This window comes from Megalops cyprinoides, chromosome 6 (genome assembly GCF_013368585.1).
Source record: "Megalops cyprinoides isolate fMegCyp1 chromosome 6, fMegCyp1.pri, whole genome shotgun sequence".
NCBI classification, from domain to species: Eukaryota; Metazoa; Chordata; class Actinopteri; order Elopiformes; family Megalopidae; genus Megalops; species Megalops cyprinoides.
The window spans coordinates 22,058,055-22,346,412 of record NC_050588.1 but is presented as its reverse complement, the minus strand read 5'-3'; the positions used below and the strand labels follow the sequence as shown (position 1 = coordinate 22,346,412).

Sequence of the window (288,358 nt, the reverse complement as noted above, 5' to 3'; positions counted from 1 at the left end):
AAATAGAGAGTTGTTCTATTTAAGATTATTAACCATAAATGAATCTATGTCTTAGTGGATACTCATTAGAAGTAGTTATAACCAGATACAGGTAAGTGTATATCTGTAACCAAATAGACCTGTGTTATTCACTAATTATTCACTGTAGCAGATTTGCTGTTCTCCTGATCATTATGTGGATGTAATGTTTGATGAGTGTTGTGTTGATGAAGTGCTGTGCTGTACAAGAACTAATTCATTTCTTTTCACAAGATGAAAATGAAAAGGAAACTGGAGAACTGGCAGGATCAAGAACAAGTATCTGTGACAAAAATACAGTTAGTTTACATTTACAGCTCAACACCACCTATGTTTTTGTATGTTGCTGTTTTTCTCCAATGTATACACTAGGTATAGCCAATAGACTGTACACTGGGAAACATAATCCTTCAGTAATCACATTCACTTGTAAGAGAGAGCATGCAGGGGTTAGATAAATGTGCATTTGACCTCATATTGCTTCAGTCTGCCAACGTTGTGGAAAATGATATTCATCAGGTTACCACTCTCCTTATTTCCATATTATTAATAGGCAAAGCAGTGTATGGCCACAGCATCCACAAACTCTGGTAGCATCGACCACTCCTCAGTTTCCTCATGTCACTTTTGTGTTACCATTTCTAAACATTTTAATAATTTCAACATAATAAGAAAATATTTATATTCAGCTGTACTGGGAACTATGCATGGCTCCTGCTGTAGTCATTCAGACTGATGTCAATGTAATTCAGAAAGCCTGTTACAGAACTAGAAAGCCCACTTCACTCATAAAACCTACTTTGGACCAAACACAATATGAATTGTTTCAGAAAACAGCCTTAAGCTCACACCAGTTTAATGCATAACTAACTCAACACATTTGATATACTCCTCACTTTATGACTCAGAGGATTTTCAAATGAAATTTCAAAACACAGGAACACAGACTGACTCCATTTTCTGTCACAGCCTTTTCTCCCCTTCCCAAAATAAACGTCATATCTCGCTGTGGCAGCGGAGGCTTCAGGCTATTTCTGGAAACGTTGCAGTAGCAGACCACAACACACCCACATGAAGAACGGGATGCACGAATGCAGGGTTTCACAGACCCCTGGCTTTAGTGCGGACTTGGTCAGTCCTTGCAATTCAGTGGAGCTGCACAAGCACCGAGCACAGTCAATGTTTGTCCACATACCTTGACCACATCCTCGTTGATCTGCTTGGGGTCCCGGTTTATGAGGTCGATCTCTTTGGTGTGGCTGTCCCTCAGGATCTTCTCCTCACTGGCGTTGAGCTGCTCCGCCATGGCTGTAGGGGTCACGGGTGTGGGAGAGGCGGGCGGAAGATCAAGGAGACCTCAGGGTGACACCTCAGGGCAAGGGCGAGAGTGAGGACAAGAGTAAGAGTGGACTGCTCCCGGCTCCTGTGCGCCTCTGCTGTCAGCCAGGCGGCACGCCTGAAATGCCAGTGGACAGCTGCTGCCGACAGCCCGAGCCCTCCTGTCAAAAATGGGCCCATCTCCCGACCCCCTGCTACCCCCACCCGCTGCCACCCCTCCCTCGCCCTCGGCACATAACTCACAGTAAGAAAACATTTCTTAAAGGGGAACCCTGGGGCCCGTGTCACATTTCACACACACCCGCCAGATCAATTTTGCCATCATTGCAGGATGGCACGAATTTCCACCCTAAGGTGATGCACCCCAGGGCCCTTGCATTGACACTGCTGGCTAACAATGATGAGTTTGGGTTCAAAAACACTGTGTCTGGTTACTACATGAGGATTTAACACTCACAAAATATTTAAATAGTGCTGATGAAAACATGGCCTAGACACTGTTTGTTTAGTTGGAAACGTCTAGAAGTAAGTGATGTTTATATGAAGGGAAAGCCTATAAACTACATGTCAGAGATGGCCAAGATAAGACCCTGAGTGCCATGGGGGCTCTACTGTCCATTTGATATATTTTCGGTTGCTTTTTGGTGTGATTTGATATCAAACTGATTGGACGTCAAACTGAATAACCTGTTACCACAGGTCTCACCCAGGGTTGAACGTGGTCATCGTACTGTGTGTATGTAAACAGCAGAGGTGGCGTCAGACACTATGAGATGATCAGGGTCACGTCAAGTCATTCAAATTTAAAATTCAAATTTAAAAATGTGTCTCTCAAATTTTCATGAATGTTTATGCAGAAAAAATATATTAAGCGCCATTCATTCTTTTCTCTTCTGTTATGGAAAATAATGGGCACAGGACAGTTATTGCACAATGTCTAAATGGAAGATATTTCTTTGTCTTGGGGCCCAGGGAGTTTGTTGGCAGTTAGATATAGCTCTCAGGATGGCCATTTGTTTTACTTATCATGGAAACTCTTTCCTAAACGTCGTTATAACAGGTTTTGTCAAAGATGTGGGCAGCACAAAAGTGATTTGTTAATCTGTGGATATTGTTCAGTATCTCAGACTTTTGTGAATGAATTTCAGGTCCTACACATGGGTGATATTTCTCAGTGTGTAAGCTGCCATACAGGCAAATGTATTTAATGTACAGCAATGCTGCAAGCTGTTGCAATTTAGTATGAGCACAACCGGATGCATTTTCTGCCTTAATTGATACTATACTGCTTGAACTAACCTGAACGGCCAAAAGTATGGGAAAATATTGCAGTAAGCAAATGTTGGTCGTGCATGTTTTCCATATTTGTTTTGCACATTTGGCAAGAGATGAGACTGAAAAATGACATTTCCATCAGCAAGAGACAGTGGGGAAAGAGCAGGAGGAAAGGAAGGGAGGAAGTGGAGGAGGAGGAGGAGGAGGAGGAAGAGTGATTTTCTGAGAAGGAGGAATGAGAGACAGAAAGAGAATCTGATGCCAAAACAATGAAAGTCAGTGGTTTTGGTTTTGAATTAATCAATTTTAGAGAAAGAAGTCATATTTCAGAATCATAGCAAAAGGACACAAAAAACAATTCAAATTTAGGCTAGTGTTATAAAAGTGCTGTGCCGGGCACACATCCACAACTTAATGTGATACCAGAATGTTTCTTTATGGAAATAGGACAGCAATGATACACAGCATTGATATCACCCTCTTGCTAAAATTCACACTATAACATTTGATCCTCACCCCCAAAATAACACCCACTCATTCAGAGCTTTCCTTCTCCTTGAGAAGTATTTTTAGATTGTTGTCTTTTTTTGGTCATTTGAGTGCTGTTTTTTTTCCTCTATAAAAGCTTGCAGTTGGGTGTGTCTTCTACAGGGCAGTGCAGTGAGGTCATGTTCCTGCCTCTAAGTGCTCACACAAAGCAGGACAACTGTGAACTCTCATTAAGGGAAGTGGAGGATTCAGATTAAAAGGGTGTGAGGGCAGAGGGATTAGCTAGACTAATTAGACAAAAATGATCATCATTTGGTCAGGCGGTATGCAGGGGGTGGAAGTATGGACATTGTCGATAATGGAATGTGCTGGGCAATGCTGTGATTCTCCTTACTGTCTGCAGCTTTTTAAAAGTCTACCTTACTGCCTACCGCTTATTAAAAGAACAGTACAGACATATACCGAGCATCTTCTCAAAGTACCCCCTCGCAACAATAAGACAATGTCTTCAGAAGGAGTAAGGAAGGGTAGGATAGGGTAGAGTAGAGTAGCGTAGGGCAGGACAGGGTTGGGTGGCTGGGGGGTATATGCAGCTCCTAAGCTTCACTTGTTTATCCCTGGTTTAAATGCAAACATTTTTATGCAAGTGTTTTCAGACATCACTCTGTATCTGGCAGTCACTGAGGCTAATGAGAAATATTGAATGAATAATGTAAGTGCTTGTATATGTGAGTCACAATCGAGGGAATATGCGGAAAGTTGGAGTGATTAACCGGCCCCCTTCGCGTGATAATTCTGTGGAGGAACACAAATTGCCTGAGAAACAAAGAAATATCGGGGAGTGTGGGAGTGGGGTGGGGTGTGGTAGGGATGGGGGGGGGGGGGGGGGGGGGGGCGTCCATGAAAAATAAGCACACAGAAAAGCAGAAAACTTAGGCATCCAGCTATGTGACAATGATTTATTGGAACATTTCAATCATAATGATGTAACAATATTGTAATATAAATTGTTTTTGACGTCCAGAAAGAAAAATGGGATCTGTTACATACAGAAGAGACTTTTCATTCCTCCTCATAGGATGTGCTATGAATAAAGTCTGAAGAAAGTTTTTTTAATCTTTGGTTTTAATGTGGAGCCCTTTCAACAATGATTCAAATAAACAACAGAGCAATGCATAAGATTTATCTGACAGCTTTAAAGGGGACTTCATCTCTGTTGCTGTAACAACACTGTGAATCCAGTACTCACAAGCATCAGATCAAAATGTCTCCATGTTGGACACAACAGTGAGGAAATAGTTGGCTACAAAATGTTGACACAAGGAGAAAATGTTTGCCAAAGTAACCAAAAAGTGATGGACTTGATGCAATTTTAGAAAATTATTTAATTACATAAATCCGTCGCTAATTGCATCTCCAAATGTGCTGGAATCAAGCCCTCTGAGACTGAAACAGTGCAGGACACCTCGGCTGTCACCCCGAATAACAGTGAGGCGCTAAATCCCTCAGCTTTCGGAAAGCTCTTTTCTCCACAACCTAAGACCGCTTGCTCCTGAGAACAAGGGCTGAATTCGCCAAGTCAATCAAACAACTTGCGTGAGTGGCAGGCCTCAGGCACATCACTGGCCAGCTGCTATCCCGGGTCAGGAAGACAAAGGCCATAAATGTTTATGAAAGTCCCATTTAGGTGCCCAAAACATGCCCAGGATTTTTAGGCTGAGTGAGGGCGTGGCGGTGAATGTTAAATTCTGCAGGCTGAAATGAGGAAGGCCACGCTCATACCATGCAGTCTATGGTCACTAAACACAGTCTATGGAGTCTTTTCATTTTCACCCAGGTACGGCATTTCCTGTGCCTGTGCCACTTTCACACTCAGCCCTCTAATGAGTGAGCGCCACCACTCCAGAGGGGTTTGGAGAGCTTCTGTTTTTCTCCAGTTCTTGTTCCATGCACACCTTTACTCTCTCAATAGGGTGCCTTATGATTATTTTCAGATTCTAAAGGCCACACCACTGTGTTCCTTTGTTGATGATTGATCAATGATCCATTTTTCACCCCAAAGCCCATTAATGTAAAAATAAATGTACTGTTCTGTGTTAGCAGGAAAAAAGAGAAAAGGCTGGTGGCAAGTATTAATAGTATTTTAAATCTGGTATTGATTTGATTACCCACCAATGGGAGACCTTAGTTTGTATCCATGTGACAGGGTGCCCTAAAATTGACTGAACTGAAAACCGCATTATTACACAGAAAGAAAATTATTTTGTGTGAGGATCTGAGTTACCTGTAAATGTCTGTATGTCTGCAGTTTCTCTTGCATTTAGTTAATTATCTATTGTGGTAGCAAAAAATGTGCTTTGAATGTGTTCCCAGAATATGTGCCTCAATAAATCTGCAAAGTCATACATAATATGTGAACTGTAAGATCATCTAGTGATTCATTCAAAGTGGACACACAGAACACTCAGCAGGTGGTCAAAGTGCTTTGTGAATGTTTTAAAATAGAATTTCTTAGAATGTATTTGGTAACAACACAATATTTTGTCGAAATGATAAAATATCACTCATATGACCTGTCCATCAATGTAAAATTATAACAACAGTGGTTGCCAGCAGTGAGCACCAGCAATTTCCCCAAAGCCTTATTCACTGTCATTTTTTTTCAGGTCTTGTGTCTGTGCTGTGTCGAGCACGATGCCAGCAGCTTCCCTTGTTTTGGCTGCAGGCTGTTCACTCCCTTTGAAATTGATCCCCCTGGGAGAGGGATTGCTGTGCTGCCCTCCCACAGCGGGGGCGGTCATTCTCGCGCTAGACGGACATTGATGGCCCCACAGCATCTTCCCATGCTGCTAAAGAGAGGGGAGATGGCGATGTCCAGCACGCTGCCCCAGATGGTCTGCACCCAATGCATATTGATCAGGAAGAGCTGGACACATGGCATGATCAGCCTGTGGGGGATGGGAGACAGAGAGAGAGAGACAGAGCAAGCAAGACAGTTTTTCCACTGTAAAGGGAAAACAAAATGGAAAAGCAGTTATATGCGCTATGCCTCTCAGGGAATTGGTGAAATCTGGGACAAACCTTTATAATTTTGCTGAAGATAAATCCACTTTCTTATATTTATTTTTGCCAAAAATAAAGTGATGTGCTTTCTCCTTTTCTCTCCCTTGATACCTCGACTGTTTAGCCAATCAGACTCACGGATCTTTCAAAAGCATGATATGCATAAGGGTTTTATTATTGTTTCATTATGCATATCCACCTGTCTTTTGGCTTACAATCTTTTAATATGGTGAAAACTCAGAACTTGTTCTCGTTACTGGAACGGAGAATTACCTGGACACTCTTGAAAGTTCTTTCGCACATTTCACCTCGAACAAGGACTGGTCTCTGTCAGTGTCACATTCTTGAATTGGAGGTAACGCATGAGCTTGTCATTTACAACCCAAAAACAAAACACCTCTTTAGGCTATCAACCTCCCAAAACATCCATCTTTCTTTCTGTCTTTCTCTCTCCCACTCGTTGCTGAAGCGCATCTTTTCTCCCTTTGCTGCATCTGTGTAGTGCAGTGCTCCATATGCTCACAGTGTGTAATTCTCAGGGTTGACAACAGAGAAAACGAGTTGACCATGTGTCTCCATTTCACTTTTATTTTCCAATTACCGAAAAGGCCTCTGTTCCCAAGCCTGCATTCACTTCGAACCCCTGTCTGTCAGTTCTGCGAATAGCATTACGGGGGACGAGTAAATCACAGCGTTGGATTAACTCGTCCACCTCCCCGGGGCTAACCGTCTCCATCTGCACATACGTGTCTGCACGGAGCTGTATTTCAGTGTCAGCCTTCCTGCAGGGTTGTTTCCATAGAGGAGACATACCAAATGTGGAGGCAGCTCAAGAGGGCGAAGAGTATTCCTGCGACCAGAGATACGGGTACGGCGAGCAGGAGGGAGATGATCCTGTAGAACCAGAGCCTGGACACTTCAAACAGAGCATGGCTCCAAAGCCACACCTTGTCAAAGCTGCGTACTGAGGGAGGCTCTGCGATCACATCTTCGAAGGTAACCTGGAGGGAGAAGAAAGGCCTACAGTGATGTTTTATCTATATGTGGGTATACTGCCTATGCTATTGACTGGGAGAGGTGGTCCCTATGGCTTTTCAACCCATTTACTGACATTTATGGTAGCTGTAGCTTTCATAAAAATGTTCAATAGGTCCTTTATTTTAATATCCCAAAGAACCGTTTCTGCTGCTGCCTCATGCAAGCCTGTAAAAACCCAATATCCATCAGAAAAACTCACAGGCTACTTATCACCACCAGCATCAGAGTTCATAAAATACACAATCATCAAAATACTGTTAATCATGCTTTCAAGAATATCTTTAAATGCTAATTATTGCTGATGCATACCATTATGTAGTGCTATGATGCACTTAGATATCATATGTTTGTGTATACTAACCCCACCTCCAAAGTCATTTGAGTCATCAATTGAGTCATCAATTTGTTTTTTGCCGTGAGTCACATGACCGAGCCACAGGCTCAGAGACACTGTTTTGGAGCAGGCCTGAGTGTAATGGAAGTGCAATGATGCACGTCACTGTATTGTCAGATTACAAAACAGAGTCATTTAATACTAATACTTACAAAGTCAGTGATTACAGATCAGGTGTCTGTTGTGTAATGACACAATTACACAATTGGAATTACCTTCAAGCCATTGGATTTAAAAGAACAAGCTTGTATTATATTATGGTCAACAGTAGCATCATTACAATGGTACCATATTACCAACAACAGTGTCAGCTCCAGTGTGACTTTTGTGCAGTTTATGGCTGATACCTACATTTAGCCCTGGGTAAATGTCTATCTCCATGGATCCACCCCAAAATTATGCACAATCACAACTGTCAAAAGTTAATTATTGCATGTAAACCTTGGATTAGGAGGCAGTAAAGACATTGCTCAGCACAGATATGCTAGATCAGTTGATCTTTAGAGTTAATTATGGAGGGAGAGAGAGATTACAATCTCAGATCAGGGAGATAAGAGAAAGGATGCCTTTAGCATGTCATCTCCTCTAGAGGTCAGGAAAGGCACATATAAGTGACCTTCACCTTCATCAAATGGGATTTCTGAAACATAAGAGATGATTTGGTCAGTGCTGATATTATGTGTTTCAATGTGCACATGAAACTCATTGATGTACATGTTTGTGAAGCAAAACCGTCATCCACCAGCAAGTGTGCACCTAATGCTTTGAGAATTGCATTGATTGCATTGAGGAATAGAAAAAAATTTATTACCTCTATCATTCTCCCCCTGATTTCCTTAAATTGTAAAGTTTTATATGACCATGAGAAACACCTTAAAGACAACCAAAGGACATTATTTAAAATGTTAGTCATTTACCTCATTTACCTATGTTAGTTTGAGTGTCAGCTTGGAAATTGGAATTCTTCACATGCACCTCATTCTTCCCCATCTCATTGTGAAAAAGCAAAGTAACATTTCCCAGAATGATTCGAATGAAATGTGCAGGTAAACATATTCCTTTGCTCTAACATCTCTCAGACGTTTAAGAAAAAATCCCCTGTCCCCAGTAGAAACTTACAGTATTTTGACATCACCTACAACACAACCTTCCCGACTGACTCCTGGTGTGAACACCGATAGTGTCCTTACCTTCAGGCTCTGGTTGACTCCTTTAGGGTCCCTGTCTTTCACGGGGGGTCTGGTGTCCCTTTTACTGGAACGGCCATTGTCCTCTGACTGTGTCTCTGACTGCCCCTCTGACTGCAGCTCAATCCCATCTAGGTCAATCTTGGTCACCTCCTGAGATTCCCCCTGGATCATTGTGCCTGTGTCTGTATCTGTGGAGTGAGAACCTCCACATGATGCCAAAAAAAGGAGGGAAGCTGTTCCCCACCCCCCCTTCACCTCCACCTCCACCCCAAGGCACAAAGGACCAATTGCACTCCTGGATCGAGGCTTCTCGTCACTGGTATGACAGCGGGGTATAATAAGAGTCTGACCACCGCCATTGGAATGTCCAAATTGGCTTTCATGAGAATCATTGTTTCCAACATTCTGAGACTGACAGGTCAAATAAAAGGGGTCATTAAAGCCCAGGTGTGAAATTTTGCTGCCTGGATACTGAGTCCTGTTCCAAAGTGCTAATGGAAAGGATAATGAGCCAACCATAGTGATGGAAGATGGGAGAAACTAGCAGATGGCTGGCAGAAAAGAGACACCATTTCAATCTAGGGCTCTGAAAGATTTTCAACACCTGTTGTTGACAGAGGTGTGGCACTCTGGATTGTGATGGCTTTAGTATAGATGTGCACAGACCAAAGAGTAAAAAGAAAAATTTCCATCACACCAAACATTTAACACCTGGGCACAGTTTCCCAGAAAAAATCACCAATTTATCAAAAAAAAAATCTTCAGAGAGTAATACTAATGTTTCTGTCAAAGGACGTAAGTGGGTATTTTGACTAAAAAAGTGCAGTTCCTGTTTATACTGACATTTTGTTCAGTTTTTGAAGAGTTGTAAGCATCCCTGCATTGGTGTGGTTAAAAATGTGACTCTAGTGTATCACGGCTTATATGGCCCTGGCATCAGGAGGCCGTGAGTACAACCTCCAGATAATTCATACAGAAAATCGGATCTGTAAAAATGGTGCAAAAAAACTGACTGCCACATAGCAGGGTGGGAGTGATAGTGGATGAGTGGGGTGGGTGCTTAAATGGGAAGCTGCTGTGTGCCATAACAATTGTGAAAGGCTCCGGCTCTATCGCCATTCCAGGCTACAACCAGGCCTCTATTAAATCCATTTAAAGGCAATTACTCCCACACGCAGATGCAGTGAACAGGACAGACAGAGAAAGGCACACACAGAAAGCGCAGAAATTACGTACAGTACTTTATTGACAGCTCATCAGCACCCTCTACTGGCCCCAAGGAAAGCTTGCATGACCAGTCTTTTTCGTTGTAGAATTGCTTTTCTCTTTCATCACACCTGAAAGATCTGTCCAGTTTCTTTGGGAACTGACCTGTGTCAAATTGGATTATAAGATCTGAACATTGCCCTTGTTACCAGAGGATACAGAAAGTTGTCCAGAGCAGCCCTGATTGTTCCTGTGAAATGATGTATAATGTGTGCAACACACTGTAGTGAATGGATAGGACATGAACTGTAAAATCTTAAGACTATCTTCCAGTTATTTAACACTGATCATCACTTAATCATTGTAAGTGCTGAGGAGATGGAGCCATAGAGGAAACGTAATAATAATGGAGGCGGGCCTTTCCCAGTGCATGTGACATGTACTGTCGGATGCTGTTGGAAACCATAGCAATGAACCACATTGAAAGTGATTGGCCTATAAACCTGAAAGTTCTGTACATGGTGACAAAAGCAAAAACTGTTTGAAATCGAGTTTGATGTTTTGTTTTCATTCATTTGTGACAGGTACTTCATTTTGAGACACATCTGAAAAAAAGTGAATCTTCTATGTAAAGTCTCACATCTCTCATTTTCCCCTGTGTGATTCTTTAGGTTCCAGATGAAGGTACCAGAGAGAAAAGGGATGTAGGTTGTAGGTGTGGGTGTGTGTGTGTGTGTGTGTGTGCGTGTGTGTGTGTATGTGTGTGTGTGTGTGTGTGTGTGTGTTTGTCTGCCAAATGAATAAATGTAAATGTAATGTAAATGTGTGTGTGTGCGCGCGTGGGGTTGGTGGGTTGGGTTGTGATGTGAAGTGGAAAATATCACTCTCTCTGTCTCTGACGTCTGTCCCTAAATTGCAATGGATTTCACAATTTGCCTTCGGGAAAAATCTCTTTCTGCAACCTTTGGACCCATTTACAGATCATCTCCCAACAGCTATTAATAGCTGGTGTCAGCCTTAACTACCACTGCAGAATGATAATCTCCCAATCCCACCCACATTACCTCAGGCCTGACCAAACCCTGAGACAGGTAATCTTCTTTACTTCTGCCTGATCAGCAATGCTGTAATTATCAAAAAAGAAAGCAATGAAATCATCTATGCAAATGCAATTTTTCAACGAATAATAATTGGTAATAACCAACCCAAGAGAGGTATTATGTTTCTATTACTATGGTTCCTGACTGAAGTTTCCTTTGGCTTTGAGATCTGCAATACCATATGGCACATCTGAACCAACGGTTCTTATCTAAGACAGAATTTGGCTCATAATCATCATTTGCCATGTTTTTCTACTTGGAACTTAGAATTAACTAAATGCATTGGCACAACATTGCCTACTCACAAATGCTTAAATGAAGTGGTCATTTGAAGCCTCTGACTGATCTGATGCTAAGGTCTGTTACTGCAGTAGTAGGGTTGACAAGTGGAGTGGCATCCGCCGTAGGGTGTTATTAACAGCCACGTTGTGCTGTGTCCTGAAAACTTGACTCATTTATTGAATATGCAATTTTGTTTCTGTTGCTAATTAGAGCTGGAAACGATTTAGATTTTCTGTTAAAAAAAGTAATCTCCTGAGTTATTTTCTCAAAGAACTGGATTAGGAGCTTTTTAAGGCATTGAAACCTTGGTGTAATCATAGGGCGGATCAGAAGAATACCTGTTCTTGCCTGTTCATTCTTCTTTTGAGAGTTGAATAAAGCTGAGGACTGCTCACTGCCAGAGTGCAAATATTATTATCACCATCAGAGCCTTTCTCTTACATAATATGCAATGAATGAATGCAAATGACTCCCTCCAGGAAAGCGTGCTCTCACATCTACATTTTACACGTTATTTTACAAATCATTTTCATAATATTGACTGGATCAGTGGCTTTTTGGTTAGGGGTTCTGCCCTGGCTCATTGATCAAAGACTGGTACCTAATGTTTCCCTGATTTAAACATGAACTGTCAATAGCCCTGTGAGAGACCAGTGCCCTCTTTGTGCTGAGATACATGTATATCAAGCAGATTTATACTAGAAGAACAAGCTATGACCCCGTTAGAAAAAAATTTATTTGTGTGTATTGTAAATACCAACTGGAGTCATTTTTGTCAACTGTACAAGCAATACCTTCTCCAGGGCCTTCTGATCAAGGGTCTGAGCCTCACCTGTCATTGTAAGGAAAAAAAAAAGCATTAGTCCGATCTTTGTTGAAATAATGACTTTATTTGCAGGAATGGGAATGATACTCTGGATTCAGCAGAGTTAACCTGAACCCCAAGCCTTTACAAGAATAGCTTGTCATGCTCTTTCAGAAGCTCTGCCTCAGTCCGGGTATGTTGATAGCATCACACCCTCTGTTCCCATCCCACCGCTCCCATCAACATAATCGAATCTAGTCTCCTCAGCTGAAATCACTCACTCCCGGTTGCTATTCTATGATCAATTGCTGCACCCATTGGTTGCAACAATATGTTGCTTACACTTATTAACTCTATTGTATTTATGATAAGTTGACCGACATCCCGGCAGCAGACATGACTGATTTGCCAGCGTTTGAGAACTGAGTGGAGTAGGACAATATCACACCAACCTAGAATCCTAAATCACGCTTGCAACATTGTCATAAACACAGAAGGATATTTTCAGTCGTAGCTGGAGACAGCGGCATTTTAATGCATCCATCCTCGTCAGACTATCCTCATCAGCTGCTCTGCTCAAACAAAGGAGAGCTAATGGATGTAGGGCTTGAGGGGTAGCTGTAACCTGTGCCTGTGCTGCTCCTTCTCAGCCGGCTTCCTCTCTTTTCCTGGCACACCTGGTTACATCTGAATGGAACAGACAGTTATTAAGGACTGTTTATGTGAAGTGCCAGCCTTTAATAGCTTGTAAAGTTCATGAGGTAAAGGAGTCTCCACATGCTCTCAGCATTCTTAAGCTACTGCTCTTTTGCTCACACGAGCTCCACACACACACACGCACACACACACACACACACACACACACACAAACACACACACAATATCCTGGGAGTTGTGATGCTACTGTGCTCTAACCTTGCAGAAACAGGTTAAAACCAGCACCCACTGGTTTGTGAGACTAATTGTTGCGTAACAGGATCTCCTCCAGACCTGCAGCACACTGTTGGCCAGAGACAGAGGGAGGGGCTGACTAGCAGATGTGAATACATAGATATTAAAATAATTACTCTCAATGTTTTAACATAGCCATCAAAGACAACAAAAAGACAGGTTCCAGAACGTCAAGTGACAGGAGAGCTGTTGCTGTGTATGTGAGGACATACGTAAATAGAGAGATGGGGGAAATTAAAGGCTAAAACGCACCCCCTTCCCCCTACATTAACAGCTTAAGTGGATTGGAGAGACATCATGGTACATCCTGTACTGCTAGGCACCCCCACCCCCACCTATCCAGCTGTTTCTGTGGTTACAGCACATTGGATCACAGACGCTGCTGTGGCTCCCGAGTGCTACCACCATTTCCGCTGGTCCATTATGACAAAACCACCCTCAACAACAGCACCGCGTATTTCAAGGGTCCTGTCTGGACACACTGTACACTTATAAGTGTCTGGCCTATTTTTTAATGCAGAGGTCATTTACAAGTTCTTCTTTTATCCTCCTCAACCTTTCTTTTATAGGAGCAAGCAAGCAAACAGAGCCCCTTTTTCTCTCTTTTTTTCTCATTTGCCTTTAATCTTTGGCACAACATGCCTCCCTCTATTCAGATGCTGCACTGTTTTGATCAGGGCCGGGACGCCTGTGCCATGAATCCCTAATCATATTCACGTGTTCCTTGGCCCTTTTCAGCGACAACCTGATTTGGTTTATTCATTGTTTGATGCGCACGATTAGGCTCCCTCTCTGTCTCATGGCTTTGATTAGCATGGTCTGGTTTTGTGCTGACTGACCTGCCCTCATCTGCCTTCCTTTAACTCTTACAAGGAATAGTTTTTGCCCTGTACAGCCGTACCCAATGACGTGTCTTGTTGTTGCTGATATGTGTCACCCATCTGAAGGGGGGATGGTTTGGCTGCCTTTATGATCCACGTCACTCTGAACTCTTCAGTGATGGTACAGTTCAGTCATTTCCTCATCGCTATGAAAGAAAAGGTTTTTTTACAATGAAGTTGTTCGGGTTTTGTGTTCACCAAACAAATGTTTCTCAAGTCATTTAGAAACCAATTATAATGGAGCTGCCTCCCTCCCCCCAGCTTTCATTGATTAATTTTTATTCGTTTCAGCCACTGTCTGACTGAATAACAGCTTGAATAGAAAGAGCCCAGCACAAAACTATTATTATAATTTATTTATTCAGCACAAACTCTCCCCCAGAGCACTAAGACTAATGTAGAAAGATACACTATATGGACAAAAGTATTCGGACGCCTGACCATTACATTGTAATGACGTTGTATTCAAATACATATACTTTAATATGGAGTTGGTCCCCCTTTTGCAGCTTTAACAGCTTCCACTCTTCTTGGAAGGCTTTCCACAAGATTTTGGAGTGTTTCTGTGGGAATTTGTGCCCATTCATTCTGTAGAGCATTTATGAGGTCAGGCACTGATGTTGGACGACAAGGCCTGGCTCGCAATCTCCGTTCCAGTTCATCCCAAAGGTGCTTGATGGGGTTGAGGTCAGGGCTCTGTGCGGGCCAGTCAAGTTCTTCCACACCAAACCCATCAAACCATGTCTTTATAGTCCTTGCTTTGTGCACTGGGGCACAGTCATGTTGGAATAGAAAAGAGCCTTCCCCAAACTATTGCCACAAGGTTGGAAGCATACATTGTCCAAAATGTCTTGGTATGCTGAAGCATTAAGATTGCCCTTCACTGGAGATAAGGGGCCCAGCCCAAACCCTGAAAAACAGGTGTGGCCAAATACTTTTGTCCATATAGTGTATATTAAATACATATCACAGGAGTGGCATTTGTGCAGAGCAAATATTGCTAGAGTTAATAAGCCTCAAGGCATTATTATTTTTGTTGTAAATGGATCTTTATGTCCTGTGAGAACTGTAAAAATATTTGAGAAGGAAATGCAGGGAAAGTGTTTAGTTGGACCAATCAAGACAATAAATATGTATTAGTCAGCTTGTGAACTTGCATGGCTCTAAAAAATCTGTGTGTACAATAAATGCTTGTTATGTGTGACATTGCATTCCCTTTTAGGATGCGCCATTAGAAAGAAACAGACTGTGGGAGTCTGTTGGGAGATTCTCAACGCAGTGTCACAGGAAAGTACTTCATTCAGCGTCTCGTTTCATGCCTGGGGAGAGCAATTCCCACTAATCCCTGTTAATATGTGCATGTGTGTGAGGGCTATTTGTATTTGATAATATTCATTTTTCTTCTCTTTTATAGAAATGTAGACAGATGGATAGATAGATTGATTGTTTGAACTGATTGATTGGTGGGTTGGCTGATAAATTGATTTTTCAAATACGCCTCAGGTGAAGCATGTAAAGCATGCGAAACATGCCCAGAGGGAAGTTCAGAACACACAGTGAGCCTGCGCAGACGTACTAGTGCAGCTGGGATAGAGAAACGGGCTCTCTGAGGGCTTTATTATTGTTTACTTTGGATGATCTGTATGAATGGAAATCATGCAGTGATGCCTGTGTCATCGTCACTTGCTAACACATTTAAATTCTATTTATGGTTTGTTTTGAACGTACAGTATCTCAGAAGGCATTTTGCGTCACAGCCCAGGAGACCGTCTGCTGTACTGTCTATCTCTGCGGGGTCCCTGGATGAAAATATCATAATTAAGATGCTAATGAGCCAGTGTCTATTAGCAATGCATTAGCAAGGCATGTCAGCGATTCTGTCTCTGAAGCCAAGGATCGTACAGAAAAGCATCCTGTTGCTATGCAAGCCGTCTATGTGCTTCCTGTCTCATGACATTTCCATGACAACATCAACAGATGACAGTCTGGGGGCTGTGTTAGAACTCCTCCAGGTTTGAGAATGTATTCCTTCTCATCGTGATAAATGGGACCATGTCTTCATGCGTATAAATGAGTCCTCCCCTCTTAACAGTGTAACTCCTCTCTTTTTGTCTCTCTCTGTTTCTCTCTCTTTCTCTGTCTGTCTCTGTCTAATATTAGTTATGTACTTTTTTGTCATTCTGTGTCTATTATTTTAAATATTGGTGTCTGGATAGGGCCAGATTACTAAACCTCCTCTCCACAGTCCCTTCTTTGTATTGTCTTAGGATTCAGCATCAAATCAGCAAAACCTGAATAAAGAGGCATGGGCATAGGCACAGTCAAGCAGGTCCAGGGTAAGCAATTTCATTCACTAATTAAATAACTAAAATCATTACTTAAAGCTCATATTATTCAGTGGCATTCTTTAAAACCCATTCACATGTGATACGTTTCTCCAGGTACAACAGTTCCTGCCTGTCTGATTCACATGGGACTAGACTTACAGAAGTGAGTAAAAAGTAAAAAGAAATCCCAGGAACCTCCTGAGAAACCTTGTGTGAACATGGTTTTGTCAATGAAGTGTGTAGCTTTACAGTTAGTGTTTTCTGAAATACTCTTATGATTGAATAATCTAATTTTATGAGAACGCGCTTCATTCATTAGGTAACAATCAGCATGTTCAACTGATGGGGGAAATCATCCATATTTGAATATCTTTTTAGCAAGTACAAGGACATGGATTCTGTAGAATCACAGTTTCTATGACATAGTTCTGCTTGCGAAATATGTCACAGGTTTCCCTGTTTCGAGCTGTCATAGAAACAAGAGTTTTTCATGTCATCATCACAAAGTCTCACAATGGTTGTCACTGAATGCATATTACCAACTGCAGAGCTGTATTTACCATTCAATAAGGATGATATTGTTGAAGAATTTCAGGAAAACATCATTGTTTAATTTGACTGTTTATCTGTACAAGGTAAAGACATTATAAAATAAGGTCATGTAAAAGTATTCATTGATCAGGGAGTCCTGCAGCAGTATGATGTTAACTGACATAAGGGGCAACTCACCCAATCAGTCATTTTGCAGGCCTGGTTATCTATGCTAATGCTGCTGTTCTCAGTTGTTGCTTCTCAACACTAAATCTTATACAGGCACGCTGTGATGATGTAATGCTTCTAGTTTGCATGGGTTGACTGTCTGCTGCCGAAGCTTTCAGCCGGGTATGACATCATACAAGGGTGTACAGTGTGTCCATGACATCAGTGTTCAGCTAGCAGAATATGCAGTCTTTCCAACCCTCTTATATGCTGTGGTCAATTTTTTGGAGAGAATATGCTGTCCTTGCTTGTGAGTGCAAGAATATTCATCATCATACGACGGATATCATATTAACAATACTGGTTCTGATTTCAATGTAATCTGTATTTGTTTATTTGAAAAAACATGGCACATGGCTCTCTGTACAGACATTGCTTTTATTATGTGTATAAACTTGTTCATTTCTTTAGCATAGTTAGAAACACTTGTGAAAAATTCTAAGAAAACATTCATGAACAAAAGGTAAATGTGTTTTCAACATTTTATACATTAAAAAACAAATAACCGCAAACTCCTATTCAGAAGTGCAAACATCTGTCTTAGTGCCAGTATCGCTGAAATGTTTTGCCATTACATAAACACATCTCATGCACATTACAAATGATAGCAAAAACACCAGAAAATTAGAGAATATATGTCCAGATCTGTCAGTTCATGTTATTGTTGTACAGAATAATTCCAATTTCAAAGGTCATTCTTAAAACAACCCCCAAAAATGTAATTCTATGTAAAAAAGGACAAGAATATTCATTTTTCCTGCGTGTTTTTCAAAACATTTTGTACGTTGATTTTAGTATTATTTACATACTAATAATATTATCAATATATTAAAAATCTAAATATAATTTTTAGGTTCTTTGATTTCTGAACTAACATAATAAAATAATAGCAATCATTTATAAATATGTAAAAGCAATAATCATAGTTAGTAGCAGTTGGTATATTAGCAGAATTTTAGTAGTCTTGTACATTTGTTGTACATTTTCTTATAACTGTTATTCAAGTAGTAGTAATAGTATTTCAATACTATTTAGATGTTATGTTAGACTAAATCTGCAACCCTGTTATAAAAATGAAATGAAATAAAAATTGCAAACCAAGATTATGTGTATAAAGATCCTGTTGAGGAATTGGTCTAATTTTCAGTCAGTGCTTTTCAAACAGGAGTATTACCTTACCAGCTTCACCTGCTCACCATTTCATATCTGTATGATATTTTTCAACCCTAAATATATAACATATGAGAACAGGACTAAATTATTCTAATGGTTTAACATCATCGCAAACTGTAATTGGAACATGGACTGGAACACAATATTACTGTCTTAATCTCATTACTACTCTGCTTTATTACAAAGGACTCAACACAACTTAGATATTGCCCCAGACCAATAACCGACTGACTTTAGGAAGAACAAGCAGCCACCTGGTTAAAGAGGCATCTACTGTCAGCATCAGATTCATCATTCATCATGCAGCTTCAGTAACTTTGTTCCCTTTTTATTCCAAAATATAAATGTATCTATTAATGTTAACCCTTTGAAGAGGCCACCTGCTCCACGACAAGTGATGAAACAGGGCACGAATTCGGAGCATGTTTAGCTGAATTCCTCTGGGATCTGGCCAGGGATGCGAATTCCCTGATCCAAGGTGTTCCTGGGGCTGGAGTGGATGCAGCTGGAGCGGGTCTCCACTGTGCAGCTGGTCCTCTGCAGGAATTGGAGGAAGTTCTCCTGGACGGAGCCCTCATGGCTGGAGGTGCCCAGCTCTACAGGCCGGGTGGCATAGCACCTCCGCAGCTTGCACAGCTCCTCCCGGATCTGCCTGTTCAGCAGCCCGTAGAAGAAGGGGTTGATGGCAAAGGAGGAGTAGGCCAGCCAGGTGACGGCTTCCTCAATGTCCCCAGGGGTCTGGGGCGAGGCGGCGAGAGACAGGTGCAGGTGAAAGGAGAAGTACGGCAGCCAGCAGAGCAGGAACTGGCCCACGATGAGAACTAAGGTGAGGGCCGCCTTGCCGCCCCCGAAAATCCTCTCGGGGGACAGCCTCTGCGGCAGGTTCCGGGTGGTGATGATGGTGGTCTGGCTGTTGATTGAGTCCGAGCGGCGCTTGGGGCCGGTGGCCCACGTGGGGACGGGGACGTGCTGGAGCGCCGCCATCCTCGCCACCTTGTACACGTTGCAGTACACAGCGAAGATCACCACGGAGGGCACCAGAAAGCAGAGCACGCTGAAGAGCACGGCGAACACCTTCCTGAGGCTGCTGTGGCTCCAGTGTAAGGAGCAGTGGGCGGCACTGATGGAGCTCTGGTTCCCGTAGGGGGGCCACCCGAAAAGGGTCACGAGCGCCAGCAGGACGGACTTGACCCAGATGAAGATCATGACGGCAATGGCCAGGTTGAGCGTCATCTTGACCTCGTACCTCATGGGGTGCACAATGTAGTAGTAGCGCTCCACGCTGATGGCCGTGATGGTGAGGATGGAGGCGCAGATGAGGAACACGTTGAGGAAGATGTAGACCTGGCACTCCAGCACGGTGAACACCACGGTGCTGAAAAAGGGCGAGCCAGACACGATGCCGAGGGGCATCAGCAGCACGGCACAGAGCAGGTCCACCACGCACAGGTGACACACGAAGGCGAACTTCCTCAGGTGCGGCGCCTTAACGATGGCCACCATCACAGCCGTGTTGGCCAGGAGGGCCACCACGTTTAGGCTGACCATGAAGAACATCCCTACCATGTCCTTGAGCTGGGACGGTGAGAAAACTCCCAACGGAGAACCGGGAACTGTGGGCTTGGGCCCTGACAGACCTGAGGTGACATTTTGTGCAGTGCGATTATTCATAGGACTCAACAAAGAGCCTGGTCCTTCCATTGTTCACAGGGAACTCTTGACCGTTAGCACGCCAGAGTCCTCCATTTGTTTTCTTTCAGTGCAAAGGATTTCTTTGATTGGTTGTTGAGCAACATATTCCAGAAAGGTATCCTGTGAAGAAAAGTTTAAAAAACATGCTCATCTTAACATAACACTCTAACACCTACACACACACACACATACACACACACACACACACACACACACACACACACAATCTCCATGACATTCTCTCCAGTCTATGTAGAGGACAATGGTAACCTCACTGTAGCGTTCAGAGGAAATCATTATGAACACATTCATTTCAGTGTGTGCAGAGCCCATTGAATTGATTTTCTCTCTGCCTTGCATCATCCTTATAAGCCTTCAAAGAGACCTTTCCACCTAAAGGGCACTTGAGGGGAAATTGCCTACATGAATCGTCATTAATCATTGTATTCCTATAGACTCTTATTTCAGCAGCTAAAACTAATAAGTATGTATGTAATAATATGTATGTAAGTACACTATGTTGACAAATGTATTTGGCTACACCTGTTTTTCAGGGTTTGGGCTAGGCCCCTTATCTCCAGTGAAGGGCATTCTTAATGCTTCAGCATACCAAGACATTTTGGACAATGCTATGTTTCCAACTTTGTGGCAACAGTTTGGGGAAGCCCCTTTTCTATTCCAACATGACTGTGCTCCAGTGCACAAAGCAAGGACTATAAAGACATGGTTTGATGAGTTTGGTGAGGACGAACTTGACTGGCCCGCACAGAGCCCTGACCTCAACCCAATCGAGCACCTTTGGGATGAACTGGAACGGAGATTGCGAGCCAGGCCTTGTCGTCCAACATCAGTGCCTGACCTCATAAATGCTCTACAGAATGAATGGGCACAAATTCCCACAGAAACACTCCAAAATATTGTGGAAAGCCTTCCAAGAAGAGTGGAAGCTGTTATAGCTGCAAAAGGGGGACCAACTCCAACGTCATTACAATTTAATGGTAAGGCGTCCGAATACTTTTGTCCATATAGTGTATGTCAGATACATGCCTAATACTGTACAAGCAAAATGTTGCATTTTATCCCACATTTTTATCCCAGGTTATTTTTGTCCCTCCTTATTCACACATTTATAAATTGTTATGCTTATTTTTTGTAAAATGAATAAACAGAAGTGGTGTGAACTGCTATTTGTTATTTACTGTCTTGCCCCTATGTTCTTGCAACCTCTCGTAACAAACATTGTGCCTCACAGCAGAAATAGTTAAAGATGAAAACCGCATCTCCTCTCTCACTCTTGTTTTGACAGTGAGTGAAATACTGCAACAACCATGCCTGCAGTGAATCACTGAGAGGAACTTTATCTCCCAGAATCCCCCAACCCTTCACCCCCTTGTGTGTATACGGGAGATAAGACAGGACAACAATAAATAACGTACAACCCAGTTCATTCCCACACAAGCTCACCAAAACAAGTCAGTAACAAATTACCATTTACTGGAATCACTCAACTGTGTGTTGTCCTTTAGGATTACTGTATGTGTAAAATGTATCTTGGGCGTGTGTGTATTGCCAGCACATCTGTGATCATTCTTCAGAAATGTGGCCATTGCCAAGAACTCGTAGCCATGGAAATGTGCAGCACTGAATCAGTTTGGCGAAACACATTCTAATGTTGCCTTCAGGCAGTGTGAGAAGTGGTGTCACATTTCTGGAAGTTTCAGAAATTATTATATAATTTCCATACATTTCCAATAACAATGCTGGTTTTCCCCTAAATCCTACACCATTGATTCAATTAACATGTCCACTAGGACAAATGAAAATTCTGCAGGTTCTACAGGTTAACCTGATAAAAACCTATAGCAAATCATTGTCATCTTTGTAGGAACACCCTTTCATTTCAGTATCTTTACATTAAATAAATCAAATATGGCTGGGCCAACACAATACTTAACAATGATTTAGTTGAACAGAACTTCATGTTGACGACATTATTTCTGGATTGTTCTTAAAATGCACTCTCTGCAGCTAAGAGTAAATCGGCAGATTAATGTCTAATTAAATTGAATTGTGTAGGGCAAAAAGCCAGTGGACAGTTACATAAGGTTGTCCTTGTTTTCACTGGATAATTCTGTTCACCTTCAGTATGCAGCCAAAACTGGATAATACCCAAATTTCAAGTTTAAACAAATTGTAAAAATGGGAAAAACATTACCCTGGCAGTTAGCTTGTAACATGGTGTGCCTTTCATATTGTTGTATATGTAATGAAACAGGGGTAACAATACATGGCCTGTAAAAACACAAAAAAATAATGCAATTACACCACATATTTGTTACGCTGCCTCCATATGCTCAACTATTAACAGTGATAGACAAATGTTTTTTTGTGCTACCTGGAATTAGTAGAATTAGTAGAACAGTTTTATGTGCACTAAGCAATTCAAAACCCTCAGAACTTCGATCAGACATGAATCATTAACATGCATGTAAAAGCAATCTGTTTACATGAAATGAATGTAATTAGTTATGTACAATGTTTCTTTAGTTTTGCAGTTATCCTTGTTTAAACCAAGACGCAGTGCAAACCTCTCAGCATGCAAGCATCTTCCTTCATCTCTTGGTTGGCTTGTCGGTCCCCTCCCCCAAACCCACTCCCACCTGAAGCATTCATCTTCACATGACACAATAAACAATCAGCATGACGCACTGACCCACCCCAAGGCCTGCGCGCGTGCTTCATGTGCTTTTAGCCAATGCGAGCAAGAAATGCTATTAGCGCTAACAGGTTGTTGACCTTCTGTAATCAATCACAGTTTGGGGACAACGGGGGTTTCTGTGCGGGAGTCCTACATGAGTCATCCTTGCTTGTCCTCCTGGTCGTCCCCGCTCTGACACCCTGCCCCCACTCAGTATTTGTTATGTCCTGCTGGGCGTATGGTCACAGGTCTCTCCACACCTTCACAATCTTATCCAGTAAGAGAACTGTTGCTTTGTCATTGGTTAGTGAGCTTTACCAGAGTACAACCATCAGGCGTATGCAGCACCTGAAATACCAAAATATTCTTGAACGTAAAACCGCTTGTTTTTCAGTTCAGATCACACATTTGTCTTAACTGATTAATGCTGTTGCATCATGATGATATTAGTGTCTTTTCAAGTTGATCAGTTGAAAATGATAGACCCTTAACATTATAAAACTTTTCAGTTCTTGAGGTAATAGGTTATTGTAACAATGAAACACCAACATGTCCTAGACATGTACTGGACTGTATACTTCCACAATGCTATAAACATTCAAGACAGACATCTAAGATACTTTAGCATCTTTTTACACATATAAACACATGGGATTGAAAGGAGATTTAGCAATTACATATGAAAGTATCTTGTAAATGCTAAATAAGTTATTACAGCTGAGACTTCCCTTTTCTATACATTCCCTTGTCACTGTTTAAAGCTTAAAGCATATTAACATGTGCTGGTACACAGTTCAAACCGTGGACCGCATCTGTAGCTGAACATACACCTGCCCTGTGCCTAAACCTTTTGTTGGTGTGTGTCTTTTCCACAGCACAGCATTTCAACACACACAAAACACACTCTGAGGAAGAAAACAAGTTAGCACTAAATGGAAATAAACTCGGTAGCAGTTCTTTTCACTCACCTGATTCACTCTGCCTATGTGTGGCAGGTCACGCATGGAGTGTTACACCATCATCAGTCTTCCAAATTGGTCTCTTCTTTTCGAGTCACACGGTAAGCACCTCTCAGAGGAGACGGATGACCTCTTCCTCACATCCTCATCTCTCTACTGCAAGGCTTCTGCTGGTGCTCCTGCCCCATGGTTTCCACACAGAGGAGAGGCTGCCCAGCGGTCCACTCACTGCAGGCACTCAAGAGGCTGGGAGGACAGCAGCTTCCCTCTTCGTCTCTGGAAGACCCCAGCCTGGCCAGGACTGGGCAGGACTGGGCCTTTGGTACTGCAACTGGGTTCTTGTGGGTCAACTATGGGACCAGGACCACTGCGCAGCTCTGGAAACGGGTCTTCACAGGTCAGCTCTAAGCTGGGCCGGCACTGGACAGGGTCACAGCGAGGCTCACACTGTCGCTGGTCATCTTTTCCCAACGGAGGCACATCATTCAGAGTGGATGATCTGAAGAGGTCTCTCCTTCTCTCCAGCCCTGTGTATGGCAGTGACTGTCACACATTGTATGCCTTGATGCTTTTTTTTCCCCTCTTCTTTCAAATACACACACGCTCCTCTGTCCCCTCAGAGGCAGGCATCTCCTGGGTCCTAAAGCACACAGTGCTTCTAAAATCCACATATTCCGTGAACAGGGAGAAATGGCAATGAAGAACTTCTCAGTAGTTTTGCTCATGCCTTAAAAATGTTCAGACTCCAGCACCACAATAGAAACAGTTATTTTATTTTCTTTTTGTAAAAAAATCAGTTTTATCTATAAATGTGAAAACATCATTCCAAATCCAACACTTTATTAAATCCTGCCCATAGAATTAGACTGATTCACTACATATAGAAGCAGCAAGTGAGGGATTATATTTTCAGTGCAAACTTGTGTAATCATTCATGTAAAATGTGCCCTTGGTTGGCTGCTGTTGGTCTTGCTAATCCCTGTAAGATGTTGTAGAATGTTATTGCTATCCAATGACAAACAACAGCAGCTCCTTCCAGATTTTTCCCAAAGGCAAATTGTGAAATCCATTGCAATTTAGGGACAGACGTCAGAGACAGAGAGTGATATTTTCCACTTCACATCACAACCCAACCCACCAACCCCACGCGCGCGTGCACACACACACACACACACACACACACACACACACACACACAAAGAACAATGAGCATGCAGCTCACTCAATAAGATCAAACTGATTCGACAGCTTGTTGCAGAAGATTGTTTATTCAATGAAGCTGAATCATGGGTACAACCATGTTTCTTGAAACAGAAAACAGAAAGGAAAAGGGCAGCTCAAATCCATTAGGGGATTTGCAGTGACACCTCCTGGTAGAGATACTGCTGCCATTTACAGGAAGGTTGCAGTATATGGCCACAGCATTGAAGCAATATCGAGCACATGAATGCACATGTCAACAGCCACAATGAATGCGTTCCTTCTCATATCAAGGCACCTTCACGGAGTTACAGAATTTGAAGTGTTCATACTGAGCTATACTGAGCATTGAGGGAATGAACACACACTACAGAGGTACAGAGCTCCCACCATACAACCATAACAGAAACTTAAACAAAAATACATCTTCAGAAACCAAAACATGCTCATAGTCTTTCTCCCTCCACATACACAATGCAAATTCACTGCATTAACAAAAGCAGTACAAGCTATAGCTTGCTGTAATATCCAGTGTGCTGCAAACAATAGCTTTTATTCTTTATCTTGTTCTTAATATTACAGCACTTACAAGAGCAATTTCGACTGCACATCTCACAGTATGAGACTACCGACAATTTTGTTTATTCACTGAGAAGCAAGAAGCATTTTTGTAAACTACACATTAGTGCAAAATGTACTTTTAGGCTTTGCTCAGTAAATTTGAGATGAGGTACTGAAGTCAAAAATAACATCAATATTATTTTTAATAAAGCGAAATATAAGCATTTATTGCATGCATTGAGCTTACTGTTAACATGCTGCTGCATAAAAGCCGCTGAGCCTGGAAATGCCAGCAGGTGTCAGAGTAGACATGTCAGTGCACTCCTGTTGAATCTAACTGGTAGTGACCCGGACAGGAAGAACTGGAATTTGGAAGAACTTGACCTTAGAAGTAAGTACTTCCACTGAATCTGACTCTTCCAAATAAGAATGCATTTGATTTCCTGATTTTTTATTGTATATCATTATTATGGCTTCAGAATGGCATTTGTAGCAAAGGAAATGTGCAAGACACAAGCTGTCTAAATAAAGGGTAACGTGCAAACTTGCTGTTCGAACCTAAGCACAGGTTACAGCCACCTGTGCTACTGCCAACAAATTTGTCTCTCCAAAGGGTGCTCTCCCTTTTTTCCTTTATTTCCAGTCATTTCCTGCGATCTGGGTGCAAACTGTTTGTGTGCGTAACAATAACACTCATCTTTGGCAAACTTTTATATATAAATGTAAAGCACATTACCCACAACTGGAACAAAACATTCTTCGACATTTGCCTAAAATGGCAACCAGGGCAAAGATCCCAGGTGAGGCCACTTTCAAGTTTTTCCAGATGTAAATTGCAGTACAAAGCATGTGTGTCCCATTACAGGGAGCCGCTTTTTAGGGAACTTCCTATAGGACACGGAAGGTTATATCTTTAGTGCTGTCAGAAATGGTCTTTTAGGGGGAGGGTGTCAATCAGTGGTAATTGCATAATGTACACAGGAGGAGAAGATGGAGAAGAAGGCACGTACCACCAACCACTTACATGTAACACATTAATGTAGCCTTCATTCCATTTACAAGGTACGAAAATGTCCACTGAATGGGAGACGAAAACATTAGACTTTCAACCAACCGGGATGGACAGTGCTCATCAGGCAAAGGGAAGCCAACCAAGACTAAATCCAAGAAATGAAAGCCGATGCCAGAAACAACAAACCCCACTGGAGTGTGACAGAAAACCACAAACCACTTATTCAGCCTGGCTGTAATAAAGTGCAAAGGAGGAGCAGTAGGGTTTAAAGGCAAAAACAAAAATGCTATCTAGGACAACTGCACTGTTATCCATGATCAAAACTCCTTCATGTTAAACTAAAACAGGCATTACAGCTCTCATGAGGCAGTCAGTAAAAAGACAAAAAATGACATAATGCATGATCACCGGAACTTCAGCTCAAGGACGTATCGGATCCGGCACTGGCTTTCCTTGTAGATGAGGTACTCACTGTTCGAGAAGTTACTATTTTTATACTGGGGCTGCTCAATAGCTTTGCCCTGTGGTACTGCTACCTTCTTACCATCCAGAGTAATGGTGGTATCCTTGGAGGGGTCTGAAAGCCAGAAAGGAAATCCTCATTTGCAAACAGAACTACAGAGTAGACAGAACTACAAAAAGGACAATTATTTTCCCATCATTTTAAGTAACATTTAGGCTTCTCTATGATATAATGGAACGCATTAAAGTCATGTGGTGTAGTGAGAGGGAGCAAGTCTTCCACAGGGAAATGCATGCGCACTTATGTATCAAATGAGATAACACTCTAATTTTATGTCCTCTAAAGAGGATACAGTGGACTATACTCTCCTGCATAAGGACTGTGATTGGCTATGCTCTGTTTGATGAACAACACCTGCTCTCTCCAGGATATGGGAGTGTGTTAGGCAGCGCACACAAACCACGGTCGTACCTGGTTCCATTCGTCCACGGGCAACAACGCAGTCGTAGCCCTCTGGAGGCTTTGTGAGGGAGGAGTCATCCTCTGTGATAGTGCACTCCTTACCAAGGGCGACCTCGTTGAGAAACATCACTCCAGTGTCTCGAGACATGGTGACTACACAGGACACAAAGACACATCTGTTAACAACATACACTTCTACTGTTATAAAATCCTTTTTTTTTATTTTGAGTGGCAAGAAGTAGCCCTTGAAATTGTGTCCCTCACACACTGACTGAGTGACTCACTCCTGCAGGAATGTGGGCTGCTCAGAAGAGGGCGCCAGAGTGCCAGAGACAGCAAAACAGTCCCAGTCATTAAGATGTGCCGGTTGAATTCTTCTTTATTATTGTTTTTTAAGTTATGAACTCTGCAGTCTTGAGTTGCATGGACCAGATTTCGTCTCAATCTTGTGAAACGGTCGAAGGGTCATTTGATGACGTGACACTGCCGAATTGCGCAGTGGGAGCTCAGCGTAACTCACCATAGGAGGCAGATTTGAGGTTCTCTGACGCAAAGTAGATGCCCCTGCCCACCCGGCCACCAGAATGCGGCATGATGCGCAGCCCGCTGCTCAGGATGGCAGCCACCACTGCCACGTTGGTGCCGTGCCACAGCAGGCGCCGGTTCGCCAGCTCATCATGCGCATTGAATCGCTCCGCCTAGAGAGGACAACAAACACACACACTTTCTACGTGATCCACACACACACACACACACAACAAAGCGAGCACCACAGCACTGTCCTCCCTGACATACTTCAGCATAATAATCACAAAGAGCAATCAGAAAAGCTGAACTACTGATGAAGAATAAAAACTTCAAGCTTGACACAACAAAACAATACAAATAACACTACTATACTACAGTATAAGACAAAAAATTAATAACAATTATAATAACAAATCATCATAACCATATTTGCACCATCATAATATTTCCAGTCTTCACTGAACATCCCAGACTGAATATTCTACAAGCAAATTTGCACGGTCAGCTGCGTGCCTTCTTTACCTCCTTGTGTCTGTTAACTTTCCATACGTCTTTAATGACCGGTGGTCTGTAGCTATTTGCTGTTGCCTTCAGGTATGCTTCAATTACCTTCCACGGAAAAGAAAGAAAAAATGAAAACAGAGATCATCCTCAAAACCAAAACAACATTAATTGGGAAAAAAGTCAAGAGGATCAAGCATCAGCAACAGTGATTATGGAGGCACCTTGAAGTCTTCTGTGTCCTTGTCAAGCAAGCTGAGGTCACACTTCAGGGATTGGTAATGTTGGTCCAGAGGGTGAGGGACCTCCTTCACCGTCTCCTCTTCCTCACTCTCAGCTTTGAGACTCTGGGCAAGTTCAATATCGGCCAAAACCTGCAAGAGGCAGCAGTTAAAATGAGGGCTTTGGACGTGCAACCACCAGGCTGAGGGTGCCATTCCCAGTCAGGAATCAATGCAGCAGAATTTCTGAATATGAAACTTAACCAGTAAAAACACAGCTATATTAACAGGCCCCTGAATGCAGACGCTGAAAAGCCCCTGAAAATGCAACCCAGATGACTAAACCCTCCAAAAAACACAATTTAATGTTTACAGACCTCACTGTATTTGAAAATGTCTCACTGTTTCTTTGTCATTTGGCAAACCAGTGCAGGCTGAAGACCACCCACTGAACCTCATACTGAAACAGCAGAGAAGATCCTGCTCTGTTTGCAATTATACATTCACATGCTGCCAATTATATAATGTGTTTACAATAGTACTGTAACTATCTTTTGAAAAATGGCCGAGACTACATGACAGTGGGGTCAATGCTGTGTGTCTCACCAGCAGCATCTCTTTCTTCTTTTCTATTATCTGATCGCTGTCGATGACGGGCGGCCTCGTCCGGCCGAAGTTGTGAGGGATGGTGGTGAAGAACTTGGAGGAGAGCTCCTGCAGCAGCGCCTGGCCCTTCCTCTGCTTCACCGCCTCCTCGATCTCCTCCAGCACGTCGAAGCCCTTGGCGATCTGCAGCTTGCTCAGCTTCCCCAGAGGCATCTTCTTAACGTCTGAGAGCCGAGGCCAGCATCCACAGACACCACATCAGTGCAATTCACACAAGGGTCCATTCAACTCATTCCGCTCAGTTTCTCTCATGTCTGGAGCCCACTCCCTCACTGGAGTAATGCAGTCTGTTACACTATGCCGTGACCCACTGATTGACCAAGGCTCTGCTTACATCACAGACAACCAGAACATTTCAAGCAGGTCTGCCGTGTCAGTTTCCTGGCTGTTGCACACAGCGCAATATTACGCAGTAATGATTTGTACCACAGGTACTTGGCTCTGTATGTTTTAATTGCTTACATACAGGAGGTAGGACCCACCTACAGCTGTTGACACCTTCTTTTTATAAGTGTCAAATATGTAAAACCGCAGCTACACTGCTTAGGTAGCAGGATTATCTGACAATGGATTAGCTGGGGATGTCACTCATTAACTTGCAGAGATGAGAAAATTTGTCTGAAAGCTGAATGTGGACCATCCTGTTATTTGCTGGCAATTGTTTGCTCTGTTCAGTTATGCAACATCTGCCACATTCCTGCTGTCACACTCTCCTCGTCATTCAAGGAGCATTTAGACACTATGCAGTCAAATGCAAAAGTGCCACCTGGTTTGAGATAAAAATGCACACAGCTCCTATACTGTTGGAAGCAGGTTGTTTAAATCTTTGGCAAATGTAATCCATCCTCTACTTTATAGTTGCAGTATGGGCTACAATATCCCTTCTTTGTGGTTATTTTCAACCATATCACTTTCAGGTGCATGCAATCCCACTTCTCTAGTTAGAAAATGTACTTTTATTATTTGCATACTTTACTCTTATCCAAGGATATCATGTTACATTTTGCAAGTCATCCATTCATACTATGTAAAATTTCAAATTACATACATTTCTGAAGGGCTCAACAACAGCACTGTAACTCTGAGTAAGTCAGTAAACTCTTTGCTTATTAATGTAATAGTAAATATTAGATATGTGAATGCAATGACAGTTTAAAGCATTGAATTTTGCAACTTTCATGAAATGAAATTATTTTAGTCTTTAAAAGTGACACATTGTGAAGTAAATTTCAGCCTGTTTCTACTACATCAGTCAGCAGGTGACTAGGGTGGAAGTTGCACAACTACTTGGAAGAAAAGAAAATGACTTTAAAGACTGCCCTGAGCTTTGAAATTGCTGAGAAATTGCTTTCTGGATTTTTTTTTAACTTTAGAGGGAGTAAAATGGTTGTGATCTGGTTACAGACTTGTCTTTGTGTCTGACTGTTTTATTTTTTATTATAGTGCAGAACAGGGCAGACCCATGACCTCCTCATACAACACAGTATAGCACAGCACAGTATATTCTCTGTTTGCACTCAAACATTCACTGCAGACACCACCCAGAACATGAGCGCACCTCAGGTTCCCACACCTGCCAAATGTCAAACACATCAGGAAGCTGTAGCTTAACTACGGTCCAATGGGGAGTGAAGAAAACAATAGAAGAAGCTTGTCAAACATGACCCGGAATGTGGTCATGCACAGCAGGGCCTCCCCAAGTAATGAACAAACACAGACAGCGATTAAGGTTTACCCAGGTTCATGGACTCCATGGCCTCCTTGAACATATCTTTGCTGAAGATGAGTTGGATGAACCTCTGAGTGGAACTGTCCAGGGTGCAAGGGAGGACCGTTTGCTTCACTGGTCCATCCACCTTGTCCACCTATAGCAGCCAAAAGAAACACTTTTAAAAAAGGAGAAATCTCAAAAGTGTACAGAATGAACCTTTATTGAGAGTGCGGGTACAAACCATTGCAATACGATGTGTATGCTTTGATTCTTTTTGAGTGTTTCATAAGCAGCCATTAGCTTTGTGTCAAATTTAAAGTCAATGAACCTCCGCTCTTCAGAGCAGTTCAGAGGTCACTCCATTCTTTTTTCACATTTATTTGTGTTATGAGAAACTTGTTTTTTTTCTTCCCACTCTGCAGCCTGCATATTGTGCCACAGGGAACACTGCGGCTTCGTTTAACAGCCATGTGACAGGCATTAGTCAAGCCGCCTGGGTTACAGGCCAGACGCACGGCTGGTAAACAAGGCCTGAATCCTGTCAGTGAACTACAAGGTGGCTGTCTCATTGAATGATGCCAGCATGTGATCAGAGCATTACTGGGCAACACCAAATTCTCTCACCTTAACCTCTGCATTCTCCTCCCCGTCTACCTCGATCAAAGTGTACTTGCCGGGACAAGAGACAAAATTTTGCCTCTCGCTCCATTTATTCTTTGTTTTGTCTTTGAACTTCTTCTCAAAGTCACTTATTGCTTTATCAGGGCTGGGGTATGCAGAGGACAATTTGGACATCCCCACCTCTCCCTGAAAAAAATTGTGTGAGATTAGATCTAGTTATTAATCATTTTTACAGTATACTTGTGTGATTATCTGCATGGAAGAACTAGGAAGAAATTTATCCCTGCTAACCATTGATAGTCCAATAGCAGTATTTGCTGAGACTGAACCACAAACCCAGAAATAAGAATATCATTCACCAGAGACAACACTTCTATTAAGCAGCTAAATTTAGCTTAACTGGTACTACTTGACACTGAAGTTGTCAGATACAAATTCAGACATAATTTTCCCACTGAGTGTGCCATTATGCTTTAGATGTTATGTTTTCAGTTAGGATCCAAGCAAAAGCAGGGAACCTACCACTCGACCCCATCTGGTCCAGCAATAATAGTTTTTTCCTTCTTTTAACACTTGGATCACAAAAAATTTGTTGTTGTTCTGTCCAATGTTGGTCTGGTTGAGCATGCAGTCATAATCTTCATGCACCTGGAGAAGAAGTAAAAATTTTGCAACTACACAACAGACAGAGGCATAAAATAGCATCCTGTTCAGTCAACCGTGTTATACTACAGTCTGCAGTCTTCAAACATAACAAAGACAGCTTCATATTTTTTCCTGCACCTTTTAATATCACCTTGAGATTGGACAGCAGATCTTACCAGTTCCATCTTTTCCAGAGCGGGGTTTGTGACCCCACTCTAATAATTCATGCTATTTTTTTGTTTCAACAGTGGGAGGATGTGCTGCAATTTGACATTCTGTACTTGGTTTATAATACAACAGGCTGTTGAGAGTCATGGGAGTGCCGGCACCACTCACCTCTGCATCCATGCCACAGTGGACATCTGCCTTCCTCTTGCCCTGCTGTGATGGTGCTGCTGCCTTCAGAGCCTCTCTGGCAGATTTAAAGGCATCCTGGGGGGCTTCTGGCTCCTCCTTTTTTACTTTCTTCCCTCCAGCCTTGGTGGTTGAAGCTGCCCTTCTCTTTGGTGCCATGTCTCGACACTGGGTAGATGCAGTGCAGGTTTGAAAATATTAACAGTGTATCCAAATTGCTCTGCAAAAGTCAGAGGCGTTTTATTATTGCCGTTCTCTGATGCGTAAGGAAACGGTAACTTTGTTTGTGAATACTTTAACCTTGTAAGTCTGATTCCCCTTTCACAACACAAGTTTTCTTACTGCAGAAAATCCTATAAAATATGACCTTTGTACTGTTGATCCTGTGCATCGTGCCAGTTCTGGTACAAACTAGGTACTACAACACTTCACATAAGCTGCTCATGGACACCAGTTTAGTTTGACCTGTTCTGATCACAAATTGTCGACGATTTTGATTAATGTAAACTAAAGATATAAGTAAGAAATAAAACCTAAATAACGTTCTTGATTTCTTCTCACCAAAACTAAGCTTAACAATAGTCAAACCTGCTGTAGTGAGAAGAAAACACAAATAGTACCTTCAAACCAATTGCTGATGTTCATATTATTCAAGTATAATAACTCCACGATGTGTCCAGGACGTCTCCACAGCAGTATGTATGCACACGCGCGCGCATGTTTATTTTAGTTATTAATGGTTGTATATCATTATGTTCCACTTTAATCTGTTTTAAAAGTTGGCTGTTTATATAACTGAAACAAATGGGGAAATAACGACACCGGAATTCATTAGTAGTTTAATTTAAATTCCCACCTTGTTTTCCTCATGGTTTGTGTTTATGTATATAGGTAGCCAATAACACTTCGACCAGATTCAGACTCGTTTAACGTAGATGACCTCATCACAAATGTCACACAGATAAATTAATCTAAGCAGCCCCCCCACAAAAGATCGCCACTCCACCGAAATAGCTCAAGAGAGTACAAGTGGTCGGACATTAGTATCGTTTTTTTCCCTGTTCGTTACAATTGATAAAGTGTCCGTAATCAGTGAGGGTTGAATAGGCAGGACGCAGCAAACACAGGAAGAGGGCGTAACTTTGCTTTAAAGCTACAGATTTCAGGACCTGCCCAGACTTGCCTCTGATGACGAGTCATTTTAGCAGCTAGCTAACAACCTAAAGACAGCAGGTTGTATGCTACAAGCGACAACATTACAGTAACTATGTGAACTGTACTGTTAATAAGACCATCTGTTTGAAAAACAGCAATATGTCATATCATCAGTGCACAGTGGTTGCAATTTGTTTTGAAAACATAACTGCCATAAATTTTGGACATGCTTCAGAATGTTGCAGTTGACGCAATTACAACAATCCTTAATGAGGCTGAGTATCCTTCTGAAAAAGTTATGAAAAGGCTAACTTATAGCACCTATACAGTGCATAGTGAATTACTAAAATCTGGACAAAAATATGTAATCAAATAACTTGCTGCTGCTTTCACCTAGTTATGAAACACGAACAAGATAATTATCTACAACTGTTACAGAATATATCATAAACAACAAGACATCATGGGAATGTTAAGTTTCAATAAAAACTCACCTGATTTACAGCACGTAGGCTATCGCAGCGATATATTTTGAGATCTGTGTGGCACTTTCTCCGTGTCCCGAGTGGGCGTTACTAAGATCCTTCCCGGAAAACAAAGTAAGATGGACGGATGGATGATGATGATCGAAGGTCTCCGCCCCCTTGAGCGCACCACAGAACATAATTTACAACGGCAAATCACTGTAACTGCTGCAATCTGCTTAAATCTCTCTGAAAATAATTACTATATCACTTATGTTATTAGTGCACTGTCACTGTGCAATGTCACGCACAAATTCTCTTAATAAGATTTGCTAATCTGGGGACGGAGTTTAAATGCAGCAGCTGTTATTGTTACCATGGACAGCGGGTATAAAAACACATAAATGTATGCTTAGGATGTTTTGAGGGGGCGGGTGGCTTTTCTTTCGCATGGCTATCTTTAGAAGTGTTCCAGGTCGGCTCATACATACGTGGAACTGAGTTTCTCAACTATTATGTTTTGTAGGGATTGAAATCACATTGCACCCATTTCCGATTCAGTTTTCCGTTACGCCTTGCTTTTTTTAGCCAATTATATTTCTACTTTCGTGTTACCGGTATAACGTCCAATAGAAATGCAAAGAGTTACTGTCACCGTCCTATCAAAATTTCTCATCCTCCATCAGTAGGCGTGTTTTTCCCTTTCTCCTGGGTGCTTGTGGGCAAGTAACCACGTGGGTATGCAAGCCTGGCCTTAATGCTTCGCACGAATACCATGCATAGGTAGTGATGTGAAAACGTGAGAGGTATCCGGACATATTATCCTATACAACACGTGAGCAGTAGTAATATCGTTCACAATGTCATCTTTCTTTATTAAAAAGAAGGGGAATACCAACGTTTCCAAAACAGATGAAAAAAGTGTGGGCACAAAAAGGAAGGTGAGTTTGCTTTTAGCTGGCTAGCTGGTTAGCTACCTTAAAAGTTCAGAAACATGAATAACGTTTGTATTTCACTGCTTTATGTATTATTTCGAGGTTCACTGTGCAAGTTAGCTTTCGCTAAATTCTGTCAAGCAAACGTTAAGCATGTTTCCCGAGTCAAAGGTCTAGGTGGTGAGTGAGCCTAGCGTGTTAGCTTCAGTTAGTTTAGGGGATAACTTAAGCATCCTTGCTTTTTGGCAACTTAGGGTCATGTGGTTGTATTTGCAGGTGGATGGGGATTCTGGGAGTAAAGGACGAGCGAAAAAGCTGAACTCTAGGTTGAATGAAGAAATATCAAGCGACTCAGAACCGGAAAGGTAACTAGCTGTGTTTATTTGATGGATGACTGTTGTCATCCCTCAGACACTGAGTACGTAAAGTTGTGTCCATGCATACTATATCGTGCTCTTTATTTTTCTGTTGTAGTCCAGCAGTCAATAAGAAAAGGAAAGGCAACGAAGAGGAAGAATTTGAGGAAACTGCTCAAGAGAAGAAGCTCCGTTTGGCTAAACTGTACCTTGACCAGCTAAGAGAAGAAGGTGAGAGCGCTTGAAGACGCCTCCAGTAAATATTTACATATTGCATTGCAAATGCAAACGGACAAATGCATTGCATGTTTCTAATCAACTCACGGCCAGCATAGGCGACGGTCTCCCCTGAATGTCAATAAAATGGCGATTTTGCCATCCGACGCTAATGCGAATCCTGCGCCAGATCTGCATTCTGTTAGAATGGAGTAGAGCTTTCATGGAAGCTTGGGGTGGTTTTCTGGTATATTGAATCTTATCGTCTGCATACGTTCTTGCATCAGCCAGCTACAGTTTCTTTGCAGTATCTCATGTGCTCTTTTTAGTCACATATTCGACAGTATGGTAGTATCAAGAGCCTTTGATGTAACTTGTTTTCAGACCACCCTGAGACAGTAATGACATTGCTTTCGAACATTGCAACAATGCTGTTTGTCAAAAAATTAACTGGCTAATAGTATACAGGTACAGCTGAGTCTTTAGTCACTAGATATGCATTCTCTTCTTCATATGTTTGGTTTTATTAAATATAACAAGGATTCAAATAATAATGGAGCCCTTGCTAACCTCTTTCACACGTTTGTCGTCTCTTGCTGTAGACAGCACATTGAGTGCATGTTGCAAAGTCAAGTCATTCTGTAAGGTAGACAGGTATGTCTATTAGCTATGTCTACATAACGTTAGCTATGAGAGTGCAGTGTAATTAAGGTAATTCATTGGAGATTGATTTCTTGCCAGTTTCCTGTAATGCCACCATTTTTCTGTCTTTCAGAGGAAAAGAAGGCAGAAGACACTTTTGAGACAGACCTGATCGCAGGACGACTTCAGGAGGAAGTGGTAAGTGCTTTGTGAATTGGTATGCTGTGTATTGTGAACCTCAGCATCTCCTCTCCTTGATTTCTAGTTATATTCTTTATCTATTGAGCGATTGTAATTCATGTAAAATGGTATTTTTCCACAGCTTGAGCAAAAAGGAAAACTTCAACGTTTGGTAGCAAAAGATGTAAGTGCCATTATTATGTTTCCTTTTTTCTCTGTTTATCAATGTTTTCTTTCTGTTGTAGAGTTGAGTGATGTTTTTCACATGATATGTAATGTCTTTCAGTTCCTGCCACCTGATGCTGCTGATGTGCGTTTGTTACGGGGCCACAAGCTTCCAGTCACGTGTCTGGTCATCTCCCCTGATGACAAGTACATCTTCTCTGCTGCCAAGGACTGCTCCATCATCAAATGTCAGTCACAGTGCAGTCTAAAGTTTGTATTCATATGGTTCAATAGAGGAATCCTGTAAAAATATGCAATAAGAAAGGACAGCATCAGTGTATTAGCATCTACATTTACATCTGGTCTTTTTGCTGTGTTTGATTTCATCTATATAATTTAGTATGCAGAAGTATCAGTTAAGTTTACTGAACGGGGTTCCCGGCAAGCTGACATTGGGCCTGGTCCAGTTCAGAGCCAACCTGCTGACTCCCTTTCAATCATAATGAAAGTGTCGTGTTTTCCTGCCACAGGGGGTGTGGAGAGTGGTAAAAAACTGCACACAATTGCAGGAGGGAGGAAGGGAACGGAGGATCGCCACGTGGGGCACACCGCTCATATCCTGTGCATGGCGATATCATCTGACGGCAAATACCTGGTGAGGAGCGCTGCAGCTCGAGTGACTGTCAGTAAACGCACAGAAGTTAAATGCCAGTAAGCTCACCTGTGAGAACAAAGGGCATGCTAATTAAGGGTACCAGATGATAAGGGCTTTAGAGCAAGGAGGCATGTAGCATCATTTTGATTTTGGCGTGCTTCTCAATCAGCAGTGTGGACACAGTGTTCTCAGGAATAGCGTAGCGGTGCAGGGTGTAGCTGTGTTTTAAGCGTGTAAGCGTTTGTGAAGTTGGTTGCGGATCCACTTTCTTCTGTTTGACCTTTATCTTTGTTTTTTAAGGCTACTGGAGACATGAATAAGTTGATCATGATCTGGGAAGCAGCAACATGTAAGCATCTGTACAAGTTTACAGGACACAGAGGACCAGTGTCGGTAAGCCTCCCTGCTGTTCCAGTCAGCTTGATCTGTAGGGTTTAAGAAGTACCTAGAATTTTGAGGGTCTTTCTGTGAGAAAATAAAAACTCAGGAAAAACAATTGATCGGACATAGCAAGACTATAGATCAGCCCTGTTAATGTGTGCTGTGTACATTCCATTAAAACATGCCTTAAGTTTAAGTTGAAAGTGCTTGTCTACTACTTACTAGAGAAAATACTAACACTTTTTTTTCAGAGAACATGTCTAGTAATTGTGTAATTTAAATTGATTTTGTTTTTTTGTTTTTTCTGTTTCACCATAGGGTCTGTCATTCAGGAAAGGCTCTCATGACCTGTACAGCGCCTCACACGACCGCTCCATCAAGGTCTGGAACGTTGACGAGAATGCCTATGTTGAGACACTGTGAGTATATGCATTCACAGCTGGTGGGTTTCTGTAGTGGGTGGTCCACCCTCTGTAAAATTGACATGCCTTGCCGCAGCTATTTTACTGATATACCTTTATAAATATCCCTTGGGATTTGTTCTTCAAAATAGAAACACATGAAAAAAATGCCCTTGTCCATACAACATTTAAAGCAGCAGGTGCAGGTGCATTTACCTCTTGAGGTATACCTGTTTAGGGTGTACTGTCAGTTGGAGTAGTTCTGTGTCCACTTCGGTTTGTGCTCTGGTGGGCCGTCTGTGCTGTGCCTGTGCTTAGATGTGCTGCAGTGCACTGTGCCTGTGCACCGCTGCGCTGTATTCTCCGGTGTTCTGAGTGTATGTGAGCTCTGTGTCTGTGCCAAGTGCTGTGCTTTGTGATCTGGTGTCACGTGCTCTGCGCCTGTGCTTAGATGCGCTGTGCCTTCTGTACCCGCAGGTTTGGCCATCAGGACGTGATCACGGGTTTGGACAGCCTGAGTCGGGAGCGCTGCGTGACGGCGGGGGGGCGGGACAGGACGGTGAGGGTGTGGAAGATCGCCGAGGAGTCCCAGCTGGTGTTCAACGGTCACGAGTGAGTTTCATCCGCGGATCCGCAACTCGACGCATCCCACATCTCAGCTCATCCTGTTAAAGGGCATTTCGGTGCTGCTGTTCTGCAGCCATCCCAGCTTTCAGCCACAGGCAAACATCACCTTCATTTGCAAGTGTGCAGGGAAAAATGTTTGGTAAAACCAATGGGGACAAGGGCAAAGCTGATTTTTTATTTAAAAAAGGTTGTTTTTTTATGTGGAAATAGGATAGTTTTAAAAGCTGACACATACTGTAGTCCGTAGTCCAGTTTACAAATTTCCTTGCCTTTAGGGCAAGGATGAAATAGTATTTAAGAGTTGCCACAGAGCTCATGCTAATGTAGAATTCTGCATTATACATGTAGGGAAAAGGTCCAAAACACAGAATAAAATTCAGCCTGTGTTGCAAAAATGCAGGTGCTGAGCTTAACTTCACTTGCTTTTTGTGATTCAGATTGTCCATCTAAAATACAGCAATGAGTTTTTGCCCAGAGTTGAACCACAGCAAAATAGTTGCATCTAGCCAGTAAACCTTCAGTATCTGGCATTTGTTTGAAATTGTTGTGGCCTCTGAATTAGGAGGGCAAAGTGCATTGCTTTGGTGGACAGTCTTTAGCTGACAGTGTGCTTTTACACTCAAAATAATAGCCCAATAAGCTGATGAGTCTTAAGCAGTCACTTCTGACGCTGATGGCAATTGTGCAAAAGAACCTGATGTGCAATCAGAAAGGCAAGAGATCTCATCTGTGCCATGTGACAATGATAATCCAGATAACGGAGCCCCAGAGAAAGAAGACCAGATGGAATTTAGAATATTGGATGGAAGGAAGTTTGATTGGCTGCATTTTGAACAGAAAGCCATGGACAATGAGCAAGTGATCTATACATTTTGCAAGCTGTGGCAATTGTGACAAGAAAAATTTCTTTAGAAAATGATGCACTTCTTATCAAAAAGTGCACTGAAAGCACAGGTGGAACAGGGTGAACATACCAGTGCTGTAACAGCATTGCCCAGTCAAAAGAGAGTGAGGGTTTCAAATGAGGAGGGCTCAAGACAAACAAGTAATGCAAAAAACGGTCATGCTTATGATTGTCTACGCTATGGCCAAGGAAGGCGTCCCTGATACAGAATTTTCTTCAACAGAACTACAAAAATGCAGTCATTTGCTTTTTGTCATCCCAAAAAGGTAGATATTGTAGATAGTGGAATAGACGATGCCATTACAGACAATTGTATAGGGAGTCACGAGAGACACAATGACAGCACTTTCATAGTTATAATTATTGAGAAACCTGTGATAGCAGCAGATGATGAAAAACTTTATGTATTTTAAGGATGGGTGCCCTAAAAACCTTGTTTCTCTCAAATGTGTCACTGCCCCTTGTGTTGGCACACTCTGGCAAGAGTTGAGGAGGGCTGTACAGAGATGTTAGGATGTAGACCACATTACCACATAAATGTTAGTGTCTCATTTTGCTTAACACTATTGTAAATAGCAGGAAGCCACCTGTGTGCATATTTAAAAAGAATTAAACTGACTTTCCCTTTCTTAATCTTTCATTTTACACATGTAAAATCACGTGAAAAGTCATTAGTCGCTCTGTAGCTGCAATATACTGAGATCATCTGAATCATTAATGAAATTTTAATTGCCAAAAATAAAAGCATGTGATGTCAGTGATCATTATTGAAGCTTTGAAACAAAGTTGTCCTACATTTAAAAAAACAAGGAAGCTGCGGATGTCACTTTTCCATAGAAATGAAATGTTTTCCATAGCCTGATTTAATTCAATATGATGGTTAGAGTTTATGGGTGGCTGGTTTTGTGAAACATGGATACACAGTGCTCAGAAGTATCATTCAGAATTCATTCCTCCTTACACATTGTTATTCATTAGAGTAATCACCTGTCCGCTGCTCTGTGCAAAACATTAGCTTTGCTGGTGGCAGTACATTTAGAAAAATGGCCCTTAAAACTATAGCTTGGAATTTTCATATGTCCCTGGCAGAATGTATTAGTGTTTCGCATTAAAATCTGCATGTTAAATTCACTAAAGAAGGTTTTCATGTATTTTTTGTAGGGGTTCTATTGACTGCATTCAGCTCATAAATGAGGAGCACATGATAAGTGGAGCTGATGACGGGTAAGAGGCGACAGGCCAGCATGGAGCATTCGCCCGGAAAGTCGCAGTCTTCCATTATGTAGCAAATGGTTAAAACGGAGGAAGTGCCCTGACCCCTGTGGCGATCGTTCTGCCCGCAGGTCTCTGGCCCTCTGGAGCGTCAACAAGAAAAAGCCCCTCAGCACGGTGAAGCAGGCCCACGGTTGCCATGGCGACGGGGGCTTGGAGCAGCCCTACTGGATCTCGGCGGTGGCGGCTCTGCAGAACACCGACACCGTGGCCTCAGGTGCTTCCAGCTGTGAGCGTCCTCCTTAAGGAGTGCTTCCTGTCTCCCTCTCTCTCCCTCTCTCTCCCTCTCTCTCCCTCTCTCTCCCTCTCTCCCTCTCTCCCTCTCTCTCCCTCTCTCTCCCTCTCTCTCCCTCTCTCTCCCTCTCTCTCCCTCTCTCTCCCTCTCTCTCCCTCTCTCTCTCTCTCTCTCTCTCTCTCTCCCTCTCTCTCTCTCTCTTTCTCTCTCTCTCTCTCTCTCTCTGCGTTTGAGTCTGTGTTGCTTCAGTGAGTGTTCATCCTGCTGCTGTGCTGGGTTACAGCACCTGCAATATGCATTTCCGCTGCCTTTACTGTACTACAGTGGGGATTGTGTTCGGGTCCTTTCCATCAGTAAAGAGCCCAGCTTCTCTTTCTGTGCATTGCTTATACTTTTTTATTTGGGTTTAACTCTATAAGACATGGCAAAAGCTACTTTGATCCACGAGCTTGATGTGGATATTATTCCACAGCCTTAAAAGTAAGGACATGATAAAAGTTGTGTTGTATGTGATGGGTATACTTGTTAAAGAACAGAAAGTAAAATTTCCTGTGTGAAATTCTTGCATGCACATTTGAGTAATGTGAACAGCACCCTGTAAGCATATCCATGTGAACGATGTGCATGGTGATTTCAGTATTTAGACATTGAGCAAAAAGCTAGACATTTAAAGTAAAAATGGAGATGATGCTCATAAATCCTCTTCATAGAGGATGTAAGAGCTACCCTGGCTTTCCACTTCATTTCTAAATGACAAAATCATTACTATTCACAAACTTTACATGGATATACTGAAAAAGCTATCCTACATAATTGTTGGACTTAAGTATTCCCTGTGCTATGTACAGGAAAAAAGCAGCTTTCTCTCCAGCAGGGTTTTTCTGTTCACACGAATAAAAAGTCCTGGCTGGTAGTAAGCCCAAGTACTCTACTCGAATTTGCATTGCATCATTTCAGTGCTTAAATAACTATAATCTGACTTTAATGGACATTGCACAACATAGTTCTGCTTTTTTGAATAGAGTCGCAGGTATGTAATCAGTGTAATTGTACTAGAAGAGGGCAGTATGAAGTGCAGCCCTTTGACTTGGAGCAGAAAGTGAACAGTGTTTTGCTTCCACAGGTTCCCATAATTCCAAGGTGCAGTTGTGGCGGTGTGGCGAGGGGTTCCGGGGTCTGCACCCCCTCTTTAGCGTCCCTGTGGTAAGCATCGTGGAATGAGCACTCTCACTATGCCTGAAACTGGCCTACAGAACAGCATCTCTGCACAGGCTGTCATTTAATGTGCGATTATGATGTCATTGTCAAACTTGCAAAGATGCATCTGTGAATGTGCACTGAAAGAAAATGAGAATGCACTGTATTCCTTTGGACGTGAACATAAAATTCACTTTGTGAGCACTAGAGAGATGTGTGCACGTGTGTGTTAGGGTATTCATTATGTCTTTCTGCATTGCCCTTTCAGCCAGGTTTTGTGAACAGCCTCAAATTCTCCAACTCTGGAAACTTCTTGGTGGCTGGAGTCGGGCAAGAGCACAGGTGAAGTGTTGCTGTGAAGTCCCTAAATTTTTACACATGATATTGAGCTGTTTGAGTTCAAGAACTGTTACAGCAAAACTTTCACAGGATTGAAAGGCTGCGGCAACAGTGTTGTACTCTTTTTAAGTAGCCAAGGTGCAGTGCACTCTGGGAAAGACATTTTATTATGTTATTTTTTGCATTTTCATTTAGGACCCATCCCAGCCTCTTTAAGGGATTTTTCCAGGTATACGTACAGTGTAGTTTAATACATTACATTCCAGGAGTGACCCTTGTGTCAATTGCATGAGATTATTTTATCAGATTTGCCCTTTTAGAAGACCATAGTGAATCTTTGCATCAACTTGTTCCACCTGCTTCAGTCTTTCAGACTCTTCCACCATGAGTTTCATCATTTGAATGCCAGAAACTGCACATACTGGCACCCTTAAGATATCGGAAAGAGTCAGGTTACTGGACAGAAACTAATTGGTTCTTAGGAAGTGAAGAGATACAAATAAACACTTCCTTTATGAAGGCCATATCTGAGGCCTGTTGAGGCATGTAGTGTGAATGATCACTGGGGCAGAATTGCATCTTAGGTTTTTTTTTTTTCTGCCACAGACTAAAACCTTTATCGTGAGGCTGTCCTTTGAAGTGGAAATGTCTTTCTGGAGTGAAGTCTTGTGAAGCAGATTCTGAAGTGCCGTTCCTCTGAGCGGCGCAGTGAAGGGCGGGAGTGTAGTGAAGCGCATTGTTGTAGTTGACATTGGCAGCGTTTGTGCTGCATTAGTAATTCTCAGATAGTTGGCAATTCCGGCTTTATTGGAGGCCTTCCTGTGAACGTTTGTTGAACAGAAAGCTGTCATTATGAGAGGATAGTGCAGTAAATCAGAACTTCTTTTCTTAACCTTGATGATTTTTTCCTAGGGGAAAATGGTACCAAAAGAAGTTGAAAAGATTTTAAAAAGTGCAGAGGGGGGGGGGGGGGGGGGGAAGCTGAAAGGTGCACTTTTGAGGAGATGTACATGTATAAAATTAATAAAGGCCTTGTGTTTACCATTTCACCACACCTACACTTATCATTCTGACATGTGTCAGACCAGCCATTGTAACTCGTAAAAATATTCTCTACTTGCAAAGTAATTCTTCAATCCCCTTACCTTTTCAATTATGGTCTACAATTGAGAATCCTTTAGTATCGCTGTTTCTGTGGGTTTCATAATAGAACACTAGATGGAGCTGTTACATCGCATCTCTCTTGATGTGCAGCACTTTGCTAAGAGGTGAGGTGAAATCCCTGCTGATATTCTAGACTCCTGTTTTCTTGGTGCTCACTTGCTGTCTCTTTGAACGTGTGCCTCCACAAGTAGTGGCAGATTGGAATATGAGTGAGGGAATAGGGACATTAAGCAACAGGCTTGTATGGAGCAGAAGGTTATAGGTTTGAACCCTAAGAGGGCCATTGCTTTAATACCCTTTATAGGGCATAGAATGTTTCAGTAAATGTCCAGATGTATGTAAGTGGTTAAAATGTATAACTGTAGTCTGTGCACATTGCCTTGGATAGTGGTGTCTGCTAACCGAATAAATAATGTAACAACCACTTTTTTTTATGCCCATGAACTGACAGTTGTGTTTGATTGATAGGCTCGGCAGATGGTGGAGGATCAAAGAAGCTAAGAATGGCCTTTGCATCATTCCCCTAAAGAGACAGACTTCAGAACAGGAAGCCACAAACGGCCAGTAGTGTACCTTGGTGAAGTCTGGCCCGTGTGCAGTTTTGTAAATTCCATTCTGCAGCATCACATGCTAAATTTATACTTTTTGTTGATTAAAATATTTTTATTTCCAGCAACATTGTTTTATGTCTTTCTTGAAGCTTGTTATTCCTCTTGTAGCTCCTCTCACATTTCAGGATTTTTATTCCTGGATGTGTGTTTTTTTTCAGTGTTTCTTGGTATTTGTTTTTAAAGCTGGTTGGCTATGACAATGGAAAATTCTCCTGAGATTTCAGTAAGAATCCAAGGACCTTTGAACATCTTGTGTTTCTGCAGATTTTATGTAAGTAAATGGAGGCTTTGACAGATGCCTTGTCTACTGGTGCACGTGAAAGCTGGTGGCCTAAGGTGGTAGCTGGATGCTATTGCTCCAATTTGTGGTTAGGGTAAGGGTTAGGGTTAGGTACCGAAGCAGTCAGTGAATATCACCTAGGTTTGTAAGCAAGTGTTTACAGCTTTGGGTCCTCTACACTACACTGATGTTGTATGCTAGAGCATAGTACTTTAGCTAGATTTGCAAAATCAGGAGTGCAACTATTTAAAGGGTTTAAAGGGTTTTTCTGTCTGTTGAATCCCATGGCATTCATGTCCAGCTGAAAAGCCCTGGTTGTAAATTTCACGATGACACTTTTTGAAGTACTTATGTGAGAAACCGTTTTCAGAAAATGAGTCTACACTCACACACAAAGGCAATTTCTCTGAGGGCCAAATGCTTTGAATTTACCTTTTTATCTGAAAGTCATTTACTCTCTACTTGAAATAAAATGGTGTTAAGTGTCCAAAACCCTCTTCAAAATATACCTTAATGACACAATTCAAGGCATCTGGAATTTTAATATTAATAAAAAACACCTTTTTTATTTACATAAATTACAAGAAAGCACAAACTGGTTCACCAAAATCTACGTTAAAAACAGTTGTTATATTGTACATTTAACAGATTTACTATCATTTACTTCATGTCTCAAAGAAAAAAATACCTTTTATTGAAAAGGGGTATACTGAATTTCAATGTTTTTTTCTTTTATCATAGCTACTAGTCAGAGAGAAAAAACAGAATTGGGACATTGTACTCACAGCACGTTGAGAACAACAAAATCAGAACAATTTGCAGTGACCATTCCCATATTTGCAACACTGTATTCTCGACTAGTGATTATAACTATACTGCATTGGGCCGAAGGACATGAATTTAGCCTTCACAGTGAGGATGTTGTGGAGTCCACCACCTCTCTGCCATTGCACACCGTCGGCACAAAGTTAGACGCTGAAGCTGGAAGAAAACAACCCAGTTTTAATTCCAGAGCACTTTGAATATATGATCACTCAAGGAAATTGTGCTGTTAGGGCTGGGTTTAGGCACAGATGCAATATACATGAAATGGATAGTCGGCTAGGCGTGCATCACATTGAAAATTTTGTCTCTGCCATTGTTAAAGTTATTAGTATTCTAATATGTTGGCACATTATGAACATTCTCAAAGGTATGAGGTCCAGAACGACCATCTATAGTCAGCATACAAATGCAGAAAGCATCACAAGCTCATGTTACCAACAGGAACCTCCAAGATGGAAGGAGGATATGAATATCTGGTTATAACAGAATGTATGGATTGGAATTGTTGCCCTTCTCTTTGAACACTTTGGATACTTCTGTGTCAGGATAATATACGTTGTGTAAAAATGGAAACGCAACACTCATAGTTCCATTACGTTTCCATGGAAACCACCACCAAATACTATAGATATTCTATCTATTAAGACCACATACTCAGCTCCTGTTTTTTTTCTATCCTCCATTCCACCTTTCTTGTCTGTCCGCTACACTACCAACTGATATTCAAATAAATTAATAACAAGCCATCAAATGAGGAGACACAGCTTAAACAATTAGACAACTTTCAATGAGAAACACACTAAGTACAATGTACAATGACCACAATGTCTCTTCTGTCTTTGTCTGACTCAGTCACTGTCTAAATTAAAATTACAAGCTCTGGTGGTGGAACTAGTGGTTCAACATTTCAGGGGCGGAACAGAGCATCAGCGTTCTTGGGTTTATTATTACTATTTGTATCACAACCTTCCCCTCCACCTGCCCAAAAGCAATAACTTCATGAGATGTACTTTGTTTTCTTTCTTTGTAAGTCACTGGATGGATAAGGAGCGTCTGCTAAATGAGAAAATCTAATGTAAATAAAACTTCACTTTCTATTAGCCTCCAAGGCACACGGACAACTGAAAAGTAATTTGGAGTCTGACGATACATTATGCACTTTTTATGCAGCAGTGCTCATATGTCTGCGAGGCGCAGCAGTGGGTCCTGTCTAACACGATAACGCTCTACAGGGCAACGTTACTGCAAGGCACAAGCAGGAAGTGATGCTCAGTCATAGTGGCACTGACCTCTAGGTGCTTTAAGCTTCAAAAAAAAAGATCAAATTGCACACTTACCCACTTAAAGACATTTTAACAGTACTCTGTGTAACTGTACTGTAATTGTGGAACATTAAAACTATATGGGGCCTTCCTGGCAAGACTAGCTGCAGCTGTTAACACTCCTTTTTATGAATGCTTTGTTAGGAATATTGCTTTCACACCAGGAGCAGGTGTAAAGAACTAGTGTGCATTACACCAGAAATGGGGGTAGTTTGTTAAAAGGGTGAATGCAATTTGACTGCAATGTGAAACTGAGGTTACAGTTCTACAACTTGGTTGTGAGTTTGAATTCTTCATTAGTGGTGTAACACTACTTCTTTATCCTAGAAGAAGGGCAACTGACATGAATTAAAACAGTTATATGAAATTGTGTAGTGATGGTGATGATGATGATGATGATGATGATGATGATGATGATGACGGAATTGGTAACGGTTGGTAATACCCTGAGAGAAGCTGGACCCGGGGCCTGTCGTCACGCTGAAGCGGGTGGTGGCGACCCTGAGCGTGGTCACGTTCTTCTGGGGCTGGAACAGGATGATGTGGATTTTGGGGGCAAAGAGGCAGCCCAGGACCACAGAGCCACTCAGACTGACAGAGATACACATGGTGGTGGTCTGCACCTGTGGACACAATGGGAGAGAGAGTGAGCGTAAGCATCAAGGCAAGCTCAAGAGCATTAGTGTCCCCAGAGGAACCTCCCTCATGGTCTACAGGTTTTATTCCATCTAAAAAGGGGTTTGTTGCTTTCCTATTTGGGTGTGATGAAAACTCTTTGGTCCAGCCGCTCTATGTGACTCACCTGGATGACTCATAAACGGGTGTGCCCTATATGCTGTAAGGTGGGAACAGGAGATGCCTGACAACATATATATGGACTGTAGCACACCAGATAAGGGACTGTTGCTCAAATAAACATTCTCAATGCATCTGCCTTCAACAGCCCCCACTTCCCTCATTTGTTTGGTTCTGACTGGCTGTCTTACAATGCAGAGGAAAGTAACACATCTGTGCCTAGTTACTGGTGGGTATTGTTACTCTTTTGTATCAGCACCTCCTAGAAAGATGACATGCTATAAGTTGAAACCGCTGTGAGTATATGGTAGTATGATTGCTGGTTTCCACATGCGCTCAGTAATGCTCAGGATTTAGAAACCAATTTTGAGAAGAAGCAGGAAATCAATCAATTTTACATACAAGTTCCACTACCTCTCAGACAGACCAGAACAATGTTCTGGTGTTTCTGTAGCCATACTACCTCTTCTTTTCCTCAACCTTCGGAATGTGGATCTTTACTGCTGAAATTGATTTCTGCTGCAACCTTTGATAGAAGCATGTGCTTGCTTCACCATTGCTGATTTATGCCCGTATTCAGTCATTTCTTCACTTTAAACATAGTTTTTGTTCTTCTCTGATGCTCATGTACGTTGCCTCTGGCAAATATTCCTAAGAATACTACTACAGCAGAATGGGTTAGTGGGTTTGTATGGTGCCAGCATGGTTTTGGGAGGATATGTGATTGAGAACATATCAGAGAATGCTGCAGCTTCAGGAGACAACATAAACAGCATTTGTTCTGTGTATACCATTATTCTTGCTTTTTTGTTATAGATAACAGCACCTGATGTAATGATGATATATAGTCACCATGGAGTAAAACAAATCAAACCAAGGGGGACTATACAGATTACAGAACACTATATTTGATGTCATTTCAGCTTGTAAAATATCTGATTCATTGCAATTCAGCATGATGGCACAGTTTCATATCTGAGGACATTCATCTAAAGTTCTCGTAATATGTGGAACCTGAGCCCTGTGATACTGCTGTTATTAATACTCTAGTGCTTATTGCATAGTCCTGCCATTTCATCATTCTCTCTAGCAGTGTTCAGATGAAATGATAAACATTTCTAATCATTAGGGGGGGAGAAAATATGTTTAATATTTTATGTGAAATCCATGATTATTCCATCTATGTTTACTTTGACAGATTTTTAATAATCTGTCGGCAAATTGGAAATGCATGGCACATGAACTACATGGCAAATTCTGCTGAATTATTCAGCTTGCCTTTGAGAGCTCTGATAGCCATACCACCATTGAGTGCTATGTACAGAAATCAGGAGTCCTAATGAAATGTCTGGAGATGAGAGGAATATTGCACAGACTCTGGGGGAAAGGGGGAGTGAGGTAAACTCATATAACAGAATTCAGCAAGCTAAGGGGTGTCTGATAAAGAGAAATCCCTGTGAACATTGTTCTCACTGCAAAGATTACAAAAACACATTTTACTGCAGCTGTTAAAGTGTGAAGCGAATAGAAAAAATGTCGCCTGAACATTGTCATAGACAAATCTACACCTTCAAACAATAAATGAAGAAACTATTTCATGATGTTGAACAACAACAGACAATGGGAGGGGGCTGGGGGGGGGGCTGAAGGTTACATGAAGCGTTTGCTGTGTTATAATAAATAAACCTGTTTGTTGTTCTATCTCATCTGCTGCCCAGCCACATAATGCATAAAACATAAAATGTCAGTTGAAGTGCAGTGATACCTAACCTATTAGAAGAAGCTGGACCGCCAGTCAGGGGGCTTTTTCTGTTGCCCTTCCGTTTTGGTTTCCTTCCTTCCCTGGTCCTTCTGAGGGGACACAGCTGGGATTCCAGCCTCGTTTTTACACTCCATTCCACACAGCTACACACAGGGACAGGCTGTCCCCCTCCCACCCCCCTCCAGAACCAACCCCGCCCTCAGTATCCACGCTGGCTCACTGAGCGCCCCTCTCTGTCACGGAACAGACTCCCCCTTGGGACAGCCTCCTCACGCCCCATTCTGCAGAATGCCTGTCTATAATGAGTCATAGAGATCCCTTATGGGCTTCACCATCACCTTTACTGACTGACGGTCAAATTAATGTTCTTATTGATTGACTGATTGACAAACTGCCAACACGTTGCTGTGCAGTACCTGACGCTGAGGTCGAAAATATTGCAGACAATTAAAATTGTATGTATGATTTTGCACAGGATATTAAATCCATGAAAGTAACATTTCTTTGTTCCTTTGTGGGTTTTTTTGTCTTTTTTAAAAGTATGTTTACCTCAGTGTCTTGTTCCACATCATAAAGTCATTTTAGCTTTTCAGCTTATTGTTCAGATTTTCGAATCTTGTAGCTCTGCAGCAGTCCCAAAATGAAAGTGTGGATGTTTTGCAACAGTTTCAAAATTAAAATGTTTGATTTTTTTTGGTCGATTTTGCCATCACATTTAAATGAGAAATTTCTCAATAATGAGCTTATTTTCTAAATATGACATCCTGAAGAAGGGTATGTTGTGAGTGCCCTCAGAATTTTTGTATACTTCACAAAATGTTGCTGTTAAGTACCATTATATGAGCACTCCTGACAACTAAATTCCATTCTTAAGCACATTCTCTTATTTATTATGCTTACCTGCCATGATTTTGCAGTGGCTTTTGGAGTCCTTTGGACTTCATTTGAACACCTTTAACTTAGAATTTTTATTTGAATAAGCATCATTAGTTTGGCATGTCATAGTATACTGTAAAATTATGAAAGATTTGCTAACATATTTGTTAAAAGAGGCAAATTTCCTGCATTGACGAGGTACGTGATCCTACCTAACGGAGCCACACTGTGTTTCTCTCACGCTGACCTGATTAGAATTCTCTCCCTCAGACTCCCATCATCCCAGACACGTTCCCCTGTGATCCCAGCACTGACCTCCTGGAATTTTACAGCATAACTGCATACTAACAGCAAAGCCTCACAATTAAAACTATCCTCGCTCCTCAGAGCATGAACACATTTACTCGACTTAAGTTTTGAATGATGTCCTTCAAAGCATAGACTACCGTGATATTCTCACTTGCCAGTTTTGAAAATTAGACTAATCCGACACATGGTATTCTTTGATGTAAACAAAATTACTGTACAACAGAAATAGAAACACTTGAAGATTTGGAGTGTGCCCTGTAGATGTTATTGTCATGAAAAATTGTGTTTACCAATGATCATTCTAAGAAAACTGTCACCTAGTACCTGATTTCAAGGACAACCTGTCATTATCCACCTGACTTTGTACAGATAAAAGGCACATTTTATCCAGTCGCTTGCCTCGATATGATCTGGCCAATCCCTTTGTTCCTCTATGCGAACACATTTTCTTAACCACGTTAAAAGAAGGTCTGCTCCTTTAAACATACTTAAAGAAAGGAGATCAAAAGGGTTTTTATCTTTGTCATCTAAATCCTCAGGTACTACTGGAAGACTCAATTTAACAAACATTTTCTGAATTGGGTTTATGTGGCAATAGAATGATGATTTCTATGACGATGGACTGCAAAGCAATTAAGCAGCTAATCAATCAATTGTGATGTCACAAAAAATATATAACTGAACTTAATAAGTTGAGGTTAGTAGGACAAAATTTTGTTCAAACCATGAATTTTAGCATAGTTAACTTGTCATTTTGTCATTATGTCATTATATCATCATAACTTCAGAACACAGCCATTTAGAAATTCCTCCCCTATCTAAAAGAAATTCTGCTTCATTAGTGATTCTAGACATGGTTCCAGACAACATTCACTCCTCTTTAGAAATTGAAATAAGTTTAAATAACTCAATGAACAGGACATTCTACAGTAAAAAAAAAAAACAAGAATAACATCACAAAGAGATTGGTGAAAAACTGCAATCATTTGTCATCTATTATAGACTGCTCTTGCAAGTCTCGATGTCAGGGAATGTTCTTTTCAAATTTATAATATTGCTGTACTCCCAGGCACCACAATTCAGTTTGCTTTGGATGTACAAATATCTGTAGTTCTATTTCTTATAGACTCAAAAAGATTAAAAAAACCCTGCAGTCACAAGATTTACAAGCCCTGACCTGACCCTTCATACATCTGTTTATGTCAATTGCAAAAAGAAGCATCACCAGTGTTCCTGACTTAGCTTTTTCCTTAACTCTTTATGCTTTAGTCTTAGGGTAGACCCCCTTAACTAGCTTACATTTCATGCTCAGCAGCTGTGATTAAATTCTGACCTCTACAATGAACACTGCAGCCAAGTGACAGGAAATCACTCACCCTGTAGTCGCTGGCCGTGACATAGAAGATGGGCTGGAAGGCCAGCCAGATGATGCAGGTGGTGTACATGGTGAAGCCGATGAACTTGGCCTCGTTGAAGTTCTCGGGGCACTTCCTGGTCTTGAAGGCGTAGACGGTGCAGAGGACGATGAGGACGCAGTTGTAGGTGAGTGACACCAGCATGCTGGAGTCCTTGCTGTTGCACTTGAGGGTGACCACGTCGCGCCGCTCGGGGCTCACCTCTTTGCGCACGCCCGGCGTCTCCACCAGCAGCCACACCACCACCACCACCAGCTGGCAGGAGATGAGCGCCATGCAGATGACCACCTGCGAGGTGGGGCTGATGAAGCGCGGCCGCTGGGCGCCGTCCTTCACGCCGTTGAAGATGCGCGCGATGCGGTTGGTCTTGGTCAGCAGGGCCGAGTAGCAGACGGCGAAGGAGGTCCCCAGGCCCAGGCGGCGCAGGGTGCAGACGACGGCCGACGGCTTGGCGATGTAGATGAAGGTCATGCTGTAGCACATCAGCACGCCCAGCAGCAGGATGTAGGAGAGCTCGCGCCCGCTGGCCTTCACCACCGGTGTGTCGTTGTTCTTGAGGAACAGGCCGATCACGAAGAGGGTGCACAGCATGCCCAGGCAGGAGATGGTGACGGGCCCGATGGCCCAGGCGTCCTCCCAGTGGATGTACTCCTCCGGCAGGTCGTAGCAGCCGCTCAGGTTCTCCAGGGGCCACTGTCCGAAGCCGCAGTCCATGCAGGTGAACTGATCCAGTAGGTACTGGTAGGGCTGGCAGGGGATGCAGATCCAGCAGCACACGTCCCCTGGCTGCATGCTCTTTATCTCGTTCTTCCTGCAGGGGTCGCTGCACTGCGAGGTGGGCGGCACCTGGCTGTCCCAGGGGATGAGGGTGGTGTTCAGGATTAGGCTCTGTGCCCAGTACCCCACTTTCTTGTAGTGGTACCTGCCATCCTCCTTGTGGTAGTGGAAGATGTTGTAGCGACCCAGGCTGTCTCCGTAAGCATCGAAGTGGACAGCGTTGTCTGTATCAGCAGGGCGGAATGGGGCTGAAGGGAATGGAAGCACGGAGATATAAATCCATTTATCAGATATAAACTTGTTTCAAATAAGCAACTGTGCTGTAATAGCCTGTTAAAAGTCACATCACATTATTTGTATTGCAGTGGGCCTTGCACAGCTTGCATTTCATCCATGTGGATATTCAGTGAAACAATTTGGGTCAAATATGTTACTCATTGGTATAGCAATGCCCCACCAGTGAATCGAACCAACAGCTTTTTGAGTGATGACCACTAATGCTTATCATTACACTCCACTGCTGCCGCTAACAGCGTATGATTTCATGTGAAGTGGAAGTCTGCAAACAACGTATTTTACCTCCTGGGACCCCACTTTGTATATTGTTCTTAGCCTTTTACCCATCCCAGACTGAATCTGTCATATTTACTCTATTGTTTTTAGTTTGTGTTTGTTTGTGTTTTTTAAATTGCTAATTGTGCACTGTTTCATGTTTGCCACCTCAGAATTTGCAGTGTTAATATGACATAAATTAGATCAGCATATGTCTGCTCCATCACTTTGGCTCATAGTACGGTATGTCTCCTCTGGTATCGTATTTCTTTCACACTGGGTTTTTGGAAGAGCACCTGATGATGTGCAGGACACAGGTGCAAACAATGCATTTACATAATTGTAGCCAGAGGGTCAACTAAAGTCTCTGTTTCCACTGATGCACTCATGTCTCTCTCCGTGCCTGAATGAAAAAAACAGACACTGATCTTTTCTATGTCAGAAACAGACCAGAAAAGAAACACTTAAATTTGAACATATGCACACAAATTCATAAATGGTCCTTACAATTTATGTTTCTGTGAGTTCAAAGCCTATCTCTGCTCGTTTCTTTTTCAGCTGACAGAGGAGGGGATTAAGAAAGGGACTGAAGGTAATTTGCTCAAATGAAAGGATCTCCATTTGAAAGAGATCAGGGATTTCTTTGGTTAGGTCTGCTCTGGTGGTCTTGCGGCTGAAGAGGTCCCATATGGGGACTGGCTCCTTTAACAATCCATGAGCGTTAAATATTGCCTGGACATCGCCATTCTCTAGGTCTACCAGCCAGCCTCAGTCATGTGTAAAGATGTCTGACTCTCTTCTGAGCTGAGGCCGTAAGACTCCTCCTGCAGGTGCCTGTTCAGCCTTTTCAGATATAACAAAAGCCAATGATCACGGAGCATTTCGGGAGAGCATGTTACTCTCATTTACATCTAGACTCCATAGCTAGAGAAGCACAGGCTTAAGCTATTTCCCTTGAATAATCTAGCTCAGACTGTCACAATGCATTTTCACTTGACAAAATGACTCATGAGGTTTGTTATTTTGTTATTCATAGTGCAGGCTCAATAATTTTCCACCGTCAGGAAAGAGTGTGACAAAACACGTTACTGAGCGTGAAGCTGATAATTAATGTTTTATCTTAGCAAATTGAATCATCACAATCTCTTATTGAGCTATGTGGAAATATCCTTAACCAAAAATTTTTTTTTTATATTGTTATGGATATTATTATATATGGGCATCATTTAATGAAGTCAACCATTAAATTTTGCCCTCCTGCTAAGTAATTTATTTCAGCTTCAATAAATTGCATATTACAGTTACGTCACAATGGCAAAGAAGCAAAGAACAAGCAGCCCTGTGTTGATCATTATGTGAGCATGATTTTATCTTTTCCTTTTCATTTAATGTTTAGAGCTGTCCTTCTATTCCAAGACAGAAACCTTTAACCTTCCACTGCAGGCTCTCAGCAGTAGTTATACCTGATGCATAGACTTGTGTCTTAGGGGTTAGAAATTATAGCAGAATGTCCAAAAAAACTGTATATTCTTTTTGTACCTGACATTAATTTTTTACATTATTTTTGGTGAAATCCTGTTACACAAACAGCAAACCTGTGGGTTAACATTTGTGGTTGACAATATAAGACTCCCATATGCACACACACGCTCACCGTCAAACTTGGTTTTCAGGATGAAGTCCCTGTAGAGCTTCCTCCCGTTGCCCGGCTTCATGGCGTCGCACACCTTGGTGGAGTTGGGGCACACGGCCTGCCTCATGTTGTGCAAGGCGTGGGCCATGGCGTAGACGGCGTTCACCACGAACATGATCTTGGACTCCTGCTCGAAGATGCCATCGCGCAGGGAGTGTCTGCCGCAGCTGAGATCATGCAGGCTGCACTGGAACCGCCGCTCCCAGAACTCCCGGAACCAGGGGTTGCGTGTGTTGTTGTACGGGTCCAGCTGGGTGAAGTACTCCTCGAACTCCTTGATGGGGTAGGAGGCCAGCTCGATGGTGAAGGCCCCATCGGCCACCAGCTCGCTGCCCCTCACCACGCTCTCCTGCGCCCCCCAGCCGTCGCTGGCCACCCAGATGAAGGACACGTTCATGCGGGCGGCCGCCACCAGCAGCTCGCGGGCGTCCTCGCTGCGCGTGAAGAGGATGACCACGCGGGCGTTGGACTTCTGCAGCAGCGAGCGGATGACAGCCTCGTAGCTCAGACGGCTCATGGAGCGGCTGACCTTGGCGGAGGTGGCGATGCAGATCTGCCGGGCGCGGGCCTCCTGCTGGAAGGCGTCGATGCCCGTCTCGCCGTAGTCGCCCTCCGAGGCCACCGTGGACACGTAGGTCCAGTTGAAGTAGCGCAGGATCTCCGCCATGGCCTTGGCCTGGTAGAAGTCCGGCGGCACGGTGCGGGCGAAGTAGTCGTAGCGCGTCTTGTCGCTGAGCTTGGCACTGGTGGAGGCATAGCTGATCTGCGGGATCTGGAAGAGTCTGAGCAGGTTGGCCACCTGTCAAATATGGAGGGCAGGATGAGCGTGGCTTATCAGAGAGTCAAATGACTGGGGAAACTCAATAGGAACATAGACCATATTCCTTTGAAAAAAATCCACACTCTCCAGGTAAATGTATATATCACATACTATTTGCAGAGTTCTACCACTGCCATTTTCCAACACTACCTCTTTCCATTCTCTTTGTGCCTTCCCTTCTGGAAACAGAGCAGACAAGCCATGACCACTAAACAAGGGAGCAAACAAATGATCCACACGGGTGACTGTTTCACTGGCTTTTTAGCCTGGAGAAGCAATCAGCAACACGCCACTCTCAAGTTTCTCGTCTCCTTCCCACATCCAAGCAGCATCTTTCACAAGTGCTCTCTGATTGTCTGGCGCGAGCCTGCGGGCACAGCAGACTCCTGGGAAACTCAAGGTTTTAAATCCCAGCCGTTGTCATATCAAATCTACAATACTGTCAGCCATGTCATGCTGTAAAACCACAGAGAGAGAGCAGAAAGCTGATAAAAAGTGAAATGCAGATTAACACAGATATAGACAGCAATGAAATACAAATGAGAACACCCCTGACATGCCTCATAGTCGTCTTCTAGCGCTGGCAAATATTTACAATAAACAAGCTGTACCTGCCTCATATGAAAGACAAGTAAACAAAATAGACACAAAGACACACAAGAATCTATGATCTCAGTAACAGTCCCAAAACGGTTTTATTTATACCTGAATTTTTTTGGGCCATTTTTTGACAATTTATTTGACTTTCACCAAATCCTTTATGTGAGATAGGTGTGAACGAGTCTTATTTTGACTCTCAAGTCTAAGATCTAACTTGATGTTAACAATTCTCTGCTACATTGTAGACTTGGTTGAGTGAATAGATAAATTTGGACAATAGACACAGTCTAAACCGCTTCAATGCCTACCTACATAAAGCATTTTTTTCTTTTTTTATTATCATAGATTTTTTACTATCATTTTTGATCAGTGAAGAAAAGATGGGCGTTAATATCTGACAGGCAAGCACATCCAACTGATGTACTAGTCTCAAATCTCTATGTTGCCACAGGAAATATACGCAGGGCTGACAGATTTTATGGCACTGAGTGGCGGCACCACCTGACTGTCTTCCGCTGTTGGCGTTTCAACCAGTGCCTGAGGGCAGCACTGAAAATCATTCCTATGGATGAAGAAATATCTCTCTTCCTATTTAATTCAGCACCTACTTTACATTTCTCACCAACAGGCCAGAAGAGCAGTTGAAATATTATTTGCCAAAGGTACGCGCGCAGCATGCGGGTCTGCTTTGTGCAGGCATCTCACACAATGAGGCGGTTTGTTTCTTGATTCACCAGGGCATTAGCTGTGTGATTCATTATTATTATCATCATTAATTTACTCGGCAGATGCCCTTGTCCAGAGCAACTAACATTTCACATGTTAACCATTTATACTGCTTGATACTTATTGCAACAAGGCTAGAGCATCAGTTTCTCACCCAAAAACTCAAACCCATGACCTTCTTTTTACAAGCACAGCTGCTAACCTAAGATTTTGGTTTAGGAAGTATAGTGTATAAGAACAGCTGCAAAATATAATTAATGCCATTGTTTGAAAAGACAAGAGAAAACCCGTTGAAAGGCAACACATCTCTTTCTAGAGCTGAGTGTTCTTTTCAAGGACCGCTAGCAGAACGTATTTAACCATGCAAAGCCTTCTGGGAGACAATAAGACATTATTCTGTTACACTAGAATGAAATGGGTGTGTGTATATTGTTCAGGTGAAGCCCAATGAGTTTTATACCATGAGACAGTGCATAGTCTGAACCTTATCACCTATGTTTGCCTTACCATCACCTCTCCAGTTTGTGTGAATCTTTCCCTTACAACAGAAGAAGCTGAGGGTTGTAGAGGTCTGAGGTGTCTCTGGGGGCACCAAAATGACTTTGTTACATGAATGGAACCAGCACATCTTTGAGGAAGCACCTAAACCCAACATAGCAAAGGCACACTGTACAATGTGTAAAGTACATGCTTCCACCTTCTGCAAATATCCTTGTGAAACCTGACCACTAACCATTATAGCCAGCCTATCACTATACACTGTAATTAATGTAGTTACATAGTAACATAGTAATTTAGACAAATAAGACATTTCTTACTGTTAATTTTAGGATGATTGTCTATTTTTTTCTATTGGTCAGTCAGTTTCAGGGTAGCCCTATTTGTAGTATAAACATTCTCTATAGCATACAAGGCAGGTGGCAAACCTGACCCACAGTAGCAGCCCACATTTCACATTATTGCATAATAGTCACAGTACAAAGGTTTTTCCTTGTCTAATTTATTCATTACACAATGGGGTGTCAAATATTTTATTACTCATTGATGTACTCATTTGTATTTCAAAGATGGGTAAGGTGATGGAGTGGCTGTGCTGACAAACATTGCATTTATTGTAGTTATGTTGGTTTTATGCCTTTGGCAAAATGACAGGGATAACTTAAAGCCTCCTTGCTCACAAGCACCCTCATTTGGCTATATGGTAGTAGCATTTTAAGTATTTCACAGAAACAATCAACATTTTAAATTACAGCATTAATTCAATTTGTGAAAGATGTGGTTTTGTTATTTGTTTACACTCGGTTCAGAGGCCACACATGAAGCTCTGAATGGTGGTTTGAGGCTGTAGGTTGCACGTTGGTTATTCCCATTTGAAAGTTTCCTCTAAATTTATTTTATTTATTTTTGCTTTAATGTTAGTGTAGGCCTGAATGCATGTTTATGTCACCCTCACTGTATGCACAACAGTGATGGCAGGATGTAAGCATACACACCTTTTAAACAATTTTAATTTCTTCAGAAATGTATTAAATACATGGTGGAAGAAAAGTGTTGACAATGGTGGGTAAGAGCACAATCTATGAAACAACAGTCAGCAACCATATACATAGGGAGTGAAGTAAACAAAGAGACAAGGCAGGTTGGCAGCACAGTGCATTTGAAAAACAGTCCCCACCCCCCAAAATCCAAACCTTCAACTAACACCTTAGCTAATGCATTTTTATAAATCAGGTCTATGAATGGCTTTTGCAGCAGCTGACAATCTCTGTAGCAAGCCATTAGGTTGCAGCTGGATGGTTATGCTGGATGGTAACTTTTTGTAGTCATAAACATCTACAAATAGGAAATGACAAATGAAGCAATGTTAACAACACTGAGCTAATTGTCTGGACAAAATAGAATCCGAAAGCTGGTTTTGATGAAACATTTATTATATATTTTTTTGAAAAATCACAATCTGAGGCTGAAACCCTTCACACTGACAAGCTCTCTTTAGAATCATAGGGGATCTGACGTGAGTCATTTCAGAAACTGTCGATGCAAAGCCTTGACATCTCAATACTGGTGAAGGAGTACAATATTATTACAATGCAAAGCTCCCACTGCCATGAACTTATGTTCCTCTGGCTTTAGAAGTAAAATGATTTGCACAAACACTTTAAAAAGCTGAGGATATAGCCATAGCTATGTGTTGTATTGGAGACAGAGTGTGGCCATGGTAAGCCCAGCTTTATGTTTAAATGTGTTCATTATATTGATAAGCAAAAACACCTGCAAATGTCAGCATACTGACATTTCACACAACCACAAAGACCTAATCTTGATGTTTGGCTATGATGTCAGGTAATTCAGGTAGTAAAGGGGCCTTTTAAGATTTTAGATATGTCTGATGGTGACCTGTAATGTCCTGTTTCTTTCCCAGAGGGCAATTTGTCAGTTACACTGGCCACCTCTGTACGTGACGTTGGGCTGTTTTCATGTAATCCGATCTGGAACCTGTGGAAAACAACTTTGATCTAAAAGACAATTTGCCCTGTGGCCTGAATGAGAGCCCTGAGATACTCATGATAACATGTACATTTGGCTGACCACTCTGTTCATTTCAGCAGAACAAACGTTTGTTTATTGCCTTCGTTCTTCATAAAGGCAGACTGTGCCCTGACCAGAGCAAACAGTAATCAGATTTGCCAGATACTTCTAAGTTCCATTACCGCATTGTGCAGCTCCAAGTGACATTCTGCACAATTGCCCATCTGTCTGTTTGTCTATTGATCTAAGGGTAATACAAAACGGCTGGCGGCTGACAGGAGAAGGACGTTGCAAGTGTGAGGGAGTAGTGGCAGTTACTAATTTTTGGTTTTACTTAGCAAGCACAGACCAATGTAATACCCTATATACCAAATACCAGTATGTGGTACTGTATTTGGTATAAATTCAGTATATATTTCACCAAAACAGTGCTGGGGTTGCAAGGACCTCTTCCCAGGTTGGGAACATGCCCTTGAGGACAGCACCCAGTGAAATATGGTGTGCAACCACCAAAAAAGAGAACGTGATTTTGAGCAAGAATGCACCCTTTCTCACCTAGTCAGTGCAAGGCACTACTTTTCATGTACGTTGCCATAGCAGCCATTAAGACAGAAAAGGCGGGTCCTCCAGTAACGGGGTAGTTAATATTAGAAAAGCTTTTGATTCCCCAGAGCTTTCTAGCTTCGCCCGAGTCCAGCTTTACTATGAGCTGAGAGCCATTAAACATTATCTAAAAATGGGTCCCTGCTTAACCTCTCCTGACAGCCCATTTGAACGTGTTTGTTGACAACAGCCTGCAGTACAATAGCTTCTGGGAACTGAATGACATTTTTGGCAGAAGAGGAGAAACAAATGTGATGCATTTTGACAATTTAGAGGCTGATCAGCATTTAATGGTCTATTTTATGACTTATTAATATGAAGTATGATCCTGTTTCTATAATTATGTCATACCTTTTTGAATGCACTGTTAGGAACATAGAACATGCTAGGAACATGCACAGGTCCATAAAAATGTCTGCTTTTTAATCCAGTTCCATGCAGCACTTGCAGATACGGACTGACAGCCAGGACCAGCCCCAGTTAAATGGAGTGCAAGAGGAAGAGGGGGAGGAGAAACAGTGGATCTCCATCCATACTCTGGGAATCACATAGGGCCTCTGACCTTCTGATTCACTTCCATACTCCATACACATGCAAATACTGAATGTCCACCCCACCGAGAGAATTTCACACAAGCACGCACACATACACACAGCAATAAGCTGTAGCAACATTGAAAGGAACCCTCTGGCCCTGCCGGTTGAGTTGAGCAGTTAGTGCCCAGTGGTTTTTAGAGCATCCCAGCTCCCGAGGTCATCATCCTCTGCCCTTCCATGTTTCATATCTCTACCAGTGCTGCCAAAGGGGTCTGCAACCCCTCTGTGAACTCGAACCCACAGAGACGCTGAGGGCAAGGAGCTCTTTCTGAACAAAGAGTTCTCCCCGCAGATGAAATTATTACTGCTGTTCACCTCTTTAAACTACACAACAGGTTGTCTGTAGGAAATTCAATTTGGCACAAAAAGCTTCCATGTAACTGTAGCATATAGTTTGCACTGTGTACTCCTAACCACCTGCTTTATGTCTTTCAAAGACCTCTTGAGTCTACAAACCACTGGCTGAAAAGCACAGTGAGCTCATATCCTCAACCTCAAATGGTCATCCACATCATAGTTAGACAGCCCTTGTTTTTGTCAGCAATAAATGTGTTCCATCTTTATTCATTTGTCATTAATGTCAGTGCACTTTTCACAACTGACAAATTCAGAATCTGCTAGTCTGATGATATGGACTGGGGGGTTGACTTTGCTCTGTGACTACAAGTGTAGTGTATTAGTGTGCACAGTCTTACTGTTATCTGACTTAGCGGTATCATAGCGCATAGCGGTACCAGCAGGCATGTGTTTATGTTATTCAGTACAAACTGCACGATCATTTTCCCTGTTTCTGTCTTGTTTTCATTCCCTGCCTTCAATATAAAGAATGAAAAAAAAATAAAAATGACATTGATGACAATATACAGTCAAAGCAAACCATCCCAGTGTATGTCATTAATATGTATTTTATTCCATATTTTCAACAGGCTACTTCTTGCATGGTCTTTCCAGGCTCTTTTCAGTTTTTCAGTTGTTGCAATTTCTTTTATAGGAAAACTGCAGACCAGGAGTGTAACCAGTAGAAAATAAAATTAACATTACAGCGTTAGATATTAATTCCTACACATGCGATATTCAATATGCATCGGGCAGGCTGTAATAATTTTCTAGAATGCTTACACCCTGTGAACTGATAGGTAGTGTCCTGACACACTGAAAAATATCAGCAATTGATTTTCAGTAGTTTTTATTCAACTCACAGGTTCAGCATGTTTGCCTTAATATAACAATTGTTTTAGTCTGTTCAATATGTATGAAAATCCATTTTGTTTTCAACAAACACAAATGAAAATACACACTGAAGATTCAAATGTTTCTTTAAACTGACCACAACATCCTGCAATAAAAACATGATGGAGTACACTGAAAAGTATGCCAAAGGAAATGGAATGTTACTCCAGTGAGGTGAAAATGAATTGCTGTCATTTGCAATGATTTCACTGTCAGTAGTAATATTCTGAATCTCTGGTAAGGGGCATTGTTACATCTGTTGACATTTCTATCTGGTTTATTAGAAAAAAGAAAAGAAAACAATGGTGGGGGTACAGAATTCAAAAGCATTACCAGACCAGAATATTATGCAGTGTTTCATGCTGGAATTTGCACTCCAGGGCTGTCAGACACACTTTAATCTAGTGATAGTGACTTCAACGAAGCAGTTCATATTTCCAGGGGGAAAATATGGAAAGAGCAGAAGACATATGGGTCGCATCCGACACTCTTACGTCACAGAGATGATCGTTACATTTATAGGTTCCAGGCAATGCCAGACCTGTAGCTGACTCTAGACTATTCAGGAGGTGATTTGGGCTTGCCATCACAAACAACTCTCAATAAATAAAACAGCACATTTGAAGACACACTATAACTCTGAGAGCTCCTAACTGTAACACCCTCTATAGCTTTCCATGACCTAGCAAGTGGCTGCCTGTAATTCTCTCTATAACTCTCTTACTGAGAGTGTTATACTCTCAGTAGCTACACTCTCCCCTCCTATAACATTCTAGATGACTGTGAGAAGTTACCTATAGCACTGTCTGTTATAGTCTATATCACTGTGAGTACCACCCTGTAGCAACATATATGACATTCGATACCACTAAGTGTAGTTCCCTAAAGCACTGTCTATAACACTCTGTAATACTCTGAGTAGTTCCTTATTAAGTTCTCTATAACATTCAATATCACTGTCAGCAGCTTCCTATAGCACCATGTATAACATTCTCTATCGCTGTAAGTAGCACCATATAGCACTATAATTCTGTATCATTCCTACAGCACTGTCTATAACATTCTTTAATACTGTGAGAAACTCCACAAAACACTGTCTATAACATTCTACAACACCCACCTGGACAGCTTCCTGTAACACTCTGTAGCAGTACTGAGCATAGAGAGCATCTGTTTATCACAGTGGCCCTGTACTAGACTATCTACAACCTTCCATAACTGAGAGAGCCATATAACACTCTACAACCTGCTAAGCAGCTCTTAATAAGTCTCAATAACACTGCATAAACCAGAGAACAGTTCAGCATATCACTGTCTTTAACACTATATTACCCTGAGAGCAGTTTTCTATAGCACTCTCCATAGCACTCCAAATCCCTGAAACTATAACATTCTGTATAACACTATATTAACCAGATATGTGCTCTCTCAGACTGTAGCAAACCTCACTGTGTACATGAGTGCACTCCAGTACACGCCTTCACTTCCTGGAGTCAAGGGCAGTGTTCGTTTGCTTCATGTGTGAGGAACCAGGGTCTTCTGCACAGTGGGCTAATTGTGTTTTTAAGGGGCTGACATATGCTGTTTCAGAGTTCATGGATTTGATGCCTGCAGGTTAGTACAATGTGCTTGATGTTTTCTTGTGTTTGTATTCTCCTCTACCTTTTAAAGATAATTATGTGGTTACTATGTATAAATCAATATAAATAAATGATAACTGTCTACTACATATATGCTCAGCTGTAATATATTCAGCTGGCAACTTACAGCTCAGTTGCTACCTCATTGACATGTAGTGCAGAAAGATGCTGGTTTCTGCTGTCCTTGATTGAATTAAACACATCAAACATCCCCCATAATATTCTCAAAGACATGCTGGATCCCCTCCCCTATGAAGCGACTCTGTATTTAATTAGGAAATTACAGAGCAGACGAGGCGAGGATTTGTGCATGTAAAGTCTCACTATTGAGCAGATTATATTCAGAAAGACTCTCTTCAGACCAGTGGGAGCAAACACATTTTGAATGTGCAATCCTACCACAGCTTACAGATAGAGCTACGACTGCTGCTTTGAGCCTGTCATGGTTCCTCATTTCTTATTCATTTATACAGAGCCCCACCACAGCACAGGGAGGATGTCTCTCCTTCTGTTTTATCTTTCGACTTCAGTCAGTACGTGCACGATGGTGATTTAAAGGAGAGGGACAATTATTCTGAGCGTTTCTGTGGGGAATATTGTTATCATTCGTAGTATATTGTGTTTTCTAATTTGTTTAGCAATTCAAATGTATGTTTTTTTCCACCAATGAACAGATCAACATGTTAAGGGGATCTATATCTCAGACAGTCACAATTTGGCAAATCTCACAATTAGTGTGATAAATGACCAAATTATCATACATGAGGAGAGTACACACACACAAAAAAGAAAAGAAAAAAATCAACAGAGAAAATGACATATTCACAGTATTAAGGACTGGAGTTGTGACAATGGGCTTAACAGTAATGTAAGAGTCATTGTATAATGCAATGTAAGAGTCAATGCCGCAGTACTAAATATTTATACTGTAGTGTCTGACTGTAATGGCTCCCTAAGTCTGTATTTGCACACACATGAAAGGAGGAGCCAGGTTATGCTGTGGTGTTGTTTTTATACTGTCACATCAGAATTTGCTACTGCAGCAAAATATGACATGTATACTGCCAAATTTCTGCTGTCTCAGGTAGCAAAATGCACTTCCATATGCACAGGAGAGTAATAATATTTTGAGAAACATTTTGTTGTTAACACGACACTTTGTGGGGGGAGGGGGGGGGGGCAGCATATTCACACAGTTAAAGCACAGCTGTAGGGAAAAAGAACGACCCTCCCTGAGTGCAGATTTTCACTGCGCGTGTGCAGTATGTAGGGCAGGAAAAAGTAACACCACAACTAGTATTGCATTCTGTGCCGTCTGTCAGGCTGAGTTTTGAGGCCAACTCAGACGTTCTCAGTTGGCGCTGAAAAATAGTGTGAGTGCTGCTGTGTCCCTGGAGGCAGCACTGCACTCTGATCCTCCTGTTACGGGAGTGTCCCAGGAGAGACAGGAAAGACAAGCCATTTATGATAACAGCAATGAAGTCAGGGATACACACACTTTCCTGTGCTTAAATAGCGTTTGTCTTTTATACATGTGGTATATGTTTTCACTTACTTTTTTATTGTATTCAAGGCTTGAGTAGGTTTGTCCTTCTGAATTCTTCATTTCTTACTTTGAGTGGGTGTGCTGTCTCGCTTGCTCTGAAATAACACCTGGCTGAAGACCATGATTTGCATCTTTCTCTTCTCCCTGTTCTGTGATTGCTCAACCATCATGCAGTGCTTGTTGTCATGCTAAATATTTATACTGTACTTCTTGTGTATATATTTAAGTGTTTCAAATGTTTAGACAGTATTAACATCTTATGAAATTTGAAGTAATCCCTTCTCTCTAACCTGTGGATTTAGCCACCTCATATGACATTCCATCTGTGTGAAAACTGGATTCACACCCACACCATTCAGACTGGAAACACTTGGGGCACACATTGTGCTGAGAGAGTGAGGACTGGCCGTATTACAAAGGGCACAGAATCAAATTCTTTTATTTTTATTTATTTATTTTATTTGGATAATATTGGAATATTTTTTGGATAATCTGGCCCTTTCATTCATGAACCCCAGACTCCAGACTATTGGTCAATGTATACAAAACCCTGGATGCTGGTAAGCAGGTCAATCTGTGTCAATCAATTAGTGAGAATTTCCATTATGAAATTACTGCATAGCTCTTTCACATGGCATGGACATGACAATGTAAAATTGAGGACATGACCATGTAAAATTGAGACGGCAGAGGAAGACACTATTCGGCAAATGCTATTAATTTGTTTTATTCAGCCATAAATACCTACAGAGCAGTGGCACCCATCTCATAACTCTGGTTAACAATACGTCCACTGGTGAATAATGTAGCTGGTCCCGGCAGTATTAGCTGTTGCCAAGGGCTTTATGGGTGTATGTATCCCAGACGTCTTTTTGGCACTCTTAAAGACATACAGTAAAGCACTATAATGCTTCTCCAAAAGCAGGGAGCAGGGATATATAAAATATAAAAGTGCCTGGGTATGACCGACAGCCGCTCTATCTCACAGAGGCAGCCTGCCTTTTTTCAACATGAGAAGCCCATCTGCTTGTCCCAGAGGACTTCCTCTCAGTGTGCTCCAGCAGCAATAACACAATGTCCCTAGAAATGGTCTGGGTTTGCTCAGTAATGTGCACATACAGCATGCAAACATGTTACATATACACACACAAACACACACATTAGATAATGCTGATGATGATGATGATGATGACTTTTAGAGCCGTTCATAGTGAACAGCACTTTACATGAAGCTCTGAATCCAAATGCTTGAGTGCCTCTTTTTTGTCAAATATTCAGAACCTGCTTCCACACACAGACATTGCACATGCTTTTGAGGGTGGGGTGGACCACCAGAAAAAATCTAGTTTGGTCTCTGGATACCCGTCCCCCGATTTCCTGCATCTGGTAGAATGAAAACATGGTTAGACACTAGTCCCGATTAATTAGTTCTCCTATACACCAAATAGCAGGGCAGACTGCCTAAAGTAACCATGTCTCCTGTTTTTAATCATTCCAGAGAGTAAAGGTGTGACTGGCATGAGCTTTAAACCAAATAGTTGGTTTAATAGTGGGTAAATAGTGGGTAAATACTGCTGACTAGCAGTTACATTGATGTACAGGTCTTTGTTGTGAAGAGGACAGAAATGTGCCAGTTATGTTTGTTCTTGCTATTTCTGGTGTTTGCTCAGTCCATAGTATGCAGCTGTTCTGTTCCACTGTAATCATTATGTTTTATGGAGATATTATAATCATTCGTCCAAAGCCAGAATTTGTGTTTTAGCATACAAAACCAAAATAAGGCCAAAATTGGAAAAAATCAAGTGTTAAACTGTCAGTAGTTTATCCCTCCAATGACTTTTTAAATTAGCCTCTTTTGTACAGGATGTAGGTAACTTTATTTATCTTTTATGGACACAAAATTGCAGATTCAAGGTCTAAGAAAAGAAAAAAAAACATTTCCAGTTTCCAAAATGAGAGCAGTGGGTACTGATTGGTTGATATCACACATGGTGGCAGTCGCAGTGCGCTTGTTCTGGGTGACATTCTGTGACCCTCCCTCGTCACGCGATTTTCATTCACCTTCAGATGACTTTCCACTTTGTTAATTAGCAACGGCGTGCTGTGTTTCCTAAATGTGTGCAAACTTTCTGCTTAAAACAACAAGTGCAGAGGATGCTGAGGTATGCTGCATAATAAACAGCATCTTTTTGAAGTCTGCACAGAAGAATCTTTTTCTTCCATCTTCACTTCCTGTGAAAAATGTTCAAACGCCATGAAGATTTCACTTCATTCCTCACAGTTGTTGTTTTCCTTTTTCCATAAATTACCTTGGATTTTTTCCAAATATGTCCGACGGTTTGCATTACAAAGGAGATTTGTGTTATCCCTCTGCCTGATGGGTGCACGGGAATGTTTCCCAAAACCACACTGTCACCATCTGTAGCATTGTTGAAAGAGTGTTCGGGTGTTTATGAGTCTCAGAGCAGGGGCTCTGCTGACGTCACATAGTGATTTAACAGTATGGCCAGGAAAACTATTTTCTGCAAGACCACTGTCTGTTAATTCTGTTGATTGCCTTCACGTCCCTTTTTTCCTTTCTATAAATGGTCTAAGAGACCAAAGCTCGAGTTCCTGGCAGGAACTAATTACATAAGTTAGTCCTGGGGCTAGATATTGTTGACTGTAATTGCAGAATTCAGCACATTGCCAATTAGCATGAAGCGCCTAATGTTTGATGTAAAAACACTAAGCGTCTCTCCGCAACCCAGTGACACCCATTAGTAACCAGCCTCCTTGTGAATGCAGAAGAGTCTCCGCCAGATATTATTCTTGTGTTCCAGCACATACATCTATCACTGTCTCCATGGAAACTTTATTTTCATTGTAAGAGAATTCCTCAGTTCACAAATCAATTCAATGTTTACTTGGAGCCATAAAAAATATCCTGGCAGGCACACAACAAAAAATTCCCTCCCTGTTGTAGGATTTCATTCTGTGTTTTTAATTTTCTTCCTGTTAATGCAGTCATTCCTGAAACCTGCGACAATGCTGAATATTTCTATCTAATCAGGTCATAAAATACAGGGAATTCTCCAGAGAGACATAAATATTAAGACTGGTATACTGAGAGAAGATATCAATCACAGCAAATATGTATGTTACCATACAATGCATTACTGCACTGTTTCTTGACTTTTTACCCAGAAAAAAAGCTTTAGTTTGTCTAGAGGAACAATATGGATTTGTTAACTGTTTTGCCCAAGAAACTACACATGATTTCACAAGACTTTCTAACAACACAGAAAAACAATTAGAGAAAATTTCCAAAGAGAGTTTTAAAGAGAAAAGATAAGGAAAACATCCAAAAGAGGGCTGAAACCTAGGATATCACTATTGGTATCTTAAAAAGAGTTTTGCATTAGTTGTGTGGTTAGCTAAGATAAAATTTGCAGCTGTCACAATTCCTGTTGCTATGAGGAAATAGCTAGCTCACTCTTTTGGTCACACAGTAGAAAAACAGCAAGGCCCATTGTAATTAAGCCAGTATTTATAGACTCAAACAGATCAGTGAATTAATTAGTAGTTGGTTTTGGAACCTTTCAGTGGATGGTTCAACTTCTATTTTCATTTCAACTCACAATTTTAGTCATATATAACCATAATCACCTTTCATTATTTGACCGTAAGACTCACTTAAAAAGTAGTTTATCAAAAATCAAAAGCAAACTCCTTGCTGCAGTAGCTGCATGCATTAGTTGATGTTAGCAATTAATTTTTTTGTAGTATGATACTGTATGTCTGTATACAGTTAGTTTTATTGCTCATTTCAATGCTTTCATGCTTTCTTAAAAAAAGGTTTTTCAGAGAGTATTCGATCTATAGTAAAGATGAGGAACATTTACATTTTTTAAAAGTACATTTATAAACTTTCAGTTGAATGAGCTATTCTGTGTTTTAGTGTAGAATAGCTGTATAGTGTGGAAAAGAACCTGTCTCCTCTTGTCTTTTGCTGGTTGGAAATTCTGCCTCCAGATTCTTTGCAGTTGAAAGCACTTTAATGATCTCCGAGTGAGTAGTAAAAAGATGATAATAAAAGAGAAATTTTAACAGCAAATAAACACAGTGTAACTGACTATTAGGCCTGAATCAAGATTTTATTGCAGGCATCTGCATTTCGCATTAAACATTATACAACTAATAAAACATATTACAAATGAAATATACATTTGGTGTAGAAAAATAATAGATACGTTGGCTTAATAAAGCGTTGACTGGATATTTTATTAGTTAGGCATACAGCCAGGTATATCAGACCCGTGCTGCTATGCACCCTTCCGCCAAAACAACATCTCCTTCATGTCTCACATTATACTGTTAAGAGCAGATACAGACATGCAGTCAATAATTACAATGTGCAACATATGTGTAAAGTGGATTTACTGGTTTTCTATTGTAAACCATTTTTTTCTGAAAATTTTAGTGCCCTCAATAATTGGATTTGATAGAGATGTGTTTTTTATTATGCTATATTCATAAAATTGGCCAATAGCTGGTCATCCTAGAGAGGAGTAATTTCTGAAAATATATGTCAGTTCTTGGCATGGACAAAATGCGGTGAGATCTGACAGGGCTAATTCTCATCTTGGGAATCTGTCCACTGATCCAAAGTATGTCAACTGCATAATTTATTACAAGTTACAGAACACTAGTAACAATGACCAGCTAATAATACCAGAGTGAAAGGGAATCATAGGGAGCCCAAATACTTGAATTAAGACCCTTGCATGTTCATGAGGAAGCAGTGATGCTATTGGTTATCTTGAGAGTGCACAGCAAAATGAAAATGGCTCACATTATTCAGAACCTTTTCATTTCCAAAAGTCAAAAGCATTCTTGAAAACTACAGTCAGAGACACCTGTCATATTTAGATGCACCAGACCTGTGCAAGACTGTCCTGATTAAGACAAGATATGGCCTTCCTGATATGCACTGTTATTCAGCACTAAACAGTACTGTTTTCCTTTCTGCCAGGTGTAGTTTCTTATTCCTGGAGGTAATTAAATTTGAGGGTGAGTAATCTGTTTTTAGTGTATTTACTCTAGAATAGGAGAATTTTACCTTTTTATTTATTTTATTTTATAAATTTATTTAAATTTATCTTGTAATATTCAGGGAAAGAATATACTTCTTTATATTTATGCACACAACCACAATATTCAGATATACCTTATGAACTAATCCCTTCATCCTGTTATATGTACCAAATATATTATTACACTGTACAAGCCAGGCATATACTTATAGTTTTAAGTGTTTGGGGTGAATTATGTTATGGATATCGACATGGATTTTTATTCTTTTCAGTTTACCATGTACAATGTATATATTACACTGATCCAATACTATTAATAGTGATATGCTAGTCACATTTTAAATTTAAGAAATTAAATCTCAGTGCAGCAATCACTATCATTAACTATGCTTGAGTAATAAAGCATTATTAATGTGCTAATAATTGACTAATTGAATGCAATAATTGAATCCACATGAGAAGCAAAAAGTTAGTTTTCATATATTTAAAGCAAAATTTCAAACTGCTGAGCAATATGCACACTCTGCCACGTATTTGCCCTTTTTGCTTTAATTATCTTTGGGACACACAGACTGTTTAATCCATTCATAAATCAACCCTGATTATGGCCAGCTATGTGAAGGCCACTGCATGGTGTTTGTTTCGTATTTCCAACCAAACACTTAAAAATACATGGGGATCCTTTTTGTATATGTTCTCCTCAAACTAACTGCATCCCCAAAATAATTATCAATGGCAATTGTCTGGCAGTTTTTCAAAGAAGGGCTCACCGCGGAATGTACACCATCCAGGGAGTAACCCATTTTGAATTGACTTTATTTTTAATTCTGCACTGCCCAAGCACTCCCCATGAGTCCTGTCAATGCTGAAGGTACCAGACAGGTTTCACTGCTCTCTCACAGTCCTGCCGGCCTGGCACTGATGCTTCTTCCCATGAACACCAAGCTGATCCTGCCAACTTCTTAGACGTCCCGGTGGCACCCCCGTGGATGGGAACACTAGCGCGCTACCCCCAGAACCCCTCCGGTGGCGTCATTAGCCCTTGCGTTCTAACACTTCTTGGGTCTGGGCTGAGTGCTGCTGCGTCACCGCTGGCAACAGTGCCAAATCCAGCAGTAGGTTGTTTTATTTTTTGGTTGGGGGTGATTGCCACAGTATCGTTCAGTCAAAGCTTTAGAAACTGTTAAGTGGATGGAACCCCCCGCAGGTTCCTAGTTAATTACTTCTAGTATTCCTTTTTTGTCTCCATGGTGATGAGCACCGTCGGCGTTTGTTCCCTTGTCTTGCAGACCTTCGCTTGCCCTGCAGTAACCCGTTTGTCTGCAAGGTTTGCAGCGTCTGACACAGCCCCCCAGTGCTTGCACTGAAGGAGATGTGGCTGAATAACCTTTCACACAGTCTTTTAACTCTAGACATCGTTTCTTGCCTGACTGAACTGCAGTACATCATGCAACAGGAGAAAGGAGCCCGCTAAAACGCCTCCCCGGCTGACCGTTAGGCAAATGAAACCTGAGTCTGTGGTGTGATACCACTGACATTATAAGGTAAGGATTGAGAAAAGCAGGCCTTCTTTCATTCTTTAAATGTTCAAATGCTTCCACATCTCCATGCAAAATCATTTTAAATAACATAAGCCACAGATGCCATCCTCACTCAGCATATGTGCTGTTGTTCTTCAGCTTTTTCCACAACTCAAGATGGAGAAAAGGCTATTCATATACTATACACTATTCACTGAAGCATCCTTGGGAATTCCCCAGTATTCTTAGGAGCAAGGTCTATGAAAAGAGCTGACATCAGGACAAAAACACAAGGAGAGTCTAATTGGCATTAGTTAAGATGTTAATTTTACCTGTACTTGGTTAGGTCAAGGCGTGCATACCTGTAACATGCTTAAACCTGTAACCTTGCCTCAATTCAGTGTGTGGGTGGTGTCCATATGCATATCTTTGCCTATGGTAGTCTGTGTGGCAGCATCCATTCTGAGACAGAGTGGCTGGAGGGCAGAGATGAGCCCATATGTCTAACCACTCAGCACCTCACACATTCTCTGCCTTACTGCAGGAAAACAAAGCGGACTTTTATGACAGACAAATGTAGACCAAGAGAGAAAGAGGCTGTTGTTGGATCATAAGAAAAACAATGCAGAAGCTGTATTTTATTATCTATTATCAGCAGGTAGGTGACAGCTGGTGGTAAATTCATGGAGAGGATATGCATTAATTTAAGGGTAATTAGATGGGGCACTGCACCTTAGTAAATGGCCAAAAGATTATGCCTTAAAAATAAAAATAATTAATTAAATAAATAAATAAATAAAATAAACCTTTTAAGTGTCGCTGTTTCCACTACAAATCCCAGCAAGCTATTTATAACTCTGAGAAAAAAAAGAAAAAAAAAACTTTGTATTATCAGTATGAAATTTACCTTTAACTAATTTCCACCTAAGTCCTCTTCTTCTGCTGGCAGAACTAATCTTAAAAGAGTTCCTGTAGTCCAGTTTATCTATCCCTTATTTCCCTTTTATCTCTTTATTTTCCAAAGCTACCATGCTCCCTCCAGCTAAAGCTGGGTAAAGGATGTTCTCTGTAGCAGCAGAGTGCAGCTCTGCTCGGTTCATTTCATGGCTGGTGCCTCTAATCCTCAGCGTAGTGGAAGCGGAGTGTCACACTCCTTTTGCAAAAAGAGTTTCCTCAAATGAGAACCTTTAAGAAATTCAACCATTTATTCAGGAACTGGAGAATGACTGTAATCACAGACAGCCTTCAAGACTCACATACAGGCTGAGGCCATTTCTCTGATTGCTTGTCGGGGATGGGCGGGACTGTTGTTCTAAACAGTTCATTCTGAACCAACGTTTCTTCGCACGTCTCTCCCTGGACCCCCTGAGTCCACACTACGGGAGGGCCGTGTAGCCCAGGCACAACCGAATGACTGAGCTCAGAATGTGTGGTGATTAATGAAGAATTTGGACCTGATGAGGAACCAGCCATGTAGGCGAATGTGTGGGAGCAATTAGCCATCAAAATGCTTTTGACAAAGCAATCACGCTGTCACCGCATCTTGGCTTCTCCCAACACCTGTAGTTAGTAAGTCTGCATCTGACCTACCAGGGGTGTGAACTGACAGGGGAACCGAAATAAAGCTCACCAAACTGAGCATGGAAAATTAGATCACCTGAGCCCACGAAAAAAAACAGGTAAACGGATCCACGACTGTTGTACTATTCATTAAAGTCCTGCATCAACATAATGCACCAATTTCTAATGCAGGTGTTTTCCCTTTACATTTGTTACTGGGCCTGGGTGCTGGGTAAAATCCTACACACAATCAGTTCTCAATTATAATTGTCAACATTCCCAGGCCTGTGCAGCCTACCTTTACTGAGGCAAAATGAAAGAAAATATATCTTAAAATGTCTCTGAATTATGATAATGATGAGCCTAGTTGTGAGTCAGTGTGTAGGGACTGACAGGTGCCTCAAGTAATGCTGAGAGTGACATGGAAGTGTGTGTGGGGGGGGGGGGGGGGTAAATACTCCTACCATCTGAAGAGTATTTTATCTTTAAAATTTCTAATGCAGGAAGGTAACAGTGGAAGGTAACTATGAGTCAGCTCCAGTAGGCTTTTGGAGACATTTGGAGACCTTTATCTAAATGCTGTAGTGATCCTGTATATGTTATAATATGTTACAACAATATATACTGTATGTCATACTAATGTTCTGTACTCTTTGCAGTAATGTAGTAAATGTCTGTCCATATTTTGGCAGTCAATCTTTGATTTGTCTGTGCATAGGTGTGTGTTACAATATTGTTATAAGATTGTTATAACATTGCTTTGTTAGGTTCCTAGTCATATTTTTTTTACACATAACTTAATAAGCTACATTATTCCAAAATCACATAACATATGTATGCAATAAGAATGGTTTGATAAATGGATGCTGAAAGGTCCCCGCTTTTGTATTTTTGTGTGCATTTTTGCATGGGCTGTGGGCTTGCTCAAGCATCAGAGAATTTGCTACTGTAAAAAAAAAAGTTTGCAGCATAAAAAGAAATCCAGTACTCAGTTTATTGCATTTTTTTCATACAAGAACTGTTGAAAAATAATCAATTAGAATAGATCATCAGTTAGGAGAATCATTATCACATCTCATCTCCAGCAGTTTGGTGAACTCCTCTAAATGTATTGATAACCTGCGCTTTGCAGGTTATCAAGGTTATGATTCTTCATCTTGTGCATCATTACCATACAGACAGACCTCACAGACAATCACAACTTTAACACCAAACCATGCAAAAGTTACTAATTAGTACTTTTATGCAAGATAAAGTGTTGCAGGTAGGTTAATGCTGCCAAAATTAATAGCAGTGTAGGGAAGATAAGGCACCCATTGTGACAACAATTTTCTACAGGAAAAAACACAGGCAGAAAGAAGACGCAGCGCAGGCAAGCAAGAGCCAGTCCGTACCTGTATGGAGACGTCGCTGTAGGAGCCGCCGATGACCCCGGAGATGGCCAGCGGGAAGTCGTCGTGCAGGGCGTAGGAGCCGTCGGGGCAGATGTACTCGGTCTCATCCACCTTGGTCAGGGAGGCACGGACGAACTCCAGCGACTGCTCCAGGGCGTAGGTGTCCTTGGAGCAGGTGTCCAGGATGTGGGCGCCCAGCCTGAGGCCCGGCAGTATGCGCTGGTCGCGGTTGATCTCGTCCAGCGCCAGCAGCATGGCTTCCAGCCGCTGGATGCCGCGCTGCTCGTTGATCACGCCGCAGTCCTCCATGCCCTCGCCCTTATGGTGCACGGGGAAGAGGCCCCCGATCACCAGGTCCCCCTCCACCGTGATCTCCCGCTTGGCGCCCGTGTTGTAGCTGGACGTCGGGAGGGCCTCCGGGACGAGGGCGAGGGTGAGCAGCAGCGGGAAGAGGCGGTGAGGCCGCCAGGGGACCGCCCCGGGCCGGAACCAGGACCTCACAGCGGCCATGTGGATGGGGCGGATCGACGCTCTTCTTACTCTCTGGGTAGCTTAAGGTGCGACACTGCCAGCTTTTAGAGGCGTAGTGTTTTTATCATGGTGAGGTCCCCCTCCAGCATCAGTGACATCTTTTTTTGTGTTGGATCTCACTCCCTGGGGACAGAACAGAAGGAGCTCCAGTCTCTGCTTTTGCAATGCAACAAGACTATTATTTTTAGACAGCTATGCTCTCAGCTAGACAGCAGACATATCCTAGGTCATGCTGTAACCCCATCCGATTTGCTATGTTGATTGTTGCGTTTTTGTTTTTTGTTTGCTTTTTTCAAATGTAAGGAGGGAAAATATATAGGGTAATGAAATCTAAATATATTCAGGCTAAAAAACTCAGATAATACTCTGACATTTCCCATCATTTTCTACATTAACACCAGCTTGTCGTAAACATATTGTCCACCATGACACCCCTGTCCTCTCTGCTTGGCTCTCAGCTTTGCACAGATGGACTGGAGTCATGGCTCGACCCTGGACTGAGACGGTGCCTCGGGAGTGCGCTTAAACGTCAGCCAGCTTCATGCACAAGAGAGTGGCCACCAATTACTGGAGTCTGCAACCATTTCTTCACCATATCAGATGCTTTCGGATTGAACCTGCTTTTCTGCCAGAGCACATTTTACCTTGTGTTGGAGAATTTGATTACAAAGCACCATTGATGGATAAATAATTATAATGATCATTATTACTATTATAGAACTAATTATAATTACAATTATTAATTATCTATCTAAATGCATACAGTACATACATACAGACCAGGCTTGACACAGTGCTCTAGCCTGTAGGTGGAATGGCAAGACTAGTGGGGTTATATGGCTGGCTCTCATTATTAAACTTATTAAATTACTTATCACATTAATTATTAATTTATTCAAATTTTTGGATTTTTGTTTCAGTTGTGAAAAAGTAGTTATGAAGGCCAGCTCCTGTCTGCCTAGAAGTGATGTGTGAAGTAGGTGTGTTCCTCCTTAGAGTCATTGTTAGCCTTCTGAATTGTCTGTTTCTCTCTTCTCTCTCTACTGTGTTGGCAGTAAAAAAAAATAGCTAATACTAACTGGCAACAATAAAAATAGGTATAGAAGATTCTCACTCTTACTTCAATCGCAACAATGATGCCTCAAATAATTGACTGGTCAGACTCTACCGACACATTAGGGTGAGGGTGTCCCCATTCTCTTTGGTGTGAACGCACTGCTGTGTTCGTCATTCGGATTTCCTGTGCTCTGCTGTAGTACACGCATACAAAAAAGAGATATCCAGTGCAACAGGACTGATAAAAGAGCCATTCAAATCATCAACCAGCAGAAGTCGAAGATGCTGTCAGTCTCTACCAACCCTAAATGATGTGTGGTGCTCCCTCAGTAAGACTCATTCCCCAATTCCATGGGGGATTCTCATTAGGAAATTACCATGCTTTCTTTCACAAAAGAAAAAGAATGTGTGACATGCCAAGACCATCTTAAACCTATTTTCCCATCTTCCAAACTATATATAAAAATGTAATTGATGGATTTAATTACAGATTGCAAACACAACAGTTTTAACTAAAAAAATCTACATACATTCTAATGTTATGTAGAATTTATATAAATATACATAATTTTACATAATAATATGTATATTTTGTAGATTCTATTCAACACAGAAATTCTAAGCTGTGCCGTTGTAACCACTAATGTCCCCAGTAGAATCAAAATACTTCTTTCCAATAAAAAAAACAAATCAAGTATTCCTCAGAAATATTATAATCAAAGATACATTCTGCCTTTCTGGGGGTATGCTGACCCCTCAGAGCTCAAGGCATAAAAAGACACTATTCTCCTCTATCTGACACTGATAAGTCCCAGCAGACACATTGGAACATCTTTGGGAAAGCCGTAATAAAACAGGGATCAGGGACGCAGCTGTCAGCCAAAAGAGAACACAAATGCCAATTCCAAGATCAATCTATCAAACTGTGGAGCTGGCCTGCCCTTCCTCCCTCTCCAATCCTCTCACTTTCCCCCAGTGGTTAATTAGAAGTGGCACGCTGTACAGAAACGCAATATGCACCCATACGTTTGCTGAGCAAATATTGCTGCCCTTCCCATGCCGTCTGTAAGCCAAGCTAGCTCACTGAGACAGTGGGTGTTATAATTAACTGCATCAGCAGGACCTGAGATTTTTTTTTATATTACACATAACCTTATATTGCTTATTATTGTTACATATACAGACTTTGTGTATGTTTAACAAATTTTGTTAAACATAACATGAAGAAACCAATTCAAAATTTTGAGGTGTTCAAGTGGATGTTCACTGCACTTTTAGATCTGTGTGCATTGCATAAATTCATGTCTATGCATACGATATTGGGGGAAAGGTAGCTTATTCAGCTAAAGAAGACACTCCCATCTGAAATGAACTTAATAAAGAATAACACACGAGATAAGGTCCTATTATTTTGCTATCCACCTGTGACACATTGAGCAACAACAACATCAAAACACAAGGTATGTCAAATTCACACCAGATCAAATCTGAGCAGAATGGGACATACAACATGGAGTGGAGTATACATACTAAACAGAATATAATTTTGGGTAATTTAATAATAGGTATTGAATTACTAATTTAAATGCAGGCTGTTGCACACTTTTTATCTTTTACAGTCTACAAATGTTTTCCTTGTATAAGTAATCACAAGAGCAACATGCCGCTGAAACAACAGAGAGATGTTTCATTTGATGTTTCATAGGTTATAAATGTACACCAATTGCCAATTCACCCGTAAGCTGTTGTATTGTATCTACAGCTCAACTCTACAAGAGAAAGGCTTTGCTTTGTCTTCTCCCATTAAAATTTACATCCAGACGTTGCTCCGAGTCTGTGAAATTGCACTGTCAATAATTACTTCTCTTACAGAAGTGTGTATTTAGGGCCGCTTACATAAATTGTGTTTGACTTATTGCCTCATTTGACTTAACTGGTGCCTCCCTGAGGCGAATCAGGTCGAGGACTTCTGCTTAGGAGCAGCGGCAGCTGTCCCCGTGCCTCCGGTTTCCCCACGGCTTCTCCGCGGTGCTGCCTCGCTGGGCTAAAACGCACACATCCTGTGAGACATCAGCGCGCCCCCTCGCAAAGATCAATGCGCTCATCTCGCCGAAATACATTCCTTCACTCATTAGGGTTCCTTCATCTAACCTCCCGTTGCCATGGAAACTCGCCAGCCGAGGTGGAAAGTGGGAAAGGGACGGGAGAGGAGCGGGCCAATTTTCCCATACAAAATTGTTCTTTCGGACGACTGAAAGATTCAGTTGTAAATTACTCTCTCTCCGACGGGCCATTTCTGTGAGGCCGGATTTCCCACAGTCGGTGTCACAGGCATGTGACCCCCTCCCCCCTTCAACCAAGACGTGATATTGTATTACATGATTTTTTTTTTTTATGAAAAACCCTGATCCAGGTCAATATATACAGCTCACATAGCATCCATCTTATTTTTAACAGCCAAACAGACTACTTAATTTGGGGAGATTTAACCATCCAATCAAAAGTCATTTCTAATCGGTGCACCACCCCCTCATCCCTCTTCCCCTTACATATAATGCACCTCCATGACTTGTGGTCAGTCATTTTGAAATCACTTGATTTTAAGGGAAAGCTGTTGGTACATAGGCCACTGATTCCACATCAATTTATGTTGCTTAATGCTGAGGTGTGCAGCCATCTCTGGCCATTTATTGACTGAAGTCGCAAACATTGCCAGTTGGATGTCTAATGTTAAATTATAGACATTTGCTGTTTAATTTGCTTTATGATTTGTCTTAAGATCTGTCTTTTTGGAACTTTTATTTATCTATCTAGTTATAAAACAATTATAATGTTGTAGATACTTTTCAAAACATATACCTGAACTAAACCTGACACACTTCATACATCATTTAAAAAAGCCCATTGCAGCTTTGCTGTAGGTCTGCACAGAGGAAGAAGTGTATTCAACATCTCCTTTATCTTAAAGTGTTACAATGAAACTGGGTCAAGACCATTTACCGACTCTGCCCAGCAAGGGGCCAAAATACAAGGGGCACCACCAAACAGTTTGTGTGAAAGTATGTAGCACACTTAACATCCTTTAAGTTTTACTTTATGAATATAAATACGTGTTTGCATTTGTGGCCCTTTATAAGCTTGCACACTACAAACATTTCTTTCAAATGAAATCTTGAAAAAAGCAACAAAAAGCATGACTGGGACACATGGATAGTTTGCTTCTAAATGCCTAATACAGTATCAACAACTGCAGTTTAGATCATTTAAAAATACATTGTTGATGTTTACTTGCTATAATCAATCGAGCTGTCAAAGGAGGCCAGCGTTGCCACACTGGGACAGGTTACAGTATGCACTAATGAGATTGTATTGGCACAGTATAACAACACCCTATTAAGCACAGTATAATTAAGCATTATACGAGTATTATATCCTCTTTGCAAGTACTGTACAAGTAAGCTATTGATGAGCACCGCATGTCCAAAAATATGTGAGCCAGTTGTAAATTATGGAAGGTTGAGTGCATATGACATGTGAGAAACGAATGTTGGTATATTTCATTAAAAAAGCCCTGGACACACATCACATCTACTGCCAGTCTATCTATAGTGTAAGAAAGGTGTATGGTTACATCTGTTATCTCTGAATCACGTTGCTTAAAAATACAGTCAGCAGTTACCATGAGGCTAAGACACAGTGGGCAACGTTTAATTGACTTTAGAAATCAAATAATCTTGCTCTGGCCTTTTCTGGAGCAGATGGACACAGTGTGAGTTTTGTATTGAACCAGGGCATAGAAACAGGCTCTTTAGGACAAGCTGGGAGACGCAGGTACTAATTAGGCCAAAAACACAGCCAGCAGACATAGCACCCTGCAACTTTATCTTGCCTGATGGCAGAAGGTAAGTATGGCCGAACTTGTTTAGAGCTCGGACTGTTCTGGCAAAACCAGGTTGCTGGCTGGAAGATATGTTAGTTGGCCAGTAAAGAGCAAATTTACTTCAGAACCAAGCTGAAAACCATTGTGCTTGCATAGTGATGAGAATACTGTGTTAGAGGAGGCACTTTCTTTCAGATGATACACCATGGTCAGTAAAGATCTCATGGCATTAATCATAAAGAGTGTGGCTCCTCAAGCATTTTGAGTAATTTTCCACCCAGGGTCTCTCAATGAGTTTAAACAAATCTCTCCTCTGTTCATCAGATGATATGTGGTGAGGAATATATTCTAAATTGGCTGCCATATATTACCCAGGTGGACAATACAGATTGGTGGTAAGTTGAGGTGAGTCACCCCTTCCTTGTAAAGGACATTGAAAACCTCAAAATGTGCTAAACAAATGCAAGCCATTATTATGGTTGTTATCATTAAAGAATGCACTGGTGGTTTGCCAACCATTTCTGATAATAACAGTGTTTAGATTACAGGCAGCAAGAGAAAGAAAGCCTGAAAAGGCTTGGATGCATTTACCTCTGTGGATCTCAATTTTCATTTTAGGTAATAATTGACATTTGACCAACCTCCAGCTGACAACACAGAACACCCATTCTTTTGAGGAATGTCAAATTCAATAACTCAGTGAAATTGTATGTAATATTGCCCTCCTAACCAACAAAATGTTCCTTCACAGAGTGCTTTGCATGACAACAATGCGAGTCATGGCGGAGACAGTGTAACGTGAAGCAGGTGCAATACAAGAGCAGTGAAACTCCCAACAGGGAAGAAATCCCCAGGAGAACTGGATAAAATATGATGTGGTTGAGCTTATCTGTGATAGGTGTGTCAACGGCATATACAGCTCTGTGCACGACACACTGTCATGTGTCCATGAAAGCCCTTTAAGTGCAGCTACAATGGGACAGGAAGATGGGTAGGACCACGCACAGAGGGAATGCCAGAGCACCAGAGCGGCTATGAAGTCTCTCCCTCTCTTTCTCTCTCTCTCGCTCTCTCTCTCTCTCTTTCCCTCTGTGTGTCTCTCTCTCTGTCATCATCGAATTCTGCTCTCAGGAGGGGCCATCATCACGCCTCTTGGTAGGCAGCTGACGGAACCTCCCCTCAGCCATCTCCTCAGAATCGCTCCCTCTGAAAAAAGCGAGTTCAAAAAGCGAGGCATCCAGCCTTGCAACGCTTTGAAGCTGCAGGCAGACACATCTACTCGAGCCTTGCGAGGTATGGGCCTAATACGCTTCATTATTATGGAGCTCCGTCTCCATCCCTCCTCTTCACTCAGGGTGTTTTCTTTGGTAAACTGCAGAACGCCTGATATACACCACATACAGTGTATGACAATCACATCCCTGAGATACGATTTCAATGCCGAGATAATATTTGAATTTTTTTTACAACCCATGCAAAATGGGAATGAAACATTCAGAAACAATGTGTTTTTTGTTAAAGGGAGCCTTTACATAATGATTTTTACACAATGACTACTCTACTGTGGCTTGCACATGAGCAGCTATATTTTTCTGTACAATATTTACATAAATGGATCTAGTAATGTGCTACTATCAGGTTAGTATTATTAGTTCTATTCATTTGTCACATTAATCTTTTCTCAAAGACAAAAATACTTTTCCTCCTAAGATTATTGATGCATGAATCATCATCTGTTAGCAACAAAACATTGGAAAGGGCTTATAATACATGTTACTCAATCTCTCCAGCCTGCACTGAACATGCTATAGTGTCCATAAATTAAAATCATATTGCATAGAATATATAGAGACAACCTTGATGTTTTAAACAGAGAAAGAAACTCTATTTAATCGTATGCATTGTCTCCATTGGGCTGCCCTTGACCTGTCTTAGACTGGGCAGATGCATTCAGTCAGTTGCATTAGGTAGCTGTCTCCACCGTAAACTGGAGTTCATCTGAACTGGGGTTTTCATTCATACCAACAAGGAGGTGCTTCGTCCATTTGCTCCCATCTATGTACAATTCATTCTTCACTATGGAAGTCATCCAATACATTATATTTTTAATTATATTTTGATTTATGTATTGGGATCAATTCCATTTCAGTTCAGTCAATTGAAGAAATATATTAAAATGCAATTGATTAATTAAAAATTGGCCTTCATTTTCTATAAATATTTTCAGCTCATGAATTGAATTTCAATTAATTCCCTGAACTGACTGAATTGAAATGGAATTGACTGCAACAGTATTGGATATATTCATATATATAATTATAATATATATAATTAAAAATCAGACAATAGGCATTCATAAAACCCAGCAATTTTTTCCAAAGACATGTCAAGGTAATGTTAAATATCAATGTTACATGCTGTCTTTTGAAATATAAGTAGACTAAGTGAACTTGCTAAGTTCTCCTTTAGCATTTTCACAGTTATTATCTGATTGAGAAGGCATAGTATTGGCTTAGTTTATGTAACTTACTGTGTATAACTGTTTGCTACTGTATGCAGACTATAAAATTAAAGGATTGAATAAAGCCAGGTTTCTGTAACTGTGTGTAGCTATTTGCACAATACCAACTTTAGCATTGTTATGCATTATGGTTTACTGGTAATAATTCATTATGAATATTTACAAAAGTGCATATATTGGTTGCTTTTTTCCTGTTATACCACAGCTAACATACCTGCAACAGAAATAATTCAGCAATGCTGTTAACTTGTATTTTCTACCATAATATGTTCATTGTTCAACTGAAACTGAATGTTGAACAGGCTTGTACATTAATCTGGAAGGTGATACGGCCACTTTAACTGGAATTGAGTATTTAAATAAGCATGGTGTTATCCATAATGTATCACAGTACTGTATTCATTCACAAACATGTTAAGTTGAATTTGCTTGGCATTCAATGGGGTATGCCTCCTGTTTTAGGGAGCAAAAGCTGTGCCTCCAAGCCCCTTACTGCAGACATATCAAGTTCCATGACGGGGGCAGTGAAAGATACCAATGAGGGAGGTCATGTGGGAGGTGGCGAGAAGAGGAGATGGGTGGGGCAGACAAGGGGAGAGGAGAAGAGAGAAAGGGAGGGAAGGAGAAGAAAGTATGGAGAAGGGTGAGGAAGAAAGGAGAGCAGAGGAAAGAGGACAAGAGACGAGGAAAGAGAAAGAGAGGAGGGGAGTTACAGGGGGTTTCACAAGGTGTGCATCTGTTTTGGTATTTGCATTCACATTCCCAGCATTAATATGGTAATGCTCCTGCTGGAGAAGAACGTCTATGAGGAGCTTGAGGTGGAAGCGACTGTAGAGAGTCCAGCCATAGCAGCCAAGCAGCTTGATCTCCACGCACTACAAAGACGACCCGCGTGTGCATGTAAATTCGAACGAGCGAGAGAGGCTTCCTCGAATGGTTTTCCAGACAACAAAGAGAACCATCCACGGGGAGGAAGGAGCCAGCATGCTAATGGAAAACGTGCCCTCCCTTGAGCTGTGTGCAATCTGATATCAAGCTCAGAAAAATGCAGTCGGAGCAGCGTCTGTCATAATCACACACGAAGATACAGTTAAGAAAGGGGGTTTCATTTTCTGAATGCCTGCTTTAATCTGACTAGACTTGTAAGCGCATTACAAATAACAAGTCTGTATACACGGCACGGTCTTTGTGCCCCTGATATTCCACACTATTTTTACCCTCCATAATTCCATCGGTGTGAAATCAGTTTGGAGATTATGATAGGAAGGCAGGGCACTCTCTGTGCAATATCCTTATTACCTCTGAGCTGAAGAGCCCCACAACTTCACATTCATCAAAACATGCCAATGTGTCATAGCCAAAAGCGGCCTTGCAGTAATGAATCTGAGTTCAGCAACAAGTTTAAAATTGCAGGTTGGCTTCATCCATTCAGCATATACGCTAACAGACAACATGGCAGACTTTCAAATCGCTTTTAATTTGAGGCTTCAGCTTGTCAACATTTCCTCCGGTATCCCTTCCTAACTATTGTGTTATGTGGCTCCAAAATGGCTCCCTCCCAATCACGGCTCCCGTTTCCACAGCTCAGAATAGACATGTCTCTTAGCCTGGCTGTCCCCTCATGTGACAACACATATCACCTCTCATCACTGTCACACTTGAGGGGCCTGCTGGCCCACCTGATTCTCCAGTGTATTTTTGTTTGAACCAAGCAAGAATCAACCGTGAACCTCTAGCCCTCTAACATATTACAAACAGTTAACAATCAGGCCAGGGACATGGTTAGTAAACCATCAGTTTCTGCAAATCTGTTCCAAACAAATGTATGTTACAAGATTGTTTGGGTTTATATATTTGTTGCGGATGGCCATTTGACTATCAAGAGATTGCGCATCCAAATTGTGTTTCAGCGTCTGTTTGTTTTGACTTTGTCATCTCCTGAATCAAACATCCTGGGACTGCTTTGGACTGTCCTGACTTTTGGACTACTGTGCAACAATGCATTCCACAATGCATGTGGGGAACTGAGCAATACCTCTGTCAAGGAGAAGATTTTTCTGTTTTTTAGCTCCAGCATATCCATTTGCCTTACAGAAACCCATTCGCTAGCATGCCCTTCCAACCTCTCTCAATGTTTCTCCTGGACGTTTTATTGCCTTTCGGGTATCCAGACCCACTAATCATTTGGATCATGTGATGGTGGTCCGGTTGGGACGGGGAGGAGTGAAGTTATCCCCACGGAGCTTGCCTTCAAAAGCATTTGTGGCTGTGGCAACGGCTTGGATGTTTGGTTTTTTTGTTCTCTTGCAGCAAGAGGCACTCTTTAGCTACCTGACAGACATGAATTCAGTACTATAAGTAAGGAGAGAGGTGGGGTCACTGAAAGGTTGTTATCAGCCTGTCTGTACTGCTCTCTCCAGCTGAACATCGGGTAGCTTTCCCAATTGAAAGGCAAACTATGATAACAAGCTTCTCCGCCATGGGAAAAACAGGGCCCTTTACTGTGATCTCAGTTCTACCAACAGCAGCACTAACTCTCCAGGTGAACAAACAAAAAGTCTATTTTTCTCAATGTTTACAAAATATACAATAACTTTAACTGTAATTGTTCTTCAACTAGAGGGATTTTGAAATGACATTTTAAAATGGCATTAGCATTTCAGCTTACAGCTCTGATATCACTTCATGTGTATTTTTTTTACATTTCTTTTTGTGGCAATTCACACAGTCTGGGGGAAGTTTAGGTCATTCCAATATTACACATTTTTACCATGTTATTAAGCCTTATCCAGAGCTGTAAAGGGTAGTGAAAACAGCTTCATCACAAAATAAAAAAGGGGTTTGCGAACTCCACCAAAACATAGAGAGGGCATTACAGAACTTCACGGATCAGATGTTCTCAGTCAAACAAGTGGCCATGTGCTGTCTGATACAGCCCATCTATCCTCTGTGAGGTTCAGAAGAGGTCTCTTTAAATGCGCAGGGAAAAATGAGGAAGAAACCCAACAAAGACCAGATCTTCCACTTCTCTCCTTCCCTTCCCATCCCAACATCTTGTGAGGACAGGACCCAGAGAAGGCACTTCAACCCCCCACTCACCCCCTGCTCCGTTCACTAATCACGCTTTGCAGCTCCATTCTTCCTTCAAGTATCCATCCCCTCTCTCTCCTCTTCTGTGAGCTCATTAGTGTCACGGCTTTGATTGTGGTTGACAGCGTGATGGATGTGCTGCCAGCGCAGGAGGCCTCGTGCCTTTGTTTCTCCAAGCTCTTTTCTGTCTATACATTATTCATTGAGCAATCAGCTGTGACAGGGCAGGGGCTGGCTTCTGGGCTTCCCTGACCCTGCCTCTCTTCTGCTAACTAAGCCCTGACGCATGCTGCCCCTCTGCCTCTCCGTCTCTGTCTCTCTCTCTCTCTCTCACACACACACACACACACACACACACACACACACCCATACACACACAAAGAGATACAGGTGCACACAGATACAGATACACACAAACACACAATTACAAATACACAGAGACAGAGATGCCCACACACAGAAACAGACACAAAAATAGAAAGATATGCTCATACTCAAACCCACATACAATACAAAATATACTTGCATCCTTAAATATAGATACAGACAAAGTACACACACATGTGAATGGACACAATCAAACACACACAAACAAACACACACACACACACAGCCCAGTAGGACTAATCCTGGACTACTCTATTGTCTCCAAGGGCATTATATTGGCTCAGTATCAAACACAAGAGAGATACCATGCCATCTCTTGTATGTCAATGTCCGAGATGTCTCATTCAAAAAAGGACCAAAAACTGCATGGAAATTGCTCACAAATGCATCTTTGTCAAGCCATATATGGAGGTACACTGTATATGGGTCTGAGAATTATGTTATCCACCAACAAAATTGTTCATTTAATAATGATAGGGACAGCAGGCACTAGAAATTAATATTCATCACATCACACATCAATGTATGATTCCAACATACACTGCCTGTGACATTAAACCCACTGACTAGATGTTGCACACCAGATGGCTAGAGCTATATACAGATATGTACAGACATAGTCAAACTGCCAAGTATTGTACATTTGAGTCATTTGCTTGATGCATCAATGTGTGAGAATTAAAGACACATTTGTACAGGGCCACAGCAAGACGTCTCCGCTTGAGATATCCCATCTGATGTGGTCATGGTCATTAATCATCCAGAAGTTTAATTACGATGATCTGGTAGCTAATAAACTAAAGATAACGATAAGCTGTCTCTGTAACAATAAAGAACAGGCCTTACTTTCATCCTCCAGGGCTGTCCTTTATGAAGCAATGGCCGAAATGAAGCAGAGGCGATCTGTATGCACAGAGACCTGCCTGGACCGACAGGGCTAGCACACACATTTTTTTACAGGTACAGATATGGCTCGGTACACCCATGTCTTTGCTTGATGACAGAGTGGCTCACCTGAGACGGTGAGTAAGACCTGTGGTATCGGGGGGTGATGACCCCAGGCTTGATCTCTCATTCTGTCACTCTGCCTCTACATCACCACTCTTCCAACAGCTCTCTTCCTCTGAGCTAATGCCACAGCAGCACATTGAGAGTGTCCAACCGGGGCTTACGTTTACATTTACATTTTGCCATTTATCAGAGCAATTCACAAAGAATACAAAGTGCATCTAATAAAGCCGCATACAGTGCTCTGTTTCATTATTATTATTAGTAGCAGTAGTAGTAGTACAATAATAATAATTATAATGTCTTTTTTTAAGCTGGCAGACACAACTGTCCTGAGCAACTTATAAATGAGTATAACGAGGTTATATATCATTGTTATGAGTTTCTTTCTTTTTTTCATTTATTTTTAGGGCAGACAGTCTTATCCTGAGCAATTTACAAGATGATTATGGCAGAATACATTAAGGACACATCACATCAGCAGCAAGAACAAGGAGGAATGTAGCTACAGAATAGCCTGCCACACAGTGATTGAGCATCAAGCTGCAAAAAAAAACTGCGCTGAGATGTAACAATTACCCTTAGGAGAAGCACACACAGAGTCCAACAATGATTTATAAGAGCAATATTGTGCCAGTTTCAGGTGGCACTAATTGCAGCTGGAAATGGGACTGGAATTAGGGTTTAGACTGGAAATGGCCCAGGACAAATAGCAGTGACATTGCTGATGGAGAAGGCGCAAAATATGCACAACAGACATTGATTTATCATAATGCAGCTCAGGACATGTCTAATTTGGAGAGGGGTGCTGGATGAATTCCATTAATGCATACCCATAAGTACTTATATTGTTTTTTCTGTTGTTGTTTCTGAGCAGCAGCTCAATGCTTTTGCCCCCTACTGTAAGCAACAATTGATACTGCATTCAGTAAAGCAGGTAGCTTCTGCCAAAGACTTCCCCTGTAATGCCAAGTGTGCAACAGCCATTGTGTGTCATTTTTGGTTGAAATTATTCATAATCATTCATTCATACCCCAAACCCAGACATAAATAATATTAATGTCAGTAAACACAGTGAGTCAGACATTGACCACAAAACTCTATTATCATATATTTAAACATCGGATTAAGAGAAATGTGTGAGGTGAATCTGCTCAAATTTGAGACAAAATTTTTAGTGACCACAATATGTTCAACAGCTGCTAATTACTCTTACTGGGAAAAATATGAGACCGTTATTGTAAAAAGTGGATGAACTGCGTTATGTTTTTCTCATATTGTGATTTGTCTGAGGTTTATTGTTTTTTGTGGTGTTTTGTCTCTTCTGATGCTGATGTTGAGCAAATGTCTTTTCATGGTATCCCTAGAACCACGGGTAGTTCCTCCAGGTTTTCACAGTATCGGGTTAACTACGCTCTGCTCTGCCCAGCCAATCACATTGCCGGGTTTGGTGCGGCTGTGCCGGGAGCAGATTATTATGCGATTTACGCCCCCGTGTCTAGGAGGATGTTGCCTCTCACGGAGGTGCCTCGGCTCACACCACCCCAGTCTTTGGAGATCACAGGGATTTGAAGGAGGAAGGGACATGAGCCAATCTCCTGACTGACTGCTGCTTGCAGCAACCGACCCCATCCCCAGCAGCCAAAAACAGAAAAAAACACATTGGTACAGTACAGGTGATGTGGATCAGTCTTGGTCTGAAAGAAACTCAGGTGCACCAGGTTAGGCTCTGCCTGGAAGGATTGAAATAGAGGAAAAGAGAATAAATAATTGAAATTTACTAACAATGTCGCCTTCTTGAGAGCTGAGCTGCGCATCATTTTAATATAGTTCTCTGAGAATAAAATTAAAAGACAAAAATAGAGTAGTAAACACCAGTAGTAAGATGGGGGAGCCAATAGATCTAAAATTAATAGATCTAAAATGAGATCACCCATCCCCAATACTAACCAAAGGCATTTCATTAAAATCTTGATTCTGATCAAGAATCAGCTGCAAAGAGCTGAAAGTGCCCATAACGCATTGTGGACATAAAATATTTAAATTTGTTAATTTCCATTCAAATTTCTGCATATTTGTCTCATTACAATTCTAATTGACATATAGTCAGCTTTTGAATGATGTTGCTACATTGTCAGTCATTGGATAATAGAAGCTAATTATTCCTGTACTATAGTGCTGTGAATACTGTCTTGATTAGAGAATGGGTGTGTTTACACCCACATATTGGTATTTGGGTAAAACCAATTCAGCCAAAGGGGGAATTTTTCCATATGAAATATAGATCAATTTAATTTATGTGCAGAAATTATTCTTAAGGAAATGATCTCTGAAGGAAATCTACTGATATTGTTGCAATGCATACAAACGTAAAATATATTGTAAAGCACAGAGAAATATGTTGTTCAGTCCAAGAATATATTACAAATTTTACATACTACATATTATAATGCAAAGCAGAAATATCCTGCAATATACAAAAGTGGCAATAATTTACATATTTTCAATATATTGATTGAGCTACAAAAAATTATTCTTTGAAATGTAACATGTTATTTTTGTGTATGGGAAATTCATTAAGAATATTTTGGTAGATGCTCATTTGTTTACATAATCAATCTACCTGTGGTGTGTCATGTGGTATTGCCCAATAGGACTAAGGTATAAAGACAGCCACAGATGTTCATGGGGGTGGGGGTATCCTTTGTCTTTGTTGCAAAGGGTTATAGATTTTATTTGCTATGGCAGGTGTCAAGACACAGGCTCTTACCAAAGTTACAGTCGTATTTGAGGTGTCATGCTGTGAATTCTGAGCAGATTCACTGATCTTTAATGGTGAGTGGCTCGCCTGACGTGGGCACTGTTAAAGTGGATAAGCCAATTGAGTGTGTTTTTTTTAATGAGCAAATCTGCATGGGATTCCACAAAACGCGATATCCAAAAACATAGCCTTTGTCTGAGCATAAGGGCTCAGATGTGTAAACTGTTTACCCATTATTTTCCTGATTTGTTCAGAGAATTACTTTTCAAGCTAGAGCTATGATCCTGTTCAGAAAGTCAGAGTCTGGCACTGTTAAGTGTTGCTTTCCATTCATTTCAGTCCATCATTTCCATAATAATTTCCCTTCTTATCCCATGGATATGTTCTGTGGATTAGGTAGACCTCCATCCAAGTATGCTTCTCTTGTTATGCCTTGATTAAACTAATTTTCTTGTATTTTTGGGTTTTGCTGCATCCTTTCTAGCACCTCCTTTGTGTCCATGTCCATGGCACTCCTTGACTTTTTTTTCCTGATCATTTTAATCAAAGCCCACTCAACACCAAGGTCAAATCAAATCATGGCATTAAACCATCCAACACAATCACACACTCACTCATGCCCTCACCTATTAATTATACCACAAAATTTTGATACTGACAGTTGCCTTTTTGGGGTGGGAGAGAGGGCTGCAAACTCTAGCCTAATGATGTTTGAGTTTGAGTGTAGCTCGGTTCTTAGGGTGGAATTGAAGTGAATTCTTAGCCAGGCTCCAATACAGTAAGTCACCAAGGAAAAGATATTTTATGGTAGACCTGGGGTATAGTATCAGATAGTTTTGACTGCCAATGAAAGTTTCAGTTTAATTTAAATTGTATAGAGAAATCATTTTCCATTATGCACAAAACATGGTAATGTCAGTTATAATCATTGGGGGCAATATTCTGTTATTCTGTAATTGTTTATTTTATGCTTTGTTTGAACTGCAATGTTTCTGGTAATTAAGACAGCTGATGATGAGAGACTGAGGCTCCAACTCCAGCTCCACAATACGTGAATCTACCATGTGTTGTCATGTATCAAAACGTGATAATTGTCAGTTAGAGTGCCACTGATAACTAATGATGGCCCTAATCATTTTTGGGGTTCACAAAGCCTCACTGTCCACACACATGAGGTGACCACATTTTTCCCTTCATGTCACCTTCTGAAGAAAAGGAATATGTCTCTTGTTTTTGTGGTCAAATGCTACTCCAATTGCATGTTTTTTTTTTCCCAGCTACCTGTGTGGTACAATTAAACATTTGATTGACGGCTCATTAGATTGTCCAGCTGCTTGTTATTTATCCCCATCCTCCCCTGGATATGGCATCTCCACTAGATTCTGCAGGCAGTGGGGCCATGCAACCACACACATGCACTCACCATTCTGCCATCTTAGACTCAGCTTCAGTTAAATCGTACTGTATCTGGCTCTTTAGCTACTGAGACTAATCTTGCACATAATATGCTATTAAACCCCTCACAACCAACACTTACCAATATTATTCATGGGTATTAATTCATGTTTAAGTGCTAACAAAAACAAACTGGAAACTGGGAGGGGTGCGGGTCTGCATGCATTGGCAAAGGAACAACACTTCTGAATTATGTACCCCAGATTGTTTAAAATCACAAACAAAGCACATGCAAACAAGACAATTTGATGAGCGTGCACAGTCACACGCATTATGCTTTCTGAGGTTTGAAAAAAGAACAGATCATTTCCTGCTCTCCCACACATTCACACCTCGCATTTCCTCCAACAGCAGCAAGGGTTCAACTGATTTTAACGCTGAACAACCTCCTAGAAAGCTTTTGTTTTTGCAGTTGATGTGAACACTTCCACGAACACATGCTTATTCCATTTATTTATTTAACCAATTACATTGTTCTGCTTACTACTCTGCTTACGACACAAACCAGTGGTCTCACTCAGAGGCACTCCCATCACATTGCAGTTATCCCTCCTCTCAAAAATGTGTTTCTTTCCCTGCGTCCGTCAAGACATTGCACACTATAATTCACTTTGTCTAATCACTTCGTCACAAAAAACACAAGGGGTGCAACCTTGTATTATAGCAATCTGAGGTGCAAAAAATAACACAATGTTACACAATGCACAATACACCTGTTTAAACCCACAAGTCCGCACTGTGCTAAGACAATCCACTGTGCCCCATTTCAGCATCAGCCTTCAAAAGCATTTCTAAATATATTCAGCAACACTCAGTATGATGGTCCTCATTGTTTTTTTTTTCCAAGATCAAGAGTTGGGTATTTAAGACTAAACCTTTTTGTTTTGTTTCCTTTTCTTATCACCTTGTGGAATCATCTGAATTAGAGTGATATAATCTGCTTTCATCCAAATTAATTGTAGTCTTGCTTTAGATTTAACTCTGAACTTGTCTCAATGGCACATTCTCCAGAATTCAAACATCCATAATATCAAGAATAATTGCAAGGCACAATTATTTTAGCATTTCTCATTAGAGCAGAGACATCCTCACAAACAACTGCCCTATATGGAACAGATAAACAAGCATATGATCAAGAAAGATAATGCGCCATCTGAGAATGACAAAATTTTGTATCATCACAGCAAAACAGACTTTAAACTCTTGGAGAACAAACTTGTGATAGCTTCGCCCACGCTTAGCTTGAAAAGCAATTCTGTAGATACGTTTTTTTTTCCCTTCAAGACAGATAAACACCTAAATCTGAACAGCCTTGCTCAAAACCCCATATGTGTGTGACACACTGCTGTTGCTTTGCTGTGATGCGCATGTGATCTCGCACATGAACAGATGTATCCCCAGTTCTGGAGGAGCTCACTGCAAGAGAGCGAAAGCACGTTTCTTGTTCACTGACACATGTGAAGCGTATCAAGGCGAGGCACCAGTGCAGCAGACTACAGCATGCCTCCCTCTGATTGCAATGCCTCCGCATGCTCTTAAGACCCTAGTGGGAATGTGCAATGAATTCGCTTCCACTTGGGTGGAGACTGCACTCCTTCCTCCATGGTTAAGCGAGGAGAGAGATATAGACCAGGCAAATAGGCAAGCTTAGCTGCAGTGACACTGAGGGCAAGGAAACATGGCACGCGTCCATTTATAGTTTGCAAAGTGAGAGACAATGAGACACTAATTACATACCAATATAGCTTAGCAGACTGGAATAATATAAATAGCATGTAATCGCTGTTTTCCCTTAATGTTTTGCAAAGGCCTATCTAAACATATTTAAAAAAAACACATGTATGCATGTTTGCATTTTATATACACAGGGAGATGTGAAGACGTGAGACGTTTTTGTTGTGTCCCCCCCCCCAAAAAAAAAAAAATTAATTTGGGAATTGTAACATAATTTATGTTCACATGACTGTATGACTATCTCTATCGTGCTTTTGTTGAAATCTCCCACCGCTCTTTTCTTAATCTTGTTCGGAGTTTTAACAAGACCTGGCCGTCCGCACGTCAGGGATTGTTTGTAATGCCTCAGTGTCTATTCATACCGCTGCATCCGGCTGCACTGGGCATAGCAAAACGCTTTCCTGATTCGATTAGCCAACTCCCATACAACTTTTCTTGCTTTTGGTGCCACGGGAACACGTTATATACGCTGACATTTGCCTCTGTTTCTGTCCAAGTGATGGTTAAAAAATATCAGAACTATCTATACTCTGTATCGGGAAGAAAACGTTTATTTACATACGATATCACTCTGAAACGTGCGCATGGTTACAAAGATTCAGATCAGTCGCACTTGTAGTAAGGTGCGTCGTCGATGACTTGGTGATACAAACTCAGTAATCTTACTGCCGTATTGGGTAAACCGTGCCCTCGTTATGACACCATTAATGAATTAAAATATAACAATGCATATGCATATATTTTAAATATATCCGTCTAGCAAATTGGTAAAGTGCCTCAGTCCTGAAATAATAAAAATAAAACTCAGATATCCCCGCTGTCATAAATCTCATTCAAGACGTGAATATGTTCGGCGTAAAAATACATAAAGGACTGTACCACTTAAAACAGTTCATTGCCATAGATATCTTCTCTAAATCTGATAACGTTTGGTCGGCAGCTGTTGTTATTAAATATTCTGATTTCCTCGCTGTTAGGTGCAGTCTCGAGGCAGCGAATTTCACAGCCGTGTGCGCATGGGTATAGTGTCTAACGTGAGGGCACAGTTTCAATGTATAAGTTTGTAATGCAAAATACAAGTGCAGAAGAAACTGAAGTCGTTCTTACCTTTTGATTATGAAGTTATGTTTCTCTGAGAAATCAAACTATTCCAAGTTCAGACCCTTACGCCAAATGGATCAATGAGTTCGCTTTCGTCCGAATTCGGTTCGCGGCTTTTGATTACGTTATTGCTGCAAGTGGACAATACAGGGAAAATTCTATTTCTCTCGGTCTGTAGATACGGAAAGTTGTGGGGTCTGGAAACAGCTGCCGGGGTTAGTACCTGTCCGTGGTGCTGAAGCAGCTTACCTACAGGAATGGCAGATTCCTTGAGATCGTGTGCGTTTCAGTGTTCTTAAGTCTCGCAACTACTCGGCTCTCCAATTGCACTGTAGTAAAATACTCAACTCAAATCAAATGTATCCTGCGGACCAACACCTCTGTGTTAGCCTGGAAAAATAATCCTGATTCGATGATAAAGATCGGGCTCTCAGACCGAGTTGTTCTGCACGTTGACAGCGTGGTGCACTGCTAAAGCCGCTGATATAATTCGCAGTAGATTTCTTTTTATTGTAGTTGGTGTCCGGTGATGGTCTCTTCTTTTGTCCTCCTAATTCGTAAGTTCAGTTTAGAACAGACGTGCCCACTTCACACGTGCGATTTCTCATGGTTACCGGTAGCGCGCAGCGCTTCTTACTGACGGAGACTCCGAAATGGTTTGTGAGAAGGTTCAAGCGGCTGACTGTCTAGCGGCAGTGCACATTTCCTTCGACGATACTCAGAGCCCTGTTGTCATTTCAAGTTCTTACTCTCCCTGTATGAAAGATTGATTTTGTTTTGAAGGACAATAAGCCAATGTTATTCTGAGCTTGTTGATTAGCGCTTTCCCTTTGTCAATGAAACTTAAACAGACCCTTTGTCTAACTAAAACTACTCTTTGAACCCTAACTATGCTTTCCTGTTGTAATTATGTATGTTAAATATCGAATCCGATTGTTTGTAAGCCTAAAATGAATTTCCTTAGTTTCCTGTGCACCGCGCATATTTCAGAGAAACGCAGACAACTGCGCTGGTTTTGTTCAAGTGGAATGTATAAACTTCATAGGACCAAATCTTTGGAGATTTCCCGAAAGCGGTAGCAGGGTTGCTAGTGTCGTTCTATTTCTGGCCCATGCACGAGTTCGGACTTGGCCTATCCCAGCTGCTTACCCATCGTGTGTGGAGCGGACTCGTTGATAAATATCAGATGTCATGACAACAAAAGACACATTACATGAAAGGAGGAGCTAACACATACGCATGCATCGGGCATATATTGTCACAAGATATCCGTTCCAAATGGATCACAATTAAATACCACAGGAAGTAGGCTATCGTTATCCCATGTCTCCTTATCACTTGTGGCAGCACATCCAGTTGTGGGCGTAAGGTCAAATTATTGTAAAAACATAGCACACACTTCATTCCGTCTTGGGCTTCCAACGAACATCGTCGTTACACTGTTCCACAAATCCATTAATAATACTTATAGTTCTAACAGGTCCAGTAAGATTTTCATCCTCTCGTTTATCTAGACACCGTTTGATGTCGCATCTTGCCAACTTCATGAGTGTGTATGTTTAGAGAAGTGTTAAGCAACGAGTTTTGCTACAATCTGCAAAACCACCCCGTTGAAATAAGCAAATATGTAGGCATCTTAATTTTGACCCACGTGACATTAATAATTAACTGCATCTTGCCCTACGCAACAGCAGTCAAAGTAGTATTATCCTTTGTTTAAAAGCGGCAAACCATAAATGATTCATGATTAGTAGTTACGCGGAATTGCAAACTGACAGTACATTCTACTACTGCAGATAGTACTTTACGTGTGTACACTCCAGAGTATGTTCACATGCGGTGAGGATAAAATCTCTTTTGGCTTTCCAGGGCGTGATTGTTTGGATGAGAGATGGGCGTTGGCAATCGTCCCGTCTTAACACAAGAACTTTGAACTAAATAGTGTTAGAAACATAGATCCATTTTAGTATAAAACGAAAAAGGTTTTCTGGTAAAATGTTGCTATTTATTTGTCCTTGAACGGAACAGTCCACATTTTAAGGACTGTGGAAAAAGTATAAGAGTGAGTTGACTACGCGATTAAACTAAGAGATAGTCGTTCCATTTATTTACGTGCGTGTCTGAGAAAGAAACTACACATTCAACGTCCACTCGCGTACACCATTGTTAGCAAGTTTCCGTTCACTGTGGTATGTAATGCTTGTAGACTGGAGCGGTATGAGTAATGGTGTCGGCGAGTCATTCCCAAAAGGTTATATGCATGGGTTTTATTTGACCTCTTTGAGGATGTGGGCATGGTTTAAGGCTACTAAATGTAAATAAAACATGTGCCCACACAGAGACAGAAAGGTAATAAATTAGGTATCGCTGAATAACCTTTTTTAAACTTAAGAGACATTTTTAAAATATAAGGATTTCGAATTATGTACCTTCATTCTTCTTTTGAATTGAATTGTAGGTGACTTTAAATAATGAATAGGTTTGCTGAATTCGTTATGCTTTACGCACGATGTTTTTTATCTCGCATTCAAGGGTTCTGGCAGTGGACATATATGAAAATGAAGTTCTGACACCTTTTTAATTGAAAACAAACGCACATACGATTTCCCTACGAGCGTGCAGCGCAGAGCTGCCGACCTCTACAGAAGTCGGGGGAAATCCCTTTAATCTTAAACTGGTACAAACGCGTCTGCGTGAATGGCAGTTGCTTTCCACTTCAAATTATGTGACTCCGCGTGACTGAGCATGCCCAACTCTCCCCTCCTCTACCCTCACCTCCCCTCGAAGTGCGAACCCCGGAGACGTGTCACTGGGCCTGCTCCATCCCGTCCCGACCACACAGCCCCAAAACCGCGCGTCCAGGGGCGTCCGATGGAGGAAAGAAAATAAATTTCCATGTCCACCCAGGAGAAAACACAGTCTTAAAATAGGTGAATAATCCTGAGGTGGGGGTGTATGGGAATAGGGGGGTGTGCTTCTGAGAAATTTTACCTCTCTGTAGAGTAACGGATAGAAATGCGACTCAGATGCTGGGATTACACGCCTCCTTTGACTGCCCAGCCATGTGGAAGGGAGGCATGCCGGATGCACTGCGGGAACCGTGTAGGAAGGCTCAACATGTGGCAGGAGAGAGTCCGCACGGAGCGCCGTCAGTCCGGGAGGGGACAGCAGTAAATGCATCAGATTGTCACGTGCTGCTCCCCTCTCGCCGTCGGTGCCGGGGGCGGCTAATAAATGAAAGGTCATGGCTGCCTCGCTGTCCATATTTAGCTATTTTCAGTCGAATTACGCCTTGAAAAATATCGAGAGCGAGGAATGGAGAGGTGATGAATTCGATATAATTTTTAACCGTTAAGAGAAAACGACACCGGGCCTACAACCTCCATCTGTCATTGCGTAATTGAAGGTTTTGTGGCATCATTCTTTTTTCATTGCCAGAGGCAAAGGTTGCAGATATCATAGAAGGACTCTCGATGCCTGTTCCTGGAATTGGTTCACCCATCACTCAGCCTTTATGAATGAAGACACAGACAATTGCGAACATAACAACGACTGGAGAGCGCATGCATTGTATAACCCACAGAGAGACAAAGATTTGGCTGTTTCGAAATAAGCTTCATTTTCTGTCTTTATAAGCACTTTCTTACTTCCGGAAAAACGGGCTGAATATTTTTGAATAAAGACAAAGGAACTTTTTGCCCACACACCGTAGTAAGTAGCCTAATGACTAACTTTCTCCCGTTCTTGCATAATTTGCTTTTCCACGGCACAAAGGGACTAATTTTCTCCTTAAATAGGTTTTAAAAATGAATGTTACAATAGCAGGGATGCTTGAGGGTAGCAGAGAGTTCAGATAAGAGCTTGCCAATTAATACCCACAAAATTATACTTAAAATTTTAATTTACAGCGTGACTTCCTGTCTTGCGGTCAGTATGGCAAACAAACCTGAGTCAGCAAAGGACAGCTTTAGACTTCGTCCGCATTTAGAAGTGCGAAGGAGAAACAGAGAGATATAAATAATTGGTTAAAAAAATAAAATAAAAGGTAACAGAATTTTGCATTGCTGGTTTTATCCCATTAGGTAACTGCGGTGGTAACCTTCATGGACTATACTGTATTAGGCTATATTGCTGCGCCATAAAGTATTTAAATCTATAGATCTAGGTTTTACCTAGTAAAATGGTGTTCAAAAATTATATATTCCATTGTGTGACCACTCGGTTATTTTTTATTTATTTACTGAAGGAATACTTACATTCGGCACAGGAGGGCGCTAACATTTCCACTTTTGCGCAACAACAGTAAAATACTACAAAGCCTATTATTAACAATGGATGCAGTACTTGCTAACAGATCCCTGAAGGCTAAGACGATGCTGCTTTCTCTGTAAATCACTGTTCATTTAGGAATAGCACTAAATCCGTATAGGTTAAAAATGTCAAGTTTTGTCCTTTGTTTGGTATTATTTCAGTGGTCCCATATTCTGGTGTTTTCTTTTGTCGTGTTCGTTTATTACGCAAACTTAAAACTACTAGATTACACATGTATCCGGGCAGCTGTGGCATAAGAAATATGGAGGGCAGAAAAAATGTACACATTATCCTTTTTGAAGGAATTAATATCTGAACATCCGCAGTCAGTATATTTCCCAGAGCTCAGAGAAGCCGGCTGTGAAGGTTTTTGCTGAATAAGTGCTGAAAATTATAAAGCAAATTAAAAGGCATTAAAGTTGTATATATTACTTTTGTACAATAAAAAAACAATACAGTGACAATAATGTATTTGCAATAACAGTTGCTGCTAAGTGGCTCAAGCATAAACAGGGGTTTCAGAAGATAAATTCACATGGTCCCATGTGAATAATAAATATTTTTCTTTTCCAATGAAGTGGATCTTGACAATATTCAGCCAGTATGGCCTCATTAATGGAAATTATTTTTAGATTTTTGAGGACTTCAGCAGTAACAGATGAGTTGCTTTTGAGAACACATTGAGAAGCATAGCTAGAGTTCAGTGTTTCCATGTGTGATGTCATTCAATTTTTTTAAGGATGGCAAAGGAGAATGCTTTAAAGTTAAAATATCAATGTGTGCAGTTTGCCACCATTTCAGCAAAACGCACACAGTAGAATACTTGGGCTTCTCTTTGTTGAAATGGATATGCATGAATTAATTAACTTTTCACTGCAATTTTATATTCGTATAATAGGTAAATCCTGCCGAGTTAGAATGTTCTGCTAATTGCAGTCCAACTGTAATTTTTCATTTGAAAAAGCACTGATACACTCATGCAGTGTCTGAAACAACGGATACTTGAATGTGTTTTTCTGTCAATTAAAATTTACAAAAGCCTAAAAAAACTCAGGGAAAATGTCCTCTGATTCAGCACACAATTTTTCAAATGTCACTGAAAAGTGAAAGTGCACTGAATGTATGTGCAGTGTGATAGAGTGGTAATGAGCAGGGCACATACCCAAAAGGTTGCTGGTTTGATTGCCTGCTGGAGCACTGCTGTCGTACTCTCTGGCAAGGTACTTACCCTACAATAGCCTAAATATCTGGCTGTATGAATGGATAAAACTGTAACCAATTATAATCGCTCTGGGTAAGAGTGCCTGCTAAATGACAAGAATGTAATGTAATATAACTATCACATTGAGTCAACTTGACTTTTGCAGACCTTGACATCCAAAAATGAGAACAGCCAAAAATGAGCTCCTCTACCGGGCAGAATCCAGACCCACTTGGCGGTAAGGAGGCCTAGTCATTTTGTTTTGCATTGTTATAAAGCCTATTGATTTCTCATTTTATGGTAAATATCCACTCCATCTAAGGGCAAATTATGTCTACACAAAACCAAGCCCAGGCCTACCACAGAGCCACGGCACCATGACATGTAAGGCCGAGACACTGTTTCTTCAAGTCAATGCCCTCCATTCATTCACACAGTGGAAATCCATTCAAAAGCTCTTCTCTTTGTCCCTCCCCTGGTAAGCATGGGAAATAGCTGTCAATACTGATGGACAAAGACATAAAAAAGAAAGTGGATAAAAATGGAATCTCAAGTGATCATAAGAGGTGGTTAGATAAGAAGACCATAAAAATCGAGGACAGTTGTTAAGTTAATAGATCTTTGGAACCAATCCTAAATTCATCACAAAAGATCTTACTTTAGATGCAGTACTTTACTAAAGCCACATCATTGTCTTTAGTTTTGAAAATTTTGCCCCTGAAGCAAAAAAGCTTTTCTTTTTTCTTTTTCTTTTCTGTTTAGAATGATTACTTTGAAATAATGTGGTATGAATACTAAGGTTGTCAGTTAGACAGACTCAGAAGAGTTGACATGCATGCTGTCAATCTGAAGTTATCCTTCCCGATTAAACAGATGGCTGTATATGGTAGGACACTTTACAACTGAACAGTACATAGAGATCAGAAGCCATATTCAAATGCATGAGCACATTGTATATATTTCACTGATGCAGCTTCTGAGGAATGTCACTCATTTTTTGCTTATACTTCTGGTGTAATTTCTTTATTATATTTTACTTTTTACCCTAGTTCTCTGTATCTACATAAATCCACAACCATCACTTTGCACTAGAAAACTCTGCTTTATCATAGGAATCTTGCACTCTGCTGACATACCGTATCAAGTATAATGTCTTCATTATATTTTTACCATAATTAGTTTTCTGCAGCCATAGTAATCCATAGCTATAGGTGGGTAATAGCGATCCCTTCAAGCCTCACGCTACATTCAAAAATGCCGCTGTGGAGGTCCAGCCACGTCAGGGTGAGTGATCCTCTCATTCAGGCGGTTTCATAAAGTTTCACTTTCCTTGGGTTTAGATCCAATTGTTTTTTTTCCCAGAAGGTAAGCAAGTGTATCTGTGTTATAAGTTCATGTGGATAATTACATTCAGTGAATGGCAGCCACTGCCGTTGGAACAGCAGGAGGACTGCGCCTCCACAGTGACTGATTAGAGAAAGGAGTGACCCACATGTGCCCCACAGCATTATGGGAAACTTGTACTGCAGATCACTGAGAGCTGGGTCAAAAGACTGCACGATGAATTTGCCTTTTCATTATGCTTTCAAATCAGAATGACAGAAAGCTCGTTTTTGGTCTTGATCTTGAGCCCTTATCAGTCCCTAGATGTTCCGCTTCCTGGTGTAACAGTTTACAGCATTATGCAGCGTCATTTATCTCAAAATTGGACTCTACTGGTCATAGCTGATAGCCGAACAACATACTTTTTGCCCTAGTTCCAAAGCTATACCCAAACTGGCTGTCTTTTCAGATCTTTCACTGCTGGCATCTCACATTTGGCACATTGATCAGGCATGGATTTTGCACAGATGACAAACATGGAACAGGATCAAATCTGTTTTGTGTAGGCCATTTACAACATACTTGCTAAAAAAAATGCATGCCCTGCGCTGTACACAGGTGATTGGCTGAGAAAATAAATGGCAATATCCAATCAGAATATGTATTCTGGTTCAAGTTTGTATTACATAGCCACTTTATTATAATGAGATGACAGAGATAGAGATGACAAATACATTTCCCAGTCAATCGCTGTCCTAGAAACTTGTCAGACACTAACCAATGTTACTTGAGAAAGACTTGGTGTGTTCTCCAAAGTAATGAACGATGCTTTCTTCTAAATTAAATGGCATCAAATAGGGAAACCTTCCAGTGATAGATTCCAGGCTATGTTAACTGGGAGGTGCAGCCTAAAAGTGCAGACAAAACTGCAAACCTTAAACAATTAACAAATAAATCTATCATTTTAATGCTTGTCAATGGACGGAGGACAAGGGATGGGGAAAAGTCTTCTAAAGCAGGTGTCTGAGATCTTGGTAATGGACAGTCAAAGTACTTGGCTTTAAGATTGCGTCACCTGAAAGTGGAGTCATGTAACTTGCAAGCTAATGCCATGTCTTACACAGACCCAGATTGGCCAGTTCTCACAATATTTAAAAGTTACAGTGATTCAGGTGGAGTGTGCATGGTGCAATAATCTGTATTTGGTAATGCAGTAAATACAGGAAATGAGCTGAAAGAGTTATTTGTTTTGTTGACGTAATAAAACAAAGATTTTTCGTGCAGGTCAATTACAAAAGGTGGAGATGACACAGGGAGAGTGAGGTTTCATGATCAGCACACTGCAGAGCTGTCATGTGCTGTTAATGACTCACTGATCTGAACCAATCACAAAGCCTCATTCAAATAAGGCAATGATTGATAGGACATGGTTTGCACTCTAGGTCGACCCTTCATGATATTCATGAAGCCCCACTCTTTGATCATTAGGTGAAATCCTTTAATTCAAAAGGTCTCACCACTGTTACAGGTATTGTACAAATAGTCAAAAATCAAAAATAAAACGTAAAACCCTTTAATTTTTAAGGTTTTTGTCAATTTTACATCAATGGTGCCATGAATATTGGTTGAATAGCTAAATTAAAAATAAGAAATTAACCTACAGTAAATGTTTTCATATATACATCAAAACCTTGACCAAATAAAAACCACCTACACAGAAAATTTCCAGATTTCGTTTGACAATTGTAATAGCGAGTGACTCATTTTTACATTTAGTGAGGGTTCTTGCATCAAAGCTAATGATAGAAGCACTGTTTTACATGTTTTTATGGACACCAATTTCCTTCTGCCTGAATCTCTTCATGTATTTAATTAATTAATGCCCTTCTTGCATAGCTACTGCTTCTCATTAGTAGCATTAGAATAGCCACTTTCAAAGGCAGCTCCATTCTCCCCCTGCTTCTCAGTGTAATTCAGCATGGTTTTAGAGTAGAACTTACAAAAACAGGAAGAAACATTTTAAAACAGATGATTTCATGAGTTGAAAAGCAGACTTTCAAATCCACCAACTCATCTCTCCCTTTTTCCCCCCACCTACAAATATACAAACCTGAAAGTGAAATGTCTTAAGAGCATTCTAAGTCCGCTATCTAGTCCTTCTTTTGATAGTAACAGGAGTAGAGCAAAGAATCCACAGCTTTACATCAAACGACAAGTAATCAATAACATTTTTGTAGTTAATTCTTACAAATTAGATAAAAATTGAACAAAACCCTCAAAAACCCCGGACAGATGTGCTTGCCCCCCCCCCCCCCCCCCCCGCTTTCCTCTTACTCCTCTCCCTCTCCCACAGTGGCCTGCTCATCAGCGAGGACCTCTGGGTCCGTGCCGGTCACCTCCTTAGCCTGTGGGCCATCCTCATTCTCCTGTCCCTTCACTGGCTCAAAGTCCAGTTCCTCGAAGGAGGAGCCGCTGTCCTCGGACTCGGCGATGCCGCTGCGGTCACTCTGAGAGTCGCTGTCCCTGGGCTCCTGGTCCAGCAGGGTAGGCACTGTGGACGGGGCCAACGACGTCTCTCGGCTCTCTGACATGACCGTGTGGCTCACAGAGCTGACCTCACTGCAGGAGTCAGCACCTGCAAACAAAGGTAAGGAGTGTCAGTGCACAAGTGAGAAACCAGACCCAAGAATAGCAGGCCGCAATGGGAAAACACAGTCTAACCTAGAATCTCCGGGATAAGGCACTTAATACTGAACAGCACTTAATACCTGCTTGAAAATATTAGTTGCAAGCTATGCATAGCTATGAAGCCCAGAAGTCCTTCGCAGAATAAAAGGACCGGTAATATCATTCAGGGTCCTAAGAGTAGATATTTAACCTGGCATTCTGGTGACAGGAGCCACTCTGACTCTCACTGCGTTTACCACGCTGCCTGGATCACTGTTCTCCAGCCTTCCCCACTGTCCCCTGAGAGCCATCCCCTGTCACTCATGTCCTGGCCCTCCCGATGCCCTCCCAACCCTGCCTTTCTGGCATTTCAGGAGACGCCTCGCTGACATTCACATAATCACCAGGCATTACAGGAAACCTTTCATCACACTTGCGACTCTCCAGACACCTGCTTATGCCAAACGTTGGCAGGAATTAAGGGTAAGCTTTCTGAGTGTGGAGGAGAGACTTCCTCTCAGACTTGCTGGAGGTTGATTACCAGAACACTGGTATTCCATATTCCGGGGATGTAGAACACTGGGGCATTCATTCTGAGTCAGGCACATGTGCGTTCTTGCTTACGTCCTTTGACATGCACAGGATGGTTTCATGTTGAAGGCAGCAGTCAGCCATTAAACAGGCCATTAACTCGACCAGTCTTGGTGCCATTTGCAGCGAGTGGAGCCAGGGGCCAGGTGAACCACTGTGCCAAAGCAACAGAAAGAGCTGTCAGGGAGAGCTGGCAGACTTGGAGCAGCGAGACGCTGGCAGGCTAACAGGGTGTTCCTTTTGATCTCCCAGGCTGTGCTCCCTCCAACAGCTTGCAAATATGCTAAATGAACAACTTTCCGGAAATAATTAAAGGAAATTACAAAAACAAAACAGACTGATCCACTCAAATATTCACACACTGAAACAGGCTGGACTGCACACAAACACACATACAAAACCATATACGCATGCATGTATGCACACACACACGTACATGTATGTATGTATGTATGTAAACACATATGCACATGCACCTGAACACACACACAAAAACACATATAACGCTGTCTATGATGTTGTACATAGTCAGCCTCATTTACTGTACCAATGGAGGCCTACAGCTGCCTTATTCAGCAATTCTTACAGGACGGACACATAGCTGGTAAGTGGTACTCATTTAGAGAGGGACTGGAGACCTCAGTCACAGACAGAGCAGTAGACATGGCACTTCTGAGCTGAAGAGCCACTTTCCTTCTGCATGTTTTTCTGACCCAGACACACAGGTCAAGACCCAGAGCTTAGCTTTCTGTGCCATTACCCACACACAACTCTAGGCTATGTGGCTTTTTAGTTCACCAGGGACACATTTAATCAATGCACCTCCAGCTGCATGGACTGCAGTTTTCAGTTTAGCTTTCACTCATTTTTTACTCCCTTCTTTCTTCTTCCTTTTGCTTTTCACTCCTTCCCCTCATTCAGAGTGTGTAGTTCAAAACTGTATTGTAGGGGAATAATTCCCTTTTAAAGCTAACGATCGGCCACACAGATGGTAATTACGTTAAGGTTTCATTTTGAAGATGATTTTTTTTTTCCAGAACTTGCTTTTATGTATTTTTTTAAAGGGGGGGTCTTAATCTCACATTCATCTCACTTGTTTTACACTTTCTCGTTATTGCTTTTTACATGACATTTTCTGTTTTACTTTTTACATGACGTTTTCTGTTTCTGTTTATTCCTCTCAAATTAATACTACGAAAAACATAATTGCTACATCATTTGCTAAGACAAAATTTATTCTTTTCCCTTGTATGGCCATTAAACTAACTAATCAGAGCAGCTGCCCTGGATCAATTTTCAGAGATATCACACTGAATACACAGAGAAAGAGAGAAAAGCTATTTCTCCAATCTAGTAAAAGAAAAAAACACACTTGACAAAAATCACACAATGATTCACAGGGAGTTTCTATTCTAAGCATTGCCAAACTGACCAAAGCTTTCAGAGTTTTCAATACTAGCAAATCTGGGCTTGATTACCCTACCTATGTCTGACGGTGTTCTCTGAAGCACAGCAATTTTTCTGTGCCTCCTCACAGCTTTTTCTGTCTGCTAACTCAGAGAGAGAGCTTAAATTGCAGGGAGGGAATGCTAGTAAACTGCACTGCAACTCTAAAAACTCATAAAAACGATGAGGCTCTTCAGAAATGGAAAGCCTTTTTTCTCAGAGAACACATCAACGGCGTCGTGCTTCGCTGTCTGCATTATTTTGAGAGGAGAGAAACATATCCTTAACTATCATGTTTCTCTCAGAAAATTAGTGGTGCCATCTCAATTAGGGGAGGGCTCTCCAGCCATTACACATGAATGGCGGGGACAGAAATAGACACACAAATGTGAAGCCTTCTCAGAATTAATTAAAGGATGAGAGACACATGGCAAACCTCGCACCTCCCTAAACTGAACCAACAGTAAATGTCACAGCAATTCAAATAAATCGTTTTCATCATGCAAGATGCTGAATATCTTCTCTGGCCCGGAATCAGTGCATGTAGACAGATCACTCAAGCAACAATCTCAACTAGCAGCTCATCCATCTAAATATACTCTGGTTCATGATGCACACGCACACACACAATTATAGAGCAATACCTAATGGGACATCCAGCAGGAAAAAAAGTGATTTACTGTATTGTAGATCGATAGAGATCCCAGAAACCAACGTCATTAATCCTCAGTCAAGCAAGAAGCTATGAACGGGCATGTAAAAAGAGAGCAACCATAGCTGCAGTCTGCGAATGAACTGTCTTCATGACTCATGACATTAATGACGTGGTAATTTTGTGTGGCCACTGATAAGGTCACTTGAGACAGCCGTTCAATACTGGGCTTGTAAATAAACACTTGGAGAGAGAGAGAAAAAAAAGAACAGCAAGGTAAAAGTGGACAGAACTAGGACAATGTGGGGAATTTTTCATTTTCACCACTCCAGAAAGTAAAGTCATTAGGGAGCACATGAAATCTTGCAGGGCAGAGATGCACCAGTGAAGGTGTGAGATTACTGTAAGATCCTTACATTTATTCCAGAGATGGCTAGTCTCAGAACAGCATAACAGTATGCCTGCCATTATTATTAATAGCATTATTAATGCTATGCTAATAGTGCTATGCTAATAGCATTATTTTCTAACATAAGACCAATGTCACCTTAAAATAATTCCTTTTGAGTTTCAGTATTTTTAAAGAAAATATCACACAGAACAAAATTCCATTATATCATTTATAATTCTGTAAAATTCTGTAAAATGTGACATTCATCACAGTATGTTTAGTGACACGTCTCACAAAGGCCTCGCCACTTGCTCACCATTTTCTCATTGGTTGCTCATTTCCCATTGTTTGACACTAGTGAAGTAGCAATCTTAAATGTAGCAAGAAAAGTGTTTGGCGGTAAAGGTGTCCCTGGACTAGCACAGCTCTGGCAGACCCAGGGGAAGCTTTTCTGTTGAAGAGGGAACAGCACTTCACAAGCTTTAACTTCACCTGTGTGAGAGAAGCTGAGAGCGCAGACATTCCAATGCCGTGCTCTCCAGGCTACCCAGCAGAACCCTCCTTTAAAACCACGCCCCTGGCTGACCCTGCTCTCTGCACAGGTGAGGGGTGTTGTTCTGGATTACTGACCCGTTACTACCCTTGTTCTTCTCAGAGGGTTTGCCACTGAGTGGCCATCAAACCTTGAGCCATAAGCAGACCCTCAGTGTGCCCGCCCATCCCAAAACCATTAGGCCCAAATCTGGCTAAACCCCAAAGTTAAGGAAAGCTTTTTTCCTTTTTATTGAGGTTAAAGGTCCATTGACTATTTCTCATTTATACTGTAATCATGTGTAAAATAAAATGTTAAATTGACCACACAAACCTGTGGTGTTTGATAAGATAGCTTAAAGATGAAACAGATATACGTGCACTCCTAATGAGACAGAAGAAGGTGCAGCTATCTGCAAATACAAAAGGCAGACTCACTCGTGTCTTGTTGATATCAGTAACATTTTTGGTAAATTTCAATTTTTAGTTGATGACCTCAGTTCATGAATTTTTTGATGACCTTTTATATTTGAGTTTAAATGCTTGTCTATGATTACCACCTTGTTGAATAAGACATCTATTGTCATTACAGATGTCTGTTGGTGTCCCCTTTAAGTTGCAGGAGAACTGTGTCTGCACCTAAGGTTGATACCTTCGAACCTTGGAAAAGGGGGCGATGTGATGGGTTTGACGTGCTTCCGAGAGCAAGCGTAATCAATGGAGACGTGCTCCTGTCACAAACCACACCGCTTCTCTCTGTCCATGCAGTCTCCCTTCATGAACCATTGTCAAGTGCTCCTGAGAGGGATCACTCAAGCTGATTTCTCCCTTGTTTTGTCTCAGCTGCTGTTTCTGCCACAGACTTCCCAAGGAGAGGGTGCCAAGGACCATCAGGCCGGAGGCTGATTTGAAAGAGCAGGCTAGACAGGGTCTGTATGTCTACATCAGGCAAAGAGGCCAGCCAAACTTGCCTACGGCTGGAGGGATCAGACGCTGCTCCATGTGTGCTGTCGAGAGCTAAATCTTTTCCTCAGTGATCCCTGTGTGCTCTTTTTTAACTATGTAGGACACAAAAAAAAACGTTACACACTTTTAAAAGGGCAACTAAAACAATGACTGTGGACAAAAAAAATCTGGAGATGGATTTAATACGTTTGAAGAAAAAAAAAAAAACATGTCCTCTGACACAGAAACCTCCAACCAATAAGCTCTGTTTATAATGCTGGGGGACCACAGCATTTGTCAGGCAGTTGTGGTTGCATTTGAGCTGCTGTGTCTCCGTGCTGACGGCTGAATGGAGCTCTACTGAGAATGAGTCAAATTCATAAAGAGACGTCTCATTCGCCACTTCACCCGCTTTAGCTTTAGGCAAACGGGAAACAGGCAGCAACTAAGGCTCCGCTCCCTTTGGCTGGCTTCCATTCTTATCATGCTCTGGTGCTGTCTGGGCTAAGATGCACCCCTCCAGCACCAGTGTTATCACATTCAGATACGTTTGGGGTAAAAGGGCCACGTGGGACTTTTTCAGAGGTCACAGTGCACTTGTAAGATGCTCGTAGTGGCCCCAATCAAATCTATCCATTTTAATGCCTCACAACAATTAACAGCTACAGTTTTTGACAATTCCAGGCCTGTCCAAATCTCTCCCTGTTATAAGAGAACCCCACTGGGCTATTTATGGGAAATGAATAGACTCTGGTCCCTTCCAGCTGTGAAACACCCTACTTACCAGTTAGTTTGTGGAAACAATAAATCAAACCAGAAGGCTTTGGCCTTCAGTGAACAGACCTAAAAGTACATGTTTGGCATAATATGTGCAATATAATAGCCTGTGTTTAATATGAGACTGCAGAGCACATTAAAACATATCTACCCGGTGAAAATATATCTACACAGAGAATCTCCATTTTTCTTCACAGAAACGTTTCATTTGAGAGAAAAATATACATTGGCAAAGACTACCAAATTAATATGCTGCAAAACATTAATGCTAAAAATGTTAACCACTGAAATATACACATCCGATATCATCAGAGCTTAGTAAGATGAAATTGATGATCATTAATTTAAGTTTCTTATTTTATGGTTGGAAGTTCTTCTGATGTTGAGAAGGTCATTGATGCTGGATTCCTAAAATTCTGTTCAAATGATTCAGATGTAAGTTTCAGCTCAGACTGCAGATGGCAGCTGCTTTTTTCTGCCCTTCCCAACAGCTGAAAATGACAGAAAATACCCCTGTTAAACACTTCTACTCCCAAGCTAAGCCAGCCATTTTTAATTTGCAGGTTAAGATTAATAATGTATCTAAGATATATAAAATGTATCTGATGATCATAATGTAAAATCATTCCCAATCCACTTTTAGAATGTACCACCAATGTTTTTCAATGAATTATTTTTTCTTTTCCATAAATTATTGAAAGCATTATGCGTATGCCAAGTGCATTGAAGAGCACACCATCTGGAATCTGAATTTCTAGTAGAGCGGTGCCTAATGCATGCATGCCTCCCCATATACATGATGTGTGGTGTCCAGAGGGAAGCAATGCACACAGAAATTACCCACCCGTCCATCCACACAGTACACACACAGGCACATGTGCATGCACACACACACACACACACACACACACACACACACACACACACACACACACACACACACACACACACTCACAGTCACAGTCAGTGAAGATAACTGTCTGATAATGTTGGCTGCTCCCATGACCCAGGAACTGTAAAATCTAACGCTGCTGTTCAATTATACATGGCCATGACACACAGGCTGTCAGCTGTGCTGGAGCGTTCCAGCGAGAGGCTAAGACCGGCTCATCTGTGAACAGGGGGGCAGGCGCACTTTTAGGTGCAGCGATGACAGACAGACTGGGAGAGTTTAGGCAAGAAAGTCAAAGAAATCACCATGACCTCACTTCCTCCTCCTTCCCAAAGCGATGCAGACCCACAGGATGTGATGTAATGGAGACGGACTAAGGACTGACACAGCAGAGGGAAAAGGAAAGAGCCACTGCCTTACATTCCCTTGTCAGAGAAACAAATGCACTGAGCCAACCGGTGACAATACAGTCAATTTTACTATTCACTTTCATTCATTTGGCCCCAAAATTTCACTGCAGGTCACCTGGGTGATGGAAAAAGTGGTAGTTAAGTATGACTATAATGAATATCCAAATTGAAAAATTACTATCAATTACACTGTAGGTCTCCACTTGGGTTGGCAAATCAAGCCGTGTTCACCTTGTACCTTTCTCAACTGGCATGCTAGTTTTAAATATAAAAAATGCAGAGATAATCATATTATTTAGGGAGAAGGGAGAACCTTTAGAATGATTTCAGACAGATTTGGTCTAGCCCCCCCCCCTCCCCCACCCCTCCCTAAAGTAAGTCATGACGAAGCTCCTGAACTGAAGTAGGCTGTGCTTTGGAAAGGCTCTTAATAACATTTGCTTGCATTAGCTACTAAATTAGGCCCAGTGGGATTATTAGAACAGAAGCAAGGTCTTGTTCTTAAAATGTTTCAAACGGAGGCACTAGGATTTTAAGGAGCAGTGGAATTGTAATTAGAGAGAACCAGACTGTGCCTGAATGAGACTTGTTCGTTTTGGGTGGGGGGGGGGGAGGTTGGCTGAGTGGGAGCTCATGACTAGGCGGGGTAAACACATGAAGAAACAGGACTCAGCTCACACTCATTCACACTCTCATCTCACACACACACCCCAGTGGACTTGGGTGTAGTTTTTTTTCTTACTGCAGATAGAGACAGAAAGCTGTCATTACTGTGTGAGTAGACGATGTTCAGTGTGGGACACTGGGACTGATGCAAGGACCGGCTGAGCTCCCTTCACGTTATCTATGAAGTGTTACCTGCAGGAAACACAGGACCATCTCCACATGTGCTGCTATAGGCTTTATAACTTGATTACTGAGTTTTTAAGTATGTCACTTTATCGAGGCTGATAACCTGAAATCAAACCTCCTCAGAATATACTGGTACCATACAAATATACACATTTTATTGATTTAGTGACCATAGAACACAGCTAGAATATTGTCAGTGAAGAACAGTGGTAATTATTAGGGTCAGAACTATGTTTTACTGCACACATACATTTCAAATTTCAGCTGAGGAAGTTCGTGCTGAAAAAAAAACACCTTCCATGCTTACATTTGTGTCCTGAGACTCCTCATTTCATGGCCATTTTTGTATAACATATTCCTGTCGGATCCAGCACTGCTTAATTGATTGTACCTGGGTTCTCCTGTGTTTGGCCACGCTCAGGTGTGCCCCCGGGGAACTGGAAATATGCATGAAGGAGGCATCCAGGACAAGTTACATGGTGGCACATTTGGACTCAGTCACATAGAAACACAGCTTAAAGCAGCACACATCACCGAACACTACAGGCTGACGCACACCTGGGTAACACAGCTCCTACCTGCTGGCTGCACGTGCCAATTCTACACCAATGGAGTCCATTTATCTTCCTGTTGCAAACCCTGACTTAAGATCTTTCTAATTACAGGTGCAATCATTGTGTAACTGCATGGGTGGGGGTCTGTATAATTACATGCATAAATAATTACAGAATTGAATATATGGTAATATATAATTATGTGCTGGGTAATTAGGAAGGCTTAACATAAGAGTGAGTAATACCCTTGCTGTCGTCCTTTCAAAGAGGCTTGTTTGCTGTCAACAGTGTCGCGGTCTACTCTGAGGGTGGGGGGTTAATATTCAACCAGTGCGTCTCTCTGGTGCGACCCGCGCTCTGCAGGAGATGACGGTTAAGATTTCCGCACTGTTAGGCTTCGCACCTCAGTGCATGCGTCATCGGCTAGGCCCCTGCCAACCCCATCCTCTAAAAACAAACAAAAAAAATAAATAAATAAAAGGGACACTGGGGACTGACGGGGCACTCTGCCCACGGGCTGGTGGAGGGACAGGCCAGATGCACGGTGGCGGGCTTTGGCTCAGCAGAGCCAGAGGACGTCTGGTGGAGGCGGTCTGACAAACGTCCATGCAGCTGTTTCCCCAGCTGGGGCTGGAGAGATAGGTCCACGGGATATCCACACCCGCTCTGCATGGGGTTGTCTGCACTGATTATTCAAGACCTTCCTGCTGCGTGTGTCAGTAAAAAGAAAATCTAATAAATACCTCTAAAAAAAATAGCAAATGTTTTAACAACTACTGATTGGTACAAGAATGGTCAATTCTCATTGCTTCTTGTACATGCTTTGTGTGCTTTGTGTACATGTGTGCTCATATAATTACATGTATTTGATTGTGTGCTTTAATCATGAATAAGGCCAGTCACTGATTGCTGTAAGCCACCTCTGATGTCATTCGCAAACACAAAAGTGCTCTCTAGGAAACGGTTCAAAATCACATTCCACACATTTTGGTGCTGGGATCCCATTGCCTTGTTCGAATGATCTAAACCTAATTAGAGACTAATGTTGAGGGTGGGGCTGTTGAAAACAATTTGCAGACTGAAGAATTGTCTTATGATTAGGCAATTCTTCAGAATGCTAAGGCATTCAATCACTTGTTAGGGTGCAGGGTGGGCTGTGGCAAAGTGAACCCCTTTCTGAGAGGTCATGAAACATGAGAGAGGTACCCACAAAATGTGCACCACTGACACAAGAGCACCAAATCACTCTACCAAAGTGCTAAAAAGACAATCACAGATAAAATACATGATTAGGGGTGTTTATTTGCACCCAAGGCTTCCAACTTAGAAACCTGATTTCCTGTTTCTTTTTTGTCTTGTTTTTGGTACTACTCACGGAATATCCCCTGACAGTTGAGCTGTCACGTCTAATGAGACATAGCTTCATTAACTAGGTAAAAATAAATATCTTAATTAAGCAATCACAAGACTTAAAGTGCTCTTGAGCACATCCTTTAAAAGCACACCTGGGAAAATAAGGGTTCCAGGGAACGGGGAATAAATCTGTTTTCTGCATTAATTACCACATTTTCAAATGCACATGCAGGAATTTGGCAGGATCTGGATGAGAGTGCCAGAACAGTCAGTGATGTATCCATAATCATATCATGTGACAAGTGTTTGATTTGGTTCTACGAAGCATGAAATTACACGTTTCTAGTATTTCTTAACAGTAATCACCACATCATTATATTTTATGAAATGAAAAACGGTGAACCCAGGTCAGGCGTTCTAGGGCGTAATCATTTTCCACTACAGGGGAGGTACAAGCACAGTAATATTTTTTCCCCATTATGCACATGTCTTGGTTGTGTCCATGCTGTGCAGTATAACCATCTTTAGGCCAAAGTTTTGGGATGTGTACTGAAGGACAGGAGACCCGGCTTGAACATCTACAATCTCCAGACCACTGGGGTTTGCTTCATAACACTCACTTTTCTGGTTGCAGCTTAACAGCTTTATCTGATTTCTCTCTAATTATGAGAAGACTCATCACTGCACTTTACACTTGAGTGTTCAATCCATTCTGAATGATTCTTGTCGGTGGAGCGTGGGTTTGGAGCTTAATATTCCCCAGCTTTCAGGCCTGTTTTAGTCCTCTTCGCCTCTGTGGGGGGTTCAACAGTGTGATTCACAGAGAGAGGCTCAGTATTAGAAATAACCCAGTATAAAAAGGCCATGGTTTAGACAGCGGAAAACCATCTCTGTCAGTCATAACAGTATAAACAGCAGAATGAACTGAAGGAAGAGGTATCAGAGAAGACAGTGCCACACGCACACACGCACACACACACACACACACACACACACTGTGTGGTTTCTGACTGGTCAATCACTACTAGAAAACAACCTCTGATATCCAATACATAAAATTTGCAGCACATCTGTAGCAATTTCTATGTATAGTTAAAATAATAAACACACAAGCACACACACATAACCAATATATCTGGACACACAAAGGGTCCATGATGCAACATGCCAGCCTTGATGCTCTCATTCCCAAAATGCATCACTCGATGAAACTGTCCTACAGAGTGAAAACAGGAGCATAAGGCTCATTAAGGCAGACTAAATGCCAGCCTGTCCTCCACACAGAAAAGAAAGGAAGATGTGATATCAGGAACTGTCTGAAAAGCCAGAGTGCATGAATAAGACAGCTGAAATTACATTTTTTTCTTTGTTTCTTGTGACATACACATACATCCAAAAGCTAATGAAAAGGAAGCCTTAAACCTGTGATCACTAAAAAAACAACATGGCTTCATTAACATGGCAAACATACGTGTCAATATACTTGAATTAACACAAATATTTAAAATATAAAAACCCAGCAAGATGATCTGTTTGGCTTGAGGGTGAATTGGATCGGTTTTCCGTCCAAATAAAGTTTCACCAAAAATACCCTCCGTGTAGTCAGAATCTGATATGAAGAGGTGTTTGGAGATCACTCCCCCAAACTGTTCCGGAGATGGGCCTATATCCGATCAATTCCAAACTGTGAACAACAACAATTCCCCCAGTGCCTTGGGCTATGCTGGCCCTGCAATATCTCTCCTCTCTCCATCGCGGAACGGAATGGCAGTCTCTCATCAGCGAGTCCCGGTTCCGCTATCAGCGGAGTGATGGACAGGGCAGATAACCGCCACCTTGTGACACCTGCCTCAGAGAATGGCAGGGCCGCTAAGGCCACCATGTGTAAATAGAGCGGCCCATCAACACACTGACAGTTAAGCCTCGAACATGGAGCGATTTCTGAAAAATATTAAGGGCATGTGCTGTCAGTGGGCCCACCACACTGTATGAGCTGGCCACTGCGGAATCGCTGGGGCTAACACACCACAGCATAGTCTGGCCTTATTATAAGCACCTCAAGTAGCCTTCTGCAGTGTTACTTCTGTGCCTTTGGTTGGTGAGTGGCTCTGGGTAACAGTTGTGTCTGTCAAATGAGTAAATTTAAATTCAAATGTGTGTGTCACCTCAAGATGTGGCTTCAATTATAACTATACATATTAAAAATATGAAAAAGCTTTTAACTTTCCTTGCTCAGACATGAACTCCAGGACATACTTTCTGACATACAAATTTGTTTTCTGTCATTTTTTTTTTTCAGCCTTTCGTGCTTTCATTGTTAGCTGGGTCCAGCAGTCTGGATCAAATAAACACATTCAATCATCACAGCTCAGCAAGTTCCTGTTTGGCGCTTGCATCTTGTTGTCATTGTGCTTTTCTTTTTCAACAGCTCCTTCACTGTTTCTTGCAGGAAGAAACTGCTAACATTCTGTTGCTGAATGGTATTTTCTGTTGGTTTCTGGCAGTCTCTGCTGAGCAGATAGACTGGTGAAACTCAACACTGAACAAATGGGAAAAATTTTCTGACCTGCAAGAAACTGCTTCGCAGCTCATAGGTGCTCCAAAGAGCTTGCAAACTATAAGGTACAAGATCTACAGTGCTAAGTCAGTGTATAATTTCACCATGCACATAATTTTAGTAATCATAGAAAGTTATGCATAACCTAGCAAACTCATAACTGCTACGACCATGGTTAAATTTGGGATAAAATTACACTGTGTGCTCAAGGCTTTAGCATCAACTTTAAAATCACTGAAACACAGGAGACAATTCACAATGAGGCAACCACCTCACCACTGCTCCTGGCTTAAGATGATGAGTGAAGCCAAAACGCACAAAGCACTCAGAGCTAAACGCCTGCTGACTGGAGACTCTTTGGCCTTGAAATGACAGCTGAGGGAATTTGAATTACAATCAAGTTTTAATTTCTGCACCATTCTGGAAACTGAATAGGCACGTAGGGCAAAGGAAAACAGGAGCACGGGACTAACACAAATCGCTGTTGTGACAGTAATAAGCACAGAGCCCTGGGCTGTGTAATGATAAGAACTGATTCCACTCTCTGAATAATCCCCTTAGTAAATACCACCTTCTCACTCAGTCCATTTCTCATCCATTTCTCACAAAAAAAAAAAAAGATTAGCGCAGTGACCAGTCAATACCTCCACTGCACTGAGCTGAGAGCCCCCATCAGGCGAAAAAACAAGGGCAAGGTGATTCAAGTGCGATTGGTGGCACTTGAAGAAACACACTCACAGTGACAATTGGCACAATCGATACTGGTGGCAGCAACTGAAAACAACACATTTCACAACACCTCTGTCCTCTGTTGAGACCTATGTGTCTGATAAGAAAGCAGTGTGACTGAGGGGCTCTGGATCTGCAGAATAATTCAGTCATGCTGTGCTAGGTACAGTGTCTGCTAAATGATGTAATGTAATGTAATGTGTTCCAACAGGAGACATACAGCAAAACACAAAAGGGATTTTAGGACACTGAGTCCCATTCAACACACAGACAGTACCAGGACTGTACCTCACGTCTTCAAAGCCAATTCAGTCAATACTGTAAGTCACGCTGGAAACGGACAATATACTGGTTTGCCTTTGAGCAAATGAATAATGTAAAATGCAGCCTGTGCTTGTATTTGCACAGTATCTTCTCATCTGATTAGAAAGGGACTACAACTGCCTGAGTGTGAACCTATTCAGGTCTATGAATTACCTGGAGGAGACATTTAAACCAGTTCTGTTATCAGTGCCCAGCTATACCTGTGATCTCTGTCTGTCTGTCCTCCTCAGACTCCTCCCTGCCTTGCAGCTTCTTTTCTGTGTCGTCCATCTCAGGTACACTGAAGTCGCTCTGGCGTGCCAGCGGGCACATGTAGTAGATCAGCTGATCCTTGTAGATTTCCATCAAGGGGTGGGCGCACAGCTTACGCTCCTGGGAAAAGGAGAGAGAGAAACACACCGCATTCCACATCAAACAACAAGCACTGCACTACATTACATTTCTTTAGCAGATTTAAAGCAACGCACATTGCTCACAGCTGTTATCAATTGCTGTTCTTTTTATCCATTTATTTAGCTGGATATAAATGGATATTCAGGTTGAGTACCATGCCCAAGGGCTCAGCAGAAGTGGCCTGCCAGGGAATCAAACCAACAGCCTTTAGGTTATGACCTCTGCCCCAGCAAGTGACAGTAACCACTCCCCAAGACATGCACACACACACACACACACACACACACACACACACTTCAATTATCAGAAACCAGCAACTTCTTTCATCTCCCACACATCTCTTCCAAAAGTTTCCCATCAGCCCTGCGAGACCCCTCTCAGGCTGTGGCTGGAGATGGTATTGAGCGGGAAAAGCTGAGTCACTGGAAATATAAATATAAATCTAATGTAGGAATGCGGAGTTTGATTGAACTTGTGAATAATGGCACTCTTTGGATGGGGGGGGGGGGCTCTGGTTAACTGAGTACCAATGTCCCGTTATGTAGGAGACGTGTCGCGACGACTGGCTCACTCCCGAAGAGCGGGGCCGAGGAGACTGATGTGAGCCTTGGCGAGAAGGGCAGCAAGACAGGGCGGCGATTCAGATACAGCTTCTTCACAAAACTCCCCACCGCGCACCAGGGAGTGATGCGGAATTAACTGGTCGGTCAAAGCTCCCGGGACTGGGTCAACCAGAACCACCGGGCTTGTCTTAGTGCTGCCTTTCCGGGCCTACAGGGCGATGGAGGGGTGGGGATGGGGCTAAGCTGACACGGCTTTGGGCAAAGCAGCTTTCTAACAGCATTAGACATCTGATCTAGAAAATCCTATTAATGTTACTTTAATGTTACTTTCTTAACACGCATTCCTCCCTGCTGCTGTCGCTGGTGGGGCTGCATGTACAGCACACTGCTAAAAAGGACCTGGGACCCCAGCCGGAGGGAAATGTCATTACAATTATGACCTCACTCCACCAATCATAGCTGACGAATATTAGACCTACTAAATTCAGTGGAAAGAGCCGTGCACAATGCATAATACTGGAACCTGAACTGATGTTAAATTAACTCGATACATGATCATTGTAGTTTTATACAGGCCACGTTTTTTATGCACGCTTGATTAACAGCTATATGCTACCTATTAATTGAGAATAACTTTGTATAATACACTGTTTCTAATGTATTAAGTATTACTGAAATATTATGACATTGATGGGGTAGCAAGCAGACTGCGAGTTAGTAGTAAAAGGGCACCACCCATACAATTTGAAAATGAGAAATTATTGAATTTTTTTTTGTGTACATCTCATATGTTCAGATTTGTTGTTTTGAATTCATGTAAGGTTCTAACATTAATATTTCCACTTAAATCCAGTTTAGTCATGCCCTGTCAAAAATGGTACACCAACATACAAAATGGCAATTTATTACCCCTTTACTACACATTTATTATCTATTTGTCAGCATTTCATTTGAAGTCTCTCTAAAGTCATATAAGCAGTAATAGATTTGTAAAAACATTTTCTAACAATGTAAACAGCCCCTTTAAAAAAAGTATGACTGTTTTTTTAGATAATTCCTTCTGGCTCCAAGAATGAAGTTGCATGATATAGAAACTTCTATAACTTATACTTATAAAACTCTTTGCCATAAAACTCTTTGGATGACATGGCTTAGAGGTGACTGAGGGTCCCAAAGGAAGGAGTCCAAATTGAGGGATGGAATCCTCTCTGCCCCTCTGTGTCTCTCTCAGCCCCTCAACCTCTCTCTCTCTCTCTTTCTCTCTCTCTCTCTCCATCTCTCTCATTCAACCTTTAACCTCTCTCTTACAGATCTGAGTCTTATCATCTGACTTAGAGGGCTTTTTTTAAAAAAATGCATGAGTAATCTTTATCCCCCCACAGTTTAAAATGTGTTATTTTCCTGAAGTTTTTTTTTCCCTCGGCAAAAAGGCGAAGCGCTCCCCTGATAGGGACCTTAGCACTACACCGAGCTCATTAACTTCTGTTGCAGGCCAGTTGTGTTATCCAACACATACAGCTGATTAAAGGACTACTACTGCAAGCAGATTTGGGCCAAAACAATTTGCTCCAATTAAATTGCACTTAATGAGTCAGTTTAATTTTATAGGAGACCTGAAAACTGCATGGCTCACCCAATGAAAGAAATGCCCTGTAAAATGAATCAGTAAAGAGATAAAATTATAGAATTGTAATTAATACAACAAACACACAGTTTTGCATCCACTAGTCATATTAAAATATTTATTAAAGTACCTAAGGAGCAATAATAAATACATAAGTACTTGATGAATACTTCCCTAAAGGACTGGTGTATCCACTAGTATAATCACAACACAAAATGGAAAATAATACAGATACTGTATACTGCTAAGCTAATACTTTGGACTGAGTCAAACTAAATATTACTCATTCAAGTATATCACACTTGCAAGCTGTTAAGAGGGGTGAATGTGGACCCCACACTCACCAAAACATTCTTTGATTGATTACTTCCTTGAATGGACTCTTTCATTTTATAATGGTGTTCTACAATAAAACAAAAGCCTTGTTTGAAGTTGAAGACTAAACCTACATGAAAAGCCTCTGAGGTACAGCTCTGTCTCTCAGAAACAGCCATATGGCCCCTATCAAGTGCAATCTGTTGCAACGCTACATGAAAATGCACCTTAAAGATGTCCTTGTGTCTGAGAGTTAGGATTTAGTTTGTGCAAGGATTTCTACCTCTGGAGGTCAAAATATGGCAAGTACATTTAATAATTTTTCCCCATTATTCATTATTATTGAAATGGCTTTAGGATCAGTCCTGGTACAATGTGGCCTTGTGAGAACTTACAAATGATTTTCCTGCTCTGGAGTGTTGCAAATGGATTTTGTGCCAATGGAAAACTGCACTAAATGGACTAAATGTGACATATGGTAGCTCTCCTTGTTGTCTGTGGTTGAATGATGGATATCCCGGTGGGCTTAATATGGCAATAAATGCCATTCCAGTGCGTGGAGATGATGGCATTTTGACACGGTGCCAAGCGGAAATGGCATGGCAGTGCGCCAAGCCATGCGGGAGAGAGAAGCACTGGAACGCTTCCACTTTCACGGCGCCACTCACTCCCAGGGCAAGGCCAACCAGCCAATTAGGAGAAACGGAGAGGTATCAAACTAAGACCAAGGACAGTACACCACAGTAAATAAAAATGAGGGAATCCCTTCTTATTATTTTACATATTTCAATAAACATGACTATGACCACATACAATAAGTGTACCAATAACTCCCTTTTCACTGAACTTTCCATGCAGTAATGACTTACGCAAATCAAGAAATAGCGTGCTGTATATGATGCACTTTAAATAATGAGATGAGCGTGAGATGGGATATGCACTCTACTGCAGCCAAGAATGGGGAGTGCTATTGAGCACTGTGATTCATAAAAACTGAATGACAGAGGATAACTGTACACAAATAAAAAAATATATATATATCTGCTAACAGGCTGACTGCAGTATTAAGTATTTTGATCTCATCTTTTGTGATATGCACTTTTGATTTATCCTATAATATGGCTCAAATATGGTCCCCAACAGTTGAATTGGTACTTGCTAGAATTGATATTTAGCCATTTTCTAGAAACAGTGTGTGCATCATAGTTGGATACAGACATCAGTAATAGATCACCCAGTTCTCAGGCCAGCATTAAGAGTCTTTGCTTCCTTGAGCAGTGAGACGAGCGCTTTTGCTGTTATGGCCAGACTCATCTTCACTTTGCTACCAGTGCAGCCTGCAGAGGTATAAGATATCTGTAAATCTCATTTAGCAGTATCTGTAAATGATAAAACCATTATGAAATTCGTTTTCACAAACAGCCATTTCGATACCTTAACAGTGCATGCATATTTGCAGGAATATGGCTTCCATTTAAGGCTGCATCAAACACATTTTTCTTTGCTTTCAACCCCAGAATACATCATCAGAAGAGGAATATCCAATGATACTTTTTTAATGCATTTTCAGAAAGACCCCTATGGGCTTGAAAGCCTCAGCTGCCTCTCCATGCTGATGGCATCCAATCACAGTTTAATCATTTTTCTGCTCTTCATAGCAGGGCACAAACCTATGCATCGACTAGGCTAGAAACATACAATAAACCAGTGTTTCTCAATCCTACTCCTGAAGGCCCACTGTCCTGCATATCTTCTATCTATCCTTGCTCCAGACACACCTGATTGAAATTAGTGTGCACGCTCTTGATTAAATCAGGTGTGCTCAGCTAATCAAAAGTGCCACTGATGAGTTCAGTCAGGTAGGTAGAGCAGGGAAAGATGGAAAATGTGTGGAGCAGGCGGGCCCCCAGGAGCAGGATTGAGAATCAGTGCATTAAACCAATCTTGAAATGCTCAAGGGAAGGGAGGTGGAATATTCAGAACGCCGTAAAAAAAATAACAAAGGAAACACTGCACAATAAGCCAGGGAGTTTCTCAGTGTTTTCAGCCTGGAGGATATCAAGCTACCCTTTGTCCACACAAGTGTACCGGCCATTGCATGATGACAGCTCACTGACTGTGAGGTCCTCTTATGGAGCGCTTGGACCAGCCTGGGGAACAGCCTCCATCTACTTGACTTCTCCGTCTACTCCTCTAACAGTCTGGGTGGCAGGTGGCAAGTATGCTGTCTCTTAAGCCAGCCCTTGGACAGCAACAACTGTGTTCTTTAGGCTGTGACATGGCAGCCTTTCAGAGAGATGTCCCCAAAGCAGCAATTTACAGCACAGCTTCCAGAGAGCTGGGGGGAGGGATTCCTGAGCTGGGGGTTGGCAGATTTGCTGCTCTCTGGCAGACCGTATTAACTTTGCCAGATTCCTTATTGATTTATTAAAGTGGAGGCGAACTGGCTTTCTTTCCAAGAATTGGCTCAGTTTTATTTTTTAATTCACCAGTTGGCTGGAAGGGTACATTTCTGTTTCCTCCCCCCACCCCCAGCATAAACATTATTTAGTTCAGAATCGATCTTCCATTGACATCTGAAATTAAAGGTTATGTGAGATTCCTAGACATTCACGTGCACCAGAGTGCAACTACAGAGTTGCTGCAATACACATACCAACAGCAGCAACTCATTTTAAGCACAACCAATAATATACCTACATATCAGCAGTTATCTCATAGTAGGCATGCAGACAGCACTAATCACAATACTTTCACTTTCACATTCCCCATTCCGTAACATGCATTTTTTATTCTGTCCTGGAGCAGGGTGGGGAGAAAACAGCTGCTTAACTAAGGTTCCAACTTCAGCGCTGAGGTCTCAAGTTCAGTGACTCCTCAACACATAAACTACACAACCACAAAACCCCAAAATTGACCAAGAGTAGTACCACATGACACTTCAAAATAAGTTCACATTTACTTGTAACAAAACCGTGTAATAATTCTGTGATTACTTTAAGAGTAAGAGTGCAACATTGTTACATAACAAACCCATAGTAACTAATGGAGAACAGTTATAGGTTTGCACGATTGCACTTACACAAAAATCACAAATCTTCAATACAGCCATTTCCTATGTGGTTTTTCATGGAAGAATGTTGAGCCATACATTCATCCCTAATGTAACTGCATTACCAAAGTGCTAGTTAGAGGTAAAACCTATAGGGGCACTACCCCTTAAACAGCTTTATGTTCATGTTGATTATTACCTGATGCTTAGTTTGGCATGCAAACAAAATTTCACTAAACCTTCCTAGTAGCAGAAGCTCCTCCCGATGGTTTCCCAGTCTCTACTCAGGAAGGGTCAGCAGACAACATCGCTCTCCAGGAAGACAGAAGTGAGTGGATACTTGAGTTCTGATTTCCAACAATGTCAGAATTTTTTACGATCTTGATATAAGCCCTCAAAGAATGTTCAGTTGGTGGCCTTGCAGGGATGGAATTATTTCATGAGATTGGTGTTGAAACAGACAGCACTCCCTCCAACATTTCAGCCCCGCCCCCCCATTACATTACAATACATTCCATTACAATACAGCTGGCCAGGAGACCATGAAGAAAACTTTGAACAATTAACTTGTTTTATTGATAATTTAAAAAACAAAGGGCCTTTATAGCCCATTCTTACTATAGTACAAGTGAGAAACCACACATACCTTTATAATCTCGTGGTTGAATTATACTTTAATATCAAGCATTTGCATTTCTCTCCAAAGCTAGGAATGCTGGCCATGGCTGTTCCCTCCCTCTGTTCTGATGACACAAGTTACACCACTTTAAGGCATTTCGTTGGAGAGCTGCATCTTCAAGAGGGAGTGCAGTGCAGCCCCCATAGTGCAATGTGACAGCACCTCTTTCTCCCTGTCATTGTTAAAGTCTCCTCTCTGGTGTATGCCACATGACTCATTTTAATGTGAGGTTCAGGTGCATCAGGTGTACTGTACAGTGCGGATCGCCTGTGGAGAAAGTGGAGCTGTAGCCTCAGGCTGGCTATGCAAATGAGGCCGACATGCTCTTGAACTGGTGGATGACAAGGAGGAAGAGGGGAAACAAAAGACTGTTCCTGCCCACTGTCTCAGCTGTAAAGGGTGATGTCAGATCTCAGATACAATCTTCTGAGAGGGACAGAAATAGAGAGAGTGAACGAATCCTCCCTTATTAAGAAGAAGTTTGACGCACCACAGACCGCTTCATCACTGAGAGCTACAGGCACTTGCTGCTTGGTCTTGGTGTTCTCTGCTGCACAAACGCCACATACACGACTAGTTATTTTGGATATAACACAATGTTACAGTCATTAAATTCATGTCATGACATAATATTAACTATGACTGAAGTTACTGATAGAGCTTCATGTCGGGGAGCAACTGCCTGTGTGGACAATATGTTCACTTTGACATCATGCTGGGTAGAGCACTTGGATGGTGTTCAAATAATGCAGAACACTGCACAGCATCGAGATATTCAGTCTTTCTGACAGCTACCTCGCTCACTGCTTCATTCCAGGTGCCAAGACATACAACAAACAGCAAAATATCAAATATTAAATTAACACCAATTTGCCAAAAATCACACTTCTCAAATTCCACAGATTCCCCCATATCATAGTGACAGTGGTTATCATTCCTCTGGTGTCCACTATGGAACACATATGTTATGCGCAGAGCACAACAGCGCACCCGCATTGTGACCGCGCTTCCTTAGAAGGGAGGCATCCACCAACCTGACACCCTCTCATGCCCTCTGGTAAGTTATTAACTTCTCCATATGATTTCACACCACATGCATGCTTTACAACAGAAAATATAACGTAAGTTTGGCATTGCTGAAAGGGGAGAGAGGGAGAGACGCTCTGCACAGATGTTTACAGTGACACTTCTAAAAACAGGCAGCATGACTTGAGATGAACATCACTCTCTCTTTTTATCACAACATCAACAATGCAGTCTGTTCATCAAACAGGCAATGAAACCCAGCCATTAACCTGTAAGTGACTCCTATCTGGAAATGCTTTTTGTTGTGTATGAAACTTTATCACAACATGCTTTGCCCAATGAACACTTAGGTGTAGTACATCACACTTTTTAAAGTTAAAATTATGCTCCCCTATTCAAGCTCCTGTTTCCATGCAATTTTTCTTTTCCAAATGGTGACAGAAGCAGTTAAACAGGAATGTCTCGTCTCCATGAGGAGAATAACTACAGGTGAGCCAACAGCACTAAATTAGTCTGTGATAAGACTGAAATGCACATCACTGCACGACAAATAGAATATAGTTTTACTGCCAGGTAATACCATTGATATAAGATTGTAATGAAAAATTAACAAGGTTTCTGGACACATAATTTTTACACATAAAAAATGAACAAATAAGTAAAGGCAATAAACATACAATCAAAATGCATCCTTATCATAGACACACACGTCGACATCTCTATATAAATCAAGACTGTGGAACCTATGGCACAACTGTGCTCCTAGTATCTCCTAGTATATATGCCACTTAATTATTGAGCACTAGGTCATTAAGTAAGAGAGTGTGAATAATGTATAGGAAACTCTGGATATAAAATTAACTGCAAGGCAGCTCTCTGACGATTAAATTTCCTTATGCAATCTGCCACAGTATTATAATCTAAGGATTCAACGGACAAACAAAAAAATTGTTACCTACCACATGCATTATTAAAGAGTGATAAATGGATTGCATGACATTTATTATCTCCCAAAGGCCCATCCCTTTGATGTGCTGTCTATACTTTCCTCCCATCAAAAAATAAATAAATAACAAATAGATTAACTGGCCTATCATGATTGAAGCTGTGCTCTCAGCACGAGCGTTTTAATTAAAGCGCAAGGACATTCGATTTTCCTTCCTGACCCTCGTGTGACAATTCACTTTCTTAATTTTTGCTTAGAAACGATTCATTATCACCTTGGAGCCAGTGGGCCTCCACTTAAACTGAGGCTGTGGGAGTATAATCACAGGATAACTGAACTGAAATAGGGTCAAATGTGTACAACAGGCTGGTCAACTTAAGCCTATCAATCAGTCACTCTGGCACCAGCTCCAATCAGTGAACAACATACTGTTCCTCTGTTGGACCCTGAGCCCATTGTGACATCATACAATATGTCAGCCCAGTAGAAGGGACTGTGTTTGAGAGTCTCATGTTGTGCAGGCTTCTGTGCAGATCCATTGCTCATTCTTGTCACTGTGGTGACCATATCAGTTGATTCGCACTGTACAGATCAGTCTTTGCAGAAATGTTGCATTTTACGATCATCCATTTATATTTATATTCTTTCAAAAGATGCTGGTTAGTCTAGTGAACTCAGTATTTGCAACCTCTGCCTGAATGCAGAAGTGCTGTTTGTGTGGCACACGGAGTTGGAATAAACTGTATTATTTGAGCAGAAAACTGCTGTTTGTGTAAGACTTCAGCTTGTGTAAAATGCAATATTTGAACAGAGAATTCTACTGTTTGCTTGAGACTGTAACTTGATATACACTGTATTACTTGTTTACACGGATTTCTGCTGACTGACACAGCTGAGCTGACTATTGCATCTGCTGCCTAGCAACAACTCATTAGTGCTCCTTTTGGAAAAAGAGAGAGAAAACAGCAGCCGGAAACAGAGGTGAGAGTGTAAGTGTCACAAATAAACATTTGCAGGCTTGAGGTTTGCTGTTAAATGTGTTTAAAATAACCCATATGTTTCATAACCCTGCAACAACGGTTTATGTGGTTGTCCAGCAGTCCCCACATCTGCCCGTAAGCTATTCTCGCATTTAAGAATTTCAGACGCATAAGGTACTTTACTTCAAAGTATGTCAATAAAGAACTATATCACCAGACATGCTGTCATTTTGCATGTCCTTTTGCTTCTCATGACATGTCCTCTTTTTCTGAAGAATGCCTTGTTTGTTTTGCTACACCACTTCCTGGCTGCTTGTCTTCTCACATTGTGAATTTCACATTTTCTCTTTCTTTGGTTTACTTTAAAGGATCTCACTGGCTTGTGCATCGATCAGTTGAGTTGGAGCTGAGAAAACAAGAGACAAAAATCCCCGTCAAATGGGTGCCATGAGAAAGCCAATAACACCTGTTTGTGTCTGAAGCCATTCGATGCTCTAGACCACACGTTGAGTTAGCCTTTCCATAACCTCACTGTCTAGACACAGGGATCTGAACTAGCATCCCTACAGGAGTGCTCTGCATTCTTTAAATGTGCAACCTGCATTTCGCAAGGTTGCTAAGCCAGCGCTTCCTCTGAAAATGTCACCCTTTCATTCCTCTTGTCATTTTTATCCTTGATCTGGTAGCAGGTCCTTGCTATTCTGCTCTGAGGCAAAAAAAAGTGTGCTTTAAACACTATAGACTGACCTCAATATCATAATCAATAAATGTATCAATGAATAAAGGACCTCAACATCTGACAGACAAAACAGGCAAAGTCCTGTTATCCTGCATGACCATTAGAGTCACACTGAGGGACAGACTGCGCTAAAGACATTGTATAATTTTGAGATCTGCCATTTTGAGATGGCAGACTCTCATTACACTGAGTTCTGTCCCTTCTGTTACTGAACAGAAAGTTCTATAATTGGAACTCTTTTGTTCCTCTCTTTATCCCGACAAGGAAGGAAGTGCATAGCCTCCTGGTGATGAAAAATTCTCAGATGATAGTCTGTAGACCGGCACTGCTTGCTGGGTCGATACACAGGTTCAAAGGTCAAACCATTCGAAAGCCATCGGAACAGATCCACAGATCAGTGTACAGGGCAGGGGGGAAAGGCAGCTGACACCCATTCTGGTGACATAAAACGTGATGGAATCTCATCATCTGCAATTGATACACTGTTGTTTTGATCTGCCTGGAGGAACAATGGGTGAGGAGATAGGGGTTCTCCTAGTAAACACAGAGCACAAATTACGACAACATTACCAATACAACATTAGTACTGAGCTGGGAGTTTTGTACCATGGGCGTGCGGTGCTCTCCTGCCTGGCCCATCGCCAGCGCTGGGGAAATGGCAGATGGAGCTGTGAGAGATAAACACAAACCGCTCCCATGTGGACGCCGTGACATCCTGGCGAGGCCACGGCCGCGCCATGGACCGCTTGCCTGTAGAGGAGGGCACAACGGCCGCCTTCCCAACGTTTCAAAATCGACGGCCCGGAGTTAAATTCCTGAACGAGACTCACACCACAGCTCGCCAGGTCACATGCTTGTGAAGAGGAGCATCTCGAGTTCTGCTCAAGAAGAAACCAGGCCACACATTTTGAAAAAGAAACTACATTCTGTTTTTTTTGTTAGTTTGTGTGTTGCGTGTCTACGTGCCTGGCCGTTCTGTTCAAACCCTCCTTACATCATCACAACAAAACATGGCCACGGAGGGGGGAGTACAGCCTGGCTTGAGGAGACAGAAAAAACAGATAGAAACACAGAAATGATAGACTACTCAGCCGTCACTTCATTAGCCTGGGCTGGAGGCTCACCTCTGAGAAACTCCTCCCGGATACTCGTCAGATATTACTGCACACCCTTGCCTGCAATCTGAACTGTCAGTGGTGAACTGTAATTATTTTCTCAGAGCTGATATTACTGGGTCCCTCTCTACTCCTGCGTCTCCTGCTACAATAGATCATTTACACAATGCTGCCCAGACAGCAGAGATGAAAGGGGAGAAGAAGAGCAGCTCAGACTTTGTGTGATCCTGATTTCCTTTTACAGTGTTGCATCCTGACTGCTAAATCAGAACTGGCACCCTGAATAGCCCCATCCTTTTAGGTGTGCCGGGTTCAAACCTGGCTCTGTCTGCTCTGCATGTTCTCCCACTGAGTTCCATTCTCTAAGAACTCCAGTTTCCTCCAACAGGGCAAAGGTTACTATTGCGTATTACCCATTTGACTGGGATTTTTGTCTCTTGTTTTCTGAGCTCCAACTCAACTGTGTGTGTCTGTGCTTGCTGGGTTTACCTCTGGCTACATACTTAGGATGGGCATCTCTTTATTCCTTCAAGCACATTACATGCCACAACATTGTGCACGAGAGAAAACAAGATCCTTAACGTCAGCACTCAGTCCTCACCGAAAGGAGGCCATGTGCTTCAGTCCCAGTCGGCAGTCCTTCAGACAACATCACCATACATGAGAAATCACTCTGCATTCTGGCATCTGGACAAAACGCCAGCCAAGTCACCAAGAGGCCGAGGGGTTAAGGGACAGAAGGGGACACTAGGGCGACCAGGGATAGGGATTTGAGTATAGAGAATCATTACCTCGCTGATATGCCGCTCACCCGTTTCAGTACCAGGAAAAACAATGAAAACCTTGCCTCACTTCAACAATAAAAATGGAACATCTAAAATATATTTTAAAAACATTTTTATGTGTACCTTTTTAGGATGTGGTATATGCTACCACAAAGGATATTTTAAAAGTCTACTGTGAAAAATAATTCAAGAATAATGACAACAATGACAACAACAAATAATAACAATAATTTATGTATTGATATATACTGAAGACAGTCTGAACAAGATCCAAGAACACAGCCAACAGGCTTCTGTAGAGAAGCAATGATTCATCTCAATTATGGAAATCTGAGCACACAGCCCATGTCCCCTTCATTGCAAGCTACACAGAGCTGCTAAGGGACCATGTGACATGCTTGAACATTAACAGTGGTGACGGTGGTGAAATGTGTGTGTGTGTGTGTGTGGGGGGGGGGGGGGATACACCAGAGATGGGAGTCCGAGTCTCCATCAGCACATGCCAAAGCACTGCATGCTCCATCGCTTTCCTGTGTCCTGTCAATCACGTCCTCTGAGCTCGGCGCGCGGTGGGGAGCTGGCTGATTGACAGCACTGGGTCTGATTCATCAAGCCGTCCACACATAACGGCCGACGCGTGGCGCGCCGACGGATCCGAACCTCATCCGCGGGCACACGAGGACGCCCCAAGGACTCCTCCATTTGGATGCAAAACATTGCGTCCTCGCTTCTTTTGCCACACACGTCCAACGGCGCATAGGGGACGACGCCAGAGTCATAAAGACACAGGCATTGTTTCTCACTTCACAACTGGCTTGCTTTAGCCTCCCTGTGATCCTCCCCTTGAAGTCAAAGATCCCTATGACAAGTGAATGACAGCCGTTATCACTGCTTAAAGAGTGCTCTTTACAACAGTTCAGGAGTGACTCGCCTTGGAGAGACACCACCTGCAAGCCCTCCTACTGTCTCTGTGGTAGACACAGCTTGACAGATGGCTGCAGATATTCTCCCATGCCAACCCACCTTGTGCCACACACCCTGCCCCCTCACCCCCCACTCAAATGCATGGTCTGGCCACCAGCGTCCAGCACACACACCTGTGAGGTCGCGGGAGGCACGGATTCAGCCGAGAAGGGATGAACGTCGTCAGATGCCCTGGCACTAACAAGCAGCGAGTGAATGCTAATGCAGCCGCCAGATTAGCATATAAAAGTTCCAACTTCCCTTGATTACCGCAAAACCGTGGAAAAGCAGTCGGGAATCCCCCTGAGACATTCAAAAGGCAGCCGGAGGGGAGATGGATGAGCGAAAGAAAAAAAAAAGGGACCACAAATTGATTGTACTCCGTCAATTAGTATGCACAGCCAGGTTCGACTCTCCCAATATTAACAGAACCTAATTGGATTTTCTGTCCGTGAAAGCAAACCTTTTTCCAGAAACAAGTTAGCGGCGTTAAAAATAATCCATTTAATTGGAAAGTTCATTAAGTCCTGGTGTGACTGGAGAGGTGGGGAAATACAGGGATGATTATGGAAAGTGCCAATCTATTTAAAGAGGCATCTCACGGCACCAGTCTTAACCAGGAGAGTGGCAGACAGGGATGCCATTCATGACCCCTCAAAAAGCATATATCTGATACCTGAATAGGATCACAGCTACAGAACCTCCCATGTAAGGTAACATCCATTTTCTGTCTCTTATTTACTGTACAGCTTTGGAACATATGGGAAAAGAGAAAAGACTCAGAAGAATATCCAGTACTGCTGGTTAAAGACATGACAGCCGAATCCAGACACCATCATGTATCTGCCGACAGCTTAAAACAAGCTTGAAAAATTTCCAAGCAAACATGTCAGAAGTGCAGCCATTAACTTTATATCTACCCTGATACAAACAGAAGCTGCATGCAGTTGGTATCAGAACCAAGGAAGCATAAATGACATGCTTGTATGGTATTCCCCTGGTCTGACCTAACCGACTGACTGGTTGGTAATATGCTGTCATTATTTTGATGTAGGCCCCTTTAAAAAGCAATACTACATTTGCTGTTGTGCTTGTTCCCTCCTGAAAAACAGTCCCTCGGACACCAATCTGTTCTTTACACTTGCTCTCAACTCACACACTACACAGACTGACACATGCAGTTCTTGCAGCTAAAAAAAAGAAAAAACTACTTTTCTCTGCAGTAAAGTAATCCGACAAATGGAAGGGTAGCACGTTCTTTTGATGCTGAGCATTTTTGTAAGTCTCTCCCTCACCCCATGGCTAATTATTTGACTGAAAAGCTTATTAAAAGTTTCAAGCTTTAGTCCTTGGTTTCAATGTGCATTTTTTGTTTTCTGGTTTGTTCCTTCCACCTCAATAACCTGGCCACACTCCAAAGAGGGAGCTGTGTTATGTTTCTCAGAGGAGATCTCTTCCCCTGGGGATAGACTGCAGACAGGAACTCTATGTTCAAAGCTCTGACCGGAGTTTAACCCCTTTCCCTCTCCGGCTGAGAGACAATGGTGTTTAGGACAGGATAATGGCTTGTTTTTTTTCCCTGTCAATTCAAACTGTGAACCAGTGCATTTGTGCTCTGCTATTAGTCCCTGGCAGTGAAAGGGTTTCCAGGCCTTCTCAAACACAGAGCGAATCCAGAGACCACAGAAAGCATCCATTTTAGTGACTGCCATGATAAAACAAAAAATCCCAGTAAATCTTTTTTACTATTATTATTTACTAAGATACTACTACTGTGCGATTCACCTGACTCCAATGCACCACACCCTCCCATTGAACTCTCTCCACCATCATATCTTGTGCTTTTATAAATGTCACTTGACTTAAACCTCCCAGAACATACATTAACAAAGTGCTCAATATCTGATTTATTTTTCTATGCTGTTCATGTTCCACATACTACAAGGCCCACAGAATCAGGTAACTCCTTGAAGCTAGTAGAGGAGCTTGTTAGGAAAGCACCTAAATTTGGTTCAGCAGCGGACAACCCTGTTACAAAAGGCTTGAAAAAAAAAAAAAAAAACGCCTGAGCAAAAGGATAGAGAGGAGGCATTTTGAATTCCACCCCCATGCTACAACTAGATGATGATAAAAATAGATAAATGAACACAACAGTGAAAGAGAAAAGAATGCAAAAAGTGTGAAGTGCAGCTTTCATTAAGGGGCAGCTGCTCAGGGATGTGGATAAAAGACACTGTTCCAAGCAAGCTGCCCGAAATAAAGTGTTTTTTCTTCCCTTCACTCAGATCAGCTCCTCTCTGTTGACCGTGACTCACAGGTAAGGCAGAGAAGCAGGTCTCCTGTGCCTCCAGACACCTCCCTTTTTAACTCTCTGTACTGTTATTGTCTCTGTGTAATTCCCCTGCACACACTCCAAAAGTATGTGCATTTCACCCTCTTCCTGATGCTCTCCACTTTTGATTTCCCTCAGATTAGAGCATGCAGAGGTCTGAAAACTAGGGGTTGACTGATTATCGACCTGGTTAATTATCGGATCCGATATTCAGCATTTTTACGATTATCAGAATCGTTATTTTTTTATCGGATTGCCAGTAAAATAAATTAATTTAAAAATGCCCTACTTTGGCTCTGATGCAGCCGCCTCTCTCTGTCTGTAGTCACCACTCTGTGGTCTTGAGCAATGTCCCACCCACAGCATTGTCTGACTGGTTACACGTCACGAGTAATAGCCTATCAACACTGAAGGCTACTGTGCCACAGACGGGCACAGAGGAACGCGTTTGCAGACTGGAGCAGCTCCAGTGAGCGAGCGGAGCTATGTTTTTAAGGCAAGGCAGCAGATATTGCTGAAGTTGCAATAAACATCACAATCCTCTCCGCTGAAGTTGCAAAAACACCACAATCTTCTCAAACATCATAGAAATCTATTTCTATGATGACAAATATGCCAAGTTTCCCATGTAACACTGAAAATGCCTGAATAATGCACTTTGTTGCAGTGATATATGGTTAACTATAATGAGATAATAGAGTTTATTTATGTAGCGATAGCTATATCTTTGAGTAATGTCGGTGCCAGTGCAGCTGGAACTTATTTTAGCTACCATATTGCGAACATAACATTACTCGCCCATATGAGTTGGTGTTTTTACATGTTATAGGTAGCCGATGGTTATAATAATGTAAGCTAATCTTGAGTCTCATAGAGCTAACTTGAATGCGATAGTGAACGTTAACAAGTTCATTTGTTGATCCATAATTTAGCCAGCTGACTGGCTGAGCACGCTGAGCAGCTCTGCTTTCTGCACCACAATCTGGTGCTGCTGAATTGGGACTACTAATTGAGACTCAAATTTCAGTACAAATTTAAGTTTTACTAGTTTTATTTATTTTTACTTTATTTACTTTATAAAACTTTGGGGAGCTATTTTGTTCATTTATTTTATTTATTAATTTATTTATTAAAATTTTCAGTTAACTTTATAAGAATTGCTGCTGGGAGCTCCCCGCACTTTTTTGTTTTAAGAAAATGTTGAAAAGTTCTCTTTTACTTAAACATATGGTTAAAGGCATTTCAACAAAGTTTTGTGTTGGAGTTTGTGTCATTCTAAAGTTTGACATCAAGATTTTCATTTTTATTGCAAATGGATATCGGTTCCGAATATCAGTTATCGGTCTACTTGATTACTAATAATCGGTAATGGTATCGGCCCTGAAAAAACCATATCAGTCGACCCCTACCGAAAACACGACCGCATGTCTGCTTTGTTTGACTGCGTCACACCCATCAATCAACACATGGCGCGCTGAAAGACAAGGACCGTCTGTGGTCCCACCGCGCGCTGCGTTCATGGTCAACCCACACAGCGGTCGCTGGCTCCTTTCATTTCACCAGATAAAGAGCCCCGCTTTCAAAATAATAAAAGGACTGTCTTAATGACAAACTGTTTTAAATGCAGAGCCCAATCGAGAGAGCCAGTTTAATGCACTTTTTGATTTGCATACAGGTTTGTGTTGATCTAGGTTTATTGCATTTACCGTGCAAACCTGAAATCAAACAGCCTTTCTCAGCTTCTGGACCCCCTGCCCAAGGCTGAAACACTGGAGTATATTATTACTGACAGACTGACTGAAGCACAGACAGACAGAAAGGAAGAGAAAGAGAGGAAGAGTAAATGCGGCACATGTGAAGGAGAGGGACAGAGTTCACACATACTGGCAAACTGTAGCATCTCAACACTGTGAAGTACACTAACAGACGTGAATGTAGTAATACTGTTTCACACTGTAACAGATGTGAAAGGAGCAAAAATTGTAGTACCCTGTAACAGATGTGCATGAAGTGATATTGTACAGTTCGGCAAAGTTTAGTATCAGCACACATCAGCTCACAGGACCACAAAACGGTGGAAGAAAACACAAAGAAATGACAGCTTGCGGCAGGAAAGGGGGGCTGGATCCTCAGTTCACGGGAGCTTCCATGCGCTGGACGTGGTGGCTTTCATTCTTCACCCACAGATGCAAGGCCAGTTCCTCACAACAGTGAGAAGAGACTCTCACGGCCCTGCTAGCTGTCATTTTATTTTTAATGAAATCTCAACTGGATCTCTTGGCGGACAGAGACAAAAATTAATACAAAACAAGACATCACGCGGTGACGATTGGTACCGGTCGCTGCCCCCCCAACCCCCCCCGCAGTCAGCCTGCTCCCTCTGCGCTGTTGGGGAGGCTGCGCTCCCTTAGAGAAGTCCCAGCGGGGGAGAAACAAACTCCATTTCACACTTCTCGGGGTGTCCAATTCCGACTCTCCCTGACGGTAGCCACCTCCACAGAGTGCGGTATTTTTATCCTCTCCGCTGCGGATCTGTCTCCCACTCGATGCGGGCCCGCCGCAGCCCCCCGGAGGAAGCTTCTTCAGGGGACACTCGCAGCCCGACACAGGGCCAGGCATGCCACCCCACCGGCCCCCTGGATCACAGCGCTGAAGAGGGAGGGAGGAGGGAGACCGCGTTTCCACTGTCACCTGAGGATGTGAGGTTGGAAGGGGGGGGGGGGGGGGGGGGGGGGGGGGGGGGTTGGTGTGGGGGGAGGGATGGGGGGTGTTTGGCACTGGTTGATGGGTGGGGTGGGCTGCTGAAGGGGGGAGCGGCCGGTGGAGTGTGGGATATGTGTGTGTGTGTGCGCGTGTGTGTATGTGTGTGTGTGTGTGTGTGTGTGTGTGTGTGTGTATATGTGTGTGTGTGTGTGTGTGTGTATATGTGTGTGTGTGTGTGTGTGTGTGTGTGTGTGTGTGTGTGTGTGTGTGTGTGTGTGTGTGTGTGGAAGGGTGAGGGGTGATACCCCATTGCCCAGTAGCATTCGATAATCAGGCTGACTTGATGAACAGTAATTATAGAGACACCGGCCGCTCCCCCCTTCAGCAGTGAGTGCCTGACCGATCGATGCGCCGGGCTAGAAGAAACACGCGGCCAACAGAACAGGCGCATCAGCCATGGATTATTTGTCTTGTTGTGTGGGTCAACTGGCTTCTCAGCCAAAACTCAAATTGGATCTCAGAACAAGGCACGTAACAGCAAGACTCCAGGTCTGTTCTCACATTACTGAGCGATGTACGCTTGCATTACTTGCTGGAACGATGTCACTGGTTACAAATATCACACTCAAAATTTAAATTACTTTTCAGGCACATTTCACAAGATGGTTTGACTCACAGTCAACCCCTGTCGTGCAAGGGAGAAAGAAGAGACACTAACGAGCAGCTCTGTCAATAACACCATGGCATGCCTCTGCATTTCCTCTGTTACAGCACCATCCTTTTCCACTCCATCACAAGCTAAGCTGCCTCCTGTGTGCGGTCTTATCCTGTCTGCCGCACTCCCAGGAAAACGTATGGCCGTAATTCGGGCTCGATCCCGCTGCGTGCATGATGTGGGTTTACTGTAAGCACGTGTGGGAGAGTCCCTGCTCAGTACATGTGAGCGTAATCAATATGTGCCGCAGTGCTTCCTGCTTTCCCAGCGGAGATGCCGCCAGAAAGCCGGTTCAATACGCTACCCCTTCGATTCAACTGCATCTACTTCCAGGCAAGATATTGCTGTTGCACCTTTGATGAAGGAGCTTCACCTGTACTGCATCACATAAGCCACTGTCATTTGCCCCGGCATATGTCAATCTTGCAAATAAAATATAACCACGTGTAGTTACAATAGGTGTTAGCTGCAAGGATATAACCTTCCCAAAATAATGTATAAGCAAGAGGTGCCAGATGAACGCACCTTATTGAGATTGAGACTGGTTCAGCAATGCAGGAACAAATTTTTAAGCAAGTCTGATGGCGAGGCAGGAAAAACAGGCACCTCTCAGTAAAATGAAGAAATATTAATACATTTTTATCATTATTATTAAGGTGCTGTATTATCCTTAAACAAGTCAAGCCCTTCCTTACTCACTGTGCAGCTGGGAGACATTAGAGTGAGCCAAAGAAAATGTCAGCCGCTGTTCTTTCTAAGAGTAGGACTTTGACATATAATTCTAATACCTGATATATTGCTTTTAATAATTCATACAGACACCACAGAAAAGGTTATTTGAACGTACACCGTTTCTGGAAATCCTCTCCCACCGGCGTAGCACGGTGTACTGTTCATTCCACAGGAGAGAGACGAGCAGTTATACCACTGGATCCTACACCTGAGGGTCACTGGACAGGTGTGGGAAGCACAGTGGAGGGAAGCCATCACACTTAATTGTGATGTCACAGAGATTTCGAGTTATGTGCTTCATTATGATGCAAGAGGTGTCACAGCACGGGTTGGGTGTGGGGGTTGGTGGGTTCTTAAGATCTGTACAAGTTTTCAAGCATTGTGCAAAAAGTATAATGTTACAGCAAATCAAAGCTATCACTCGCGGAAAAAAGAGCAAAAACCTGACAATGACAGAAGAGGCATGACTGTGGTTTAGTTCTCATAATGTAAAGCCACTAAGGGACCCATCTGTCCACCTGCATTAATGCTTACAAAGTCAACGGATCGTTTTGAACGAGCATGGGAAAACATAAAAATAATACAGAGGTGCATCGATATAAAGATATGGTTGTGGAAAAAAGGGGGGGGGCATAAATGATCCTTTAATCATAGGTGTAATTTAAAAATGTAATGTGCAAGTTGGAGGTGAATGCCGTGATGTGATGAAATGCAGGAGGTGGGTCGCTGGGTTGCGGACTCTTGCCTCACGCCTCCAAGTGTCTCCCCTGAGGCGTGGGCTGGCTGTTAATCCACAGCTTCAGCCAGTTTTAACCCTTACGGGGACTGCTCTGAGAAGAAGGAGGCATGAAGGGCTTCCCAATCTCCCATAATCAACACGATCCATCTGACTGAAATGCAGCATTGGGTACAGCATGTCTCCTAAGCCAACATTTGCCTGAGACAGCTCTTTTATGACAGCTGTGATTGATTGTCATAATGTGTTTACAAACCACAATCAAGAATAACACGCAGTTAGCCCGCAAGGTTGGATTCTCAAACAGGCAGGACAGAAATCAGGACCCCTTAGAAACAGAATCAGGAGAGGTGACATTGCAGAGGGGGAAAAAGTCATGTGATGACAGTGGGGGTGGTGAGGAAGACTATGGGTTTTTTTACCCTAGAAAAAACTGGCCTGTTGATGAGGAAGCCATGAGAGACAACAGTGTAGCTCACTCTTCACTTGTGTCAGCTGAATTTTAACGTCACAAAACAAAGTTCTGTGTTCCTGAGACTGCTACTGCAGGTAATGGTGGTATTGACCCAGCACAGCCTCAAAACTTCTCGGCAAAGCTTAATTCTAGAGGGGGCGAGGGATGTGACTGCTGGCCTGACAACAGCAAATAGTAGGAGGATTAGAGGGAGAGGCTGAGAGGATTTTTGGCCCTCATTTGCCCTCCTTTGGTGAGAGTACGTCGATGGTTTCTTCTGATGATTTATTCGACCCAAGCAATCATTTAGCAAGATTTCATACCCCCTCCCCCTCCACAACTCACAGGCATGCACGCACGCACGCACACACACAATAATCAAACAATTAAATACACTTGTATCAAATGTATTTAATTGCTATATCTTTTATTTGTTATATATGGTCAAACTGTGACAAAATTAATCATGAAAGCAGACAGCCTTCCAGACAGATGGATGTATGTATTTAATGTTAAGTTCATTTCAGGTTTGCGAAACCTAAACTGGCTGAGAGAGATATTTTAATTGTGAGTGGGTGGTTTGCGTGGAGTTCCACTGAATGTCAATGAACAGTCTTTTTTATCAAAGTTTTGGTAAAGGGAATGACAATTTTGAAGTTGTTTGAAAATGAGCATCATGTTCTTTAGCATTCATCTTCTCTGCTCATTTTCGTTTTGCATGGAATGACCACATTTGTAACAACAACTTATATTTGATGAGTGGCAATGCCTTTCCAACTAAAACAGCTCCCATCATTACCTTTGCAACCTCTGCCTTGACAGACATACAGAAGCAGAATTGTCTTCTAATCTGCTCAATCCTCTCACAAACCAGAGCAAATTCATGTTTCCAAACGGAGTCCTTGCTGCTGACAGCATCCCTCTGCCTCAGAGGGCCCACAAATTCTCGTGTCCCAGCTTTCTTAAAGCGAAAAATAAAAGGTTGACCATCCTCCACGGACTTCCTCGGATTTGAATTTCAAAACGCGATCTGATAGAAGCCCACGCACACATACACACACACACACAGAGTGGGGAAAGAAGTCCATGTCCTCCCTCTCTCAGGTTCCTGGCCTGGGGAAAAACAGATGGAAGAGTGGAGTATAAAAGCACAAATAAAACCCATTTTTAAAATAAACAGCTCAAGACTTTGGTATTTTAATAGATCCCCAAGCCTTATACAACACCTCTGCATGGTGTTCAGTCACGACTGTCTGTCTAAGTTGCCTCCCGGTCATATTAACATCAGCCGAAGCAGGGCGCAGTGTAAATGAGCAGGGTAGAACAGTCAGTGAGCAGGAGAGCAGCACCACTAAGTCTCAGGTATGGCATTATACCACCAAAAAATCTACTCTAGCGCATCTGTCACCTAAAATATATTCTGGGTATATAACATTTATTATATGGGATTCCGGAAGCCTCCCTTGAGGGTATGTGAGTGCAAACCCATTCCTCTGGACTCTGGAGGTACAGTAAGACCTGCAAAGTGTATAATTCCAACACAGGCAAAAACAGCAATAAAAAAAGTATGTCCAAAAGGTATTGTAGATGGAACACCAGACAGAACTGCAGGAGGGGATAAAATCCTATTTTTGCAAAGACTCCTCAAAGTCTTGAGCGCACACTAAAATGGGGGGAGAATGTGCTTATTAAATCACTTTCATATTCAGACTCCCACGCCTCGCTCACCCTCGCTCGCCCGCTCTGGGCCTGCCCAGGCGCCCCTGGTAACGAGACATTAGCCATTCAGCAAATGACCTTTCCATGAATAAATCAGGGCCAGGACTGGCCGACGCAGGAAGCAGATCCCCTGCGCCCCAACCTCACCCCGCCTGTGCCACTGCTCCCCCCTCCCACCCCCCTTACCACTGCCTTTCAATTCGCACGTCCCCCTCCGACAGGAAGACCACCTAAAAGCAATTAAAACCCAATTTGCACCCCGGGCACAGGCGGCGGGTGGGCCTTAATCCAGTTAAATTAAGCGCGGGCTCTCGGGAGGAGAGCTGCAGCCAGGAGCTGACGGTCCCCAACTCTCATTCATCCCCCTAGGAGAACGCTCTAGCCCTCTCTCCCGGGCAGCCAAGTAATTAAAATGTCCCTGAATGCCCACAACACCAGGACCCCATAAGCCTTTGAATTTTTTCCCCCTTTTTTGCTATTCTTTTAATTTTGTCATTATGATTAACAGGGGCTTTGATTATGACTGGGACTGCTTTGGTTCAGACCCCCCACGGTTCCACTACCACCAATACCACCCACTCCCATCTCTCTCTTCTTCCACGCTGTGAGTATCTTCTACCTTAGAATCCCCACAGGACCGGTCCAAAGTGGCACAGGTGAACTCTCCCCTCCCCCGGCTCATCCACACAGCACACGCACATGCGTGAGGAGATGCGCAACCCATGTTCACGTTCTGCGGCCATTAAGATCACATGACGTGTCGAAAGTGGCAGCTGTCAGTGGAGGATAAATATTTTACTGCGGAGATGCGGCCCTCCTTAATGCACGACACTGGTGAAATGAGCTTCTGCCCCTGAGAGAGCTACTGTACTGCATATTACCTTGGTACTGACCACTTAAAGCTTCCAGATTCATGACAAAATCGTACTGTATTTCCAGAGGGGAAGAGGCAAGAGTGCTTGTTGGACAGGAGCTGGAGAACAGGAAGAGGACGGGGATGAGATACTATGGGCCACCCCAAGAGTCCAGCCTTTGGCAGGATAACCAGTCTATCTGCTTATACTATATTTGATTTGCTGTGTCAATTACATTTCCATGATGACAGTTCTCTATTTATTTTTCTACAGTACTGTACTGTACATTTCTTAAAAGCATTCATTCCCCAAGCCTAATCAGTTTATGCTGCATTCCCCCGGGTGACCTATCATGCACATTAAATCATAAAAGCAGAGGTCTCTCTAGTGGCCTGTGACACAGATGTTATGAAATAAAAAGCTACCATTAGGAAGTTATGACATTTTGTGTGTCTCCGTTTTCACTCGGAGCTCAATCAACCTTTCCCCTCTTGCCTCTCACTCCCACGTTCACTCGGTTACTTCTGCTGAGTTCTTCGGCTCTGAGGCCAATCAGTTCAGCAAGGCGATGAACACACACACACAAACCAAATCAAATAATGATCTGAATGATAATGAGGATGCACAACTTAAATAAACAGCACAGATGAGTCTTAAAGGGTCAAAAAAAAACAACATTTTTACCCCATTTTTACCCTAGCTACTGTCACTCTTCAAGAAAGCCACATCTAATCTGGAAATGTGTCAACACAACTGGTGTGGCCCAGACTGGAAGAGGCGGGGCTGTAAGAGAGAGCTGATTAACCGGAAGTGTTTATTTTCTTTCTTCTATTCTCAGTAGCTCTGTGGATCTTTGACAACTTTACCGCGGTTGTTTCAGTTCAACTGTTTGTCCAGTCGAACACAAGTCACACTGAATGAGTTGAGTTGAATGCCACACACAGAACAACTGAAATTCCCTCAGAAGCAGTACCTACAGGGAGCCCAGAAGATTCCAGAGCCCCTCCATCGCTACTCACTTGCAACGCTGATGTATAGTTAGGCTCCCTACAACAGTACAAGGTTGCTTGCTTATAAACTACAAGTACAAGCACTTTCAAAAAAAGAACAAGATACTGACTACTTCAGAAAAAAAAGTGCTCAAGTGAATGAGGACCAGAAGTAGTGTAGCAAAAATGTTTCTAATCGAACAAACAATTATCTCCTGGAGTTCCAAGATTGGGGGGGGGGAAACGACCAGTGATCAAGTGAGGGGAACAAGACAGAGAGAGAGAGGGACTTCGACTGGCTATCAATGAGGAGACTTAGGAGCGGGGAGTGGGAGGGGGGAACGGACGCTCAATGAGGAACAAATTAAATATCTGGTTACTTAGGAACTGGTACTGCTGTGAAAGACAGCCATTACCCTTGATAACGAACCAAGTTGCCCCCAGAGACAGGGAAAAAGGATGCACTGGCGTCCAGCTCTGACAGCAGTAAGATGGTTTTAGCCATAGAGGGACAGTGGCACTGAGATTTTGGAGGAGGTCTTGTGAGCATCCCTCTATGTTGATCTCCTGCAGGAGGACAGCAGCCTCAAGGGGGCACCAGCCACAGGGAGCATGGGTAGGCATGTGTGTTTGTCTGTCTGAAACTCGGTTTCTGAGGACAACGTGCAGTCTTAAATCTCTTTGCCCTCTTCTTGTTGCTACGACACATCTTATGAAGCCACTAAATGCAAATCAGCTTGCAATGGCAAAACAAGGGCAACAAGGCCAAGAAATATACATGTGCAAAAAAAAAAATCATTATTCGGGTGTGAATGTGATTTCATACTTTACTGTACTAAGACTGTTATCCGTAAATCTTGCCCTTGTGCCGTTATACCTGACTGGAACCATAAACTTAGTCGAAATCCTAAAAACACACCCCCCTCTTAACCTCACCCTTTACCCTTGGACTAAGTCAATTTGTAGGGACTAAAGCAGGTAGGAGGATGTCTGTGACTTGAGAAACTGAGATCGTGATCGTGAATGAGCTCATCCTGTGCCCAGTTAATGTCTCCAAGGCAGTGAAGAGGTTCAGGAGGTTAAAATAATAGCATACTGCCATGCAGAGTGTAGGAGCATAACGTGTTTAGGCTGATTGTATGATTACTCTGACACAATTTACAAACACGTCTGCCACGTGTTATTCAGGTTCCACAGTTTACATGCTGATGTACCGCTTTTGGTTGAGGTGGATTTGAGGAATGTTTCAAACTCAGCGACTGCCATTTTCTTTAGGCATATTGCACGACTCAGGGTGGGGGGTGAGGGGGTCTTAAATTTGACAGGTCCACTTTTGTGAATAAGTCCCATTCCGTTTCTGCTCATACCTCACTGGTTCCAAATTGCATTTTGAATTGCTTCTGAAAATCCTCCTCTGGGATGTTAAAGAAATCTCTCTCATTTGCATCTCTATCTCAGCTGCCCGGCTCAAAGGTTGAGGCTATTTCTGGTCATGCTAAGAAATCAGTGCAAGGTCTCCCTAATGCCAGCAGTGGGCTTGGTGAGCTCTGACCTTGAGGTGTAGATGAAACGAATCTCTTTTCTGAAAGGAGATTGATCTCTTCTGAAACTCTTCAACCAGAGAAATTTCCATTCACCTCTAATGTCTGTGTTTTTTTTTTTTTAGTATTTTCTTTTACATCAAGAGCACTAAAGCCTAATTTTCTGGTTGAGTACAATGGTCCAGCTCAGCTGAAAATTTCAGCTCTGATGTGTTGGAAAAGTAGCCGGTCGCGGAGTTCACTGGAGAAAGTTTGTTTCAGATGGAAGAATCCTGAGAATTCCTTTGTGTATTGCTACGAATCTACAAATAATGACACCTCTTGTCACCGTGGCCACCCTATTTGTGCAGTTGAGCTGAGAGAATACATTGCAACGTGGAAGCATGTTCTTCCCTATAAAGCTCTACAGGACCTCTAATGTGAAAACACAAGAGGGACAGAAGCTGCTGAGCATGCTGACCGGAGCGCGCGGTTGTTTCATTTCTTACGAAAGTGCTGTGTAACATAAAATCGTCCCCTTTCCTCTATTATTTTTGGCTAGCTGACAAATCACTAATTGGCTTAACGACCCCCGAGGAGCATGGGAGAGCCATGTCAGCAAAAGAAAATACTCCAGGTTATGACAAAAACATGTCTCAAGTGTCCCCCCTCACCCCCAGCTCTTCCAGGGAATCTGTTATTACGGTCAGTGCCAGAGGGCAGCCTGGAACGGTGGGCACAAAAGTGAGATATGTCAAAGACGACGTCGCTGGACAGAGCTGGAGTCCGTCTCCGAGCAGAATGAGGGGAGCTTAAAAGAGTCGCCGGTGGGTCTCAATGCTTTCTCAGCACAATGGGTTGAGGACCGGGGCAGTCAAAGGAACTGTACAAAGAGTCAAAGCTTCACCAACACTGGCAAAACTGCTCCCAGAGCAATGATTAGAATGCATTGATTACAGACTTCTCAAAAACTCAAAAACAAAATAAAATAATAGCATGAAAGGTAGAAATGTACCAAAAAAGCCTTTACTGCAAATCAACATCTAAGACAAATTTTCATGTCATAATGGTTTCATAATGGATTCTTTCTTTATTTGCTTGCTTGGAAGTCACCCGTATCTAGCGCATTTTGCACAGTTCTCCTATCATACCCATACATCTGACACCTACAGAGGTGAGGTACAAGCATTTGTAAAGTTAAATGTGCAACAGCTGTGCCCTGACTGGAAATTGAACCAGCCACCTTTGGGCTTCCTACCACTGCACCATTCTGCTGCAGGGACCACAGGGTTCCAAAAGGCGGGAGATACAAGGATGAGGGCAGTTAACTTCCAAAAACTGAGACACATCCTCTCAAACATGGCGACCCGTGTTTGGCCTCAGATCTGTAACTTTTAACCACTGGAGCAGAAACCTGATTTCAGTTTAAGACAAAAACTAATTAAAACAATGCAAAGGTTTTCTTTTGAAAAAAAAAAAAATCATTACATCCATTAATAAACAGTCTAAGCAGGGGGTTTTAAGACACTCTGGACCAGGCTGGTGGAAGATCATTATTTCATCAATAACTTCAGGCAATACCAGTTCAATATTCAATCAATATTATTAACTGTGCATACTTCAAAACCCGCCTTCCAGCCAATGTAGAAATAACTATAAGAAATAACTAAAGCAATGTATATAATAGCTGCTACCATTATCGTTTGTAAACCTCATTTTATTTTTCCTCTCCAGGCAAGCGGCTGAAAGTGAGCCCGTTACCAGGGAAACCATCTCCACTAAGCATCCTCGTTCCCCGCAGAGACTGGATACTTTGATAATCCAGGGATTGAAGGAGAGGCTGTGGGTGTGTAGAGCAGAATGCTCTGCTCTGCCTCTCTCAACCGGGAAACAGCCATCCTGACAGACGGCTCTTTACTGTGGTAAGAAGTGGAATCATGCTGCGTCCGTCTCTGGAAGAAAGAAACACATTTCCTCCCCGCCTCCCTCCCTCTCTTACAGGTACTGTGCAAGCACACCATCTAAGAGCTCAAATCCCGCATTCTTTTGAGGGGAGATTAAACCACCTTAGAACTACAGGTTGTGCATTGGTGTTCAATGACACCATGACCATTACGATGCCGCCAAAAGACAAAGATGGCAACATCAATGCCAATGTCACACATTTTGCCCCGACTGGTCCCTGCTCTGGAGGCTCACTCCCACTACTCAATGAAGGCATGAGGTGACGGCTGCTCCCTGCGCCCTGACTTTCTCACATCATGAAAATAGATGAAATATGGGGGTTGAGAACATGCATGGATCTGCAGGTCAGCGAAACAGGAGACGTCAAGAGGGATCCTTTAAAAGGAATACATCATCTTACACCCAGAACAACTTACATAGTTCACATTTCATCCCTTAACACAGCAAGATAACTACTAGAGCAAATTTGGATTAATCACATTTCATATTGCTTAGGAGATGCTCTTATCCAGTCACCCATTTCTGTAATATTCAGGTTAAATAACGACCGAATATACAACTATCAAACAGGCAACCTCTGGTATATGAGCACTGCTCCTTACCACTAAACTACACTGCCCTTAGGGTATCACACTGCCATATCACTGAGTACATCAGTGTGAAAACTACAAAAATGTTGTTGTTTGTTTACCAGATCTTAAGATTACTTAAGATTACTTAATTATTTAAAGATTACTTAAGTAACCTGTCCTAAATACACGTAGCTAGCTGGCTGGCTAGCGTTAAAACTACACTGACAAACAGACAATACAGTCAGTGACAGAATTTCTACCAAGGAGAGCTCCTCCAACATCCCAGCCCAGCCTTGCCTGTGTACGCAGCCCTCCAGCGAGGCAAGGGTTAACGAACATGCATCAGACGGTGTGTCATGCAAATGTGCACCCCCTACCTATTAGTCCGGTAATTTTGGCTAAATCAAGATTCATCTGAGAGGTGTAAGATCGGCGGCGTAATGATTCCTCCTGTTCTCTTCCATGATCACCCCATCAGCCAAACTCATTCCGTTTTCATTAGTCCTGCCATGCCTGGGTGACCAGCGACAGGGTCACACCTCCCTGCTAATGTGCAACCCAAACACACGACCTAGCGGGGTCAGGCAGGGGCAAGAGGGGGACAATGAATCATTCTTCCAAAAAAAAAAAAAACCCAATAATAATTCATTAATTTAAACAATGAAATTACTGCAGTGATCAGGAACCCCTGTCAGCATGCCAATTCACGGTGTCTCTTTAGTGAAATATTGTTTCATATCAAATCTGCCCTTTATGTGAATACAAATTGTCCATCGTTTTACCTAAAATATGCTGATAATTAAATAAGAAAAGAAAGGTAACATCTACCATTGAAAAAGATGTATGTTTGTTTACTTGTGGCCAATAAGATGATCACATTTCTTCTTGTGCCCATCTATTGATCCTTGTCTTCTGGCCCATCCAAGAGTGAAATATAAACACATGGAATTAGCTGGTATCTCGATTTCTTTAAAGACATCTCTTATCGCTTTTACTTGCAACTGAAACAGAAGCTGTTTATCTTCATCTTGAGTCACGAACAATTTCAGTCACCTTTTTCTTTCCTCACACACTGCATAATTCCAGATGAGAAGGTGGCGTGAGAAAAGATCACCAGTGGACTGCTCTTGGGTTCAATGGATGCAAAAGCCCAGCATTCGCCCAGATTATTAATGTGCAGGAGACAATGTGCTCCAGAGAGAGCGCCTTCCACAGTCTCATTAAACCCTCTGCATACAGGAGGCGGCCAGAGACCCCACTGGCTCTGAATCAGCACTTGGATAATTACAGACACTTCTTCCCCGCCATTATAGCGGGACGCCCAAGGCCTTGTCCATCCAATGCCGGAATTGGATCCTCTCCAGCAGACTTTAATGTCTCAAACAACCTGAGGAGATATCAAACCACTAACCACACTACTGCATGCAGAACCTGTAACACCAAGAGCACGGATGATTTCAGCATGAATCGTCGCAGAAATGATTGTGATGGGGGAAAAAAAGTGACTGCCGCACTGACCAATACTGGAGATCCCATGATAAAAACCACTAGAGGGCAAAAAGGGGAAAAAATTCCCATACCCAGTTTACACTGCTCATTCAAAACTTGACAGAAAGCCAAAATTTACAGTATGTATATGTATAGAAATTTCTTGTTTCTGACGATTGAAGTGTGCGTGTGTATGTATGTACTCTGCTTTTGCACCCTTTTGCACTGTAGGGCTGGAATTAGGATTGATGTAACCTAAAAGTTAGCTGAGCCAGAGTGGCATGACTGCTTTTCCATTGCATTACTAACAACTACAACTGTCCCGCATGACATGGGTCATGGGTTACATCACATTTCATGGGTCATGGTGGGTGGCATTATGGACTGGAAAGTCCTCCAAATCAAAGGAAGTAGGTGATAATGCTAGGCAGTGACAGTGGCATAGTGTAGAGTGCAATAGTCTCTTGAGTTTAAATACATATGTCAGCGATTCAGGAACCCGCCTGCTTCTATACTTAGGTTTCGACACTGTACTGAAGATTTGCACCCAACCCACAGCGTGTTCTTAGGTAGGCCTGCTCCACTAACGACAGAAGGCTGCCACATCACGGTCACTTCTCCATCGCCCTGACATTAATGAGCACCCAAAAGCACAGCAAAAGGAGGCAGGTTGCAGCCAGCTGTACAGTGCAAGGGACGGTAAATTTAACCCTGGATCTTCCCCCTCCCTCCACATTCCTGGTTTCTGAAAGGGACACATCTTTAATAAGCCTCCCTTCCTGTTGCCCCCATGCCCCACAGGGTCTCTGGAGGTTGGGAAGGGGGTGGGAGGAACAGAAGCACAGCAGATGGATGAGGTACGCTGCCAGCCCTATCCTCCATGTGGTTTAGGGGAATGGAGGTGATCGCCAGACAGATGAATCTAAGTTTCACAACATAAATTAGTCAGGAGTGGACTGAGCTCAGAAAGTGGGGAAAAGAGAGAGCCCCCCTGCTGCCAGGAGAAATGTCGACACCCACGACTGCACCTTTGGGGATGCGGCTGCCTCAACCACACTGCTGTACAGATGTATGTTATGCTGTCGAGGGAATACAAACCTCAGTTTAAATCTGTCAATCACTGACAGATTCTTCAGCCAATAAAAACATGCCAGTAAGAAAAATATGATTGGCTAAAACCAGTGTGTCACATAATAGCTCAAACTATTTTGACTATTTCCATGACTACTTCAGGTGTACCTACCTTCCGGTGTATCTCCCTGGGAGACTGTGGACTTTACACTCAGGGTGGTCTTGTAAAGTTAAAAATGCAATGCTGTTTCCATTTCTAAATACATTGACTAAATCTACAGTAAGGTTGTGGTGAACAGTCCGGTGTCTGGCCTGTGCTGTTGATCAGGCTTGGCATGTTTTTCCACTATCCAGGCTTTAGTGCTGAAAGATCAGTGAGGGCAGCTACAGCAGGCTCACAGCAGAACATCCCGGTTATTCTGGGCACACAGGAGAGGGCAAAGGGTTTACGTCCATCTGTGAATCCAGCGATAACAAGGTTGCTTTCACTCCCTCTCTCTAGCTCACTCCCTCGTTCTCTCCCTCCTGCCACCCCTCCATCCCTCTCCCTCTCTCTCTCTCGCCCGATTGCTCACTCATGCGATGTGTGATTTTGATGCTCCTTTGGGCTTGAACACGTTCTGTGAGGTTCCTTTAAAATGCTCAGATGAGCAGAGCTTACACAGCTGCTGAGTTCTGTAGTGGACTGTGTGTGTGGGTGAGTGTGACCATGCGTGGATGAGAGTGTGTGTCGGAGGGCATGTGTCTATGTGTGTGTGTGCACGTGTTAGTGTAATGTGTGTCTTAGAGTATGTATTTGTGCAGATGCCTTTGTGTATGTAATTGCATGTCTGTGCACGTGTGCAGTGCGTGTGTTTGTGTATGTGTCTGTGGAAATGTGTACGTGCGCGAGTGTGTGTGTTTGTATTTGTGTAACTTTGTCTGTACATGTTGTGTGTTTCTGTTTGCGCACAACTGTGTGTGTCTGTGCCGTGTGTGTGTGCGTGTATATGTGTAATTGTCTGTGTGTAGTGTGTGTGTGTGTGTCAGTGCGTTGTGTGTGTTTGAATCTGAGTGTATGTATTGCGGGGGAGTCGCACAACTTCATTAACGAGCATATTTCTCACTCCAGTTTCCCTTCCTGCTCTTCAACGCCCTGCGCTCCTCCCTCACTCCTGCCACAGAGTGACGATATTATTCGCACATGGCGGCGCATCTCAACTCCGCCCGGCCTCTGTGCGCTGAGTGACAGGCTCCGGAATGGCGCTAATAAAACAGCGCCGCCCCCCCTCCTCCTCCTTTTGGGGACTGACTGTGACTTTCACACAGACTGAGAGAGGCACTCTTTAGTGTAATGAAGTCTTTGCCGCTGACATCTCAGAGCAGGGTTCAGATAATACATGATTAGATGCTTTTTCTGTCCAGTCAGAGGAAGTGCAGAGAAGGGGAACAGTTAGCTAAGTGAACAAAGTGTCTCACTGGGAAACCAACTGGAGCAGTTACTTCATTTATAAACACCCTCTAATGCACGCTCAAGACATCCAGCCCTTTCAAACCGCTATGCTCTTATCACGGAATACACATTTTGTAAGAACAAAAAATGATTTGACACTCAAGCATTAGAATGCAGGGATATGCTTGGATAATGCACTAAAATATTAGAACCTAAACACCACCTGACACCTGCAGTTCAATTTTGAAAAGTCATGTCTGCTTCACTTTTTAACTTGGATTTTTTTTGTATCCAGATAAAGACACAAATTTCCCAACAGACCATTGATATGTGAGGAAAGTAATTTATTTAATGACTGTGTTCCGAATGCCCGCAATGGAAGCGAGGTAATCAATATCAAGTGTGAAAATGATATTTTCACAGATAACATGATTGCCGTTGCAGAGCTGAACCGTGGCAAGGAGCAGAATATCTCAGCTGCAGTCCGACAGCGAGAGGGGGAGCCACAGGGGGCGTCTCCTCTGCAGTCAGATCCACTGGTATCTTCTGCTTTCTTCCAGTCCATCCGTATCAAAGACAACTGCCCATTATGACCATTAAAGACCCCTTAAAATAGACTCTAAACACACCAGCACCTCCTGTGTCACTGCCCATTCTGGTGTAAATGACAATAATTAAACGCTCCTGTTTTTTTTCCCCCCGGTTATTTTTTTAAGAGCACCGCAGCTCTGGTTTGGTGATTTAAACTGTCATGCGTTTGTCTTTTCATGCCTGAGTAGACTGTGGTGGTATGCGTATGAGATCAGTGGAAGTGACTGTACACTCCAGCCACATCACACATCGGAGGAAGAAGAAAACAAGCAGGAGCCTGACGGCTGTGATTCAGAGTGTGATTTCGACGCTCTCTTAAAGAGAGAGGTTATGTTCACATTATCAGACTGAGACAGTTTTGAGTTTTTTTTACTTCTTTCAGCAGAAGTCAGGAGAATAACCTTTGACCTCATTGTCTGTTTGAGATGTGCTGGCTTGGTCTTCACCAGTGGGGCAGGCAGGCATCGGGAAGCTAGCCCTGCAATGAAAAAAACTCTGGTGGAAAACAAAGAGACAGGAGAGAAGGACTGGGCTGGCACAGCCAATCCGGCTCATTTTCACCTTCCCAAGCCTCGGCTCTGACACAATTTACACCTCCGTCTTCTGCTATTTCACCACACCTGCTCCTGCACCAACTCCCCGGGCTCCCCTCCCCCCACCCCCACTCTGACACCTGCTTCTCCGTCACTCTCACCCTCCAACCCCACCCCTCACTCTGTCTCCTGCTATATCTCTGTATCTCCTCTTCTTCCCTTTCTCAGGACCGTGAATCTGCCGCTGTCACAGATAACAGAACAGCCATCTTTGTTCAAACAGATAACACGTTAAATAAAAAACTCTGCTCATATTTCTTCAGTGTTTGGCCTGTCTTTAGCCACTCTGGCCATACAAAATCAAAATAACTGGACATGAACCAATGACAATGCAATCACTAACAAAAATATTATTAATGTCATACTATGTTCATTCTTAATATTTTTAAAAATATCTTATATTAGTGGATTTGAAAACAATATCTCTGTGTGTAAAACATTAATTATTAAAGGCTCTTCTTCTTGACCAATAATATCAAACTGACTTTATTGAATGAGGAGCCCTACTCATTTGCTCCCCTTCCTGGAGGCATCTCCCCCTTGCACTGAATGGGGAGTAATTCAGTACAGCTAGTACAGCTAGCCCACAGCTTCATCTCTGCTCAGGGAGGACGGCTTCTATTCTGGTAGCCAAGAGGCAGGGCACTCTGCCCCCTGCAGCTTTTCACACGTTACATTTCCTCTTTTGTCATCCCCCGCTGGGGCGATCCGCCAGAGCCGCCCCTGCCGCTGACTCACACTTCCTCCCGAACAGCAGGAGGCTCCACTAACAGAGCCCTGCCTGACGAAGCTCGCTGGGGGAATACCGCGAGCACGCACGGCAGGTCCTGCCCTAACTCAACAGGTGGAGCTCCAGATACAGCCCTACTTAATTCAGTACTGATGTGTGAGCCATGACAAAAAAAATCCCCATGCAGGTGTGAACAGCTACCATAGTCATAACTCTCCCCACCTGCAACAAAAATACTGTGTGGTTCTTCCATTTACACTGTACCTTCGATAAAGGCAGAAAGAATGTCTCGTAATAAACACACTGTGGGTCATTGTAAGAGGGATTTCTAACCAAAAAAATATAATGGGGACAAAAATGTTGGCATTGGCCCAATTTAGCCACAGCTGGAGTGTTTATTTGGGCCATTAATTACATGTTATTTGTCTTAATATGTGAGAGGAGACTTGAACTGAGCTGTCTTACCCTGGATTACTAAAACAATATGAAAATAGTAACATTTTTACCAATAATTGTGTTTTCACTGGTTTATTTCCAGGTATTTTGGATTTTAATTGAATAAATAAATTTCATTTATTAAAATGTATTTATATTAATTATTTCATCCATACTTCAAGGTAAACCACTAACTCCTGGTTGAGCCATGAGGTGCTTGGGAAGAGATCACTTGTTATGATTCTCTGCACATGAAGAGAAACTTGCAGAATAAATTGAAGCATTTGTTATCAATGCAGGAACAAAACATCCTCCTTGCACTCTGGGCCTTCTTGTCGCAGTACAATGGTCTCCACATCAAAGCCTTCTGCAATTCCCCTCTCTCCAAAAGCCAACATGGGCCTTTAAAAGGTCCCCACCATTATATCACGATCTGATAAATCATATTCAAATGTAACATTTACCTCTTATAAATACCTCCCAATTCCCTCGGCTGGAAAGCAAAAGTCATATTTGAACGCTGACGGCCAAGTGTCAGAGAGCCGGCTTTTCAGCTGGCCTTCAGAGATGTGACGAAATGAGTTCGCCAACAAGGAACTCCGCCCTCTCAGCCACCTCTCTCCACCCCCACCCCCAAGTGACAAAGACCACTGGGTCTCACAATGGACCATAGAACCACATGTACACAAAACTGACATTTTCACTGTTTCACAGGAAAGAAAAAGATAAGGAACTGGGAAGGGGAACTTCAATGGCCACTTTGCTTACCCTTTCTGCCCACTAGTGGATGACTACTGTTACTGTAAGAGTTGCTCAGAAAATGAGAGCGAGAGGCGACAATTTTTGAGGCCATTTCCTCCAATCACATCTAAAAATACAAAACTTTTACTTACTACTTAAAGAAAAAATTTTTTGCCTTTGCCTTTCAGGAAAATATGTCAGTGGAACAAGCCTGAAGTCCTTTATTCCTTTTGTTGGAATTTGTTGTTCTGTGCTGCATAATTTCTGTCCCTGTACTAATGACATCAAGAAAGTCCCAAGCTTATGTAATTTATGTCAGGGAATATGATTTTTATGATGCATTTCACATGCATTTAAAAGCAACAGGAAAGTGAGAAACGCAAAAATAATGTATGAAAAGTATACATAACGAATGAACAAAACTGCTTTTCTCTGGTATGGTTTGAAATGCAGTGGTACATGGATGCAGAGAGACTCAAGTTCCTTGTGACATGCTAATGCATTTGGCATTTAGAGACAGGTGTACACGTGATGTGGAATAACAGTGTTAGGACATTGGGATTCAGAGCATGGAGATCATGCCCCTTCAGCTCTTCAACACCATCATCTTTGACCCAGTGCTCATATTGAGTCTGTCTTTTATCTCCAAAAACAAATCAGTCCAACCTCATCAATATCGTGATTTAGTTTATAAGGTCACAACCAAAAGGTCTAGGCCTGAGACACCACGAGAAATAACATGCATTTTAGCTCTCATTATTTGAGATGGATCAAAGAGCCCTTTTTTTTTTTGGGTGAAATGCCATTTTGGTGGATTTTTTTTTCTCAAAAGTCATCTGTGTACTGTGGTATCCATGGTGAAGTAAATTTTATTTTCCTAATTTCAGCATGAAACATGCTTCTAATATGACCAAAAAAAATTATTATTAATAAATGAATTCCTGAGGCTTAGTAAATGATGTTATAGAATACTAATGAGACAAGGGAGATTATGTAGTACATTAAGTAAATATAGAAAGAAATTCTGAGAACGAAAATGTCTTGAAGGTAAGCTATAATAAGTGAGTGTAGACTATATTTACAATAAAAATACATTATTTATTTGTACAGCGGACACCCTTTCCCAGGGAACACTCATATTTGACATTTTATTCCATTAAAATCAATATTTACTTTCTTGCTCCAGGGTACATTATCAGTGGGGGCTCAAACCTGTAGCTGTATGGTTACAAGTCTAATACCGTACAATAACTACTACGGCATACCGACTATCTACTTGTAAAGCATGATTACAACCCCAGTCTATGTACCACAAATTGCCATTTACAGCACAAAACATGTCTGCCTTGTAATGAATTATTTCCACCCGAAAGTTTGACCTTCATATGAGAATGTGGCCAAGTGGAGCTGCACTTGATTAGTACTTGGATGGGAGACCTCCTGGGAAAATCCAGATGTTGCTGGAAGTGGTCAGTAGGGGGTTCTGTTTCATCAGGACCAAGTAAATGCAAAGTCACAGCACAGTGATGGGGACACTGTGCTGTAGGGGGTTCTATCCTTTGAATGAGACTTTAAAAGGGGTGTTACCGGGCAAAAGGTTGCTGGCTGAATTCTCCACTGGGGCACTGGTCCTGTACCCTTGGTCAAGGTACTTAACACACAACTGCCTCAGTAAATATCCAGCTGTATAAATGGATAACATTGTGTAAAAATAAAAAAATGCACTGGATAACAGTGTCTGCTAAATGCCAGTAATGTAATGTAACCTTGGTGTCTTGGCATAATTCCTGTCTCTCTATATCTGACCATCTAACCATCCCCCAACAGTTAATTGGATCACAGAGAATTGACTTTCAATTGATCATTCTGGTTAAACGAAACATATATAAATAAAAAATGAAACAATATTTAAACGAGTATGAACACAAATGTGCATAGACTTTAATACGAGCAATAACTAACTAACTAGATAGCTGCATCACCCACAATGAATTTCTTTCAGACAGAGACATTTCTTCATTTTAATAGTGGGTAAAAATCCACAAAAATTAAAATACCTGTAGTAATTGAAACACAGCTGAAGTACACTAGCTGTTGTCATTCCCCATGGGGACTGACAGCAGTAACCACAGGCAATCACGCTCTCGAACTCTATTGTTCTCCCTCTGCGTGTCCACATTAATCCCAATCTATTGTGACTGCCGTAACTAAGATTGCATTAGCTACAGGAAGATTAAATTAGGCTTCCACGCATTTGCCTGCCCCTGCAATCAACAGCACTTTTCTGAAGGAGACACTGGCGTGGTCACAATCAATTTGCTCCCATAATTCAATCGCATGTCCCAGCTCGCCCCGAGAACGACCTCGCCCACGTGATGGGACACTGTCACAGAAAGATCCGCTCGCACCTCCGCTCTTACATTTGCTGATCCTCATAATACAAAAACACGGCGAGAAACAGAGATTACATCTCCTTGAGGAGAGATCAAGAGTATGGCATCATTACTGTCTTAAATCAATACCATTCACTATATTACACAGGAGATGTGTAATTAACAGGTAAGACTACAAGGAGTTTTCTGCTTGGGAGAGCATCAGTGCATAAACATTAATTATACAATTTTGCTTTTTTTAAAAGCTCTGTAGAGGAATATTGCATGTCAAATGTACAATCTTGGCAACCTGTCAGTCTCAGATTGTGCTAAAAGATTGCTTGTATTTGAACATTCTGAAATCAGAAATCAGTCATTTATTTATTTTTTATTTCTCCTTTAAGTTTTGACCTCGCAAAAACTGAGAAGAAAAATTACCCTACATAAAATTAAAAAATGTCACGACTGGCACTTCATTTTATTCATAATGAGCCGTGCTTTCCAGAGTAAATATAAAATAATCCCTGACTCACACTGGCTGACAAAGGGTCGACTGACCAGTATAATTAAGACTTCAGTCCCTCCCTCTCATCTGTAGGTTTTGTTAAGCCTGGAGTATTTTTAAAAGTACCCCTCTGAGCTGGGTAATTCTGCCATATTTAAAACGCTTAAATGGCAGGAGATCTACTTAAAATATTTAAAAAAAAAAAAAAAACTTACCTGGAAAGATGCCAAAAAGCTTTATCAACATATCAAGAAAAAACCAAAGGTGTATGCAATTTTTGCATTTTTGCTAAATGTTTGAGATAATAACTGTATACATTCAATGTTTTTGCAGATAGTCAGTTTAGTGAGGTCCAATGATTAAACAGTGCTCATCAAACTGGAAGGGCCAGATCTGCGCCCCAACACACAGGGGTCCTTCAAACGCTTCCCTCACTACGTTGAGGACTAGGGTCACTCACACATGGCCGACTTGATGTCCCAGCATGCACCTGTCAATAAATGAACAGGTAGCTCTGTGCAGGCTGCGGAGAAGTGGACAGGTCACAGCCCTGGCAGAAATGTAATATGGAGGAAAGCCAGAGGATCATCTGTGCCACTGCTGCATCGCTGTTGGTCTATTATTACACCCCCCCAGCCCCACCAGTGCCCCTTGCCCTGTAGCAACCCTCTGCGCTTCAGTTGGGCATCACCCTCTGCCAACACCCTTCAGCTGAAGCCTCCCAGCAGCATCGTGAACCAGCTGGCCAGCAGAATGTCAATCAGAAGTGCTTCTAAAATTCTCTCTGGCTGACAAAATAAGTACAAAAGTACAGTACTGCTCCTCCATTGTGTCACACTCACCAGCAGTCTTTTTGTGCTCACAGAATTGCACGTTTGCTTTTATTATCCAAAATGCAGCAAGACATGAAGATGTAAAAAGCTGCTTATAGAGGCACTGAATAGTTATCATCAGCCATTTGGAATCATGGTCCTAAAGCATAAGATGCAGTACTTTCCACTGTGTGCCTCTTCAGCATCGCAGACAACGCGTGCTCTTTTAGTGGAAAGATTCAGATGAAGTAGCTAACTAAATGGAGCAACAGTTACCACTTATCCACCCTAGTTAAACAACAGGAGTCATCTCAGCAGGAGTTTCCCCATCAAATCCTGTTTCATGTGGGACTTCAACATCCCTGGAAATTTCAGGAGTCCACATCTGGCCTGGCAAACAAATAGCAGGGGACAGACTAAAAGGACAGAGCTTTGGGACAGGGAGCAATACTGGAGCTGTGGAAGGAGGCGTCATGTGTGCTCTTCTGTCTGATGTTGCTTAGTGGCTGTCAATATCTGGGCCCCCTTTGAAGAAATAAAAGCCCACTTTAAATTCTGTACAGCCCGGAACCGCGGAGCTCTACTCCAGAGGACTTTATCGCCTACAGCAAACAAATGCTCGCTCGCCCCTGCCTCGAAACTTCATGATCCACCAATCCCCCACCCCCCCAAAAGTCAACACCCCCGTAATGATTGCATTCTGACCTCCCCTCTGTCCCCAGATGCCTGAGTCACCGCGTACCTGCTTCTCTGAAATCCAGACGGCAAGCACCGCAGCCATGGCTCTGTCTCAGAGCCCACAGTCTCCATGCAGACCAGGGAACCAAAATTACATATGCCTGCCCTCGTAGCGTGACGTTACTTATGTCCTTAACAAATTCCATTACAAAAAATGAATAGCTTACCCCTGACACATTGTCCATGTAAAAACGGCTGGATATTCCCTGAACTGCTTCAGGTGAAGGTTAAATACCTTGGTTCTGGTTGCCTAACCACCATGCCACACTACCTTCTGGACAGAACGTGCTCTGAATACTGAAAAATCTGTGTGAGGGCTTTCACTTTATGATGAAGGCCAAAAAGTGTATGAAAGAGGGAAATGTAGGGTTCCCCAACAAAGTGGGACCTTTTAAAGTGGAGATGACCATCTGTGCCCTGTCTGCTGTTTTATATGGTGTCCATGTGATAATCAGAGACTGTCTATGATATAAAATCACCCTATACATCAACATGTAAAAATGACCTCTTGGCTATCCGTCAAATATGATCATTTTACTTCGTCAACACTGAACAACATTTAGTTTTAACAAGCTTAGATATGACTTCCAAGATCCAAGACACTGTCCACTCTGGACAGCACCTCTCCTCCCAAAATGCACTGCACATGTAACTACTGCACCAAAAGAGTACAAATTAACTCTGTGTATGCCACCAGTCCCCCAAGACACACTGCTGTGTTAACAGCATTGAATAGTATATGCCCTCTGTCTTCCAACAATGCACAGCATTTTTCAACTGCTGCTCTAAAATACAGTGGCGCTCTGTGAAAGGTACCAGTACCACCATAATACACTGTACTGTGAACAGCATTTACACTTTGAACAGCATCTGTCTCCCATAATGGACTCCACACACAACCATTTCACCAAAATATACTTCAGCTCTTTGAACTCCAGAAGCGATGTCCTCCCATAATGCACTGCTCCTATCTTGTATCCTGTCACCGCATGGCACCCAGGCTTCTCCGGTAACTGGAGCTGCCAGAGCTGATCTGGACACGCTGTGCAACGCAGAGACACCGCTGAGCTCAAGGGCTCACTCGTCCTCATTAACAAGCCGGAGACGATGCTCTACACTTGTCCACACTTGTCAAACATGACACTTTGTAATGTCACACGCAAAGTTGTTTTCGTGGCCCGGCGCATTTATCAAACCTGATGCACCCGTCTCCGCTCTAGAAGGAGGTGGATGGGAAGCTGGAAGCGCGGCGTGTGTGTAAAAGCAAGCCTTCCACAAAAGGTCAAAGACGGGCGGGGTTTTTACACCTTTCTCTAATCTCTCTCTCTCCATCACCGTGCCGACTGCAGAAATGAAAGGTCAGACTGTCCACCGTCTGTTCTTCACCAAGGGGGAGGCCCCCCTAATCCAGAGGCATTCGTCTGCTGTTTGTATGATATTCATATACCCAAATTTACACTCTGGTGGGTGTCTCAGGGTGGAAATTGACCCTGGTGGTAGGAGCTCCCAGCAGAGAGCTAGCCTTCAGCTGTGTGAGTCATAGCAGATACAGACCAAAGAAGCTTCTCGCAGATGGAGAGCAATCCCAGAAGGCCCACAGACCTTGTTCATTGGTCATTTACAATGACCAATCCACATGCAGTGAAGCTGAAACCATCTACACTCAGAGTGATAGAGACTAAAATATCACAAGCACATGTTTTTCCAAGGAATAATTTTTTTTTCTCAAATTCAGTATAAGGGCAGTTTAAAGAGCATTTATTGTTTTCTGAGAAAAATTCTCTCACAGATCTACCTGGTACATCGCATTCATGTTTTCTAGGCAGCTTCAGCACATAAAGGGTGAAAAGGAAACGCTGGTCAACTTTTTTCTTCCTGTTTGTATTGATCCCAGGGGTTGACTGCACACTCATTTGAGTGAGATTACAAGGCATGTATTCCGCTTCATGTTGGTGCTGGCTTTCTAGGGGGGAGGATCGGGTTAAAAGGGATTTAGATCCGGCACTTTCATCCTTTCTGATACACTTCCTCTGCCCAGTCTCCGGAGGAGGGCCTGTGGGGGCAGAGGAGGTGGGGCTAACAGACTCGCTTAACCAGCTCATTCCATGAAGGGACCCGATGGCAGGCAATCACCTGACACACACACCACTGGTCTTCTTTGTGACAGCGTGCTCATCAGTCACGCGGGCCCATCTGAGGCCCTTCCTGCGCCAAGTGCATGGGGACAGAGGTAGCGGAGGTCTGAGCGGTTCCAGCATGCCCCGAGAGGATGAGCAGGTGTCCCTCAACACCCCTGTCACTCACCGGCCCTGCAAGTCAGCAAACCTGAGATCCACTTTGATTGGCTGGAGCAGGGCCTGTGTCGGCACGCTACCCTCAGAAGGGCACTTTTCCAGCATATGGAGTAGCTGTCAGCTTCATCTCACCGGGGCACTTTCTTATTAGCGATGAGGAAATGGAAAATAAATTAAATGTCACAGTGGCATTTTATAGGAATATGTCTTTTTTGTTTCTTGTATTGCACATGCCAGTTATCCCAGCTCTCATTGCTGATTCAGGGTCTCATTAAGTAGAGACGCCACACTCGCAATCATGTCCGTGCGCCTACAACCATCTTTAAGAGCACGCGATGTGGTTTTGTGCTCTGCAGTTTATGGCATCTGCTCTTCATTCATATATCACGCAGAAAAGCAGAAGCTGACCTCAGGACAATAAGGACACAAACACAAATTTGGCACAACACAGTAGCTGCTGCTCCAGTACATCTCATTCCCAGACACAACCTGTCTGTCAGCCTACCTCAAGCTCATCACACCGCCGTGAGGGAGACTGCCCACAGGGGCCTGATCCACGGTACCATGATCAGCCTGCATCAGCAGAGCGAGGCAGAGGGTAAATCAAGTAAAGAAATTAAAACAAACACAGGCTCCAGTGTCCATCCTTTACGGCACGCCCTCCCAAGCTCTGTCCTGCACACGCCCCGCTCCCCACTATTGGGTGCTTTTATTCCAGCCAAGCTCTTGATCAATGACAGTTACCGAAAACATGCATCGAAGTGCTTCCTTGAAATTTTCTTTAAGCTGATAATGCAGAGAGGCTCGTTGTCATTGGCTTTGTCTCTGAATTACTTGCTTTCCACGGGCAAGTGTTTAGGTTCAAGACCCATCAATGAATTAAGGAATGACTGAAGCAAATACCGCAGCACCTCTTTCTAAAGCACTGCCACAGAGCACAAGACAGAAAATCAACACGTTAGATGTATGAGAAATGACCCAATGATTAGCAAGTCATTAAACAAATTATGTCTATTATTTCTTATAAGACATTAATCTATTTCTGTAATAGCGTGGCCTAAGAGGGCCAATACTTGTAAATGTCTCATACAGATGAGAGAAGAAGAGACAGAGAACAGCTTATTAGACATGGGGGAATTAACGTGGAGAGCACATTAAGCTCAGGTTTAAAAGAGACCCACTCCTGCCTACCGGTTCACACTGCTGGAGGACTTTACAAGGTAAAAAGCATTTATGGGTCAGACACAAATCAGGACTGTGCAAATGGACAACTTGTGGTACTTGCTGTGCATTTTACATGTAGTATCAAGATGTGTTTTGGATTCTGTGCCCTAGTGAATGATATATGGTAGTATACTTAGCTTCTCTTGTCTAGTCAGGTTGCACAATTTAACTCGCGGTAGGGCTTGAATAGTGTAATGCTCACGCTCACTGGTCTGGGAGTGTGGTTAGCCTGGTCTGACATTGCTTATTCAACTTCAATGGACACACTTCTGTTCTTCTGTGCTGGAAGTCGCTTTGGATAAGCACATCTGCTAAATGAGTGTAATGTAATATGACGTAATACATGTTTCTTGAAGAATAGGAAGGTAGATTAGTGGTAAACCAGAATCTAAGGCATGACACCTCTCTGGACAAAAGCTCTGGACCAGCACTGGGGGACCTTGGGGTAGCCCTGCGTGCAGCAGGGAACAGGAAGACTCAGTTTGCTTCCCAAAAAAATTCTGTTACCACTTTAATAATGTGGGTTTTAGGTTGGTGCAGTCCTGATTTAGCACTTTTCTCAACATCAAGATTTGAACCACAGCTAATGTTCACAGAGAGGAACTGAACAGAGAAGAGCAACTAGTAAACAGCAGACAGGGGAGAGGCAGGCCCTTGGTAATCTGAGGCTTAAAGAGGAGAACCTTAAAAGAACCAATCCACACTGCTACAAGGGGGAAAAAAAGGTGATGAAAACTCTCATCACAGATTCTAAGTATAGCCTGCCCTGTCCCCAGCTCATGTCAGCGCTGCCTAAGAAGCATGCTCTCCTCACTGCACACCAAGTGTGAAACGATTTTTTTTTTTTTTTTTTAGGAACCGATTAACATAAGTTAACAATCAAGCACATCTGAGAATTTGTGTCATTGGCTGTGGTGGATATTCCATTACAGGCAGGTGATTTTAAAATGGCATGAGTCTAAAGCGTACGAAGAATATGTGATGACCAGGAAATATATAAATGTCCAAATACACCAAATATAACTTTAGTTGAAAAAGATGTTCAAAAGTAATTGCGATGTTCAGTTTGGTTGAGAGCAAGGAGCGCATACACTCACACACACACACACCTTTACTTAAATAAAACAGGAGGCATACATAGGACAGCACATATATAAAACATCAGGTTGGGTTGAGGCTGGCTGCTGTAGTGGACTTTCATGCCTTGGGTTTTAGGAGCCCATAAGATGTAAGTGCGCCCATGGGAGAGAGACCTCGTGTCAGGCAATAAAACTGAAACAGAGGGAACAATGCTGCAGGATGACATCATTAATTATGGAGGGACAAGTTAACCTCTCCAGCAGCACGCGAGACTACACCCAGGCCAGCTCAGACCACCCAGCCCACCCCAGGGGGCTCTTATGGCTTTGATGGCCACACCAACCCCCGTCCCCCCAAACTTACTCTCACGGACACACACACACACACACACACACACACACACACACACACACACACACACACACACACAGTCACATCTACACACACGTATACCCTCATACACACACATACACTCTCTCTCACGCGCGCACACACACACCTGTGTGCACGCGCACTCACACACCTGTGTGCACGCGCACTCACACAGACACACAGCAACTGGATACACACACAAACATATATGATCACGCGCACACACACACACACACACACACACACACACACACACACACACACACACACACACGTGCCCAAAGAAGAAAGCTGCCCCACAGTGATGGAGGCATGGAGCTCATCAATAATGAAGGTGTGCTGGGACAGCATCCACATAACCCCGCCCCCCGTAGCTCTTCAGGGCGACTGTGGGGCAGAAAGAACAGCTATAACACTGCCGCCCCATGTGACAGAGGGAGGTCTTACTGCCTAGGCTCTCGGGATGCTTTTGCATCCTTCCTATCAATCATCACCACATCAGGGGGCCCTGTGTGCTTATGTAATTAACATACAAATGCAAAACAGCATTTCCTTCATGTTTACTGCACCCCTGCAGGGGCCCATGGTTAGGAATAAATTCAAGCACACTAATATGCATGTAATATACAGGTTGTTTAAGGGGTACCTTCTGACCTACTGTTAGAAAAATATTCCATTTGGTCGAGGAAGATATGGGTCACATTTGCAAAATGCTAAACAAATAAATAACAAAAAAGAATGACTGATTCAGGCAGTTTGTAAAACACAATCAAAAATTCACTTTCATCACTCCTTGAGTGAGACACCTGAAAGAGAATCAGAAAAGCTGAACTGCACAAATTCTTCACAGATTCTTTGATGAAGGAAGAAAGAATGCAAATACAAATCTTTTTGACCGCTGATGTGAAAGCGGGTTCAGCTATCTGTGAGAGGCCAGGACAGAGATCAGAGTTTTTCAGGCCAAGACAGGAGAACTATGTAAAGAACCAAGAAATAAACAAATACTGTTCTGTTCTGTTCTACTGAAGACCTATTGCTATAGGAAAAGTGATCAAATATGATATAGACACAAATGACTAAAATGTAACCTATTTCAAAAGATCTGTACAGCACTTCCTTTCCACTAATGTTTCATCTACTTTCTCTCTCTAGAGAGAATGAATATTTTAAATATATGCGTTACACATGAAATGTATATTAAATATACATTTATTTTATATATGTTAGATATAATATTATATATATTAATCATTATATATTATATATTAATTATATTACGACAACCATAGCATCCTAACATAAGATGCCCTAGCACAAGAGGTGAATATCACTTTCCGTAGGTAACAAAGAACACCGCACTGTGATTGATTGGTACGATGACCAATCAAACAAAAAGTGTCAGTTATGCACCTGTCCCAATTGAAAATGAACATGGGGCAACGCCCGCACCCATGTGCGCACCTCACATACGCGCAGATCGCAGGATTGTCATTCCGGACAGCAGCGGGGTCTGCTCCACGGGGCGGAGGTCCACTCCCAAAATATTCTTTTATGAAGCTCACAGGGCCCCGGCAGTGCCGCATAACATAACATTCGCCCAATAAAGCTGGCTCCCACATTCCACAAAACCGTAAATTAACCATTAACACAAATAGCCTGTAATGAAAAAAAAGGAAGGGGAATAAAACATTGTGAAACGAACGGTAATGAGAGTGAAAAAAATACATAAATAAGCCGAGAATAAAACAATCTCTCTCCCTCCCAGGAGGACTGACTGCGTCACTCTGGCTGATCAACCATGAGTGCTCACAAGGATTTCACTCCAGCCGAGGCGTAGGGATATACAGGCGTACATATTAACAGTTCAGACAATTTTTCATTAATATGTACAGGAGCAGTGAGAAACAAGTGGGCTATGTGCAACCCAAGCCACCTGTAAATGACAGCTAATCCATTGACACAATATCTCCATGTGTTTCTACAGGGACTATGTACTTTCTATACCTTAATCCCATATATGCTTCAACCTTCTCATAAAAAAAAACACATATAATAAATGACATGAAATGAATAACATGAAAGCGTCTTAAGACAGGATGAAATTCTGTCACCGCAGCTGAGAAACCGCTGCGGCAAAAGTCCTCCAGGATAAAGTGGATGAGGAAACTGAGCTTACAACAGCAGCTAGATTCTGCGGCAGTTTGCTGCTGACAGATGTGAGGGTCACACAGGAAAAAAAAGGGTGGGGGGGGCATTACGGGGAAGGGGAGGAGATGAGGGAGAAACCACACGCATGCCGTCGCCCACGCACTGTATCAAACCGACTGAAACAGAGTAATAATAAATGGATCGTCAAAAAATAAAGACGAACAGGTGAAGGCTTCGGCAGGCTTCTTTTTTGTGAACGTGAGCACCTGCCGACTCTCCTGGCCCAGTCTCAACACAGCAAGCCGTCTGAGCTGCAGGGATGGGGAAGTGTCAGTCAAATGGGCCCATGTCAGCATGGTGACGGACAGACAGAGACGCGGAGGCGGTTCGTGTGGGAGGGACAGCGTGGCTGACATGGTGGTGACAACATGGCAACCCCCCGCTGGGGACCGGGCCATCGACACTAATTACAGACAGAGGCGAGTCCGCTTGCGCTCACGGAGATAATCATGCAACCAGATGTGTGTTTGACAACATCAACAGCAGACAGGAGAGAGGGAGTTTCCTGTGTCACTTCCCACATATTACTCCAAAACCTTGCAGGAGTTTACATGGTAGACAGTCTCAAAGAGCAGCGACATTTTACACCCACTCTTGTCATAGTCAAATGTAAGTAGCGGTGTGCCGAAAGTGTCACAGAGCACTAAGGTCCCCAGGTGTTACACAGACCTGAGCCCTGGCAGGGGGTCTATAGAAAGGGCAATGGAAGGACACCCTCCCACGCAGTCACCTGGCAGTGGCCATTTTCTTGCGGGCCAGAAAACACCTCCTCATTTCCACCTTTCACCTTCTCATCAGACAAACACATTAAATATGAATGCCGTGAACGACGAGGACCCATTTCCCATGTTCAATCCAACAAATAATAGCATGAAAGAAGATAGGAGAGGGGCTGTGTGTGAATAATACATGATAAGGCCGCAGGCAATGGTGGAATCTGTGATGGTGGAATGGGTGGATGGTGGATGTGTGTGTGTGTGTGTGTGTGTGTGTGTGTGTGTGTTGGGGGCGGGGCGCAATAAATCAGACCCCAAAAACACTCTAGTGGGAACCAATGGACACAGGAAAGAGTGAACCACCGAAGAGAATTCTGGACAAGAGGTGATACTGTATGCTGGAGGGGGTTTCAACCTATAAAGCAGGGAGTTTTTCCCATTAAACTGAAGCCAATGCATGAGTGAGAGAAGGAACTGTACACTGCCAGGCTGTTTAGAGCAGCTTTGAGTTCCCCTTGCGCTGAGCACTGTCACTCACTACAACAAACTTGGGCGCAGTGAATCCACGCTGTCAGAGAACCTGCCATTTCATAGCCCCTCCCATTCTGATGGTGTGGCCATGGTGAGCTCCTAAATGCTTTGAGAATAAAGGATAAAGGAAAAGTATTTTAACTAAAACCTCAGTTAAATCCTCAAGATGTAATATGTATATTTGTATTACACATCTATACTTCTCCACTCTATTTGTCTTCACACCTGAGTCTGAAGTCAGACTGCTCTGCAGCTCTCTCCAGATAAACACGCACACTGTCATCATTTTGTGCACGCACACACACACACACACACACACACACACAACCATTGATGCTTCCTAACCTGGAAAAGTGTTCTCCCACCCCTCTGGCTCTGAAAAATACTCATATCTGCTCCCAGTAAGCCCTAACACTGCAGTCTCCACTCACTCCCTCTCCCCGGTCAGGACTGCTGGGCAGACAGATCCAGGGGGTGGGGGGGTGGGGAGGTGTTTATGAGAAATAGCCAGGGGGAGATGAGGCGAGTGCTGGTGTTTATGAAGGATGATGGGAGATCTAGGTCCTCAGTAGGAATCCGGGACGGCAGCAGCTCTGGTGGGGATGGGGGGCAGCCCAGAAGCCTGGCCCCTATATTACACTCAGTCGGTAAACATGAACACATTCCCATTGTTTGCGGTCACAAGCGCAGGAGCTGCACAGATGCACTGATCTCTATAATATCCAGATGGGAAGGTGGTGAACGCCAGTGATTAGACTGATGCATCCACATAAGATAAGGATCAGTGAACCTTGCTCCTCGTCTGCTCTGAAGTGATGCCCCGTGATGCCCGGCGGCAATGCTAGGGCAGATGGCAGCACCCGATTTCTTACAGGAAGCAAAACACCCCCGACCACCAACGGCGCTGCCACCTGCGCGAGCACAGGGCAGGATAATTAAACCTCGTCAGATGCTTGCCCCGCCCTGCTCGTTAGCTAATTTACCCAGCTGCCCCGGCGCTGGGCTGAGTGTGCTGCTCCCTTCCATTATCCATGCAGTGTCGCTGCCCTGTAATCACAGGCTCTACCCACCACTGCTCTTTGACTCCATCGCTTGTCAGCCTTCGGGTGCCGCTCCTCCAACTCTCCTAATTACAAGAGGGCAGGTTTGCGGAGCTGACACCAGAACTAAAGCAGTAACTGCGTAACATGACCTTTAGCATCCCAGCTCTAAAAACAAATTCCACCCAGAAAGGACTGAAAGTGTGCTCTTTCTCTTGTTTTCAATTCCAAACTTATTGACTGTGTCTCCCGCGCTAACAGCGGTTTTACCATTAGATAATGATAAGGCTAATATAGTAGTCGCAGCTGTTGAACAATGCCTGTTCTTGGTTTTTTGTTTTTTTGTACGTTGTTAAATGTATGCTAATTCATGAATACGGGGTGTCCAGTGATTGGATGTTGATTGGATGATTTACATGACTGACGGGCAGTAGGAAAATGTCAGAAATGAATAATGCACAATGTCAAATGTGGGCAAAAATGAAACTGCTTTTATAAGCAACTGTGTGAATCATTCGGATTCAGCTTTCTTCATTATGTGGCATGGAGTCACAGCATTTTATACAAGACAACTGTAAAGAGATATGAACGGAGCAGAGAGGACTTGGCATCTCGTCACCAGAGTCTCTGGCACCCTGGCGCCTGTTCAATGTATGATAAACCGGAGAGTCTCTCTCTAAACACACAGAAACACACCACGGCTGACCTCTGCATTATTTAACATCACTTATCTGCTTCGCAGGCGGCCTCGCCCGGCTCTACAGCACACATTCCTCTGTAACTCATTTAATCAGCTGCATTCCTACACGGCTGTTAACCGTCCTGCACTTATCCAAAGCGATTCGCGGTGTTTACAGTCTCACCCCCATGCTCATCCTATGACTCAATTACATCCAGTACATCCTACACAGCTATTGACTTCAGAGCTTTTTTTTTTTAAGTTTTTTTTTTTTTACATAAACAGTTTACAGTCCCCTCTCGCTTTGCAGCCATGAGCCACACCATCCCCGGCACTGACACTGAACTCAAATGATGGATGAGACTGAGAAACAGACGACATGAACGGGGTTCAGTTTGTGCCCATTCTTCCAGCTGCATCGTGGTCAAGCGCAGATCCGCCAGGTCGTGTGCTCACCTCCAGTGCTGAGAGAAAAACAACATCCGAGCCAAGGAAAACAACGCTGAATACTGCAGTGGATGACCTGTGCTTAGCTGGTCATGAGGTGGGGGCTGTGGGAGGGGTTGTAATAAGAGAGTCTCATGGCCCTGCAGCCGACAGTTTACAGCCACACTGACAATGTAACGCGTCACTAGGCATAGACGACTTGCATTCTTTCAACATCAGGGTGCTGGGTATCTGCACCCACTGTTTTGCCTTGGAAAAAATCTTGAAGAACATAATACAACAGCACTAGAATATGACTCAGTATGTTCACATAACTGACCCCCTTTGCCATTACAGCCCTTTTGTCCACGTTCCCCATCTATTCAGCACTGGTATTTAGTGTTTGTTTCATCTCATTTTGAAAGACAGGACACGAGCTACTTCCACTACTGGCAGTAATGTAACTAATTAATCTGCCCCCCCAGCCCCTAATTCCCAGGACACAGACACCCCCAGGGCACAGATATATCAGCCCCAGTGACAAAAAACACGGGTGACCCATGAAAACAGTTGGCAGGTGGCAGGTTTCTGTAATATTGGAGCCCCCCTGAGTTTTGTGCAGCATCATAATTAAACACTCCCCTTATTAAACCCTTCCCACAGACTGGAAACCACACTGGGAGACCAGGGGGCCTCCAAAGAGGAGGAGAGAGCTGGCCAACAGGCAGCAGCATCGGAAAGACAGCCATCACAGCTCAGTGTCGTAGATCCATACGGCGTCTTTAGGGTGAAAATGGAGTAGGTGTCGATACTCGGTGTAAAGAAACACTGAGAAACACAGAGCCCCTGCTGGCCTTTCAAAGTGATGAAAGTATCTGGGGTTTTATCTTTTTTTCTTCCTTTTCATGAAGAACATCAGATCCTTACCATTAGCTCTGTGCATGCTCTGCAACCCCAGCTGGAGTTCCAAAATAGTTCCAAGTCCTTTGCATTAAAATGATTTTCAAAAATAAATAAATAAGTAAATGAGCATAACCTCAAGGCTGTCTTCAGCATCCTCTGATGTTTCTGTCCATGCCTGGGTGCTCACAAAAGGGGCGAGAGGAGTGAGAGGGTGCAGGTGCTGTGCAGGTGGAGCTACAGGTGCTTTCAGGTGTGAAATAAAATGTGTGCAAAACTTAATCAAGGCTACACACCGAGAAAGAATCCTTTGCACAATAAAGCCACATTTGTCTCCCAGCCATGATCACTCTCTGATATACACACTCCCACATCAAAGTCTGAGATCACACTTAGAGTTCAGACACAGAGTAGTCCATAGATTTCAGCTTTTCATGGAGTTCAGAGTAAAAATCACCTGCTCTTGTACCATTTTTAAATATTTTAAGATCTCCTTGGGCTGTCAAATTTAGTTAATTTTCTTCTAATGGCAGTGTTACTCAGATTATGTGTTTAAATGAAAATAAATTTAATAGAGTGCAAAATCAAATCAAGAATTCATTGGAAGAAAAAGCACCCCTTATAATTTAGGTGGCAATCTGCCGTGTGTATTACATTTAAACTGCAAATTACTAAACTGGGTATTATTTGATAGAGTTCCACCCCTTCCACTTGCACCTTCAGTATTAACTGTTCTGATTGTTAATCGGTATTCATGCAATAAAACAAAGAGGAAACTCCCACCCCCTTAAACACAGTGAACTGCTGGCATCTGATGCAGGAATTTACGGCAACAGGATGTGAATGGGCGATGGCATTTTTGTCTGTGACACCAACCTCTCTCCGCTCTGACAGATGGAGAATCTCATGCCACAGCCAGGCACCACTGGCAGCATCTCACCACAATCCTGGACCCTCTTTTAGCCCATGCCAAACACAGGAGGCACAACGCCTCTGTACAGGTGATATCATTCCCTCAGGATAAACACTGCCAGAGGCTGGGGAACACAGCAAAGACATCACCCATTCTCTGAAAAATGTGTTGTTTTGTTAAATGACATTGATCTTTTGGCCGTCCCTGGCTGGGTTAATGTGAATTAAGATACAGCATATGCTCGTATTGCAAAAGTAAATTTTAGCTAAACTCCAAGCTGCTATGATGTGGCAGTTAAGACATTTAAAGACACCCTAGTTTGAGAGTGCCACAACACTGGGCAAGTTTGTCTGTAATGGTGTTTGTGACTCCTCAAACACAAACACCAGCACTTATCACACGCAAACCTTGAGCTCCACGGGACCCCTCACATTTGCGTGTAAAGCGTGAGCTCTAGAGATCTGTCCTCCTCAGTCCACGCCCAAAAGCACTGCCATTCAGAATGTTAAGTGATGACTGTGAATTAATGACCATGTGTGTAAATGTCATCAGTAAATGTCAATAGACATTTCCTGGCCCGGTCCTCAGTGCATGGCACTAGACTCTGGACTGCCCTGGGGGGGTCGCATCCGTGCCTGTCTCAAATGTTTCATTTAGTATTTTTTTTTGTTACAGGAATATTAGAAAACACAGCAAAGCCAGTGACATAAACAGAACACATTTGATACAAGAGTCAAGCACAAGAGACAGGGGAGGTAAGTTACAAACTAAGTACAAGAGAACTAACAAACCAATTAACCAGCTGCAAATGATAGCGATGACTACTGGCCAAAGAACGAATGTTATCAACGATAATGTCAGACCTGCACATCTATTAACCTCTGACTGGCTATTACTGCCTGTCTTTCATTATCAGTATTTACTGATTGACATGGTCTTTTTCTGTTCATGTAGAGCAGTGCTGTTTTTCACAATCATTCTAAACCAATTACAAACTTGCTTTCACAATACTGGACTTTTCATGGTCATGCCAATAAAACACCTTTGAAGTTGAATTGTGAATAATGTTAAATTTACAAAAAAAAAAACAAGAGGGGTAAGGTGTGTACCATGTGCTGTCATTGAGAGATGGTGGAAGGATACAGATATGCTTATACAGTTACATAACTCAACTGCATGCGTTTAGCAGCAGCAAAGCAGGTGCACCCTCCTTACCTTGACATATCTCCACAGCTGAGGATAGACCCTGTACATCCCCAGCAGGAAAGATATGGGGGTTCTGTTGGGGAAGGAGGTGGTGACGGCGTGCGTCACCTCTGGGAAGGAGAACACCTTGAAGCCGAATTTCTCATAGAGGCGCACCAGCTCCTCGTCTGGCTGCTCATCCCCCTCACTCAGGATGCTACCCACCGCGCAGCGGCACTTTTCTGCTGGGTACTGGGACAGGGAGAGAGAGAGAGAGAGCACATTTTGCATTTGAAATATATGCAGATATCAGATATGCTTTTGTCACCCCCATTTCACATTTTGTCACACCAACCAAAACTAGGCAGGCGATGAAACACAGATGACACTATTCTATTGCTACTTCTGTTTGAGGCTGTATGTCTGTGCTTAAACAACATGGATGCACATTTGTCAAGCCAATAAAGCAAACTGTAACTGAAATACTGAAAACGGAGAGAGAGAGACAGAGAGAGAAAGCAAGAGATACACAGAGGGAGAAAGAAGGCATTGTCTTTGCTCATAGTGTTCCATTCTCCCCTGTAATCACAATACAGCAGGAGGAAGAGAGAACTCTGTATTTTATATTCAATATCCATAGCAATACTGTGCTTTGTGCACCACCACGCACTGTAAATGCAACCTGGGGAGAGATGAAGAAAAAATATTAAAAGGCAGCAAGGGGTTATTCTATGAAAGATGAAACCCCGGGAAACCAAGTGTTGAAAAATGTGCTTCAGTTGCTAAGGAGTGCTTGGCACCTCCTAAGAAACACTCCCTTGGGTTCATATTCAAATAGTTACTTTTCTTGCTTACCAGCACATATTCCAAGCTCCAATTATAGTAGATATACATTTTAAAACGATAACTGCAATATACTCTGCTTACGGTTTTTCAGTTAACAGCACCAGGTGTTTAAGCTTATTAACATCAACATTAACTTCTCTCATGTCAGTAACCTACTTATCCCAAGATCCCCTGAGAAACAAGGACATAAGGGACAAACAGCTCAGACTCAACACTCTTATACATGAGAGACACAATTATGCTCCCAAGTGGCTCAGTCAGTTAAGGCGCATGCTCTGAGCGCAGGCTGAGCGCTACAGCACAGGTTCAAGCCCAGCTGTGTTGTTTACGGACAATGACTGGGAGCCCACTGTGGCAGAATAAATTGGCTGTGCTCTGCCCGGGTTTCCTCACTGCTGTGCTCTCAGCACTCTACAGCTTATTTGGGCATCAATGACTTGCTCAGATGACATCAAGGAGATGCATCTATCCTCTGTTCTGTGTCTGCCTTGTGGTGCACTGTGGGATGTGCAGTGTGAAAAACAGTTGCAGTAGATGTGTGTGTGCGTGTGTGTATTTTGGAGGATTGCATTCACTAAGCCCTGCAGTCCTGTGTAAATGCAGATGATGTCTCTGCAAAACAAGTCTAAAGGCAAAAAAAAATACCAGGTGAAAATGGGGAAAAACTGGGAAAGCCACTGATTTGCCATGGCCTCTCTCTCATTCTCTAGGTTATAGCACCAATGGCTGCCACATCAGTCCAACATCTCCCCATTTTCCAAAAGCTGCGAGTTTTTAAGCACAGGTGAAAGGAAGCACTGCTCAGCAGAGGAGGGGAAAAAAAACTACCTCAAATGGCAGACTGTAAACTAGACATAAAGCCACGCTCACTTCTGGCTGTCTGGCTGTCAAGGAGAAGACCGGTTGGAGTGGCACATGGGGGGTCAGCTTTCAAAGACACACCCTGGAAACTGCGGAGGCGGAAAAGGAAACTTCCTACTTCCTCGCGTTTGATTGGCTCCGGCTGTGAAGCCTGGCATTTGGGAGCAACAGCGTCATCGGCAGATGGTGCTGAATGCTGAACGCCGCATCTCTGACAGCCTCACAGACAACTTCTCCAACTAATTACTCCAACTCTTTCCTCTCCCTTTCTGTCTTGTTCCCTCGCTCTCTCACTCTGTCTCTCTCTCTCTCTCTCTCTCCTTTCACCCTATCCCACCTTTATTTTTCTTCCCAGGGAAAACACGTTAGCTTCTTCTCACTCAATACTGTGTCATTCAACTGTCCATTTGCGCTGTTTTTCCTGTTTACACCTTTGCAAACTCTCAGAAAGACCATTTCCTCACTGTCAGGCTCACCCCACACCTGCTATACACAGTTCAAATGCAGGTCACAGACTGCAATGCAGAAACATTTCCCTCTGTTTACACAGAGGCAGCAAGCACACTTTGCACTTAACTTTACTTTACCAAAGTAAACACAGAATAACTCGACAAGAAAGGGACCAGAACACAGACCTGCACCTTGATGGCATCCCTATATGCTTGAATACCCACTTTCAGCCCCTATGGACATGAACAGAGAGCCTCAATGATTTACTGACTATTACATTACATCATTTAGCAGACGCTTTTACCCAGAGCGACTTACAAATAAGTGCATCATTACACCCATGTAATGTAAAGATAGACATGCAATGCACCTTTTCACACATTTCCAGTAGTTTATCTTTATTGTCTTTTGCAAAGGTTCAATGATAAATTTCTCCATTTTCCCCATTTAGTCTCAAATGTTTTTTTTTAATTCCCTATGGAAAGGCACATTGTAAAGAAGTGTGTGAAAACTGAGCATGATAGCAAATGAAACTGAGTGACTGATCAATATATCAATCGATTGATTCACTGATTGATTGGTTGGTTAATCAACTGACTGAATGATTGGTTGACTGATTTTTTTTTAACAGTGACAGCCTGGGGAAAGGAAGTGGGAAAGATAGACAGGATTTTACAACCAATTAACTGCACACAATGACAGGTAACAAGACAGACTAATATGAATGGAGTGTTCCATTCTGGTCCATGAAAACACTAGGCACCATGATCCCCAATGATTTCCCTAAGAGCCTTCCATCAAGAATCATCTAATCCAGGACCCCGGTCAGCTTCAGCCATTTAAGAAGACGGTGAACCAGAGTGGTATAGCAGGTGGTATTGTGCATCTTTAAAACCCTTAATGGAAAACAAAAAAATTGTTGTTAAAGACATTCTTCCCCTGTCAATCAAGCCACCATATGGGTGATGACTGACAACAACAATGTGATGACACCACACAATCTGCAAGCAGCGTCTGCCGCCACCTCCTCCACAGTCCTTTGTCAGCCTCACTGTGCAGGCAGGGACAGAGACACAGCTGTCCACGAGCACACTCTGTGTCCAGAGCTGTGAGCCAGGCGCGTCCAAAGAAACTGTATTCTTTAAAGTTACAACCAAGCTTATGGCACCGAAGCAAAACGGAGAGACAAAGCAATAATCCATGGGCGCTAAACATTTTACATTACATTATTCATGTGTAAGATGCTCTCATCCCGAGTGACCAATTGAAACAATAAACCCCAGCCGTTTGGATGTCACTTTATTTAGGCCTGTCACCACGGGGATGACACCCAAGGTGATTTACATCACTGATTGAAATCATAATGGCCTTGTTATCTCAGACATCGCGCGTGGCAGGAGACCAAGGTTACGTGAACCCCTTAAAGGGCGGAGCTGACTCATATTTACCAAACAAAAACCTTCAATGCAAAACAATGTGATTGGTTTAGTAAGACATTGGTTGCGTATGATAGCTCCACCATTCTGTTGATGAAGACTCGCTCTACAATCACTGGTAATCTACTTCACCAGCAAGAAGGAGAAGAGTAATAATAATCTGGAATGTTTTTTTCCACTATTCAGCACCGTACTTTGTGCAGACTTTGTATATAATTCTTTCCCCTTGCCAACACTGACAGAATAGCACATACCACATATGAATATTCCTGTGATAGCTGTCATCGGCAGCTCTGTCATTGCTCTACTTCAACCCTAAATGCCAGCCTCTCGATCTCTCTGCCTCAGCTGAGCTCATGACTGCGTCTCATTACTGGAGCTTGCGGCTCAGTAATGATCCATTCAGAGCTCCCGCCATCGCTAACAGCTCACACAGCGGAGAGCAAATAACACTCCGCCGTTCAGCGCCACTCAAGATAACAGACCCCTGAGGCCAGAGCAATTAGGAGAGGAGGGAGGGAAACAACCTCTCCGTGTCCCCTTTACTTATTTATCTCCTTAGTTACTTATTTATTTACATCAGACGATCTGCCGCACGATACCCCTTTCTTTCTTCCAAGACGTCCGAGCAGGCTTTCAATCTATTGGCTTCCGCCATCGGCTGGACCACTAAAGACAGAGGAGTTGCAAAAGCACTCTCTCTTTAAAGAGGTCCGCAGGAGGTCTTTAAAACAACAGCGGCACACAGCTGAGGAAGCGATGCTGCAAGCAAATCTGTGATTTATTTGGGTGACACCTGGAGCTCGGACTAATGGGCCTATACCAGATCTCTCAGTTCAACAAGAGCCACAAACTCATAAAGGAATGGTGCGGGTAAAGCTACTGTTGCAAATCTCTACGAAATACATAAGCAACCTTTTACAGCATCATCCGCAAGCAGTAAGCTTTATGGTTTCTCCCTATCTTGTTTTATTTGTGAGCTCAACTTATTCATGAAACTGACAGAGGGCCTGAATCGCACCCTCACGGATTTATTCTTCAATTAAATTTGAACAAAAATGATGGGGAAGCGTGTTTTTTTTTGGTCAATGTTTACACATCATCACTATTCCAGCATGGAATGCAATGAAGAAAAAATTATTGTGCATGAACGTGGAAATGTAATACTTGATTAAACTGGTTACTCTGAGCAAAAGATGAAGCACGACAGTGGGGGGATTGAATCTAGGCCTCGGTCCAGAGAGTCCCGGATTCATCCGTTTCTCCTCACGCTGGTTCCTCAGAGCGTGCACTCCAGGGGCCTGCAGAAGGGAAGGGTAATTTCCACTGCAATTCTCCAAATGGAAGTGCAATGGGGTTTTTTGCCAGAGGAAGGTTTCCAGCCCGTAAAAGCAGCCGTCCAGCAGAGGTAATTCTTTATTATCTGACTTAGTGGATTTACTCCCCTCATCTTTCCCCAGCAGCTCCTCTGCACTGTGGCCCCTGGGACTTGATCATCGCTGCGCCGACCCCCCACTTCATCGCTTGCTGCTGCTGGGAAGCGGCATTGGTGGAACAGACATACCTCCGCAGCAGCTGTGAAGAAGAGTCCCAAAGCCAATATGAATCTACTTGCTTATCAGGCTCACGGTCGCCGTGGCCATGAGACCCAAGTCATCGGGGCAAGTCTGGCTTAGTCAGCCATTATGAGGAAAAATTAGCAACAAAATTCAGATGGATCTAGTAGATTGTGATAAAAATATTAACAGGCAGTGTTAACCCTCTAATAACCGCTTTCATTGGACAGGAGGACTCTATAGCTCCCACACAGTATGCAAATACCTAATTACCCCACGGAAAATATGCATTCTTACAGCTTCCATGAGGCGCAGGTGCAAGTGAGGGCCTAGACGCCTCATCGCATCCTGTTGATGAAGAGATCGGCCCTTCCGTGAGGAATAAATAAGGAGACACTGACCGATCTCTTCCCCCATCTGTGCTGCTGTGATTTATACGGCAGGACTAGTGTTGCAAGGTTATTTCGGGGCTCTGGAGGGAGGCATGCTCAACATCCCCACAGCCGCTGCGGGTGTGACCACGTGGGGGTACAAGGTAATTGGGATTTGGGGAGATGGGGAAATGTCCCCTTGGCAGCCGTGATAAAGCACCGCTGGTGGCAACAAACGACCCAATCTCCATCTCTCTTCTTTTTTGGCATGTTCAGTCTTGATGTATCCCTCTGTCACAAGCTCGCAAAGGGTGTCAATTGAAGTGGGGAGGAGTAAAAAAGCAGATTCTTTTTTTTTTTGAAAGCAGGAGCATAGCCACTGTTGTACGCAGCATACTAAAGGAGAAGAGAGATGGGCTGTGTCTGCGTCCTCCCCCCCCAAAAAAAAAAATCATGTTAACTTCTGCATCCCCTGAGTGTCGTGAGTGGATTGTTTGGGTTTTAGCAGTGGATTTGCTTCCAAACAGTCCAGCGCTGCTGTCAATAGATGTGCAAGCCTGGAGTCTCAGCGGACCACCGAGCGTTCCAGACACCAAAGCTCTCCGTGGAACAAGATTAATGGCCAGCTTCGTCCCTATTCAAACAGAGTGCGCAGACAACCTGGCTTCGTCACAGCTTTGGACAGATTAGCAAAGTATCATTGTGTAGCCTCTAGGCTCAGGAGTTGGGTTCATAACTAGCAAGTTGCAGGTCTGATTCCCAGATGGGCCGCTGTGTCCTTGATCAAGGTGCTTGAAAGACTTTGGTTAATATCCAGCTGCACCAATGGGTAACATGTAACATGTAATGTATGGAAGTCACCCTGGATAACACCATCTGCCAGGCGAATAAATAACCATGCTTTTTCAAGCTTTCACCTTCATTGCCTTCTGTTAGTGATAAAAGGGTAGAGACATGTGTGCTTTCACTGTTGTGTGGCAAAGGGCAGAAAATCGCACATCTGAAGAGGAGTAAGACCGGTGTTTTATACTGATAAAAATGACCACATTTATTTTCCCAAAAATGAAAGAGTAAACCAATCACATTTATTTTCACACAAAAAACGTGTTTTGTGGAGCAGTGTACAGACACTACATCTTCTTATTCTACGCTACTTAACTCCATAGGCAATGCCGTATGGCACTAAAGGGAACATAAGCTGTGGTGCAGAAGACCCTGAGCTGATCAATGAATCAGCATGGCATCAAATTAAACCCCCTCGTTTCCACTCGAGAGAACTCAGCCTTATTGTCCAGCAAGCAGAAACCTCCACCTTCACTCACACAGAACGTGCTCCATCACCGGGTCAGACGGAAGGATTACGATCGCCCAAGCACATCAGATCCAACGGCGGGCGAGCGCATGGGATCGTGAATTAGGTCGGAGGATCAGGGCCCGGCCCACGAGCATAGCCGAAGTAAATGAGATCGGTTAGCGGCCGGGGCGACGAGCCATGGGGCAAGGCTAACACAGGGGAGGGTGACACACGGGCGAGGACGCAATCGGCCAATGGGAGTGCAAGCTGTCCAGACCCCTCACAAAGCATTATGTCAAGGCTCCATGGAGACGGGAGGCATGCTGCCCACTGCCGCTGTCATTGAAGAGTGGGAGTCATTAGCCCCCTGCAGACCGGCAATATGGCGCTCGGACTCACATTCATGTAAAGCCGACACAAATAGCATCTCAGGTGGAGCTCCCCTGTTCTGACCCATTTAAGGAAGCCCGGTGTGTGCACACAGCAGTTATTCCTTGTCTTAAGAATGGTAGCACCAGATGCACTGAACCAGGAGAGTCGACTCATGGAGGACATGCATGAGGAACACGCGCCCACGTTTAAAACGTGCAGAGCGCTCAGAAGTCTGCTGGGGGACTGCATGCCCCGCGGCTGCACGGTGCCAAGCCATGCGAGAGAAATGACCCACAAACACGCGGTCAGAAGCAAGGATGACCTCAGCTTCCTGGAACCTTCACATGTCCCTGCCCGCATCATTCAGACTGCCACGGAGGCTGTCCATCAAGCCGGCCGTTGGTTGCCTACCACGGTACAACCGACAGCACTCTGCACAGCTTCATCACAGATAAAGCGAATCGATACCTCACTGAATGCGCGCCGGTATGAATGTGCAGTAATTCTAGCGCTCGAAGATTAATCTGTCTCTACTAAACAGCCTAAGAATCATTTCGCTGTCCCATAGCAGAGTGGTAAACACAAGGGGTATGTCATCAGATAAATGACAGGAGATTACTGAACACTTAACACTGAATCTCTGCTTCGTGGGCTTGCTGACTGTTCAGGCATGCTGAGACTTGATGGGTAGGGGACCATGGGAAAGGGGGCGTGGGCCTGGGCCCGCGGTGACATCATGTGAGACTCTGCGGGTGCCTGGCCCTCGTCGCTAGGCGAGAGGCCCTTTGGACCACAGACCCCTATCCCTGCGGGTCTCGCAATGGCACTTCCCAGCTAATTAAGCGCGACAGCCTGGGAGTATTGGCATTTGTAATTACTGGAGAAGATGAGCTTTCTCGCTCCAGGCAGGGCAGACGCTCCGCTGCGGTTAGTCTCATCTGCTTATCACCACAGTGTCTTTTTTTATTTATTTTTTTTTATTTCTGATTTTCGAGTGGGCTGGCAGTACCAGCAGACACGACGGCAGGGCGTGAAAAGGAAGAAGCTGCCACAGGAGAACAACAGGACCGTGAGGCAAGGACTCCTGGGGGGGGGGAGTGGGGGACAGAGGAGGAGAATGGGGGAAAGAGGAGAGAGAGCAAGACAGCAGGAGAGTCGGGGAGAGAAAGGAAAAATGGGGGAGAGATGGATAGGGTAGGGAAGAGAGCTGGAGTGAGTCTGTGTGAGGGGTGGTATGTGTATGTTGGGTTGGGTGTTGAGTGAATGGGGGAGCAATGCGGAAGTAGAGTGCTGTCTCTTATCTCTCATCCCAGACAGCTGGGCCAGGTGCCTAACATAGACGTTCACAGACAACCTCTGCAACACGCCAGGACTCTCAGAGCCCACAGCTTCCAGAGAAACTGAGAGCTCTCCAGGCAGTCCCTGAACCCGTGCACAGGGTAACAGCGCCTCAGCGTTAACAGATCTGTCAATCCAGCTTCTCAGCCAATCGCCTGAGCCATAGTCATGGAAGGGGGCAGTGACAGGGGCAGGGGGAAGGTCATAGGGCTCGCTCCAGCTCTGAGTAAACCACGACGGGTCATACAAACAGCCCCCCCCGGAGCAAACGCTACATCATTATATGTGAGGAGAATGAGAGCTGCACCGCGGCATCCTGAGCCACTGCGTCCCGCGGCGACATACCGTCCATCAGAGGTATAACTGCCTGCGGAGGCGAGGCCAGGCCCTGTCACTTAGACCTGGGATTTCTTAAAGGTCATCTCCCAGCATGCCTGTGACTGATGACACATGCCACCCTTCCACTTCCCTCTCACTGTAAGCCATTCATTAGGTGACAGCGGAGGGACGTGCTGGACTGAAGGGCAGATGGAACGATGCGATTCAATGGGCTCCGCACATTCATGACAGGACAAGTTTCCTGGTGCGGGGCACATTGTTTGACATTAAGCAGACCCCTTTCTCATATGCACAATGTTACATCTCATGGACGCTGCAGTCCCTTAGCAAAGCCGGGTCTGTGCAGGACTCTGGGACAAGCATTGAGCCTGACTCATTTTTGCTGCCAGTTTCTCTGATCTGTCTGAAGAGACAACACTTCATTTCCATCCCGACCTATGAAGGAGACAAGAGTGAGCCGGGTGGAACTCCCAGGACGCTTTGGAAGCAATGTAGCCATAGAGAGCCCTCGAACACTGGCCCCAGGTCAGTGTCCTTACACACTGGTGCGATATTGCCACCTCCTATCCACAGTGGTGCACACAGAAATGATGTTGCACGTACCGCCCTTTGAAAGTCTCCTCTCTCTTCCGCCTGTCAATCACAGAAGACTCACTGCATCAGCCCATACAGCGGGAGATATATTCCTTCTTTGAACCCTCAGTCACACAAGAAAGAAGGGGGGAGGAAAAAAAGGAAAGGGTAGCACTTTGAACTCGGAGCCTCCCAGGAGGGGAGGGAAAGAAAGAGGCAACATGATCACACCTCCTCTTGGCATTTCGCAGCAGTGGGTTGACCGCTCCAAGACCAGGAAAAGTCACTCTGACCCCGTATCTATGGTAACCATCACTGGACCCAGGCCCACGGTCTTTTGCTTCTGGCTGTTTCACAAGAGAAAGCAATCAAGAGCACAAAGGCAGACAAATCCAGACACTATACCGCCATCCACACTGCATGGAAATCCCTGGGCTGCAGGGAATTCATCCGGGCTAATTCCATTCAGAGGCGAAAGAGGATTAATTCAGTGAAGTAAGCGTTTCTTCGGCTCTCCTGTCCCTGATAGCAACCAAAACAGCTCTCCGCTGGAGCTTCTGACCTTCGCAATGCACCCATGCTGGTCCCTCAGGGCTGGACGGTAATGAGCTGAAAGCATTAGGCCAATTAAGATGGTAGGACAGGATCTGGTATTATCTATCACTGTTAAGTCTGTGAGAATGAGCATCTCTGCTAATTGGGGGCCTGGGAAAAAGTATACTTTGGCACCCACAGCTTGGCACCAAAACCATGGCTGCCAATCACTCACAATCGCAGCTGAAAACTCAGTCTGTCCCCATGTCTGATGGCGGTAAAGGTGACCTTATATCTGTGAGGTTCTAATCTCAAAATCCCACTGATTTAATAATGAAATTGTTTCGGAAAGTACGAATGGTTATATAAACATACAGTGGTGTGTTTTAAAAATGTGAGCAAATGAATAATGTGATGTAATGTTGAACAAGCTGTCAAAACTGCATGATCACTAAATTAGCCAGTCAGACCAACATCAGCAGCCGTTTGCATGAGTCCCTAACCAGAAAAGCAGTCCAATCAGCCTTTCTTTGCAGGTCCACATATGCCGCAGACATTCCGCTCTGTTTTCTTAGGGTCCATAAATACCAATGATACCATGGCTGACACAACTCCCAATATTAATATTAAATATCATTTTAAATCACGCATATCCCCGGGCGTGTTTGCCGTGCCGCTCCTCGGGTGGATTTTTCCTGTGCGTATTCTGCTGGAGCGCCTCGGTTTTAAACAGAGGCACGCCGCTGTGAGAACTGCTGCTGTCACGTTGGCTTCAGCGTACTATCATCCTGATGACTTTCCCTCGAGCGCCAGAGAGAGATGTGACAGCGAGTGGTCACATCAAAGAGTCACAGCCCGGGAGGTGACTGCAGAGCCACCGCCGCTGTCCTGTCTCCGCACCTGTCACGGTAGCGCACCTCTCTGAGACTGTGCTGTTTTTGTCCTGGTTTTTTTTCTGCACTTCCCAAGCAGAGACATCAAACAGACATCAAAATCTCGCCCCATGAGGAGAAGATGAGGAAGGATGGTAACTGAGTTTACATATAAAATGGAAATGGCTATTCTTTTATGCAGACACACACACATGCATATGCACATGTAAACATGAACACAAACACACACACGAGTATATGCATACTTTCATATCCTTGAAGTACCGTATGTCATTGAATGGGCTTATTTTTTTCAAGTAAGAAACTTCATTTTCTCACTGGACATTAGTTTTCTGCCTTGACAGAAGTTCAAAGTTGAGAGGTTTCAAGAGCAACCAGGTTGCGTGCTGCACTGTGTGCCAACAGAGGTGCCCCAGACAGGGACTACAAAGACGTTCCATTCCCACGACCCCCAGCAAGGGCCCAGCTGAGCACGGTTGTTTTACCAAGGTTAGCCTCTGACCACTCAGCTGGATCAAAGAGACTCCCAGAGTCAGCCCTGAAGGAAATATGTGCTGCACTAATATTGCAGAGACAGGCCAGCACTTGGCAACCTGAGGCCTTTGGAGAAGGATGTGCAAAGAACAGATGTCTGCTATTATGAAAGGAGAACCTCTGGACATAACCCCCCTATGGGTGCTCTTTTCCATCCAAGACATTGCGTAGCCTTCCCCCTAAGACATCCAGACACTGAAAACAGAACACTCCTGAAGACAAACACTAATCTTAAAAGGGTCTCTTTGTGTCCATATGAAGTCCCCTCACATCTCAAAATTAGATCAAAGGAAAAAGTTATTACTCTGATAAAAGAAAGGAGGAAAATTTTACGTTTCTGATTATTAAGAATATAAATCCTACTATTTGCTATTTTTCATGACAGACCAACAGATAGTAATTATGGAGGACATTACATCATTGTGATTTAGCAAACACTCTCTTATCCCGGGCAGCTTACATAGTGCTAAGCACCGACATCAGCAGTTGTATCATATATGTGCAGTTGCTTAAGGCATATGAAAATGTTCAGATACACATTTACGGTTCTATCTGCGGATCGAGCTTACGTGGTCCACTTATGGTAACGTCTTTCCTGCTCCAAACAAAATCGTTTCAAGATATGCATTGCATCAGTGCCATCTAGTGGTGAACTAAATAACCTTATTTCCTTGTTCGAGCAATCAGTGACATGAATGAATAAATGCCGAAATTATGTCTGTTCACAAGAGAACTCTTGCAAAAATAAAAGTGAAAGAAAAAATCACATTCATAACAGCAGAACAACCAATTCATACAATTTAATATCATAATTAAATATCACTAAGAGTTACAACAGTTCCTGTTGTGCATTAGCCTACATACTTATCAGAAATCGGGCATATGGCCATCGTACCACTAGATGGCAGTATTGAGGAGTTTAAACGCATTCTTAGGCGTAACATCATGAACGCGAAGATTCTACTGACAGCATGTCGTTTCCATTTAAGATTTTGTGAGTTTATGACCAACAAAAATCACTTCAACAAACCACTAAAAAGTAAAACCCCTAGTCAGAAGACTGAGTGATGATGTTGAAACTCAACAATGACAACAACCACAATCTTCACTCCAGCACTGATGTCCACACACAGTCACCACACAGCAGCCATAATGTCCTAAATCCAGTCTCTACACAGTGCTGAGCCTGAAATTCCAATATAACCACACATTCAGCTCCTATGTACCTTCTGTTCTCTGTCTAAGAAATTCCATTTGCTTCAAGGAGGCTTTAGGGTTGTCTGCATTCCTCTGCTGAAAATGGGATATTGTTGTAAACCACACCCCTTTAAGAACATTCATAAGGAGCAAGCAAACTGTAAGACTTGTAACTTCTGTATGTCACAGACAGACGAGTGGCACCAGACTGACTCTCTGGTCCAAGCTTAACAATTCTGAGACACTGATGCCCACAGTGGAACAGTTGAGACACTGATGCCCACAGTGGAACAGTGACCTCAGAATGGTCATTAAGCTCTGGTCATTAATGTGATCCAAATGACTAGAATGGCACTAGATTAGGTGGTCTACTCAGCAAACAAGTAAAGATGTAGTACTGCCCTCTTTCTTTTTCTACCTTTTACATAAATGCCTCTGTTCAGAGGAAACCAAACAACGGTTTATTAGAGTAAGGCGAATTCACTAGTGGCTAATTTAACTGCAGTGTTTGCTGTTATATAGGACATAAAGACTCAGTGCTCCTCACAGAATAGCTTCACTATTGTATGTTTAATCAAGTTCTGCTGGGAGTGGGGATCCCTAGCCTTCTTTATCTGACTGGTGGATTTTGGTTTCAGTCACAGGGACACATTAATTAAAAACAACACATGATACAGAAGCATCACACCACTGGCATGTCTGCTGCAACACTGGATACCGTATTTACAGTGAGCGAATGAGCAGACAGAGTCAATGTCTCCATGGGCCAGCCATAACATGCATTGAGTTCTGTTAATAATCTGCAAACTACATAATATGCGTTCAATAGTTTGGCAATTCTCCCAGCATATTTTGTTGGATTACTGCCATTACACACTGCAGGTGCATGTTACCAGATTAACATATATTAGCCTAAATAATCTCTCATAGGAGGGTGATATTAAACACGCATGAGTTGCCCTAAGGTGTAAAATGTGCAAAAATGAACTTACTAGAAAACAAAATAATTGACAACAGTTCAAAAAATTGCTCCAGCAAACTTTTTTTTTTTTTTGAGAGGATGGCACAGAAATAATATCCCTGTGCCTAAAACACCACCAGCTGGCAATCATGCCTTCATAAAGTGGCAATAAAACAGCCGTTTAACCACCAGACAAGCCAAACAGAGCTACACCCTCCGAGCGGCCAGAGGACGGCACTTGGCTTCATCTCATTCGGGGTCTGTGAGGAAGTCAGCTAAATTTGGGATGGAGGGGGACTCTCCGTGGGACGGTCACGTGGTAGAGGATGATGGATGAAGGGGCGATGGAAGGGCGCATAACAGCGGACGCAGGGCAGAGCAGTAGCTCTGTCTGGAATGTGCATCAGGGCCCCTGTGTTTCCTCATCGCCCGTGATTAACACTGTTTCCCTATGCTGACAGTGTAGATGAAACTGTAGGCTGTAAACAGAACTATGTGGCAATGTTTGGTGAGGAGCACTACTGCTCCTCTTGCATGTGGCACCCAGCACAATTAGACATTGCTGAGGCTAAGAGGAAAAGTAGCATTCGCACGTTTGATTCAAACGTGTGCCACATCAAGAGCACCCTCAAACAAGGCACTTAGCCCGAGTTGCTTAAGTACACATCCGTATCTCCGTAATGTACAGAAATGCAAGCTATGTAAGTTACCCTGGGTAAGGGGGTGTTCCAACAATTAAATCGCTGCCTCTATCTTTCACTGATTCACATCAACATCTATCTGGCTGGAGTGATGATCTGAGCAGTATCTGAGCCCACAAAAGCACCTGGATGCACGTCAAGGTAAGTTCTGGGATGCATTCACATACGCACAGAGAATTTGAATGTAATTATTCCCTACCTTTAAATTCTGTGGCACATGTGACTTTCTAAATGCAGTTTGATGCACAAGGCTACTTGGATTATAAGGGAGTTTTTCCACTCAGATTCTGGGCTCCATATTCTACAGACGAGCAGCTTAGTCTCAAATGAATGTGTGAGATCAAACCCCTGTAAACAGACTCCTTGTGGAAGGGTAGTTGGGCTTGTTTTCACTTTTCACTGCATTACTGTACTAATCTGTTATTGTTACTAGAGACTTTTAGCTAGGAATTGGTGTCATGACACAAAAATTAGGCAATTTTTGCTAGGACTGCAAACTACCAAAGGCTTGGCTCCTTATCTGTGTTTCCACTCACATGTCAACAATGTACGAGAAGAATGCATCTGGGGTCACAATGACAGCATTTTAGTAAACAGCAAATTTGTTTTGAACAGAGAATTAACCTTGGCATTAACTTCTGAATCTAAACACAACCACACAGCATCACTGCATAGGAATCTGTAGGGGGAAAAAAAGCAACAGATTCTGAACACAACCACTGATGATCACATGCAAACATGACAATGACCTGCAGTGACCTACATGCTGCCTGGCTGTCAGATAAATGCTGAGCCTGAGATATCAGGGTGACCTTAGAAGCGACCTCTGACCCTAAGCCATGACCAGCACCCATCCGCCCGTATATGAAATTCCAGCAATAATGATCATTTTCAGAGTTATGAAATTGTCAGAAAGTCTGCCATTGTCCTTGTATGCAAGACCGCATGCATCATGTGAACAACCTCTGGAAAATGCCTGAGATTCTGTGGCTAGAATGAGAGAGAGAACGTTCCATTGCAAGAGAGCTCCATTACGCGACATCACAAACACATCTCCTTAACCAGCTGATACAGTTTTGGCTGTGAGCGTAGGCCACCTGTGCAATTACCAGGCCTGGTGGGTAAAATGTTCCATTCAGTCAAAGCCAAGGTCTAAGAGGCAACATACAGAATCCACAGGGAGTCTGTATTAACAGATAATTCAGTTCGGTTTACTGAACTGACATTCTCGAGATCAGACACAACCTCCAACCCAACAGACGGCCATCGATTAGTCTTTACCTCAGAGTGTTAAGTACAGCAAACTGCCCTGGGAGTGAGCGATCGATACAAGCAAGAGCGATTCCACACAGCAGCTGGGCCTTTAGCCCATTGTGCTAACGGCCTCGGAGTCAAACACTCGACTCATTATCTCTGTACAAGCGGAGGGTATGCGTTCAGTACCCCAGGGCTTCCGCACAACCCGGGCAAATACGCGCAATACAGAATAACACAGTAGCTGAGTTAAACTGCTTGCACACTGCACTGCAAAGTTGCTGAGTTCACATGCTAAAGAGTCACAGAGCCGTCGCTCAGCTTCCTCATGCTAGCGACCTGACAGCGTGTCAAGGAGACGGCAGATTTGGGTGTGCTGTTTAGAGGGCTGTATTTTTCCCCTGGAGGTGAGACTTCTCCTGGCATCCCTGTCTGCCTGTAGACACCCAGCCTTTCATTGCCAGTACAGATTCCCCCCCCCCCCCCCCCCCAAGTCTCCGTCTGGTCTCACCACAGAGTTTCTCCACTATGAATCACAGGGAGGAAAATAAGCAAGCAGCCCAGAGGAGAACTGAGCCCATCCCAAAGGACTCTGTCCCTTATGCTGTTATGAGAGTGAGCCAACTACCTCTGCACATCTGGTCATTTAACCAGCCAGGTATGACATGGCTGAGAGGGCAGTACTGCCCTGAAGCATCAGCAAAGGTCAGCTCTGCCCCTCAACACTAGAGGACACCATATTACCCAAAGCTGCCTCTCACAGCTTCACCATTTTCACAGATCGTTTTTAACTTCTCACCATCAGCCACAATTTTCCTGCCGAAGAAATATTAAAAACAGAGTGTAGAAAAAGACACATGGACTGAAAATCAAATATATGAGAATAAGATCAACACTGTCTGGTGGTTATTCTTCCTTACTGGTTCCCTAAAAGTGGACATGGTGTGACCTGAAACCTGGCACATGGTAGCTCTTACACTCTGCAAAGAGCTCTTACACTCTGTTATGTTGACTCTGATAAGTCCACATAATAGCTTCACCAGCAAAGAGCTGCCAGTGACGTAGGTTACTGTTTGAGCTGTATTCATTTAGCGTCACCTGATATGACTGAACAGTTACATGAAGGAACCACCTCAAGTTAGGTAAAGATACACAAAGAGTGCAAAATATTTCTGTTTGCAGTACATGACATATTAGATGCAAATCCCAAGAGCAGATCTCTGGTTTCAGTTTTCATGTACTGTAAGAGGAAGCAACTTTGCACCAGGAGTCCACTAGTCATGACTCCACCCACCAATTACCACATGATCTTGTGCTCATTCCCCTGTAAGTTTGCCACCAGCAGCGAAAGCTTATCGCCGCTGCCATCTCTGTCAACACTCACCTGCCACAGGCTGCTGCTGTTTTGGTACAGTCTGTTGAATATACAAATTCTGCCTCATGTGACAGGTCCAAGGGAATGTTAAGAGCTCCCAATGTGAAACGTTAGGGCTGGCGACCTGCTGTACTTTAAAGCACTCAATGCAGCTGCACACCAGGTCAGCAGGCATTTTGTTTATAATGGCACCATCAGTTACAGTGCCAAATTTCCACTGAAGGCACAGTCACACAACACAAACATATATGCATACGCACACACACACACACAAACATACACACACACAAACATACACACACACACACAAACATACACACACACACAAACACACACACACACACAGATCCTTCATCTCCCTAGGCCGGGAACCTCTCCCCAGGTTTCAGAGTTGATGTGCCCCGTTCTGAGATGGGGAAGTCCCTCTTTTATTTGTCCGTCGAAAGTGACCTTTCATCCTGCAATATGGGCCTGCACCAAAGTGGCATCCCCTCCCCATTTCTATGGACAACTTCAAATTATACAACAGTAGTTGATTGATAAATTAACTGACTGATTGACAGCATGCACCAATCAGACCCTGTGAAAACATACCGGCTCATACCTTTGCCAATAACAGGGAGCACACTATGATATTTTACACCTGCTTATCTTTGACCTCCTAAACCCTGAAAGTGCATCTCACATTTAAGTGTGTTTCTTACACCGAAAGTTTGTATGTAGTAGTTTCTACTGAGAATTGCACTCCTGAAAGACTAATTCCATACAGAAGCCTCTGTTGCAACTGGCAACAGTTACCATAAACCACCTCAACAATATTTGCTTTTGCCTTAAACACTAGTTTGAAATACCATCATTGGAACTCCTTACTTTTATAGTATAAGGGCCGGTACAGTATTGAAATTACAATTGTATAGACAGAGAGATGATAGTACAGCGCTATTCGATATAAATAGCCAATTCCAACATTCTGACACACTAAAGGAAAACCTACTTGCCAGCATTGAATGACACTTCAGTCGTGAGTCAGACTCAGCCATAGCCAGTATAAGCACATTTACATCAAGTAAACTTTTCCACTGCAACTGCATCTGAATTTAGTGATGATAGGCTATGGTAACGACAGACACAATAATTCCATAACTTGGTCAACCACACGCCCTGCCCAACCTTCTCACTCCCTGTCCATGTGAATTTGAAGGAGGATAAGTTATTTAATCCTAAAGTGATAACGCCATCCGGGTCGATGTAGAACCTTACAGGGCTAGCTGGATACCCTGGACAGACCATCTGATTTTTGAAATGTGCTCTTTCCAGCCAGTTAGTTAGCTACCACGAGCGCATCTCAAGTTATGTGGTTTACCTATCTAGCAAAAGGCAAAGAAACCCCCTGGAGGCGATAGTGCGTGCATTCAACAACAAAAGCAACAACTAATTATTGTATGTAAACTCACAAATGAGAGGAAGTGGTTTGCCAACCCTGCGATCGAGTGAGTTAACTAGCTAACGTTAAGTACTGTACTCTTACCGTTTTAGGGTTATCATAAAACACTCCAATGCAGTTGAGCTTGGGTCCAATACTGCAGCTTTCGGTGAAGAGTGCTCCGCAGTCTTTGTATGGTCCAACTTTGTATTTGTAGGCAATTGTAATATTCTTGATCGGAGGAGAGCCAGTTCCAATGGTTATCTCAGATAGCAGCCCGGAGTATAGCACGAACCCAACAACAGTCACAAGTAGACTCAGTAGAAATAAGATTATCAAAGCTAATATCAGCATATCAGACATAGCTAGCAAGTGGGTCGTACGCGGATTTATTGAACTGACTTCGACAGTATACCTGCCACGTTAATATTTGGCGACTCGATCCAAATTAAAGTAGTCGGCTTGCTTCTCTTCAATGCAACTAACGTTCCAAGTAACTACTGTTGATACCAAATCGAATGCACTAAAATGTACTGCAACTGAGGATGATTTAATCACAACTTCTAACGATACTAAAATATATCCTGTGTTCAAAATGTTATATAGCTAGCCAGCTAACATCCGGTAGCTAACGTATAAAACGTTCCGTAGAAGCGAGAAAAGGCTAATCCAGCTAGATTGCCATTTCCCTAAACATAGAAACATGGCATACTGCTTCCTGGATGCACCATATCTCTTTTAGATCAAGGGGTGGATGCTCTTGAAGCAGATTTTACAAAATCATAAAGTGGCCCGTCTGAGTCTAAAACACGAATAGGCCAACATAATTTCATGAGATCTTAAACTTGAACTAAAGACATTTACGTAACCTTTGGGAACCGTTCACATGTGGAAAGCACGTCCATCTTTAAAATGTTAGTTTACGTTAAGTGGTACTGGCCATTTGATACACGAAGGGGCGTAAGAGATAAGTGGGGCGAATTTTTTTTGATTTATCGTTAGCCTGAACAAACTGGCTTCAAATCAGGGTTATATTTTGTTGGTTCACGTGATTCATTCTACATGAACCCGGAAACCTGTGGGTGAATCCTGAATCCAATTAGCCCTCAAGTTCACTAAATTGCTTATGTCTTGTTTTTTCAGTGCATTCGCAGTGTCATTGTAAGGCAATCAAACTTGCTTTGGAATGCAGCAAATTCAGTTGCTATCCTAGCAAGTCATTGTATACTAGCAAGCATATCACTGCCATGTAATGAAATAAACCTGAACAGCAATTTTTCAATTTAACCAAAATTAATAACCCCTCTTCAATGAAATAAATCGAATAAAATTACACTTGTTAATAAATGTGCCATTGCTTATTTAAAAATGTGCACATAATTTGTATATATGTTTTAATAAATTTTGCATTCCAAAATCAAATAAATGCACAAAAACATACATCACAATAAAGGGCACAGGCTCATTAGAGAAAGTTTAAGTAAACATTACTGACATAAATATTACAAGAAATAGTTTCCTTATACAACAGATTTTACAGTAAAGCAAGCACAACCTTTATATTATGTTCCTCTGCCAATTAACAATTACATGTCTTAATCCAGAAAAACTGCTGTTCCATCTTGCCAAATGCTTATAGATTCTTCCATACAATAGTATCTTTGCTGTGATGTGAGGGACCCCAAGCAGCTTGTTCTTCATTTAACTTCATGTTTTTCATTGCAGTTTGAACCCAGAGTTACATCAGTGACCCTACCCCTAGGTGAATTACAGTAATGTGATAGTCATCCCATGACTTGTCTGTTCTTGGCTCACACTGCTGAAATGGGGGGATTGTGGGAAAATTTGTGTATGTTATGGTCATGACGACAGTGAGGACAAAGAGCTCAGAGGGTTTAGGGAGGCCCCTGCCTGCTCTTCCTCCCCTCCTCGCCATTTTAATCGGAATCTTCACTAATCTCCTCCTCCTCATCCCTGTCATTTCTCGTCTCAGAGCCGCTCCTTTGCTCCTGTGGGAGAAGAAGTAGAACAAGTCTGCAGTCAGTAGTTCAAAGAGTCACTTTTAAATATGATCTTTCGCTCCTCCTTCAAAAAAAAACTAAATAACAGAAAGACCGAACCCAGTACAGTATGTCCTGCTCATCAAGAGAAGGTCTTCCTGCCATCAGCATCCTGAAGGCTGAATTAAATCATCATAGTCTGACCTATCTATGCTAGAAAATCTAGGCTTGGAATTTGCTATGCCAAAAATTACAGGATTCCACACTGATGGTTTTGGCACATTATACCAGTTTTTTCTTTACTTGAATACAATGACTAGCCTGGAAAAAAACAGTACAACTTATCTTATCAGGCAAATTCTAAACATAGCTCCCTGTTTATGAGAGAACTGCAAGTAGGACAGTTATGCAATGTCTCATTTTGCCGTGCTGACGTTAGTCAAAGGAAAAACGGATAATAGTTATGAATGGGACCATTGCCATTCACCTACCCCCTGTATCAAACCATTTTGACCACGTGTGACACACTGATGTTCAATTTAGTTCACTACAGTAGGCAGGGTTTACACTCCAGATTTATAATTTTCATGTTTTTACAAAGACAATCTATGGAAAATTGTCAGATTTTCAACACTTTATTGCTGCAGTGGTCGAATTCACATAAAACTAGGCTACTTTAAACATGGAATTATGGGAGACTTTTTGAGATTTCTTCCAAAATATTTCCTTTCACTTGCTATGTGCTCATGGCATTGAATACCAGTCATCAATGGCCTCTGGCAGTGGACAGAATGCACAAGCCAGCGACTAGCCAGTTTGTTGCCAATATCAGCACCTTGACACTACATAACTTAATGGTAAATATCACCATGTTAGCAAGAAAGACAGAGGAAAAAGTTTTGATGAAGAATTTTTCCTCTGTCAGGAATATATCTGTCAGGTCTATATTTTTTAAGGGTTTGTTCCTGTAAAGAAACCTCAGATGCTTTGTAAAAGCCGATAAAAAAAGGTTTTGGTATGAAGAGTGTAAACAAGGGACAGGATGCAACGATGTTCAGTGGAGACAGGGCCCATACTGGCGGCTTGTGACTTCTCATCACTTTAACTCCTTCAAGTCCAGATGCAATGTCATGAGTAATGTATATAGACACCCCATTTTGAGACGTATAACAATTCCATTCTCAAGCCCTTGATGTTACACTTCCAGTCCCACACCTAATCACATTTCATTTGGAACAGGTTTTAACTCTCAAGCTTGCTGTAAGGGCCCAGCTACATTTCTAAAATGCGACCAAGCAAATAATTATTTGAATATATAAAGCTTGGAGCAACACTGATTATCAGTATTCCATCTGGGTCAAGATGAAAAAATAAATGATGAAAAAATATGTGAACAGTTCTCAAGGATTTAATGCTCAATGACAAGTAATTGTGGAAAGTTTAGGGACTTTTTCTGACTTGGACGAAGTGACAAAGGACAGTCTAGATCAGCAGTACCTCATCCTCAGACTGTTCCTGTGGGAGCTGTGAGGCCTCTTCCTCACCCTCTCCCTCTTCGTCACTCCCCTGTGACCTCTGGGAGAGGATTTCCTCACCCTGAAAGACACCACAGATACTCTATTTACTGCACAGATATTTGGCTCCACGTGTTCAACAAACAAAATTGTGTCACTGGCAGTGCTAAAAGTGTTGACTTGCACTTCCACTGCAAGCATTCTTTAAGGGACGTGACCAATGACACACCATCCATAGCTTTCTAGGTTCCTTGGATGTGAAACAGCACCATTAACAGCACCAACAGAACTACCTACAGTCCCATCAACTGGAACCTCCTTGAGCTATCAGCAAGCTGTCAGTGTCCTGTTTACCAGCCTCTGAAAACGGCATGATGGACTCCTGGTGCTGGGAAGAGAAGAGGAGCAGCGCAGTACCTTCAAGTCGCGGTTCTTCAGGTTGCCCAGCCAGAAGGCCTCCTGGCAGTGGTTGCGCGCGAGCATGGCCTTGGCCCGGTACACAAACTGCTCCAGGCTCTTCTTCAGCACCGGGACGTGGTTGGTCAGCCCCGTGTCCTGTCGAATCTGAGACCACAAAGCAGCAGTCAGCTGCAGCCATGGTGCAAGGCCAAAGCCGGGGAGCGGGGGGGGGAGCAGAGGAGGCCTCTGCACACTTCAGAGCTCAAATTAGGAGGGAGAGGAGTGAGACGTAGCCCAGTCAGTGACCTCCAACACTGAGCTCTGAATTTCTGCCTCCCTCCCCTCTCACGGCATCACAAGACCAGGGCGTTCACGCCATACGCGACCTGCTGTGCACAGTATGTACCCAGCCTTTACTGGTGCCCCACTGCCGAGCGAAAAAAGCCAAGCAGATCCCATTTACAGACACACATGGGCTGATGCTATTCATCTAAGACTGGTGACGGAGAAGATTGGCTTCATGCACGTAAAATGGGTGGAGCCATGCGTTTGAAGTGACTCACTGATCTGAACTATCTTAATGTTTTGTTACTGGGACCAAAGTGTTTTGACTGGGCCAAATGAATTCAGTGATTAATAGCACATGGCAGCAGCACAATGTGGGTTTCATGAAGCCTCAGTTTCCTGTCAGTCCTGAAGCTCAGCATCATCAGTGGCAATCAAGCTCCAGGCCAATCAGAGAGAGCAGGGTACCTTTGAGTGGCCACACATGTGATGCAGCTGCCGAGTGCTGAGCTGGAAGGTCTTCAACAAGCTCTGCACATCTTCCTGGAAACCCGAAGAGATGTTAAGGGCAAGGCCAGTGGATCATGTGATATTAAAACATTCATGCATCACCTGTCTGTCAGGGGACACACCTGACTTAATGCCAGAAAAAGCACTGACAATGACAAAGTGTCACTTGTGAATTAGGTCAGCCTAAACTATCTCACTGGAGCGATATCGTAACAATGCATGCCATATGGAAGAGATGAAATTACAGCCAGCGTTCCACACCGAAACACAATGTCACAATGTGAGAGAGAAAAAGAGGCCAACCACTGTGGAGACAGAGCTGATAATCTGTGCAGCCCTGACAGGGGTGTTGGCGACAGCAGTTGGCTGATAGGTGTGTGCATGTGTTGCCTCGCTGTGCTGCTGGCGGCCACGGCTCTGCTGCAGGTGATAAGGGTCTGGCCACTTCTGCACTGAAAATGCAGAATTTTCCACTGAAACACCCCCCAAAATAAAACCCAACCCCGACCGCAAGTGTTACCTTGTGCTTCTTAAAACTGAAGTCCAGCAACGGCATTGCCAGTTTGAGAAACGCCTCCAGGAAGAGACGACCATACTGGCAAAAAAAAAGAAAAAGCCAACCACAGTCACGAGGGAGTGAGAGTTATGACATTTTGAAGAGTTGCAAAGGAAACCACCTAGTCTGACAGCACAAATTTACACTGTTGTCAGGACGTTTAAAAATGCATCAGTAAACATTATTATTCTTTGTAGCACAAACAGAAGAAGCACTCGTCGCACTTGTCCTTAGGACTAATTTCACAAATAACCACACGCATGCAATAACAGCAATAGTAGTATTATGCATATGTGTATGTATCATGGATGACTTGTGATGTATAATAAATTTGATGCACATACCTATCTACCTGTTAGCCTTTACCTGTCTGAGCATCATAGCACAGACAGCTTAAACACACTCACCTTCAGACACACGCTGAGAACAGGTCTGGTGTCAAACATCTGTGGACAGCAGAGATGACTCAGGCACTCACTTAAATGGGTACTTCCACCTGTTGCAACCCTACCCACTTGTCAGGAGCTTCATACACACTGAAAAGTGTGAAAGAGTACACACCCCCAACGCATGCACGCATGCACAGTCTGTTTCTTCTTGCATTACGGTAGTGTTCACTTAGATACTGCTGAACACACCAAAATAAAGACAGTGTGAGCCCAGGTATTACATGTACGAAATTACATAATTACATAATACCTGGTTGCCCAGTTAGTTCCCCTTGACCTCTTACCTTAACCATATTGACCAGGATGTGGAAATCCCTCACAGCCAGGTTCCAGGTCAGCAGTTTCTCACTCTGGACCTAGAGAGGGCACAGGGGTTATTACCACACACACACATTCACACACATACACACATACCGGTGGAAAAGGACAGCCAGGTCACTGTGGAAAAAAAGTTGACCATGCAACAGCCTGTAGTCTGTTCCAGCCACTGTTTGGAAGATGTACATACAGAGGAATAGCACCCAATACATTTCCTTCTTGCTCAGGTCATTAAGCTGCTCTGACTAGATAAATACATGCTCCACGCTAGCCTTATTATACATTAATTTCACTTAGGCAGCCTGGTTGGATGTACAGAGTCTATCATTTTAAATCGTACATATCCTGAGCGCATTTCCATACCACAACTCACTGCACTCACTCTGGAACGCACCATGACAGCAGTATTTTTTACTGTGGAAATTTTTCCAGCTTGTTGCCCGCTGGTTCCTTGATACTGTATTCACCCTGACCTCTGACGTTCGGCTCATGCAGACCCCTGTCTTTACCACAATGCTGTATCTGTTGCTTACAACCCCTGATCTCTGGATTCTGACTGCATACCTCAGTGCTGTCACTCTGTCGGGCAGGGGGAATCCTCCTCACAGACTTCTCCAGCTTTGCAATCATGCCCCGGTAGAACACCAGGAATGTCTGTCTGAAAGCAAAGCAGGAAATCATCCAAAGGATGAACTGGGTCCCAACAATCACATTTGTAAACCTCCCTGACAACATAGTCATTGGACCATGTCTCCCCATCCATTAGCCCCACAGTTCCGCAAAGTGTGACAGTCAACAAACTCAATTTCAGTATGCTACATGGACAAGGCAAGAGTGTGCCATCAACCATGAAACAAAGAGGAGAGAAAACTGAAGCTCCATAGCCTGGCAAGAAGTTACCTTGTGAGAGTGGGAAACCTTGTGGACCAGCCATTCTTGGGGGCATCCATGAGCTCCGGAAACCCCTCCCCAGCAATCTCTTCTATTGCCTTCAGGATATCGTCTGTGTGGTCCAGATAAATGCTGTGAAGCAAAGGGGTTTGTCATTGCAAATGGAAACCTTCTCCATTCTGCTTGAGGTGAAGTGCTCGGAACAAGCTATCACTGTCAAATCTGTAACCTGTTTGTCAGAGGTCAGCATTAACAACACAGTTATACAGAAGTTGCATGGCCTAGAGCTTGTAACAGAATGCTCACAAATAATATAGGCCTGCTGGCACTTCCACATATGGCCACTAGAGGCCAGCACTGCATATATTCATCAATCTACTTTAGATGGACAAGCAAACAAAATCCATTACAAAAAGCTCCAGAGGTATAGAGAAGTTAGGAAGTAGAAATCTAACAGACCGGGGTAGAAGCCAGGAGCAATAATCAGCAGAGCCAATCAGGTCGCAGCTGTACCTCAAGAGGGTCTGCAGGGTGTCATTGTGTTTGCTGCCTCGCTCCTTCTCTCCGCCGGGCATAACCCACTCCTGGCACAGGAAGTGCCGGCTCAGGGAGGCTGCAGGGAAAAGAGCCCTATTAGTGACTATCCAGGTGGAGGATAGACAAAGACTTACCAACCTGCTCTTTGCATTCTATTCATATAACGACTCATCTTATATATCTGCTTGCTGTGTAATGACTGAGAATCACCCATCCGCTCTCTGCAGAACGACTCACCTATCTTTTCTCTGTAGGCCATGCGGTTGGCCGCTCCTCTCTCCGCCACAGCGATGAGAAGCTGCGTGAGACAGAGGGCGGTGCTGAGGCTGGGCAGGGTGCTGCGGAGGTTCAGCAGGTACTCAAAGCCGTGTCTGTGCAGAGGACAACAGGCAGGCCTTTACCATTGGCATGGCAAACACACACAGTGCCAAACACATGTACAACAACACTACCAACAACAGCCAGAACATCCATGGTTCAAAGCACAGTGGACTGAGACTCCTCCTAATGTGGGGGGAATGAGGCTGCTCACCCTGTGAGCTGATCCAGGGTCAGGTCTGCCTCGCCCTCCTTCAGTCTCCCTGCCAACACGCCCAGGGCATTCTTCAGCAGGTCACGGTGCTCGTGCTGCGAGAAGCCGGCCCTGAGGCACCAGACAGAACAGGACAAAACAGAACCACGAGTTAACCAATCGGCAGGGTTTATCTTTCACATCCCAGAGAGGAGGCCGGGTGATTATCGATGCTTCATGAAGCCGTCGCCGGCAGACCGAGCAGGCCCTGCAGCGTTGCAGAGCAGACTCACCAGCTGAAGCAGGAGTACAGGACCTGAAGCAGCAGCTGGTACGCAGAGGACATGAGCTGCTGCTCTTTCAAGTCCAGGCCTGTGGCGTCCACCACCCCCTGGTTCTCAGACAGCAGGGCCTGGAATGCAGACATTATCCCCCTCACATACATAGGCCACACAGCACTGACTCCTCTGTCAGAGAGGATATGGCACTGCATCCCTCCCAATTCAAATGTCAGAACAACTCTTAACTGCTATACTACCTGTGTATTAACCCATTAACTAACAGCATGGTGACAGGAAACACAGAAACATTTTTCGTTTTGTCTTGTTTCCTGTCCATTGAGTGTCAAATGTATTCGCCAACAGTGACAGAATTATACTAATTGTATTTGTGAGTAATTATAATAATTGTATATATAAGGCAGAGGTACGCATGAACACCGGGTGTACGTGTAGAAGCAGCGTATATGAAATACAGGTGTGCGTTTAACACAGGTGTGTGTGAAAAATGCACATGTAGAAAGGGTGTATGCGCACCTGAAAGTGGTTGTGGCAGTTCTCCAGGTGGGTACAGAGGGTGGGCAGCAGCTGGATGCAGCAGCTGGCGATGTCTCGGGGACTCTTCTGCTGCAGGTGCGAGAAGCCCACGGTCCTGTCCGACCTGCCCTGCAGAGGCCATTGCAGAAAGAACACAGGGGTTAAAGGAGGCTAAAATGTCACTCTCATGGCCATTTGTGGCTTTTTAATCAGTAAGACATGTCTGTGCATGTGTGTATACATATGTTTGTGTTTGTATGCTTGCATTGAGTGCCTCTCACTTTGAGAAAGGGGGATCTCTTGGCGGCGGTGGCGGCCAGCCTGAACTCCAGCTTTCTCAACATGTCTTCCAGCAGGAAGACCAGCTCTGCAGGGCCCAGCTGCACTTCCTCCCGGAGCTGCCCCATAATTGAGAAATGAGTACATCAGAAAACCATTTCAGCAGCACCCCAGACTTTACCAAAGGATACACACACTCTTTGTGATTGAGCCCAGAAATGTTCACACTCTGTGACTGAGCCCAGGAATGTACACGGTCTCTGTGATTGGGCCCAGGAATGTACACGCTCTCTGTGATTGGGTCCAGGGATGTACACGCTCTATGATTGGGCCCAGGGATGTACACGCTCTCTGTGATTGGGCCCAGGAATGTACACGCTCTCTGTGATTGGGCCCAGGGATGTACACGCTCTATGATTGGGCCCAGGGATGTACACGCTCTCTGTGATTGGGCCCAGGAATGTACACGCTCTCTGTGATTGGGCCCAGGGATGTACACGCTCTGTGCTTGGGCTTAGGGATGTACACACTCTCTGTGATTGGGCCCAGGGATGTACACGCTCTCTGTGATTGGGCCCAGGGATGTACACGCTCTCTGTGATTGGGCCCAGGGTAAGCGATGTGTTCTGTGATTGGGTCATACCCTGCTGTGGAGCTCAGTGTCCAGCAGTGACCGGGAGAGCAGGCCACACTGCAGCACGTTCAGCACCTCCAAGTCCAGTTCCCTGAAGAAGGGCCTGTACGAAGCCAAACTGACCCCTCCCTTGGACTCCTTCTCTTTCTCCTTCTCCTTATCTTTCTCCTTCTCAGTGAGATCCTGGGGACAGGGCATGTATGCAAATGCATGCTAAGAAAGATGGCCAGAAAAATCACTCTGATTTCAAGAAAATCACTCCCCATCTCTGGGTGGACAAATTAGGAGACATAAAGACCTTGCATGCAAGTGTGCATGTGTCTGTGTGTGCACACACAGAAGAGTGCATATATGTATGGGGAGGGGTGAGGGGAGGCCCATGTGTATGCATGAGAACATGAATATATATGGGCATATGTGTCTGATGGTGCATGTGAGTGTATGTGTCTGTGTGCGTATGTGAGTATGTGCATGTGTGTGAGTTTGTGAGACTGTGTGTGTAGGAATGTATGGGCAGGAACGAGTGGATGTATATATAATATATGTGTATGGGAGTGTATGTGTGATGATGAGTGTGCATGTGACAGTGTGTGCGCACATGTGCGTGAGACGGTGTTGGTGAACCTGTGGGGTCGGTATCTGCTGTGTCTCCTCCGCCTCCGCTCCCTCCTCCAGCTGAGAGTCGTCACCTGATGAGTTCTTAGTGGCTGGGGCCTTCCTCTTCCGTCCGGCGGACTCTGCGCAAACCAAAAAGGGTCACATGACTCTCCATTCCTTTCAATCGGTCCAATCGCAACACAGTGGACAAAAGCTTGAAAAAATTGCCTGATGGGGGGACTGTGTGACAGTGGAGGCTCCCCTGAGGTTAGCACCTAACTGCACGCACAGGCCCACCTGCGGCAGTGCTTTACCTTTCTTGCCCTTCTTGGGAGGGGCAGTGGCAGGGGGCGGGACCACCCCCCCTCCGCTCTCACAGTCAAAGTTGGCGAGAGGAGGAACAAAGCCAGGCGTTGCTAAAAGGAGAAGAAGAAAATGACACAAAATAAAGAGGTAAAGTATCCACTGACCACTAAAGCCTGTCAAATATGGAAAAAAATGGTATATTTATAACAGGTACTTTAGCTGAGCCACTTAAATGTAGCATAAACCTGCAGTATTGAAGCATTCCTCATTCCTTCCTATAAGCTTCCCTCAATTCATTAACCAGTGTCTGTACAGTCCATTTCAAAGGTTTCCAGACTCATCACAGCTGTTTTCTGAGAGCCATGTCATGACTTATTGAATGGTGATAACTGATATTCTACTCCAGTGTGAAGCTTCAGTGATGTTCTGGCTGTGTTCCTGTGCACTCCTACCTGCCAGGCACCTTTCCAGCACCGTCTGCAGGTATGTAATGTTCTGCAGCCTGGTTATCACCTTCATCTTCATTTCCGGGTCCTGCTGCCGACAGAACGCATTCACAACCTGCACAGAACGCATTCACACACACACACACACACACACACACATAGAAAACCACACACACAAACACAAAGAGAAAAGTATTATCTTCACCACTTGTAAGCACACACATGTACAGAGATGGCACACAGGTGCTGCTACTTAGGTGAAACACTCAGGGTGTTGAACGTCTTTGAGGTAAATGTGGCTTTTTTACATGAGGGAGGGAGTATGTCAAAAACGTAATACAGATCCTCACAAACAGAGAAGTAGTTGGCACTAGAGAGAAATGGTTTGCCTGACAGACAAGCGTAATTACCTCTCTGAACCAGTTGATGGTGTAAAAGAGCAGAGAGCACAGGAACTCCCTCTCCGGCCTGGATAGGCTCTCCGCTTTCTCCACGACATCCAGGTCGGTCAGAACCAGGGGACAGCCTGTGACATACGATAGGCCCGTCAGAACCAGGCCACAGACGACAGGACCCGGGGGAGTTCTGCCAACACAAATGGCTCTTTGTGGCAGATGAACACAACGCCAGACGCTCATTAAAAGAGCAAAGTCATCCTGCTTGAACCAGACACACTGGCATAATGCCTGACATTCATGAATGTGTAAGCGAAGAAAGGTGGCATTTAAACAGTGAGGTAACCAGGTGTGCCACTGCCCAGAAGGAGTGGCACAATCACACAACAGTCCTGTTCCTCCTCAACAGAATCCAAATGTCTGATAAAAAAATAATAATAATGACAGTAACAGAATGAAAGCATGACTTCACACCTCCACAAGTATTCAAACTTTAACAAAAGATGGTGTATGCTCAGGTAGCTTGAGCAGGTAGCACTGAAACTGTACACAGGGGTTTTACTGCTTCATATTGGTCAACAATATAAACCAGAGCAAGTAAAACATCATCCAACAAGGACATTTAAGACCATTTTGAATATAATCCTACCATTGCACAATAAGACAAAACAGTGTATTGTACCAAGATTCGCTTCAATTCCAGTTGTTTCCACATTTGCACACATCTTTACAATTAACAGTTCATGTCCAACAGACATATCTGTGGAAGAAAACAATATTTTATTACATCCAATCCAATTTATTACTCCTCATTCCATCCAATCGTTTCAAGCGTCTGCTGTACAAATCTAAAACTCTTCTCTGTGTCTCTTCTTAGGGTCCCCACTCTTACTTCATAGATGCACTTTTTTTCAGTGAGCTCCACTCAGAACCATTCTTTTGGTCTGTCCTGTGAACCCTGGACCGCATGGCCAGTTGAGCTTGTTTGCAACACGGTTTGCTCACCCAGCAGGGCATCAATCTCCTCCAGGTCGCCCTGGTGCTGCTCCTCCTCGCACAGCCTGAGCAGGCGGAAGAAGGAGGCCAGACACAGCGGAGACACACGTCTGCAGGGCCGGAGAGAGGGAGGAGAGAGAGGGGAAGAGGGAGAGAGGAAGACAGAGGAGACAGAGAGAGGGAAGGAGGATCAAAACAAGAGAAAGGGCAGGGGGAAAGAGAGAAGAAGAAGGAAAGAAACAGATGAGTCAAATAAAAGGGGCAGAGGTAAAAGGACAGGGAACAGGAAGAAAGGGAGGAAGAGAGGAGAGAGAAGGGACACATAGTGAGTGAGACCGAGACACTTGGGTTTCCGCTTATTCATCTTAGCAGTCAACAGAACCCCAAAAAACACTAATTCTTTGACTCAAAGATGTGTTTGAGTAGCCATGTGTGTTTCTGAAGGGTAGTGTTGTGTTCTAATCATTGTTTGATTCAGTGGCCCTCAAAACTGTGCACACTGTCCTGCACATGTGTGTTTGTGTGTATGCACTGGGCGAGCACAGCTAAAAGGAGGCCCAATAATACCAAACGCAAAGACACTGAGCTGAGCTTGAAAACGTCTCCGACCAAAGACAACATGGCAGAAACATTAAGAGAACAGATACTCCTGGACAGGCAGCGGAACTGACTTCTTCTCTTTGTCAATGAGCAGACCCCGCGGATCCCCCTTGTGGTGAAAGTCTTCAGCCAGCAGAGGCAAGAGGTTGACGGCGATCCCTCCCTGACTCTCCTCCTCATCCAGGTTGTACATCACTGCCGCAGGGAAGGGGAGGGAGCTGCAACACACCGGGGTAGACGCGGAGAGGCAAAAAACGGCATAAGACCATTAATGAGCTAGACCAGTTAGCGAGTTAGATTGCTGGGTAATCATACAGTTCTGTGGTATTCTCCATGTAAGGTCAGAGAACACCCCCTTCTTACTTGAACAGTGTGGCTTCTATCAAGACAACCCTCACCCTTGTATCTCTGGTCCCAGGTCCACCACAAAGTCCTCCTGAAAATCCTCCAGTACACTCTTCCCTATCCACTCCTGAAAAAGGCATACAGTGAGAACAACACATGCACACACATGTGTGCATGCACACAGACACACACCATTTCAGCAAGTGTGCAAAGGTATGAAGTTAAAAAGGGGCAGTTTCTTTGCTGTCATTCATGGCTTTTGGAGGCAACTTATGTTACACTTATGTTGCAATTTTCATGTCAAACGGCATTGTCAAACGTGGCACACAGACTGACCTGCACCTGAGGGACCAGTCTGCAGGTCTGCAGCAGGTTGGCCAGTTCATCATAGTACAGGGCAGCTGCCTCTGGGGTCACTTCACTACAAGACCGGACCAGCTCCAGCAGGGACGTCACCTAAGCAGATTAGACACATGTAGGCATGTGAACACACATACACACACACACACACACACACACACAGGATGTAATCACAGGTCACAGACATGCACACCTCTTCAGCACAAACTGAACACCCATAATAATAGGTCTTACACACAAATGCTGCCTCTGCAGATACGCACATACTCCGCCAGTGTACACAACGCCACTGGACACACACTCATGCGCACACTTTGTGCTCATCAAATCTGCAGCATGGCAAAGAAGCGAGGAGACAATTCCTCACCTATCTGTAGAGAAGCACAGAGAGATCTGCTCCCGTCTATATGTTAATGCAGACAGACCCACTCACTCGTCTTTATGGTAATGCAGAGATACCCGCTCACCTGTCTGTACATCTCTTTGGGCAGGCTGCTGCCTTGGGACTTCTCATTGGCCTCAGATTTACTCCTGGAGAACAGAGCATTAATGCTGTGAGTCATGCATATGCAAGCATATTTATGTGTGTGTGTGTGTGTGTGCTACAGAGACAGCACTGCTCCGTGGTACCTGCAGGAACCCATGCTGCCAACCACCATGACTGCTCCGATGATGCCAAAGCACTTGTACTTAAACGCAGCGCTGCACAGCTGCTTCCGGATCACGATGTGCATGTCGTCCTGAGGAGGGACCACAGAGAGAGAGAGATGGAGCCGGGCAGGAGAGGCGGAGGGTGACGGGCAGGCTGCAGACTGAGAGAGGCCACAGTGGCATCTTTATTCACTCATCTCACCTGGATGTGGCTGCTTCTCTGGTCCTGGCTGAAGGCCAGGGAGCTGAGCAGGTAGAAGAGCCTGCGGACATGCTGGGGCGTCATGTTCTCCATGAAGTCCAGGATCCTCTAGAAAGCACCGATCAGTTCGTCTCACAGAAAAACACAGGGGCCCAGGACACATAACCCTCTGCCTCAGGGAAACAAGTCAATCTTTTGGAATTACCCTCTGTTATAATAGCACTGTTAGCATCTAAACACTGCAACATCACAGACCGCAAGGGATATCAGTAGTTCATAATGGTATGTAATAAAAGGAAAGTAATGGAAATCATAAACAAGATTTTGGAAAATAAGATGTGACACTACAATGGGGAAATGCAATAAAAGCTGGTACTGAACAAAAGAAATGGACATTTTATATAATAAACTTCAACTTCCTCAGCTTCTTCAGTCAGTTTCATGTGGTTTACAGGTAAGGGGTTGACACACCTTGAGGAAGACGGCATACACAGCCATCTCTGCTGGTCTCTGTGTCACCAGGTCACACAGCAGCTCCAGGGCCACGTCCACCTCCCCACTCACACCACTGCACACGTGGGTGACCAGGGAGCCCACAACCTCCTGAGTGACAGAGATATGCTGGTATTATACCTTTAATCATACTCACATATAAACATATACAGACATGCGCTCACACACACACACAGACAGTCACACACCTCATGCACAGACATAGCCACATGCTCACACACATGCATACATACGTGCATGCAAATATACACACAGGGAGCTATCACATCCTTCAGGTAGGACATATCACTAAAAATCCAAAGATATCATCACAGCAATTTAGAGAACCCCACCAAATACATGAACATTTCAAAATCATCAAGACACACATTAAATTATTGTCATTTAGCAGACACTGTTACCCAGAGTGACTTACATATTGCATCTAACAGGACAAACAGGGCACACTAACACAAATCATCAGTTAAATATCAGCAAAACACAAACACACATGTCCCCAAACACATGAAAGATCATTGCACACAGTTAAACATTGCAAATATACACATACCTGCTGGCAGTAGGGGTCAAAGGCAGCGAAGGCGTGTTTGTACATGTGTCCTCCAAAAGGCACCACACAGGGGTCTGAGGAATGCAGGAGAGTCTCTGCCAGGGCCAAGATGGAGGGGAAGTACCCCCGCATCACCTGCACCACACACACAGGACACAACGCATCTCAACACCTTCACACAGGCACACAGGACACAACCCATCTCAACATCATTACACGAACCCACAGGACACAACCCATCTCAACCTGAACATCCTTCCCACCTTCTTAATCCTGGTGTGGAAAAGGGGAAAGGTGAGCTTACCTGGGCATGGCCCCGGAATGTCTTCTCCAGTAGAGCCTCTCGAATCTGCCCTCCTCGAACCTTGAGCCGCAGTACCTTCTCTGCGCTCTGGCGGCTATTGTTAGCGTTAATGGAGTGCAGAATGAACAGGACCAGGAGGTCAATGACCTGAAAAAAGAAGACATTATGCAGCGCTATGTTTGAAAATTCATCCGCACGGTATCATTGTTGACACAATGACCAAAGTCATGGGTAATTTAAGGTCTACTGTATATTGAATGCCTGATAATGATGAAGATGCCTAGAACAGTATGTCTTGTCCTTTGAGCAAAGGCCATAAAATGTGATTAAAAAGGTACAATGAGATTTACCTTGTGGTTTTCCGCTTCATCAACACTCTCAATAGCCTGTAGAGAAAACATGGAGAATCTGAGTGGGGAACGTGGAACAGTGAGGGTAACTGCATAAATAGCAACTCAGGCCACCTCAACTCACCTTCAGCCAAGCCTCCAGGATCACTTTCTGAAAGCGCACCGCCGATCTGATGGCATCCAGGACCAGACCAACACAGTCCTGGCTATCAGTGGCTGCTGGGACACTCGAGGAGCTGAAAACAAACAGAATGAGAGACTGGAAGACTTAAAAGATTGAAAGTAACAGTATCCTTCAAACTCAACCAAAATCTCTTCAAATGGGCTACAAGAAGCCAGAGATTAAAGCATCTAGTGCCACTGATACCATAACGAATGTCATTTCAATAGCTCAACCCTCAAGGTGTGGCCACCTGGACTGGAGGTGAGCACTCCAGGTCTGACCCAGCTGCCTTACCAAGTTGCCCCCTTGTTCTTCAGGCGATTCTGTGAGGCTTGCAGCACTGGGGGGAGCACACACAACTCCAGCTCCAGCTTCTTCCGCAGGTCACTCACCACCTGCCAGGACAAGACGACTGACCAATAAGACATCTGACATTCCTTCTACCAATCACATACATGACCCGACAGTGATATATCACAGAACATCGGTCTACAGACCAGAAATCGCCCAGTGACAGCTGATGGGGCTCTTTATTTCTTTTCACATTTTTGGCCTTTTCAGCCGTGGCAAATTTAAAGCAGAACGTCCCCTGAAACATCTATCATTTCATACACTGTTCAGACTGTACACAGAACTAAGAGTAAGCACTGAAAATTATTATTAACTATTAACATTAATTAGCCTTAGTGTATTTACACTTGATTATAGAACATTAATATAAAGTGGCTGTTTCTCCCTCTAGCCTTGGAACAAACAGTGTAGATTGGCCCACTGCTTTTATTGATTCAACAGTCAATAAAAGAAGTGTGCAACTGAATAACGCAACCAAAATAGTGACCAGTGTAAGGCACGTTAATGATAATAAAATATTAACATTACGAGACCTCATTGGTGTCTGAGGCAGAGACACTGTGCAGGATAAACTTGACCACGACGGGAAGGTCCTCCAGCTGCACAGCGGAGAGGGTAACCATGATGGCGCCACGCACCTGAGGGACAACAGCATAAAATACTCACTCCAACCTGCCCACAGAGAGGACATCTGCTGTATTTCCTCCTCCTAAACACTAGGGGCAGCAGTGTACACTAGCAAACTAATTACTCTTTAGTATGTGGAAGTCGCTTTGGATAACAGTGTCTGCTAAATGAATGCAATGTAATGTACCTGTCTTGCATTTATCCACTGTGGTCTCCTTACAACATAAAGATGAATGCTGACACTGCTGAGGTGCTTTTCAGGATAAAGTGCCCAATCTGAATCTCATCTGTAAATTCACAGTTGTGAAAAAATGAAAGGGAGCCACTTTCACCAATCCCTTGCCCTAAGCAACCACTGTCCATGTTGTTTTTCTTTTCATCCTGAGGTTAGTTAAGGAGTTACAGCTCATATGAGATCAAACCAAGATCAGTTCAATTAACAACTCCAGTCTAAATGAAAACCACCATTGGCATCGGTTCGTCGGATTGCAATTAGGAAAGACTGAGTTACAGGACAGGAGTATGGTTCACTGCTGACCCCACAAAATGGAGATGCTACAGTTGCCTATAAAACTGGAAGGTGAGTTGAAATAGCTGGGTACCTCTGCCAGCAGTGCAGAGCTCAGACTGAGTGTGGAGAGGGTATCCAGGATAGGCACGGTCAGCTGGGTGTTCTGCTGGAGCAGGGAGCTTCAGGGGAACATAAACTCGTCACATAAACTCTCCATCTGAGCACAAACCTCCATTAAAAGAGTATCCGTCACTGACAAGTTCCAGTGAAAACAGGCCTCTGAGGCCCAGCGCTGCTGCAACTCACTGGAGCTCTTTGGCAATGTCGTGGTGCTGAGAGTCCTCCAGGATCTCCGGCAGACTAGTGATGATGTCACGCTGGATCTCAACTGGTGCCACAGAAACCAGCTGCATCAACTTACTCGCCAAATCCTGGAGGGCAGGCAGATTGGAGTGAGAGAGAAAAAGACAGATAGAGAGACACAGAAACAAAGAGCATGAGAGAGGTCAGAAGAGAAGGATAAATTAATGCTTCCCGTAGAAGGTAGTTATTCACACTGGCTGCATGCAGAAAGACAGAAAAGACTGTAAAGCACAGTAGCATTTTGGGTACCTTGCTATCCTTGACAATGTCTAACCACTTGAGCTGGCTCATTATCATGCGAGGGACATTGAGCCCATCCTCTCCAATTCTGCAAGGCCAAGAGAAATGAATAAAGGAAGAACAGTCAGCAGATTTAAAACATTACAAACAGGCATATGGAGACTACACATCACATTACTGTGTCACCTTATCATATGAGGTCACAAATAAAAGAAGCATACTAAAATGAAACAAATGATATTGACCATACAATGGAAAATTTTCTCAGTCAATCAAGAATCTCAGTCTAACAGCAAAGAGTAAAAAAACTCATTTGAAACACTTACCCATCAAACATGAACTCAGGTAGCTTCTCAAACAGGGTGTTTATAACAGAGGGCTAAAAGAACAAAAAAAAACTTGTCAGTCTGTATTATACCACTACATATTAAATCAAGCAGTTAAGGAACAATTAACAACAAGCATTTACATCTCATTTCAGCTGCCGGGAAACCAAGTGGCTGCCCTGGAGAGAGACTTTGACGTCCTACCTGCAGCATCTCAATTCCCAGCAGATGGCGAATAAGGCTCTCCTGATAAGAGCCAGTAGAGCTGGGAATGTAGTGAGAATAAAGAATGAGAGGTATTTTTCACATTTTTCAGTAGGCACTTCAAAGAAAATCTGAGCAACACCTTGCAATGAAATGACAGGAGCAAATGACTGATGACAGGCCATTCATATCAAAAATAACCGCTACTTCTCTCACGCTTAGGAAAGTAGCATTCAATCATTACAAGATGTGTGACAAATACTTACTTCTCTTGATTTTAAGACATGTATTGAAGACTGTTTTCAAACAGATAGTTAGATGAGCACATACATCTGCTAAGAATGTGTTCACTTCTTTCAGTTCCCTATGGCACATCCCCATCACTGAAAGGCTTTGTGACCTTTAATGTGGTTGCCAGGTTACCTGCACTCCTCATCCAACAAGGGACGGACACAAGGCAGGAGGCAGTTCTTGAAGTTCAGATGGTCCTCAATGTGAGACTCCAGTCCAGCAACAAATTCCTGGATTATCTGTGGAAAACAGTCATGCAGTGAGACAGTCCATACACAATGTTCCCCATATGTTCACAGCAAGCTATACATTTACAGTCACTTGGCAAACCCACTTAGCCACAACAACAACTGTACAAAGTGAAAACTGTATAAATGATAATGCTGTACAAACAGTACAGTCACAAAAGCATTGCTTCATCCAACACAGACGAGCATCATTGAATAAGACAGGACTATAATAACTCTAACGCCATGCTAAAAATATCTGAAGTGCAAAAATACCAAACTAACACTTACATTTGGGTATCGGGGATTCTTCCTGAGGTGCTGCTGTAGTCTCCTCTGGAACACCACTTGGTCCACATCTTAAAAAAGAACCACACGTCTTTGAAAGTAACATCTTCCACTGCACAGGTATGCGTTTTTATCCCGCACGTATGTTATGTAACACGGTTACAGCTCCTACACACTAACTATTCCCAAACAAATACGTCCTATTAAGACGGGAACCATGTGTGCTTACTTATCTCGTTGGGCGTATTGCCCCCTCTCAGGACCACTCCTGCGTCCCGCAGCATCTGAGCGAATACGCTGTCAGCTGCGTTGTCCTGCCAACTGGGCTTGGCGTTGCGTCCATCTGATCGACTCTTTTTCGATTCTGCTCCAAGAAGCACAGAACAAACGAACAATGGACACTGATGGCAGTAGTTCCACGTTACTAAACGTGACCTTAAAAGTGTTTATGAGCAGTCTGCTGCTATGGCAAGCATCTCGACTTACTGGACGTTTCTGATGGTGCACCGCTTTCACTTGGTTTGTCCACAGAAGAACGTCGCTTTTTGCGCATCATCTCTAAAACCTGGATAGAGGTCAGACAGTTGACATGTGCTGGAATAGATTACACTGAAAATAATCATTACGTAGCCACTGATGACAGACCAACACAGCAAAAATCATATTACTCGAAACTTCGTATTACTGTCAACTGGTAAAATCTATCAATCTAACTAGATAGCCCTCTACTCTGTTGCATACAGCGATGGGACCGGCCTACGGCTAACTTAGTCAGCAAGGCTATTTATATTGTTAACTAACATTAGCTAACTGCTTTCCTGTGCGGCTAGCTAATGGGTTAGCGATAGCGAGACAGCCCATACACCAAATTGTCAAATTTCTATCGACGCACTGAGACTCTACGATTAAATGATAAAACATTAGTCTTTATGTTATAAAAATCACATTACAATTACAATTGATACAAAAACAAATGACTTCGCAGTTTTAGAAGTTACCGGAATGGTAGCTGGAGTTGTCTCCCTCCAGTCAGTTCCCGCGCCACTGTTTTGTAATATTCAAGGGATCGTCCTCAAATTCAAGTCAGCAGCGAAATGTGAAGGATATATTATTCTCAAGAAAACATAAAACACACATATTTATACTATTTATATAAAGATTAGAGGGTACAGTTTAGGAAAAATTCCATGTAGATGTCCCGGCGTTAGAATAGAAGGAAACTTTTTCAAAGTAATTTTTTGTTTACATTTTCGACATTCAAGGTTGGTTACCTCTTTTGCGGTCATTACCATCACAATTATAAAGTAATAACGTGTTTTAACCAACTACGTCATATCTTGTCTAGTATATTAAAGTTATGGGGGTGTACATCAATACAACTGATGTTTTTTTTTTCGCATAAGCATGTGCATAAATAAAAGACAAAACGTTTTATGTTGTAGTTTTGGTTCACATACACAATATACCGTTTTAAACACAATAGTATGCCGTATGTGTAGAATGCTGCATTAAATTATTTTTGAAAAAGAACATCTGTGTTATTTGGCAAACGATTCACATATTGACCATAGCTTCAAAACGAAACAATGAATTTGTCTTGTACAAAAGCATAATAATGAAAATCCGGACAGGACACGACCATATCATAGAGTAAAATTAAAGTAACATCGTAATTGTTCAAATTCATTCAATATTCATTCTTGGAGTTTTTGCAGCCAAGAATAATATTTTCGCCCAATACTTAATTTGAATACCCTACTTTCTTTTTTCACCATTGTTCTGCAGCCACATCTGCTCAATGCCATCGGCACCGTCAAACTCTTACAATTATGTTAATGTATACGCTCTGAAGTACCCTTTCTTTAATTAGCAGCGTGATCGAGGAGATTTCTATCTAACTAGTTCAAGTCCAGCCCCCTGACACCACCCCTTTCTTTGCGCGCAACCCTCCGTGCGACTAATAAAAGGCGCCGACAACAATCATTCGGATCAGTGGGTCAGGCATTTGTTGCGGCGAAAATGGCTAGCGCTAAGACGTTCTACGACCTCTCTGCGAAGCTGCTAACGGGAGAAATACTAAAATTTTCCTCCCTAAAGGGCAAAGTTGTGCTTATTGAGAATGTCGCGTCCCTCTGAGGCACGACCACCAGGGATTACACCCAGATGAACGAGCTCCACGAGCGCTACAGCGAGAAGGGGCTTGTGGTTCTGGGGGTGCCCTGTAATCAGTTCGGACATCAGGTAAGAAAGCTAGCGAATTATTTTTTTTACCGTAGATAAGAGTTTGATTATAATGTGACGGCTTGCGGTATGTCGCGGATCTAACAATATAGTCTACTGATTGCTCACACAAGTTACGCAGCGGTCAGTGGGGTACAGGCACTTGGTCGTAGTTTTGACTCCATGTTTTAAAGGTGCACCTGACTGCCTAGCTAATGTTAGCTAGGTTGTTTTCATGATGATCCATTGTGTAACGTTAGGTAACCGAGCTTAACAATAGTACGTGTCAACAGAAACGTTTTCAAAGGAAACGTAATATATTTTATGTTAGCCATAACTACATGGTTAAAAGCCTATCTTGCATCTCCACCTGAATTAACAGCGTGTGAAGCTCCATCCGGATACCTTGGGTTGTAAATCCACGTAGTTCCGTCGTTGTTCATTTACTCATAGTCCCTGTATTTAGAAAAACAACTTATTTATGTTTATTTTTTGATCATATATTTGAACTGAGTACTGTGTGTTGAATGTTTTCATCATGCTTAAACCTTAACAGGAGAACTGTAAGAACGATGAGATTCTGCAGTCCCTGAAGTATGTCCGTCCAGGAAACGGTTTTGAGCCCAAGTTTCAGCTGTTGGAGAAGGTGGACGTGAACGGGAAGGATGCCCACCCCATGTTCGTTTTCCTCAAGGCGAAACTGCCGTTCCCTAGCGACGACTCCACATCCTTAATGAGCGACCCCAAGTTCATTATCTGGAGCCCAGTCTGCAGGAACGATGTCGCCTGGAATTTCGAGAAATTCCTCATTGGCCCGGATGGAGAGCCGTTCAAGCGTTACAGCCGGAACTTCCTGACCAGCGACATCGAGGGGGACATCAAGAAGCTTCTCAGCTTGGCGAAATAAACTGTCCCTGGCGTTGTCTGCACAGAGGCAAGGGTGGTGCATGCAGAGAATGTATTGAAACAACTTGAGCACTGTGACAGCTGTGAAATTTTTCATTAACCTCCCAGCTTGTGTGTAGTCCGAAGACACCTTAACTGGATTTCGTACTTGTCACAGTAACTGCTTTTTCCTGCACATTTTTGCCTCTGTAAGAAAATGCCTGTTTTAAACTGGCTGTGCTTTCCTGTGCAAGATGCTGCTGTGTTTGGCTTCTACTGCATGAAGGCATCCTTTGAAACCTTTTTGTGAGAAGGATGTCTGATGAAAATGTACAAGTCTTAAACCTATCAGCAGCATTTGGTCCATGTAGATCACGGCCAAGTTTTTCTGTTATTGGTGGACCAATAAATATACTTTTACTAATATCTTGTTTGCTGATTTCATTTCCCTTGGCTGTGTGGGTAGCCTGTGATTGACATGGCTTCCCCCTGCGTCTGGGGTGTTTTATCTTGGTTTGGCAACCCTGCTTAGGTGCGGTATATTTTCTACTTCCCCTGTATGACTCCAGAGCTGGGTGACACATCATCGGTTATGTGGAAAGAGTTACAAGTTTGTTTCCTGTTTCTCTTAATATCAAACTGAGAAATGAGGAAACTTTGCTTTCTGTCCTTACCAAAAAACTCAAGATGAAATGGTAGGGAGGTATGATTACTGAAACTTTTTTTTTTTTTTAATGATCAATATACATACATTTTTTTACACCTCAGTAGCAGGCAGCTGTAATGAATCATACATGGCCTACATTTTGTGGTCACATGGGAAAAGGCCTTGGGAAAAGGCAGGAGATGATTCCTTTCTGTAACCATGCAAAATGAACAGTGAAAATGCAAGTCATGCTGACAAGGGAAAGCAATCTTATGCAGTGTTTTCTCATAGGAATGCCTTGCATGTAAAGATATGCATTTTTGTAGGTCATATACAAAAACCAAAACTGGTATTTTAATTAGGAAGCCAGTTTGATTCAAGGTATGGATCTTGTGAAACCAAACATGCAACTCTGTGTGCTGAATCCTGTTAAGATCAAGGTCATTAGGGAGACTGGAGGTGTGATGGCAAAAGGAAGCACTCAAGTATTTAAAACAGCCTTTAGCAACATGCGGTTGTATAATTGCTGTCCGTCACCTTTTGTTTGAGGTAAATTATAGATGTAGGTTAGGTAAATGGGTATAGATGTAGGTTAGGTAGGATATAGGTAAATTAAAGATGGCTTAAAAAGATGCAGTGTGATAGCCTGGATGAAGAAGTAAAATAAATGGGGGACTGTTCATTCCTTAACCAGACCCTGCAGTGTGTAGGACACCTCAACCAGTTAGTTGCCTACAAATGCTTGTTGGTTGCATGCTTCTTTGAACTTGGGCTTCTGGACTCTAACCACCATGAAAAAGATTTTGACTAAAACTGAAAAGCTGTGCTTAAAAAGGACTGAAAGCTGGAGAATCAAACCATTTGTCCCTTCTCATTAACATGAGCAGCCATATTTCACATTCAGCATAATGGTATAAAAGTATTTGATCATAAGTCATGCATAAAAGGCAATCAGGCTTCTAGAAGCATTGTGCAATATTTAATGAGGGCCCAGTATTCTTTGTGGTTCAGTGGATTGATTCATGTATATTACTGTATTGGCGATTCCTGGTGTTAAGATTAACTTATCAGCCAGCTATCACTAGATGTGACAAGGGCACTTGTGCAATATGCTGACTGTGAGAAGTCTCATAACTATCCTTAACTAATCTGAGGATCCTGAGCGTCATTCCTTTTGTAATGAAATTCAGACAAGAGTGCAGCACTGACAGTTCTGGAACGACCTACAAAACTCAGAAAGTTTTAAAGTCAAATCCCTGCCCCATCTTCACTGATATAAAGGGATCCATCTTAGTCTAATAGACTAAAATCGACAAAGGTTTACTTAAGCCACATAGGAACACTAAGGTATCTACAACCCCATGGAATATAAGCATGCTGAATTACTGTCAGTCCAAACAGACTCTCACTGGAGGTCTCTGAACTCAGAAAAACAAAACATACAGTAGAGTAGTTTACATTATGTCCTCCACAGTCAGACTTCCTGGAATTGAAATAATCACTGTCAAGGACAAACGCATACCAGTACAAATATCGGCAACCTTTCCATGCACCGTGGAGACATACTGCTCTCCTTACTCCAATTCATGACATGGTTATCTAATACACAAGGCACTCAAAGTCTCCTAAATGACACATTTATATGACTAGCAACAGCATTTTCATGTTTCATAAACTTTGCACCACTCCCAAAAATCTCTGATTTCACTTCATTCAGTGAGTTAGCAGGCATTTCATTAAAGAAACTTTATTCTCCTCTCAGGTTTCCTCTACACAAATGAATGAAATGCTTCAAAGAAACACTAGTTTTAAAATAAATCTGAATCCTCTCAACAAAAAGAAATGTATATTTTCCTTTGTCTGGGAATTTACAGATTATACACATATTTATTATTACATACAAGCCAAACAGGAAACAACTTCAGAACCCTTACAGAAAATACAAAACCCTAAGTCTCGAACAGTTCCTGCTATCGAACACGTCTAATTGCTAAAAGGCAGCTGGTGCTTCTGTGTTTGTGTGACAGACAAAGAGCAGCACTTCAGTTGCTGAAGTTTATATAGCTCCCTTTTCGGTTTCCAGTGTGAGGAAAGTAAGATGGAGCCGCATAGTACCGGCCAACCAGCTTCTGTGGTGCTTAGGTGCTGCATCTTTCACCTCCTGAAGATGAAAGTGCTCTTTGCACTGTGACCACTGAGGCCTCGAGCAAGGTGTGGAGCACTGCTGCCCAGGACCTTTCAGAACTGAAACTAGCCCCTGCAGATACAGCGGAACACTGCAGGCGAGTCTGAGGTGAGCTGCATTCTGGTACTTGCTTCCTCCCTCCCACATTAAAGAGAATTCTGCATATTTTTCAGTCTCTTTACTGAGGAACTCCAATTCATGTACAGCTAAAGGCAGAAAAGACAGATGTGACAGATAAATGTTTCCCAACCCCCACCCTCCCCTTTCCTCACCTTTGCAGTACAGTTGGCAGATGTGTCATGGGTGAACAGCTTGAAATGCTTTGGTTGAAACAATGTGTGCATTTGGCTTTTTATTATTATTTTATGCCTTTTCTAGTAGGTAACAGAAATGCTTGTTTTCATCTATGCATTTTAGGCAACATCTAACATTCTGGTTGTCCAGTGAGAGGTTTTCAATTTGTCATTTCATCTTCCTTCCTCCATCCAGGTAAACTAGGCTCGCACATCATCACCCCACAGGCTCTAAGGAGAGTCTCTTGGGTCACACATCAAACTATTAAGGGTTTTTTTTCCCTTCTGTTTGCTTGGCTCTTGGTGGCAACTGAAAAATAAAATGAGCAAAAGTGGGAAATGATGCCGATTCAGTAGAGTCTTAAATGTCTGAAGTAGCTCGGTGTGTGCGTTAATGTGTCTCGATTTTCTTCAGTGCATGTCCTTGAATCCCGGGCCTCTCAGTTGGTGTCCATGTGATCATCCCCGGTCTCAGAGGCCTCCCCCAGCGAGGCGGAGGGGCGTGGGCTGGACGGGCCGTCGCCGTCTCTGCGTTGGTAAAATAGGACGTAGGCTGCTTTTGTCTGCAGAGCAGGAGGAGGAGGAGATTCGGTTACACAGCTGCCACAGATGACCGACCACCACTGACGTACAGTCCAGACGGTCAGCGAAGAGCTCCCATCCCTATTCATTATGGCATCATCATATTACAACACAGCATACTGAATAGGCAGGACTGGTGATGGAAAAACAAACAGCACTCAGATCTCACCATCACAACAACAGAAGAGCTTCCATTAAAACCAAGGTTGCTTTTCATTACCCTTAAAACTTTGGAAAAACAGAAAACCACATCCAACTTTCTTACCACAATCTGATCTTCAGTAGCAGGGAAGACACTGCTGTCATCAAAGTAATGCCACTTTCCATCAGATTTGTTCTTGGCATAGGCTGTGTCTGTGTGGGGGAAAGGGGACATTATTGCTGAATTATTACCCTGCTTCATCAACAATCCCTAGAGTAGCATATGCATATTAACAGGTGAGGAGCACAGCTGTGCCAGCCTGGCGTAGCTCCTGTTTTGGAGACAATGAAGAGTCCTACCATTTTAAGTCAAGATCATGAGATATGGGGAGACTGTTTTATTAATATCAGCTTTGGTAGTCATGATGAATCTACAAAGCCACTGAAGGTTTTACTGAACTTCAGAACTGAGGGCTGAAAAAAAAAGATAAAACTGCACAATTCACCATAACTCATATCTGAAACTGGCAAAAACAACTGGTATTGGAGCTAAAACAAGAAAAAAAAGCTTATAGCTACACCCAAACAACTTTTTTCCAGCTATTTTTCCAGATAATATGTCAGGTAGCTTCAATGAGTTTCCAAGGAATTTATCAGCTCAAAGTTGCCATGGATAGAAAGAAGCAATTTTGCAACACAATGGAAACATTGTGGACAAAAGGTGTGGCTAGGACAAGGTGTAAAGATAAGAGCCCTAATGCATACGTGCAATGAAAGAAAATTTGTTACGTGATGCAATCTTCAGTTAGTCATGTGGATAACCAGGAAGTTTACAAGCATGAGAAAAGTTGAATAGGTTTGTCGATGTTTAGATTTTCAGTTCAGTTTCAGTTATGTAGAATATGGAGAATTAACATCCAAAGAAAACAATGCATCTATGCAAGACTTTTCATTAAAAAAAAAAACTAGTAGACAGCTGGTTAGTATTCACTTCAATAAAAGAAATAATCTTTGGCAAGACCTCAAATGAGTTCCTTAGGCAGTTCATCACAGTGTCTGTACCACTGAATATTCTCAGAATGCAACTGCTCATCACAACCATGGAATTACTGGAGAGGTGAAAAACAGCAATTACTCACAATGTCCTCCACCCATTCCACCATAGTGGTTGGACACGGCAATGAGGTCATAAACATAGGGCCCCGCCTTGGGGTCACATACAAACTCTGACATGTTCAAGTCCCTAGGGAGGAAAAAAACAGCCCATTAGCCACTGCCTAAAAGCATTCCTCACATGTATAGAAGACAATTACTCATGTTTTATATATAATACAATATCTTTTTCCATTATTGGGGAAACGCATTTCAACGGTAATGAAGAGTACTGGTGTATAAGGTTTGACTGCTTGCATAGACACTGTGCTTTAATAGCAAAGAAGTCGATATCAAGCTTCTGCAACTGAGCATGAGTCAGCTTCTTGGACAGAACCTTCTCTGCCAGGAAACTCTCAGGTGTATTTCCTGGTGTACAAGGATACTGTGACTGTGAACGGTCACTGCACAAAGGCCCAGAGCCAAGAAGTCTCACACAAAGGCAGTCTCACATCTTAAAGTTCCCCCACCTTCCAATGTCACGATAACACATTAACGTCTTACTGACCATATAGTAACACCTGAGCACTCCATCAGCAGAAACAGAATTTCAGACCATGTCTTCTTTGAGGGTTGTATTTGAACATTGCTATTAAAAAGGTGACAATGAAGAGGAACTGACAGCAAATGTCTGATTACCAGGCATGTAGGAGGACATTTAGGCTGTCCGTTCTATTCAAGTCTAAATAGAATAAAATGTACTATTTCAAATATTTAAACTGTCTGACCTCCTCCTGCTTTTGGTCTGGTTTCAAGTCTAACCCCTTCTGAATCAGTGCCATCCAGTGTTTAAAGCAAACTTTGCAAACTGATATGGCTCAAGTCGGTCAGCCAGCCTACTTTGAACTGACACTATCCTTCGACCATTGGCAGTTACAGTTAAACCTATAAACAACACATGCAATAATCACGTGTTATTAATCCAATGGTGCCGATAAAGACATTCCTGTGATGACCAAAATATCCATTCATTAAATGCTGTCCCTGTAAAGGACACAATGAAGTCACTCAGGGTATACACAGTGGAGCAGAGGTTTCACACATTAGTAACATACAGAAACTGAGATAATCTCAGACCCTACAAGCCATACTGGATGGGACAGAGCTTCCAGTACTAGTGCACGAAATGTGGGAGAAAAGACCCACGTCCATCAAATCTCAGTCTTGTGATGGAAGGTTAGTCAGTGGACATGTGACCCTGGTGTCAGCGCTGCAGCGTACCTCACAGGGAAGTCCACCACGGTGTCCAGCTTGTCCCTCCAGCAGCGGCTGTAGGAGAAGCGCTTCAGGTGCACCACCAGGATGTGCGGCAGAGACCACAGGTCAAACTTCTTTGTGGCCTGCTGGTGCTTCTTACAGGTGGGGCAGTACCTAGGGGGTACATTGGAGGTTACCAGGGTTAAGATATTCAGTTTGCCTTCAACGATAAAGTATAATAACAACAGAACTGACTTCCAGAAATTTGACAAGACTGTTTATACCATTTCTTAAACAGTATTTATTTTACACTGAAAACACTGGTGTAAAACACAAAATTATATTCCACATTAGATGTTTTCACTAGCCAATAAAGAGGAAAGAAGCAAATAAAATACAAGTAATATAAGCATTAAACCATTACATTTATACATAGGTTGACTTTAATGGTGACCTATTAATGGTCAACCAAAATTTTTGGTAACCAAAGTTGGTTAATTGTTAGCATAAGGAATAAAAGCCAAGTTCACTTCTTAACAAAACTCTAATGGGATGCAAGTAAATGATAACGCTCTTCTGCACTTATTCACAACATACGTCAGTGACTGAGCAGAAATTTTTACTAGTAAATCACAAAATAGTTAAAGAAATATTACAACACTGACCCCCTGTGGACAAACTTGATTTTTATTTTTCATTTACCAGTAGTTCTTAGGAGTGTGGATTTTATTAAGTGCTAGCAAAGAACAAAAAACCTTTCACAATTAACCAATTAACCAAATTACACACAGGATCCCTGAGTGCACTGTGGGGAGAGAAGGGCAGGTTCAGCCAGCAGCTCCGTGGACTCACCAGGGGTCGTGCTCTCCCAACGTCTCCATGGTGGTGAAGAGCTCGATGCATTCCCTCAGGGCCACCGTGGCCTTCTTCTTTTGCGGCTGCAGCATGGTCTCATGCCTCTCATACGCCTGGGAGCAAGACGGAGTCTCAGAACATTTGGTGTGTATCAGACCACATGCACACTCACATGCTTATTTCCGTGCAAGCGTGCGTGCACACACACGCACACACTCATGATTTGGGCTTGGCCGAGGTGGATGTGGTTTGGCTGGACATGGACTGGTGGGAGGAGTTCAGTCCACTCACCTCTGCTTCCTGGTCATCGTAGCACAGCTTCTTCATTTCCAAATCCCAGTCGATCGCCACTGTGGAATGTGCTGTGGACACAGACAGGAAGCTCTGGGTCATCTCTCAGATGACAGAAAATCCACTTCTTGGGGGAAAAAAAAACAATGGCTTTCAAATTTGTTTTACGTCTTCTGTGTGCGTGTATACATTTCATCAATACCACAAAAACCTTCAACCATATTTTCACACATGCAGACTTTTAAATACACCCAAACATTCTGTTCTAAAAAGGCAGGAGCAGATACTTGCTGTTGAGCTTGAGGACATTTCCGTCACAAGGCAATGGACTGATGTTGGCCGTTCCATAGGAGTTCACCATATTGAACGAGAAAAGTCTGGGCCGTGAAGAGACGGACTTAGTGTTGAACTTGTCCTTGCTGCCAGTGAGGCCATTCTTGAGGTCCTGTGACTGCTCCTCCTCCTCCTCCTCCTCCCCGCCCGAGCCCTCCGATTGGCTGTTCTCTGGCTCTGGGCTGCCTTGATGATCCATTGCTTCCTCCTCCCCTGCAAAATAAGTGTTCTGTAGGCTATGAAGCACTTCACAACCCGCTACTATCACCATACTCTTATAGAGGGATGGGCGGATGTGCGGGCTGTTTCTCACCATCGTAAACCCCATTGGGGCCATTGCAGGTGTCAGGATGCTGCTCCAGTGGCTGGCCAGTGCCATTGGTACACCCTGAGCTACAAGACGCCCCCTCTGACAGAGGGTTGCCACATCCCCCAAGGTCTACATTGTGGTTGGTGGCGGTGGCGGACTCCGCTGCTTGGCTGCTGCTGGAGGCTGAGGCTTTCCCCTCAGATGGTGACCCTTGGGGCTGTTTTACATAGCGCCTGAAACAAAGGAGCAGCGATGTCACTGGCCACATCAGCAACACAACACAGCGTCCGACACATCTCAACAGGACCAATACCTCTCTTCTGCCTTAGCACCTGCAAGACTTTCTGTACAAAGCGATCGTTCCACTCAAGTTCATGTTATTTTTTCCACTCCATAAGATGACCGATTTAAGCCAAAGGCTTTTAAGATTTACATCTCACTTACCAACACATGATTTAGGTATCACAGGGAGAATGAAAGCTAGACTTTCTGGAATAGGATAAACATTACAGGAGGATGGGCTAAACTGTCTGAAGCTCTCTCCCGTCTTCCAGAAAATTTCGACCACATATCTCAGCTGTGCTCACCCGATTCTCTCCAGCACTTTTTCATACAGCAGGTCAACAGTGAGGTTCTGGCGAGGAACAGTGATGAAAAGTGGCTGGCCAAAGAGCATGGTGCCCGCGGAGCCACCTGTGTGCTTCACATGCCGTTCTCTGAAGTACACAGGCAGATTGATCCTCTTCTCGTCCTCCTCCTCCACCTCATAACTGCTCCACAGATAGAGAGCGAGAGAGCGGGAAATTCAGACAAGCTACAAACCTCCCCAAGATAGAACTCTGGCAAAACACTACCAACAGGAGGCAAGAACAGCCACACTGCAGACACAAATCAAACTGACTGGTGAGCATGCTGGAGGATTTCCCTTGTCATACAGCGTGAGCAGAGGAAAACAGGTGTACACGTGTCTTATGCATCTTATCAATCATTAAGTTGTTACATTTTGTTCTGAAAATGAAAAAGTAGTAAGTACAAATGTGAGCATACACAAAGATGTCATCTTTCTCCATGATGTGATTGAGGCCATCTTCCCGTCGGTAGATTTTGTGGAACCGGTGGCTGTACACGTCAGCCACGACCATCTGGAAAGACAGCAGGGAGTTTGAATACATTTTAAACAGTAACACTTCTGTGCGATGCACTTACACTTAAAGCCATCTGGCAAAAATAAACACTGTGATTCTCACACCATAAAGAACCAAAAGCTGCTCTAAACTTGTATTTATCAGTTCTGCATAACAGCCCTTCTGAAACTATCACAGCAAAATGCATCTTAGCACATCAATATAATGAATGCTCCAATAAATAAAAAAGAGGGATTCACAGAGATGGTGAACACAGGAAGTCTTACATTCTCCGCGGGAACTCCAGAAAGAGTAGACAAGGCTCCACACAGGTCAGCTACTGTGCCTAGCTTGGGAACCACCACCCTGTACTAGAGCAGAGAGAGACATAATTTACTTAATTTGCTGTGCTCCGATAATGCAACTGAAATCTGAGATATGACAATACAAAACTATAATGACACTGGTGACCAAAGTCCCTGTGAAATGTTGTAATGTACAGGAATTTGGAAAACAGTATATCCACACACAACCTACAGTTACATCAATACAACACAGAGTCCTGTGGCTTTACCTGCATGGGCCTGGACTGGGGGTCTGAGCGGACCAGGAACAGTTCCATGGTGCGGTCCTTCTTCATCGGCAGGGGTAGAGTTAGGTAGCAGAAGGGGTCAAAGGTCACTGAAACCTTGGAGCACTCTGGGCACACCAGAGTGGATTTGAAGAGGCCATGGAATATGTCCACAATGATGGAATCGTTGCGTAGGCGATGGTTTGTCCAGGCCTCCCTTGCTACAATCTGACATGAAATGGAAACAGCTTAAACATCATCCCAGACCTTTACAACTGTCTTCAATAAATCCAGCATGAATGAAAAATTCATGCTAAATGTAAGACAAAGGGCTCTGATGACAACATACGGAACATACATCTAATGAAGAGGACCCGTGAAAACCATAATCACAGCTTTTAACATAAAAGTATTATCATATCTGTTTTAAAGAATCCACTTAATTACACAACAGCTATGTTTATACTGCCAAATGTCTGTGAAGATCTCTTTTACAATCAGAGCTGGAAACTTGAGGGGTAAATCCTTGGCACCTCATCAGGCCGGCCTTCTGCATCCCTCAGGGCCAGATAAGGCTTCTTCTTGACCCGGTTCAGATCTTCATGAAGCCCATCCAGAAGGAAAGCCAGCAGCTCCTGAGAGTCCTGCTGCTGGTACCCTGAGAACTGGGGCGCAAAGCGTCCCACCTGGGTCTGGGGGCGCACAGAAAGGAGGAGGAGGGGGCTATGGGATCATGGTGTTTCCTAGAACCACATTTATCACATTTACCAGAAAATTACAACATGTTTAGCAGCCATTATAACAGAACTACATTTATCCACCACAACCATCAGCAAAAACCCAACATGTTCCATTCATTCCAAGATGGTGCTTATAAGACGGTCTGCTCATTATCATCTTTGCCACTACAACTCAGGTTGAACAAGGGAACAAAATACACTGTGATAGTCTCCCAGAATTCTCCCAGAATTTCCCCCTCACCTTAAAGGTGCGGGGAGCCACAAAGCTGCTTCTGCTGAGCCACATCTGCTTGACCAGGTCAGCGTATGCCTCTGCGATCTCTCCCCTCATTCCCAGTGGATTCTCTCGGTTGATCTCCGCTTGGTAACGGTCGTTCAAGAAATATTCCGTGAGTGGAGACGCGTTGCTCAGGCACTGCAGAGGGGTGAGGAGCAATAATCCAACTCAGCCCGTCTGGCTGCCAGACACGATCAATTCAAAATCAACAACCCACAATTCCAAGCTATTTTAGGGAGTTAAAGGTGAGATGATCTGAACTGATCCCAATTCAGTCAACTGCAGATTTTCTGTATTAGCTACCAGGATCTAGAAGGAGGGAGAAGTGTGAGACAGATGTGTACCTGCAAAGCAGAGTTCATGAAACATGTGTTGCCCAGGTTGCTGAGGCCACACAGGCCTGGCTGGGCCTGGGACTCTTTGTAGTTGTAGGATGAACTGTATGAGCTATAGCCTCCCAACCTGTGAAGAGAGGCAGCCCATTTACCATATTTGCTCCCAGAGGAGCCAGTTTGACTCGACTATAGCCTACTACACAGCATCCGAAATAGGAATGGATTTGGCATGTACTTGCCTGCTGCCAGAGGAGGTGCTGTTGTTCAGTACATAATTCGAGTTGTTGCCGTTGTTCCCGTTGGTCACTGTTGAAGAGGTGGTGGTTGAGGAGTTGGACGAGAGCTTTGGAGAGGTAGAAAAGTTCCGAGACGTGGTTGTGCTGGACCTGAGAGAACAAAAATTAGTTCTTGTTGTACTCCGTCTGACTGTACGTATACACCCTGAAAAAGTACAGGCTCTTAGTTTACAATGTGGGTAATTCTTACCCAGAAATGAATTAGTATGAAATTAGTATGAAATTGTATGGAATTAGTATGAAAGCTGGAGTCAACTTACTTTGAATGTGTTGCTTGCCTGGGCCATGTGCCATCTTCATTCTTCCTTTCGATCACAAGCACCTGTGGGCAAAAAACCAGCGAGACCTCCCAAAAATCAGCACTGTTGACAGAGGAAGCAAGTCTATCAGACTAACTTACTACAAACACACACAGCTGTCTACAGGTTAAATGGGATCTCATGTCAACATCACCATACCGTGCAAACCTACAAGTGAACCTCTGATTGTCAAGGACATGTTCCTATCACCTACTGTGCGAGTCTGGGATCTAGGGGATAACGCAGTGCACTACCTGGCCCTGGAAGAGCCCAGCATCCTGTACAGTGCTGTCCATCTTGTTCAGCTGTTCGTACGTGTTGCTCATGTATTTGTTCCACAGACGGGTCTCCTTCTCCGTCGGGATATTGAACAAAGACCTCATCTCCTTTTCGATTGTGTCTGTGGAAATGAGGAGAGGCATTTCAGGACACTTCCAAAGACTGCTCCTGCCAGCCATCACCTTTGTTCCATTGCCAATTCAGCAGATATTAATCTGAGGTAAGATGTACATGTGTTTTGCCTTCACCTTCAAAAGCCCTAAGCAGTGCCAAAAGCCCTAAGCATGCATTTCTCTCACCTATGGTATCAGCCTTGCTGAAGTGTCGCGTCACTACATTGTCCAGGTCGTCATTCTCACACAAATTAAGCTCCAACAAGTAGACTTCCACCTTACAGTGCTTCACAAACAAGCCATGCTCCACCACCTGAGGATGACAACAGTGTAGAGGCAGAGGCGAATGGTCATATCAAACGTAGGCATGCAGCCTCACAATTTTCTAGAATACTGGGATGAAGTTTGCTGGAAGAGCCAAAGACATGCATTTTGAAATTACCATTTTGCAGCTTTGGTAAGGTTTACATCACAAAACCCACATAGATGATAACTGGAGACTCCAGCCTGGGCACACTATTACACCAAAAGGGACAGGCAGAAGATCAGACTTGGACTGTGACATGTCTTTTGTTCAATTCTATATCCTGAGAGGGTGATGGTGATTCAGATCACTGACTTCTCTCTTGATCTATGTCTTGTCCTTTTTGGCAGGGGGGTTGGGAAAACTCCCCAGTACATGGAGGGCCAAAAGGGTCAGAAGATCATATCCAGAGTAAAGGTCAGGGTCACAGGGTGGACAGGCTGCTGAGTGCAGTCACCGCATAGCCAACACCTTATCTATCTTCAAGATCAAACTGATGACCAAGCCCTCACCCCTCTACAGTTTAAACCATTCCCCACATATGCTGACCTTTAGAACAGCAGGCTTAGCTCACTAGAGCTGCCTGGCCTGCAGTTTCACCACTGAACTGGGCTGTATCTGTAGTAAGGACTCATTTGTGGTAACAGTTGTTTTTCCGCTCTTGCCCCTTTCACACTCAGGTTGCATTCCTGAGCTTTAGATCAGGAGTGAACCAGAAATATTCTATTAGCCTGGCAACAGAAACTGCACACAACTTGTCACATTGTGAAATCTCACCTAAGTTTAACAGTAAGCCCACACTGGCCCACATTTGCAGACTATTGTAAAAAATGCATCTGGGGAAAAATACAATAATTACTAACAGATGGGTGAGACTGAAAAAGCTAAAACATCTACTAAAAATCATGTTTTGCTTCATCTGAATCTTTCCAGTAAAAGAGTACTCACTGTGCTGGAAAGACCTTAACCATTCAGCAAAAAACAAAAGCAAAGGCAGAACAGCAACAGATTTGTAAATATGAGATCTGGCATCAGGGGCCTCACCTTTCTGACAATGGGGCGCTGGCCATTTAAGCACCCATACCATAAAACAAGTTTGTTCCAAGCCTCTGTGGGTACCAGGACATAGTCCAGCTCATCTATAAGGTGCTCCTTCAGTGTCTGAGTCTCGTAGTCTGTGGTACAACAAAAGAAAAGTAAGTAGCTTTATATAAAAAAGCTACATAACTTTATTAATATAAAGCACCCAGGATAAGTTTACCTGAGAAAAGGCCAGAGTTGTCGATAGGTCCTGGAAAAAGATTCTGCTCTCCAACGTTGTACATATCCCAGCTGTCGAATCCGACATATTTCTTCCATTGTTTAAACCACCGACAGTCAATCAAGTACCTAGGAAACAAGAAAATCACAATATAAAGGTGTAGGAGAGATGTGAGAGTGGAACATCTTAGCTGCATGATATTCAAACATTTATCTCAGCACATTATACTGGGTGGGTATCTAAGACCACTTTTAGCTGGACCTAGTTAATACCTTTCAATCAACCAAATCCTCCATTTTCTTCACCTATTAAAAGAGTTAATCTACAGAACCCGAATATCTGTTAACAAGAAAATTATGCAACCCCTAGACGCTCTACCAAGCACTCTCTACGTCATTATTGCCAATATAGTAACAGTAAGGATATCCTAGTCTTATCTGAAATAAGGATCTATTCCCTTGCATAAGCTTGTTAGCAGGATTTCGTTGCACAATGCAAAACAGGAATCAACGCTCACAAGCTGTCACAAAACTTCAAAATAAAATGTATCAGATATCATTTATCTGTGTCAAAATAACCACAACTGTTAATGGTTATATTTATTAGTAACACTGTAACCTCAGTTCGGAGTTACAATTACCTCCAGTCAGGCTGAGAAGCCAGCTAGTTAGCTGGCTCATCCAAGTTCTTTCAAATAAAGCAAAGGAGAGATGTGTTCAACCATAGCAACGGCAGCGTTACAGGATGGCTTATTAGCTGGATGGCTAGCTGGCTAAATGATTTGGACGAAATTTGTTCTATTGTCAAAATTTACGGTTATCTCCTAACGTTAGTTAAGTTATTTAACTCAGCTACCCAGCTATGAGGCTACGTCGCAAGCAAGGAAAAACTGAAAGGAGGACAGTTGCGTCTTGACGGCGGCATCTAAACAGCAGGCAACAATATAGCTAACGTTAGTGAGCTGTCTGTGGCATTTCTGTACTGATAGTTACATTGTCTAACTGCTTATATTATCTTGCAAGACAATTACAGGATACCGATTCTAGCCAGCGTTAGCAAGAGTACAGGCTTGCTAGGAGTGCCACAAAAGGGTGAGTGTTATCCAGTACAAATGACAAAGCAGTAGCAAACTTAACCGCTGGTCAGTTAGACAGCTCTCAGGACAACCAGCTAGCGGCCTGCCAGTCCCCGTATTTTCCAGGCGATGCACGCCGTGCTAGTGATATTTCAAGCTATCCACTGCAACCCACAGAGCTGAGGGAAGTCGCCTGTGTTATTAACCAGCTGGGTAGGTAGACTAGCTGTCAGCTAACGGGACGAATAGGGGTAGGTCTCAGGTAGTAATGAGTGCCCAGCATTCACCCATGAGAGTTTTAGTTACACAGGTATATAAACCCAATAATTCACACTTTCTCTCCTTTTGATCGCCCAGTTTCCCCGACTACAGTTCCTGACGCAGGCCTGCTTTCTATGACAAGCGGGCTAACAGTCGATCGCAATCCGGACAGTATCTCACCATTCGTCTCCCTTTCGCAGCGGTGTCTTTAGAAGTAACCCAATGGTCTGCTTTTGGCTCTCGGTAGTAGGTACGAGTATCTGAGTAGACACCGGCTCCGGATCGGGGTCGGCCCCGCTACCCGATTCGGATCCGCCTCCCTCAGCCATCGTGCCGTTACTGAGTAGGAGTCGCTGGTGCACAGCTACAACGGAAATGTAAATCACGGATGCTCGAGCCAGACGCTCCACGCTCCTTTCTCTGGCAGTTAGCTACTGTTCGCCACGGATGCTTCAAATTGCGGTGGCGCGATCCAGCTCGAACGTCTCCTCGTTCTAGTTACGTTTGAAATAAACGGAACACAGAATAAACACCGAGTACACAGTCACCCGTCATCGCACCTCAAAATTACTCAAGTCGCAGAGAAAAGTTTGACTTACCAGTGTGGTCATAACACTTATTCATTAAAGATAGCCTTATAGTTGTCGGATTTATGGAATTTCATAACTACCACATATGTGGCTGATACATCAATCTGATATATTTTATTGCATATTGTCAAAGCGCTGTGACCATGTATAAGCGAATAACTACCCCCCATCTTAAAAATAGACGTTAGCTACTTATGTGGAAAACCTCCCTTCGCCAAATCGCTCTCTGTGAAAGTAGGCTACACGGTCGCAAGTTAACTTCTCACCGCCATTAAGGAGTTGTTTCTGACGTGGCAAGGGAATTCTGGATGGTTCTGCCTGAGCAGTGAGTACATTTTATGCATTAATGAAATGTATGTAGGCCTATGGTGTGAGTCAGGAAATAACACTCCGTACTCGTACATGTCTTGTCAAAACAGTCTCTTTACAAAACAGAGGAGAATGTTACAAAACGGATTGGGATTTAAATAATAAAAAGAAAACAAACCATCACTGACTTCAGCACATACACAAGGTATTGAAGTGTTTCATGACTGGAAAACTGCCAGCAATGTTCTCAACTCAAGAATTCAAACAACCGAAAAGGGAATGGACAGAAGAAACTAGACAGAACACTGAAGACCATAAAAGGATGCACCATCAAAAGCAAAGGAGTTTGATAAAAGAGGCTGTAATTTTCCATGAAAGCCCTGTACAGTGATATTACACTAGGAGCTGTTTGAAAATGGCTTTCCATTGTTGACGGTATCCTTTGGTGATGAGTTGCATATTGTTAATTCAAGGAAATGCCGCACATGTACTTACATATTATTAATCTGTGTAGACTATGCCCAGTTCAAATATGTCCAGATACAACTTCAAATGAATTATTTGCATTTTTTTATATGAAGGTTTGTCAAGGGGGGATGACTTCCTGTGTAGTGATAATATTCATTTTTAGAGAAGCTCAAACATAGTGCATGTCTGCTTTGCAATAAGCTTTTAAGTTTTTATATCCCTTAATCAAAAACACCCAAACATGGCATGGTTCATCATCACCAGGTCATTCTTTCAAACAGCTCCACCTAAGATGTCCTCTCTAACTAGCAATAACGGAATCCAGTAGCACAGCGCTAGTAATACACAGCCAATCAGAAGATGCCAGTGGGCAGCTCGCTGCTGAACATTCCATCCAGGTCCAACTCCTTGCTCATCAATTCTTCCTCAACACTCTCTAGTGCCCACTGGTGGTCAGTCAGTTCCAGAGCTTCCCATTCAGCCTAGGGAGAAACGGATGCAAATAATTCCTTACTCAGGATAATGTTATGAACCAAATACACCCTCTATTAGAACATAAATGATCCACACTCAGTAGACCACCTCTTTAGTACTCTGTACCTTAAAAGCCTTGTTGGTATCTGCGGGCATGGCCATGGCAGCCCCACTCATCTGTTCCTGCATGATACGGGACTGATCAGCACCTGTAAAACCACACCAACATTAAGAGTTAAATCCCCCAGAAACCCTTAAGAAATCCTACAGCAACACCCACGTCATCCAGAACAATGCAGCAGGCAAATCGCCAAATCATCAACTATCTTAGGAGCAAATGCAATTAAAATTTTGACCTTCCTTCTAATCACAAAAGAATAGCCTATATCTCTAAAATTAAAATTGGTAAGCAGACCCAGAGGACATCTAAAAGCTGTTACTGGCATTCAGTTCCCAGTGTGCAATGAGCAGATGGCTCAATGTCTTTTTTAAATTCCATTCAAACATAAAAAGGAAGGGATTTAAAATGTCAATGCTAGTTTCTGGGGGACTGGGGATCATTCTAAAATGACAGTGAAAACGGCCATGTGCCAGTTGCTATTTACATATTGGAAAAACAAAACCTACACAGTGAGGAACTGGAGTTCTGCCACTTCAGCATCGCTGACACAATGGAATTGCTCACGTGCTATTTATAGCAAGTGTTCTGCTGTTAAGCTGACATTGAAGTGTTGGAGGCAGAGTGGTTATCTTTTTATTGGGCAAAGAATGCAGCCACCAAACCTTTAAGAGGTCTTACCAGTGGGAATTCCATTTCTCATAGCATTTGCCTGGTTTTCTCCCTAAACAACCCACTGTAATGCCAATACAATTGCCAAATTATTTACAGCCTCAATTGCAAAAACATTAGTCACTGTATGCATTGGGTCTGTTTTATTGTTGGTTTTATACAATCATGTGCCAGTGTGCATCAGTGAATCCAGCCCTACATTGTGTACAACTAAGTTCTTTTTTCCCACAACCCCAGAGAGGTTAAGCACAACTGGCTGGAGGAATGCAAGGTCACAAATGTAATGTGACAGATGGGAGTGGGGAGTACATTACCATTGTCTTGTCCCAGAATCAGAGAATACATGCTGCGAAGGCCAAACACATTCAGGAAGTACCAGGACGCTGAGCTAACCCTGAACACGCAAACAGAGTGGGGTTACAAGGGAGCAACAAGAACACATGTCCACAGAATTAAACCCCTTTGGGGTTGAGTACTTAAAAGGTTTTTGCCACTCAGCTTTCAACTAGGACATCATATAATCAGACAAAATGACCAGGGTTAAAAAAGGTCATGAAAAACACCCTTGTTAAAAACATATTTATTCTACCCCAAGTCTAAGTTCTGAAGTTGCTTGATTGAGGTCCTTCACAGAATGAGAACTCATTATTATGAATATCAGTCTTGTCCACCTGTTCCTCACTTAATGAATTCCTGTTCTTCTTAGCAGTATTCAGAAGTGCATGTTGAGATCTAGGGGATTTGGTCAGGTCTGATTTAGAAGCATGGTGCCATCACTCCCTCTGTTCCTGTGGCAGAATTTTAGTCTTGTACAGTACTTGTATTACCACAGGAACCATAATTTGATGAAATCAGAATCACTATTTTCTAGCTACTGACATGTTTGTTCATTGTGTAATTTGTCATTATGTAAATTGATTTATTGAGCTTTATGTAATAATCATGTATTACATTATTGTCATTTCGCAGACGTTCATATCTAGAGCAACTTAAAAAATGCATCTAATAAAGTGGCATGAAAAGTTGCACAAACAGAACACCACTATCTATATATGAAAAAGAGCCAGTGCCAAACATAATGTTGAGATTACAAGTGCATGCCTAAATTAACATGTAAGTCAAACGCAATATACATGACATGAAGACTATATCATTCCAGATCCAATCCTAACAGACATCCTGAAGTAAACATCAACACATATAATTACATACAACCCTGAAGTACTCTTCCACATATATAATTCCACACAGGGGAAATAACAGGGGAATAAACCATGCTGAAACAAACTCTGCACCGCAAATGTAATTTGGCCCCCTGGGCCTTTTGGCATAGCTGGTAAAATGCCTCTACTGCAGAGCCATCTGTAGTACAGAGGAGCAGATGTGTGTTCCATTAAGGGTGGAAATGTTTTGGGAACCAGGGAAATACCACAGCTGGATACAGATGTAGGTCCTAACCCCATGTGTTACACAACACCAAAGTATGAACAGCTCATCTTTGCATCTATATTTGTAACATATTTAACATCAATAGTCAAATTAAAACTGTTTAATTTCTCACTTCCACTTGCATGTTGCATATGGAAAAGAGCTCTGTAACACTTGCATTGTGATGGGAATAACACTAAATAAGAGAAAACTGGTTGATTTACACTGGTTGACAGAGATCAGAGAATGTCAGAGTAATAAAATCATGACAGGAGTTTGAACAAAGTGGATGACTGGACTAACCAAGAGGCATCAAGAGACAGCAACTCAATTCCCTGCTGCAGCATAGGCTTGAAGCGCAGAGTGAGGGGAAATGGTACCTTGGCTGTCAGGACAAAAAAGAATTTTAACTGGTTACGAGAACCATCCAAGATCAGGAAACACAAAGCACACACAGTTACTGAAGCCAGACAAATCCATACTGCATTTAGTCAGTTAACTCCCATGATCCAGTACCATCTACAAACTGTCATGGACTCCCTTCCTGTGCACCTGCAGGCCTATTAAATATGCGTGCAATGCACAAATACACATACACATACAAACACACTCAATTCATTACAGTTTGACCTGTACTTGATCACTTAAAAACAACCCGATTGGTTCTAGCAATCTGATATAATGTGTAGTCTTACAGATCATTGCTACTATTGGCACTATGAGTATGGCAGTGTGATTGAGGCTAATCATTATTTTGATCTATGTATGTATTCAGTGCAGAGCGTTTATGTATTTTCCTAAGCAAGACAAGGACAAATGAAAATCATTGCCTAAGTTATGCAATTTCAGTTTTAAACATTTCTTGTGGGTTGACACTTACTTGTGACAAAACCTGAGAACGTCCAGTTGATCCAACCTCCTATGAGTATCATGGGGAGCACATTGGTTACATTTCCCTTCATCATGTCTGTCAGCATGCTGGGATCTGTAGGAGGAAAAAAACAGTGAGAGCATGGCATTACACTCATGGACAAATACCACAACACAGGTAATAAAAAGGACTAAGGACACTCATAACACAGAACTGCCAAGAAGACCAAACAAAACCTGAATTACACACAGTGGGGGTTTTACTGGCAAGGAGGATCATAGTGAACAAATTTTTAAGCCTATACTGATGTATAACACAACAGTTCAACATGATAATTGAACAAAATATGAAATGTCTCAAGAAGCTAGCAAAAACACCTGAGACTGAGACACCAACAGACATACCTGTCATTGGTGAGGGTGGAACAACCTTTCTTTTTGTCTTTTTAAAGAACCCATCCTCCTGGTTATTGAAGTAAAATTTCCTCATCAAGAAGGACTAAGGAGAAGGTGGAAACATTATTTCAGTATTTTTGTTTTCTTTACAGAACAATATAAACATGATAACAGCGTAGTTAAATGCAAACCAGTAATTCTAAACTCAAACAAGCATTTTCATTGAATAAATTTACCTGTTTAGGAATGTATTTTCCATTTTCTCTCAAAATCCTGCTCCTGATAAGTACCTGACTGGATATTTGAGAGATATTTTTTAAAAAAATCATTAAAGACAAATACAACAAACACAAATAAAAAACCGCAGGCGTGAGACCTTGGTGCTCCGGTCACTTACCTGTCCGACACCTGCTCCAGCGTGAGCTTCTTGTCACTTTGTAATAGAATGGAAACGTAGTGGCGGATCACCCCAACGAGAAAGGTGATAAAAACAATTGGCAACACCACCCACAGACGGATATTGGAGTCCAACAGCAACTCCGGCTCAGCCATGACAGCTGGGTGGTGAAGAAATCGTATCTAGTGACAATGTGTAAATTTTATCAGAGTACATAACTAACCAGCGATCAATGTCACTGTAAGTCATCTAGCGGTGATGGTAAATATTGCAACTCTAACATTGCTAGCTGGCTAGCTAAGATGCTAAGCTTGATTGCTAAGAGGCTAGCTAGCCGAATAAAATACGAACTGTAATTTGTACTGAAACTACAACGTCTAAATGTTAGAACGTACTCTCCGTCATTGGGCACTTCTACAAAATGTCGTTTAAGAACAAAGTAAGAGCTAAACACTGCAAGTGTAATGCAAATTGGACGAAGCACGATATAGCCACCTTGCTAGCAAGCTACGAGGCATCGTCTAACCCTGCCCAGACAGATGGAATGCATATTTCAAACGACAGTGCAGATAACAACACGACAAACAGGGGATTTCATTGAATTCAGCTTACCTCCCTACAGTAGGTTTTGTAATAAGGACTTGTATTTCGACACAGCTTCGCTTGATTTACGCTGGATGGCTGTCAACGTAGCTAATTAATTAGCTGCCCCGTTTCAACTCGGACAGCCGTTCTCTAAAACGGAGAGAATAAGCTATCGCTGCATCAGCAGCCATGTAATGTCGCCAATGCTCGTAACCAGGAACTGCGCTATGTGAATGCGATAGGCAGCGAAAGACACAGGAAGACAGCAGCAACAAAAGAAAAACAATCGTTGCAAAATGCAGTGCCCCCCAAAGGCGATAACAGATGTAGCGCTAGGAAGAAGTGGGCTGGTACTATTGTGACTAGTAGCTATAGTTAGTTAGCAAAAAGCAACCTGCCATAAATATTATTTCAATATTGAAGCTAGTACCTTTGCTTTTTTCTTAATAAAGAGAAACAGAAAGCTCGCAAGAATTGTGCATGTTAGTTAGCTACATGGCTGGCTATCTTGAAAAAATATTTAAGCACACTCTACTGACCTTTGTGGCACCACACAAATGCTGATTGAAGTCCTTTTTGTGGCTAGTAGTACAGTCTTTCGATGAGTACAAATCTACACATCCACACATAAAATCAATGACAGTAATATACGATCAAATTTTAATTTCACAATAATAAACGTGAAATTGCGCTATGCATATGATCAATAACGTACAGTACTGTAACTGACTGTACACCAAACTAATTCAAACGTATAGTTTAAAATGGTTATATTTGTGACTTCCCTGTCATAGATTTCTGGTGTAAATCCAGTTTGGAAATGTGTCACCGTTTACTTTGAGCCCGGCTTTGGTGCCCCCTAGCTGTGGTTGAGACTAGGACAGCGGCCGGATAGACGATCGACGCTCGCTGCGCCTTACAACAAGAAAATGGCCGGTCAGGAAGACCCCGTACAGAGGGAGATCCACCAAGACTGGGCGAATCGAGAATATATCGAGGTTATCACGAGCAGCATCAAGAAGATCGCTGACTTTCTAAACTCTTTTGGTATGACATTAAAATCTAAAATGCTCGTCCGACGTAAATGGCATTTCAAGTTACAAAGTAGCTAGCTGTCTGACTAACATTAGTCGGGCCTGTTCAATTTTCCGACCACTCCCAGCTTGTATGGAAGATATGTGCCATTAACTTACATGGATGTATATCATGTGTTGGGAAGATGTAAGCGATTATAGATTTAATTTTCAAAAATGATGAATGTGTTCTTCTTGCTTGCGAATACATTTCCGCATGCTGTAGGTTAACTGTAGGCAGTTGTAGAGATTGCTACCTTGCTACGAGCTAACAGTTAGCTAGCCGCTTAAAATCGGTGAGTGTTTTTTAGTGTGCAAACTCGCTACATTGTCATTGTCGTAGCTATCTTGCTTGTGGAATGTTGAATGATTTACTGAGTTACATATCCCATCCCATAAGTCTTTCATAACTGGCGACCTGGTTAGGTAACATTATCTTAGTCATTTAAGGTACAGGCAGTGAATCTTCTTCTCAACACCCTTTCTCAAATTGTTTTTAAAATGCTGAATTGATTAGTATAGCCAAGAAACCACACGCTTGGCACGTAGTAAGGTAACTGCACTTTTGTTGTGGAAAGATATGGTAACAAATATTTTACTTAAATGTCCATGCCATACAGTCGTATTACAATTTGTCAACAGTCGCGTTCTGTTGCTGCCAACTCATGTTTTTACTCCCATCTCTCCTATAATCCCGCAATGACCAGTATTCAGAAATTTCTGAGATTAAGGACCTTGGATTTATTTCGTGCCATACTTCACTAGCTATTTTATCATAACATGACACGTGTTTTCCTGTTTGTTATACACATTTATTTGTCCCAAATTCTCTGAGATGATCACTTTAAGGTAAAATTGTTTTGCTGAAACAAAACCACATGTGTACGGGTCAGCATATAGCCAATGGCAGATTAATGTTCATAGAGGGATTACCCTAACAAATTAATAGTTAGTGACTGATTATAATCACAGTATATCTTTCTATGTATTACCTGTGTCAGTCATTCAGCACAGAAAATTCATGCCATGTTTGTGTGTTGTCATGCCATGTTTTTGCTCAGATATGTCCTGCCGCTCCCGCTTAGCAACTCTGAATGAGAAATTGACTGCACTGGAGAGGAGGATTGAGTATATAGAAGCAAGGGTAAGTTGCTGTGTCATTTCTAGTTTGCATTGAATCTCACATTTTTAAATATGTGTTTTTAGATTTATTGAATCCCTCACTCCCTTCTTCTCTCTATTAAGGTGACGAAAGGGGAGACGTTGACTTAAACCCTGATGGGATCAAGATACCATACAACAGCTCCGTTGGAGAGCGGCAAACAGACTTCATTTTCTTCCATTTCCACACAAGTTAATCTTTTAAAAATATGACTGTATATTTTAGATCTATAACCAATTATATGGGACCAGTGTGGAGTCTTTCCACATTATGGTGTGACTATTATTTTTAAGCCCAAGGTTCTGGTATAAAGAGTCCTACAGGACCTTTGGATCTTACATTTGGTACTCTTCAGCAAACACATTGCTTTTGAATAAATTGCTCAAGTTAATATGACACACAAATTTCATTGTAGTGATACCTCTGAAGTTGTTTTGGAAATGTTACTGATGCATTGGAGTGTAATGTAAAAAGCGCATTATGACTGGCTTGACATTACTCGTTACTAATTTTTACCCGTTGAAAAAAAATGCCTGACACAACCAATAAGTAACAACGTTAAATACTCTGGTGTTTTCGCATACCTCTGTTTCCCTACCCCTCTGTCTAAAAGGGAATATCCCCCACCCCCATTATATAGCATAGGTGTACTGAATATGCAGAGAGCTTGTGCAGTCAGGAATCTTGAATAAGAAAACCCTTTGCAGAACAAGCAGTCCTCTTTCTTTGTGGTGTTTTATGGTGATGTGCAGATCACGTTGTGCAATAGCAAGTTTACTGGACAGAGAAGGGAGTCAAAGTGCCAAGTCCTCTCACTTGCTGTGGTGGTTTTATTTCTCTCTAAAATATTTTTATCATATTCCTGTATGTGTAACATTTGTGTTGTCATTTTGTTAAAAAAAGATAATAAAGCTTAAGAATATATTTTTGTCACATTTGAGCCATTATTAAAAACATCTATTTCCAGTTTCTCACACCTTTCTGTTAGGGTGTGATCTGTGGTCTGTCTCTTTGAAAACTGGGTATTGAGGGGCTCAACATTCTCACATCTTTCTGTCAAGGGGCGTAATTTGTGGTCTGTCTCTTTGGAAACTGGGTATTGAGGGGCTCAACTAGAAATCAGTAAAGAAACACCAAAAACATCTTATCGACATTGGTCATGTAAGACTCAAAAAAATTTTCTTAACCATAGTTAAAGAAAAATGAATTGTTCAAACGATTCAATTGTAAATACATATATAAACATGTTCTGTTACGTCTATGCATGTTTGGAGCAGTATTTAAAAATGTCAATGAGAGTAAACACCTTGGATTTTTTTCATGCCATTCTCTACTATATATTAATTGCAAATAGAAGTATAACTTAACTTTTTCCCTTTGTATTGTATTGCTTTTTCAAGCCTTCTTGTGTCTAGTAATAAAGATATTGTTAGTAATTTTTAACTGATCGTTTACAAACTACACAATGCTTCTCCTGGTTGGGGTTTCACTTACAGCTAGGCGAGAAGTTTGTACAGTACTGTAATAGGCTATACGTTAACGCACTTCAATGCCCATGATACATTTGCAATCAGAACAACAACAAAGCATTCTGGGAAAGAGAAAGCAGAGGGGGCCATATTTGACCATTGTGCAAGTGAAATGGCAACGCGTTGACTTGGAAACGTGGAGAAAAGAAGTGACTCCCGTTTTTGTTTTGTATTTTCGGCACTAAAAAACTAAGCAACAGTTTCCACATTCAAAGTTCTTAGTCCCGGTAAGTTATGCAATTGTTCTAGAAAATTAGTCTTTTTTATTTTACCGGTAACCTCTCGTCTTCAGCCTCCGATCTTGTTAGCTGGCTTTCTGGCTCCAGAAAGGAGAGCTAGCCAGTTATCTTAGCATGATGCTGGATCAGCTTGCCGTCGACAGTAAGTTGCTAGGCTAGCTAGCCGTTGGGGATGTGTTGTTTTGTTGAGAGTTTCATTTGCTGTAGATATTTATTTCTTACCTGATCAATGAAACGCAAAATTTGTTTAGTAGTACCGAACATTGGTAAGAATGTCTGCCAATGCAAAGCGTGTATTTTGCATATTTCCAGATAGAACACATAGACTGAGCACTAATAGTAAATAAGGAAATGAACCAATTTGGCAATAGCTAGCTTGTCAAATAAAACGTACAAAGGAGTCAATATAGCTAACGTTAGCTCTGTGTACAATTGAGGTTTTGAGGAAGTATCTGTTTATGTCACTCGATGTGAATCGGCATGGAGCGTTAGCGACGCAGATGACCTAACGTGAGGCTACAACACAGATGATGGATAGAAAAAATAGGCTTGTAGCTAGTCTGAGTTACCTAATTTGCTAATTCTTTGGTTGCACTCTCTGGCTGGATACCTTAACCTTGTTGCAAAATTGAGTACAAAAGACGAAATGGTTAATGGACAATGGCTGTTTGTCACGGTTAGGCGATGGTAAAATTACCTAGTAACACAGAAAATGGCTAATTGGCCATCTAAACGATTAGCACTGAAACAATAGCTGTTTTCCTCATTCTTGCTAAATGGGTGTATTTTACTGCGTTTTCCCGAAAATGTTCAAGTCCGTCTTAAGAAGACTACAGTTGTCTTAGCTCATGTCCTTCTGCTCATGGCTTCTGGCATAACCTTAATAAAAGCCATTTAGAATCCAGTGATCCTGTTTGAGCTAAGCAGTGATAACAGGTCCAGCTCCGAGACATTGTAAAATAATCTTAAAGCATACATTTTACCGAAATTAAAAATCCTTGAAATCATGTTATCCATAATTCACATACGTGGACGGCCAAACCCTCTTTCGTAAACATTTATTTTAACTGTAGACCTAATTGTTGATCGATCATCCATAGAATGCTGTATAGTTTCCCTAGATGCTTAGCGAGCCCCAGGTGTACTAGATAAGCCCAATTTTCTGTTAACACTTTATGTTAAAAACAACACAAACCCAGATGTTACTTGGGGTTTCTGAAATCATCCTAAATTTTGGGTAAAATCTCTCTCCCCAACAACACCTTGTGTTAGTCAGATACACATTAAGATTATACTCAGTATAATTTTCTTTTCTGAAGGATTCACACAGAATGCCTTAGAGAACTTGAATATGTTGATTTTAGTCATTCAGGTGCTTTACTAAGTGCTTGAATGCTTGTCAGATAATCGTTCTTCCAGTGCTGATATGTATTTCTGACATATTTCCCTTTTCGTTATTTGTCACGTCGTCATTGTAAACGAGAACTTGTCCTCAGTTGACCCTTCTGGTTAAATAAAGGTTTAACATATCAGAGGACAGAGTATTAGAAATACAGTCTCTAAAAAGAGAGGGGCAAGGGTAGCTGGACAGTACAGTTTTTGGGACTTGAAAGTTGGTTAGAAACCTTTATTGTGTCACTTAAGCAGCTGACTTACTGTTGCAGACCACTTGCCTCAGGTTATCTTGAAAACCCTGGCTCTTGTCAAATTCATGCTTGTCTAAGTGGATTGCACTGTAGTATGTGGCAGCAGATTACTGCAAGAGTAGATGCAAGTCCGTAGTTAAAGTCACGTGGAGACGGCTTTAAAACCTAGTCATTAGGTCCTTAAAATTGGAAAGGACCTAAAAAGATGTATTACTAATTTACTGCCTAGTTGGAGGGGATGATTTGTGCCCTCCTCACTCTCCCCCACCCTTACAATCATCTCAGGAATGTGCCACCCCACGTGGTCCTATTGGCCAGAATGGTAGGTCTGTTGCAATGAATGAGAATGTGTCAAAAGATTTACCATGTAGTATCTGCTGGATGGTCCTGAATGCATTTCATATGCCATGAATCCTCTTTAAAATAGACTCTTTTATAGCTTGTAGCTAGAGTGTATTGTTATATATGGTCACAAGCAGAACAAACATCAGTAAATGATTGTGAAAAAACTACCAGTAATTATGCAAAACCAGTTGTGCGAGTGTCATGATTGAGATTTTCATTTGCATTTTTTTTTTTGGAAACGCATTCTTGGGTTTCGGTTTGTGTTCAATGAAATTTGCATACTGTTTTTTTAATGTCCCTTTTGAATGTGTTGTCAAATATTTATGATAAGTCAATGTGTTGCATGTTTATATGTTATTTAATAGCAATTTTGTTCTAATATATTCTCTGCCCCCCCTCTAGTACTTTAAGACATAAAGGAGGGTCCACTGTTGAGCTGCTGGACAATGGGAGCTGATAAACGGTGAGGGTCCTCTTAGGACCAGTGCCTCTCAGAATGTGTTGCATTGTTTCTTTCATTACCTTAAGGCTACCGGTGAATGCTTGTTATCTGTACATTTATTAAAATGCATGTGGAATGAAGGACAGCTTCTCAGCATTTTAAGACCAGTTAAACTGTTACCCACTGCCCATGGTACCCTGCAGAGAGCTGTTCACTCCTGTGCCGGGAGATTTATTGTGGGTGTGTGTGCTTCACCTTTGTGTAGAGTAAGTCGCACAGAACGTAGTGGGAGGTATGGACCGGACCAGAGTCGGGACGACTCAGAGTGGCGAGAGCGACGGGACAGGGACCCAGAGCGCGAGTATGAGCGGCGCTGGAGTGATGACAGGCGCGGGGACCGTTACGATGACCGACGGAGCCGAGACAGTCCCGAGGTGAGTTATCAAGTAACAACCACAACCTGATCAAATGAAGTTTGCTTGGGCAGAGGCAAAAGGATGTGCTTTGGCACTGTGACCACAGCAGGACCAGAGGTGTGAGTTGGAGTGCAAGTTCATGTTCTTTGTCTCCTGATAGAATCTTGTTAGCCTGGTCATTTTGTAGTCAACACCATGGGATTCTAACCATTCTGAATAACATTGTGTTTTTGTGGTTCTGTAGGAACGCTGTACAAGTCTTTGATATTGTGACTGCTTCTTTCCCCACAGAGAGAGAGGAAGCGGCACAACAGCGACAGGTCTGAAGATGGCTACCACTCAGATGGAGATTACCAAGACCAGGACTACAGGGGAGAGCTCGGGGAGGAGAAGGAGAGCAAGACCATCATGCTTAGGGGCCTGTCGCTGCATGTCACTGAGGAGGATGTGAGTCCTTGCTTGGCTTAAAATTAAACTGGAGCAATGTGGGGTAGTGGTTATGGACTCTTAATCAAAGAGCTGCGGTTGCAAATCCAAGGTGTGCCACCACTTGCCTAACCTGTGCTGCTTCAGTAAATATTCAGCTATGCACATGGATAATATGGAAAATCAGGCTAAGTAACATTGGATAAGGATGTCAGTTGATCACATGCTTTCTGCTGTATTTATGAGTGTGAACGGCATGCTTCGTGATGCATTTTAAATTTGGGTTTTTTGGTTGTTTCTGCTGAAACACATGCTCCCATCGAATTTCTCTGATTCCGGTGAAATGGCAGATAAAATGAAGTGACCCCAATATGTGTGCCTTAGATCCGAGCGGCTCTGGACCAGCTGCAGGGACCTCAGCCCGCTGACGTTCGGCTGATGAAGAAGAGGACAGGTGAGAGTCGGGCGTACGAAGGATCCTACCTCGCCTGGTCACACACTCGACAGGACCACACTGCTTCCAGTCAGGTCATTTTGCCATAGCAACAGAATTCTCATGCTGCTCTCGTCCAGTTCAGGTTTTCCTTTTTTTGGTTGGTTCTTGGAAAGGCCCATATGTCTATTTAAGAGTAAAGTAATGGGAAAATGGTAGGATCAGGTAAGAAGGAGTTTTGTTCAATTATTTTTTTTGTCAGCCTGCAGTAAAATCTACGGCGTAATTGCATGATGATTTACTCAAAACTGTATGGATGAGAGCTGTTCTGGCATTATTATTCGAAGAGCATTCTTGCTATGGCAAAGTCTGTTGCAATTGCTCCCACAAACCCCACCCAAAAACACCCACTGTTTCACTGTGTGGGTTTCTGAGTTGTGAAGCAGTTTGTGACAGAGTTTGATTGTTGTGCCAAAGGACTCTGACTAACACAACTCCCGTCTATATCTGAATGCTGTCTCTAGGTATAAGCCGAGGGTTCGCCTTCGTGGAGTTTTATCACTTGCAAGATGCTACCCGATGGATGGAGACCAATCAGGTTGCCTCACAATCGCCAAGTCTAGATTTTTATCCTGGAGATCAGAAAAGTAAAGAAACAGATTCGACGGGAAAGAAAGGATGGAGGATGCCATTTTGGCTCTAAATCATAACGAGGGACCGTTTGCAGGGAGTTTAGATGGTCCTGTGTTGAAACCTGACTGCATTATTGTTTGTGCTGGGAGGGTTGTAATTCTCAAAGGGAAGCAGAGTTTGGAAGGACTGCATCAGTACTTACGTTGGTAAATTTGACAGGATAGCAGGCCTCTCAAATTCTGAACTGAATTAAGAATCATTACATGGAGTAAGTATCAGATTGTGTATATATAATTCTTAATCTCTCTACAAAGTAGTATTTTAAACAATATCTCTAGGGATCCAGATAAGAAAATTTATTGCCATCAATTTTCTCAGTACAAACAGGAATGTGAATTTTGCTGAAGGGATTCAAGTGACTAAATTTTGTGTGAAACAAAAAAAGCAAAAATACGATACAATTTGTACGTAATTTTTACTTTGTACTGTTATTTTGCCAACCACTTTGTGAGCTAAACTTTGCACACCTTATACAATGAGAGAGCGTAATATGCCTCACACCATTTGCTAGCATCAGTATTTGAAGTTGTAGTTGTAGTTGGGCATACAGTGAATATCAATTTTTTTTTTCTTTGGAATAGACAAAAGTAGAATAAACGTTAACAGGTCACAAACAAAATCCTGTGCACAATTCATCAGGTTAATTCACTGAAAGATAAAACACTGGACCCTCTGAATCTCTCCTACCAAATTCAGCCTATACATCGTAACTTGGAAAAGAAAAACTAGAGTTTTACAACCTCTGCAGTCAAAACAGGAGTCAGTCCATTGTGTGTGCTTGCTGTTAGTGTTTGTTTATTAAAAAAAAAAAAAGACATCTGTAGGTTTAGAAGCGTGTTAGTCCAAAAAAAGGGACATTTTTATTTCCAGTATCAGAGGCACTCTGTGTTCTGGGTGTCTCATGTTTTTGAGCGGTACATGTGTATGAAGACTTTTCCCTGGGTTCCACAACACACTCTGCTCCGGTTCTGAGTCTTGGCCCATTTCGCCACCTCTGCCCCTTTTTTCCGAAGATGAGAATGGGCCAAGGCCAAGCCGGCAGCACTCGGGTCCGATACACTGCTAGACACTGCGCACACACACACACACACACATACACCATTTCCAAACGCATGCCCACACAGCCTTTTCCTTTGAAAAAGACAAGCTGACGCTAACATCCTTTGGGGTCTTCGAGCGAGTGCTCCCCTGTCTCCCCTCCAGACTGCTCGTTCTTGGGGTGTGATAAAATGAGAACACATCACCCCTGCTCCCCGAGGAAGCAGAGATGACTGTGGCCTGTCTTCTTCTTGCAGAAACAGCTGGTGATCCAGGGCAAGAATGTGGCCATGCACTACAGCAATCCCCGCCACAAGTTTGAAGACTGGCTCTGTAACACGGTAAGTGTCCTCTGTCTGCCGTTCCTCTCCGGACCATGTCCCCGTCACCTGCTCTCAGCTGTGTGTCTGTGCTCTTTAAAATCTGGGCAGAACCAATACTCAGCTCTCCGCTGTTAGCCGGCATGCTAAGATGAGAATATTTTCCTCTGAGCGCGCAGTTGGAAGGTACCTTGGGTGAACGCCCCATGCAGCAGAGACAGCAGCAGCAGGAGCTCCCTAATTGGCTCTTGACCGAAGAAGCTAGCTCAGGTTGCAGGTGTCTCAGTGCTGTGGTTTATTTTGAATAAAAACGATGTAACCGGTTGCTTGCAGTGCGGCCTGTACAATTTCCGGAGGAGGCTGAAGTGCTTCAGGTGTGGAGCAGCCAAAGTCGGTAAGTAGACTGTACTCAAGATGCCACTGCACTCCTGTGTGGACGCCCCAGCCAATCAGACTGCACGCACAGCGTACGGTCACAATCTAGCTGGTATGCGCAAGGGGCCAGGACAGGTGGCTAGCCAAACAACCTGTAGCTGCACGTCAAAGCTCCCTACCCAGGATCTTGTGCGTTGCCGTAACTCTCTCCTTTAGCTTTTCACCTCTTTAGTGATTCTGCATTGACGGGGGAAAAGTTCACACTTGAAGGGGAAAGGGTTGGTGTTAATGCCTCAATGTTTGTCTGATATTTGAGTAGGAATCTCCATGTTAACCAGCAGCAGTGTTAAGTACTCCTGGCTTCTCCCTGGCAAAATCCCATTGGCTCTGGACTCTGGCCATTTTCACATGGTATGATGATAATAGCTGATGTTAATGATGCTTCTCACTTTTCTGCTTTTTTTAACAGAAGGCGAGACCAGCAGCCCAAGTGGAGTGACCCCTGAACCTCAGCAGAGCGGAGATTACTATGGCGACAGTAAGATTCTTTATTGTACAGACTTCCTTTCAGTGCATTAGTGATATTCTCAAAATTCTTACGACAGAATTTTAGGAATCCAGGTACAAGCAAAGTTGAACTGAAATATATTACAGTGCATAATAATTATGTAGTATGTTGCTTGTAATAAAATGGTGTTTTTCAATGTTCTAGGATAAATGTATACAGACCCCAGGCTTTGCAATATGAGATAATTCATGAACATTAAAGTAGAAATGAGCTTTACTGGGACATAAATTCAGGCTTAAGAGCATTTTGCCCTGTGGTGTTTGAGCTTCTGAAAGTGTTATTTCCACCCATCCCACTCCCCTCCCCAACAGCGATCATCCTGAGAAACATCGCACCCATGTCCACGGTAGAGGCCATCATGGCAGCGCTGGCACCCTACGCCAACCTGTCAGCGAGCAACATCCGTCTGATCAAGGACAAGCAGACGGGACAGAACCGAGGCTTTGCCTTTGTGCAGCTCTCCTCCCCTCTGGTATGCGCTGTTATCTTCATAGCGCCAGCTAAACTCTGATTGTTACAGAAGTCCTAACAGTGGGAGTTTCCACCTTTTTTAATTGAATTTCATCTCCAGTAATCAAGCTAGTTGTGGATACGTGAGGCTCTGGTTAGTGTAAGTGATAGAATCTGAACGCTGGTCTGTGCTGTCTGGTGCAGGAGGCGTCCCAGCTTCTGACGATCCTGCAGGGACTGCAGCCCCCTCTGAAACTGGACGGGAAGACCATTGGCGTGGATTACGCAAAGAGTGCCAGAAAGTGAGTGATCCCAAAAGACCATTCCACCTGTTATCAGACGGAGGCAACTAAGAGTGTTTTAAGAGTGTCACCGTTGAACAGTAACAGGAACAGGAGTTATTTGTCATAGTTTTAATGTTTGGTTCAAGTTCGTGTTTTTGTCATAGGTCATAGTTTTTGTCACAGTGTGTATTGTGCTGACCGCTTCTGCTTCCTCCCAGGGACCTGCTTCTACCGGATGGGAATCGCGTCAGTGCCTTCTCAGTGGCCAGCACAGCCATCGCTGCAGCCCAGTGGTCCTCCAGCCAGGTATCATTACGCTGTTCATAAGAGTCCTGTTGTTCTCTTACTGACCTTTTGACATCTGTGTGTATTAACAGTCACCTGTGTTCTGTCAGCCCCAACAGGGTGTGGCGGGACCTTCTGAGTACAGTTACCTGCAGGAGAGCTATCCACAGTATGCACAGGTAAGCAAAGCAGTGAGTTGAAGGTCTTGAAAGCCCCGACCATAGGTCTGGGGTCTGAAATTACATTCCAGACGCTGTATTTTTCTTCCAGTTAAGGAATCTTGTGTTGCGTTCCAAACATTTTATCAATACTCCTGCACAACTGATGTCAGGTCAGGGAAAAATAATACCGGATATCCACTGATCTGTGATCTGAGATTAGTTTCTGTGAGGAGCGCTGCACAGAGGAGTAGTCTTTACTTCAACCTCAGGTTACCTGAGTTGACAACTTGTTCCCAAGTTAGTGTGTGTGCAAAAAAAAAAAAAACAAAAGACATTTAAAGCATCCCTGGAATCATTCATCATGAAGCTCTTTCCTCCTATAACTCCTTGCATGGTTGTGGATTTATGTTTTGCATTTTTTCTTGCAGTACGGCCAGGATTTCCAGCCCTATTACCAGCAGACAGCAGGCATGGACCCTTCCCTGGGAGCTGGAATACTGGGAGGTAGGAGTCTGCTTACACTCCCCTACTCACCCCAGGCATTAGTAGTGTACTTAAACTCTTAAACTTCATTTTGCACTCTTTAGATATAGAGTGTAAAATATGCTAGCCTTGCATACTTTCCTCTCTAATAAACAGTAATGTTTGAAGGTACTTCTGATGTATGCTCAAATGTGTCCTTTTTTGTAGCTGCCCCTGGTGTGAAGACACTCCCTGTTACTTCTCCAGTTGTGGTGTCTCAGAGCGCTCAGGTCTACCAACCTCACATCATCACGCAACCTGCTGCACTGGTAGGTCTTACATTGTCGGCCTGTGACAGGTTCTGTGCCAGTGGCAAGTACATGCTCCTTTTGAAATAAGCGCAGTGGCCTATTTCAGACATTTCTTGTGAAAATCAGACAAAGAAATGGTGAAGGCAGTACACAAAGAACCCGCTTAGTTAGCCCAGTGTTCAGTGCAACTGTATGTGTTCTTTTAGTCACAGCCAGCAGTCCAGCCTGCAGAGGTGGTGGAACCACAGACTACGACAACAACAGCAACAGCAACCGCAACCATAACCGCCACAGCAACCACCGGGGCACAAGCTTCTGAGAACAAGACCGGTAAGTACTGGCAGGCCCCGCACACCTGACACTCACAGGGTGTTCAGATTTGCTTTGAGGCAGGCCCTCACAATGATGCAGAAAGACAATGGTAAAGGTTGAGCATGAGTTTTTAACCTGTCATGTCTTGTGTCCTGTCCCAGCAGTTCCTGATACTTCCACCTATCAGTACGATGAATCCTCTGGGTATTACTACGACCCGCAGTCTGGGCTCTACTACGACCCGAGCAGCCAGGTATCTATTCAGAAACTGTGCATACTGTACTTCAGCAACATGTCTACTGCGAGTGGACGCCAGTGAGTCTGGGCTAGCTTTCTGTGGAGGAAGAGAGCTAATGCAACTCTGTCTTCCCTTGCAGTATTACTACAACTCCCAGACACAGCAGTACTTGTACTGGGACAGCGAGAAGCAGACATACATCCCTGCAGCCAGTACCACCACAGCACAGACCACCACTGCAGCCACCACCAAGGAGCCCAAGGAGAAAAAAGAGAAACCCAAGAGCAAGACAGCACAGCAGGTACCTCAGTGTGGTGGCAGGGTTACAGGGCGCCTTTAATTTACTTTGCAAGGGTCATTTAAGGTGTATGTTCAGAAAAAGTAATACCTTCTATGGTCTCTGGAAAAAGTTCTGAATTATTTGAGAATGAGCTCCCCTCAGGAAGTTCATGTTTGAACTTCCGCACTGATATAAGGAAATATTATTTTACACAAAGAGTTATCAATACATGGAATAGGTTGCCAGGTCATGTAGTTGAGGCAGAGACCCTTGCTGTGTTCAAGTCTAGACTTGATGCAGTTTCAGATATTCTTTAATTAAGAAATGGTGAGCTTAGTTGGGCCGAATGGCCTGTTCTCGTCGTCATATGTTCTTATCTCTTCTTATCTGAGTGTGTCCTGTATTTATCCCAGATCGCCAAAGACATGGAGCGCTGGGCAAAAAGCCTGAACAAGCAGAAGGAGAGCTTCAGGAACTGCTTCCAGGCCCTGGGTCAGGCCAGGGATGAGGACAAGAAGGAGTCAGCTGCAGCAGATGCTGGCTTTGCTCTTTTTGAGAAAAAGGTAAAATTGATGATGATGATTGCTGATTGATGAGAAGGTCCACCACATCCTGTTTGTGTCTCTCAAAGGATCAGAGTTTAAAGGACAAGGATGTAGGAAGAGTGTAGCAGGTTGATGACGTAACACCGCGTTGTTTTGATGATTCTTCACCCTTTGGAGATTCTCCTTACTCTGGACACACCCAGTAAGATTTGACGTGTGATTTTTTTTACAGCAGGGAGGTGGGTTTGAGAAGCAGCAGCTGATGTCTGAGCTTGCAAAGAGCGGAGAGGAGGAAGCCCCAGTAAACCCAGTAAAGGTAGGTTGTGTGTGTGTGTGAGAATTTTTGTGTCTTCTTAGTTGCTTCATAAGTACGTGATTCAGTTTACTCCAATTCATTGCCCTGTTCCATCCCACATTGTCCTGTTCCATTCTTTGTAGTCAGTCTGCCATTTTATCTCACTAAAAGTTGTAGCATCATTATTTGTCTTGTTCTGATAGTCTGCTCTTTTTTCAAAAGCACATTAGAAAGAATCTAAAGCAATTTATTGTCACTGTTATTGTAATTATTAAACGCTCGCTCTCCCTGCGCCAGTGTGCCCTGGTGGCAGCCTATAGTGGGGACAGTGACCCTGAGGAGGCGGAGGCAGAGAGGAATGAAGAGGGGGCGGACAAGCTGACGGACTGGAAGAAGATGGCCTGCCTGCTGTGCCGGCGGCAGTTCCCCAACAAGGACGCGCTGCTGCGTCACCAGCAGCTCTCCGAGCTCCACAAGGTACGATGAGCATCTGTGCTAAAATGCAGGAATTGCCACCTGACCTGTAGATCAGTGGACTCCCATTTCTGCTTCTCTCCATTCGAGTTCAAAACACATGTACTTCAAATTGATGTTGTATTGCTTTTAAATCTGATATTTCTAACCTTCTTAAATGTGATCCTATCCTCTTCCTTCAGCAAAACCTAGAAATTCACAGAAGGTCCAAGATGTCTGAAGCGGAGCTGGAGGACTTGGAGAGGAAAGAGACTGAGGTATAAACTCAGCAGTCTCAGACAGCATGTTACAGACACATCGCTGTAAAGCCTTTTCCCTGTATATATTTGCTGCAGAGAGACTCACTCTCTCTCTCCTTTCCCCTACAGATGAAGTATAGAGACAGAGCTGCTGAGAGGCGGGAGAAGTACGGTATTCCAGAACCTCCAGTGCCCAAGAAGAAGAAATTCTTTGAGCCCCCCAAAACTCTGTACGTGAGAGCTCACCCCATGTGTGACTGCATGTGTCGACTGCACCTTTTTATCCTTGCTCACCCCCACTTCTCCTGTCTTACCTTCTGAAGTTCACCCTCTGTCTCTTCTTGTTGCAGGAATTACGAGCAGCCCACCAAGGACGGGCTTAACAGTGACAACATCGGGAACAAGATGCTACAGGCCATGGGCTGGAAGGAGGGCAAGGGCCTGGGCCGCAACCAGCAGGGCATCACGGCGCCCATCGAGGTGAGTGTGGACGAGTTCCATACGCACAATATTGACTCACCCAGATGCTCCCGAGACCGAACCCATCTGGCTCTAGCCCCGGAGCCCTTCTCCAGTGTCTTGGGAGAGCATATGTGCTTGATAGTAATTAGCCGCGCTACCCGATGATGGTACCTGAGTCCCATGTGTTCCCTGTGACCCCTGCAGGCTTCATTAAGGATGAAGGGAGCGGGCCTGGGTACGAAAGGCAGCTCCTACGAGCTCTCTGCTTCTGACACCTACAAGGACGCCGTGCGCAAGGCCATGTTCGCACGCTTCACAGAGATCGAGTGATCGGGCCTGCCTCCGCCCATCCTGCTTGGACCCAACGGGAGGCGCTCAGAGAGACTGCCCCCCCCCCCCCATCTAGAACAGGCCACCTCTGAACAGGGAGGAGCCTTGTCTTTGCCTATGATCATCCACACATCCATCAATCCCTCCCCCTCAGAAGTGTCACCTCTCTGTCTCTGATGCAGAGAGAGGTACTCATTTGAGTATAGCGATCATGAGGGACGCTGGCTGCACAGAGACGAAGATGGTGTTCAGATGGAAGATGGAGTTCATTTTCTATTTATTTCTGTGGGGAAGCAACATCAAGTTGAATGAAGCTAAAGCCATGGACTGAAGGACAAGTAAATATGTGAGAACATAGGATATGTTCCCTCTTGTGAGTTGAACTAGATTTATCTGAATTAATTTAATGTTTGTATATATTTTCCTTGTTAAATTCTGTTCTTTATTATGCTGTCAGTAGCATTTTTTTGTGCGCATGTACAGTTTGTATGATTATTCATTTGTTTCTTTTTGTACAGACAAAAATAAATGACAGTATTGGATCTCGCTCTGGTTGTCTTGTCTAAAAGAAACCAATCCATGCATCTGGAAATGGATTTTCCCTGTGTTTAAGGGTTGTGGTTCACAGAAAGAATGACAAGTACAGTTTACATATTCATGAATGATGCATTGTGCAATGTTGCTGCATGACACTGCTAACGAAAAGTGACAAAATGCCAATCAAATGTGGAGTGCAAACCCCAAACTATTTTTTAATGGGCCACATTATATTTAGCCATCAATTTTCAAAGTAGTAGTAAGTGCAGAGATGCAGTTTAATTTTGACTCCGATATGCACTTTTTGAATGACTAAACTTGTTTTCATATAGCAAGTTGTCAGGTTACAGTACATGCTAAATATGGAGGGTGCACAACCCTGGTGCCTCAGATCAATTTTGCATAGCTACTTCTGTAGTTCAGAAACGGAACACATTTCTTCTTGAGGAATTTCCTGTTAAACCTTATTTTGTTAGGATTAAGAGCTACTGAAAACTTTGACTGGCTGTGTATCCAGAGGAGCCAGGGCAGGATCCCGGTTGGTCAGAGGCAGCCTCTGCTTTAATCAAGAGTGTGAGACTGAAGTGTGCCCCTCCCCTGCGCTGAGAAAGAAGGCAGTGTCCTCTTGCTTCTGGGGGAGGGACAGGGAACAGGAGTTGGGCTACCCCTCCCTCTCCTATAGCCATACGACCATCTCAGCCTGCAGAGGGGAAGGTTGCCTGGAGACCCTGTACCCACTGGACCAGGTAAATTTGTCTCCCCCCTCCTCTTTTTTGCCCTGCTGCAGTTCTAACAGATCTCTGCTTATCTGTGACATGCTATAGAGCCAGAATGTAGCCATTGTGCTACTGCTTGCCTTCTGGAATTGTGGGAGATTTCTTCTTGAAGTAGCTCCTCTTTATTCTGAACTAAGCCATCAGGATTTTTTATCTCTGTGCACTGCATAGATGCCTGATTCTGTTCTCAGCTGGAACAGGAGCAATGAAAAGAGTCATTGTTCAGGCTGGAAGAGCCATATCTTATCTTGTATGGGTATCGGTACTTTGGGTAAACAGCACTTCTTACGGTTGATGTTGACTCTTCTGTCAGAGGAGACAAGTCGTAGCAATGGCAATGAAGAGGTTTAAACCACCTCCTATGTGACCGAAAAGAAATCTGTTGACCAGATAAGACTCCAGAAATATTCATTGCTACAGACTGTGAATGTACAGCATGGTCCTGAGAGAACATATACAGTGTGGTGTGTCCACTTTAGCTGCGGGACACGGTGGCTCATTGAATTTGACCGTGAGTACTGTTTACAGGTTCATCGTAACAGTGTTATCTCGTTAGGCGCTACAGGAATAACCAGTCCCGTGTACATTTCTGGTGGAATGTGTGGTAGCACTGTGATGTCGCTCTCTTAGATGTCCAGCCAGGTCATGGGTGCTGCATTAAAACTGGTGGATAGAACTAAGTGAAGTAGCTGTTGGGACATCCTCCATTTTTCATGTGTCTGCTCCAATATGTTCATGAGGTGGTTTCATTTAGTCAAAGGGTGGCAAGCTCCGGTCCTGGACAGCCATGCGTTAGTTAGTTTTTATCTATGCCTGATTCTAGGGGATTGATTAGCCCCTTCAGCTAATTGGCCATATCATTTCACAAATATCCATCTCCCAAAATACTCCAGAAGGGAGACAATTCTTGAAAATGAAGCATAAATACAATCTTCAGCTTAAGGGTTTCCAGGCAATAAATAAAAAAACTAAATAAAAAGGTGATTCTCCAGGAACTCTGAAGGGCACCATTGCAAATATGCCCAGCAATAAAAGTGTTAAGGACAATGAGGTATAATGATGGGTATCTTCTTGGGGTTAGGGTGTGCCTGTGCAGCTCAGTGAGATGGGGTCAAGCTGGACACGATGCTGGAGAGAGGAGCTGAAGATAAAAAAGCTCTACCTGTCTCTGCCCAGATCTGAGCTCCTTCTACAGCCTCAGGTATGTCTGTTACAGCTCGGCATATTCGCTCAGAGCAAGTCTCACTGAAAGCACTGGGTTGTTGTGTTCCTGGAGCAGTCTAACTGCCCTAAACTGCCTATTACATCTATCTTTCCCTGACTCCCTCTCCCCCTCTCTTGTCAGTCGGCCTCTTGCTTCCTCCATTTTTCCATCTCCCTTTCTCTTTTCTGTCTTTCTCCCTCCGCTATCTCTCATCTATATCTCTCCCTTTTCCCCCTCACCTTCTCTTTTCTGTCTCTTTCTTCCCTCCTTCATGTCTCCCCTTGTTCTGTGCCTGTTTCTTTTGTGTCTTGTCTCCACAGTGGGAGATTGGACCAGGGCCCTGGCTCTTCTACCGTTTCTTCATGCTGGCCTACACCTTGGGCTGGTGTGTGTACTCTGGGCTTCTGTTCTCCGATCCCAGGTGGCTCCTGTTTCTCAGCCACCTAACCTACTGTTTCATGGGGATTTATTACCTGGTGGCCCTCTGTAACCTGGCAGTGGCCACTGCCCTCGTGAGACGTTTCTGCCGAGATCGAAGAGAGGCCAGCCGTGCAGGTAATATTCTGTACAGCTGGCATACCAGTCTCTTAGCCTAATGTATGTACAATAGAGTCTCCAATCTCTGCTTGAATTTAATTTATAATTTTATTTAACAGTGTCTGTGCTTCGGTGTATAAAGCATCTGAATCAAATCTATCAGTTTGTCAGCCAGGCAGAGTCTCAAATATCACAATGCTCTAAGACAGGTCCACTCCCAATGAGTTACTCCTGTGTCTGCTGGTTCTCTGTTTACCCCTAATGGGTCCCTCCTGTGTCTGCTGATCTGCCTTTTAAGACCGCATTATGTCAAAAAAGATTTGTGCCACTGAGGAAATAATATCCAATATTTGTTTAATGACTCTAACCACATGGATCAGTTTTTAAGCAACTAATTCATTTTCTTTAATAAGCTCAGTGGGAATGCCTTCAAAAAGGTTTTATATTTACTTGAGTGATTGAATTATTTAATGCCTGATCAAGTAAAGACCAGTAAAGACAGTATAACCCCACCTTTGGAAGCCTTGAAACACAATGAGTCCCCCTCTTCTCCAGGGAGCAATGCAATAGGGCACAGCAGTGAGTCCATGGGGCCATTCCCTCTGCCCAGTCCCCTTGCGGCCTCATTGCGACTGCAGTGGTTCCTCCACACCATCATCGGCTCCTTCTCTCTCATCGTATCCTTCCTCTACTGGAGCATTGACCACCCGATAACGCACCACCCGCTGACGGCCTTTAACATCAATATGCACGTGGGCAACTCCGCCCAGACGTTACTGGACCTCGCCCTGTCTGCCACACCCGTCTACCTGCCCCACTACGTGTACCTGCTGCTCGTCAGCTGTCTCTACGTCCTGTTCGCTGTCGCCTACTGGCTTGGGGGTTTCACCAACCTCAATGGGAAGCCCTACATCTACATGGTGCTGGACTTCGGAGGGCGCCCCGTTTTGGCCACCCTGACTGTGCTGGGGTTCACTCTGGTCTGTCTGCCCTTCTTCCACTTCCTGCTGTGGAACCTATACCTGCTCAGGAGGTGTCTGGTAGCCAGGGTGAAGGGTGGTCGACTGGCCCTCAGCAGGGAGAAGTGGTGGTGGAGAGTCGGGGGAGGGGACCTGTCACTTCCTGTACCCCTCTACGACCCATCCACCTCAGTGTTCACAACCATGAAGCGTGACACTCCAGGAGGAATGGCTCAATCCCTGCTGACGGTGACCAACTGTGGTTACAACACTGCAACCGCCTCCTTCTAAGGCCCACAAGATGAAAGGTCAAGCAAGTGCTGTTGTCCTTCTGTGAACACATACTGCATGGTCTGATTGCGTGGAATGATACTCAGGATGTAACTAGCTGCAGGGAGTTTAAACACAATAATTCCCCAGTCAAATGTTATTACGATATAATAAACCAGTAATGAACAATTTGTTACAATTTATTTTGAAAGGAAAAAAATCTCATGACCACAGAATTAGACCATCTTTTTTCATGACTGTAAACGTTTCATTTTTGTATGGTCTTTTACCATTTAATGAAAGTCCAAAATAAAAGTGAAAAGTTCAATAAAAAAGTCATTTATTATATAGAAAGTATGATGTAGTAGTATGTACGATGATTCTGTAATGTATTATTTTTCTCAGCTTTCTATTCCTAAATCCCTCCCAAAATGAGCTGATCATTACATCCTGCAGTATGGGAAATAATACCAGGGGAAAGCTATTTCCAAAGGAACTTTGCGTTTAGATAATTCCCACCATTAGCTGCCTCCATGCTTTTAATAACTTAATAGAAAGAGGTATGGCCTTAATTCATTTAAATAACCACTCAAGGTATTCATTACTTCATGAAAGTCTGCAGGGTTGTAGTTTTCTAGCAGCCAAACCCCAAATCTCATGATTGCAATAAACCTGAATATGGAAGCGGATATACTCAAATTACCACCAGAGGGCAGCATTATAAAGTACTGTGTGCATAATGGACAGAGTCAGAGAAGAAAACCAATGTGAGACCACTACAAGACCCATGCCATCCAGTCAGAGAACAGTTTCAATGGATTTGGTTTGTTGTATTTTTATATGTTGTCAAATGTCCCAATATCACATTACAGCTCAAACACAGGTTAAATATGGTGATTCATTTGTACAGCTGGATATTCACTGAAACAGTTCAGGCTTTGTACCGTACTCAAAGTCATTGTCAGTCAATTGGACCTGTGACCTTCTGGTGACCAACCATGATCCATAAGCGCTACCCCACAATGCACCTCTTTCCTTACTCCCTGTATGTGTCCTGCACCACTGTTGTTGTTTGTTGTACCACTACTGTTGTTTGGTATTTGTTGTTGTCACCTGTTTTTGTATGAAAGCACTATGAGAGACACTGGAACCAGAGTCAAATTCCTTGTGTAAACATTGGTCTGTTTATGTTGAAACTATAGTACGCTCAAAATGAAAGGACTGTGTCAGATAACTATCACAGTTATATTCCCCACAGTTGTGCACTTTCTGTTTTTCCTGTTCATAAACTGTAAATTATGTGGCTGCATGTTCTGAAATAATGAGTTAAGGAGAAACATGCATTCTCCATTTTTTACACCCTCTGAGACAGCTGCAAACATTTTCCAATTCTAATTTTATTTCCTTGGTGGAGCTGCATAAGCCTGCACTTAATAACATAATCTGCTTTTTGTTCAAAATTGGTCGTGCTAATGTGTGTTGACATTGGACGCAGGCTCTGGGTTGAATTAAAAAAAAAGGGTTGCAAAATTAGACTGTGACTGCCTTGTGAAGAAGTGCTAAAATAGAGGGTGAGAAAAAAATATCTGCATTTGTGAGTGGGGCTATTGAATAGTCTAAAACAAGAATATGTGTGGTTTCATTAGCAGGTTCATGCTGTGAGAATAACATATCATGTGCAGTAATGATGATAACGAGGCTGCACAAGATAGACTGTGATGGAAAAATCAATTATAGGGGTGTTCTGTTTGACAGACACTCAACACATCCTGCCTGGCTTTATGGGCTTTGGAGAACCATTCTAGATAGCCTTTAAATCTCAGACATCCAGGCAGACTGTAAAAAGGGACACAGGTTAAAAGCAGACAGGTTATTCCATTGCACTGTTACCCACAGCAGCAGTCCAAACAGCAGTACAGGGCTCTCGTTCTCTATCTTTCTCTCTCGCTGTCTCTCTCACCCTCTCTTTCTCTTGTAATGCTGAATAGTTGAAAAGTGATGGAAATTGCAGAATAGGCGACTGCCCCCTCCTTTAAATGTCACAGCAAGTTAAGTTGCACTCTGCCTCACTTGTAAGTTCCTTTGGAAAAAACCGTCTGCCAAATGAATAAATGTACATGTAAATAAGACACTTGGTGCTCAGACATTCCCACTGGAGTGTGCAGCTCCGATGTGTCTATGAGTTAGAGAAAGCATGGCTGTGACTCATAGGCATGGATATCTGTAAGCTTGTGTCTCTCTCACCCTTCTGACTGTTTCTTTCCTCTCCTGTGACCCAGACCCAACGTGCATGCGCCCTCAAATGTTGAGAGAAACTGAACTTGTTTCAGCTTCTGTGCGATAATGTGATTTTGATGGCAGTCTGTGACATCACACCTTCTATTCTTTAGCTCGGCTTCATGCCACTGGGAGCCAGCAGTGGAGCTTTATCTAAGACTATTTTATTTATAAAATGCCAAGCAAATCCCCCATCTGCTTTGTACAGTCCTATCGAGTGCCATGTGACCGGATTGGTGTTGAAGCCGAGCTGGCCCAAGTGTCTCTTCTGATTGATTTCCGGCTGAGGCAGATTAACTGATATTGAAGCCACACATTGACCGTGCTCTTTGACCTCCCTGTTGATTAATGCGACAGCCAAAGGAAAAAGTAGCTGTTCCTCCCAAGAAGATGACAGTGAAATCACTTTGGTGACTGCAGTCCTGGTCCAGTGTGAATGCAACAATTTGCAGACATTAGCGACAGCTTTCAAGGCCCATTGCACAACAGACTATTTCAGGCAGTGCTGAACTCGTATTTTTGAAAGATAAAAAAAAGATCATAAAATGGTTACATTGTAATGAGTGTGACTGCGGTGGTTGAAACAGCATTGCCAGCCTGGGAGAGCTGTCTTCCAGATTTAGGCTGATTTGAGGACAACATGCACAAGTTTTATTCTGGTTTGAATAAATTAGGAAGATGCGATCATTACAATGCTTCTTATAGCGAAAATGTCACAGAAATGCACTCAAATGAAGCGAATGTATTGGAGAGCATTGGCTGTGCCCTGAGGGGAGATTTTTTAGGACAGAGTCCAGAGATTGTGATCATTTCTGTCACATATGAGTGTGTATGATGTCTCAGTCATTTTGTGTCATTGTTGGATCATTGGAGTGAGTGGGTGAAAGTGCTTTTAAAAACACTCCAGGAACACAAAATTTAAAAAAATACTGAGCCACACTGATCACTGTAATATTCCTATATCCTGGCAAAGTGAAACATGAAAAAGTTAAGGAAAGTTGTGCGTTTGCCAGGGGGTGTTGTTGGCAGGGGGGTACGATGAGTCACACGTCTGTACACTTTGCATGTCTGCCCCAATGGCCTGATCGTGACTCACTGCCTAAAAACACTGAGTCCTTGTAGAAATACATTGACCAGAAGTGAAAATTTGTGTGGATATGATGCTTATCAGTAGTGACATGCAGAGCTAGGACTCGCTAGCTCTGTGTGCTGTGTCTTTTTCCATATAAAGACTGCAGTCGCCTGCATGAGTGACTTTCACACTCTGTAGGGGTGATGTCACAACAAAGAGTCTAGTCATTTTTCAGTGACTCCAAATACACAACACAAAATCACTGACATGTCGTGGAGCATTTCAGAAATTCTCCTTAGTGTGTGGCCCATCACTTACTGAGCATTCTAAATAAAATACTGGGGGGTAAGTGCCTGGGGGCTCCGAGATCACTGAACCAGGCCTTATGGGCATTAACTGATCCTTATGAATTGAGCAGAAGACAGCTGCCTCTGTATGGGTATTTAGAGTGGCAAAGATAAATCATTTGTCTGTGTGAGTGGCAAAGATTAATCAATCTACAAGCAAACAGAAAAATGCTTCACATGAATATTCATCCACTAGAGTGAATTGTAACAAAAAAAGCTTTGTGTTGTTCTCTTCCTAAGAAATAACAAAAATAACTGACAAGTGATAAAAAGTGCTGAGTGTTGTGTTCGGACAGTCTACTTCCCAGCACATCGCTGCTTCTTCTCACAGCTGTCTCTCTGTCTTGCAGACACACACTGCTGTTCTAGGAGCAGGCCTGGCAAGGTTATCTCCTCCTTCGTTTCTCTTGTACTTTTCCATATCTTTGTAGAGCAGTATTGGAAACAGATGTTGGTATCCGGGCAGGAGGGAGGAGACAAAGTCGCCAGTGTGGACAGACCCAAATTTAAAGCTGCTCAGGCCGCACAGCAAAAGGGATGGTCTCTGCAGTCACAGACACAGTGAATCATTTTCATGTCAATCTTTCACCCACAGTGCTCAAAAGAAGGACAGCGACCTCCATCTTAATGATTTTCACAGTGGCAGACAGGAAAGCTGAGTCAAGCTTTCATTGTCTTTTTCTGTCTCACTTTTTTAAAGTCATTATTTAAATATGCCGGATGAGATCAGAGGAATCAATATAAAAATCATTATGAAAAAAAGACAGGGCTGAAAAGTACATGTATTAGAGCTAATTTGAATGCTAAAATGCAGTACTACAGCATAGTGAGATGCTAAACCACAATTGTGAGCCTTGAAGTGACAATGTAAGCTGGTTGTGTGGTAACATCAAATCTCTGACATAGCCTTGTCTATCTGTATGGAGACAAGGCTATGAACATGCCCCTGTAGGCAGATAGGGGCAGTACTCTTCCTTACTTTACCAGCTTGTTCCCTAACCCTACGTCTGCCAGAAAATCCCAGTGTAAAATGTATCAGTGTAAAATGACTGGAGATCAAAAGCTGTAGGTATGCAACGGAAGCGGGTATGCTGCTGGCTGTGTACTGTAGCCTTCACTGTCCACACAGAATGGCAAAAGAAAACATTACCTCACTGAAGTCCCCATCTCAGGCAACTAATCATACTCTAATTTTGGCTCTAAGAGGTCACCATGGAGTGTAAATTCATTTGTCACTTGTTTTACTGAACACTGCTACACATACACGGTCACCTGTGGCAGTGCATGTCACTTTATTTGTCTTATGGTGGAAGAATCATCCCCCAAAAAATCCCTCACTCACGCTGCAGCGCCTTTTAACATATTTAATGTGAGGGAGGTATTGCACAGATGCAATGTCCACTGTGTCATTTTTTCGGAAGTCCTCTGGTGAACTTATCCTCACATGACTCCAACGTCCTTGCATAACTCCTCGGCATTGATCGTTTTATTCTAATGCCCAGGCCTGCTTTCCAGAGGGACAATATGAAACAGCAGCTAAAAACTCTGGTTTTGTGGCGTGAGGCATCGGGCCATCCACGCTCGGTGGAACTTTCCTGTCTCCAGCATTACAGTGCTGGGAAGCCCTCCTTCTCTCTCTGTGGGACTGATGGACTGTAAAAGACACTCATTTGCTCAAATGCGTATTATATATAAATATATAAGGGTCTCACGTGAGGGTCTCATATCATGCTCACATTTATTCTAGCCCTCAAAATGCAAATGCCAAAAGTGAACTGTCAACTGTTTTACGGTGTTGTCTGCTCTTTAAATTTATCTTGGAGGGCTGTGTTATGAAAGGCTAGTTTATGTTAACTATAGTTTCGTATTTCTTGGGAATCCGTGCAGTTACATTAACAGTGTCAAATTGTTTGGCCCTTCTCTGGAAGAGTGTTGTGGTGAGATAGAACTACTGTGAAGACAAATGGAAAGTGGCTAGAGGTATGTAATAAACTTTGCTGACAGGAGAATCATTATGAGTCATTATGGTGAAAAACCCTGAGACAAACCTCCTCAACTCCAGATATACTTTCAATTAAACCAGTGAGGTACATACAAGGGGGAAAAAAATCAGTAACTGCAAACTCAATATGTCAGTAAACATTACTTTGTTAATTGTTGTTCAACATTACATGCATTTGATGTTGGACATGTACAGTAGAACAGAATAGTGCACTGTAGTAGTAGTAGAAATGAGGACACTGGAAAAAAACAAAAAACAAATAAAGGAGAAAGAACATAGCAAAAAAGAAAGGCAATTCCTAGCAACAATAACTTTTAATGTATCTCATATAGGCAAACCATCCCTTAAAGCCTGACCAGCTGTCCAAACAGAAGACATCTGAGGTTAATAACTGCTGCATAAATATACAACTGGTATATTAATTCATAATGGATTTAGGTAGTTTATGAGTTTTATGAGCACTGGCATCTTGAGCTACAAACATTTTTTGATCTAACTGCCTCCTTATAACAATACGTAAATACATTATTGTGCTATCGCTTCAGTTTTTTTTCAGACATTAAGACAACATAAAAACAATGACAGTGCATTATCCTTTTAAAAATATATCCTTTGTGTATGTTTTTTATTCAACATAATGTATTGTAATGCATGTAATATATCCAAATATTTCATGGAGCCCAAAAACATCACTTAAGGATTATTGTAAAGTGATAACATTTAATACCGTTGGCCAGATGTAATGCCTGACTCCTCTGTTCCACTGTTATTACCTAACGTTCGAGTAACATTCGCCTGACAACTTCCATATACTGCTCCATTGTTAAGGTCGGGTTGTGAAACCACTGTACATTAGCTTGCTGGGTCGGTCTTAAAAGACAGCCCTTTGTCTGCTTGGGAGGTCTGACAGTTCCCCTGTAATTATACAGTCATTATGTAGCATCTCATTTAAACCGCTGTGTATGTATTTTTTCGGTATTTACCAAAAGTGCCATTTGGATAGCTCAGCGTGTCAATGCAGGTAATGTGTTTTTCTGAAAACAGTCTCTGTAAGTAAGAAAAAAAAAATCAAATAAGTTCATCATTAAAATGTCTGACACCAACACAAAGCCAAGTTCCATTAATCAATTTGGCCCACATTACTTCACAAAAACTGTACAGGCACTGTTCCAAAGCAATGCGACTCAGTGTTTACCGACTGCTTTTGTGTAACTTGGCCATGTGTTTTCTCATCTTGCCATCTGTAAAGAACGTGGTCTTTCAAACTTTAGGTGTTGCATCCAAGTCTCACATTTTCTAAATGCACAGCTGAATAAATTTAAATTGTAACCACCTCTGTTATTCTGCTCATTAGTTACAGTTCACCACTGTGTAGAGAGGGATGGAGGGCATTCCTCTCAAATGGAGAGATAGTTCTGACAGCTAGTGTAATCTGGGGACTGTGTGATTCAACGTGTGCATATATGTGCTGGGAGTGAGCTATCCAAAAGGGCAGCCACTTTTGTCAGCCAGTTGCTATCCCAGAACTCTCCCTGCTGCGGTTACCCAGAATCCTCTATGGCAACCCCCTGTAGATGTTGGCAGCAATGAGTCCAGTGAGCAGCCCTCAAGAATTCTCGTCAGTGCAGCCCCCCGAACACAACGCAGCCTTTCTTGAAGACAGTGCGAACAGCTCTCTCAATAATTGTCTGAGACAGCCATTTATCTCAATTTGTCCCTTCAAACGACAGGCTGTTCTTGGATGTATGTTCATTTACCAGCAACATGAGCAGGGGGGAGTTGAGGAGGATAAATTACAGTTCTTATATTTTCCTGCTATATTCTCTCTTACTCAGCACAGCTTCTTTTTCTGGAGCAAAGGTGACGTGCAACCACGGCAACCCTTCATACACCCTCACACTGCTGCCTGCTAATGACTTGCAGTGTACAACTGCACCCCTCATTAGAACGTGATTGACAATATGGAATAAAATGGTACCTGCAGGCTGGATCCAGAGAGGGATTTGGGGGTGTCATTTACTGTAATGAAGTACAACTGTCCTGTCCAAAACACCATTTTCCATATTTCATGTTAATAAAAAAGCAGAGGAAAGAACTAACATAAAACTGTTTTCAGTTGCTTTTTTTCTGATAAGCCTGTGAAAACCATAAGGGTATAAGCATGCCCCGAAGGCCAGGCAACATCTTCATCAGTCAGACATGTGACTGCTGCCCGAAATGACACAAAACCATGGCTGCCATTGCATGAGATTACATACATGCCTCCGGTTTTGTTATAGTGACAGTCCATGATCATATAGCCATAAACTGCCATATAGCCATAAACAAAATTTGTCCCATGGATCTGGTGACAATCTCTGTCAGGGCTAATGTGATTCTTTTGAAAGTTGGCTTACATCACTTTTTTGTTGTTTTCATGTGCTTTTCATCCACCCCCTGCACCTCCACCCCACCCCCGGCTTCCCTGGGCCTCATCCCTGTGTTTACTCTCTCACAGACGGAGTGACACCTGGTTGGTCCGGGCTGTTTTCGGGGAATCTCTCCCGCGGAGGTGAACAATGCGTGGGACTCTTTTGCTAGAGGAGCGTTTGTGCACCACAGCGCAGGTTCTCTGATGAGCTGAAAAAGGCAGGGGGCAAGGGGGGGAGGGGGTCGAAGGGGACTCTGTGAACTTGGTCTGTGCAAACGTTCTCTGGTGTTTGATATTGGGGGATCATAATAAACAAAGTTCCTCTGGAATGACAGATGCACTGGGCTGATAAATGGATCAGAGAGGGACCGACTTTGCCGACTGGTTATGTGTAGTATAACAGCAGCATATGCTCCGCCTCTTTCTCCAGAATTGGTTGCTAACTGCATGGTTGCTAACAGTGCAGACGAGGCCCTCTAATGAAAGCAGGAGGCCTTGGTTGCCATTGACAATGACAGCAACTGTTGTCTTGTCTGTTAACTCTAACAGCGCCTGTTACTGGTTCATCCCTGCACACTCTCCGTACAGGGCTAAGGATAGGAAATCATGTTTGAATGCAAGCCTGAAAGCAAACCTTGGGCTTATTTTGCATCTTAAAAGTGGGTTACTGTAAAGTACCAATGCTCATGAGGTTTTAACAGATTTGGTTGATGCATGTGTGTGTGTGTGTGTGTGTGTGTGTGTGTGTGTGTGTGTGTGTGTGTTCTTTAAGACCAGGTCCAAAAGTCCATGGACTCAGAGATGCCAAGTAATTGCTAAAGTTCACAGCTCAGGTTTCACAGGACGCTTTGTTCCTGGACTCTGAATGAATGCTGGCATCTCTGTAATGTCTGTGCTCCTTGCCAGCGCAGTCAGAGACTGTTAATCACAACAGAGAGCATGCATACTGCCTCCCTTCCTAATTTGGCTGTTGAGTTCCGGTTGCAATTTAACTTGTTGAGGGGTTTTGGTGATGGAATGTTTGGTTCAGTAAATGCAAAGGAAAAAATTCGGAAAATCTAAAATACTTACGACAATACCCAATACTTTAACTGTAAGATAAATGTAGAGAATCTTTGGAATTTCGATGTCAAAGAAGTTACACAGAATCAATGTCTGGTTTGGCGATGTTAGGAACAGAATTTTCAATATAAAGTCCATATCTTATAGCTACAGTGAATCTTGGCTTAGTGCTTACCTCTGTGAAGCTGGGAGAGAACCAAACTCCAGAAATGACTGCACTTCACTTGCTGGGGCGCTTGTACTCATTTGTATTTATGCAGCATCCACAAAGTAAGGACAGCTCATTTTGAAACCCCACCATGGAATCTCAATTATCAGTAGAAATCTTGTGAGGGACAGTTTGAGCCAATCAGAGCCAATTAAATGGGGACATCTGCCATTATCCTTGTCAAATAAGGCAATCCCATTCATCTAATTGATGAATGGTTGCGTGTTGGGCTGTGTGTGTACTTGTGGTCTTGGCTCTGTGTTTCGTATTGGCGCTTCTTTGTGTGTGGATGGTGGTGTCCTTGTTTACGTAATGTTTTGCATTGCTTTGTTGGATGCACTTTGAGTTTGACTTTGGGAGTCCCTCTGGATCAGAACATTTGCTGGATATCAAAAAAGTAAATTCATTCAAATGTCAGCTGCACTCACATCTTGCACATCGCTCTGAATAACTGCTTCTGCTTTGTGACAAAATGTAAATGCAAATTTAAAGTGACTTTATGGTGATCGTTAGTAAGCAGGCTGTTACATCACAAAAGTGATGTAAACCTTTAGAGCCAGACAGAGAGTATTATTGTAAGTCTAGGAACATGGGGCTTTAGCTCAGCAAAGTTCTCTCCTTTCACATTAACTGTTTTTATACAGATAGACCCAAATGTAAATTTCCAGCTGTGACATGACATAAGATGCAAGTCTTGTTGTCTGAAAAAGTTGAGCCAAGTCTCTGTCCAAATCCAGCTCAACATGTGAGTTAGAGTCCATTTCACCCTGAAAACACAACCAGCACCAGCCTGCCATTACAGTACTACTCAGATGTTCATAAAATGAGAAAAAACCCTCCCCATTTGTGTTCATTTCACTAACATATTCTTGATGACTCAGAGGAAACATCATTCAGAGACTGAGTGCTTTTTAAAACATTCTTAAACGATTCAAAGTCGGGCTGAAAATAGTAGATCTTAATCTCCCCTTGTTTCTCTTTATCTCCATTCCAAGGAGAAAATGATGTCGTATGCTAAAAGAAGTACTCTGAAGTGCTGAAGTTACCCACGGCAGGACTGTTATACTCTCACTGCCCTTCAAGATATCCTCTAAGATGATCATTAAAACTGCAAAGCAGCTCCAAAGTAAATGGGAAACATGAAACATTCCCTGGTAGAGACTCACAGAGCATCCCTGTCCATAACGCTGGTGGAGATCCACAGAGGAGTTCACATGGGTGTGCTCAGGGAAAGTGGGAGTGTTTTGAAAGGGTCTGAATTACAGTTTGGATCAGTGTTGTACCTCAGGTCTGTTTGCAAAAACCAAACCCACCGTTTGGTCTTTGTAACCTCACTTGGATGTAATATGTCTAGAGCTAGGAGCCAAAATGTCTGCACTAACTCTTTGTGCAGTACAGTAATGACATGCTTAAAACCACAAGAAGATGCTTGGTGAATGTTCACTGACTCACATTGTTTCTCAGATCCATATTCATGTGTTGTAATTATGCATTTGAACCCTTGTTATCTGAATGGACCATACAAATGCTTGACTATATTGGTTGGAATGATTTGAACCTACACATGAGAGCTAGTTTTGTTGAACCTCCATGTGAATATGGCATTTAGTCTTGCGAGCCATGCAATCTACTTTCACCATTGTTAGCATCACTCACACACAGAGTTCCTCACAAAGCTGTAATTATAGGATATGAGGATCTCAACACAATAAGATGAAATGCTTGCTTGTATAATTCCAAGTCCAGGGATCCACTTTTCTATCGAAACATCCATTTATTGGACTAAGCTGTTCTACTACTCTGCATATCAGTTGGTGATTATTACCCTCATCATCTATTTATGCTTATCCAGGGCAGCTTACAGTGCTTGCGTTTATGGAACCCATTCTCACAGCTGGGCTGTAGCAAGATCAAACGATGAGGTGAACCTCACTCGGGGATATGACCACAGTGTTCTACCCAGGTGTGAACCCATGACCCTTGAGTTACAAGCCTGGACATATAATGTTGGCCATGTGTTCCTAGTGTTCTGGTCAAACCGTCCCTGTGTCTGTAAAAATCTGATTTGTTTGCTGTGTTGCATCGGCTCTCGGGCCTCCCCGAGGCAGTCCATAGTCGACAGACACGGGAGACACATTCTGACCCCAGTGTGAGGGCACTTGTCCTCAGCAGAACCTCCACCCCACCCCAGCAACCTCTCCACCCAGGGACCCGCTGCAAGCACATTCCTCCTGACTTTGATGTGAGTACCCTGGTGAGGTCAGGCACTATCATGCATAGGGTGTTAATTAAAGTCAGCGACTCTGTTGTGCTTTTAGGATATTTGCACTCTTTATTTTCAGCAAGAGTTAATTCATAACTCAACTCCCTCGGTTTCTGAAACAATAAACTAAACTCTGTATGGATGCAAACCCTAATCCCAAATTTGCTGATAATGTCTAAGCAACAACACAAACAACAAGTCCAAAATTCAAAGGGGAAATTAACTAATGGTTTAATGAGTTCACAGCTCATTGTTCAATGATTAAGACTGCAGGGGGAGATTTGCCAGATTCCATTACTACTCATATTATGACTGTTGCTGAATTACTCCATCTTTAAACTAAAGTTTGAGCCCTGCTGCAAAAGCAATACACTAAAAGACATATGAAGGGATAAAGTATTCCTGATCATACATTAACATCATTGATCAGGAATACTTAACTCCAGCCCTAGGGGACCTTGATCAAGTGACAGTAATTAGTTGAATCAGGTAGGAGCTAAAGCCTCAGACACACAGTTTGTTCAGAAGCAAGACTGAGTGCCCCTCTGTTTAGTAAAAGTGCAGTAATATGCCAATAATTTTCTAACACATGTAACCTAGTTTAAACATACTCTTGCTATTATTAACCTTGTTGACCTAAGAGCACACCAAGGCCTAAAAGATTCTTTGCACAGCATGGATTCCAGCGGATGGCCTCTAATCAATGAGATGAGAGAAAAACAAACAGCCTTTAGTTGCAAAAGTGCTTTCACAATAACGTTTGAAGCTGTTTCTAAATTTTGAAAAGTAAACAACATACAGTAAAGCCAGGGTGGGGGCCTTCTTTGTACCTAGTGTCCTCTTCGCTAAGTTCTTTTTATTTTTAAATAGGTGATAATGACCTTAAAATAACAGGCTGTGTACAGGCTCATCAGTGGCTCAGTTGACAAGGCACTCGTCTTGAGCGCAGTATGAGACCTATGGCTTGGGTTCAACACCCCGGTGTATCATCTGCTGACAAAGTCACCTTGAATGCAGACTGAGCCCTACCCCCAGGATCAAAACTGTTAGTGTCATCAGCCGAAAATTACCGGCAGCTCACAACAGCTCAACAAATTGGCTTTGTTCTGCTGGTGGGTTGGGTGGGTTGATCAGCCAGCCTCGTCTCACCGATCCCAGTCATGCTGCGATTTATCAGATTCCTGCAAGCTGCTTGTGTGACATCAGTGGAGAAGCACATATAATGAGCATCCACTTCACTGTATTGCTCTGTGTGACCTGTAGTGCAAAAAATAGCCATTGGTTACATTAGAGTTTATTGGAGGATCACATTTGTCTCACTTCAGCACTCCTGAAGGATACACAACTGCAGAGGTTGCTGTGGTGAGATCAGCCTGATGTACAGTTGCTGATTCCAAAACAAGGTTGCCTAAAAACAGGAACAGAATAAAAAACGAGAGTGAGTAGAAAGACAATGCTTCCCTGCTTATTCCCCATTGCAGACTGTGCAATTCACATGTCTGAAGAGGTTTTGGTTTCTGACTGAAAGCAGAAAAGCAAATCGGGAAAAGAGGTTATTGAAAAGTCATGGGTTTCAGTTCTGGATGGGATCCTTAGTACTTACATGTAGCCTGTAGGTACAGCAAAAACACCCATAAATGGCAGAAAGAGTCAAGAGTCATTGAAGAGACAACCGACGTTCCAATAATGACTTACAAACTGATAAAGATGTCAGGAGTTCTATTTCAAACTCATGTTTTTTCAAATTGTTATTTCAGTTTCTGCTCTGATTTTAATTTCATAGCTCAAAGTGAAATCCGTGGCTTGAATAAGCTGTCATTATCTTAATAGGAGTGAGTCAGGGTTTTACACAGAATAACTAATTTGCTTTAAATGCTGTTTTTATTGCCATCTTGAACACACTGTGAAATGTTTACAGGATAATCAGAAAGAGTTGTACAGTGGCATAAAGATGAAGAGCTAAGAACATGCATTAGTCTATGACCATGTGTCAGCGAAAGATGTAAGTCATTACCTTTCTTGTTATTTAAGATGATCTATTCTATTTAATCACAATTCAACATGAATAAGTGTGACAAGCAGTTTTGTTTTGCAGAAAGATAATTTCTGTGCTTAATAGTGCGGTTGAATTTTAAGTCCAAAGTTGTTTACTTTTGTTCTAGAAAATGCTTCATCTTAGTACATTTTGTCTTCATGTTCTGTACTAACAAGTATAGGTTTCAGCTGTACTTAACTTTTAGAAGAATCAGGTTGCCTTTTTTTAAATTAACCATTGTTGGAACACCTTTTTTTCCTACAGCCCATTATACAGCCTATCATTTAACCCACAAAATTAGCCAACTAATTGATATTTCAGACGTGCAATATAAGCAGGGAATCCACAAAGTATTCAATCAAACCTGAACATGTCCCACTAAAACATTGAACTGATCGGCGTACCTATTTAAACCTATTTTTCCCTCTCTTACTCGTGTTTCAGAACTCGTCTGATCCATAATGGCCATGATTTTGTGAGCGCTCCTTGAAAATATGACATAATGTTCACATATTTTATGCTCCACTAAATCTTGGAATGAACAAGAAATGCTGACCTTAATTGAGTTTGATCATAACAACTTATAACACAACACTGCAAAACACATTCAATGGGGTTAATTATCTGCAGGAAAATCCACCCCCCCCCCTCTCATTATACGCTTGGCAGACTGAAGGGCTATGTGTTGCATCAGCCCAATGGTTGCGGGAGGCCCCCCAACACCGTGTTGCCCTGTGGGTCTCTTGTCTTATTGGTGGCTTTGCTATTATTACACTGGCTTTGGCAAGTCTGTCATGTGAAGAAATAGCCCCTTTAAATGTACTGACACATGACAATCTCCTGGTCTAGCTCTTTTTTTTTAGGTTTCAGATAATCATTACTCCCAGAACAGTTTATACCATTCAAAAATTACATTGATACACAAATGATGCCCTGTGTGAAACGATTTATGTGTAAGATTTTGAAATGGCTCATTGCATTTCCTTTTACATTCCATCAGTTATAGTCTTATTCCTCTCTTATTTTATACAGGTGATGAGAAAACATACGACATTTTAGCCTTTTAATTTTGTGTGGAATATATATCTTCCATATGAATGGGTTGTGGATCACCATGAGCTCAATCAAATAATGAAGAATATTATGCTTCTTAGGTTCAAGCTAAAGATTTTTGCCCTATAATTTTTGGAGGTTACTCTGTAAACATTTAATGGCAACAGTATGTAAATATTTACCCCAAACAATACCTTCATTGACTAAGCCTTTAGGTGAAGGTTTGCGTTTCACCTGACCAAATGTGTATGATCCTGTGTATGATCCTGATAGCCCTGTTGCTCCCCATATTATTATGATTCTATTTGTTTTATCTTTTTCTACTACTTCACTTGGATGGATGTGGATTCAAAAGTCCCCACCAGCCTTTTTTCCCTAAATTTTTTAATACGGAGCATTTTGTTGTCCTACACACAATCTTTTGGATACTGGAGACATGAGAGAGTAAGCTGCTCCTCTCTTCACTGTTGTTCTTTCAACATCAGTGAGGAGAGGAATTGGCCAACCATGTCATATCCAGGGATGGAGGACTGCAATGCCGTGTGACCACAGGCTCCATGTAGCCAGGAAAGTTATACTGTACTGAGTAGACAGTGCTTGCCTCAAGAATTGGATACCTGAAGAAACATTTCTATCACTGTCTGTCTTATCTTGCCAGATTCATGCATGCATGTATACATGCATTGTATCATTTTGTTGCTTTTCATAAAATATACGCCACATAATTTCAGTCTATTGAGTAGACTGTTGTTTCAGGTTTCTTTTCCAAAGGAACTGAATAACACAACGTGAATGGAGCCTGGTGTAACAGAGAATAGGGGAAGAGGAAAGCTCGGAAAGAGGGGAAATGGAAAACATATATTATTGTATGATATTAAACATACTGTTAATATTAGAAATAACTGATAGACTTCTCAATTAAAACTGTGGCTCATTTAATTCAAATAAAATATATAATTGCATTTGGCTAAAACCACCTTGCATAGCATGTATAAATATTCAGGTTCTAGGCTTTTATAGCTGTTTTGTTGCATGGCAGTCTTTATTGTCTTTGGTGTAGTATAACCAAATATAATGATTTCTTTATGAGTGAAAAAGCAGACGCATCACATTAGGAGAAATAAAAGGATCATTCCAGGACAAAACAATATAATCAGGTGAAACCAAGTAGTTAACAGAATCAGAAGCAACGCATACATATGCAAGATTCACAGCTGACCTTTAAATCAAGCGCAACACGTTTTCTTGTTACATGCCGGCGACTGTATTAACCGTCATAAAGCTACTGTACTGATTACTTTGCGTAAAACGTTGTGTCATATTTCGGAAAGATATTTTCATATCAGGCCATGTAGTGTAGGCTACAAACCAGTTAAGACTAATGGATAATGCTGAAGCCTTCAGTCGTCATTTTGTTGAGCACGGCGGACGCGAAAGGACAGGAACAAAGGAAATCGGAGCATGCAGGCTGACAATCGGGTGGTCTTGTAGATTCACAACCATTACCACATAACGTCCATGGCCTTACCAACATTCCTGCCCATCCATTTTAAATCAGCTATACGACCCCTTCCCGGAAAGTACAGAGTATTGTCGTTTGACCGCGTTGATATAATTACATTATTCAGTGCAAACAATACTGCACAAAAAAACCAATGCTAGGCTACACAATATCGACCTCACTGTTCGAATGACAGGTTGTTCAATGTATGGGTCCGTCCTATGCGACATAAGATCCGTGCGTTCCCAGCAGCTTACAGCAAACAGATGTTTTTTTCCATTAATCTAATGTACGACAGGGGAAACTTAGTTGAATAGCGTGAGCTATGTTTGCATTATGCTGAGGATATTGAAGGAACTCAGAATTCAAAGATGTACAGACTAATATTAGATAGTCTGCTTATAGCTGGTGTGTGCTCGCAGGCAGTTTACAGTGCAATCATCTAACAGATGGAATACAGGTGACACCGCTACACCACCAGGAGTCATATGACGTCCGGCCACTCTTGAATACTGCAGGCATACATGACCTAGAAATGTGGACAAACAGCCGCCGGGGTGAGGATCTGAAACGTCCGCGTGGCATCCCAGTGGCAGCTATATTCAGTGCAAGCGGCGGCTCATCGCGCTTTGAGCAAGAACTGTAAAACCAACTATAGTGGTACAAAAATAAATGTGTTTCTGTAGCTGGTTGTATCATGCCTCCAGTAACACTTACGTATATGTATTAGCGTGACATTAAACGCAATCCCCATTAGAAATCAATGAGATTTCAAGCAGTCCTATATTACAAACCATGTAGACATAATAAAAATATAGCCCTGATATGTGGCTAACTAAAGTCAACTGCGGCTAGCGCAAAGTATCCAAGGTTTTTATTCCGTTTAAATGAGCAAAATAGATGGCATTTTAAATTTGTTGAATCGATCACTTCACTATGGCTCTGGCATCTTTTGTGAAACGTGTCATGTACATGAACAAACAAAGGAAAACGCCAATTCCAGTCCATAGTAATGATGTGCGAGAGGAACGTCTTCTCGACGCGCGCTGGGAGGCAGGGTGCAAACTGTGTTGCTTACAGTCGCTGTCTTGATTGGTGGCTGCTTGCAGTAGGCGGAACCTCAGCGACCCCCATACAGCCCACTTGCAAGTCCTGGTAGCTGGCACATTATTTTATCAGTCTAAAGACAATTAGCCAGCAAAGCGGGACAGACCGTGAACAGACAGGACCATTATTATTTCGTACAGTATAACTTAGCCAGGTAAGTGATACCCCCAGGAGAAAAATAACGGCGAGAGAAGAAAAGAAGGTAGAACTCTGAAGATATCTGCTCGGTATTCGAGGAATTATAACAGGTCCACCGTGGTACACGATTTCTCTCTCTGACTGGTAAGAATATCAAACTGGCCACCACTAGCTAGCTAGCCAGCTAGCAAAGTGAGTGGCTAACATGGAATTAGTCTCTCTATTCATTCGATAGCTAGCCGTGATGCTTTGCCCTGTATTTTCCACTAGTAGCCATGTAATTCTTGTAACGTTAGTCAACTATAAGCAATGCGACTCAAGCGATGTCAAGAATCACAAAAATGACAAGATATAGCTTTAGACACCTAGATTTCCAGCTGCTTGCTAAAATGTCAAAACCAACTTCTCAACCCCTGCTGTGTTGTCATTCAGAGAAGCTTGGTGGTTGAAGGAGCGATTACAGTTATGAATACTTACCACCTCCCTGGTTGTAGATGATGGACTATAGATAGCAGTTACTGCTTGTTACCTGCTGATTTTTTAAAATTGCTATCAAGTAAATATAATTCATGGGAAAGTTCTTGCTTACGGATACTAGTCAGATTAGCGAACAAACAGGCATAGTTAGCGATGTATTAACCCAATGTAGGAAAGCAGCTCACTACCAACTCGCTCTCGTGTGCAAACATGAACTAGTTTGCTTTTGCTAGTATCGCGCTTTGCCTTGTTAACGTTACCCAAGGTTTCCTTAACGTGATGATAACAGGAATTGGTTGTGTAGTGGCCAGTTTACCAACCATCAGCGCTGGCAACAAACTGGAGCACGAATGATAGTTCGACAGCGTTACCATGTGCGTCCTCCTGCCACGACTGGAGTCAAGGGCATTATTGTTGTAGGTAGCAGGCTATTTTCCATAAATCTTTTTATGTTACATACTGTAAAAAGTATATATTATCAATAACTGTGTTTGCACGCTGCATTTCAATTCATCTTCATTGATAGGGTTAAATCTGGAGGCTATTTCTGTATGGAATCGTTGCCTGCAATAACCAACTAATTCGCATCACACGAGAGCCATTCTGAATTCCTTCAACGAATCGTTTTCCCTGGCGCTATCGAGCTGGTCACCTTCCACGTTGGTGGAGAGCTCGTGTCGCCTCTGTTCTGTAGAGCATCTGTCAAGTAAGACAGGTATTAACAAGTTGTGAGGATCGCTCGGGACGTGGACAGTTAAGTTTTTTTTTTTTGCATTCGAAATCAAGAAACACTGTAAAAATCCAAAACAAAGCAGCGTTCAAACCAAACCAGCCAGAGTCACATTTTATGCTTTTCATTGTTATAGCTGGACAACTAGCAAGCATATTTTTTTCGCATTCTTAAGTTGTACAATGTATTCTCTAATTTATTATATACTTCATAATGTGAAGTTGGGACAGTGCGCTTGAATTTCCATGCTGTAAATCTGTGGAAACTGTCGTTTTTACTCATACTAGTGCGCAAGCTTCTAATTTGTAGCGTTATTCTTTATCAAAGGGACATTTTAACAGCAAAAGAAAAGATTTGTCGCAACCTACTTTTTCCTTGATTGCATTATAACGTCATTTTTCGTAACGGGCATTTCTATAACAACAAAGCAAGACTTTTAAGAGCTAATGTACGATCTAAAAATTATGAAACACCCATTGTAAAGAACATTTGAGAAGTCCACTTATAATAGCTTACACGTAAATACATATGAAGGAGCGAGCATAAAATGTCAACTTTTTAAGTAGGTAGGCTATTTGCTGAGACGGCTGTAAACATCACGTGAGAATTAAAACGGTTTGGTGGAAGTCTGAACAACGGCAATCGCAATAGACGCATCGACCTCTTGTCTCTGTTCATTTCAAATATTTCGGCATGTGACTTTGGATTTGCGCGACGTATAGGCAGGTGCAAAGCTACTAGCTACAGCAGAGGTTGCTACAGCGATGTTGCAACATACATTAGCCGGTTGCAGGATTTCAGCACTCAAAATTCGTAAGGGCTGATATCCTTGGTGTGCAGGTTGCCTCTGCCAGGAACCGAGAGCACAGTGGTACGGTTTTTTTTTCCCAGAAAGACTTTTTTTTGAAAGACTCAAACACTAGTTTTAAAATAATAATAGTGACTCACACAAAACAGTAGTATGGTCCCTCAAGGGCAACCACACTATTAAACTTCGAGGTTTCCATACCTGTACAGTACACGTAACATGAAAACCGAGTCTCGTATCTTCAATGCAATCTAGTGGCCATAGAGAATGCTGGATGCCAGTTTCTTTCAGTCACGTGCCATGATGGCGTGGAGCATGCCACCACGTCTGTGTCGACGTGGAGAGCATGTGTGGCGGGGGGCTGCAGGTGTGGTAAATCGATGGAGACAGCGTTGTCAGTGCTCCCGCATTAGAGCCCTCAAACGGGACATTTTATTGCCTCTGAACGGTTCGCTGCTCTCGGCTCACCCGGAGCTTTGCGGTCCGGACCGGTGATCATGCTGCTCCCTGGGTATGAAACACATGTGTGTGGGAGGGAGATGAGAGACGGTCAAGTCAACCGCGTAAAACAGTGCCCGCCAAAACATCTATTAATGTAAGTCTCTGTAGGGACACGATTGGAATAAGCTAGCGGCTCATTCTCTCGGGGAAGTTTGGGAGGGAAGTTTGTTGCTTTGGACAGTCTGCCTTGCTCTCTGGACACATATCTTCAACACAGACTCTATTATGTTCCAGGTAATAGACCTATAGCGTGTGGTGGTTCTCGATCCACTTGAAACTAAATAAGCCTGATTGGTTAACGAAGTAAACACTGTGGTACCCGGTGACTGAAATCCCGGTCGGATAGCACCAAATTAGTATTGTGCATGTTGAAAACGGGTGCATGGCGGCAGCTGTCGGCTGCTGTCACGCGTTTGCTTCGAATGTATGCAGTCCGACGCCCCTATTCTAATTAGCGCGTTTGTTAGTCCTGCCATCCAGCCCATCAGGCGTGCTACGATCGCACCTGATGTCCAGAATGTTCTGCCCTTATTTACATCTCCTGACATTAGTTTTTACTCTATTTTTACTGCGTTATATAATTCTGTAATTGCAGCGTGACTGTTGTAGCAATTATTCTGTAATTGCAGCGTGACTGTTGTGACTGTTGTGTTATTTATGACCTGTTGAGCTTCTTCGGTAAACACCGGTAAATCATTTTAATGCCGCAAGTGTTCTGTAGGCTGCAGCTTAAATGACTGAAACAAATATCACCCGTATAAATTCACTTCATTTCACCTCATGATGTGTAGCATAGTGGTTAAGGAGCAGGTCTCATAACCAAAAGTTTTCCGGTTTGATACCTCCACGGGGGTACCGTACACTTGGGCAAAGTACTTAACCCACAGTTGCTTCAGTAAATATCCAGCTGTGTAAATGGATAACATTGTAAAAACCTGTAATTGATGTTAGTCGGTCTGGATAAGAGTGTCTGCTAAATGCCTATAATGTAATGGAAAAGCAGTACTCAAACAGTGTCTGCATTTGGTAGCTAAAAAATACATGTTTACACATGTTCCAAAGAAAGAATCTCAGGCAGGAATGGGATATTAGAAATGCCTCACCTGGGATTTAACCTTGAAGTTACTTTATTATTGTGCTACCCTGTCTGGTGTCTCTGTCAGGTACAGGTCTATGGTAAAAGTATGAAAAAGAGTTCACTGTGTTTGTTCCTAGGGAAGTTTATTTTAATAACAGCAAGGATGGGATTTCAATCAAAACAGTGTTTAGGCTTCTCTCTGCTTTTGATGATGTTTTGAATGGTAAAGGGAATGAATCCGGAGCAGATCCACACAGGTAATTCATTGTTTCTAGACCTCAAGGGTACATTGGTCCTATATGTTTTTGTCTTTGTTACACATGTCAATGTTCATCTTATACATCTGTTTTATATGGCTTGTGATGATATGAGAGACAGTCTAATACTCTGTAAGTGGAGGGATTCACTTTATATTAGTTTCATTTGATCAAACTATATTAGTTATTTGCAGAGCTATGTCCCTTGTTTGGCCCTTAGGGACCAGACCCCTTATGAAGAAATGAAAAACAAATAGGCAGTGATTTGCACTGGTGTGCCATACAGGAAAGACAAACATATTTTGAAATTCTCCCCTGATGGCAACCTCATCTGTTAGAGACCTAAATTCCATAGCTATATTAGCCATTGTCTGGAAATTCAGTGGAATGCAGTGATTATTTTCTTACTGAAGTTATAACGGGATTATGTGTCTGAACCTTTATTAATGTACAGATCCCCAGGGTTCAGTGGTGTTCATGAGTTTATATCCTTGAAAAAGACACTTTAGGCAGTAACAAATCTTGTCAGATTGTAGTAGTATTGCATGGTTCACTGGAGGATATGTAAACGAAACTGAAAGCAAGTTTCACAAATATTTTTATTGTAATGAACAATTAAATAATTGTCATGTCAATTTATGTCTCAGCAAATGAGAAACAGGAGAAATAATGGCTTTGAAGAAAAGCATTTTTTGTAATGGTTTGTCTGCTGTTTACAAAAGCTTGTAATGAGACCTGAAAAGCTAGGGTTCATCTGGACTACAGCAGATTCATTGCCCTCAGAGTCAGCTAAGCCTTAAGCCTAGAACACGCAGTACAATTTTAGCCTGATTTAGCCCTGCTAATAACCATTAACAGTTTGCTACAGCTATGTTAGAAATGCATTGCGTGCACACTGAAGTTTTACATTGGGTTTTATTAGTGTTTCAGGTGTTTATGAGCCACAATAATTGCTTTTATGAGAAGATTCAAGGAGCTGGTCTGCCATATCAGAACACTTTCAGCAGAGTTCCTGTTTCCATTTTAGGTGTAAGGACAGCCATACAATCAAGGAACAATTAGCAATCAGCAATGCAATGTGTCACCAGCTGTTTGACACAAGAAGCAGCCAGAGAGCTGTGGAATCAGGAAGACACAATGGCAACAGGACCCGAGCAGCAAAACACACAATGGATAGAAGCAGAAGAATAATAGCTTTTAGAGCTGTTGAGAGATCAAAAGGCTTCCATTCACAGAGACGTACAGTAGCAACCATGACAAACAACAAAAGCATGCAAGGTCAAAAGGAAGAGAAGGCTTAGCAGAAAAGGAATTGGATGTTCTATTTCCCAACATTCCATACACTAACACCTCTTAGCAGGGTAGCAAGAATATAGCAAGCAAAGTAATACAATAATTACAACAATCAAGTGGTGGTTACATTAGCTTAGCAGATTCCTATCCAGAACAACTCATGATGCTTGCAGTTTTCACATGCAATCCATTTACACAGCTGTGAAGTACTGCACCCAACAGCAGCAGCCCATCTGGGAATCAAACCAGCAACATTTGGGTTACGTGCCCAGGTCCCTATCACTATGCCCCACCGCTTGTGATGCATGCCTCAAGTCCTTGATTTCAAAAATGCATGTGGTAGGATAGTAGCAGCTCCACATAAAGCAGTTCTTATTGTGTGACAGGTGCATTTCCAGTACATTTGCTTAGGGGTTTCAAAAATTCTACTGGGTGTTCTGGGCTTTAATGAATGATAGCAATGTTATGAAATGCATCAACAGATTAATCCCTGCAATACCAGATCAATATATTTTCTTGGTGGTGCTAAAGGAAATCGGAAGACCTGCTACCTCCGAAGCTTCTTCGATTCTGTCTAGGGGTTTTAGCAATGTTGCAAGTCTGCTGGTAAACCTAACATCATCAGTTTTCTTCACAGCCGGAGTTTCACCTCTATCTACATGTCAAAAAGCACTAAAAATCATATTTTAAATGTCTGGAGATTTAGATTGAATTGCATATTTGTGAATTACACTCTCCTCTGTGTGTCATTGTACAGTATGTTGTCGGCTTGGGCAGGATTTTTCTACACACATATTCATCCTTCTGTCTGTGACATACTGTGCGTAACATTTTGGTGGAGTGTCCTGCGCTGCTTTCCATAAATTATATGTTGTGTATTTTGTGTAATGTGTTTTTTATGATTTCATAGAGCAAATATTAATATTTTGACTAGCTTGCTAGCCTCGGTTAGCCTTATTCAGTCAGAGCAATAAACATCAGCCCAAACTGCTGTGACCACACATGTGACAAATGCATCCATCAGATGACAACCCTAACTGTCTTGGGCAGGTGAAATGAGGATTTTGGCTTTGAACAGTTGTATGAATTCATTTTGATTGTTCAGATTGGATGCAGAATTAAACAAATGTTATGATCTTCAGAGGAAGATAAGCATTTAAAGCATGAGAGTTGCTTCTTTAATTTGACAGGTAATAATGATAAGGTTAACGGTAATAATAATGACCATCCACCACCATCACCATCATCAAGGAAATGCCATGGAATGCGAGTAACCAAAAAGAGATTAGCCTTGCAAAACTACATTTAAGGATTTAATGCCTCAGAGAGCATCTGACTTAATGTAGCAGGAAAAAACTGGCAAATCTGCAGATTATGAGTCCATTTGAATCTGAATTGCATGTGCTTTAATGAAAGGCCATTGTGTGATTCATCACTTGGTATAGGCTTGGATAGAAGTTTTCTGTGCATGCATTTACCTCATAGTCAGTGTTGTTTTTAAAAGTTTCCTGTCATAACTCCTAATTTATTTCAGTTCAGACTGTAACCTTGTTTAATGTTTTATACACTATTCAACAGAATCAAATTATTTACATTCAACATTAAATGCTACATTCAGTGTTTGATACAATCCAGTATGTTACTCTAGTGTGATTTTTAATAGAACCTTGTTTTTAACACATGGCTTAACTCATAATCAAGCTAGTAAATGGTATGTTATGTTTTATATTTTTGAGTGAATTCAGTAAAAAGGTCAGTGCACTCATTGAAAAAGAGGAGGAGTACTCTGCCCCTGGGCTAGCCTTGCCTGCCAGTCATGTACTATGCCTGACAACACAATCTGGTGAGAACTGCTGTAAGATGCTGTAATGTCTGCTCAAAGGCTAAGCAATCAAACAGCATGTGAATTACTGACTGAAACAGGCCAGGCACCTGGCTCATACCCCAGGCTATCTTGGGGCCTGTGCTGGCTTTTGACTGTCTTGAGCATTTAAACAAAATGAATGGTCCATAACATGGGAATAACATTGCAAACACTAAAATTTAGAAGCTGTAGAATGTTTGGAAATGCTCCTCTATCACGTGAGCATTCCATACCATGAATATACATGAGGCAAAGGCAGAGCCGCCTGAGAGAAAGGCAGAATAACTGTCTTTCATCCGAATAATTGGATGGTAAAATTCCTCTGTTTGGGAAGGATTACTGGATGAAAAAATAAGCAGTACCTTTCTCTTTTTATCTGGTAGTTAAGCAGTGGTGAGATAAGGCACACGTGTAAGGTAAAATCAAGCTGAGCAGCTGTGTGTGAATGAGGGCATCTCATTGGCTGAGGTTCACTTCTGGTGCTGGCAGTGGCATAACAACATGTGTTTGGAATGGGTGATTCATGGATAGAACACTGCTCTTTTTTCTCTGACTCTGGTGAGGTATTGAGATGTACTTTTCTTAATTTTACTCCCTCAAGAAGGGTCAGAAAAGCTAGTGCCAAAGCTTCAAAGAAAAGGGTTCAAGCTGTGGGGCTTGTTTTCTGAGGCCGAAAAAGGTCCGACTTGAAGCGTGGGGCACACAACCTTCACCTGCCTGAATTCCTCCCGGAAGCCCTCTCCCTCCGAGTTTGCATGCTGTCGGTGTCGCTCGGTCAGTGGAGCGTGGCTCGGCGGCCACACTGGCGCACCCCCGATCCAGCATCTGCGTGTGGCAGACCCGTGACGGAGGCCCCTCCCCCCGGAGGTGAAGGTTTGCGATGGAGAGGAAGAGGACGGGAGGCAGGGATCAGGAGAGAGGGTGGCCCTTTGTCTCAGAGCATGTGATGGAGATAACGAGGAGCTGGCACCGCACGGCGTGGCTGAGCGGAGTGAGCCCTGCTTCCAGGCTCACTCTCCCATTGTTGCCTGTGACATGGCAACACGTGGAGGTCTATCTCATCGGGGTGTGTGGCTGCTCTGCACATTTCCTCCTTTATGCCTTGGCTGGGATTCAGCACAAAGCCATGAAAACACACTCTTTCAATCAGACATATACTCCCAAAAGCCACTTTAAAGCATATAATACTTAGTTGTATGTTTGTATGTATGTATGTATGTAAGCTGTATGTAAGTAACTCAGCGCTAGTGAAATTTCATACTGTATGAAATTTCATGCTGTAAACTTTAGATTTAGACAAATGCATAGGTCTATGGATGCATACAATTTTAAAAATCATTGATGCACAAAAGATAAATATATGTTTTTAATACATCCAGAATTTAGACTCAGTGGTAGGGCTAGCTCAATTAAAAAATGATTAGTAAGTCCAAGGCTGAAGTGCAAATCATCTTTAAAAAGATAGAACAGAAAAGTGCCCATAAAATGAGAAGATAATCTCATTGTATGTGCAGTTTTCTGTTCTGTCTGTTGAAATTACTAAGTAGTGGGGGCTAAAAATAAGCCCCTCTAAAGTACTTTCAGTGTGGACTCTGATGAAATTTCTTTTTTGGGGAAACATGTCCTTAACCTTTGTAACACGCGTATTGAACAAGAAGGTATGCTGAACATGTGCACTTGTGATTCATTCTCATGACTGAATGGTTTAAAAATTGTTCATCCTTGCTTTGCCTATCATTTTATGGAGTGAATTTGAAAACGTTGAAGAAAACTGAAGTATTACTTTTTACAAAACAATGCATTTTTTTCTGTTTCATTTTGGTGAACATGATGAACTGTGGAATAAGTAAGACTTGCGTTTAATTGTGAGTTGAAGTTAGGGGCTCATGTTGATTTAATCCAATAGTAAGAGTTTTAAAACAGGTGATGAAGTCAGAGGGGCCACCATAAGTAAGAGAAAGTGAGGAGCCAGGTTTAGCAGGGTTTCCAGGCAGTGATCAGTCTGTTCACAGGACTGTGCAAATGTTGAGAAGAGAATATATGAGTCATTGTCCTGTGCACTGGACAGCTCTTAGGGTGCTGCATTTGGAATAATGTGTGGAATAGAATGGTAAGACGCACATACAAAATCCCCCTTGGCAGATATCAAACAGAGTCATAAACAAAACAAATAGTAGACTGATGTCCGCACACTGTTATGCTCCCAGTGCAGTTGATTTATTAGCACCACACAAAGTGACGTTATTTGGAATAGAAGTTTTCCCATTAACCCTTTTTGGTACCCCTCTTTAAAAGCCTATATTGACAAATTCATAGTAAAAAAGTGAACCCTGCTTTTGTTATGAAGTTAAAGGTGCAACGTCATAATGGGCTTTGCACTCTGCTTTTTTTAGCTGGTCACATTGTTGACACTGTAATCAACACTGCCATGGCACATTTAGGTAATTGAGTGAATGGGTATCGGCTGTCAGTAGGCTAGTGGTGCTGTGGCTGAGGGTGGGTGTTATTTTTAGCACCGGCTTTTGGAGAGATCTCCCTGGGATGTCCTCAGGCAGCTGAGGACCTGTCTGTGAGAAGATGGACAAACTGGTCAGAAATCCATCAGGCGAATCAGATGAAAGGCAGATGCTAATGCAAACTTGTGTCTGCGATCGCTGAGTGTACATGGATTACTTGTAGCTTGAAGCTGTCATTGATTATATCTGCATGTCTGCTTGAAGAGCAACACATTTAGAGGGACATCAGCAAGCTTTATAGATCCTGTCTTTGACAAGTCTATCCATCTGCAATGAGAGGGAAACAAAAAACTTGCAGACTCTTCGCACATTCACAGGCTTCATTTTAGTGCAGAATCACTGACCTCTTATGTTAAATAGATGTGTAAATATCACCACCTGTGTCTTGTAACAGCCTGTCAGTAATGTTCAAAGATCAGTGTAGATACTCAGCATGTGTTCTGAACTCGGTGAAAAAGCAGAAGGCATCCAGGCTGTTTACGCTGGACTCTTGCTTGAATGCAGCTGCTGCCTTCTGATACGGCAACCGTATCTAATGATCAAACAAAGTCAGACTCAGACTGAGGTCTGTTCACAGGATACACGTGGAGCACGTTAGCTGCTACAGTATGTGTGCATGTGGCAAAGCAAAACACAGGCACCCCTAGCATTGACTCTTACAATCAGTGCTGAGCCAAACGAGGTGTATGTGAATGCAGGGGCAGCACTGAAACTGTGAATGCAGTGCTATGTGATGCACAGTTCCAAGCAGCGGCCCAATCCCTACCTATCCTCTATCCAATACTCCCTATCCCTGCCCATCCCCTACCTATCCTAACCCAGCCAATCTGTATCCATCACTCCCAATTCCTACACGTCCCTCCAAATCCCTATTCCTGCCAGTTCCTTACTGAGTAACCTACTCTCAGTGCCTACCTGTGCCTGCTTTTCCCTTACCCATCGCACCTAATCCTTACCTATTCCTGCCTATCCCTGACAATCTCTACATATTCCTGCCTTTTTGTGCCTTCCACTGCCAAGCCCAGTCTTTCTCTCCTATTACATATTCATTCCTACCAACCCGTGCCCATCACACTCCATCTGTATCCATCACATATGAATATAGTCTCTACAGATACCTTATTCCTCTCTTGCGCCCCTGTAGCTCCAAATGGTTCCATAGCCTGAGATGCATGGGCTGGTATGATAGGAATGGTGAGAGTGTAATTTTGAGCAGAGCAGTGTTTTTTTTTTAACCATGCAGGCTCTGGTGGCGACTGGTCAGATCCCTCCTGCTGACGTGTCTGCTGTTTAGCTATCACATTCAGCGTCACTGCTGCTGCTTCAGCTCTGGGATCTTGCTGACGGACTGCGTGAATGTTTCACATGCAGCTGCTGCAAATGTTTCCCTTCAGGATTAATGTGACAGATTGGCAAAGTCTTTTTTTTCCTTTTTGATATCTATCAGAATGACTTAGAAACCCACGTCACTGATTGCAACAGAATCTTCAATCTGTCCATCGGCGTTAATCCTTAATTGCGGACTTGGACATTGCTGACAGTATGGCCCACTTGCTCTCACTTGACCAATCAGAACCCTGTGATTTCTGATAACCCTGCCCTGCCGTTCCTGTGAGTGGCATTCCTGATGAAATATATGTGAAATTCCTCCACAGTTCCATATGTCACCAGAGTTGGTCAATAGTGCTGATTAACTATGTTTGCTTTGGTGTAAAAATGGAAAAGTACTAACCTTCAACCTTCCCCCTGCACACCCCCACCTACCCTTTCACAGCAGTCTCTACAACCCTCCTCATTTGGGGTTGGGGTAGGGGGTGCACCAGTCATATAGATTCTCTGCTCCTTGCTTGCAGCAGCATGGGTGAATTCAAGTTCCCAGGGAACACACACAGCAATTGTGGCTGCAGTCTGTAAAAACCCTGTGTGTTAGGCGCACAGCCATGGTCCGCGGAGGGAACAGACTTTAAAGAGTTCTGCACTGCCTTTCTTTCCCAACTTATTAGCTCTGCCTGTGCTGTGCAGGGTATCTCTCTGAACTCCTGTGTCTGCTCTGCGCTATGTGTCTCTCTGAACTCCTGCTTTTGCTGTGTAACGTCTGTCCCTGGACTTCCTGCCTTTGCCGAGCGCCGCTGCCACCTGAGCTGGCCGTTCTCCCACGTGACCTGAATGCCTCCTTACCTGTGTGCCGTGCGTGCGTGCGGTGTGCTTGTGTGTGAAACTGAGCCTCTGTGGGTGGATGGCGGGCTGACTCCATAAATAAATCACATTCTGGGTGAGTCATGGCTAGCTCACACGTGGCTCTCCCCCGGGACACTCCGAAACCCCAGGCTGGATGCTTATTAAAACCGACCCGCGGATAAAACTGGCCGGAGCTGGAGCGCAGGGCTCTGAGCGTGCCGGCAGGAGCAGTGGAGACTGTTTTTACTGTCCCGCTCTCAGAAAGTGCAGCAACTTGTGCCATTAGGGCCATTTTCAAGTTCTTTGACAGATCTTTTTTCTCACCAGCAGCCTGCTGTCTGTGTGGAAGATGAGGCATATGCCATGACGTCATTATTGCTGTTCCTGACTATGTTATTGTCTGCTGCATTATTTTATTGCCATGGTCCTGTTGTGACCTCTTTGTTCTGGACAGTCAGACATCACCACCTGAGTGTCCTGTCTCTCCAAGTGTCACTTTCCGCTATTCCTCCCCCTCCCCCATTCTTTTTCTTTTTTTATGGAGGAGTGAAGAGCAGAGAGATGAATGTATTGACTCAGATCTGCATGCACAAAGCACGTACACTAACAGGACTGCCCCTGGACTACACTGCCTCTGTGCCTAGATACAGCAATCAATAGCATCTGCCGCATTGGGGGGTGAAGTACCACGTCTGTGTTTACAATGCTGCACGTCAGATCAGACATCTAAGCTACAGTGACACATTACTCATGGAAACAGTGCTGTGTTTTGCTGTCTGAGTATGTTGAACAATTTATGGCTCTCTGATGCACAACGCCTTTGTTGTTCATTATTAAACATGTTTTGAAATGTGATAAAATGCAGCTCATTCACATTGCTGTGTGAACGTGCGCTGTTGAGCACTCCCCTTGTTTTATACTTCTCTGATTACAGCCTCTAGAGTAAAAATGCACAGTCACTCCTGTGTTCCATCCCTCTGCACTGAAAGGACTTTAGGAAAGATGACTTAGCAACATTTGAGTTTATGCCTAGCCTCCGGAGAAAATGTCTTGGCCCCACCCGAAGGGTTGATTTTGCATACTTTGAAGGCGCAGAAAATAGACAAAATTAAAATGAAGCCATGACATTACGTATGTCTGTCCATCTGTCTGGGCCTAGGAGATGAGGCTGTTTGCTCTTGGCCATTGGTGGAGTGGACCTCCCACTGTCCGGTTTTCCCCCTAGTTACTGTCACCATTCCCCCCCCCCCCCCCAGACCCGGTGCTCTGTGTCCTTAGCTGATCCCTGAAAAAGTGGACCTGTGAACTCACATGGGGTTGGTCCCCCGCACAGAACCAGAGCCAAACCCACCCACCGAAAGGTCCAGAGTGCGGAAGTCGAAATTCTCTCCCACTCGCTGTTCGTACAACAAACAGGCACACTGTTGGGGAAACCAACAGCCGCCCGCCACACTTCCTGTACCGTGTGATGGGTGCGGGTGGATGGGGATTTTTGCTGCTTAATCCGTTGAGGTATGCCTTGCAGAGGCACTGCCTGGCTTTGTGCTATTGCAGGGTCAGAGTAGACACTGACCTGCTCGCCACTCCAACTGCATTTGCCGGTGTGCTTGACGTGTTTGTGTGTATGTATGTTTCGGGAGTCTTCAGATTCCCATCGCTTTCCTCCTCCCCGTAAGCTGTGTCAACACACAGATTTTTTATGGCATCAAAGAGTTTTTGTGTGGAACTGGGTTATTTTTGTCACCAGACGGAAATGCTGCGGTGTCAGTCAGCCGTGGTTTATCCTGATTTCCGTTCCCTCTGTCCCCAGGGAGCATAATCCCGTCATGCTGCTGAAAGCCCAGCAAAGCACCCAGGCCTGGGGTTTGCTTCTTTAATATCTGCGGTAAAATACGGCAGGGGAGGAGACCTCTGTCTATTAGCTGCCTGTCTGTTAATGGGAAAAAGTTTAATCTCTCAATCTGGAGAAGCTCAGCTGGATCCACCAGGACTGGTAGTGGTGCTGCGGTACGCTCCTCCACCAGCTCTCTGCGGGATCCCCCTCTCTCTCTCCCTCTCTCTTTCTGTCTCTCTCGCAGTTCTCCAGGCCTCCTTTGCTTCCTAGGGCCTCCTCCTCCTGACTGATCTTTGTCACACCAGACAAGCCATCTATCTGCCTGAGTGACACTCCTCTGTTACCGCTAGGATATACTGCACTTGTGCATTGTGGGGTGCTGGTGGTGGTTTTGGTGTGTGGGGGTTGCTGAGGAGACGCAAAGCAGCAAGGCTTGTTTTGTTCTTGCGCATCCCGCTTAGATGAATGGAGGCTCAGATCTTCATTAACCCATTGAGGGCCCTGGAATTTGCATCAGGGACTCAGTGAAACTCATACCCGGGATAAGGGTGGGGGGGTGACGGGGGAGGAGAAAGAGAGACAAAGTGCTATGGGCACTGACCTCTGCGCAATACAAGGAGATTACTCCTGCCAGGGTCACACAGATTGGGACTGAAGCAATCAGAGGGCCGGAGCTTCTCTTCCATGCGAGGGTGTTTAGAGATGAACCTCCCTCGCGGGGGATTACGGTGGGAGAGAGCGCGGACACGCGACCTGTCCTGGTTTAAACCCCGGCCTCCGAGTGACGTCTCATAGCAGGCACGCTCACGTTGCAGCAGTGCCCAAACAAACAAAAAACATCTAATATAATAAGCAAAATAATAATGCCTTAAAAATAGATACTAAATAAATCACATTTGAGGTATCTTTTTGTGGAATGGATTAGGGTTCTGGGAGCCTGGAGTAAGCATTAATATGACAGTTGTAGATTGAAATTGATTTACACCCACACATACGAGAGAAATGTGACATTTCCCTCTTGCGTAACCCCCCCCCCCCACCCCCCCACCCATCTCCCGGGCACACAGCCTTCTGTGCAGATTACAGCAGCACCCAAAACACACATGACCCTGAGAGAACAGCCATTTTAAAACAAATCCGCTGAGTAACTTTCACTAGAATTTAAATGAATCTGCTACCAATGGACTGATACTTTTGTTCTTTTTTTACGTGTTGTCAGAACCTGAGTGAATGCACAGTAGCTAGAATTTTTATTGTTTTATGTAGATACTCCTAAAAGCTAAGGAGCTTTTCAGTAAAAAGGTGTTACGTAATTACACCTTCTGTGCCCTTCCCAAAGGGGGCGGTGCTAAATTAGCATCTTAATTATGTATCTCCTGTCAAATTCTATTAAAATTTTTTTTTGATGTGGAAAGCTGATCCTGTGCACTAATTGCTAAAACCGTGTCCTCCTTCAGCTGAGCAGTTAGATGAACTTGCTTACTGTATTTTCGCTGGAGTTATCTATTGCTGACTGTATTGATGTTGATGAAAAACATCAGCTGTGTGAGATCTAATTCGGTAGCGGTCAGTCTTTCTGTCAGAGGCAGCTGTCTCTTTAGCTGGAGCTGACCATCATTTCCCTATTATGAGTCTTCTGATAGTTTGATGGTACTAATTCCCAGCTGTATTTCTGGCTGCCCAAGTCCACACTGGTGATCATTGACCAGTACAGAACTGGACTGCAGACTTCAACAGATGACCTGGGCTTAGTGGCACTCAATCTTTGGAGGCGCGCCAATGCTTCCTCACCAAAGACACGTTTTTACTTATAGCGCCATGTTTTGCTCCGTTTTGACTTGGGCGACCCCTCAACTCACACGTGAAACCCGACGAAGTATGTCCCTCCCCAGAATTCCCACCCTTTCCATCAGCCGCTCTCCTGAATAGAACGGTGAAGGAAAACAGAAACAAAGGCGCGAGTGTTTTTCACGGCCAGATGAAGGGTGGCACATGTTGCTTTGGGAGTTAATGGTGCGTTGATGTGCGCGGTGATAATTGCTGAGCTGGTCCTGTGGGACCTGCCCCTCTGTAAGGCCCCCCCCCCCCCAGGGCCCATTTGCCAGGCCTCCCTCGTTGGACGTGCCCTGGGGGGGTGTTGTGCCAGGCGGTCACGTTTTCCCCCCGGGGCCAGGATTCTCAGCTGAGCGCGCTCACACGCCTCTCCGCGATTGGCTGACAGAGGAATGCTGGCCCGGCAGCCCCCCGCGTGCAGGGAACAGGGGGGGCGCTGCTGCGCCTCAGTCCACGCCACACCCCCCCCCCTGCACGTTGTACGAGCCTGGGACCTTGGCAGCTGCTGAATTTAAGGTTGCCGTCTTTTCAATTAGGGAGCGATGAATTACCTTTTCAGCCCTGGAGTGGCCCGGCGAGCCACAGCCAAGGGGGCCCGTCGGTATAATGATGCTGCCACAATAGCGGCACTGTTCTCAGGCCTGTTCCCAGGAAACCGCTCAACATGCGCCATTGTGTGCCGTGTTTTGCTGCCCGACCACGTTGTCCAGCTTTAGCCGGGCAAACAGAGGAGCCTAACTGTGCAGTAAGGCTCACGACGTGGATCATGGAACCAAGCAATGCAGATCGTCAGGCGGGGGGGCGAGGGGACCTGATACACCCAGCAGTTATTCACCTCCCAGCGTGTTTGATGTTTATTAATAATTTTTTTTTACAAAAAGCTACATTTGAAAGGCGGGGGGGAGGGGAGGGGGTTTCGAGGGGCAGCTGAGGGTTTGCCAGAAAAGGGTTTAGAGAGTAGGGAGCTCTGCCCTTATGTTAAGCTCTTCCTAATTAAAAAAAAGAGAGAGGAGAAAAGCAGAAAGCAGAAACAGAGGCACAAAGCATCACCAGCCAGGGCCAGAACTGGTTCTTAGCTGGTCAGAGCTGGTTCTGCTGCCTTTTATCTGCTTCGTGGGGCCCCACTGGTTCACACTTTCGCAACCCACACCCCCCTCCCGAAGTCCTTCCACCCCCGTCTATCCACCCTATTTGCTGCACAGCTAATGCGAAATTAGGGACGTCTCTTTCAGGAAAGACCGGGACGGGGAGTGGGGGCAACGCCGTCAACAGGAACCTGTAGACGCGTGTCACCGCTGCTTTCTCTCGCCCCACACCAGCGCCCTTGTGAGCGCGGCGTTTTCTTGGACCTGCACCTTGGACGGGGCGGCGGGGGGTTTGGGGACGGGACGCAGCAGGGATGCGAGCTAACAATGCCCCCTCCCCCCAGTGTCACCGTCACCGTTTGAGTTCCTTTGTGAGGGCGGAGAAAAATACCTGTCAGCGAGATTTGGAACGGAAAGGACGACTCAATAATGCATAAGATTCCCTGGAAATGCCTGCTGTGCGCTGCCTAACTTTCTGACTGTGAGCTGCTAGACTCCCTGTGAGGGGGTTAGCTGGTAGCTGGTGGGTTTTTATTGATTTATTTTTTTTATCTGACGGGGGCAACTGAATTTCGTTTGTGAATGTCGCTTTTGTGGTCAAATTCTTCCTCCCAGGAAAGAGCGCCGTATAATTGAGATGCGATTCCCAGGCCCTGCTCTGAAAGGTGGCCATTTATAGCTTGCTCCCGACTGTATCGCACGGACATCTCTTCACTCCTTCCTCTGTTTCAGGTGTCTTCCACGGCTTTGCGCCTGACAGAGAGCATAAAAATGGGCCTTTTTAAGGAGGAATATTCTCTGGTCTTCTCTGTGCTGCCCAGTGTAACATCGAGACAAACACCTAAAACAAACAACCAGTCAACCAGACCTTGACCTCTCACCTGTTGTGACAGACTGGTTGTTTTGCAATCTGTTGTATAATATGTAATCCCATCATAATTTCCATCATGGTTCTCAAAGAGTCCCTCGACGCCAAATTGGTTATCCTATTGTCATTTATAACCCTCTTTCCTCAAACATTGACACAGTAGCTAATAACATTGAAAATAAGAGGTGCTCACGTTATTCTGTGTGGCCAGTGGCCTCCCGTAATGTTCTCTGTTTAAAGTGTGGCATTAGATTAATTATTTCTCTGTTTTTCATTTACAACATCATAATTATGACCTCGTGTTCCAGCTGAATTAGAGCAGTTAGAGAACTAGCAGTGGCAATGTTAAAACTCGCCAGACAGGTAATGTCTGGGACACCGTTTCAAAGGAAAGAGT

General features: G+C 43.0%; 13 protein-coding genes across 17 annotated transcripts in view; 4 read left to right on the top strand and 9 right to left on the bottom strand.

The window, feature by feature from the left end:
- Nucleotides 1-1,536, bottom strand: part of cav3 (caveolin 3) — a 2,531-nt gene extending 995 nt beyond the window's left edge. The window contains exon 1 of the mRNA XM_036531162.1: nucleotides 1,214-1,536. Coding sequence (XP_036387055.1) covers nucleotides 1,214-1,324 — 111 coding nt within the window. The 5' untranslated portion in view covers nucleotides 1,325-1,536. The remainder of the gene's footprint in view (nucleotides 1-1,213) is intronic.
- A 4,381-nt stretch (nucleotides 1,537-5,917) lies between these two features.
- LOC118779585 (caveolin-2-like) lies at nucleotides 5,918-8,976 on the bottom strand. The gene is made up of 3 exons (XM_036531756.1): nucleotides 8,806-8,976; nucleotides 6,997-7,184; nucleotides 5,918-6,068 (listed from the first exon to the last, which is right to left on the bottom strand). The coding sequence occupies exons 1-3, from the start codon at nucleotides 8,974-8,976 to the stop codon at nucleotides 5,918-5,920; spliced, it is 510 nt and encodes a 169-aa protein (XP_036387649.1).
- A 9,676-nt stretch (nucleotides 8,977-18,652) lies between these two features.
- gpr61l (G protein-coupled receptor 61-like) lies at nucleotides 18,653-23,780 on the bottom strand. Its single transcript, XM_036532156.1, has 3 exons — nucleotides 23,648-23,780; nucleotides 22,197-22,273; nucleotides 18,653-20,101 (listed from the first exon to the last, which is right to left on the bottom strand). Exon 3 carries the CDS (start codon nucleotides 19,988-19,990, stop codon nucleotides 18,716-18,718), a length of 1,275 nt encoding a protein of 424 aa, XP_036388049.1. The 5' UTR covers nucleotides 19,991-20,101; nucleotides 22,197-22,273; nucleotides 23,648-23,780; the 3' UTR covers nucleotides 18,653-18,715.
- Nucleotides 23,781-24,905: 1,125 nt separating this feature from the next.
- parp3 (poly (ADP-ribose) polymerase family, member 3) lies at nucleotides 24,906-34,316 on the bottom strand. 2 transcript variants are annotated; one of them, XM_036530242.1, is made up of 11 exons: nucleotides 34,233-34,316; nucleotides 32,566-32,803; nucleotides 32,107-32,232; nucleotides 31,588-31,770; nucleotides 30,988-31,117; nucleotides 29,193-29,416; nucleotides 28,590-28,739; nucleotides 28,387-28,473; nucleotides 27,857-28,034; nucleotides 27,346-27,489; nucleotides 24,906-26,988 (listed from the first exon to the last, which is right to left on the bottom strand). In XM_036530242.1, exons 2-11 carry the CDS (start codon nucleotides 32,740-32,742, stop codon nucleotides 26,816-26,818), a joined length of 1,572 nt encoding a protein of 523 aa, XP_036386135.1. In that variant the 5' UTR covers nucleotides 32,743-32,803; nucleotides 34,233-34,316; the 3' UTR covers nucleotides 24,906-26,815. The 2 variants fall into 2 exon arrangements, with proteins under 2 accessions (XP_036386135.1, XP_036386136.1); XM_036530243.1 differs by having other exon boundaries at nucleotides 32,566-32,751.
- Nucleotides 34,317-34,934: 618 nt separating this feature from the next.
- On the top strand, nucleotides 34,935-44,537 carry rrp9 (ribosomal RNA processing 9, U3 small nucleolar RNA binding protein). Of its 2 annotated transcripts, none has more exons than XM_036531849.1 (15): nucleotides 34,935-35,143; nucleotides 35,414-35,502; nucleotides 35,612-35,724; nucleotides 36,485-36,549; nucleotides 36,674-36,715; nucleotides 36,818-36,944; nucleotides 37,227-37,351; nucleotides 37,652-37,744; nucleotides 38,051-38,151; nucleotides 38,611-38,745; nucleotides 40,826-40,888; nucleotides 41,008-41,153; nucleotides 42,295-42,374; nucleotides 42,637-42,710; nucleotides 44,340-44,537. In XM_036531849.1, exons 1-15 carry the CDS (start codon nucleotides 35,063-35,065, stop codon nucleotides 44,437-44,439), a joined length of 1,434 nt encoding a protein of 477 aa, XP_036387742.1. In that variant the 5' UTR covers nucleotides 34,935-35,062; the 3' UTR covers nucleotides 44,440-44,537. The 2 variants fall into 2 exon arrangements, with proteins under 2 accessions (XP_036387742.1, XP_036387741.1); XM_036531848.1 differs by having other exon boundaries at nucleotides 41,008-41,165.
- A 939-nt stretch (nucleotides 44,538-45,476) lies between these two features.
- grm2a (glutamate receptor, metabotropic 2a) lies at nucleotides 45,477-95,190 on the bottom strand. Its single transcript, XM_036531651.1, has 6 exons — nucleotides 94,458-95,190; nucleotides 74,928-75,581; nucleotides 55,050-55,887; nucleotides 52,028-53,091; nucleotides 47,355-47,532; nucleotides 45,477-45,743 (listed from the first exon to the last, which is right to left on the bottom strand). The coding sequence occupies exons 2-6, from the start codon at nucleotides 75,435-75,437 to the stop codon at nucleotides 45,670-45,672; spliced, it is 2,664 nt and encodes an 887-aa protein (XP_036387544.1). The 5' UTR covers nucleotides 75,438-75,581; nucleotides 94,458-95,190; the 3' UTR covers nucleotides 45,477-45,669.
- An 8,426-nt stretch (nucleotides 95,191-103,616) lies between these two features.
- On the bottom strand, nucleotides 103,617-189,495 carry LOC118779584 (testis-expressed protein 264-like). Its single transcript, XM_036531755.1, has 4 exons — nucleotides 188,918-189,495; nucleotides 170,535-170,756; nucleotides 117,158-117,329; nucleotides 103,617-103,921 (listed from the first exon to the last, which is right to left on the bottom strand). Exons 1-4 carry the CDS (start codon nucleotides 189,173-189,175, stop codon nucleotides 103,617-103,619), a joined length of 957 nt encoding a protein of 318 aa, XP_036387648.1. The 5' UTR covers nucleotides 189,176-189,495.
- Nucleotides 189,496-192,294: 2,799 nt separating this feature from the next.
- fancd2 (FA complementation group D2) lies at nucleotides 192,295-209,272 on the bottom strand. Its single transcript, XM_036531754.1, has 42 exons — nucleotides 209,203-209,272; nucleotides 208,946-209,080; nucleotides 208,720-208,787; nucleotides 208,334-208,440; nucleotides 207,911-207,971; nucleotides 207,707-207,759; nucleotides 207,390-207,468; nucleotides 207,084-207,208; nucleotides 206,869-206,956; nucleotides 206,173-206,277; nucleotides 205,583-205,683; nucleotides 205,250-205,361; nucleotides 205,126-205,161; nucleotides 204,776-204,922; nucleotides 204,472-204,606; nucleotides 203,880-204,011; nucleotides 203,409-203,516; nucleotides 203,186-203,295; nucleotides 203,023-203,086; nucleotides 202,532-202,651; nucleotides 202,249-202,322; nucleotides 201,922-202,068; nucleotides 201,260-201,360; nucleotides 200,270-200,385; nucleotides 199,866-199,974; nucleotides 199,422-199,523; nucleotides 199,135-199,247; nucleotides 198,520-198,678; nucleotides 197,879-197,995; nucleotides 197,598-197,726; nucleotides 197,076-197,194; nucleotides 196,804-196,914; nucleotides 196,509-196,642; nucleotides 196,248-196,347; nucleotides 195,744-195,866; nucleotides 195,408-195,501; nucleotides 194,810-194,881; nucleotides 194,484-194,522; nucleotides 194,041-194,115; nucleotides 193,479-193,553; nucleotides 192,744-192,890; nucleotides 192,295-192,408 (listed from the first exon to the last, which is right to left on the bottom strand). Exons 1-42 carry the CDS (start codon nucleotides 209,270-209,272, stop codon nucleotides 192,295-192,297), a joined length of 4,326 nt encoding a protein of 1,441 aa, XP_036387647.1.
- A 1,410-nt stretch (nucleotides 209,273-210,682) lies between these two features.
- On the top strand, nucleotides 210,683-212,218 carry LOC118779112 (glutathione peroxidase 2-like). The gene is made up of 2 exons (XM_036531007.1): nucleotides 210,683-210,957; nucleotides 211,493-212,218. The coding sequence occupies exons 1-2, from the start codon at nucleotides 210,736-210,738 to the stop codon at nucleotides 211,841-211,843; spliced, it is 573 nt and encodes a 190-aa protein (XP_036386900.1). The 5' UTR covers nucleotides 210,683-210,735; the 3' UTR covers nucleotides 211,844-212,218.
- Nucleotides 212,219-214,358: 2,140 nt separating this feature from the next.
- Nucleotides 214,359-227,167, bottom strand: usp4 (ubiquitin specific peptidase 4 (proto-oncogene)). The gene is made up of 22 exons (XM_036530781.1): nucleotides 226,922-227,167; nucleotides 225,406-225,533; nucleotides 225,189-225,319; nucleotides 224,027-224,153; nucleotides 223,703-223,848; nucleotides 223,410-223,471; nucleotides 223,093-223,239; nucleotides 222,863-222,980; nucleotides 222,483-222,656; nucleotides 222,035-222,193; nucleotides 221,505-221,729; nucleotides 221,218-221,301; nucleotides 220,854-220,948; nucleotides 220,394-220,576; nucleotides 219,810-220,039; nucleotides 219,455-219,709; nucleotides 219,164-219,234; nucleotides 218,870-218,985; nucleotides 218,042-218,191; nucleotides 216,808-216,911; nucleotides 215,793-215,881; nucleotides 214,359-215,508 (listed from the first exon to the last, which is right to left on the bottom strand). The coding sequence occupies exons 1-22, from the start codon at nucleotides 227,068-227,070 to the stop codon at nucleotides 215,386-215,388; spliced, it is 3,066 nt and encodes a 1,021-aa protein (XP_036386674.1). The 5' UTR covers nucleotides 227,071-227,167; the 3' UTR covers nucleotides 214,359-215,385.
- A 571-nt stretch (nucleotides 227,168-227,738) lies between these two features.
- On the bottom strand, nucleotides 227,739-233,326 carry emc3 (ER membrane protein complex subunit 3). Of its 2 annotated transcripts, none has more exons than XM_036531373.1 (9): nucleotides 233,076-233,326; nucleotides 232,464-232,645; nucleotides 232,303-232,360; nucleotides 232,076-232,169; nucleotides 231,681-231,785; nucleotides 231,104-231,185; nucleotides 229,687-229,766; nucleotides 228,709-228,791; nucleotides 227,739-228,590 (listed from the first exon to the last, which is right to left on the bottom strand). In XM_036531373.1, exons 2-9 carry the CDS (start codon nucleotides 232,616-232,618, stop codon nucleotides 228,462-228,464), a joined length of 786 nt encoding a protein of 261 aa, XP_036387266.1. In that variant the 5' UTR covers nucleotides 232,619-232,645; nucleotides 233,076-233,326; the 3' UTR covers nucleotides 227,739-228,461. The 2 variants fall into 2 exon arrangements, with proteins under 2 accessions (XP_036387266.1, XP_036387267.1); XM_036531374.1 differs by having other exon boundaries at nucleotides 232,464-232,623.
- Nucleotides 233,327-233,929: 603 nt separating this feature from the next.
- On the top strand, nucleotides 233,930-236,108 carry brk1 (BRICK1 subunit of SCAR/WAVE actin nucleating complex). The gene is made up of 3 exons (XM_036531989.1): nucleotides 233,930-234,095; nucleotides 235,183-235,265; nucleotides 235,367-236,108. The coding sequence occupies exons 1-3, from the start codon at nucleotides 233,978-233,980 to the stop codon at nucleotides 235,391-235,393; spliced, it is 228 nt and encodes a 75-aa protein (XP_036387882.1). The 5' UTR covers nucleotides 233,930-233,977; the 3' UTR covers nucleotides 235,394-236,108.
- Nucleotides 236,109-236,903: 795 nt separating this feature from the next.
- On the top strand, nucleotides 236,904-248,942 carry LOC118779322 (RNA-binding protein 5-like). Of its 2 annotated transcripts, none has more exons than XM_036531369.1 (25): nucleotides 236,904-237,039; nucleotides 239,445-239,505; nucleotides 239,750-239,918; nucleotides 240,192-240,347; nucleotides 240,711-240,780; nucleotides 241,284-241,357; nucleotides 242,748-242,831; nucleotides 243,144-243,204; nucleotides 243,655-243,723; nucleotides 244,065-244,225; nucleotides 244,408-244,505; nucleotides 244,706-244,793; nucleotides 244,883-244,951; nucleotides 245,362-245,437; nucleotides 245,624-245,724; nucleotides 245,913-246,036; nucleotides 246,183-246,271; nucleotides 246,396-246,557; nucleotides 246,950-247,099; nucleotides 247,314-247,397; nucleotides 247,674-247,853; nucleotides 248,033-248,107; nucleotides 248,219-248,319; nucleotides 248,440-248,569; nucleotides 248,756-248,942. In XM_036531369.1, exons 2-25 carry the CDS (start codon nucleotides 239,489-239,491, stop codon nucleotides 248,879-248,881), a joined length of 2,514 nt encoding a protein of 837 aa, XP_036387262.1. In that variant the 5' UTR covers nucleotides 236,904-237,039; nucleotides 239,445-239,488; the 3' UTR covers nucleotides 248,882-248,942. The 2 variants fall into 2 exon arrangements, with proteins under 2 accessions (XP_036387262.1, XP_036387261.1); XM_036531368.1 differs by having other exon boundaries at nucleotides 246,180-246,271.
- The last annotated feature ends 39,416 nt before the right edge of the window (nucleotides 248,943-288,358 follow it).

Coding starts and splice junctions, on each gene's coding strand:
- LOC118779585 (XM_036531756.1), bottom strand. CDS start 8,976: ATGATCCAGGGGGAATCTCAGGAGGTGACCAAGATTGACCTAGATGGG. Junction 7,185..8,805: donor GAGTCAACCAGAGCCTGAAG/GTAAGGACACTA, acceptor TTCTCCCTCCAG/GTTACCTTCGAAGATGTGAT. Junction 6,069..6,996: donor TTGAGCTGCCTCCACATTTG/GTATGTCTCCTC, acceptor CATCCCCCACAG/GCTGATCATGCCATGTGTCC.
- gpr61l (XM_036532156.1), bottom strand. CDS start 19,990: ATGGAAGGACCAGGCTCTTTGTTGAGTCCTATGAATAATCGCACTGCA.
- parp3 (XM_036530242.1), bottom strand. CDS start 32,742: ATGGCACCAAAGAGAAGGGCAGCTTCAACCACCAAGGCTGGAGGGAAG. Junction 29,417..30,987: donor CATGGAGTCCATGAACCTGG/GTAAACCTTAAT, acceptor CTCGGCTCTCAG/ACGTTAAGAAGATGCCTCTG. Junction 26,989..27,345: donor CCGTGGACGAATGGAACCAG/GTACGACCGTGG, acceptor TCTGGCTTTCAG/ACCCCTCCAAGGATACCACC.
- rrp9 (XM_036531848.1), top strand. CDS start 35,063: ATGTCATCTTTCTTTATTAAAAAGAAGGGGAATACCAACGTTTCCAAA. Junction 36,550..36,673: donor GACGACTTCAGGAGGAAGTG/GTAAGTGCTTTG, acceptor ATTTTTCCACAG/CTTGAGCAAAAAGGAAAACT. Junction 36,716..36,817: donor AACGTTTGGTAGCAAAAGAT/GTAAGTGCCATT, acceptor AATGTCTTTCAG/TTCCTGCCACCTGATGCTGC.
- grm2a (XM_036531651.1), bottom strand. CDS start 75,437: ATGGCCGCTGTGAGGTCCTGGTTCCGGCCCGGGGCGGTCCCCTGGCGG. Junction 55,888..74,927: donor ACAGCGACGTCTCCATACAG/GTACGGACTGGC, acceptor CATATTTGACAG/GTGGCCAACCTGCTCAGACT. Junction 47,533..52,027: donor TCACGGCCAGCGACTACAGG/GTGAGTGATTTC, acceptor TTGTGTCCACAG/GTGCAGACCACCACCATGTG.
- LOC118779584 (XM_036531755.1), bottom strand. CDS start 189,175: ATGTCTGATATGCTGATATTAGCTTTGATAATCTTATTTCTACTGAGT. Junction 117,330..170,534: donor AGCTGTGGAGATATGTCAAG/GTAAGGAGGGTG, acceptor TCCTTTTCCCAG/GAGCGTAAGCTGTGCGCCCA. Junction 103,922..117,157: donor CAGACAGACAGAGATCACAG/GTATAGCTGGGC, acceptor CTTTGTTTGCAG/GTGCTGACTCCTGCAGTGAG.
- fancd2 (XM_036531754.1), bottom strand. CDS start 209,272: ATGATGCGCAAAAAGCGACGTTCTTCTGTGGACAAACCAAGTGAAAGC. Junction 208,441..208,719: donor AGAATCCCCGATACCCAAAT/GTAAGTGTTAGT, acceptor TGTTTTCCACAG/ATAATCCAGGAATTTGTTGC. Junction 194,523..194,809: donor TCCTGGTCAATATGGTTAAG/GTAAGAGGTCAA, acceptor TGCTGTCCACAG/ATGTTTGACACCAGACCTGT.
- usp4 (XM_036530781.1), bottom strand. CDS start 227,070: ATGGCTGAGGGAGGCGGATCCGAATCGGGTAGCGGGGCCGACCCCGAT. Junction 224,154..225,188: donor AGCGCCCCATTGTCAGAAAG/GTGAGGCCCCTG, acceptor TGTCATCCTCAG/GTGGTGGAGCATGGCTTGTT. Junction 219,235..219,454: donor AAATGTCCTCAAGCTCAACA/GCAAGTATCTGC, acceptor CTGTGTCCACAG/CACATTCCACAGTGGCGATC.
- emc3 (XM_036531373.1), bottom strand. CDS start 232,618: ATGGCTGAGCCGGAGTTGCTGTTGGACTCCAATATCCGTCTGTGGGTG. Junction 231,786..232,075: donor TCCACCCTCACCAATGACAG/GTATGTCTGTTG, acceptor TTCCTCCTACAG/ATCCCAGCATGCTGACAGAC. Junction 231,186..231,680: donor GTTCTCAGGTTTTGTCACAA/GTAAGTGTCAAC, acceptor TTGTCCTGACAG/CCAAGGTACCATTTCCCCTC.
- brk1 (XM_036531989.1), top strand. CDS start 233,978: ATGGCCGGTCAGGAAGACCCCGTACAGAGGGAGATCCACCAAGACTGG. Junction 234,096..235,182: donor TGACTTTCTAAACTCTTTTG/GTATGACATTAA, acceptor GTTTTTGCTCAG/ATATGTCCTGCCGCTCCCGC. Junction 235,266..235,366: donor TTGAGTATATAGAAGCAAGG/GTAAGTTGCTGT, acceptor CTCTCTATTAAG/GTGACGAAAGGGGAGACGTT.
- LOC118779322 (XM_036531368.1), top strand. Junction 245,725..245,912: donor TCACGCAACCTGCTGCACTG/GTAGGTCTTACA, acceptor GTGTTCTTTTAG/TCACAGCCAGCAGTCCAGCC. Junction 246,037..246,179: donor AGCTTCTGAGAACAAGACCG/GTAAGTACTGGC, acceptor GTCCTGTCCCAG/CAGTTCCTGATACTTCCACC.